This window comes from Sciurus vulgaris (genome assembly GCF_902686455.1).
Source record: "Sciurus vulgaris genome assembly, chromosome: 3".
Classification (NCBI taxonomy): domain Eukaryota; kingdom Metazoa; phylum Chordata; class Mammalia; order Rodentia; family Sciuridae; genus Sciurus; species Sciurus vulgaris.
The window spans coordinates 38974203-39262560 of NC_136463.1; the positions used below are offsets into that span (position 1 = coordinate 38974203).

At 41.4% G+C, this 288358-nt stretch overlaps 6 protein-coding genes, 3 long non-coding RNA genes and 1 pseudogene across 19 annotated transcripts; 4 read left to right on the forward strand and 6 right to left on the reverse strand.

The window, feature by feature from the left end:
• The first annotated feature begins 8564 nt into the window (after positions 1–8564).
• Positions 8565–16674, forward strand: GAS2L2 (growth arrest specific 2 like 2). The gene is made up of 6 exons (XM_079131159.1): positions 8565–9518; positions 11175–11416; positions 12253–12360; positions 13430–13526; positions 14064–14316; positions 14900–16674. The coding sequence occupies exons 1-6, from the start codon at positions 9134–9136 to the stop codon at positions 16380–16382; spliced, it is 2568 nt and encodes an 855-aa protein (XP_078987285.1). The 5' UTR covers positions 8565–9133; the 3' UTR covers positions 16383–16674.
• A 631-nt stretch (positions 16675–17305) lies between these two features.
• RASL10B (RAS like family 10 member B) lies at positions 17306–29031 on the reverse strand. Of its 3 annotated transcripts, none has more exons than XM_079131162.1 (4): positions 28919–29031; positions 25409–25760; positions 20269–20393; positions 17306–19826 (listed from the first exon to the last, which is right to left on the reverse strand). In XM_079131162.1, exons 2-4 carry the CDS (start codon positions 25622–25624, stop codon positions 19556–19558), a joined length of 612 nt encoding a protein of 203 aa, XP_078987288.1. In that variant the 5' UTR covers positions 25625–25760; positions 28919–29031; the 3' UTR covers positions 17306–19555. The 3 variants fall into 3 exon arrangements, with proteins under 3 accessions (XP_078987288.1, XP_078987287.1, XP_078987286.1); XM_079131161.1 differs by lacking the exon at positions 28919–29031 and adding an exon at positions 28450–28729; XM_079131160.1 differs by lacking the exon at positions 28919–29031 and adding an exon at positions 28450–28729 and having other exon boundaries at positions 25409–25765.
• Positions 29032–35430: 6399 nt separating this feature from the next.
• AP2B1 (adaptor related protein complex 2 subunit beta 1) lies at positions 35431–149590 on the reverse strand. Of its 5 annotated transcripts, XM_079133552.1 has the most exons (23): positions 149388–149514; positions 142968–143190; positions 136885–136944; positions 131743–131848; positions 126002–126137; positions 123891–124136; positions 111266–111456; positions 109039–109260; positions 108608–108728; positions 108394–108489; positions 105588–105703; positions 103661–103826; positions 102188–102286; positions 95733–95992; positions 90194–90386; positions 74471–74512; positions 73490–73636; positions 71068–71213; positions 68366–68495; positions 49754–49838; positions 48487–48573; positions 42603–42757; positions 35431–37140 (listed from the first exon to the last, which is right to left on the reverse strand). In XM_079133552.1, the coding sequence occupies exons 3-23, from the start codon at positions 136919–136921 to the stop codon at positions 37066–37068; spliced, it is 2856 nt and encodes a 951-aa protein (XP_078989678.1). In that variant the 5' UTR covers positions 136922–136944; positions 142968–143190; positions 149388–149514; the 3' UTR covers positions 35431–37065. The 5 variants fall into 5 exon arrangements, with proteins under 5 accessions (XP_078989678.1, XP_078989681.1, XP_078989682.1 ...); XM_079133555.1 differs by lacking the exon at positions 142968–143190 and having other exon boundaries at positions 149388–149590; XM_079133556.1 differs by lacking the exon at positions 74471–74512.
• Positions 65650–68355, reverse strand: LOC306657505. The gene is made up of 2 exons (XR_013762814.1): positions 67909–68355; positions 65650–67758 (listed from the first exon to the last, which is right to left on the reverse strand). It is a non-coding gene; the product is annotated as an uncharacterized lncRNA (long non-coding RNA).
• A 91-nt stretch (positions 149591–149681) lies between the features above and the next one.
• PEX12 (peroxisomal biogenesis factor 12) lies at positions 149682–153471 on the forward strand. Of its 4 annotated transcripts, none has more exons than XM_079133563.1 (4): positions 149682–149741; positions 150262–150443; positions 150720–151273; positions 152195–153471. In XM_079133563.1, exons 2-4 carry the CDS (start codon positions 150318–150320, stop codon positions 152592–152594), a joined length of 1080 nt encoding a protein of 359 aa, XP_078989689.1. In that variant the 5' UTR covers positions 149682–149741; positions 150262–150317; the 3' UTR covers positions 152595–153471. The 4 variants fall into 4 exon arrangements, with proteins under 4 accessions (XP_078989689.1, XP_078989687.1, XP_078989688.1 ...); XM_079133561.1 differs by having other exon boundaries at positions 149687–149813; XM_079133562.1 differs by lacking the exon at positions 149682–149741 and adding an exon at positions 149748–149843.
• A 494-nt stretch (positions 153472–153965) lies between these two features.
• On the reverse strand, positions 153966–156890 carry LOC306657503. The gene is made up of 3 exons (XR_013762812.1): positions 156486–156890; positions 155586–155710; positions 153966–154145 (listed from the first exon to the last, which is right to left on the reverse strand). It is a non-coding gene; the product is annotated as an uncharacterized lncRNA (long non-coding RNA).
• Positions 156891–165764: 8874 nt separating this feature from the next.
• On the forward strand, positions 165765–173144 carry LOC306657496 (protein SLFN14-like). The gene is made up of 4 exons (XM_079133558.1): positions 165765–166957; positions 168353–168481; positions 169364–170081; positions 172170–173144. Exons 1-4 carry the CDS (start codon positions 165907–165909, stop codon positions 173008–173010), a joined length of 2739 nt encoding a protein of 912 aa, XP_078989684.1. The 5' UTR covers positions 165765–165906; the 3' UTR covers positions 173011–173144.
• A 6186-nt stretch (positions 173145–179330) lies between these two features.
• LOC306657504 lies at positions 179331–186173 on the reverse strand. The gene is made up of 2 exons (XR_013762813.1): positions 185692–186173; positions 179331–179617 (listed from the first exon to the last, which is right to left on the reverse strand). It is a non-coding gene; the product is annotated as an uncharacterized lncRNA (long non-coding RNA).
• On the forward strand, positions 184447–204164 carry SLFN11 (schlafen family member 11). Its single transcript, XM_079133557.1, has 5 exons — positions 184447–184537; positions 196933–198014; positions 200794–200922; positions 202201–202924; positions 203118–204164. The coding sequence occupies exons 1-5, from the start codon at positions 184479–184481 to the stop codon at positions 203905–203907; spliced, it is 2784 nt and encodes a 927-aa protein (XP_078989683.1). The 5' UTR covers positions 184447–184478; the 3' UTR covers positions 203908–204164.
• A 9213-nt stretch (positions 204165–213377) lies between these two features.
• Positions 213378–213749, reverse strand: LOC306657575 (small ribosomal subunit protein eS24-like; annotated as a pseudogene). The gene has a single exon. The product of its transcript is annotated as a small ribosomal subunit protein eS24-like (transcript).
• Positions 213750–288358: the final 74609 nt, after the last annotated feature.

The window sequence follows — 288358 nt, forward strand, 5'->3', positions numbered from 1 at the left end:
CAATTCCAGGGGTTTGCCCTAGAAAGATCAAGAAAAATTCCTAGCCAGGCACAGTAGCCTGACAGAGAAAGAGTGCAAACTGGAGGCCAGCCTTGGTAAATTATCAAAGTTCCGTCTCAAAATTAAAAATAAAAAGGACTGAGGGTTACAGCAACTAATTGCCTAGCATGTGTGAAGCCCCAGATATGATCACCACTATTGCAAATAATAATAATTATAAAAAGAAAGCATAGATCCCTTTCCATCCAGTTTAAGAAGTTGGACACAAAAGGGAATGAGCATTTGTATTCTAACCCCTGTATCTTGGGCACCAACTGCATACAGTCACTGTTCTCTTCATACATGGTGTCCCTTAATCTCCACAATCCTCTTGGGTAGGTAATGCATGGGTAATAGCGGGGCCTCTGAATGTGATCCAAAATGTTTGAAATCTTTAAGAAGTTGTTTCAAAGATTCTGCCTGTTCTTGGTATTGCTAAAGGTGGAACCAGCGTCCACTGCACTTTTGTCTAGGAAAACAGATTAAGGAGTCTTCTGGTTTTGAAAGGCCATGCCTGGTATACAGCCAGACAGGAGTGCTGGGGACATTTCAGGGGGAAGGGAAGCAGAAAATTGGTTTGAAAAGGATGGATGAGACTTGGAGTCCAGCTTGTCCTTCAGCAGTGGACACCACTGAACAATTTGATGGAGGGACATGCTCAGAGCTGGTTTTTAGGATGTTTCCTCTGACAGGACAGAAGAGACCTACTTAAGAGTCATTACAAAGGTCCAGGCCATAGAAGACAGAGACCCAAACAGAAGCAGGTAGAAATGAAGGAGATGTTAAGGATATTCCGGAAGGAGAAGTTGGGTATGGTGGTGCAGGCCTGTAATCCCAGAGACTCAGGTGGTTGAGGCAGGAGGATCATAAGTTCAAAGCCAGCCTCGGCAACTTAGTGAGACCATCCCTAAGTAACTTAGTGAGACCCCATCTCAAAAAATAAAAGGTCTGGGGATGTGGCTCAGTGGTTAAGGGCTCCTGGGTTTGATCCTCAGTACCAAAACACAAAACAAAAAAATATTCAGGAAGGAGAAAGGAGAGGGCTTGTAGTTATAAGTATAGGTTGTACAGGTAATTGAGGAAAGGTTCGACTTCTGTTCTGGGGTTGCTATGGTGATAGGTGAGTTGGTCCAGGCTGGGGTCAAGAGACCCCTCCTCTGGCCCCAGTCTACCACCAGCCCCACTCACCATACTTATCCATTCTTTCCCAGACTGTGCTGCCTGCTTCCCCTGATCAGGGACTGGGATTGTGAGAGAGTGCCCAGAACACACAGAACTTGGTCTGGTCTCCACCCTCTGTTGGATCACAGGGGGCGGGGCTAGAATCTCATCTGCTCCTAGGGATCCACCCAGGAATAGCCTTTTCCAGAGCCTCCAGATGCACTCAAAATTTTGAGGTCTCCCACCTTTCATCTGGGGAAGGCATTAAAGGAGAGTAGAGGGTTGTAGTTGTAGCTCATGGGAGAGCACTTGCCTAGCACTGGGTTTTATATTCAGCATAACATTAAAAAAAAAAAAAGGCGGGGGGGTGGGGAGACTAGAGAATGTCTTTGGTCCCTGAGAAGCTGGGCTTAAATCCCAGCTCTACGATATAAATGTAAATGCTTCACCTTCAGCAAAAAGTCATTTCACAGGAACAATTTGGCTAGGACTCCATCACTGGAGGATACTTATGAACATGGCCCATGAGCAACCTTGAGACATTCCCCCCAGATCTCATACCCCTGGCAGACTCATCTGCAGCAATAAGCTTATATTGTGACTTTTAGGGGGCATCCTACCAAAACACCACAAGCTGTCCCCAGACCCAGTATTCGTCTCATCCTGCACCCCCAACTCTGATCTCTCTAGCAGCCCTTCACCACCTTAGGATATACATTCCCTCTCCTAAGAGCAACTTTGAGTTTTGTGGGACTTTTGCAAAACTTGAATTATTGTAAAAATAACATCAGCATAAAAGCACATTGAAAATGGATGTCACAGAGTAATCCTAACAGTCATCAGTGAAAACAGGAGAGTCAGCAGGCAATTCCAACAGCAGCAAGAACAGACATAAGCTCCTGCCATCTTGGAAGACCCTTCAAAGGGTCACTAATAATGAGGGCAAATTCAGAATTGACTGGTTCTGCATCCATAAGAGACAGCTTAAAGTCAGAAGAGAGCCAGGCATGATGGTGTATGCCTATAATCCCGGCTAGTTGGGAGGCTGAGACAGGAGGATCACAACTTTGAAGCCAGCCTGTGCAATGTAGCAAGGCAGTTTCAATAAAAAAAATAAGTGGGTATGGAGCTCAGTGGTAGGACACCCCTGGATTCAACCCCAGTACTTGAGGGAAAAAAAATAACAAAATAACGTGGTGCAGTGGCACATACCTGTAATCCCAGGGATTCAGGAGGCTGAGGCAGGAAGATTTCAAGTTCAAGGCCCACAGAGCAACATATAGAGGCCCTAGGCAACTTAGCAAGACCCTGTCTCAAAATTAAAGAAAAAAATACATAAAAATAAAAACAAAAGTTTGGGGATTTAGCTCAGTGGTAGAGCATCCCTGGGTTCAATTTGCAGCATCAAAAACAAAAACTAAACAAAATAAAATTGGAAGAGAATGAACTGTATTTATTGGCAAGTTGGAGCATTATTCTCTGCATTCATAGAAATCATATTTAGAGAACAAGATGAGGTCCGTTACCAAAATTAAAGCTATAGTTTTTTCATATTAAACTTTAATTTTTAAATTAATAGTATAAATAGCTCACTTAACTTTTTTCAAATTTTTGTATTTGTTGTAATTAGTTATACATGACAATAGAATGCATTTTGACACATCATAAATAAATGGAGTATAAGTTCTCATTCTTCTGTTTGTATCTGATGCACACAATCACACGGGTCATTAAGTCGTGTATGTGCATGGGATAATAATGTCTGATTCATTCTACTATTCTTCCTATCCCCATACCCTCTCCCCTCCCTTCACTACCCTTTGCCTAATCCAAAGTAATTTTCTTCTTCCCTGTCCACCCCCTTATTGTGAATTAGCATCTGCATGTTAGAGAAAATTTTCAGCCTTTGGTTTTTGGGAATTGGTTTATTTTGCTTAGCATGATATTCTCTAGCTGCATCCATTTATCAGCAAATGCAATCATATTATTCTTCTTTAAGGCTGAGTAATATTCCATTGTGTATGTATGCCACATTTTCTTTATCCATTCATATGTTGAAGGACATCTAGGTTGGTTCCATAGCTTAGCTATTGTGAGTTGAGCTGCTTAAATAGTTCATTAACTTCTAATAGCTAAGTATAACAGATATGAAATATTCATTTTAGTTGAGCAATAGAGAGCTTAAAAGAAAAAGTATCCAGTAAGCACCATGGTATGGGAATATCTGTAACAACATCTTACATTTGTATAACAAAAGGGAACAGGGGCTCTTGAACTTTGAGCATATGTCAGCTAAGATGTATTTAGAATGTCCAAGTAGTAATGGCTCAAACTTCATAAAATTTATTCATTATTAATTAGTCTGAAGGCAGAGACTCTTGGATTGGCTTAATGTCTTGATGGAGTTATTAACAGTCCTATACATTTCTCCCTTTCCTCATCTCCTCTTGGATGCAGAATGACTGCTGCAGCTCTAAGCATCACGACCTCATTTGACCATGGACGGAGGGGAGGCATGGCCTCCTGCAGACTTCTCATTGAATCTCATTAGCCAGAATTGGGGCACAAACCCATTCCTAAACCAACTAATAGCAAAAAGAAATGGGATTGCCCTGACGTAGGCTAGTTGAACTGGTACCTTTGATTAAGTAGGACTCAGGGAGCAGAGTTAAAAAGCACTTCTGTTTCTGCCTTCTTCTCTTTTTTTTTTTTTTTTTTTTTGTGGTGCTGGGGATCGAACGCACGGTCTTGTGCTTACAAGGCAAGCACTCTACCGACTGAGCTATCTCCCCAGCCCCCTGTTTTTGCCTTCTATAATTCTTTTAAACCTGCTCAAAAACTAAACAAAATAAAACTGGAAGAGAATGAGCTGCATTTATTGGCTCATGTGACACAGACAGTATGTGACTCCTTTCCTTGTCCCCAAAGGACAACTCAGGCAGGCCCCAGGACTTGTTCTGAGAACTCTTAGGAAATAGAAAACCCTCTAGTCACTGAAAGTGGACACTACATCTTCTGTAAACAGGACGGCGTGTGGGCAGAAGGCTCAGTCCTTCTTCCCTCCTTCCTTCTTTCCCTGACCAACCACTGGTCTTGTCCCTCCTTGTCCCATTCCAGGCCATTCCTTGGATCCAGGGTACACTGAAATCTGGAGGTCAGCAGTTCCCTCCACAGTCTCTAGGAATCTGATGGTCCACTGTCAGCTCCCCTCTCCTGAGCCTCTTCGCCTCCCAGGAGGCCCTGCTGCACCAGATCTTAGAGACCGTCTCTTCATACTCCCACATGACAGCCCAAGGAGACACACATTTCTGTTCAAATGGCAAGAAAGCCTGCTGATTTCAGTGCGGCCGTTTGCCTTTTCTCCTGGAATGGAGCAACACTGAAGTCACCTTTGACTGGTACTGGGTAGCACAGAGCTGCAAGAGGTGAAGAGGAGGGGCCTGTGGCCACCGGGAGAGGATCAATAAGGGGATCAGGGAGCAAGTCCAACCTCAGGAGCCCCTAAGGCTGTGTGCACATCATCGGAGGTCTATTGTTGTCAGCAAACAATCTTAGCTAAACAGAGCAGAAAAGGAATTTTCTGAAAGGATATCGAATAGCCCCCACAGAACCACCAAGAAGATCGAGGAACTAGGCTCTCCAAACAGGCAGGATAAAGGCCCTCTGGGGGTCCAGAACCATAGTTAAAATCCTGCCACAGAACATGGATCATGAAAGATTGAATCCTTGACTGCTGCCCCTGTGGTTCTGGGAACCATGTGTGGATGTCACCATGGCTGCCCCCCGAATGGATTCTTCGCTGCTTCTGGGTGCCGCTGACTCCATGTCATGGCCCAGGTGGTGGGTTTGATTAGTTGAACCAAAGATACATCCAGGTGCGGCCTGTTGAACTTCCAAAGGTGGACCCAGGATCCTTCTGAGTGGGGAATTCCTAAACATGCTTCTGGGTTCAGAATCTCTGCCATATAACACATGCCCTTTATAGATTAAAGGCAGGAGGGGAGAACTCCACCTTGTTCACTGTACTTTTTTCTTCCAAATTCATTTGACTATAACTGACAGCAGACCAACTTAAACTAGCTTAAGGATTAAAGGGTGGGTGTACCCTTTCTCTGTCACTGAACCATCTGTCTTCTGACTAATTAAGATGTTCTCTGACCTAGTGGGAGCACAGATTTTTCTCATTTCTTACTCAAAGCCCAGCTCAAATTTTATTTATGTCATTAAATCATCCAAATGGGCTGCATTTCCACCCAACCCCCCTTCAGAATTAACTAGATGCTTGTTACAGTTCTCTTCCTTCTGACACATATATTTAAATTCCTGGTGCTGGGGGTGTAGCTCAGGCACACCTTGCCTGGCATGTATAAGGCTCTGGGTTCAATCCCCAGCCCCAAGAAAAAGAATCCTGTTCTATGATCAAAAAGTAAAGACCATATTTAATTGAAGAAGTCTAAAAAAGGAATTTGTTGATTTATGTAATCTAAGTGTTAGCAAACAGACACCCAAATTTACACCTAGCTTATTTCTGTATCACCTTGAGCTTAGAATGGTTCATTTTATTTTTATTTTTATGTTTTCTTTTTTTTTTCAGTTGTTGATGGACCTTTATTTTATTTATATGTGGTGCTGAAAATCAAACCCAGTGCTTCACACATGCTAGGCAAGCACTTTACCACTGAGCTACAGCCCCAGCCCCCTCATATTATTATTATTTTGTTGCAGTGCTAGGGACTGAACCCAGGGTCTTGTGCATGCAAGGCAGGAACTCTACCAATTGAGCTACATCCCCAGCCTATATTATTATTTTTAAAGGACTGTAAAAAAAAAAAAAAAAAAGCGAAGAATAATATGTGATACAGACAGTATCTGACTCACAAAAACCTAAAATATTTGCTCTGTGGTCCTTCACACACACTGTGAAGTAAAGTCAGAGAAAGGCTTTGTTCTGGGACTCTCATATGGCTAGGAGTGTAAGTCACGCCCTTGTCTCCATTCTACCCTTTAGTAAAAGGACATGTGATTACCAGCTGCAGTTTCAGCTTCCCGTGCAACTAAATGTGGCCAAATGCCTAAATTCTGACCAAACGCATTTGACTGGAAGGGATGTGTGGAACTTCCACTTTAACTTTTTTTTATTGCCATACTGGGGATCCAACCCCAGGACATGCTGGGCAGGTGCTCTCCCACCGAGCTACATCCCCAACCTCACATCATGTTCTTAAAAAGGAAGCTGTCTCTGTTCTCCCTTCCTGAATTTGGCAGAATTCAAAGTCCTGGGAATCCAGCACTGATTGGTTAGGTAACAACGATAGCCAAAGAGAGCGAGAAGATAGAAAGAACCCGGGTCCCTGTTCCATCTCAGGGGAAGCTCCCCCTGCTTACCTCTGAGGAAGAGAAATAATCTTTTCTCTTATGTGAGTCACTGCTTGGGGGTAGTTTTTGTTTGTGTGTATTTTGTTTTTATCACAGCAGCTTAGCCTGCTGCTAACTAACAGAGAAAGACATGAGATTGGCCTAAAAACAATAGGACCGAGGAATGTGGCATCCTCAGGTTCTCTCTCCCTCCGTCTCTGTGCTTGTCGTGTGACAGCTTCATTCCTGCCTACTGCAGAAGGACTTTCTCCGTGTGCTGGGAATTTGGACTCACATCTGCATCCATAAAGTTCTAATCATCTGACTGGAAAAAGAACCCGCTCCTACAGCACAGTTTGGAATGCCCGGGGCAGGGCTCTGTTTGAACGAGCTTGAGTCTCAGGCTCACCTCCTAGATCAGGACCTCTCAGGTGGGTGGGGGGAGAATCCTCCCTGCACCAGTGGACATCTGACAATATCTGGAGACATTTTGTTTGTTGTCAGGGGAATGCGGTTACTAGTGGCATTTAATGCAGAGAGGCCAGAGATACCGCTAAATATCCTCCAGTGCATGGACAGCCCCCACAACAAAGAGTTATCTAGCCTAAAGTATCAATAGTACCAAGACTAAGAAATGCTGTTTTGAACCAACCTTGTGAACTCTTCAAGAGTTAGCTAGACTGATTGTGGTGGTACATGCCTATAACCCCAGCTACTCAGGAACCTGAGGCAGGAGGATCACAAATTTGAGGTCAGTTTGGGCAACTTAGAATCTCTCTTGAAATAAAAAAATAAATAAAAAGGTCTGGAGGTGTGGTTCAGTAGTAGTATAGCCACTAGCATGTATGAGGCCTTGGGTTCCATCACCAGAACTGCAAGAAAGAAATAAAAAGGAATGTGAGTTCTTTTGCCATCATACAAGGAAGAGCAATAGTGGCTCCCCAGAACTCTCATTCCACCTGGCCCAAGCCACTATTGCTCTTTCTTGTATGATGGCACTAGAATAACTCTTGCCTGACTCCACCTTTGGTCCTGCAGTCTTTCTCCACTCAGCAGCCTGTTACCAGAAGATCCTTCCTCTACCCAAAACTCTCTAGTACATTTTTCATTTCACACAGAGAAAACATCAAAGTCTCTGGAGTTACCCAAAGTCCCTGCATGATCTGGGACCCTGTTTCTTCCCAACCTCATGTCCTTCTCTTTGCTGTTCTTAGACTATGCTAAGCAAGCTCCTCCCTCAGAGATTTTGCACTGGCTGTTCCTTCTGCCCAAGCACTGTTCCCCCAGATAGTTGCGAGGCTCACTTCCCCACTTCTCTCAGGTCTCTGCTCACCTGTCATGCCCTCAGTAGGACCCTCCCTGACCACCTTCTACAAAATCCCCACACACCTTCCTCTCTCCTTTACTCCCTTATTTTTCTCTGTGGTGTTTATCACCATCTGACCTACCATGGATTTATTTATCTGTCATCCATCATGGGAGTAGCCTCATGACGTCAGGGACCTGATCTTTTTTTGTTTCTTGCTGTATCAGGCCTACAATAGCATCTGGCACATGATAGGTGCTCAAGAAATCTTTGTTGAATGAATGCATGGCTGTGGCCATGGGGGTGAGGTACTGTGACTGACAGCCTGTTCTAGAAGAATTACATGGTTAAAGCAAGGGATGGAGCAGGTTCTCCAGAGAAGGCGGAACCACAGTGCTGACAGGGATACTGGGAGAATCATTGAGAGCTGGGAGCCACCCAGAACTGTGCCTGTGTTCTGGTGGTCTGACACTTCCACACATTATTCCTTTATTCCTTACAACACTCCACAGAACTAGACATTATCATTCCCATTTTACAGTTGGGAAACTGAGGCACTGAGAGGCTAGGAAACACATGCCTCTTGCATAGAGATTTCAACAAAAATCCTGTCTTTGAACTCTGGTGCTGTATCTCTCATGTTTTTCCTCCAGTGCTCACTAAAACCCGAGGGACCCCGGTCCCTGACCCTGCCTTTCTCCCCGACTCCCCAAAAGCCCCCACTGGGGTCAGCCTGGTGAGAAAAGCCAGCCCCGGCCTCTCTGCTGAGCTCCACCAGCTCCAGGGCCAGCTGGTGCCTGCGGGAAGGGTTAAGGAGGAGTGTTTGTAGCAAACGCTGTCTCCAAGGAGAGGAGAGGAAAGCAGAGTGGGGAGGCTGACGGCCATGCCAGGCTCCCTGGCCTGTAGTCATGGCCGGTGGGAGGCAGCCAGACTGACCTGTTCAGCTCTGGGGGTGAGAGAAGTGTCTTCACCTCCCCCGGTCCTGGGAGGTGCTGAACTCTGAGTGGACTGGGCAGTCAGAGAGTGAGGTTGCTGCAAGGCCACCAAGTAGGGAAAGTTCTGGCAGAGACTGAGGAATGTGGGGGGGTGAGGCCCTGATCCGGAGGCTAAAGCCAGCTGCAAACAGCAGAGCTGGAAGTTCTGGACTCTCGGGGGTAGAAGCGGACCCCCCTACCCCAAATCAGGGAGGACCAGGCCAAAACCTAGCAGTAGCAGAAGTAAAGAGGCAGCAGTAAAAGGGAAGAGGTGGGCAGACCTGCTGCAGTTCCAGCCATGTCTCAGCAGCGGGGATACAGAAAGAGGCCTGGGACCCCAGGGCCTCCTGTGCGCAGCATCCGGCCCTTCAAGTCCAGTGAGCAGTACCTGGAGGCCATGAAGGAAGACCTGGCTGAGTGGCTTCGGGATCTCTACGGGCTGGACATCGATGCAGACAACTTTCTGCAGGTTTTGGAGACGGGCCTGGTGCTCTGCCAGCATGCCAACGCTGTCACTGAGGCTGCTCTGGCCTACCTGGCTGAGGCTCCTGTCCAGGCCCAAAGGATTCCCATGCCCCGGATGGGGGTTTCCTGCAATGGAGCCGCCCAGCCGGGTACCTTCCAGGCCAGGGACAATGTCTCCAACTTCATCCACTGGTGTCGCAAGGAGATGGGCATCCAAGGTAACCACCCTATCCCAGACCCTTATCTTGTCGGGCGTTCATCCCTTCTCTGAGACCTAGGCTAGATCTGGGGGTGAGGAACCTGAGTGTTCCTTCCTGGTTGGACTTGAACCAGCTCACCTCTCTTCATCCTCCATCTCCCCATCGCATAGTCGATCCTCCCAATATGAATATTGATGATTGATAAATGCGTGTTAATGATTCATTCAACAAACATATATGAAACACCTATTCTGTATTGAGCACCAGGTTGGGCATCAAGAAGTGAGAGGAATGAGATCTGTTTTCCAAGGAATTCATGGCCTAGCAAGGCACATAGATATAAAATTACATCCCATGGACTGGGGATATAGCTCAGTTGGTAGAGTGCTTGCCTCCCATGCAGGAGGCCCTGGATTCAATCCCCAACGACAGCAACAAAATTATACCCCAGGGCAGAGGATGCTCCAAATCCAGGCGAGTGGGCCTGGAAACCAGGAGAGAAATCAGTGAGCTGTTGATGTAGAAGTGGGAGTCCAGAAAGTCACACAGAGGAAGGAGATTTGGGTTAAATCTTGAGGAGAAATGAGAAGTTTGGGGAAAAGGGAATTCTAGGCAGGTGGACAGCACTGACAGAGGCACAGAAAAGCTGCTGCATTTATGACTGAGAGGCTGGGGCATGGGGCATGGGGCGAGGGTGGGAGAGAACCGGAGAAGAGGCAGGAAGCCCAACAATGGTAGGGAGGGTCATAGTCATGCTGGGTCTTGCAGGACTCAGGGGAGTGACATGTCACGGTCTGTCATCTCCTTGGAATAGGATGTACCTGACTGTTGTGCCATCCTCCAGGCCAAAGGTGGTAGGGGTCAGACAGGAAGAGGGTCAAGGTTAGGCTACTGGCTGGTGGCAAGGCAGTGAGGAACAGGATTGAAAGGTTAATAAAAGCTGGCATATGGGCTGAGGGTGTAACTCAGAGTAGAGTGCTTGCCTGTCATGCCCAATGTCCTGGTCCAATCCCAGCACCACTAAATAAATAAAATAGGTGTTTTGTGGAGCACTTACACTGTGCCAGACATTATCTGTAAATGCCAACAACTATTAGCTTATCCAATCCTGACAACCCCGAGAGACACACTACATCCCCACTTTACAGAAGAGAAAACTGAGACTCAAGGTCACACAGCTGGTAGGTGGGAGAGTCAGGACTCAGCCTTAGGGGCAGCACGAGTAGAACCTGTGCTCAACCCAGCCTGGTTATACCTGGACTGGGCGCTGCGTCTGAGGTGCTGCGTGGATGTAGGAGGTGAGAGAACCTGGTGGGAAGCAGGACAAACTACTTCCTGTTCCTGGACCCAACCTGGGAGCTGAATGGGGAGAAGGGCAAGGTGCAGGGAAGCTTTCTTCTCTCCCACAGCCCACAGAGGCTCAGGGTTCCTCGGTTTTGCTGTGTCACCTCTTCCCACCCCTGCTTCTCCTGTGAGACTGGTTGCCTTGTCTGCACTCAGCAGCTGACCGAGGCTGCCCAGACCCCTCCTGCTGGCTGTCACCACCCCAAGATTCTGAGCTCTGAGCCACCTTTCCAAATCTGCTGCCTGGGTCTTGGGCTGACCCCAGTGCTTCCTGCAGGAGGTCAGCAGGGGACTCACTGCCTATGCTGCTTCTCCCCCACCCCACACCAGAGGTACTGATGTTCGAGACTGAGGACTTGGTGCTGCGCAAGAATGTGAGGAACGTGGTGCTGTGCTTGTTGGAAGTGGGCCGTCGCGCCTGGCGCTTCGGCATGGCAGCACCCACCCTGGTGCAATTGGAGGCGGAGATTGATGAGGAGCTGCGGCAGGAGCTGGCCTTGCCCCCACCTGACCCCCCACCTCCTGTGCTCCCCACACGCCGTCCCTGCCACTTCAGCAACCTGGACCAGATGGTGAGGTGCCCCACACATGCCCTCAGGTCCCTCACCCAGGTCCCTCTCCCCGATTCCAGCCCAGCCCCCTCTGAGCCACCCACTGCTTGAGCTCCAGTTCCAATTGTGTGGCTTTAAGTAAGTCACATTCCACTCTGAGCCCCAACCTTAACCACAGGCTGTAACGGCTGTATCAACGTCTTACCTTTATTACTAACCCAGCCCTACTTGGCTCTCATGCAGCCCCCAGTGGGATGGGTGTGAAGAACAGGGATGCTGGCATCCTCTCTGGCACCCTGGCTTAAGGCCTAGTTCCACTGCTTCACCACTATGTGACTTTGAGAAAATTATTCAACCTCCCTGTGCCTCAGTTTCCTCACTGGTAGCATCGGGACCGTAACAGCACCTACTTTCCATGACTGCTGTATTAATGGGCCTGCACATGCACAGCGTGTGGAATAGTCTGCAGAGAGGGGGCACTTCAAAGGATCGGGCTCTTGCTGCGATTAACCCTATTTCTTCCACTGGGGAAAATGGAGCTCATGGAAGGTTCTTAACTAAAGCCTTTGGTGCAGTGGAAGCTGGACTCCGACCTGAGCTTACCAGATTCCACAGTCCACCTACTTAGCCATTACGCTCTGCCACCTCCATCAGCTGACCCTCAAGGGCATTGGACCACAAAGGGCTGCTCCTGGTCTTCTCATTGGGTCTTCCCTACCTTCTACTTGCTTCTCGGCCCCCAGACCCTACCTCAGCAGCAAGCAGGGAGGATCCCATTTAATTTGACGCAGAGTTGGAGAGGGGACTTGGGTGTACAAGCAGAGGGAAGGGCTGAGCCCTCTGTCCACTGCCTGCAGGTGCAGAACCTGGTGAGCCACTGCACATGCCCAGTGCAGTTCTCCATGGTCAAGTTGTCTGAGGGGAAGTACCAAGTAGGGGACTCCAACACCCTCATCTTCATCCGGGTGAGTCTGGACTGGGGGTGGAGGGGCCCCTAGTCTCAGCAGAATAGGGTTTCTTTCCATGGATGTTGCCCGAGCCTCAGGGAAAGGACAGGAAGTCACTATACACACCAAGCCATCAAGCCCTGGGGCTTTCCTTCTACTCAGAGATTTCCAAGACATTCCTGACAAGCCTATCCTCTCCTTCTATCAGGGAAGCTGGAACCACCACCTGCCATTACTTCCCTCATAGCCCAGGTTAGAGAGTACCCTCAAGCAGAAGTGGGGCATGAGGAAGATACCCTCACTTTACATTCCACTCTGCTCCACCCACAGGTTTGGTCAGAGCAAGGGTTCTGAGAATCCCAAATCTGTGTCCAGGGCATGGCCCCAGCCACGTGGACCCCAGAGTCCACCCCTCACATAGCTGGCTTACATACATTTCTGCAAAGTGAGTAGCAGTTCAGGTCTGAGACATGCCTCCCATTATCCTTCCTGATACCTGGTTGCACCTCACCAGAAGTGGTTTGTGCCCAAGCCCTTTCCTTGTGCACAGGCCACACCTGGGGGCAGAGCCAGGGACCCGAGCCCCCACTCAGACTCTGAGACAATAACATGGGTAGGGGCAAGAAATTGTGGTCCCACTTTTCAACTGAGGAAACTGAAGCCTGGAGAGACCATGAGACTTGCCCCAGTGTGGAGTGAGGTGGGATTCTCACAGATTCTGTCACAGATACACAGAGGCGAAGCCAGAGGCAGTTCCGACCCACTTTAGATATACCCGTGGGCAGGTGCCAATCACTCCGTAGGCAAGCCAGAGAAAGGAGTGCAGTGAGGCCTGGTTAATGCCCATGTGATCCCATGTCTGGCTAGGGGACAATTTTCTGTTGGTCAATTTGGCCTCCACCCTTGAAAACGTGGAAAAGATCAGACTGCAAAATATGCCCACTCCCAGTCACGTGCAAAGGAGTGCCTGAGTGTGATCTGCACACGAGTGGGCATATCCCCAAATGTGTGCCAGAGGCCTGTCAGAGGGTTCAGGAAGAGGCAATGCCCTCCACCCTGCCCTCAACCTCACCCTTGCCCCCCTCAGATCCTCCGGAACCATGTGATGGTGCGTGTGGGGGGCGGCTGGGACACGCTCGGCCATTATCTGGACAAACATGACCCCTGCCGGTGTACATCCCTCTGTGAGTCCCCTAAGTGTCCTCCCCCTGTGGGGCTGGCTGGTAGGAGAGGTGTAGCTCTGGGTCGGGAGGCCAGCAGCAGAGATGGGAGGAGTGCGGGGAGGATGGAGGTGGTCGACCTTACAGCTGGGCTGTGATGCAGTACTAGTTAGAGCCACAAGAGGGTGTGCAACACACGCAGAATCAGCATTTGGTTAGCGTGCATCCAGGCAGTACTCAGGTGCAGGGGTGGCACCAAGTGTGATTTAGAAGGTCCTTCACAATCTCCTTCAACACCTCAGGCTACCCCAAATAAACATACAATCAAACTGAAAGTCTTAAACCTGCGATAAAAACACAGCTTTAAACAAGGCCCTCAGCTAGGCCCTCTGACCAGATGGTCCCCTAAACCCCTCCTGTCAGGAAACTGGTGCTGCCACTGTAGGCCCCACTAACTTCAAAGTGGGATGGAGACACAGGACAGCTGGGCAAGGGGAACAATGAGCTCCATCAACACTGAACTTTTCCTTCCTCTCTTTCTCTGGGATACTGTGTTGGTAGCCCACAAACAGGGCAGCTTACTGAAGTCCCCAGGCCCACGGGTTCAGCATGAAGTAAGGGTGCAGGATGGACCCTCACAGCTCCAGCCTACCATGACCATCAGCCGCTCACAGAGTCCACTGCCTCCCGTGGACTGGAAGACGTATACCTCATCGGGCCAAATGCTGAGGCCTCCTGCTTCCTCCTCCCCCAGACCCCAAAATGAACGGGGAGCCGGGCCAGGGGACCTCAGAGAGATGGCTTCATTCCTGAGGTACAGCAGAGGGATGGGGAAAGTCCTCTTTCTCCTTTTGAGTCCATATTCTCAGAGGCCACCCCACCTCAAGATAAAGGGAACACTGCCCCATCCCTCAAAAAACCTTAGGTATTTGGAACCAAAATAGTTTCCACTACTTTGGGATCATCTAGGTGCTTTCTGTGCCCACCCATTTCATAAACAAGGATGCTGAGGTGCAGAAAGGGAAGAAAACCAAGGACCTTCTGCATTTCATGGTAGGGCTAAGATTAAAACCTACCCTTAAGTTGGGTGTCCTCTGGTTATCAGACCTGGTCTGGGACATCACTCAAAGAATCTGAAGTCACCACAGACCTGGACCAGGTTTCCTCCTATTTGATATTCAGGGGACCAGGGGGAATAGACTTCAATGTGATTGATATAGGGGGAATGCTCAGGCAGTCATGGGGGAGAAGGAGCATTTGTCCAATTCAGCACAAAATCTAGCCCCCTTAGAGTTCCAATGGGGGAAAGGCCATTCTTCCCAAAGTCAGGGGACTACACTCAGTGACCTTACTGCCCTGATGAGTCTCCCCTTCCAGCCTGTGATTCTCATTTTCAGGTCCCAGGAGAAGCTACTCACCCCGTCTCGGAGGCAGCTGTCAGCAGGAGGCAGCCCACCTAGCCCCCAATTCTCTTCTACCCATAGGGGCCAAGACCCACAATATACCCCATTAGGGAAGAGAGAGGACAGATACCCTGCTGAACTCTCCAGGGGAAGGACTCCCACACCTTGGGTTTATGAGGAGAAAGCCAGCCAGGCAATCCATACCAGGGTCCCTACCCTCAAGAGACTCCATGTCCCTGAGGCCACCACCAAAGGGACATCAGCAAGAAGACCTTCTCTCTGGTCTTGTCCCTCTAGCACAGCCCAGCCCACAGGCCTTAGGTCGCCACTTCAGCATGAGGTTGAGGATGCTTCTTCCCAGCTCAGGGAGCCAGCGTCTGTTCGTTCCCCTATCAAAGGACTCACCAGGCTCCCCATCCGGCTGCCCCCTGCCCACCCCTCCACTCCCAGAAGCAGCTTTCTGGATACTGCAAGTGGAGGTCCCGTGGCAGAAAGAGGCCCCAGTCCACTAAGAGTTGTCACTAGGGATCTGGCTAAGCCCAGACATGGGAACTGCTCTATAGAAGCGGGGCAGAAAGACCAGCAGCCAGACAACCAGGTCACTCCAGGGATGGGAGGGGACGCACAGGAGTGGGAGGGGAGGTACACACCACTGGCCTTGGGCAGAATCAAGGAGAAAGACATCTACCATAGCCTTGAAGAGGACATTGTGGCCAACATGAAGCTACTAGAGGTGGGGGGTGCCCATCCCCAGGGCACAGGGTCTCGAGTTATCCCCCGCAGTGGAGTCTATGTCCCCAGCTTAGGCGGGCGGTGGCCTGAGCCTGGGGGTCCTTATGACAAAGTCATCCAAGAACTGACTCAGGGACCCCCGCGCCTTCTTAAAGTGGATCTGGGAGCCTGGAAGGGAGCCCCTAGCAACTCCCTTAAGCCAGCTGTTACTACAGACCCTGGAAACCCAAAAGGGAAGCTGGAAGCCAGAGAGAGTGAGCCAAGGGCAAGGGCCAGCCCGAGTGCCATGGGCACCAGGATGAGAACAGTCTCACCTCCAGGGAAACCGGACTGCTCACTCCTGACTGTGTCTGCCAGCCTGGAGCACCCCAGTTCTGACAAAGCCAAGGCATGCCTGGGCAAAGGCAAGAGAACACTCCGGAAGCCCCGGAAGGTCCCATCCATCTACAAGCTGAAGTTGAGGCCCAGAATCCGGCCTCGCAGAGACCACAGACCTGAGAAACGGCCTTCCCGAATCCCCAAGCCACTGGCCTACCTCCACCTGGGTTCGGCCAGGCCACCCCCCCGGGGCAGGCTCTTGAGAGCTGTACTGGGCAGCCAGGGAGGGGAGGCAGCTCAGTTGGATGGAGCTTCAGTGAGTGAAGAGAAGAGCGAGCCAGTCCCCCCACTGGAGAGCAGCCCCCAGTCTCAAGTAGGGCAGCTTAACCAAGTCCCACTCTTACCAGAGGAGGAATCTTGGGTCTGAGGAGCCTAAGAATGGAGAAGGGAAGCAAAAGGATGCCCGTGTATGTGAGAAGAGAAGGGAGGCTCCCTCACCTCAATACAGGGCCTTGGCCAGGGGTGGCCCAGAAGATAGAGACTCAATCTGTTCTGATGAGCAAATGGGTAACACACTCATCCAACTCCAGCATTAGGCCAGAGGCAGTGGGGAGATCCTATATCCTATTGTCCTCCCTTGGATAAGTTCTAACTCCTGGACTCTGCCCATGCCCACCTGGTTCCATAACTGTAAGTAATTAAACACATGTGGGTCTGTCCTTGAGCCCCTAGCTTCTTGAGTCCTTTACTCAGCAATGTGGAGATGCAGGAAGATGTAGCTTCAAGCATTATCCCACTGGATGGGTAGGGGCAAGGGGGAGGGAGCCTTCCTCTTCTAAGGTCCAGCCACCCTTGCCCAACAGTCTTCTCTTTCCTGGAGGCGGCAGGCAGACAGCACCACAGCCAGGGCCAAGGGAAGCCCAATGCAAAGGTTTCTGCAGGCCACCCTTGCCAAGGACTCCGAAGCTTTGAAGGGTCAACTGGATGGTTCAGAGTGTTCCTAACACATTTATGTCCAAGAAGTTAAGATTGAGAGGCCACAAAGTCTCAGTCCTGAGTGGGAGGAGCAGATGCAGAAGCAGTTGGGGCTCAGTCCTGTTATGAAAAGTTTCCAGAGAGTGGCAAGGGGAAAGTCATTTTCCTCCTGGAAGGTTTTAATGAATTAGAGGGCTTGGGGTGGCGTGAAAAGAGTAAGTCTCCCACTCTTCTCCTTTGACCTCTTGATTGACCTGGCCTTTGGGACTGGGGGATACCTCATTACCCTCACCCTTCTACACAGAGCTCAGAAGGCAGGCACCCTCCACTCCCCTCCCTCCACGAGGAAAGCCAGTCGACACTTTGGTACAGAAACAAGGGAAAACACTCCCTGATTTTTAATCTGACTTCCAATAACAGCTCAATGGGCATCACACACACTTCCAGACCCTGTGGTGGGAAACCCTGGTGGGGGACAGGGGGTGGGGGAAGGACAGAGACTCAAAATGGGTGCAGTGGGACCTGAAATCCAAGACCTGGGGTGAAGTGGAGGTGGTGAGAGGGGCTGGACAGGGGATACATTCCAATGGCTCCCACGGGGGGCAGCCAGAGGCCTGGGTCCCCACCCTCACCTCAGGTACCTCAGAGTTGGGGGTGATAGGGCAGATGAGATGCTGCCATCCTTCACTCCACCCCCTGGTGAGCCAGGCGGTGGGGGCGCAGGAGACAGAAGGAGGCAGGCCCTCTTCCTTACCCTCCCAGCCACTCTTAAAGTGTGGGGAAGGGGAGCCACCGCCTCTGTTTCAGAGGGGGGCTCAGAGAGAGCAAGTCACTTGCCCAAAGTAGCACAGTGGGACTAGAACCCAGGAATACTGGACTGCCCAAGGTCAGGGCTATTGATCTAGGGCTGTGCTGCCTCCAGTGAGTGGAGGGAGTAGGAATCGGCGGGCGGGGGGAGCAGGACAGAATCACAGATTCCCTCCCTTCCTGGATCTCCATAGTAAATTCCCCACCCACAGCCCTTTCTCCAGACTTCCCTCCATCACACTCTGGGCTATTTGATTTCCTGGTCTATGTGCTTCAGCCTTGGCTAAGGATGGGTTGTTCTATGTACCCCTCCTTCAGCAAGTGTCCTTGATATCCTCCCACCAGACCAGGGCTGAGGGCTCAGCCTCAAGGAACACTTCCTTTGGCTGGGGGCAGGGAACGTGGCGCCACTTCTCCCTCCCTCCGAGTCTCCCAGCAATCCCTCAAGCCATTCCTATAATCTTATTGTTATTTCTAAATCGGTACAAAACTGACAGTGATCAGCTCCGGTGACAAGAGGTAGAAACCCGGCCAGGCAGCCGGAGAAAATGGGGGCGGAGTGAGTTAGGGCATAGGGCCAACTGCTTTTGGGACAAGGGGGTGTCAGATCCTGAGGGTCTCCACTTATGGGTGGAGATGCAGGAGTATCTCCCCCATCACAGGGGTCCCCATAATTCTTTTCCTGGCTCTGCTCCTGCCCAGATTAATAAAGGTCATCTGAGATCTGAGGCAGGCAGAGTCTGGGGTAGTCAGATTGAGATGGGACAGGGAGACATAACGGTCACAGGCACAACCTGACCCCCTCCTGGGCACCGTCCTGCCCACCACCAACAGCCCCCCAGAACTTGGCATCCCCCAATCTGGCAGACCACCCAGTGCAGGAGGTAATAGAGGACTGGAACTTGGCGTCATGGAAAGGAACTACCCTTTGGGGGATTCCCTCTCCACACTCTGTCCAACAGAACAAAAAAGTTTTAACCCAGGGGGTGATCTGACTTTGGGATCAGGAAGAGGGTGAGGGGCACCCGGCAGGGATGGACCATCGAGTTAAGGCTGGAAGGTAGGTTGTTGTGTCTCTGGGGGCTGCTGGGCAGGGGGGTCTCCCTGAAAGCAGAAGAGCTCAGCCTTCTCCCCCTGACTGATCTGGGGCCTCAACCCTCAGACCCCTTGATCCAGGTCCTTGGGTCACCTGCCTCTCTCTGCCCTGTGCCAGTGGTGCAGACAGTCAGAAGGCCTGGCATCACAAAAATGCCAGAATCTGCGACAAAGGGATGGATGAAATGAGAGCCCTGTGAGTGGAGCTGGGGGGTGGGGAGGGAGACTGGACGGTGGATAAGACAGGTGAGGACTAACAGACGCTTGGACAGACAGACACAGAAAAGGAAGACACCGGGCAAAGACACACACACTCTGGAGAAGACAGGTGGGGGCCCGGCCAAAGTAGCACCTCCTCACCCCACCCTCCATTTCACACACTCACCCCCAATCTCAAACGGCTGTGGTGCACTTTCAGGCCTGGCCAGGCCCTGCACTAACTACAGCACTGAAGGTGGCTGTCCCAGGAAGACAACCGTGGGAGAAGGGGAGTACTGAGTAGTTAGCGGAAGCTCCCTCTTGCCCTCTGCCTCTCACGAGCGTGGAGGTGTGAGCGCAAGTGGAGGTGCGTGGCTGCGGGGGTGCCTCAGGCCAGGACCGTCAGAGTTCTATTCTTGCTGGCTCCTGCCTCAAGCCCCAGTCCTGGAAGCCGCCCCTGCACTGCTCTGCCCTCCACTGGAGCCAGTGGGTCTGCAGCCTGTAGCTGTGCAGGGCGCATGTGCATCACATGATGGCGCAGCGATTGCGGCGCAGAGCGCCCTGGAAGCGCAGGGCAGCGTGCACGTGTTTGCAGCGGGCGCAGCCGACGCTCTTGAGCAGCTCGCTGAAGAGCAGCAGAATGTGCCAGTTGTACTTGGCCGAGCATTCCACGTAGCCACACTTCCAGGTCTTGCGCACCAAGTGTGACACGTTCCAGCGTGGGATCACGCGACCGCGCTGCAGGTCCCGCTTGTTGCCTACGATGATAATGGGCGTCTCCGAGGTGCCAATAACCCTGCAGGGTGAGGCAATAATCTCAGAACTCTGTCAGTTTTACTGGACTCTACACTATGGTACATTCTGTTCCAGGTACAGCTTCGAGCCCTTGGATTGAGTTATATTCTCTAATCAACACAACTGATTCAAAACACAAACAAAAAAACCCAAACACCTGTTATTGTATCCCCATTTTACAGATGAGGAAACTGAGCCTTATATTATTAACTGGCCTACAGTCATGGAGCTGAGTGATCCTGGCAGTCTTGTTCCTGGAGTATATGTTCTTAACCACTTCCCTAGACACCCCACAGTTAGGGGTCCCCAAATGAGTCAATAGAAGTAGGGACAGAAAAATATGAGTGTGTGCATGTTTGAATGGATGTGTGAGAACCAAAGGGCACATATACTTCACCAGTGTTCCCTTTCCTCTGGGGTAGGCTAGCATCACAGCCCCTTACCGGGTCTCCAGGATCTGCTGGCGAATGGTCTTGACGTATTCAAAGCTGTCAAAGCAGCAGATGTCGTAGACCAGGATGTAGGCATGGACGCTCCGGAGACCCCTGCAGCAAGCATCTGCCCACTCCTGCAACACCCGCAGCCAGTGCAAGAGTTAGAGCAGCCATGAGAGCTCCCCAGACTCCTCCCATTAGACTGACAGTGCTTTCACCTGTCACTGCACCAGGAGCCTTCCCCTCACCCCCCAGGAGGCCAGGCCAAGGGGAATGGAGGTACTCAGTGCTACACTTCTCCACCCCAACCCAGGACAGAGCAGGTCACATGATGACTGACCTCCGGGGTCACTTTACTGTCTTGAGCACATCTGGAGGTTAGACCACCTTGTGACATTTTGCCCCCTCATCCATTCATCTAGTGCTTTGTTCAACAAGCACACTTATTAAGTGCCTCTAAGATCCCAGCCCTGAGCTAATTATTAGGCCTGGCTGAAATCCTATCTCCCAATACTCAGCTGAAGTATCTTCTCCTCTAAGAAGCCTTCCTGATTTGCCAGCCTTCCAGGAACCCGGGAACTATTCCCCTCATCTCCTATATTCTGACAACCCTTTGATTATCTCCTGGTTAAAGGTGTTCCATTTTCAATTTCCTACATTTGTTGTGAGCTCCAAGAGGGCATGGCCAGAGGTCCTCATTTTGCACACTCCTTCCTCTGCTCAGAGCCCAGCTCTTGTTGGCTTTTAGCTGATGCGCCTTAATGGCACTTCAGAGCCTAGTGAGCTCTCCATGGTCCTGAAGCCCACCTGGCCTAAGCTGGAATCAATCAATCTCCTGCCCCTAACACTGTCCTGAGATTGCTATCTGATGGGTCCCTTCTGTATGCTCCTTTCTGCCCTAAGGGCTGAGAAATAAAAATCGAGATACACAGGAGGGTAGGGTGGGGGAGATGGAGAGCAGGATCTCAGGTTGGCTCCACGGAGATGGACCTTCCTGAATGTCTGTGGCAACTTCTCAGGGAGGGCTGCAGCTTAAGATGAACAGGCTTAATGTGCTCAAGGCTGAATGTGCTCAAGAGAAGATTCCTTAAGAGATTAATTAGTTAATTAACCTGCCAACAGATGCAACTTCAAGAGAAGTTTCACAAAGTCGGTGTACTAAAAAAAGGGGGGGGGGGGGGGGTCCTGGGAGTTGGGGAGTGCAGAGATTTTTAGGGGCAAGGGGAATCAGGGTCTTCCTTGAGGTCCCATGCAAATGTTTAGAAGGAGGGGCCAGGGGCATAGCTCAGTGGTAAAGTATGTGCCTAGCATGCATGAGGCCCTGGTTCTGATCCCCACCATGAAGAAGGAGGAGGAGGAGAAAGGAAAGGCAGAAAGTCTAGAAGCGGGTGGAGGCATGTCTCCTGTCCCAATTTGAACTGAGCTGGGGCAAGGATTGGGCACAAAGGAGAACTACAGCTGGTTCAGCACCTCAAAGAAGGAATATGAGGAAAAACATTCTAGTGATAGTGGTGGAGAGGAAAGTCTGACTTCAAACAGCAGTTGCAACTCAAAGGTTTGGAAGATGCTGCAGTGGATTTCCCCAGGGAGATGATGTGGCATCTTTTCTTTGTGCTGAGTTTTTAATTTTTGGTGCAGGGGGAGGATGCTGAGGAAGAATCTGAAACTGTAGGAAACCAAGAAATGGCCTCCTCTCAGACCAGGGAAGAATGCATTCTGTGGGACGCGTGACCTCTGGGAGCCAGGGACCTGTATGTACATAAGGTTACTTTCCTATCCCACACAAGGAGTGGAGATTGGTGGGAAGAGAAGGGGGAGGAGATGCTCCCACTCTGCAAGCTCTCTGCCGGGGATAGGGAGCAGCTGCCAGCCTTCCAGGATGACAGCCCCACCTCTCCCCCAACATGCTGCCTCCTCCAGGGGACCTCCAAGCTGCCTCCCACTCACTACTCTCTGGGGGCCCTAAAAGGGACAGGCAGAAGGCTTCTGGTTGGCTGGGTTATCCCTTTACCCCTTGATTGAAGGGAAGAATCAAGGAAGCTCAGCTTTCCTTCCAGTTTGCTCTGTGCAAGGTTCTAATTTGTTCCCCCAAAAGACTATTTTAGAGCTGTATTAAGATAGAGAAAGAGGGGCTGAGGGCTGGGGATATAGCTCAGTTGGTAGAGGGCTTGCCTAGGATGAAAAAGGCCCTGGGTTCAATCCCCAGAACCACCAAAAAAAAAGAAAAAGAAAGAGGGGCTGAGCATATAGCTCAGTGGTACAACATATACTTAGCATGCGCAAGACCCTGAGTTTAATCCTCAGTGTATACACACGCAATGGAAACTGAGTCTTGTTCCACAGAGACTGCGAGGCTGAGCCACCTGGTCTTAACCATACGTTGTGGGTAATTCTTTTGGTAGGCTGCATATGCCCTCTAGCCTCAGCTTCCTTCTCTGATAGAAGTGGAAGGAATGACTTAAGCTCAGCCCTAAGAAGTACCACTGTCCTGGGCTGGATCTCATTTGACATTAGGGAAGAATGTATTATTTTGTTTTCAAAGAAGAGCCATTGGGATTCTTGAGTTTATACTGATCTCTGGGGCTTCTAGGGCCACTTCTTAGAGTTTTTCTGCCCAAAATCCCCTACCTGTGCTCCAGGAGTAAAATCTTAGATATCCTAGAGTCCAAGATAAGAGTCAATCAGGAAGAAAAAGGCCAAAAGATCCAATAGAAAAGTGGACAAAGGAGATTAATAGTTCTCAGAAAAAGCAACACAAAGGCCCTTACACATGGAAAGATGCTTGACTTCACTCACAGAGATGCAAATAAATATTACACTGAGAATATCATATTTCATCTCTCAGACTATCAAAAATGTAACAGTTTGACAATACTCTGATGGGTAACAGGTTCTCAGATACAGCAGTTGTAGGAGCACAACCTGTACAACTTTTATAGAGGGATTTCTGAAGATATCTTTTGGATTCTAAGTACATTTGCCCTTTGATCCAGCAATGCCCTTTCTGGGAGTCAAATCCAACAAGAAGGGATCAGTGGAACATCTTTTCACTGGAGTACAGTGCTGCCATGAGAAAGGAATGAGGAAGTCCTCCAGACACTGGCAGGGAATGTCTCCAGGTTATGATGTTAAGTCAAAAAAACAAAGACTGGAGTTGGTGGCACACACCTGTAATCCAAGCTACTCTGGAGGCTGACAGGAGGATTTCAAGTTCAAGGTCAGCCTGAGCAATTTAGCAACACCCTCTTTCTTATTAAAACAAGAACAACAACAAAAGAAACAAGGTGTAGAGCTGGGGTGCGGCTCAGTGGTAGAGTGCCTGCTTAGCATGTGCAAGGCCCTGGGTTCATTCTCAGCACAAGGGGGAGGGAAGGGATGGAGAGCACTTTCTATGATTTTTGTTTTTATATAAAAAAGGGAGTGGAATAAGAATACAGTTTTCAAACTTTTATTTTTTAGTTTTGATGAACATTTATTTAATGAATTTGTTTATATGCTGTGCTCAGCATCAAACCCAGTGCCTCACATATGCTAGGTAAGCACTCTCCCACTGAACTATAACCCCAGCCCCAAGAATACATTTTTTATTTGAGCTAAAAAAAGGAAAATCACTGGATGTATGAATGAAAAAAAACAATGAGGGTCTGGGATATAGTACAGTGGTAGAACACTTCAGTATGTGTGAGAACCTGGCAGGCCATGGATTCGGTTCCCAGCACCATATAAAACCAAACCAAACCAATGAGAATGGTTACAGAGAGTAACCATGGGGTGAAGCAGGCAGGGATGGAACCAAGATTTCTCTAGACCACAGTATTTAAGATAGTTTTAAATTGTATCTGACCTATTCAAAAATCAAAATTGCATTAAAAATAAACAATTAAATGTAAAAAAAAAAAAGGAACAAAACTTAGTGGCAGGCTTAGAGTCAGATATAAGCAACCGCTCAGGCTACCATCAAAGCCTCCATTAGATGAGAATAAGAAGACCTGACCCAGACCTGTGCCTGGGACAGCTCAGCCACATTGTTTCTGGACAGCTCTGTGGATCAGGCTTTTGTCTTTAGTGCTGATCCCAGGCACCTGGGATGGGAGAGACAAGTGTCTCTGGCAGGCTGGGTCAAGGTCCTCCTGCCCAGGGTTGCTGAAACAGTGCTGAGCTCCCCACCAGCACAGGTCTCCATCCCAGCCTGTGAGATGGAGAGATTGCTGTATCTGCTCAGTCACAACTGCCCAAGGCTCCACCTGCCCCACTTCTGTGGCTCTACCACAGTGCCTATCCTTCCCTGCAAATCTCTGTACACTCTGATCTGAGGCTTCATTTGTGAGCAAACATATCTTGGGGCTCAGCTTCTCCCTGTACCCCACTCTCTCTCAAACCAACAGATAGAGGGAAGGAGGCTGGGATCCCAGCAGGCTGGGGGAAGGTGCACTTAATCTCCTAAATCTCCAGGGGCACTAGGGGCACTTAAATCCAAACCCTGCAGGGAGGTGCCCAGCATATTTGTCCTGAGATTTGGGGCATGGGGGGATTAACCTAGGAGAAGAGGCCCTTGGGCAAGAAACTGATTGGGGTCTCCAGAGTCTCTAGAACACACTTTTTCCAGGTCCCAGCCTGTTTTGTTGTCCCTGCTACAAGGAAGAAGAGTGGGAGTCTGAGGCCCAGAGAAGTAACAGGCAGACAGTGTTCTCTGCACTCTTCCTCACTGCCCCTAACCTGTCTAAAACCTACTTAGTTGACATCACCTCCTGTACTGCCCACACACCTGAGTGGGTTAGATGCCTCCTCAGGGCAACCTTAGTTCACTCCTCTTCTCCAATCACAGCACTTATCACACTCTATAATAAATGTATTAGTCTTCTTTCAAAAGACTTTGAGTTCCTTGAAAGTCAATGCCATATCATTTTGCTGACCATTCTGCCCTGTGCCCAATGCAGGGCCTGGCACACATTAAACAGTCATCAAATATTTGTTGAATAAGCTAGCATACAAACGTCTGGCTTCCTGGTGCAGCTCTGAGCAGGGTGACCCAAGGTGCGGTGCAGAGCTCTCGAATTCAGTGGCAGAGCCCTGGCAGCAGGATAGAGCCTGAGCTGGTTGGAGTCCAGCCTCTCCAGCCCAATCAGCCATGGCCCTGAGGGTTGCCTACCTGCAGCGTGTTGACAGGGAAGGCGCTGATGGGTGGGAAGTCCAGGATCTGGAGGTCGTGCACATGGCCGTTCATGACCACAGCAGGCAGGTAGAGGCGGCGGGTGGTGGTGGGCACACAGACCTCGCTGAACTCGTTGTATAAGAACTGGCGTACGATGGCACTCTTGCCCACGCCTCGCGCCCCAAGCACGGCCACCCGGTAGGTGGAGACCATGCCTCCCGCCCCACTCCGCCACCGCGTCCTTGCCTGGGGCTCCCCCGGGCTGCATATTCCAGGGGCTGGGGGCTCAGCCACCGTCAGGACCAATCATTGCTGCCTCTGCTTGCTCTGGGCCTTCTGTGGCCTCCACCTGGACTGGGGGACAAGAGGTGGGCTTAGTGCACAGGCTTATCCTTGGATATGTCCTGTACTTTTCCACCTCTGGGACTTCACTGAAGCTGTCACTGCCACTTAGAATGCCTTCCCTTTCTCAGAACTGTCTCCACCTATCCAAAACCTCTCCATCATTTCTTCTCCCTTTTTCCTGCCATTCCACCAATTGACTTGCATTACAACTTGTCTTTTCACCAGGTCTGACTCCCTAACCAAGGCAGGTTGCACAGCAGGGTGGAAAGAGCACTGGGCTTGGGTTCAAACGCCAGCTTTCAAATTGAGCCTGGGACAGGACAGCAACTCCTGAGTCTGTCTTACCTCCAGGCAATTAAGTCTCAGTGGAGGTCCTCCAGCATTTTGTGGGGAAACCTTTCTTGTACAGATCTGCCCCACATGGCAGCATGTTACCTCCTGGGAGCCATGGAAGTAACTGCCAGCAGTCAGTCTCCAGTCACTACAATGACCCAAAATGACCCCCACATTTCCCAATACCTCCAGTCAAGAATCACTGCACTAGATGACCATATTAGCTCTGGCCAGCAGCATTGTTTGAGCACTTTCTTAGCACAGGGTAATCTCCCTAAGGGACAGAAATTATCTTCACTTTAGAGAGGAGGCCCAGCGTGCCTAAAGTCACACAGTTGGGAAAGGCAACTACTTCATTCTACTATGTTGCGGCACTTATCACTTTCAAGTGTAGCGATTCTAAACGGTGACTGCCTATAGGCCAAGGGCTGGGACTGATTCTCTGGCATTCTTTGGAGTTCATAGGACACAAAGCTGGTGCCCAGAAAAGAGCTGCTAAGAAGCTAGACTTTGATAGGGATTCGTTAGCTTCTTGTTTGCTCAGTTTCCATGAATTTTAGAACTTGGGTATAAACTCCAGCTTTGATGTTTCCATGTTGTGGGATCAGTGGGCAAATTGCCTGCCCAACCAAAGCTGTGTTTTGCATATATTTAAAATGGGGCCAACAGCTCCCACTTCTGAGATAAACCCAATAAGTCTCATAGCCAGGAGAAAGAGAGAATCTTTCTTCTCCAGGGAATGGCAATCCCAGTTACTAGTCCAGGACAAGTGTTTTTGCTAGACTCCGAAGGGGCCATGATTTTCAGGGTCTGTACATCCTTTTCCTGTAGTGTAAGCTCTTTCCATATACACATAGCTGAATGTCCTCAAGCTGTCCTGCTTCCAAGGACTCAATCTATGGGGTGTGTGTGTATGTAGTATAGTGAAAGATTTGGAGTGGGAAGCACCAGGGTTTGAGTCCCTGCTCTGCTATTCCCCTAAAGTGTGACCTTGGGCCAGAAATTCGTGAGTTTACACATGTAAAGCCCAGAGCCTAGCACAAAGTAGGGGGTCCAATGAACAGTGACTACTGTTAAATGCAGAGGACCTTGGCTCATTTGAGGTTTTCCACAATCTCAATGGAGACCTCCTAGCAATCCTGGGAGAAGTCACTGTCCACTGCTGCATGGGTTCACATACATGTAGTATGTGTGTGTGAGATTGTTCTCATTTTATTGAAGGAAAAACAAAATTAAAAACTCAAAGATGTATAGCAGTGAAGACCTCTTAGCCGGTTGTCAGCTAAGTCTAGGACTCTGGTCTCTCATGTACCCAGTACATGTCCTTTCCCCAACAGGTGCCTGTACACTTATGTGCCCTCACAACTGCAGAAGTACCGATCCTTCTTCCCCATATATCCCTTAGGCCCCTCCAGCATCCCTGGACACTGCCAGCTTGGCACAGAGACTCAGCTGGGTTAATTACATAACAAGCAGGTGGGGAGGGGGCAGTCCTAGGGGAAGAAGAAAGGGCAAGGGATGCCAGAATCTGGCCTCTCTCTGGGTGTGGCAACTTGGGGGATTCTAGGATGTACCCTGCCAGCAGATTCTCCTGGACACCACATTCTCTGCCCAGAAACAGCCCTTTCTGGAGAGTAGCAAAAATGAAGGCAGGGAACAGCCCTGGAGGCAGGGAGGGGGTACAAGAGAGGCCCCTGGGCAGGGACCAGCCTCCTAGAACTCATCAGGCCCAAGTGTGGCCCTGTTCCCAACTTAGAGGTGACTAGCGTCCCCTCCTTCCTAGGCAAGGGTCCTGGATCTAAGAATTTACTAATGCCACATGCCTGGTTGGGTGGAGATGGAAGGGTCCGTCCTAGGAGGCAGGGCCCAGGCCCCTGAGCTCCCTTCCCGAGGCCTGCTCTGCAGTGAGTCTGCAGACAGAGCCCGGCGAGAGATGGACCACACACTGGGACCAAAGCCTGGTTCTTGACCCCTTCCCTCTGCCAAGACACCTGGGTCCTTGCCCCAGACCAAGGAGGCCAGGGCTTTTGCTGGTCCCGAGGACCAGGTCACCAGTCCGCCGGCTGTTTGCCCCCACCACGTTCGCGTGGGGGAGGGTGGAAGGGGCACGGGAGCATGCCTGGCTCCCCACGACCTGACAGGCAGGAGTTGGGGGGATGCAGGAGCCCAGCTCGCTCTCCGCCTTCAGCACCTCGCAGGCACCCCCGGCCCCCGGCTGCAGCTCTCACGTGGCCGCTCCGTGCCGCTTCCCCGCCGGCCCCCTCCTCGGTCCCCGCGCTGGCCACCGAGCGCCCGGGACGACCCCGACCCAGACCCGGTCCCGGCCGACCCCGGACCCGCCCGCTGCCTCCGCCGCTTACCCGGGGCAGTGCTCGCCGCCCCCTGCCCTGGCCGGCCGGCGGGACCGCGCTCCCCCCGGGCTCCGGCGCTGCCGCGGCTCTCCGCCCGGGGGGAGAGGAGGGGCGCCCCCCGCGGCGCAGTGGGCGCGGGCCGGCGGGCGCGGGGGCAGCAGCGGCGCCGAGGGTCGCGCACAGCCCTGCTCTGCCGGCCGCGCCGCCCGCACGCGCCCGCGGGAGAGGGGGCGGGGCATTCCGCTGGGTCCCTGAGCCCGACGGATTCCTCGGCAGCCGGGGGCCTCTTCCTTCACCCCTAGCCTTGACCTTCACCTCCCTCGAGACTCTCCCTTCGAGAATTTAACTCGAACCTGGAGTGGGAGAAGGGGACGGGAAAGACCTTGAAGTCTGGCTTCGTTCCGACTCCTGTTCTCATATCCTCGCACCCCCATATCAAGTTAACGGTCACCCACCTCCCCAGCTCTGTCCTTCTGACCTTTACCAGTCCACTCAGTCAGTTTCGGTCAGGCGCCGAGTGTGTGCCCCGCACTGGGCGCTGGTCGTCCAGCCTCTTCTCCTCCACCCCGATCGAGATCTGAGCAAAAGGTGGTCACTCTCCTCCTTCCCTGCGGCAGTTAAAGGCAGACCGGGCTAGCGCAAAGCAAAGCTGATCCCCTGCCAAAGCGTGACCTCCACTCCCAAAAATTCTTGTGTTCCTCTCTCCAGTAGCATTTGCCAGGGTTGAGGGCAAAATCACCCATGTATTTATTCTAACTCAATCTTCATCAACATCATTTCATCACCAATAGCTAACATTTATTGTCCCAGACGATGTGCTAGGAGCTTTGCTTAAATCCTCGAATTTAGTCCCCACAACGTTCTATGAGGTAGATTCTGTTCCCCTATTTTGCAGATAAGATCTCTGTGGATGAGAGTGGCTGAGTAACTTACTTAAATGCAAAATGTGGGAAACAAAAATTGAGAGGCTCTGGCTGGGTAACTGCTGCTGGGTTTGGCATGGGGCTCACAGTCCAGTTGGAAGGCCAACAGCAGACAAGTCACTAGAAGATGTGCAGTGCGTGAAGTCAAGGTGCTGGGAGAGGGCAGAGAGAGAGTGTGCCAACTCCTTAGTGCAGTCAATGGAGGCTTCAGAGAAGGCAACTTTCAAGGAAGTAACCTTTTAAAGAAGTGGATTTAGGGAACAGGATGTTACAGAAGAGGACTTGCAGACAAGACAAGTTGGAAGCAATTATAGAGGTTTGAGAGGTAAGTCCTAAGAACTAGACAGAATTCCAGGAGGCTGGAAGTATGGTGAGAGAAAAGTTTGGCTGAGAGGTTGGTTAAGGTGAGGTCCCAAAGTTCCTGAGTGCCAGAATGAGTTCAGATCCAGCCCTGTGCTGAACGGGAAAGTACAGATGGCTTTGAAGCAAGGCAACATGGTCAGGTTGCATTTTCCATGCTGATAGGGTGGGGAGAGTGGTGCTCTGAGAAGTCTACCAAGAGTTTCACCCCTGGGGTCCTGCATTTTCCAGTGACTTTCCATTACTATGGGCTCCAGTTTCCTCTCAGAACTGTTTTCTTCCTCCTTTCGGGATCTGCATTTTGAACACCTTCCCAATTACTCACCACCCAGTTTCTGTCCAGGTAGAAAGCTTAGTGGTTATGAGCCTGGGCTTCAGAATCAGACAAAGGTGAATTTAACTTCTGTCACCGAGGCAAGTAACTTGAACTCTCCAAACTTTTTATGAAATGAAGACGTTATTAGTTGTTGACAGGATATAAATGAGCTAAGGTGTGTGGAATCCTTAACACAATGCCTGGCAAGGAACAGTGCATCTCAGAGTGTGGCTTTACTTTTTCTTGCCTTTTTAGAGATACACAACCACTCTAGGGGAGGAGGCAACACCCTGGAAAAGTGTTTCCATTTGTTTGAGGTGGGCTTCTAGAGGTCTGGGATGGGGGTAGGAGGAGAAAGCCTGGGGCAGCAGCTGGAAGCAAGAATAGGGTTGGGAAGAATAGAGCCTCAACCCAAAGCAGAATGGCTTTTTGGCAGGAGTGGAAAGATGGAAAGAAATCAGATGTTACTGGCCCCCCAGGATCATAATGGGGTCAATGGGAGCCTTTTTAACTTGATTAAATTGTCTAGGGCACTATCTCCTGTGGTATCTGAAAATCATTAATCCTTATTCTGCCTGAGGATCCCAGGTTTAATGTTATTCCCTTAGAATATGGTTCCATTTCAGCTCAAGGGGGACTAGAAATAAGAAATTGAGCAAGGCTTACACTCTTAGCTTGGGGTCAGGCTTCTCAGAAACATCTCAGCTTATATTATGGGGAACACAAAGTTCTGGGTTAATTATGGAACTTACTGGCTTTCAGTGGTAGGTCATTTAAAGCGTTGTGTTTTTTTTTTTTTTTTTTTTTTTTTTTTTTGTGCGGTGCTGAGGATTGAACCCAGGGCCTCGTGTTTGCAAGGCAAGCGCTCTACCAACTGAGCTAAATCCCCAGCCCTAAAGCATTGTTTTTATTAAAAAAAAAAAAAAAAAAAAAAAAAAAAAAACTAATAGTATCTTCACAGCGTGGCACATCTGCCTGAATTAAAGACATTTAATTCATTTTGGTTTGCTCAGAGTCACTTTGGGTCAAGAACATATACACTCTTAGAGACCTGTTTCTTCTCTTTCTGTCATTAGGGTTACCTTGGTAAAACCATTTGACAGGCTCCCCTGGATCTGTCTGGCCTTGAGTCTCAGGTGGTCTTATTGAGCTAAGCATGCCAGATGGCTAAGGTGCAACTCAGGTTCCATGGGCCCATCTGTATCATATGAGGCTTCAGCATAAAGTGGGACAGAAAGGACAAAGACCTGAATCTGTCTACCTCTGCCCTCACTCCATCATAGCAAAGGACACCATGGAGCATTCAGAAGCTGATTGGCTAGATCCTGGGGCCTCTGACTGTAAGTGGAACATCAATGAAACAAGGGAGGGAATACCAGAGGCTAGACTTGAACCTCATCCTCTTAACACCCACACAGTGGGAGATGGGGATGAGTGGAGTTCTCTCAAAAGTGTTGGGGCTCTTCCCAAAGGAGGAATGATCCTAGAGATGGCAGTCTTGTCCCGAAACAATGCTCCAGGAAATCAAACCCTAGAAAATCACTTCTCTATCCAGCTTGAAGGACCGACAACAAACACACACTTCTCTAACGAGGATCAGGGTCTAACCAACCCCTCAAATTAGCCTTTCCCTTGTTGGCAGCATGGACAACGGCAGGGTAAATGCTACATGAGAAACTGAAAGGGAAAGCATGGAGCCTACTCGGAAACTTTTCAAGAAACATCCTTGTTGCTAATAGCATGTCTGGGGGCAGATTGGAATTCTAGGATTAGTGTTCAGGAGATAGAAATGGGTAACAACGGGGGAGGTGTCATCTTTCCCAAGTGCCATACCAGGTATTAAAATAAACAGGCTCTTGCCTCCTGGAGCTGGGGGTGGCAGGGAAAAGAAATCTGGGTCCAGGCAAAATAAAAAAAAGCATTAATGCAAGAGGTGGGAGTAGGAAGGCCCAAACCTGAGAGTCCCCAGCAGTTTCCTGGCTTCAGAAACAATATACCTGAGATCTCAGCATTTCTGTTACTATTCTAGGGGCAGAAGACAATGTAATTATAGGTAAAGAAGTCTGGGGTCTCTGTGCCCAGAACACACTGCTCTTCTGGTCAGATGTGATGAGAGCTGAGCAAAGGCAGTGCCTATTACACAACTTTGGGGGAATGAAGGAGGAACTGTAGTGGAGCAGGGAAGACACAGACAAGGGTCAGAAGCCTGGAGCAGTTAGGGACAAAGACGGGGTCAGAAGCCCTGGCTCTGCCACATCTCATCTGAAAAAGAGGGGAGATGAGACTGACAAGGGAATAAGCAGATACCATGTGTGTGGAAGTACTTCACCATTTCTCCCCTGCCACAAGAACATGAATTTTACCATATAAGAGGAAGTAGGCGAACAGGTGTCTCTCTCTCTGGCAGTGACTTTTTGTAAAAAATTTGTTGAATGTATTTTGACATATTGTACATACCTGGAATATGACTTCACATTCTTGTGGGTATACATGATGTGTAGTTACACTGGCCGTGCATTCATAAATGAACATAGGAAAGTCATGTGTGATTATTCTACTGTCTTTCCTATACCCATCCTCCTCCCTTCCCTTCATTCCCTTGTCTAATCCAATGAACTTCTGTTCTTCCCTCCATTCCCCACCCCCCTTATTGTGGTGTTAGCATCCACATATCAGAGAGAACATTCAGCCTTTGGTTCTTTTGGTATTGACTTATTTCACGTAGCATCATGGTCTCCAGTTTCATCCATTTACCAGCAAATGCTGTAATTTCATTCTTTATGGATAATATTCCATTGTGTATACATACCACATTTTCTTTATCCATTCATCTGTTGAAGGGTACCTAGGTTGGTTCTATAGCTTAGCTATTGTAAATTGAGCTGCTATAAACATTGATATGGCCTCTTTACTACAGTATGCTGATTTTAAGTCCTTTGGGTATAGGCTGAGGAGTAGGATAACTGGGTTAAATGGTGGTTCCATTCCAAGTTTGCTGAAGAATCTTCATATTGCTTTCCAGAGTGGTTACACCAATTTGCAGTCCCACCAGCAATGTATGAGTGTACCTTTTCCCCCACATCATTGCCAACATTTATTGTTACTTGTATTCTTGATAATTCTGGCACATCATCTTTTTTTTTTTTTTTCCCCATCTCCAAGTGATGTGCACCCAAGTTGAGTCTCTTCCTGTGGAATTTCTTTGCCCAAAGGACATCACTTTAAACTGATGACTCCAACTGATGATTTTAGGAATGTACCTCTTCCCGTCTTTGAGTCTGAACCTCAAGAACGCCCTCACCCCACTCCTCCCCATGTATTTATTATTTGTATTACAGCTTGGCCTAACCACAGCCTAGCAACTAGGAGTTCCTGGCTGCCAAAGGCAGTTCCTTCATGGTGCTAGGACATTCAAGTAATAAAAGTAGCCAAAGTTCTGAGTATCAATTAAGTCCTCCAACTGGAGTAGCAGTGGGAAGTATAGGGACTTGCCCAGGATCCTTCACTCCAACCTCTTTCCCCATCTGAAGGCTATGGGAGATTTCAGTGTCTGTCAGCTCAACAAAACCCAGGGTAATATGTGTGTGTGTGTATTCCTCCCCACCCCACCCCCCAGTGCTGGGGATTAAACATGGGCTAGGGCCTTATGCATGCTAGGCAAGTGCTCTCCCACTGAGCTACTTCCTCAGTCCAAGACCCTCTTCTTTACAACACCTGGGTTGTATCCCCAACACCACAAATGCAGGCACTAGACCTGAACTCCTTGGGAAGGTTGCTTGAAGCAGCAGTACTTCCATTTGCTTGGGAACATGCAGGCTCTGACTTCAGGACTGAGGATCTTCTGCAAGTTAAGAGCTAAGTGAGATGTCCTGAGTAATAGGAAACCAAGAAGCTTGGCTTGCTTCTCCTACCATTGGGCCCCACTGGCAGGCTGCCTATCCACAAGTCAAAATAAAGCTTATTGCCCCTGGGAACACCTGCCAGGGAAGACAGAGGGGCTTCCCTGAGCACTCCCTGCCTGCAGAGATGCCTGTGGTGGCAGTGGTTTGGGGCTTGTTCAACAGGAGCCTCCCCTGAAGTATGTGATTCTTCCTCATGTCAATCAATCAATCAATCAATCAAATTAAATTAAATTTAAAAAAATGGTTACTAATGTTCTGTCCTTCCCTGACCAGCTTGTGTTTTCTCCTAGAGTTTCAGTCCTGGGAACAAAGTACATACCACAAACTTCATTTTGTGTAAATGAGTTTATTGACAAAGACATAAGGTCAAGCTTCGCCCAATCCCACCCTCCCCAAGAACAGATACTAATAAGAGCAAAAGAATGATAAGCATTCTTAGGGCAACACTTACCCCTTCCCCCACCTCTCTCCAGTCCTGGCTTCACAGCACAGACACACGGAACAGGCTTGGGTAAGGACAGACACTCAGGGAATCTCTGACCAGCAAGAGTTCTGGGTGTGTTTGCTTCCCTCGCCCTTTGTTATGTCTGGCCGAAACCACAAGGGGCTGGAAGAGAAGCTGTAAGTGGAGGCACAGGCTATCTCTCCAGAGAAGAGGTCTTTTTATGTGAATTGGAGTCCCTCCCTAACTGCTCAGGGTGTGACAGGAGGAGGAGCAAAGACATTGTGGATTGGCTCAGTCAGGTTGGCCAGGAATAGCAGCTGGTTCCTGTTCTTGGTGGGAAGGCTGAGAAGTCTCAGTTTTAGGGGTTGAGTGACATATCCTGGCACAAAATTATGTTCTGTCTGCCTGCCCTGACACATACTCTTTCTTCTGGAATCATGGTTTGCTTTTAGATGAGAACACAGTGTTTGTAGTGTGAACCTTCTTTGCTACTCGTATCCCATGATTCCATGAATGAGTCCCAACAAGGGAACTTTATCAACTTGCTTTTCTACCCCACACATCACCAACCTACTCACCTCCCACACACATCCTGTGCTATTTCCTACTCCTCACGTGCCTGAAGTGTGGTGAGTGAGGGACGTATTTCATTTCTTCCAACCACTAATTCTTCAAAAGAAGCATCTCAAGGTTTAAGAAACTGCTTTGGAGGACCCACTCCCTCCAAGTTTTGCAACTGGTATGAAGCAGGGTCATTTTGGACATGATGGGACTGTTTTCTGCTCATTTTCCATGATTCTCCTATGAGTCCAATGGGTTAGGTATGAGTCCAATATTAGGAATGTGGACCCTGGAGTGCCTCTGACTTACACAGGGGAATATGAGCAGAACTGTTGCCCCCGGAATACCAGGTGCCAGGCTATGCAACAAGTACCTGAAGTGTGCACAGTGTGAACACTGCTAAGTAGTATGGTGTTTTGGGTGTGAAGCATTCTTTGACCAGTTGTACACACTGTATTCACATCCCCCAGGACCCCCTCCTACTTTTCTTCCTGTGGTGCTGGGGACTGCACTACTCAGGGGATTGCCCATGCTAGGCAAACACTCTACCATTGAACTACATCCCCTGCCCTCCTCCAGTCTTTTGAGATGACAAATATTGCTTGAACTTTTGGGATGATTTTAATTTGTTTTGGAACCTGAATAATACAAGTAAAGAGCAGATCAGAGAGCTGAAGGGATAAAAGAGAATCTGCAACATCTCTAAGCTCACTTCATCTCTGCACCCACCCTGTTGATGTTGGGAATTACAGTTCCAGGAGTACATGGGAAACATCAGCTATACCTTCATTCTGTCATCCAGATGTACCTTCAAATAACTGAAAAGATACTGTATTGTGACCTGATGCCAATTGATAGTGAGTATGTGAAGAGCCACAGAGCAGGCAGAGAAAGGCAGGAGAAAGCATTGAGGAAATGAACAGCAATCAGACAGTCCTGCAGTGAAAAAAACACTGATGGAAATTTAGGGGACCCAGCCTCAACTCTGCTACTGAACAACTGACAGGCCTTGGCAATAATACCCTTTTTGCTTTTAATATTTCTCCTTTGTAGAAAAACAAAGTTGGATAGGTCATTAAAGTCTATTTCAACTTGAAAACTGATTTTAGATGTGAACTGGACCTGAGGAATACAGGGCTGGGAAAGGACATTTTGGTTCTTGTTCTCTTGTATCTACTCAAATTCCTTAACCAGTCTTATTAGTGGGTTAGTACAGTGGAAAGGAAGGTAGTAAGTCCTAATTTCTCAGCTTTGGTGCTGACAGGCCCTCTGTTTCCTGTACCCTGAAACATCATTCAGTGATGATGACTATTCTCAACTGACAAGTCATCAATGAGATGATAATACAGGGATGGGGGCGGGGGCACAAAGGCTTGCTGGAGGAAGGAGAATGGAGATTAAAAAAAGAAAAGAGAAACTATCCAAAAGACCTGGGACAAGGTTGCCACAGATGAGAGACCCTCTAAAAGAGTGGACTGTAGGGACTGGGGATATAGCTCAGTTGATAGAGTGCTTGCCTCGCATGCACAAGGCCCTGGGTTCAATCCCCAGCACCACCAAAAAAAAAAAAAAAAAAAAAAAAAAAAAAAAATAGAGTGGGCTGTAATTGCTTCTCTTTCTCTAGGACTGCTGTGAATAATGATGGTCATTTGTTTTAACACTTTCTATAGGTTAGACTACCTCAACTTCTCATATGTACAAAAATATAAAACAATAAAGTGCAGTTTATGTTTCAGTGACACTTTTCCTTGCATTAATATTTGTTGTCTTTTTCTGCTTTTGAAATGAGCTGTCGATTACAAAATATCAAACTACACTCAAAAGAGAGTGTAGAAAAAGCCAGCTGTTGGCACAGCATGAAGAAGCCCACAAGTAAAGACAGACAGCAGCAGAAAGTGGCAAAAGGTGAGAAGTGACTGAAGCAGTGGTTACAAATGTTCACAGGAAGCTAAAACTATCCAACGGGTTGTGCTCTAATGTTAGCACAGGTTAGACTAGTCACTACCTTGGTGGGTTGGCCTCAGTGTGTTTGGGTTCGGATTCTATATAATTTCTTCCAGTTAAGAGTTCTTGGCTTGCACCAATCACAGGGAAGTTGGAGGGTACTGGACCAGTTTATTAGTTTTTCAAAATGCTGTCGTAGACCTGATAGATGTATTGAGAGACTTCAGGAGCTCTACACTTCAGTGACAGCTGTTGAGAAGAAAAGAAGAAGGAATATTAGCATGGAGGTTGGCATTAACTCTAATGATATCCAAGCATTCAGTTCAAGAAAACTCAGACACAATGAGAGTGAACCATCACTGGAGTAGCCAAAGAGATCATGTTACTAGGTGCTGTGGATTCTAGAATTTCAATTTGACAAACAACAAGCTGTGTGTGTTTTTACCTCCATCCTATGTTGGTCTATGAGGTTAGGAAATAATCCACACTAAAAACATCAAAGCCTTTGACAGCAGGGGAAACAGTTGCTCTAATGCTTTACCAAAGGTTACAGGGATTACTACCGAACCAAAAAGGAAAGACAAAAACCATTTTGGTTATGGTCATTTTGGCTGCCTGCCTCAGTTCCTCAGGCAGAGAAGGAGGATGGTTCTTTCAGTCCCATTCAAAGGAGGATGTACAATGAAGTCAAATAAAGGCAAAAGTTTGGTAAGTCTTAAGATTTAAGTCCTTTCTATGTTATACTGGGGAGAGCATACACTCTTTTTTAATTGTTCTTTCTGGTCCTTGGGATTGAACCCAGGGCTTCCCACATGCTAGGCAAGTGTTCTACTACTAAGCTACACTTCTAGACTCACAGCATATACCCTGAAGGAGGGAAGACAAGAACTATCAAGTGTCTTAGTGTACTGGACAGCAATTCATGCCAAATGCTTCATCTTTCATTTCAGATAGGCAAAGTAGATATTTCTGATACCACTTCTACTCCTCCCACCACTGTCTTTTCTTTTAGTTTTATGATTACCAAGTTAAACACCAAGGAGTTCATTTTTTGGGACAGAAAGGACAAAATTTAAACCCAGTTTGAACTCTTTAATTGTATCAGATTAGACAAATTATTATTGACAATAATATTATAAGCAAGCAAAATGTATTTTTGAACAAGAATTTTTTTTTGGACTATTGACACTGTTGCTTTTATTTGTTTTAGGACAGAGCAACAAAAGTTTGTAGTTTTTTTTTTTTTTTTTTTTTTTTTTTTGGTGGTAGTTGTTTTTGGTACTGGGAATTGAGTCCAGAGTTTAATCACTGAGCCACATCCCCAACCCCTTTTTAACTTTGAAACAGGACCTCACTAAGTGGTTGAGGCTGGCTTTGAACTCTTGCTCCTTCTGCGTCAGCCTCCTGAGCCACTGATATTACAGGTGTGTGCCACATACCCTGTCAAAAGTTGTTTTTAACTATATACCGTAAGATTTTAGATTATTTTTCCTCTTTATTCTCTTATTAGAAATTCTGAACAATTTAACATAGACCAAAGGTGAAAATATCTTTGGAAAAAAGTAAAGATATTTGTCAATGCTCATTTTTCTGAAAAATTAACATCCTAAAAACAAAGTAAAATAAAAAGTAAAAGCAATTGAAAAATTTTTTTAAAAGATTCTATTTAAAGCTTTAACATTCAGTTTCCAAGGATGCTGCTTAATATCAGTCAGAAAGACAATTTTGATAAACATAAAAACCAAAACCAACCAACCAATGTAAGAATTTAAATATACATAAAAAACAGCTCCCCCTACCCTCTAGTTACAGCGTTAGGCATTTCACTGATTTTTAAACTCCCTATTGACGAAATTCTTCTACCTCCTCCTCTATAGCCTTTCCACTGCCAATGTTGTGGAAACTTCTAGTGGAGAATATGCGGGTTCAGAAGAGGAGGTGGAAGAGGAGGAGAGGAAGCTAAAAAGAACAAGAACAGCTTAAGGGAGTTAACTCTCAGACTAAAGAGGGGCAATTCCTTTTTCTCAAAATACTGTCCTATATTTTTTCACACCTTTGTAATAATACTTTAAGTTTTATTGCTTAGAGGTTCCTTTTTTTTTGGTTCATGACAAGTAAGGAAATATTGCTATCCTTAACAAAAGCCCAAAGTGCCAAGGCTGGCATTGGCTGAACGTCATGAATGGTGGATTGACCAGGCCTATACTCTGAGCATTACAGCTGCTCTTCAGAGGAAAAAGAACTTTTCTACCTTCTCTGGACTCCAGATAGTCTGTTCTCCCCACCCTCAACATGGCTTCCATTCTAGCTTTTAACAAAGAGCCACATTTGTTAAATAGAGCTAGGGCCCCATGTCTCATTTTTCCTAAGAAAAACAGGCCTTCCCTGGGACCTAACTTCTGAACTGCTGGCCTGCTTATGTGACATATTGTTAATACCAGCCACTCATGAATGTTGCCCCACTAGACAAACCAAAGGAGGAGAGTCACCTGTCCCATCTAGATAAAGCCAGGACTTACACACCTACTTCTGGTGTATAATCTGGAACACATGCTTCTTCACCTGGGTCAAGTTGTCTTTCTAGTTAAGACTGACTTCTAGAGAAGTCATCCTGTGACCTCATCCTTATGAACTTTTTTTTTTTTTCATATTATATCCATTTTATTTATTTGTATAATTGAACATTATTTCACCATAAAAAGAAATACTGATATGGATAAACATATCTTCTTAATGAAATATAGAAAGGACTGGGGTTAGAGGAAGATGCTTTATCAACCCCTCTTAGGAAATGAAGGGACCATTAGTCCTTCACTAGTATTGGCTTAACCAGATTTTGCTCCTTCTTAATAGCAAGCTGAGTACAGTGATGGAGGGAAGGGAATGGGTCTGGGTGACGATGAGTCTACAGTCTCACTCAGGGGAATAGATTAGATCAATGTCAGGTAATATGATGAAAGGTTTAGAAGGTCCTGTGGGCAGAAGGTACCTGGTCACCAAATGGATAAATAACACAAAAAGAGTAAAGGAGACAAATAAATATTTAAAAAGACAGGGGAGGACAGAAGGTGAGTGTGGCTAAAAAGAGGTACCATTAGGACAAGATCTTGAGGTATTCTTTCTTTCATTTGTATTTATTTTAAGCTGAATTTATTCCTAGGCCTTATGGTTTTTCTTCCTCCAGTTTCTTCTGGGATATTTTCTTGTGGGCACCCTCCTCTTCTGGTTTAGAACAGTTTATTCCATTTCAATAAGGATCTTGTCAAAGTGGCAGGGGGAGCTCATGCATGGGTTAATACCCATGAACTTTCTAAGTACAGTGGCATATCTCAGGGCTTTGTTCACCTAGAAGTGTTCAATGATCAAAAATTTACTTCTAAACCCTTAAGTTTAGCACTTTTTAAGCATGTGCTGCCTTTTTAAGCATATGCAGAAAAAAACTCAGCATTTTTGAGCCACCAGTGTTGTGCCTAGCCCTGCTATTTGGCTTAGGCTCATCTACCAACTCTACCTTTATAATATGGAATGTACACATTGTTTCTATAAAGTGTTATCTTTCAAATACTTGGTGGCTTTCTAGATTCATATACCTTTGACAACCTGGTAGTTTCAGATGTTCTAAAAGTGAACATGAAGATCTGAACTTCTTGATTTGCATGCTGTTTTCTGGATCAAGTGAATAGAGACCATTGTTAGAGATCACCTGAGGTTGCTTATGGGGAAAAACTCACTGTTATTTCTTTTCTTTCTTTCTTTCTTTTCTTTTTTTTGCACAGTACCACGAGGTTAAGCCCAGGGGGGCACTCTATCACTAAGCTATATTACCAGCCTTTGTTTTGTGTGTGTGTGTGTGTGTGTGTGCGCCGTGCGCGCGCGTGTTGTCGGGGGACTTGAGGACTGAACCTCAGTGTTTCTCCAACACTGAGTTATATCTCCAGCCCTTTTTATTTTTTATATAAAAACTGGTGAAATTTGAATACGGTATATAAGTAATTGTATCAATACCTATTTTCTAATTTTGAAAATGTAGTATGAGTGTATAAGATGTGATCAATAGAACACTGGGAACTGTGTGTTCCATTTAAAAAACTTAAGTCTTCAATTATCTAAAAATAAAAGGTTTTAAAGGATTTAACACTGTTTAGGACAGTGATACTAACAGGTTCTTCTCAAAATAAAGAATATGGAATAGGAAGCATCAATAAACACCTGACCTCTAAACACTACTCATCTACCTACAAATTACACGATTGAGAACAAGTCTAATCATTCCTACTCATGGCTTCCTTGGGGGTAATTTTGCTTCTTTAACCTAGCTGAGATGAAAGGTTGTACACAATAAAATCATGAATGGTAAGCAAAAAGAAACACACATACACGTGCATGTGTGCACACATGAGCACGCACACACACACACACACATACACACAATTTGAGCCAATTTCTAGTGGAATTATTTTACAGGACTTTGATTTTAGAGTGAAAACCTGTTGCTTCAGAAACAGTACAGAGGGGTTTTTCTCTTGGGGAACTCAAGGTAAATGATTAGAGTGGGTTACTCTCTAAAAAAAGGCAAGGGACTGGTGGTGTGAGGGAGGAGAGTACACTGCACAAGGGAAGCACGATGTTTCCCTGCTCTCAGATGCTGGAGCAAAACTTTAACTTAACCAGGACTCAGTAATTCACACATATAAGCCATTCTTGCATTCTTCAAGGGAGGGAACTGGTTGGGAAAGCACCAAGAGTTTTCAGAGCTGGCTGGGCTATTCCCTCGATTTAAGCTAGTAAAAACAAACTTAACTGTCAAAATTAAGAAATGGGGTCACAGACGTTTCTTAGTCAAACAGGTAAAAGGCTCCCTGGATTTACTGACTATTCAGCTTCCTCAGAACTAATCAAATTGAATGTTCTTCCCCTCTATCACTTTCCTGTTCCAGCCTTCAAAATTGCCTACTAGAAACTCAAATATAACACAAGAATAAGATGACCCCCCTCTCCTTGCCAAACTCAAGGGTTTGTTTTAACTTTTCAGATAGCAGATTTGACAAGCAGCATCTTATTGAGAGACCACATTTTATAACAGTAAACAAATGCCGGTTGCTTATGGTATCAGTTTTTGCTGGTTAACAAAAAAACTGCTTCTGCCTTATGTTGCCAGAATTTTTACTTAGTTCAGTGAAGTACTGAAGGAGGTTTTCCAAACTGAAGTTCCTTTACAGGCTGTCAAGGTATGTTCCATTTTGCCTTACTTTTCACAACATACATTTCAAGTCATACAAAGGCTCATGTGTACATGGCTGATATCCTGACTTCAAAATAGATAGACCTCAAAAGCAGGAAAGTCCTCTTAAAATCAGTGAGGAAACCATCTTCATAGTGAACTGTTATGTTACCACATGTGCAGTTAATGGTAGGTAAGTATTAACTTATATTTGGATCAAGTGGCCAAGTTTTGGGAGCAGCTCTATATGTAGCAGTTGCAAGAATGGGCATGCAGCACTCCTTGCTGCCAGAGCCACCATGCCTGTTGCATGGGGCAGACACCACAATGAGGAGGTCTTCCATCAAGGCAACTGGGGAACTCTTTATTGACTGATATCTGGGGTATTTGTGATCTGAAGCACCTCCTCCAGGTCTTGTGCTAAGCAAAAGTAGAAAGGCTCTTTCCTCCTTCCTCTAATCCATCTCATTCATTCTGAGAAAGTTCTTACCGTATAATTGGGGTTTCCTGGCTGGATGCGTAGCTCAGCCAAAATCCAAATGCCATTAGTGAGTTTCAGGGATTGGTATAGCATGTCCTGCCCTTCCACATTCCTCTTGGCAATAGTATAAACATTGTTGTTTTGCAACTTGCTGGAAACAGTGTCTAGAAATAGATTCAAACCCCAATACCATAAGTTAAAATCTCAAATAAATACATGCTCTCTTCTGACATCCTTATAAGCAACATGTGCCCAAGTTCCTGACAAGTACAAGTTCCTGACAGATGTGCAGGCACACATTTCAGAAGTCCTTCTCCCACCAACAGCAAAAGGTGAGAAACAGGCTCATTAAGTACCTCCTATTAGATTTTCAAACAGAAAGCAGAATAGGGTGCAATAATTTCAAGAATGCTAATCTCAGATCAATGAGGATATAAAGACTGATAAGCAAATCTCCAATGCTTCCTCCCAAAAGTCATTATTACTTCACTGTGAGCCACTTGGGTCTCAACAACAAGGATCAGAAAAAGGCAGAGTTTCAGAAGTCCTTCAAGTCACATTTATTAATTGGGATATTTAAGACTTTTTTTTTTTTTTTTAAACAGGCAAATGATTTCTTAAAACTTTAGAGAACACCATGGAACAACTGTCTCAATACAAGGCTCTGCATAAGACTGAAGCGATGCAAAGGTGTCTATTGGTAGGCTTGGATACAAGTTTTCCTAGTTACCAACTCAGGGTTAAGAAAACAGGTTGGTGTTTGGGCTCTTCCAGAATTAAAGATCCTTTCTCTTTGTGAGATGCTACAGCATTGGAGAAAAAGAAACTTCAAGAATACGAATGATAAACACTACTTCTTTGTTAACTATTTATTATGTTCACTTCTGATGAAAATTCAAATTACTCACGCCTCTTTCAGGAGCCAAATTCTCCCACATAAAATTCTTTCCTATTCTAGTGTGCTCTCTAGGAAAAGGCAGCCATGATAAATGGCCTTCTACCCTCAGCACAGGGATACTGGAGTTTTTCATCACTGTGCTTCCCACAGTACCTGGGACGCAACAAGGTAAATGTCAACCACATCTGTGAATATGCCTGTGACTTGGTGTTGGAGATGCCAATAGTTATATAATGCCATAGACACTAAAAACCATCTACACAGATACAGGCTAATTTGGAGGTACGGCTCACCCCGATATGTCCTTCGACCACACTCAAACCAGCAATAGCTTGGGGAAGGATGCACTAAAGCCCCATTCATTAAGTATTTTCACCACACTTATTTACTATTTAACTTTTCCTCTTTTATTTCCTAGGTTTTCACTAACAACAAGTAAAATAGTTATACCTTATGAAACAACTCTATCTGAGGAGCCAAAACGTGTACCTCAGAGTAGTTATATGCAATCACCTTGTGGGGGGTCAAGCAGTTCTAGTTGTCATCCTCATTCCCACAAAGAAGGGTTCTTGCAGCTTAGACTGGGTTGCTAAGCAACATCACCAGTTGAAGTTTGGTTAATATCTTTTGACAGGATTGTCTTGAACACACAGGGGCTTGTGTTAAGAATAACAGAAAACATATACAGTAGGAACTTTTGTTTTAAGTTCTACATAGGCATGTTTGTTCTAGACAATGTGTGTAGCAATGCTCAGAGACTAGACTTATGATTTCACCACCTGTGCAAGAGATGACAGGCCAGGAACTTGGCTGTGCTCATACTGAATGAATGGCTGTATTACTACTTCTATCAGCAAGACTGAATGAAAGGAGAACTCTTAACATAAATATGTATGAAACTTTTTTTCTTTTCCTTCCTCTCTCCCTCTCATCTATCCATCAAAGTGCTAGGAACCAAACCCAGGGTCTTTGGCATGTATGCAAGTTCTCTATCACTGAGCTACATTCTTAGACCCTTTAAAATTTTTATTCTGAGATAGGGTCTCACTTAAGTTGGCAAGGCTGACCTCAAACTTGTGATCTTCCTGCCTCGGCTTCCCAGATAGTTGGGATTATAGGCGTGTGCCACCATCGTTCTTCTTTACTTAAATCATACTTCTTCTGGCAGTAATAAACATAAAGAAGGGACCCAAAGCAGTAAGTGGGAATGGGGGAGTTTGTATATGGGCCCCAGCTGGGGCACTCATTAGTAAGTTCAAAATCACTAAGATTGCGGAAAAGAACAGTCTATTATTTGAGCAAACGAATGTTCATAGCTGCTCAATTCACAATAGCCAGACTGTGGAACCAACCTAGATGCCCTTCAATTGATGAGTGGATAAAGAAACTGTGGTATATATATACTATGGAATATTACTCAGCCATAAAGAATGATAAAATTATGACATTTGCAGGCAAATGGATGAAATTGGAGAATATCATGCTAAGTGAGATAAGCCAATCTCAAAAAGCCAAAGGACGAATGATATCGCTAATAAGTGGAGGATGACACATAATGGGGGGGAGGGAAGGGTTACAGTTAGGGTTAGGGAGGGGGGCAAGTATGGAGGAAGGAACTACTGTATAGAGGGTAAAGAGGGGTGGGAGGGGTGGGGGGAAGGGAAAAAATAACAGAATGAATCAAACAACATTGCTCTATGTAAATTTATGATTACACAAATGGTATGCCTTTACGCCATGTACAAACAGAGAAACAACATGTATCCCATTTGTTTACAATAAAAAAAAAAAAAAAAAAAGAGTTAACTGGGAAAGTTCCCATTTTTGAAATGTTCCAAGGGATGGGGAGAGCCATGACAAACACAGAAATTGAACTCATTATCACTTATTGCCCATATCTGAAGAAATATTTTGTCTATCACACAGTGCCTAAAGAGTGAAAACAGATATACTATGTCTTTGAGCTCTTTAGAATATGATAAATACTTAATTGAAAAAAAAACAGATTTGTAGAATTGTTTTCCACATAGATTCCTTTTTGGATATGGCTAGAGATGCAACTACTTCTTATGCACTTATGGTAGTGTTCCCATATATGTATTAACTCCAAGTGCAGGTACAATGGTTAAGATGCAAAACAGATTCAGATAGATCTCTTGACTCCTATAGAACTGATCAGTGCTAGGAAGCAGTGAGTTGTCCATTAGTGCCTTTCTGATCAAAAAATCTTTAGTTATTTACAACAACTAATGGCGCCATAAGCACCCTTATTGCATACACATTTCTATTAAGATCTGATTAATTATTAAGACTTGGGAAGAGGGTCTCTTTCTTCTTTAGAAAGATGGGAAAGAGTAAAAGTAAAAGCTCAATGCTAGGTTGGTAAGTCCTTTAAGTCTTCCTGTGACTTCTATAACCCAGAGTGTTCGTTCCATCTGTCAAATGTCTACGCTAGCACAGAAAAGCTATTTTAAGTGTTGCTGCTATTGTGATTAGGGCAGAGCAGCTGGAAAAGATGATATTTTTAGCTCTTAGCTAGACCCAGGGTGTTGAATCAGAAGGCACTAAACCTGCAAACACTCCTGTTAATAGAGCCCCATAAGACTGGAAGGAAATGTAAAGGCCAGGGCCCTCCAGACCTTGGGGTAGAGTCAAAGAAAAAGAAAGAATTAGTTATAGGAAGTGGTCTTACAAAATTGGCAGTGATTTAATGTGTGAAATGATGGCCCTGGGCTGCTGGAGAAAATGAACTGGCTGGTTTTCTACATGTTCATGTGCTCCACTGCCACAAAGCAGTGTGTCACTGGAAAACCAATTCATAGGTATTTGGAGCACCTAAGGCAGGGAGGGATTGGACTGAGGCCATGACAAAACTGGTCAAATTGAATTTGCTTTGAGGGCTACATCAGAGGACACAGCCGCACTTGGAAAAAGGCCAAACATTTCCTCTTTAGCAAAATCACATACACCAAATGCAATAAGGCTTCAAAACTTTAACCTGGAAGTAGGGGGATTTTTTTTTTTTTTTCCTATTATTTTGGTAGGGCAGACTAAAGCTCTCATTCACTCCAACTTCAATTTTTCTTTTATGAAAAAGCATGTCTCTTTCACTCTGGGTCTCTAAAACCAAACCTAACTTCTAATTACCGTGGCCTTTCTAGGCTATCTATAAATGTTCAAGGGGCAATTATATTCCATGAGATATTAAAAAACACTTCGTGATTTTAAATTCTATGATCAAATAAATTCAGTTAACACTGAGTTAAAACAGTTACTTCAATGAAAGCCTTCTCTGAGCTTTTAGTGTGTGAATGTACAATGGCAACTTCTAAGAGAGGCATGTCACATGTTGTATTTTCAACCTTAATTGTCCACAAAACCTCCATTCTTCTTTATTGAGGACAAGTGATCTCAGGAACACGCTATCTGAAATGTTGCTACTGGATCAACTGCCACAAGAGTAACGGTTAATCCAGGGTCTGGTCTCTTCCAAGTGAGTGTAGAGGGGCTGTTTCTCTAAAGGAATCCATTCTGGTTCTCACCACTAGCTCCTATGTGTTTTGCACCCAGGGGTTCCTGAAGAATAGTTTATTCCATGCAAAGCTGTCCAACCTCCTGTGCTTACCAGGTGAGGTTCCTGGTAACTGACCAGTTGAGTCTCAGTGAGAGGGACAGATGATACTGTCATCTACTTATGGCATGGCACAAGACGAAGAGAATCAACTAGTTATTTTGATGGTAATCATAGAAGACTCTCTCAACCCCTCTCCAAGGACTGTGGAGGTTAGGTAATCCTTATCAAAAGCAAACTTTTACCTGAAGTTTATACATTCAAAAGATGGCAGTTTGTCTATCTTTTATATCTGAGGGCTTAAGCAGGGCTTGTCTCCTGAATGACTCAGACAAGGCCTACTGGATCATCACATTCAAAAGAGGCATCACAGGAAGAAGCTGATCACTTTCAGATTTCAAAGCTCTATATGAAAAGATCTGTCTAAACACAGAAGATGAAAACAACACAGAGATTCAAAGAATCAATATTAAAAACAAAAAGTTGGAACAACTTTCTATATTGCCATATTGCCTCTTTCTCCCAATATCCTGCTCCAGCTTCAAGGGGAACATGCATGTGTGCTGAAAGCACCTTATGAGAAATATCTAAGTGTGGAAGAGGAAATGATGGGGAAATGAGGAAAGAGGACATACTGACCAAGCACCAAGGCTCACTTTCAGTCTTGTACTGAGACAGATGAGGGGGAGATAGAGGGGTAGAGGGAGTCCTCAGACAAGGCAGGCACAAAATGCAGGACTCTAGTGAAGAGCTTCTTCCATTCCAGTGAAACAAATCCCCTGGGAATAACAGCTGCTACTGTTTCTCCTCTTGGGTTACCCCTTTTTATGATCTATTATAGTAGTAAAATTAACTACAAAAGAGTCTAGGAATTTTTAATGGTGAATGAAAGAAGAAAGAAGTATCATATAAAAGCTGATACAAGAAAAAGGTTACCAGCCAGGTTTTAATCAACCATAATGCATTCTTTAATTATAAATAGATTCTAAATACAGGATCTCAGAAAGATAGCTACCTTTCCTTCAATACTTTTGGTATTGAAGGAAAAGATGAAATGGTCCTTTTAATTATTTGGAGAGTGCATATCCTCAAAGGACACTTCAATGTTTAATGATTATTTAAGTCATTTGATTAACACAGATTAATGGGATGTTTAAGGAATATGATTCATACGTCTTCAACTACTGAACTGGGAAGATGGATTCATTCTAGTCTGTTTCCTAAATCTGTCAGCTTGTAAGTAATCTAGTACCTTATATCAAAATCCCAAGTTTGTAAAGAGAGATTTGCAAAGTAATGTATCTAACACTTACTCACTAGAAACATGTTTAGATATGGAAAGAAAGAGGAAGGTAAGGCAAAGATAAACTTTCAAATATCTAATTGACTTACTAAGATAAAAATGAAACTTAGTTATTACTCACCAGCATTTAAATGGCATTCCTTTATCTGAAACTGGAGTTCATTTTCATTGGGAATATCCTTCCACGTAGCAAGGAAGACCTGGCGTTCTGTATTGGGAAGCAGTGGGAAAGGGTGGATATTGTCAGCATACTGTCAACATTCTGATTTCTGGTGCTTTGCACCATTTCTCCTTTGGCATGCTGGCTCTTGCAATACAACTAGCAGCAGGCTGGAATTGGAGCCAATTTTTATCTATTGCACTGGTGTTATATACTCCAGAATAATCAATCTCTCATCAAAAGCATTAAGATACACTGGGAAAGAGTTTACATTTAGAATTCACTTTTGGCTTCCTTGTTTTCCTATTTGGGTGACTTTGGGTAATTCTCGTGACCTTTCTGAGCCCGAATTTCTTCATATATAATTACATCTGTCCCAACTATCCAAAGAGCCACTGTAAAGGTCAAATCAGTTAAGCACCAATACAACTTAATAGTTACTAATATTGGTTAGTTTGCTTTTTTGGGGGGTGGTGGATATTACAGGGGATCCAACCCAGGACCTCAGGCATAAGCGCTCTGCCAATGAGCTACATCCCTAGCCCTTTTTATTTTGAGACAGGGTCTAAATTGCAAAGGCTAACCTCAAACTTGTGATTCTCCTGCTCAGCCTCCCAAGTTGCTGGAATTACAAGCGTGTACCATTGCACATGGCCTACAGACTAGTTTTCTTTTTAATTGGGTAGGGGTTTCTTAAACAAAGGAAAAGAGAAAAGTCAACAGCCACATAGGGAGCACTAATGATTTATTACAAATTACTCATTTCTTATCTTGAGGGGGTATGAACTTAGGACAGAGTTAATTATTAAATTTACTCTCATTACCTCAAGTCATCATAAAAACAATTTCCATTTTGCACACTTGAAAACTGAAACAGAAAAACCAAGTATCTAGCCCATAGTTATACAGCTGATAAATGGAAAAGTTAAGATTCAAGTCCACATCTATTGTCCCCCAAACCTCTCACACTGTATCCTGGGGTACACGTTTGATTGGACTATTCAGATACAAGGTGCTGTGATTTAAGAGACCAATGGCAGCGCAAGAACAAAATGACTCAGGCAAATAAATAAGGAACAATTATTAGGGTTTTAGAATATCCTTATTTCACTTTTTTTTTTTTTTTTTTTAACCACAAAATAACATGTATTCCTGGGGCTATGTTCTCTTGACATTCTGAGGGAAGGGCAATGATATATTTAGCAGAAGGACAGGAAGACATACTTACCCATTTTGCCATCTTCTACAAAAAGCACATTGAGTGGGATGAGGCAGCTGAAGTAGAAGACATCAATATTGTTTTTAACAGCCACCTGCCAGGAAAGCAATGAGGGAAAATGAGGACACCATAGGTGGCCAGGTAGGAGGGAAAGAAAAGTTTGTGTGTCTAGAAATCTACCTGCTTACTTCCTTCCTCTTTCAGTCGGTGAAGGTGTCCCCAAATCATGACACACCAATTTATATGCCGTAAAACACATCCTTTCTTACACCACTGTCATAGAACCGTGAGCACCTGCAACCCTACTCCAGAAGGGCTGTCTTCATGGCATAACTTCTACACCCAGAATTATTTATTCAGCTATTTTTTTTTCTGTAATATTTCTTTTGCTGGGTGCACTGGTACACTCCTGCAATAAGTGACTTGGGAGGCTGAGGTAGGAGGATTCCAAGTTAGAGGCCTGGGCAACTTAGAGCGATCCTTCCTCAAAAAAAAAAAAAGAAAAAAGAAAAAAGAAAAAAAATTGGGGGTGCCAGAGATATAGGTCAGTGGTAGAGGTCCCTGGGTCTAATCCCCAGTACCACTAAAAAAAAATTGTTTTCAGCTATTATCTAATACTTTTTCTAACTATTCCTTTTGAAACCTAACAAAGTAGGTATTCATTCGTCTCTCATTTTACAGACGAGGAAACTCAGGTTCAGAAAGACCAAGTAACATCTAGGGTCACATAGCTACTATACAGAAGACTCAGGATTCAGACTTATATTTGACTCTAAAATCTTGGTTTTTTCCCTCCATAGCAACTAGTACCATATTGCCTCATCTATTTAGATAAACGTTTCAAAGTTATTTCTTTTATAAACCCTTGTTTCCTAGGATCTATTGTTGGAAAATGCTTGCTGGGTCGAACACTGGTAAATCTGATGATTTTAATAAGTTTTCAGCCTTTTAGGTAAGCAAAGAAATGAGCTTTCCATTCACAATACAAACTTATGGCTGTGGTTTTACCATAGTCTACTCAATTCAGAGCATGCTGTTTTTAGAAAAGTTACACTTAGGTACTTCTATTAAGGGCAAGACTGATGAGTGTACACATCCAGGAACACGTAGATTCCACTGCAGCACAAGACCCATATATGGTAGGGAGGGAGGAGGAGAACTGCTCCAAAGCACCACCTCCCACTGGTTTCTGTCACAGTGACTTTCCTACCTATGCTCTTTGCACTGTAGGAAAGCATTTCTCTGGGCAAGTTCTGTGATCAGTAACCATGTCTATTTCTCTTTCATTTTGCTCTTAAAAAAAAAAAAAAGGAAAAAAAGGGCTTGTCTGGTATCACTATTGTCCTTTCCCTTTCAGGACAAATATCTACACTTCAACCATGTATCTCTTCACCAAAATTTTGGCAATAAGATCCAAATATCTTTCTGAAGTACTTGCAGTTTTTTTACATTCTTTATCAATTCATCTTCCTGACTTAACCAGTACCTTTGCTTCCTCCTCCATAACTGTCTGGTTATATCTCCCTGACAGTCTTTCTGATCTCTCTCCCAGAAGAATCCCTCCAATTACTTTCCTTGTAACTTGTGCTTTTAACCTTTCAATTACCAGACTTAGGAGTTTCTCACCTATATCATGTATCCCAATGCCCAAAAGGCTAAGATAACAGAATTCTCAGAAAGACTGAGCCTAGCAGATTTAAGCAGAGTAAATAATGTCAAGAAAGAGGAACTTCAGACTTTCTTTAAGATGCACTAGAGCACTGCTTTCAAAGACTGATGCTAGTTGTGGGCTTTTGGGACTGAGGTATTTTCTAATTCATCTGGTACTCAGCAGAATTAGAAGGAGAACTCTTGTTTCAAATAAGGGCACCAAGATGATCTTGAAACAGTGTCAGGCTCTGCAAAGGACATCTAGAAGAGAATACTGGGGAGATGAAGTGGGTTAATGTGGGTCACATTTAGGTCTCGTGAAATATGAATGATGATCATTACTATCATTTTTTGAATATAAAGCAGTAATATCTCATAATGTGCCATCCATTCAAATGTTTACTAATTTTTTTTCTTCTCCCTGGTAATGGTGATTGAACCCAGGGGTGCTTTACCACTGAGCTACATCCCCAGACCTTTTTATATTTTGAGACAGGGTTTTTCTGAATTTCCCAGGCTGGCCTAAATTGCAATCCTCCTGTCTCAGTCTCCTGAGAAGCTGGAATTATTGTGCCTGGCCCTTTTGGACTCTTCTGACAAAGAGATGAAAACCAGGAACCCCCTTGCTGAAAAATGCACATGCAACATTTTGACATTCAACTGCAGGAGTTTCAAGACACCCTGAAGACTACCCCCGGACTTCTGCTCTAGAGTAATTCTCTGAGAAGTGGGAACACCCTACTGGAGGCAGCAGAGACAGGTGTTCAGAGTACAGTCTGGGAGTCAGAACAGCTGATTTCAAATTCTGATTCCAACAGTGCTAGCTGTCTGATCTTGGGCAAGGAGTACTCATATAGGTTTTTGTCTATAAAAGGGAGATCACAATGGTACTCAATTCATGGAGTTGTGATGAGGATAATGAGCTAATATTTGCACAGCATACAGAACATGCCTACCTCCCAGTATTATAACAAGTTTTGTTGTTGTTGTTTTTTTGGTGCTGGGGATTGAACCCAGGGTGTTGTGCATGCAAGGCAAGCACTCTAACCACTGAGTTATATCCCCAGCCCTTTAACAAGTATTTGATAGAGAAAAACTTATGCTTTCACCATCTCCTGTTTTACCTTTTTACTGAGAATTTTTCAAAATTAAGGATAACCATATTCGATTTATCTGAAATCTTATGCTGAAATGTAGTACAACCATTATGCAAGAAAAAGATTAGAAAATCAGAATTGGAGAATTGTTAGCTTAATGATTCTTCTTGTTACTGTGCCTTGAGAAAATATCATCTTTTAGGATCTCCTGCATAGGTCGGTCGCTCACTGTAGAAACATTTCAGCTCTTTTACTTTAGCTTTCCAGATCTGTATTTCGCAGCTTTCAAGCTTTTATCCTTGCCTAGGATGGTGTTCATTTCAAGAATATATGGCTCTCCTGAATCTGACCTAAAACTCACAGCTCTGTGCCTTTTTACATGTTGTTCTTTCTGCTTTTAATATATTCTCCTTAAGCTTCAACTGTCTGGAGAATATCAATTTAACCTTAAGATTCAATTCAGTCTTGAAAATTCTCAGAAAGCTCAAAACCTTCATCACAGCAACCAGTACATACACTTCTATTATAGCATAAAGTAATTGTTTTTATCAGGCTCACTCACATTACAATGAACTCTGTAAGTGCTGGAGCTGGCTTTCATTTTCACCAACATACTGCCTGGTGCAAGAAACATTCGGTGCATGAAATTAAGGGAAAGACTGTCAGCAAATGGAATGAAACTCTGGTCTCTCAACTTTTTCCCTGCCCCTACCCTCATTGATATGCACAACATAATCCCACCAGTAACACTGCTCATTAGGCACATGGACTTTCAGTGAGGCAGGGGTAGGCGAATGGTTCTTTCAGTGAGGTAGGTGAGGTGGTGGTTCTTTTGGTTTCGAATTACTAAGCTAAAATAATATCTACACATTAAGAAAGAAGAACATAAGTAGTGGATCATAACCAAAGAATGCTAGATTCTCCAAGGATATGCCAATCATTATTTGGGTGTTTAGGCAAAAAAAGACCAAGGGAAAAACATAGTATGAAGCCAGTTCAATTCCAATCCTGATGTCAACTACTCTTATTAAACAGAACAGAATCAATCCTTAAAGAGGGAAAGAGGGAGGGTGAGAGAGGGAGAGAGACCCAGGAGGAGAAAAGGAGAGGGAGGAGGGAGAGAGGGAAGAGAGGAAAAGAAATTAAGGGAACTGTTTTCTTATTCTAAAATTCACTATCCCAACAGGTTCAGAATATATTGGAAGATACAGCACAGACATGCTGGAGAACTACTTCCATGAGCTTTAACATTATGCCTAGTTTGCCTATGGGAAATCAATGATCACATATACTCCAACTGCTTATTTATATCTTCTCTTTGCTAACTTACAGATATCCCAAAAGGAATATGTCTAAAACCAAACTCTTGACCTCCCCTCCCCAACCCCAAGTAGAACCTCCTGCTGTCTTTCAAACTCAGTAAATGGAATACTGCAAAGCTTTAGTGTCTTCCTACCTCTGCATTTGTCTCTACCCATCCCCTGCAACTCCTACTTCACAAACCCTGGCTTCCCCAGGCTGTTCTCCACACAGCACACACAGTGATCTTAAAATATAGGTCAGCTCATAAATACTCCTTGGTTCAAGCCTCCACTGACTTCCCATCTCAGTATAAAATCACAGTAAACAATTGCCTATAATCTGACCATTACCTCTGATGTCATGTGTTGCTCCACTCAGTCTCAGGAGTCTGCTGCTCTTTCTTGCACATAAAAGGCATGCTCCTACTTCATGGCTTTTTGTATTTTGCTGTTTTTTTTCTATCTGGAATGTTCTTCCTCCAGAAATCTACATGGCTCACTCCCTGCCTCCTTCAGATCTTTGCATTAATGATCTTCCATGACCAATGTATTTATAAGATTGCATCACTTAACCTCCAACCCTAGAAGTTCATACCTCAATTTTTGTCTCCCACATCATCCTCATAACCATCCAATGTACTTTTTTTGTTTGTTTGTTTGTTTACTGCTTGTCCTGATGCAACATATATCACTTCCAACCAAGTACAAATTCTAAAAAGGAAGGGATTTCTGTTTACCACAGGATTCTCAGTTTCTAGAACAGTGACTAGCAGGGATTAAGTACTGAATATGATCATAAAGGGTTTTTAGACAAGATATGAACTTAGTTTAAAGGTTCCAAAGGGATAGCACTTTTCATTTTTTTAGTGTTCTTCCCTTCCCTTAACAGAAGAGGAAATGTGGATACACTGGGAGGAAGTGTTGAGGTGGCTTGGGAGGGACGAGCATCAGGATTAGGGGCTTAACACAAAGTAACCTATCATAAAAACAAAGTTTTTTTGAAGTTCCATAAAGTAAATTGTCATGAATCTATGTATGTTTTTAAAATGTGTTTCTCCCTTTACCTCTGAGTAAAACTGATGCTCCAGGAAAATGGGCCTTTGTGTACTCTTTAGCTTCAAGAGTCCTTAGCATGGTGGGTCATGACCAACCAGTGGTTCTTATAATTAAGTGGGTTAAAATTGGCAGAAACAAACATACAGAACAGAAAAAGACGTGCATCTCTTAAGCAGTAATATTTCCTGTTTTGTATTTGTGCATGTATGCACAAAATGTAAAATGTATCTGTTACTGGAAGCTGAAGTTTAAAAAGCATAAAAGCCACAATATTCACAAACCAAATTAAAAGTAGGGAAGAAAGAGGTTCAATGAGCAAAAGAACAGAAATGCACACCTCAGTTTCCACCGAGGGTGCCCAAAGCAGACCATGGATGGTACCAAAAAGATGATCACCAAATCCTCTGTTCCTCTAGTATGTCATGTGTAACATGTGACCAAAACAATATTAACTTGCTTCTCAGAGACAATAATAGGAAGAACAAATAGAAATGATTAGAAGGCATTTTGAGACACAAAAGTGGGCTATAAATGCTTAATAATAATAATGTTTTTAAAAAGTTACTTTCAGTGGCTGCTGAGTAAAGAGCAGCCTGTCAGTTTCAGCCTGCAACCAGCAATTAGTTTCTTTCCATAGTAGAGGAAGCCTGCTGCAGGAGCTGCAGCCTCTTCTGGGGGCACAGCTGGAGATGAGCAGGCTAAATTAATATTCTAACCTTGCTTCATGTACTCAAAAGTACTACAACAAGGTATGAGACGAACTCAGTCTCAACTCTGAAAAATAAGACCTCTTAGCACACCTCTCACTGCAGGTAACCAAAGGAGGCACCACAAGAAACACCCAGTCCAGCAAGACAGGGCTCTCCTTGAGATCCTATCATCTACTCTTCCATGACGTCACTTGTGACCTTTCCAAGTCTCTGAAGAATATTTTTTTTCTATTATTCCTTCTCTCCATTTAGCTTTTGGAAAGATTATTTGCAGGCTGGTCCAAGTTAGGACCAGGCAGTGACGCCAACCATCCCCAGTTCTCTGAGGAATGATGATTCAGATATGTTTTTTAAGCACCACACAACCTAGTCAACAGATCCTAGGGGAATGGTTCTGAGTGACAGGTTTTTAATGGCACTGAGTCCAACTAAGTGATATATGTCAGCTGAGATTAAAGGAGAAGTGGCCCTTCTACTAGCTACTGGAGTTAAATTGACCTATACTTCTGCAAACCTAGAAAAATGTCTTCCATCTAAAGTTTAACATCATCTTCCATTTCAAACCCTATCAATGAATATATTAACTGACAATTCTCAGAGATATCCTGACAAAACAGAGAGGTCTATCTACAACATTTGACTATATCTGAGTAGAGTTTAAAAATATAGCAGAAATAGTCATGAAACCCTCCAAAGAAAATGTTGATTTATTTTCCTTCTGATGCTTATTAAGTTTTAACCTGAATAGCATCTTTAGTTCAACTCTGAGGCTAAAATTCAAACAAGAATTCTCTTTCTATAACTTTTTATAGTTCACCCAATAGATCAAGTAGATTACAAGACAGCCAAACAGCCCTCAAACAGTATCAACCTGCTGTTCATTCCAACTAAAAGCCAGACCTGTTCCTAGGACATGTTAAGACCCTGTTTGCTATTAAGAGCGTGTGGACAGAGGAACCCTTTATAGGGAAAAATTGACAGGTTCCTCTTCTTTCGATAGAAGCAGTGGTTCTGTGTCCCGAGGATGACAGTCCCTGTGGGGCAATCACGTGCACTTCAACATTTCAAGTTTCCATATTTAAAGCTTTCGGAACCAGAAAGGAAAGCCTTGAATGGGCCTCCAGATGATCTCTAAAACTCTTAAATCCTCTGGCAGCACATATAATTATTGGGTTTTAAAAATACAATGAACAAAAAACAACTTTAAAAAATAAAAATATAGTGAGATCTTAAGATCCAATTTCCTGACCAGGTGTGGTGTGGCACACCTGTGATCCCAGTGGCTTCAGAGGCTGAGACAGGAGGATCAGGAGTTCAGAGCCAGCCTCAGCAACTCAGTGAGACCCTGTCTCCAAATGAAATATAAAAAGGGTTGGGGATGTGGCTTAGTGATTAAGCACCCCTGGGTTCAATTTCCAGTACCAAAGAAGAAGAAGAAAAAAAGCCAGTCTCTTAAGAGTTGTTTTTTGTTTGTTTGTTTTGAGCTACATCATCAGACCTTTTTATTTTTTATTTTGAGAAAAGGGTCTCACTAAGATGCTTAGGTCCTTGCTAGGTTGCTGAGACTGGCCTCAAACTTGTGATGCTCCTGCCTCAGCCTCCCAAGTTGCTGGAATTATAGGCCTGCACCACAGTGCCCAATAAGCAGGCCTTGTTTTCAGAGATGAACAAAACCCAGAGGATATTGAACCTCAAATACTATGACTCCTTCTGTAGTCCTTACTCTGCCATGAGATTTACTTAACAGTCTCAAAACACTCTCAAATAATGCAGATCATGAATTACAATGTATACAGATTAAATTATAGAATACCAAAGAGAAGATTAAGATTTTTAAGTGGCATGGAGAAGCACTGATTGAAGACTTGGACTAAACTGTCAAAATTCTGATTTGGGCAGGAGTAAAATAGAATGATATACTCCGAGGCCGTCCACTGGGAGAAGTCCAAAGCACCGCAGGGTTAGAACAACTGAAATCAAGTTCTGTAACTCTTACAGCAACTGAAACTAAATTCTCAAATACAGCTTTAGAAGCAGCCCACTGGTAGTCATTACCTCTGAACTACAAAAGGTAGGGCTAAATTCACATACTCAAAAGTCCATATACAATCTCTAATTCATGGACAGTCAGGCACAAACTCATTCCCAAAGTAAATTTCAATTTAGGGGAGGGTCTCAACTTTTTTACTCCTTGCCTCTTAATTTATAATCATACCTATTTCCATCAAAAAGAAAAAGCAAAGAAAATCTGTAATTGGGAAATGTTAGACCATTAACTTTTTAAACAAAAGATTATTTTTCTTCTAAAGGCAAAAGTATTACCTTCTGAGTATTATTTGAAAATTTGTTTTCTTAAAGCAAAGAACTGAGCAATGAGACAAAATTAGTATTCATTGGCAAAAGATCACCCTTTTTGCCTTTCCTTTTAAAGTTTGCCTCCTTAAACATACATGTATGTATGCATGTATGTATGTATGTATCTATCTTCTATCAGGTTTATGAAAAAGATGGGTTTCTTTCTGGTCTAACTATAAAAAGGACTTGCCCAGCTCTACTTCCTGTCAGGCATCTAAATGATTTCAGTTTTCCTTGAGGCTCAAGACACTTAATGAGCATCTTTGAACTTCTTCATTTACTTTGAGCATGAGCTCAGGCCATTACTGTAGACCACTATTAGGACCCTGGCTTCTCTGCTTAGAAAACTACTAATGCAGTTTCTCCCAGATTGGTGATATAAGCCTGAGGATCAGGTTGGTGGTATAGAAAGAGTTAAACAACTTCCACAACTCTCACAGGACCATTCCTATGTCACTGGCATAGGTCAAGGGAAAATAATGCCAGGTACGCTGCTTATGTTCCGTTCCAGGAAACTCCCTCATTTTGTGTGTGTGGGGGGGCGGGTACTGTGGATTGAACCTAGTGGGTGCTCTATAATCCCCAGTCCTTTTTTAAATTTTTATTTTGAGACAGGATCTTGATAAATTGCCAATGCTGACTTTGAACTTGTGATCCTCCTTCTTTGGCCTCCGAAGTCACTGGGATTATAGGCATATGCCCCTGTACCCAGCTATCATTCATTTTAAAAATGTTTTATATGTTGGGAAAAATAAACCAGCAACTTACAGCAAGTGCATAAATGACATGACCTATCTCTGCTAAGATATAACCCACCTGTAGTAATACCATATTGACCAACCCTGTGACTATCCAGAAACTTTTATTACGAGCCTTTAGCAGTTCTTCCCATAGGTCTTTCAGCCTGCCTGACTGGTAAACTGCCCAACTTCTAAAAAATTTTTACCTTAAATAGGTTCTGGGAACCCTATCCAAGGAGGAAAACACAAAAACCAATCAAGCAAACAAAAAACCCTGAAGGTACTAACCTCTTTTTTCCCTTTAATGACAACTATGTGTATCTTGCTAAGACTGACTGATATGATCCTGGTTGCAGCACCTGTTGCATCTTAGAATATTATTTATGTTAATATTTGGATGTGGGAAGGAGGGGAATCATGAGCTGTTGTTTGCTGTGTAGGATTCCACTGCTCAAAACACATTTAATACACACTATTGAATCACAAGACAGCGAAGGCAGGATTAATAAACTATCAAGGTAGCCAGCCTGGAGGCTCATGTCTGTAATCCCAGTGGCTTAGCAGGCTGAGGCAGGAGGATCACAAGTTCAAAGCCAGCTTCAGCAACTTAGCGAGGTCCTAAGCAACTCATGAGATCCTGTCTCTAAATAAAATCCAAAAAAGGGCTGGGGATGTGGTTCAGTGGTTAAGTACCCTTGAGTTCAACCTCCAGTACCAAAACAAAACAAAACAAAATAAAACTATCAGGGTGATATTTCATATGTCAGTCTAGTATGTTATGGAAGGCCAACTAGAAACTTAAATAGAAGACAGACATTAGTAATAGCATAAAAACCAAAGATTATCTAGCTGCAAGTTGGAAATCAAAAGGATTTCCATGTGCTGCATGGCATGTTATTCACCCTTATATGTATGAAAGGAGGTTCTATGGTTGTCAAAGTACCTGGACAATGGGCAGGTCACTGAGCGCAGACACTGTCTCTATGTGGTCCAAGGAAGGAGGTCATACACAGAAGGGAGAGAAATTATTGGCAGGTATTAACATAAATGATGGAATTGAGAAACTGTGTTTTCATTCTGAGTATTTGCCCTCAAATTCCTTCAATGGTTCCTGGAAACAAAGGCTGCTACCAAGTCAAGAACCACCCTTTGCTCACATGCTTTTCTAAAACGATTAAGTAACATTTTCTTTAGTCTCCAAACCATAACTGATTATAACTATATTTGCCAGCACCTCCGTTTCTAATTGGTTCTTCTTTTTCTTTTGTTTTTTTTTCTTTCTTTCTTTCTTTTTCTTTTTCTTTTGGTGGGGCTGGGGATTGAACCCAGGGGCCCTGTGCATATGAGGCAGGCACTGTACCATCTGAGCCTAACTGATTTTTCTGTTTAAAATCAGACTGACATCCACACAAATACCTTTAAACTTAGGCTTTCCTGAAGTGGCATAAAAAGGAAAATGAATTCAGATTGAGAACATTTTCATTATAATCCTACTTGATTGGGCTGGGGTTGTGGCTCAGTGGTAGAGTACTTGCCTAGCATGTGTGAGGCAGTGGGTTCAATCCTCAGTACCACATAATCCTATCTGAATTTTTGGTCTTGTGTGCCTTGATTCAAATGGAAACTTGTTCTATAAAAACCTAAAATGTAGAACTAAGATCTACTATAGAAAGAATCTAAAGGAAGACATATTTTAGCTAAAATGAACAACTTCCTAATAGAGTTTTATGAAGATAGAATGGGTCATTTTTTAAAAAATAAACACAATACCTTTATTTTATTTATTTATTTTGTGGTGCTGAGAATCGAACCCAGCACCTCACATGTGCGAGGCAAGCACTCAACCACTGAGCTACAACCCCAGCCCCGAATGGGTCATTTTAGGATAGTAAAACACTGGGAGTATTCATGTAGATGCCAATGTGCCAATCACTGTCAACGTAGGGTAAATTCTATCAGCAATAGATAGGGTTTGAACCAGGAAATATTAAAGGTCATTCTTTCCAACTGTAAGATTTTGTATCTTCATATGTACATGTTCATATGGTACTAAGGATTGAACCCTGAGCCCCATGCATGCTAGGCAAGTACTGTATCACTGGACTACAACCAAAGTCCTCAAAAGTTTCATGAGGACTTTTATGTACAGACCTCATATTATCAAGCCTACATAATCCTTACATAAAAAATATGAGAACATTATTTTCTTGCCTCGTAAAACATGATGCAAAATTTAAGAGTCCATATAAATGAAAGCAGAACAGGACTCTCCAATGGATTTTAATTCAGCTCAGGAAAACCTCAGTGAGTTTTCTTTAACTTGTAATGTATCTTAAGGCTTTGAGTAAAGATTACCAGCAGAATGAAATCATAGAAAGATACCTTTTTCTTAAAAATTCAAATTCCCCTAATACATAAAAAGACCATATGGTTACAGCTATTTCTAATCATGTAACAATCTAGAAACCCAAAATCTGATTCCATTTTTATCAAGTCCTAACGTATGATAAAAAGATGGCTGTTTCATCAATCAAAGACCACAAATCACTTTCATTATTACTATTTTTGATCTACTTTTAAAAATTCATCTATCTTTTGCTCGGGGACCCTAGCATGGGTTTCTGTTTCTTGGGTAATCTTACTTCACAGACCCGCCCTGAACTCACTTTTTTGTGGGGGGTCGGGAATGGAGACTGAGGATTGAAACAGGGGCAGTCTTATCAAGGAGCTACAGTCCCCTACCTCAACATCTTGAATAGCTGGGATTACAGGTATATACCACAACTGGCCAGGTCGGTGGTGGGGATTGAACCCAGGACCTTGTGCATGCAAGGTAAGCTCTCTACCAACTGAGCTATAACCCCAGCTCCATAGGCCCCTTTTTATGAGGAACTAGCTTGGGTGTTTTGAGGACTGAGTTCTGGGTTTCAGAAACAACTGTATCCTGCCATTAAGGGCAAGTTTCTCATCCATCAGACCACCTCTCCTTGCCAGAATCTATCTTATTTTTGCAGGGCTGGGGAGTAAACGCAAGGGCCTCCCTCACACAGAATAGGCAATGCTCTACCACTGAACTACACTTTCCAGCCCAGCTAGAATTTTTGTCTACTTCTTATGTGTGGTCATTCAAGCTGGGCAGTTGCTGTTACTAGGCATATTCCTAAAAGACAGCTTAGATGCTGGGGATACAGCTTAGGGGCAGAGTACTTGTCTATCATGTACAAGGCCACCCCAGTACTAGGGGGAAAGGGAAAGCAGCAGAAGAGCCCAGAAACTGGTAATTGAATGGTGGTCAGAAAGACAATATAAAAATAGATACTTCTTAGTAGAATCCTGGTTATTTTTTTTGGTGGTTGGGGGCAGTACTGGGAACAAAACCTAATGCCTTGTGCACTACATGCTAGGCAAGTACTGTACCACTAAGCTACACCCCCAGCCTAAATCTTGGTTATTTTGGGCGGGGGGGGGGTATCAACAACAGCAATCTAGTAATAAAGGAATGTTTAGTAGTACATAAGATACTAAATTTCTCTGATGAAATTAAAGGACATGTGTGTAGTCCTGATGTGAAATGAAAAATATATCAGACTTGAAGCAGCAGTCGCAGCAAGTAATTTTCTATTTTCTTTGGTGGCAAAATGTTTTAATATTTCATAATTAAGAATTCAATACCTACGTACTGCTTATGGAAAATTTTAGGTTTATAGGATTATGTGCAACACTAGATCTATTTGTCTGACCAGGAAATCTCTGCATTGTTCCTATAATAGCTACCACTTCAAGAACTCAAGTGTACACAAGCAGCACTGTGATGCCACAAAAGCAATCAGAGTGTACAATTGTGGATCTTGGAAGACCAAAGGAAGCTTTAACACTGAACTCGTTTGGACTACACAACAGTCAAGAAAAGTCAGCAAATGCCAGGCTGATTTGCTTCATTTGATGGAAGCTGCTGAAAAGGTCTTCCTCTTGGAAGCATTTACTAGTTTTTCTGGTACAATAGCTACAGCTGTGGGCTTTCTGAGTGTGAATGGACATATGCAAGACATGAAATATAAGGGACAGGCACCATCCGCAACTGACTGTTTCACAGGCTGGGACTGCAACATAGGAGTCACAAGGGACAGAATTTTCTTCTGGGGCCATACATTAGCAAACAACCCTTTTGGCTAACAAAGATCTTAAAGATATGTGTAAATAGGATTGGAAGATTGTATCCTTTGTAGCTAGTGTCTTCAGCACTTTGTCCTAATCATTCAAAGGTTAAATGAACAGAACTGATGATACTGCCTTATTTCAGAAGAGACTTTCTGAGAAAAAAACTGAGATTTTATATCTATTTCTTTTCCCTAATTAACATTTAGCCTCTTACTCAACTGTGTTTATGTGAGGTTGAAAGACAATAAACAGATAAAAAGATTTTTAAACACACACACACACACACACATAGAAAAAAGCCAACAGATAAAAAATATATATATTTTATATATATATTATATATATATTATATATATATATATATAAAGCCAATTCTTTATCCACAGATTCACCTCTAAGGTCCTTTACAAAATACTGTAGAAGGAAGGAAAGAAGAAATAAGAAGGTACTATCAGTCCTCTAGGCAAAGACAGTACACTGAAAACCCCATTCAAATTTCCTTTCTTTTGAAAAAAATTCTGCCATAATTAAAGGAAAATAAAAAAATGTTAAAGCGATAAATTTATAAAAAGAAGTAAAAATCATAGTACTAGAAAACAGGTGGATTAGCAATAATACCTTAGAACTTTCAAAGGTTTAGGATTGGTACCACCTTTGAAATTGTACAGGAGATGGGCATTAAAAGAAAGAAAGATTGGGGCTAGGGATGTACCTTGTCTGGCACATCCAAGGCCCTGGATTTGATCTCTAGCTACCACCCGCTACCAAAAAAAAAAAAAAAAAAAAAAAAAAGGAGGATTAGGATGCTGTTAAAAGTTCTAGATTCCCTACCATTCTATACTGCCAGGCACTGAGTCCCTGTACAAAAATGAAGATTAATTCCTTTACAGAAGACAAAGTATACGGCACTTAGAAGTGAATGCCAGATAAGGTTGAGGGGGTGAGGATGAAGTGAATTTATACAGAGTGGATGCTAAGAGTCTCTAGCTCTCTTTCCTGACTTAGTTCCCAGAAGGCTAGCACAAAGCCTTTATGTTCCAGACAGTGGACTCAAAGATGATTTTTGTTTTACTTGTTTTTTTGGTAACGGGTATTAAATCCAGGGGCACACTGCCACTGAGCTATATACATCTCCAACTCTTTATTTTTTATTTTGAGTCAGGGTCTCACTAAGTTACTGAGGCTGGCCTTAAACTTGTGATCATTCTGCCTTAGCTTCCCAAATTGCTGTATCAGGAAATGGGAATATGGGAAATATGCATGTAGATGATAGCAGTGAGGGGGGAGATGTAGAGTCCTAAACCTGAAGTCCTAATAAAAGCATGTAACTAAGAGATAAAGAGGTAAATGTCAAAAGAATCAACCAAAAAAAGTAAGATTATCTCTGTGGAAGAAGAAATTAGGGTCCTGTTAAGGAAAAAAAGATGGGGACTAGGTTTTTCTTACCTTAGAACTAGTCAACTCTTTAAACTGTGCTTTTGTAATCCTGGCAAGTAGTAACTTCAAAGAAAGATGCTATCAGTGTTCTCAGAAAAGTCTACAGCCCAGTGAGAAAAGAAGCACAGCAGCTATGAAAACTTTACAGCATCTATGCAAAGACCAAGACCACCACTCTTAGGATGAACACAAAACATGTCATAATTCCACATCTTGCAGACAGACTTGAAGCAGCAGTCACTTGCCAGGTGTCAAGTTTGAAGAAGTATATTGGAAAAACATTTCTAAGCAACTAACAGATGAAATGAAAAATAATGACATCAGAGTCATTTAAACTTGTTTAGAGAAAATTCATTTGGACATCTGTTAAGGTTTTTTTTTTTTTATTTAAGTAGAGGAAATCAATTCTTTTTTTAAGGAATATAATTATATGATATAAATAAATTCGAGAGGTTCCCAGTAGGGGAAAGTTAAATTTTACTCTTTATTCTCTATAATATTTATAAATTAAATTTACAAAGGTGTGGGTGTGGTGAACCCAAGCCTCACACACATTAGGCAAGTGCTTTACCCTGAACCATGCCTACAGCCTCACAAAGACTTTTATAACTAACATGAATGAAACAACAAAAAAAAATGTTTATACATTTAAATCTCTACTAGTTGTTTAATTCCTGTCTCTAAAGCATAATCTGCCTTACATTTTAAGAACGAATGGTATCTTTTTAGCCTTATTTAAATGGGTTTTTCAGATCATAAACCAATATGTTGTATAATGAACATTTTTCATAATTATCAGTGCATTAGAGTAGTATATAATGGTGGAATCTGTTATATATTCATATATGCACACAATATAACAATATAATTTGGTCAATATGTCTCCCCTGTATATCCCTTTTCCTTCCCTCTTCCTTCCCCCATCCCTTTCTTCTACTCTTCTGATGGACATTTAAATAAAATTCTTATACTAAGTGTTTTTTTATAGTTTTCACAACTGGGTTTGATTTGTTCTACACACTGATATAAAGTCAGTCAAAAATCACAAAAACCCCATAATCCATTCAAAATTTCATTTTCTCTTCAATCTCCCCCCCCCCCCCCGACAATTTTATGGTATGGAGTACTAGAAAAATACTAATTTTTCTACATAAGCTCTTAATATAAACATTATGTAATTATGTTTAAATGCTTGATCTATTCCCCCCCCCCCCCGCTTTATCTGCATCTACATGTCTACCCTTGTAGTGAAATTTTGATTCTTCTTGTTCAGATGGAGACAAGGGCAGAATGGAAGGTGAAATCTAAAGTAACTCACCCACCTTAAGCTAGTCATTAGTTTCAACTTCTATCAGAAGATGTTAAACAGAGCTGCTTGCAGAAAAAAAAAAAATTTTCCCCCCAATTCTTTGCTTATCTTCTCCATTGGGACATGCCATTAATGAGAAAACTACAATTATCACATCCCTGAAAGAAGAGAATCCATGGGAAAAACTTGAAGACTCTGTAGTTGACTACAGATGGAATATTTTTGAGTATGCTGTTTGTTTTCCTTTTTATTTTTTATTTTTTTGGCACTACTGAGAACTGAACCCAGAGGCTTGTACATCCTCATTCCTTTTTAAATTTCACTTTGAGACAGGGTCTCACTTAGTTGCCCAGGCTGGCCCTGTACTTGCAATCATCCTGCCTCAGACTCCCAAGTAGCTGGGATTATAGGCATGCACCACTGAGACCTGTTTTATATAAAATCAGGTTTGTAAATTACTAGCCCTAACACCATATCAATACTTTTGAGGGGGTGCTTTGAACTAAGATTCAACTTTAGGAGAATTCCCATCTAGGATTTAGTGAAATGGAAATGCAAGCAGGAAAGTTATTCATTTGTTTATGTTCTTATTAAGAGTAGAAAATTTGCCCTGGTTTCTGTGACCCAAATTCCCTTTCCTACTTCTGAAGGAAAGCATTCTTGCATGCCTGCTGACTATTCTCAAATATTATTGGCTTGAGGTTCTTGTGGGTCAATGGGAAGTTAGATTTCAAGAAAAGAGAACAGATGCAGATTTGGGTTATTTGCTTCAGGATCTGAGCTGGAAAAGCCCCTTAACACAGTATTCTCATCATAGTAACAGCCAATTCCTACTGCACAGTATATCTTGTTTTATTCTTCTGGTCTGAGCCAAGTTATATTGTACCTCACCTTTCTACTCTCTAAATCTTTATTCCCTTTGCTGAAAGAAGCAGCAGGCTATTACTGTGGCAATAAGGTATTTGGTGAACTGGCAAACAGGCCTGGTGCAATGAAATTTACACTACTGAAGAATGTTTAGTTTTAACTACAAGTAACTTTACTGTAACTTTACTGTTGCTGTCTCACTAAAGTATTTCCAGAACACAGAACAATGGGAACTCACCTGTCTTGACTGGAAAGTGAGTATTTTCTTTCATCACTTCAAAGATAGTCCTCATTCAAACTGTTCTACCATCTCAATTATTTATTTATTTTTTTTTTATTTTATTTTTTTTGTGGTGCTGGGGATTGAACCCAGGGCCTTGTGCATGTGAGGCGAGCACTCTACCAACTGAGCTATCTCCCCAGCCCTTCATCTCAATTCTTAAATGGGGTTAGGGGAGTATTAATCTTCTTTGCTGTGTTCTTTGACTGTCCTTCACAGTGGACACCTTTTTTCTTCCTCTCTTCCTAATTTGGTTAAATTGTGAGCTCACTTTCAGTAGAAGTTTTCTTTTCCTCAGGGACTCTAGATAATCCTAAAATTTAAAACTGTCATTAAAGGGCTGCTTTCCATTTGTTTCTGCCAGGCACCCCAGATTTCACCAGTTCTGAATCAATTTTACCATAACTTATTGATTTGGAGATTCCTGCATCTACATAGCTAGTATAAATTTGGACTATATATCCATGTATGGCACAGAGTGGGTCTTCTAACAAGAGGACACCCAGAACTCTGCTTAGAGAGAAATTTTCTTATCGTTTTTCTGAGATACTGGAAACATTTTTTCTAGCACCTCATCTCAAGTTGGTTCAAGGTTGTTTCTACTGTCCTGGTAAGCAATGAAACCACGAACTATGGGACTTATAGTTGTACCAATATATGTTTAGAGCTGCTACATCTTCAGCTTACTACTCTGCATTCATGTTGCTTGAATGCAGAATTGGTTTCTATTTTTCAAAGAGAAATTTGAGATAGTTGAAAACTGAATGAAATTCTAAGGTGGTACCTAAATATACTAAAAATTCAACATTTTCCAGATGAAGAGGCTCTTGTAGATCTGATAAAGCTGCTCTCAGCTCCTCTAGTGCTGCTTTACTGTTACAGATATGTACTAATAGGGGCATTTAAATTCAAATTAACATTTCTGTGGTCCAGTGTTCAAAGAACCTCCATACAAATTTTCTTCAAAATCCATTCTTACATAATTGACATTCAAATTTTGCTATGGAAGTTTTAGGGAAAAACATTGGTAAGTAAAAAGTTAAGAAAAGGGTTTCTAAACATTTAATGAGTAAAAGAATAAATGAATAATTCTGTCAAGGCATGACTTTTGTTCTTAAAAACAAAATTCTTTTCCATAGTTATTTCAAATTCTATTCTGCAACTAATATAAGGAAGAGAAAGGGTGCTATGGTTGTCCCCTAACAGTTTATGGCTGCTCTTCAATACAGGTGTTGAAGGTGGGAGGATGGCCTAGTTGGAGAAGGTGAGGTCACCAGATACCGTGCCTCTGGAAGACATTAAAGAAGTTCTTGTGGGACCCTGCTCAGTTCTTGTGAGAGCAAGTTGTTATAAAAGAGCAAGACCGGCCCCACTTTGCTCTTTGGATTCCTGTCTTGCCATCATGATTTCTCCCTCTCACACATGTTCCTGCCAGGATGCTATCCACCGTAAGATGAAGCCCAGGGACAAGCAAGTGTTGGCACCAAGCTCTTCGACCTCCAAAACTGTTAGCTAAATAAATCCCTTTTCTTTATGAAGTACCCAGCCTCCAGGTTTTTGTTATAGCAATGATAAATAGGCTACTACAAACAGATCATTTTATATAAAAATGAAAACTGTCAAGACATCATCTAATACTACCCATGTGAAGGAAAACTGACCTGCAGGTTATTTAGTGGTTCCATCTTCATGACTGGGCCCAATGTGTTGAGAGGCAAGGAGACATCAATGCTCTGGTTTGGCATCAGTGGTGTATGGATGGCCAGAGGAGTGCTTGGGATGACACCAAAGCTTGGAGAGAGGATAAAGAAATCACAGAAACTGATCAAGATTTAGCCAGATCTTTGGTTTTCAATGGCTTTCTACTTCATTTGAAGGAAACATTTTTTAATACAATTAAATGGAAGAAGTAGTAGGAAACAAGTTGTTCAATTCCAACTTGCTATAACATCGGTCATATCATAACCTCTGACTGATTTTCATTAAATGGACTTGGGGAAAATGAAAACATTGGTAAGTAGTTATTCTGCTAATGCTGTGATTCTCAAAGTTTCTTCTGTTTAACATGCCACTAGAATTTTGATAAGCATCTCTTTTTATAAATCTTTCCTTAGATCACTGTTGGAAAGAAAATTTAAGAATTTCCACTCTGTAAACAATTCCTGGTGAGGATGTAAAAAGAAAGGTCCTTATACATTGTTGGTGGAACTGCAAACAAGTAACAACCACTTTGGAAAGCAGTATGGAGATTCCTCAAAAGACTAGAAATGGAACCATCCTATGACCCAACTATCTCACTCCTTGGTCTAAAAGAGCTCAAACAGCATTCTAAAGTGATACATCAATACCAATAAACATTAATAGCTGCAAAATTCACAACAGCCAAGTTATGCAACCAGCCTAGGTACCTGTCAACAGACAAATGGTAAAGAATAGGTGGCTTAGGGCTGGGGATATAATTCAGTGGTAGAGGATTTGCCTAAAGTTCAATCCCCAGTACCAAAAACAAACAAAAAACAAATCCACAAAAAATTTATTCTTTAAATAGCTTTAGAAAGGAAGTCAGGGGCATGATATTTAAATAGAGAATTATCTTTTTCAATAGAATGGGTAAAGAAACATTTTCCTTTTCCTAGCTAACCTGCAAACCTATAGTACCAAAATGTAGTTAAGTGATCCTGAGAACTCACACCACTCATTTATAAAAGTCAAAATACATTTTTTTTTTGTTTGTTCTCAGTCCTGGAAATTGAACCCAGTTCCTAAATCATTCCTGGGACAGAAATACATGGAAGCAGCATGGTGCCAAATCTTTCAATTTTTCTTCTGAGTATAGAAAAGGTAAATACAAGTAGAGATGAACGCAGGCTATGCACATTTCCTTTATTACAAAGAATTCCCCCGACAGCCCTGGTCTTTAGCAGGGTCAACCACCCAAAAACGGTTGGAAAAATAACTGGTCTTAACAGAAGGAAACATGAACCTTCTAGGTACTAAAATGATTTCTTTCTTTCTTTTTTTGGTGGGCGAGGTACCAGGGATTGAAGTCGGGGCACTTGACAACTGAGTCACACCCCTCAACCCTATTTTGTATTTTATTTAGATACAGGGTCTCACTGAGTTGCTTAGCACCTCGTTTTTGCTGAGGTGGGCTTGGAACTCATGAACCTCATGCCTCAGCCTCCAGAGCTGTGGAGGCATGTGCCACCGTGCCCTGCGTAAAATGATTTCTGATATGCCAAACTGTCAAATCCAGGATACCAAGTATTGCTAAATGATTAGAAATAAATAAGGACTAGTGTAAACTGTCATCAACCAATTTATGAAATCTGCTTTCATGGCCCAATTACTACTTTGTTACAAGCAAGCAGTTGTGTATCTCATATTTACAAATGAATGAACCTACTGTTGAAGTCTAATTGCCAGTTTCCTGAATCACAAAATTTAATTAAAAACAAGTGATGTTTGAGAAATTTAAGACCAAAATTTTACTTCTTAGTGTTATTTTTATTATTAAGGCAGAGAACTCATTACTAAGAGCCTAATTATTCGGTTAACATGAAGACCATCTTCCATATTTCTGACACTGATAAAAGTACAATAGTTTTTCCTTGCCCAAACACGAACTTTAGATATCAGGTTTGATTGGTTCACAAATCAAGCACCAGTACCTAGAAACATCTGGCACATATATGCTAAAAATTATTCATTGAACAAACAAATGGATTCCAATTAAGTTTGTTTTAATTATTTTATTTAAAAATTCTAGTACTAGAATTCTTTAAAAGACAATAAGTTCTGATTTCTTCATTTACATGGATGAATTTGTTTACAGGATTTCACTATTTAAAACACATTTAATACACACCATATTGAATCACAAGATAATGAAGAAAGGATTAATAAACTATCAGAGTAGCCAAGTGAGGTGGCATATACCTGTAATCCCAGTAGCGCAGGAGACTGAGGCAGGAAGATCATGAGTTCAAAGCCAGCCAGCCCCAGCAACTTAGTGAGGCCCTAAGCAACTCAGTGAGACCCTGTCTCTAACTAAAATATAAAAAAGACTGGGGATGTAGCTCAGTGGTTAAGCACCCCCAGGTTCAAACCCCAGGACCAAAAAAACAAAAACCAAAAACAGAAACAAAAAACATATGGATGAGTGCCCCCTCCTCACCCCAAATTATCCAGGGCCTCCAGAGTTGAAGTTGAAAAGGGAAGAGACTTGTAAGAGCCCAGGATCACACTACATTGAATAACTGCTAACCTATGAGTTTTTACTGACAGTTAAATGCAACATTCTCTCATTAGACGCAAGGTACACTGATGTCTCGACATCAAGCTAGGGACTCTTATCTCTTACCTATTCTTGTTAAACTGGATTGCAAAATCTGTCATGTGTTGCAGAGCTTTGTTGGTGAAGTTCATTTCCATATAGATGTGCCCTTGGCGGTGAGTAAAAGTTCCCGAAATCTCCAAACCTTTAGCCTTTACCGCAGGTAGCCAGACCTAAAACAGTATGAAGCCCAAAGGAACAAGATATGACTTATCTTGATGCTATTTCTTTTTTTAACAAATAAAAACGAAGCTAAGATTTCATTTCTTTGGGAAACTATGGTGGCTTTTATGCCATAAATATCGAGTTAAGAAGGGTCTGGACAAAGCGGTAATTTCTAAAATTTGTGATCAATCTCAATTATTTAAAAACAAAAACAAAGCAAGCAAACTCAAAACAAAACAAAACAAAATGAAAATCATCTGTGGGTGTTCCTGGCTCTTTCTCTATCCTCCAGTAACTTGGTAATTTCAAGGTTTTTGAGTACTGCTACCAAAATACACAATAAAAGTAAAAAGAAAAATCCTGACAGTATAATCTCTGAAGACAATCATCATTACCCATAATCTCTCCTTAGTGGCAGACCATGTCTTACCCATATTTTAACTCTTGCTATTATTTCTGGTAAATAGTAAGTACTCAAGATTTGCTTAAATAATATGAATGTCTTTTCTCTACATACAATTGATTTACTACCCACACCTTGGTCCCAAAACCTGTGACATTACTGGATTAAACCAGTAAAAAAAAAAAAAAAAAAAAAAAAAAAAAATTTTTAAATCAGAAAATCAAGAGCTGTTTTGACCACCTAAGGCAGAAAACCAGAGTTTGTGGGTGGTGAATAATCTTGATAATATACAGAAAAAGAAGAGGAGGAGGAGAAAAAGAAAAAGATAAACACCCACAGGATATTATTTTCTACTTTATCAGAGGGTCAAAAATTTGAAAACCCCAATAAAGGAGGATATAAGATATCAGGTACTCTTATATTTTGTTGATGGGAAAAGAAATCTGACACTACCTCTTTGGTAGGCAAGTTAGTAATGTCTATTTGAAAATATTTAAATGATCAAGCAAATTGCAACATACACTAGGACATACAGAAAGCAAGGATGTTCCCTGAAACATTAACACCATCATCAACAAAAAGAGTGGGCTAAGTGCTTACTGTGGATACAGTCATTCAAAAGAATGTGGTAGTGAAAAAACAAGGTACAAAACAGTATATCCCACCGATGTAACATTTTCAAAGGATACAGATATACAGGCATAGACATGACTTTTTCTTTTTTTTGAAAGGACATATGAGAAAGTAAACGTGGCTATATATGGGAGAACACAGGAGAAGAGTTAATTTACTGTCTTGTATTTACATATTATTCAAACTGGTCATTTATAGGTAATACTTTAATGGTAGTAAATGAGTACATTGTCATTTTTTAATTAGTAGTAAAGTCTGTAGGGATAATATCAAAATAGTAGACCTTACAACAAAGATACTAAGTTGTGCCAAAACATTATATCTGTTTTGTCATGTTTGGTTATTCTCTGCAATGGCTGTATGCACAGCATTATAATTCCTGGAATAGACAACTGGTCAACATCTCATTAGCAAGGATCCTCCCTAAGAAGTCAGATGAACAGACAGAGAAATCATGAAGCAAGCAGATAGGCCAGTCTTCAGAAAATCAATTATGAAGTCAAGTCTAGCTTGGTTTAGTATTCTTCCCAAGAGCTTAAATAAGCTTTGTTTATAGGAATTTCCCTGTCTTGTATTTAAATTTCAACCTGAGTCACATCATTTGAAGATGAGACTAGAAGAGCCCCAGGGACACAAACATAAATCAGAATTCTAAAGAGGTCCATTAAAATATGCAAATATGAGCAAATATGAGCACTCTCGAATCCATATGTAATACCAATAAGGAAAGGAGAATAAAAGGAACAAGAAATGAAAAAGTTACTTCTCTCTGCTGTATCTTTTTCAAGCCTATGTACTATATATCAGATTTTCATTAGGTTTTCACTTCACTGTTGACAAAATAGACATTTCTAAATATGAGAACAAAATTCAAATACTTAGACAATATTTCCAATTTTAAGTTTAATTATAAAAGTATTTAACAAGGATGCTAACAGAGCTTCCTAGTGTTAATTTTGAAGTCATCTTTCATTTCCTTGCAAGGGCCAAATCTTGGATTTATTAATAGTAGAAGTAACACGATGTTAGAAGTAATTCGGGATTGTGACTCTGGTAGAACGCTTGCCTATCATGTGTGAGGCACTGGTTTTGATTCTCAGCACCACATAAAAAAATAAGTGAATAAAATAAAGGCCCATCAACATCTGAAAAATATATTTAAAAAAAAAAAAAAAAAAAAAGGAATTTGGGCTTGTCCATTCAGGGGGTGGTGGGGAGAAAGTATTACTATGCTAACTCTTTACTTACAGCCTTAGGAGCTACATATCCACCAGGTGCCATGCCTATTCCTGTGGAGAGTTCAAACAGGTCATTGAGTCCACTGCTGACCACTGCAGGAGTAGGTGAAGGAGCAAAGGTGGCAGGCACTGATGATGGGATGAAGGACTGTCCCACCTGCAGGGAAAAAGAGGGAGAGAGAAGATCAGGAAGAACAGATTTACAGTCCTTAAAAATTCTATTTATTTTATCTGTATTGATGTATCAATAAGAAAATACCATAATTAATGATATTCTTAGCTGTCAAATTAGTATACTTTTTTTTTTAGTCATCACAGTTATTTTTTCATCACTGATAAGATACACACACTCTTCAGAAGCTTTATCAAGACAAGAGTATTCAGTAGGATACAGGAACACAGTAATCCAACATTTTGTCTGTTTCCAATTTTAGCTTCCATGATTCTGTGCAAAAGGCCTATAGATTCCCAAACAAAGGGGGAGTTGATTTCTATAGAAAGAGGGAGAAGCAGCCAACTTAAACAGCAGTTTCATTTCCACTTGGGTTCAGCCAAATTTTATTTCCCCATTTAGGCATAAAAATGTGACAGGAAGCTCTCCTTGGGGAGATGGTAGTCACACTCCCATTATGAGGAGAGTCTCACTCTGAGTCCAGGTGACCCTCTAAAGGTCTTTCTAGATGACACCAGGGAATAAGAGCATTCTCCAGTCAAGATGGGAGGTTCCATTTCCATCAGCTCTTTAATGTCAGAAACACAAAGATCTCTACAGGCACCAGACCAATCCCTGAAGATGTCCCTAGATCACATGTGGTACATGACCCCAAAGATTCCAAGTAACCCTATACTATTATCTACTCCTCATATTACTATAAAGGTTTTGGTGTGCAGTGCTAGACAGCAGCAGTGGCTGGTCTGATAATGTGTGCAAAGGAAAGGCATCAATCAGGGAGCAGCGCTTCCCATGGTGAAAAAAACGGATGGCACTTACTGCCGGACTTCCTCCAATGCCCCCGCCAAGGTCACTGCCAAGCTGAAAGAGAGAAAGGAGAGAGAGGAGAGAGAGGTAGAGTTCATTTAGCTAAGTACTAGATGCCCATATAGAATCTGAAAATTGCTCTACCGAGTTGCTGGAAATACATGCCATTCAACTTGTCTCTCAAAGCCTGAGAAAACTCTACATTGCAAAGAAATATGACCTAGGGGAACCAAGTGGTAGTAGTGATGGGGTGTGGCAGTTTTGAGAAAACTTGGAAAGAAGATGGAGCTGGGACATCTCAGGGATGTTTCAGATCCAGTCTTTCCACCAGGATACATGGGCACAAACCTAAACAAGATTTAAAGAATTTGCATATTCTAAGAAGTTCTATTTCCAAGTAGCAATGTTTTAAATATGTTTTATTTTTTTCTTTAAAAATAAATTTAAAGGGGAGAAAAAGGAAAAGTAAAGAAAGACCAAAATATGCTTTGATCTATGAAACTTGCTGCCTCAATGAGATGCAATCAAACCAGTACTGAGCTGCAATTTCAAGCTTCAAAAATTGTAGGTGAAACAAAAGTGATGTTTAGAACATTCTTAAGAAAGAAAACAGCTGAAATGGAAAGATATACTACCTAGGGAGAAGTGGAGAGGCATGCAATGCTTCAAATCTCTCTCATATCAGTACAACTAAGGGGAAATGCTGTGATTTATTTGAAGTATGTCATTTAAAAGAAGGCTAAGTATTAGGGAATTAGACTAATTGAATTAGCTGGCTGACAGGAAAATAATTCCACATGGTTGTAGTTTTGCCCATTTTCAATTCATGCTGAAGGCAGTCTTTCAAAAACATTAAAGAAGAATGAAGCCGAAAATTGCTGGCATGTAAAATGCAGCACGCGCGCACACGCACACACACACACATACACATACACACAAACTAAAGGCACTGTTTACAAAGCAAAATATTTTTATTTTTGTTGTTACAGTTCCATATTTGTTTCTTCCCTAGTTCTCACTATGCACCTACAACAATCAGCAAATGCCTTGTCTGCTCTAAAAACAGACTAGAAGTCTAAAAATTTTCTTTTATTTTCTCATTCAGTTTAGAAGTTTAGAGATCATTGTGCTGTGGTTGTTAAAACATAAAACTGTAATGTATCTTCAGGACTTGGGAAAGAGGATTTATTTATCTTATTTATAAACTTTTAGTAGTATGTAAGATGTTGTTGCCAAAACCTAAAAATCAATCTATACTCAAAATCCATGAGGTCGACAAATGATCTCGCTGATAAGTGGATGATGACACATAATGGGGGGTGGAAAGGGGGCAAGACTGGAGGAAGGAGGGACTCTATAGAGGGAAAAAAGGGGTGGGAGGGGTGGGGGGGAGGAAAAAATAACAGAATGAATCAAACATCATTACCCTATGTAAATGTATGATTACACAAATGGTATGCTGTTACTCCACGTACAAACAGAAACAACATGTATCCCATTTGTTTACAATAAAAATAAATTTTAAAAAAATCCATGAGGTCTATCACAAAATTCTGTTTCTAGACTTGGAGAATAACCTTAGCAGGTACTTAATAACATGCTCTGTAACAAAACTACAGAGCACTCCAAACTAGAGTCAACATTTACAGAAGCTGGTTCCTGAATATTACTAAATGATTAGACATGGGATAAAAATCAATAGTTACATAAATGAAGAGGTCATCCCAAGCAAGAATTTGAATAACCGGAAAAGCGTGAAAGCAAATACAAAAGATTATACATATGCTTTCTCCTTGGTTCTAGAACAGCACACATTTGCAGCACGCTATCTGAAAAGCATGAAATTCCTTTTATTCAAACAGACACTTATATAACATTTACTGTATGCAAGGCATGTAAAGATAAAAGGCAATAAGGGGGCTGTATAGATAAATAAGAACTGGCAGGAAAAACAAAACATGAATGCAAAATCATACAGAATATACTAAAGTAAAAAAAGGAAAGTTCTGAAGGGAACAACCTCTTAGTTGAAGGATAATGAAGAAAAGATTCAAAGAAGTGGCAATGTGTGTTTATCATGAAAGGGATTATAAAATGCAAAAACAGAGGAAGGGCATTTCTCAAACAAGATGAACAAAACCTGAAAAAAAGCAAGCATAGAAGCATGATCAGGAAAAAAGAACAGACCAATTAAGACTGGAGCAGAGAGTAGATATGTGTTTTTTAAAAAGCTGTACAAAGTATGTCTGCAAAGGCAGTCTAATTTGGGGAGGTCTTTAAGTTTTAATTTCCCCTTTATAAAAATCTGAAGGTTCTTAGACTAAGATTCAAACTTTCAAACACTAATAACTATTTCCATTATGTATGAGTAACTATGATTTTCAACCTTATATATACAATGGAATCAATCACCTGTTTGTGTGTGTGCACTGGGGGGCAGGGGTGTGGGTGCTTTAAAAAACGCTATTAGCCAGGAGCAGTAGTGCATGCCTGTAGTCCCTGCTACTTGAGAAGTGGAGGCAAGAGGACCACTTGAGCTCATGAGTTAGAAAACAGCCTGGGCAACATAGATCTCATTTCAAAAAATAAAATATGAATTTTAGAAATTAAAAAATGCTATTGCCTGAGTCTTATTCCCAGAGTCAGTAATTTAATATTTCTAAAGGACACTGCGAGTATCAGAATTTTGAAAAGCTTCCCTAGTTGATTCTAATGTATAACCAAGGTTAAAAACATTGTAGTAGAGAATTAATTATTATTTGGGGTACACATGGCTCATCTATTCAGAAATGACTTCAGAGTTTACTTCTGAATAAAAAGGAGGTCAGAATTTGGGCAGAAAGAAAGAAAACCCCTTTCTAAAGAAGGTGAGCAAATCATGGAAAGGGTTCTATAAAACATCTCATCTGTCCTGATTCTTTGATGTGGTTTTATGACCTTCTACTAGGCTTACCCTTTATCCCTCAACCACTTCCTCCTCTAGCCAGGCTTAGAAACCAAGTTTAAAGAGAATTCTTTATGGACCTGGTTGGAACTCAATGACAAAAAGGGGTCCGGGGGAGAGAACCCACATTGGAAAGGAAACAGTAAATATGCTAAATACAATAAAAGGTATTAAGAAAAAGTATTCATTGGTGATATTTATAACAATGAAAATATAAAGCCCATTTATAGCCCTTTCTTAGAATTTATTCTTATCTTTGAATATCATGTGAACACTGTCTTAGTTAGAAAAAATATAAATATAGTCTCACCCATGGTCAATTTTATTCATAATTACGGAAGAAACTGAAAAACAACCCTGATATTCCTTTGTTTATGTTCAGTATATCAGAGGCAACTAGCCAGAATCAAGAACTCTTCAGGTACATATACACAATGGAATATTACTCAGTCATAAAGAAGAATGAAATTATGGCATTTGCCAGTAAATGGATGGAACTGGAGGCTATCATGCTAAGTGAACTAAAACAATCCCAAAAAACCAAAGGCCTCAATGCGGGGATGCTGAGCAGTGGGGAGGGAGGAGTATAGGTTCACCGGAAGGTGGGGGTTTAGGGGGAAGGGAGGGAGGATGGGAATGGGAAAGACAAAAGAATGAATGGGAAATAACTTTCTTATGTTCATATATGAATACACGACCAATGCAACTCCACGTCATGTACAACACATGAATGGGAAGTTATACCCCATGTATGTATAATATGTCAAAATACATTCTACTGTCATGTATAACTAAAAAGAACAAATAAAAACAAAAACAAAAACAAAAACTCTCACTTGACCCAGACAAGGTCCTAAGGGTATCAGAGACACACAGCCAGTAATATAAAGTTGCACCTAATTGTGCTATGTCCAGAGAGTGCAAAGAACAACTTCAATATGTGTTTTCTAACTAGCAAGACTACAGCTTATTCAGACTTTATTCTGCATCTTTTCTCTTAATGTAAAAAGAGAAAATAAGGGGAAGTTTATCCTCCTCTCTGAAAACATGGCAAGGTGCTAGCACAACAATTGGGGCGGGGAAGGGGGGAGGCAGTGAGTAATAAATGTCAGGAAGGATGGAAGCCAATTACCCAGTAAGTGGCCTCACCTATCTACTATAGTGACAAGCAGGATGAAGCAGATAATTAAGAAAAAAAAAAAAAAAAGGAGACCCAGGAAAACAGATGGTTGTATATCAGCCTGAACTAGACATTAACCATTTCAGTTCAGTTTCCGGTATTATTTGGAGTCAGGTTCATCTATCAGGGACTACTTTGGGCCCATACTTACCAGGAGCCCATATTAAATCAAATTAAGACTTGTAAAACTCAGAGTGATATCAGTGAAACTGGTGAGAGTCAACAGTGAAAAGGAATGAGTGTAGGACATGGCTTTATTCCTGATCTTAGGTATCTAGATACTGTTTTAAGTGTCTCCTGGAGCTATCCACAGCTCAATGTTCCCAAAATTGCCTTACTGAAGCTGCCATTTTCTCCATGAAGGAAATAATGTCAACTACGGGCCAAATGAAACATCATACAGGAAGGAGGGAGGGGTGCCAACTTTAGGAAAAGAATATTTCAAATGCTGAAAATTAAGCAGAATTCTCCTAAAGATCTTTAGCTGATACCCAGGTTCAATTTTTTTTGCTAGTGGTATAGTTCCCCCAGACCCCTAAGAATGAAGTTAATATTTGGCTACTGTTCAAGAGTGGTCACTTTACTATGTCTGAAGTGCTAAATGAGACTCAATTCATGGTGAACTACACAATAATGTGTCATTGCACTATTAGTTCAGTAACTGAATAGTAAGCAGTGATTTCTGTGGTAACTTACTGTGACTTACAGGCTAATGTGATTTCAGAGTGATAGCAAGAGCTCTGTAGCAGAGTCAGGCAGTCAAAAGTTAGAGAGTTGAGCCTTCATATAAGCTCCAGGTCAGCTATAGATACCAAAGGAACAATAACATTCAACAGCAATATGATACTGAATCACAGAGAGAACCCAAGACCGAAGCTCTACAGGGGAAAAAGATTGCCTGACTCAAAGAAACAGAATTTTTTTTTTTTTTTTTTTTTAATAAAGGAATATCAACTGACCAGATTTTTTTAAAAAAAACTGCCACAAATCAGCATAGTGACTGATCTGGGTTAGCCCATTTTAGGTGTATCTACCTGCTTTTGAAACTGTGGAGATTGAGTATCTGAAGACATTTTCTTAATTACGGGTATATATCTTAAGTTCAGATATTTCTATGGTCCTGTCTACAGTGCTTACCTCTTTTATGTCATGCTTTCCAAAACTCACTGAATTGAAGGGAATTCAAGGAATGCATCAAGTAATATGGCTTACCAATATTCAACAACAGAATGATGTCAAAATAGGATACAGTGGGGCTGGGGTTGTGGCTCAGTGGTAGAGTGCTTGCCTAACGTGTGAGGCACTGGGTTCGATTCTCAGCACCACATATAAATAAATAAATAAAGATCCATCAACAAATAAAAATAAAAAAATAGGATACAATGATTCCTATCACAAACAATAAAACTGCTTTCAAAATCCTAGTGGTATCAAAAACAACAATCTGTTTTTCTTATTAGGGTTTAGATTTTAGAAGGCACACAGCATTTCAGAGGTGAAAGCAAGGTTCTCAGCCATTGGTTCTCCCAATAGCTATGCAGAAAAGCCTCATAATATATAACTAAAGAAATTGGTTAAAAGACTGTAACCATGCAAAAGCTATTTAAGTAAACTGATAGCTAAAAGTAGACCTATGATTTTAGCCCAAGTGAGCTAAAATCATATAAAATCATCAGAACATTCCTTGAGGGGAAAAAAAGGCTTCTATATCAGTAGTAAAGTAGGGTAATACAACAGATTACTTTCTGGTAAGGAATAAAAAGTTCTCACAATGGCCACAAAATTTAATGTTGAATGTAATAAAAATCCACAGGAAAATCTCTGCATCCTGCTTCACTGTACTTCACAGTATTTACAACTTTGCTATATATGTATTTATCACTTATCTGTCTTACCCCCCACCCCACATTAGCAAATTAGCTTGCAAAGAGTCTTCTATTCACAGCTACATATAGGACATATAACAGTAAGCACTCAAGTAGTTATTTATTGAATGAATTAATGTTCTAGTAACTATGTAAGTAGGGCTACTGGCAATATTCTTGGGAAACAATTTTGAAACAAATCCTTTTATTGGAAAAGATGCTCACCAAAGGGAAAGAAAGCTGACAAAATTGTTTATTAACTGGTCTAGAACACAGTATCTTCATCAACATTGCCAACACACATGAAAAGAACCAATGGAGGAAATATGAACCCCTCTATGCCAAAGCTTTTTCTAGAGGGAAAATGTATTGTCTGTGTGGTTCTGGTAGCAAGTTTTTAGCAAAAGAACACTTATACATCTTTTAATTGTCCTGAAAATACTAGTGGTTTATTGCTATTCATTGCCAAATAGATGGGGAGATGAGATTTCAATACTTAAAGAAGGTAAGATGAACAATCTTGATCCTTCTGCTGCAAGAAAGGTATATAACCTTATCCAGTCTCTCTTTTCACAAATAAAAACAGTTCTACAGTTCTCAAACCTCTAGGGAAACACGAAGGTACAGCACAGAGAGGCCCAGGGAAAGCAACCTCGTTCCATTTTACATTTTAAGCCCTAACACATCAGAGTTTAGTCTGTGTTTACATCACTCAACATCAAGTAAGACAACATTGCAAGACATGATCAGTAAGCTATGTTTATCGTGAAGCTTTAAATGCAGCCTGCACTTTACTATGTACTCTAGAGACCATGTACCCATTTGATAAGGATCAAAGTTAGGTGAAACTGAACTCTATTCTACAAGTTTGCATAAAGAACAAACAAACTGGATGAATCAGGATAGTGGAAAGAGGAAAAAAATTGAAGCTTTTGTTTGCAGCACTGGCAACTGAACCAGGGCATTCTACAACTAAGCTGCAACTCCAGCCCTTTTTTCTTAAATTTAATTTTTATTTTTTAAAATTTGTCCTAATTAGTTATACATGACAGTAGAATGCACTTTAATACATCATATATAGATGGAGTATAATTTCTCATTCTTCTGGTTGTACATGATGTAGAATTATATCAGTCGTATAGTTACATATGTACATAGGGTAATAATGTTCCCAGTCCTTTTTATTTTGCCTCAGGATCTCACTAAATTGCTGAGACTGGCCTTGAACTTCTGATCCTCCTGACTCAGACTCCCTAGTCACTGGCATTGCAAGTGTGCACCACCATGCCAGGCTTAAATTTTGAAGTTTTGAAGAAATCCTAGGTTCCAGTTCTAATTTTCACTTACTTGCTATGTCACCTTGCAGTTTTCTGTAAAATGAAGCATAATACCAATTATGCTGTCAGATTATTCTGAGGATTAGAATTATAAAAGTTCAAGCACAAAAACTGGCACTCAATAATTAGTAACTATTCCCCAAAATGACTACTATAGTTAGATAGGTCTCCAAAGGGTACATGTGTTAAAGGCTTGGTTCCCAGTCCATGGTGCAACTGGGAGGCAGAACTTTTAAGAGATGGAACCTGGTAGAAAGGTCATGAGAGATGTACCCTTAAATAGGAGAGTGGAACTCTTTGTCTCTTTCTTTCATTTGCCATAAGGTGAGTGGTTTGGTCTATCATGCAATTGTACCAGGATATGCTTGCTGTCTTGCCACAGACCCAAAAGCAAGAGGGCCAACTGAACATAGACTGAAACTTCTAAAACTGTGAGCCAAAAGTATTTTTTTCTCCTTACAAGTCTATGATTTCAGGTTTTTCTTACAGTGACAGAAAGCTGACTAATTACACTGTCTGAAACCAATCTTGCTTAAACTTATGTGTTGATAAAAAGACAGCACTGATAGAAGACAAAATGAAAAATTTACTGGGCAAAACCAGGCAACAACTTATAAAGATCTCTTTACATAACAAAACTCCAAAAACTAGGCCTGTAAGTCACTGCAAAAACTCCCCCAAAGGAAGAAAAGGTAAAGTGCAAAATCAGTATGAATGATGAATTTTCCATGGGCCAAAAAAACTCAACACTATTAATAGATTACTTATGAAAAAAATATCTGGAAGGTAAAAGCCTGTAAGAAACAGTGTGTGAAGTTTTGAAACACATATACCAGGAGTTAAGAAAAGGCCAAGTTCCCCTGCATGCTATTACACACGAACATAATTTACCTTTCTCTAGTACAAAACCCTTTAACAGTGTACAGAAAGGGTACTTTGGATAGTGCTTCCTTTCCATTTTAAAATATATACCACTGCCACTTATCTAAACAGAATAATGCACAATACCATGCATGAACAAAAGACTAATTTACTCAAGGCCTCTGCTGGCAGACTGATAGTTGGGATTCAATGATTACTTAAAAAATCCTTACAGATGTCAGACTCCTGAGCACATAACACATGTGCAAGACACAAGGTCAGTAGGTCAGGAAACCAGAAAGATCTACACTGAGAGAAAAATCAGACTACCTAAAACAAGCAATTTCATAAATATCTAAGGCATTTATAATAACAAATAAACAAAAACACAATACAATACATGCATGGCTTTCAAAACAAAGAAACAAACAAAAAAAGACCAAACAACTACTTTTTGCAAGCCTTCACTTAAAAATAATGTAGTATTATGCTCTGTGTGCAGAGTAGATCAACCACATAAGTTACATTTCTTGAATTCACTCCATAACAAGGTGATAGTTAAGGAGAAAATTACCTGTAGTTTCCTGTTATACCTGTAGTATAAGCAAAAGAAAATATGCTGAAGGTCAAGCAAAAAATTGGGATCTGGGGGCTGGGGAGATAGCTCAGTGAGTAGAGTGCTTGCCTTGTAAGCACAAGGCCCTGGGTTCGATCTCCAGCACCCCCCCCAAAAAAAAAAAAAAAAAAAAAAATTGGATCTGGATGTTCCAATTAGAAAACTAAAGAAAACAGGTAGGGAATTCATTTTAAGGCCTGTGCCATTCCATTTTTAACATTCAGCCTAAATCAATGATTTTCAAAGGTAATTGCCTCCTCAAAAGCATGCAATAATCAACCATCTGGGAGGTATGATACATGTATTTTCCTTATTCACAGCAATATCCCAACCCCAAACTCGTTTAAGAATCACAGATGTTACAAGACATTACTGGTGGAAGAAGACTTGAAAATGCAGGTGTGCTGTGTCAATTAATGAACATTTCCTGAATGTGACAGTTCTAGAAAAAGGTCACAATTCACTAAATCTCAAAATTTCACAAGTATGATGATGAAAGAAGGAAATAGAAACATCTCATGGGAGAACCACTGGGATATAAAAAGAATAAAAATAACTTCTAATGGGAAGTAAGGAAAGGTAGAAAGGACCCTGGGATTAACTATCTAAATTGGTCAAATTTAACTTCCAGTGAACTTCTGATAGGTTGGTTCATCTAACAAAAAAAGAAACAGAGAAGTCTTTTTTTGGAGGATGTGCCAAAGAGTTTTGCAAGAAAATAGTATTATTTTAAAAATTATTCGTATTATTGTGTGTGTGTATAAGTCGATGTCTTACCTTAGAGATAAGTTATCTAACTTCATTTTGAATTTCTTTGGGTTCAATATTCTCAATCCTGGCCGCAAAATTAAATTAAGACGCACAACTTTTTAAAAATAACAATGTCTTGGTCTTACCTTGTGGTTTGTTAAACTGCTTGTGGGCCCAGGTATTGATTTTATGTATGTATGTATGTATGTATGTATGTATGTATGTGGTGTTGGGGACTGAACTCAGGGCATGTGCATGGCAGGTAAGTTTCTACCAGAGCTTCATTCCCAGCCCTTGACATTTTTATTTTGAGAAAGGGTCTCACTAAGTTGCCCTGGCTGGCCTTGAACTTGTGATCCTCTTGCCTCAGCCTCCAAGTAGCTGGGATTACAGGTGTGCACCACTGTACCCAGATAATCTTTTTTTTTTTTTTTTTTGGGGGGGGTGTTACTGGGGAGTGAATCCAGGGGCACTTAACCACTGAGACACATTCCCCAGTCCTTTTTTGTATTTTATTTAGAGACAGGGTCTCACTGAGTTACTTAGGGCCTTGCTAAGTTGCTGAGGCTGGTTTTAGAACCCTTGATCCTCCTGCCTCAGTCTCCCAAGTCACTGGGATTACAGGTATGTGCCACCACTCTCAGCAATAGTATTGTTTTTAATGTTACTGATGTGGGACTAACTGTGTAGCTAGAAGTGAGAACCATGAAGAGGTTAGGAGCTGCCAAGCAATACTTCATAAGCTGTACACCTCTGACCTTTATGGGTGAGGTTGTTAGAAACCAATGCTAAAAGCAGCAGCAACTGTCCAGAGGCCTGGACCATAACTGTTATGGTTTAAACATGTTAAATGCTAATGCGTTAAAGACTTAGTCACCAGTCGCAAATGACAGATTCTGTAGAAGGTGGAGCCCACTGGAAGGAAGTCAGATCGCTGAGAATGTGTCTTAGAAGGCTATACCGGGACTCTGCCCCCTTTCTATCTCTGTCTCTCTACTTTCCAATTGCTATGAGGTAAGCAGCCTCCTTCATTACATGCTCCTGTCACCACACGTTCCACCTCACCAGAGGCCCAACCAAATGGGGCCAAGCAACTGAAACTTCTGAAATTGTGAGCCAAAATAATTCCTCCTTATAAGTTGATTATCTCAACATATTTTGTTTCCAACAATGGAAGACTGAGTAACACAATACATTCTCTGAAAAGATCACTGAGCTAACCTAAATGCCATTGGCCAAATAACCACAGAATTTTAATTCTGGTCATATTTTATTTTATTATTTGTTATTTATTGTTTGATTGATTTAGGTACCAGGGTTTGAACCCTGAGGCATTTAACCACTGAGATACATCCCTAGTCCTTTTTTGTATTTTATTTTGAGACAGGGTCTTGCTAAGTTGCTTAGGACCTCTCTAAGTTGCTGAGATTGGCTATGAACTTGAGATTCTCCTGTTTCAGCCTCCTGAGCTGCTGGGATTTCAGGTGTGCACCACTGTGAACCTTGGCCATATTTTAAATGTAGACTTGAGTCATATTCCTTTATGGGGAGTAGGGCAAGTGCTGGGAATTGAACCCAGCAGCTTTACCACTAAAGTTACATCCCCATTTCTCCTTATTTGTTTATTTATTTAAGCTAATTTGTTTAAGACCTTGCTGAACTGCTGGTCTTGAACTTTTAATCCTCCTGATCCTCCTGTCTCAGCCTCCAGTTACTGGGATTACAGGAGTAAGTTATCATGCCCACCTGGCTGGAGATCTGAGTCACAGTCTAATAGAGAGCAACACTATTCTCCCTAGAGAAAAAGGCTCTCAGTAATTTCACAAGTTTCTTGCCCTTTCTCAATTAATTTAGGGAAAGGAAGGGGCCCTTTTTTCAGGAATGAATTTACTACTGAAGTCAAGAGAAAAAGGTGTCTGAGTTTACCAGTAGCTATGGTTCAAACACCAAGGTCAAGTGGTTCATAGTGGTTACAGGTATTCTATTGTCCTTACTATACCAAAGGTGGCCCAGGGACCAGAAGCTTCAGCATCTCCTGGGAGTTAGTTAAGAAATGCAGACTCCTAGGTCTTGCCTCAGATCAACTTAATCAGTAATCTCTCCTGTACAAGATATTCAGAAGGTATACATACACACATTAACCCTCTCTAGTTTTGAGAATGTGTTCAAAAAATGGCACTGTCCATATAGATTAATATAACTTTATAGTAACAAAAACAGCATGGTATTGGCACCAAAATAGACAGGTAGATCAATGGTACAGAATAGAGGACACGGACACAAACCCAAATAAATACAATTTTCTAATACTAGACAAAGGTGCCAAAAATATGCAATGAAGAAAAGATAGCCTCTTCAAATGGTGCTGGGAAAACTGGAAATCCATATGCAACAGAATGAAACTAAACCCCTACCTCTCACCCTGCACAAAACTCAACTCACAATGGATCAAGGACCCTGAAATCAGACCAGAGACCCTGATTCTTACAGAACAAAAAGTAGGTCCAAATCTTCACCTTGTTGGCTTAGGATCAGACTTCCTTAACAGGACTCCCATAGCACAAGAAATAAAAGCAAGAATCAATAACTGGGATAGATTCAAACTAAATAGCTTTCTCTCAGCAAAGGAAACTATCAGCAATGAGAAGAGAGAGCCTACAGAGTGGGAGAATATCTTTGCCACTCATACTTCAGATAGAGCACTAATTTCCAGAATATATAAAGAACTCAAAAAACTCTACACCAAGAATACAAACAATCCAATCAACAAATGGGCTAAGGAAATGAACAGACACTTCACAGAAGATCTACAAGCAATCAACATATGGAAAAATGTTCACCATCTTTAGTAATAAGAGAAATGCAAATCAAAACTACACAAAGATTCCATCTCACCCCAATTAGAATGGTGATTATCAAGAATACAAGCAACAATAGGTGTTGGTGAGGATGTGGGGAAAAAGGTACACTCATACATTGCTGGTGGGGCTGCAAATTAGTGCAGCCACTCTGGAAAGCAGTGTGGAGATTCCTTAGAAAACTTGGAATGGACCTACCATTTGACCCAGCTATCCCACTCCTCGGCCTATACCCAAAGGACTTAAAATCAGCATACTACAGAGATACAGCCACATCAATGTTCATAGCTGCTCAATTCACAATAGCCAGACTATGGAACCAACCTAGGTGCCCTTCAATTGATGAATGGATAAAGAAACTGTGATATATATATATATATACAATAGAATATTACTCAGCCATAAAGAATAATAAAATTATGGCATTTGCAGGCAAATGGATGAAATCATGCTAAGTGAGATAAGCCAATCTAAAAAATCCAAAAGATGAATGATCTTACTGATAAGTGGATGATGACACATAATGGGGGGTGGGAGGGGGACAAGAATGGAGGAAGGAGGGACTGTATAGAGGGAAAAGAGAGGTGGGAGGGGTGGGGGGAAAGGGGAAAAAATAACAGAATGAATCAAACATCATCACTCTATGTAAATGTATGAATATGCAAATGGTATGCTGTTACTCCATGTACAAACAGAAACATGTATCCCATTTGTTTACAATAAAAAAAAAGATAACCTTGAAGATTACTTTCCTCTCTAAATTAGATTATTTGCCCGAGAACAATAAAAGCAGTTTTAAAAATGGCATAGTCCACCAGGCGTGGTGGTGCATGCCTGTAATTTCAGTGGCTCGGGAGGCTTAGGTAGGAGGATTGTGAGTTCCAAGTCAGCCTCAGCAAAAAGAGAGGTGCTAAGCAACTCAGTGAGATCCTGTCTCTAATAAAATACAAAATAGGGCTGGGGATGTGGCTCAGTGGTTGAGTGCCCCTGAGTTCAATCCTCAGTTAAAAAAAAAAAAAAGGAAGAAGGGAAGGGAGGGAGGTGGGAGAGGGGAGGGGAGGGGGAAAGGGAGAGGAGGGGAGGGGAAAGAAAGGGGAGGGGAGGGGAGGGAAGGAAAGGAAAGGAAGGAAGAAAGAAAAAGTGGCATAGTCCATTGCTGCCTTATAAACTTATCTTCAATGCAGTCAGATTTAGGCCTGCCTTGTGATGTTCTTGTAAAAGGAATCCTATTTCTCTGAGTGATTATGTATTCAATCCAAAGTAAAAATAAGTACTCTTTTCTTTCTCATTTTGATTTCTGGGATAAATTATATCCCAAAAGAAGCTCAAAAAATCTGTACTGTAAAAACTTTCTAGTGCTACAAGACCAAGGATACCATTTTAAATATCAAAGTCAGGAAAAGCTAAAATTTAGTTACATGGGAACATTACTGTGCCTACCTAGCAAAGACTACAAAATATTTAGAAATCCAAATTGAAAAAAATCATCTTACTTCCCCACACCAAAAAGAATGTTGCTTACAAGAAAAAAAAAAGCAGATTAAAAAGGAAAGAAATAGAAAATGGAAAACAGTCTATGTGCAACTTCAGCTAGTAGAATCCAAGCAAGTTCTAACAGTTTTTCTATCTGAAGTAATACAAGAATTCTAATAGATAACTGGATATCCATATACAGGAATAAAACTCATTGGTTTTGGAAGCTGGCAAGAATTAATACAGAGTCAAGTGGAAATAACATGTCTCTTTCTTTCTGTGCTAAATAAAAGTGCATCAGGAAATAAAAAGTCTAGAATCCTCCATCCCTCAATGTCACTCTTTGGGTCAATGAGTTCACTATGCCATAAGCTATCAGGGATGGTAGTAAGCAAGGTTAAGGCATAAACTTGAAGAGGATACAATATTCAGCCTGTGGTTGATGTGTCAAAAAAATAGGAAGGGCTATTTTTAATTTTATAAGGGATTCTTGTGAGCCTCCATGAATATTTAAATATTCATTTGTTCACCTTCTGATTCTATAAGGAAGCTAAATGGCAACATGGAATGATGATATGAGGAAACTATTCTGCTTATATAATCAGTCAAGCCCATTTATTAAAGATAAGAATATGAAAAGCAACCCCCCCCAAAATGTTACCCCCCCCAAAAAAAAAAAAATAAAAGCACTCATTTGAGTCAATATAAGCTGAAATCCATTGCTTGGCTAGTGTATAGATTCTGGAAGCAGTGACTTTCCATTAGTAAAATGCGCAACCCAGAGAGAGATGACTGTTACCCTATTTCCTCAGACTTTCTGCTAGTCAAAAAATAATGCCACCTGTACTGGCTGGCATTAAACCCCAGGCACAATGTTGCTCATAAAGTATAAGAGACGATGCTGGGATGTATAGCAGAGAATGAGGTTGTTTTGTTTATATATCTCTGAGAACACAAATTTTTCATAAATATGGTATTTGTCTTCCGGTGATGTGGGGAAAACTTATTGGGCACCTTTATAGCCACTAGGTTGAGAAACATCTCATTTCAAGTGTTTAGCTAAAAGAGACACTCTAATTCCACCACAGTTAAGTAACTTGTTTGCAGGAAGCCATGTGATAAGACAAGTTATTTTCCTGGTCTCTATATAGACTGAAGATCACACTTAACATTTCTCATTCATCTTGTACAGCAACAAGAAAATAATTCTGGTTCCTATTGATGGCACATATTCACAGACAGTGTAGACTTTGGAGCCTTTTAGTATTAGAATCCTGGAAGCTAATTAAATTGGAAGTATAACATGGTAGAAGAGGTGGGGATGAAGGGGATAAATAACCAATCAAACAGTTCTTCCCAATGTAACAGAGGTACCTTTTATATAAAAATGGCTCAAATGGCTGCCTCAAAACCTTTCAGAATTGGACAAGGCATAAGCCAATAAAAAATTTAAAAGGTACAGGCTTGAAAACCACAACACAGGATGATCTTTACGAGGCCTCTTTAATGCTATTCAGGTCAAAAGGAGCATTTACAGGGTTGATCCAGAGTTAAGAAGCAGGAACAATAATATACTCCATAAAGGATATTAGATATTAAAATTGCTGAACAACAAAATTCTATTTAGAGGCAAGATAATAGAATAATTGTATACACTTGCAGACATGCCTAATACCAATGATGAACAGTACTGTAATTAACCTAGACAAATTATCCTGTCCTTTATCAAAGGACATTACTGCTTATTATGGAAAGGTCTAGTTCTAAAAAGCTGAATAAAAATAAAAATAAAAAGTTCTAGCATAATAAGAACTAAAAATAACCAGAGAATGGGAGAAGAAAGATACTTACCAGACTATCCAGTCCTCCTCCTAAGAGATCCACTGCTCCCATCTGCATGGAGGACACCTGTGGCACATTGACTGGGGGACCAAGGTCAAGATTTAAAAGATCCCCTAGAAGGTCTCCTTGAGAAGGGATAACCTGAGGCTGTTCCAGGTTGGTTGCAGTGGTGGTGCCAACAGGGCTGTCACCTGCATCAGTGCTGTAGTCATATATACACAGAGAAAAGAGAAAGGTCAATTTTACATAGGACATAACGAGGCAGCAAAGGAATATCAGATTTATAACTATAAAACATTTTAAAATTCAATTAGAGGGTTGCAGATGTAGTCCAGTGGTAGAGTGCTTTCCTGGCATGTATGAGGTCCTACTTTTGACAAACCCTGCCCTCAGAAAAAAATAAAGAAATAAAAATTCAATAAAAAATTGAAATAATTTTTTCTTTAAAAACATAAAAAATAAAATGTTCAGGTATTGAATTTATTTTGCTTGTTTTGGGTGTTGAGGATTGAACTTAGGTCCTTGTGCATGCTAAACACATGCTCTACTAGTAAGCTAAACCTACAGCCCCAAGATCCTCAGTTCTTAATTCTTTTAGGTTTCAAGTAAGAAAAATGAGTAGAGAAGTCCAACAGGCAGCTAATGACAAGTGACTGGCAGTGAGAGAGAAAAATTTGGGAAGAAATTCATATATATATCTCAGGTGAAATCACCACAAGAAGATATGGTAATAAGAGCAAGGGATCAAGAATTAGAAGACTAAAATCAAGTATTGGCTCCACTAATTGCAAGTTGCATAATTTTGGACAGATGACAACTTCTCTGTGAGGAGAGGAAGAGAAAGGGCTGGGAGCAATCCTTAAGCAGTCGAATTCTGCGGGTTAACAGGACCAATAACCGAGAAGGATACTTACAAGCTGACTGATGAACCAATAGCTAGCTAGGATGTTCACAGACTGACAAAGTTTCCTCATCAATAAAATTATAACAATATCATCCAAACACAGGGCTTTATTATAGCAAGGAAAATAAAAATATTTTATAAGTGGTACAGTTTTATAGCAGTAGTAGCTGTGGTTGGTAAATAATTTCCCTAAGGGAATACATAGATAGACATAGAAAAAGAGGGTTCTGGGGCTAAGGCTATAGCTCCGTTGGTACAGTGCTTGAGTTGCAAGCATAAGGCCCTACGTTCAATTCACAGCACCACAAAAAAAAAAAAAAAAAAAAGGAAGAAAAAAGAAAAAGAGGGTTCAGACTGAGCCTTCTGAGACAACCAAGATTAACGGTCAGAGAAGAGAATAAACATGGAACTGAAAAGATTAAAAATCATCTAAGAAAGAAGACTTAGAAGGAAAAAGTATCAAGGAAGCCACAGTGAGACGAGGCCAAATACGAAGAAAAAAGTCAAAGGGGAAGTACTTTCATATACACCTGGCAAGAAATATATGAAATCTTCATAGATTATTCTCTACACGTGAAATTATGTCATTTTATTGTAAGAACCCAGAAAGCACTCCGGACATGGGAACTCACAGAGTTTATTAAGCAAACAGAGTGTCTCCCAGCAGGGTTAGAGAGAAAATGAGAGGAAAAGAGAGAGAGCACGCGCAAGAATGAGTGTGAAAAGCGAGGAGAGAGAAAGAGAGTGAACAGGAAAGAGAAAGCATGAATGTGAGGAGAGGAAGAGAAAGGGCTGGGAGCAATCCTTAAGCAGTCGAATTCTGCGGGTTAACAGGACCAATAACCGAGAAAGATACTTGCAAGCTGACTGATGAACCAATAGCTAGCTAGGATGTTCACAGACTGACAAGAAGTTGGGAGGTGGGGAAATGACTGCAGTGGAAAGGGTGGGGAGCAGCTTTATATTATATTACACTTATGACCTATGCCATTTAGAAAATGTGACAAAACAGATCTATTTATTAGTAATTCAAAGAATATGGTAGAATAGGTAGTTATGCACATATTTTTTTTTTTCACTGTAATGGAAGTAAGCGTACTATGACAAGAAAAAGTGAGTTAGATAACAGGAGTAAAAGAGCCTGTAAATTCATGATATACATTAAAGAACATGATAAATCATTAGTATACATTCTTATTAAAGGGAAAATACAAGAAAATTAATATGAAAGTGTTTCCCATCGTGACCTCATGGGAAATAACTGCATAAATGTCACCAGAGCAATATATTTAAAAGGTGAGAATTTTTCTAAATTAGACAAGTATTTACCACCTCACCTCCAGAGAGCAGTTGTTTAAGTATTAAACATTGTGAGTATATTAAGAGAACATGTCTCCTTCTACTGAGTGATTTTAAAAGATACAGTGAAATAAGCATTTTTAAACCTTTTATGAGGTAAAATTAAGCTTTTAAGTGCTGTTTTATTTCATATCAAAGTGTATACTTATTAACCTTATACAGCAGAAGAGAGTTAGGTAATATGTCACTTGCAGCAAAGCATCATCCCCACTTGTATGAAAAGGTGTTTTTCCTATTTTTGTATATCCTTTAAAAACAAAAAGCAAGACTGCTCACTGTCAGGCGCCTATCATCCGCCATTTGCCTGCCTCTCGCCTATCCATCACCTGCCTTTTACCTACCCATCACCCACCGCCCGAGGTTAACCTCCCGATTGTCCGACAGCAGTCAGCAAACTGACCGCAGACCACCAGTGGAGGCCAGCTACCTGCTGTTGCCTGGAAGTTCACTATCGAAGTACCTGCAGGTTTGGTTACACATGGCTGCCACCATTTTGAGACAACAGCCAGGCCCCATAGGACCCCTAGCCGAACTGACTAAGCCCTGTCTCCAGGATCTCTCGGCCGGACCTATCACTCCCTGCCTCTGAGGCCCTCACATCGACTGACTGCTCCCCGTCACCAGGACCCCTAGACTGACTGACTATGCCCTATCACCAGGACCCCCAGACCAACTGATTGCACCCCACCCTCCAGGATCCTGCAACCAAACTGAACACACCCCACCTCCAGGACTCCTGCTCGACCAACTGCACCCTGCCTCCAAGACCTCCAGCCGACCACGCCCACACCCCAAGCTGCAGCTCCCCCATTTGCCAACACCCAGAGCGGCCATCTTGGATAATCCTGGAAGCCATATCTTTCATCTTTAGGTGGGGCAAAACTCATCCTGAGACACCTGCTAGAGACTGGAAGCTCACTGTCAGGTACCTCTCATATATCAGATTACTGAAAACTGAGAGGTTGGACTACTATATGACTGTTATAGTGTAGATTTTCTTTTTTCTCCTCATTGAAAATTTTTAAGTTTTTATTTCTTTACTTTTCTCCCTCTCTTTTCCTTTTGTTTACCTGTTCTCTCAGTCTCTTTCTCCTTTTTTTGCATGCTAACAACCAACTTCTTTTGATTACACTCCCACTCTATTATCTAGAACTTCTATATATTCTTTTCTTATCCCATTAACAGCTACATCCTACACCCCTCCACATCCTCCTTGTCCTCCATTAGAAACTGTAGACCTTATTGCAAATCTATGTTATACTGAAGATAATAATTGAATTCATTTTGTTTATTATGACAATATTGTTAACATCCTCATAGGGGCTATTTGGTTTAGAGTTGCATGTCTGAACTGGGCACTGCTAATATTCATCTCCCCCTTAAAGAAAAGGTTTTGGAAACCTATAGGGTCACTATAAGCCTTTAGGGGGGAAACTGCAATACCCCAGAGATCTACACTGCTAGTGGAGAAGGTACATGAACAACATGAAAAAACAAGGGAAGAAAATGATCCAAACAAATGTAGATTCTATATTAAGAGAATCCAATGACAGTATGGTAGAAGAAATGTCAGAAAAGAAACTTCAGATTATATATGATTAAGATGATTCATGAAGCAAAGGATGAGATAAGAGAGCAAATGCAGGCAATGAATGATCATACCAATGAGCAGCTGAAAGAGCAACTGCAGGAAGCAAAAGATCATTTCAACAAAGAGAGATTCTCAAAAAAACAAAAACAAAAAACAAATGGAAATCCTTGAAATGAAGGAAACAATAAGCCAAAAACAAAAAGCAGGAACAATTATTAATCAGATAATGACATTATATATGAGATTGTGTTTCTTTTAGATAGTTTAAGTAATAATTCTTTCCTTGTGTTCAGAAAGTGTTATTTTGGATCCCCAGCACCGCAAAAAAAAAAAAAAAAAGTTATTTTGGTTCGTTGATTTATTTTCCTCCTCTCGTTTGAAGGTCAAAAGTTATCAGAAGGCCAGATTAAATGGCATACAAATAGTTACATGGGTAAGCTAAAATAGAAAATCCACATCTATGTAAAAAGTTGAAGCACAAACCAGAAGAAATACTAGGATACATAGAATATTAGAAATATTAGAAATACACAGTCATATTTAGAGAATATTGCACATGCTTGCCTTCAAGGACAAATTCCCTAATCTGTTATAAGGCCTAATCTTCGTGAATCCACACATCTCCTTGGGGTTAAAATCATAGCACTGACCTACAACCAAACATTCAGCTCAACTAACGGTCATAAAAGATTAATAATTAACTTTCTTGGGTGTTGCCATTTCCTTTTTCTCTCCTCTGTCCTGATAGTCTGTTAAAATAAAGGCCAAAATGTTGACTACACCAATTTGTAAAGGAATAAATTCTATGCTTTTGGCCACTCATGAACTACTTAAACAGAAATATACATTAAACAATGGTACAACACATTCATTTAATGGAAACCCAGTTATTCTAACTACTCTGGGAGTAAATTTTTCTTTCTTCCTTTTTTCTTTGTGGATTGAACCTGGGGCTTTACACATATGAGGCAAGTACTTCAGCACTGAGCTACATCCTCAGTCCTTTCTGGAGCAAATTCTACTAAGCTTTAAGACATTGTGATTGATAAAGATTCTGAAAAGTTTCTAAAATATGCATTATAAGGATTTACTAAGAGTATTTTCCCTCCTGAATTAAAATTTTAAGGTAGCTACAAAGCAAGAGCTCCATGTTACCTGAAAGCCTGCTCATAACAGAATTTCCTTACTGATTTGATCAATTTAATTTGGCAAAAAAAAAAAAAAAAAAAAAAAAAAAAAAAAAAAAAAAGCACTGGTAACTTAAAAACTATGCCCAATTAAAACTACATAAAATTTGGGCTGTTTATATAAGATGATTCTGTAAATATTGTTTCATTAGTAGTTTTATTGTGTAAGAAAAGCAGTATCTACCAACTTTATTGATAAGTCTCAACCAAAGCTACAATTAAGAGATGAAGGTATTGGCTTTTTGCTAAGTTTTCAACTCTGGAAATATTTTTAGCCTTATCTTACTACAGACTTAGGCAACTTTCAGATTTTACCAATCTAGAAGGACTTCATAATTTCCTAAAGATTATTGTACTCCTAGATTGGAATACAGAGGGACTTCCTGGGGCAGTATAGTAGCAGGCTTGCAAAATGTATAGCAAGTTCTTATCCAGGCTAAAAAAGCAAGAGGAAACCAATTCTGTCTAAATAGTCACTTCTCACTCAAACTTAGTTCAACTGGTTACCTGCCATGATGAATTGGCAAATGCTTGCGATGGATCCCATGACTCCCCTCCACAAAAGCATTGGGAGGTTTATGGTACACAGAGGCCAAAGAACCAATGTGGCAGATTAGTTCATCCAGCAGAGTTGGCTCAATAAGGTCTGTTTCCTCAGAGATTAGTGGCTTCTCAGATAAGACTACTTCTTTGGCTGTCACAGGATCAGTTGAGAGAAGGCGCCAATAAATATAGCCCCGATCTCGAAGGTCAGGATTATCAGAATCCTAATGAAAAGGCAAATGCAAGAAGGTTTAGATCGCACTATTCATACAGAAACCCAAACTGCTGGATTTATCAAGGCAATGTTGTAGTGATTTATGCAAACTAGTTATCAAGAAGGTGTTTCACTGAGACTCATATTACAAGTCTTATACAGTCATAATCCTATAATTGCTAATATTTAAAGGAATTCCTTGAATATAATTTGAGATTAGTCCTAGGGCTCAAATTCAAAGGGAAACTGGAAAGAGGAAAATAAAGAAAGTAAACTAGTTGAGATGGCCTTGGGACAATTACTTTTAGGTACTTTTAAAAAAACTGCTATAAATACTAGCACATATCTTACATATATTTCACCCATTCATTCTTTCTTCACTAAAATATGCAGACGCTTCTCCTATGCAGACATTGGCTAAGTAGTAGAAATGAAATTCCACATGGCACCGGACTTTATGGAACTCACAGAAAAAATAATCATTACAATATAGTGTGAAAGGCACTATCTAAATAATCAAAACAACATTAAAGATAGCATGTAATAACTAAGGGCTTTCAAAAGGGATGGCAATTGAACTCAGTGGTTTTTCTTTGTTGGCATGGTTTTTAAATAATTTTATACTTATGCTCATGGCTAAAAAAAATTTACCAATTCCATACTACCGTTTAGAAGTGTATAATATAAAAAGAAACCTCTGCCAATTATCCAAACCCCTCCCTCATTTTCCCATTCCCCAGATAGCCTTAACTGGTAGTAATGGTATATATTTGTCCAGATAGCTCCCCCCAACACACATTTATAACAGCCAGTTTCATATAACATACAAGTTCTGTAAGTTGCTATTATTGACATAGCGAGCTGCAGTTTCCTACTGTATATATATCAATGCACCATTTTAACTAATTCCCTATTGATGAACATTTAAATTGTTGCCTCCTTCTCCTCTTCCTACTTTTTATGCACTGTTATGATCACCTCAAAGTATCAACAAATATCCAGGTATCTACTTCTTACAGTATGCCCATAAAGCAGCAATATGAAATTGTTCAAATGGCAGATTATTGAAGGCAAAAGTAAATCCCTGTTTTAATTTCTATATTTAAAACTCACAAATGTCTTTAAAAGGTCAATATGTGGGAGTCCACATGGTTCTAAGTAAGCAGATAAATTGGTTCATGATTTAGCTGCTTAAGATATTTGTCAATATCAACAGCCACTCTGATGGGCATTTTTTGCCTCCCCCATCACAAAGAGGACTTTTGGTTACTATTAAAAGTCTAAATTTGAACAGATTCTTAGGCTGGTGGCTCATATACACCAGCTCATTTGACTTTAGCACCTATCTCATCCCCAAGAGTCTTTTCATGAAGTTCCTTGAGTTTTCCCAGGACAAATTTCAGCATCTTTACTTTTCTAAATCATGAAGTGCTAAACAGATTGGTAGGCTTTTTTTTTTTTTTTTTTTTTAATGTATTTTCATTTGGTAGACCTGTTGGTGCTATCTTCCATATGTGATTGCTGCATTTTTAAAAAATAAAACTCATGCACACAGAACAAAGCAAATAACCATCAGTAGTCTTCACATCAGAACTTTAATTCTTTTATGCTATATTTGGAAAATGAAAGACATTTTGTCAATAGTATAATCCATGCCATCAAAGGCAGTTTTTACCCTGAACACCCTCAGTAATTAGCTGGAATTTTCTAAATCCAACTTTATTCTGAAGATGAACAAGACTTCATTTAAACACATGACTCTTTAGACCAGGAATGCAACTTTGGTTCTTGAGTCTTTGTGATTAGTGTTTTCCCAGTGTTTCTTATGCTGAACATAGCAAACAGGTGCTTTCATATCACATCAATCTTCTTTATAAAATGATAAACCACTTTCTTCTTGTTCAGTTTTCAGGGTGCTATACAGAGTCTCAAAAAGATCCCTGTGGTTTTGACTACACAGTTTCAAATCATTTTTCTCAGTTGCATATGGTTTAATTTGTACTCATAATGTGTTAAAGACAAAAAGCATAAAGAATACTGTGATATATAAAATTGTATATCATTAAGCATTAATTGTATATCATAAGCATTAAAATAGTAAATTTTATCACATTCATAGGTTGCATTATTCTAACAGAAATGCTTACATATATATAAAGAAAATAAGTATATATAAGTCATATCAAACTTTCTCTAGTATTTGAAATACCAGAGTTAAAGAATAGGAAAGAGTGATCAATCATATGCAATTTAATTAATTTTAATTTAATTTTTATTTATTTATTTACATTTTTTAGGGAGGGGGTGAAGGAATAATTTACTCCTGAGGAAGTATTAATAAATAATAATCTGAAACTTCCTCACATAGGCCTCCACTTGGAAACAAAGTTTGAACATATGAAAAGAGTGAATTTGCTCAATCTTATCCTGAAAGAGTAAAGTGGCAGAAACAGAATCCTATCAATCAACTCAAATTAAAACAATTCAATGGACCACACTGTGCTTAAGTTGATACTCATCAGTCATAAATATTAGGTTCTTATCTTACAAATTTGAGAAAAAGAAAACTTTCAGTGGAAAAGATTTTCATAAATATACTTAATTACTCTTATGACAACTCCTCAGACATCATTAATTAACTGGACAGAAAAGATAAGCCTAGAGAAATTGCTTATTATGAATAGCGAAACATAAAATGATCACACACAGGCCGCCGCCGCGGCTGCCGCAGTCTCTGAAAGCCTGGAAAAGGGGAAGCGAGAGCGAGCGGACGACTCAGTCCCTGGCCGGCGGGGCGGGGGCGCTGCTGCGGCGGGGTCGAGCGGCGGCAGGGGCAAGGGCGGCGGCGGCGGCCCGCACCAGCCATGCCGAATAAAACCAAGAAGGAGAAAGATCCAACCAAAACCATGGAAAAGTGGGAAAAGTTCAAAAGAAGGACAAGACACGGAATCAAGAGTGCTACTGTCTAGGAGCTGGAGCCACAGAGTTGAAATTACCACTGAAATATTGAGCCCTTCACTACTTCCTCATAAGGAGACCAGAGGCAGCATGGCACATTAAGCATGACACTGTGTCGTTATCTTGCAAGAATACAAACTGAGGCTCTTCAGTTCATGTGAACGAACTTTGAATTGACTCTCACTGTTGTTTTCCTCCCTTCATCTCTGCTCACTACTTCACTTCTAGTTCCACCCACTTACTAAATATGATTGACTCACGCAGGTGAATTAAACCATTTCTGCACACATATTTTTCCTCTTAGATCTCTCAGTGGTACTCTGGATTTGAATATTTTAACCTGAACAACTTAAATAGGTTTGATATTCCCATGTTGCTTTTCAAGCCTCGCCGATATCACACCCCTTCACAAGCAGCGGTTTTTCACATTACGTGACCTCCCCTCTGAGGTGGACAGTTTCCACACTCCTGGAGGCACACGCAGGGTAGGTCCCCTTCCAGGGCAGAGCAGCAAGGTTTGGGAAATAGTTCCAGCAGAGAAAATATTCAACATCTTGACCTGTGGCTGACTTAACACGCTTCCTCTAGTGTGTGAAGGGTCCTGGTAATGAAATCCTGGCTGGCTGTCTCTAGACTCACAGCAGACAAGGCAGCACCTGGCGTATGTTACAGAGCACTTTTTGGTTAGGACAAGAGACGGTTAGATGGTGTGGGTGTTTTTCATAAGATAAAGAGCTGGAGCAAAAGATAGAGTAGTACAGAGTATTTCAGCTGGGGGGCTAGAAAATAAAAAACAAAAACGCTGTGACGCTGCTTCACTTGTGTGACTGGTAGTAGGTTGTGCTTTTCTTCAACAATTCCCACCAGCAAGATATACCACAGGACATGTCCTTCAGGTTAACAAAATGTTAAAGGTCATAACTACTACTGTGCAACTTTTGCTCATTCTAGAAACTTCTACTTGAATGACACTGGTACATTTCTCTTTTTTTTTCCCCCCTCTTTCAAATAGAATGTTTAAATTTGACCTGTTGCTTATCCGTGATTCCTGGAAATAAAAGTTTCTAACACTTAAAAAAAAAAAAGATCATACACAAAGCTCTTAAAACTAATTAATAAATGAACTTATACATAGTGACTTATAGGCAATAGTTCTTCAGACAGGACATATGTATTCTCAAAATCATTCTTAACCTTCAGACTAGAGGGGCAGGATAGTATAGTAAATAAAGGACATAGACCCTGGTGACATACCACCTGGGCTTGGGTCTCTCAGTGTTTCATTTTGTCATCTACAAAACAGGAATAGTAACAGCACCAGCACTTACTAGAATTAACTAAGTTAATATGTAAAGTGCTTAAAAGAATGCCTGAAACATGGTAAGCACTACACAAATGGCTGTTACTAAGATTTTATACTAGTCCCCACAAGGTCTAGAGTCAGGAATGGTTTGTTTATACCCTGTCCTACCCCAGAAGAGCATTTAACAAAACTTATGAAAATGAAATCTATGGCTAAAGACCACAAGTTAAAACTAGAGGCTGAAAAATGCATGCCACAATGACCTGAACACTTTCCATGGGAGAACCTTAAATTTGACTCTAAGGTATCAAATAACCAATGTGAGAAAAAACAAACTTGGTCACTCAGGTAAGGCATTTAGAAGAGCAGTAAATACACATAAATGCACCAGAAAATCCAAAACTTGTTAGAAATTTGATGGCGCATCATAAAGAAGAAAATACAATTAAAAAAATAACTCTAATAACTACAACAACAACAACAAAGGATAGTTTTCTTATGATAACCTTTACTGGTTGATAGTGTCAATGTAATTTAATAAAAGTGAGGCTGTTAGTGTCAAGAGTCCGGGTACCCAGCTTTCTATTAATCTGGCTTGGTTTACAGATAAATTTTATACTATCTGTAAGCAAGTTCTCTAAACACTATCTCAAATTTTTATAAATACTGATACATAGTGAGATTGAGTTTGAACTCTGACAAGAAACCAAACATAGCTCTCTTAGGCTGCCTGTTAAATACAAACACATAGGCTTTAACAATGAAGACAGAGAGAGAGTTGAGAATTTGTGAGAATGCAGGCAACAACCAAAGACACTTTCTTGATTATTTACAGGTGAGCAGAGAGGGAGCAAGGTCAAAATTCCTTTTAGAAATTGTTTTGACAGAATGTAAATTGCTCCAATTCTGTCATTCTATATAACTACTTGAAAGCTTAAAATTAAACATGAAATAGAGTACACAAAAAAAGATAGAAAAAAAGAAATTGTTTTGAATTCATCTGAAGAGATACAAATAACGTGAGAGTTATTAATCAAGGGGCTAGACAGAAGTCTAGAATGTTCAGTTTGATATAGGTAAGATTTCAGAGTGCTCTAACAAAAAAAAATTTTAAATGTGTAAAATCAGTAACAGGAAAGCTGAGAACTAAGCAAAGCTCTATACGAGGACTTTTAAGTTTTAATAATACATATCATTTATAAAGAGATAAAAAGAAGAAAAACAGTAAATTCAAAATCTGAATAGATTCCATGTGTATCTATACATCTTAATTCTGACAGCCAACCCGTTCTCAAACTCAATAAAGAAAATCACTAAGTCATGATGGACTGATGGTTATTATACTAGTTATACTATAAAAAGTAATTATTTTGAATTCCAATGATCCAAAATGGTGACCTGGTCTTTAAGTTCAGTAGCCACATTCCTGAAATCATAATCCATATGAATCTCTTTTCTTCTCCCCCAAAATAGCATATAATTCCAAGGAGGGCCAAAAATACCTAAAAATTCAAGGAAGCAGCAGAAGCACTTTAAAATTATCTCCAAGAGAAAGGCAACCCATACATGAGACCTTACTGAGGTATATACCATCTCTGCACAAAACTGTATTTGAAAACCAAAGTCACCCAGGAGAGGGTACTATCAGACTTGACATTGTTTCCATATAAATATATCCACCATTAACACTACAGAATCTAAGTTCAATTTTCATGAATTATCATGAAAGCTACAGCCAGTCAACACATTTAAAAATTATACCAACCAGTTATAATTTAGTGGAACATATTAAGAGACTCTGTTTTAATAATAAAATTTTAACAGGATATAAATAGAGACTACTTTTTAAAAAGCTCCCTAAATTACCTTCTTGGGAAGAGTTTCATAATTTCCTTCACTTTAAAACAAGACAAAACAACCCCTCCCATTTTTTAGATTTCTTACCTGTGTTGCCAAACTCAAGACCTGTTGGACTAACTCCTGTGTTTCTGATGGCTTCTTGAGAAACAGCTTCACTATGGCAGTAAGCAGAGTGAGTTGCACCTAAACAGATAAAATTAGATAAAGTGAAAGGCATTGTATTATTCCTTGACATCATGTTTCCCCAACTATGAATTGCTCCTGGAACCTGTTTGATTTTGGTTGAGACAAAAGTTAAAACTCAATAATACTAATAATAGCAGTCAAAGGTGTTCTGAAATACAAGTGTACTGAAAATTCACTAGGATCCTATCCTCAAATTGTACTTTTGGCATAAAAAATGGCTTATTTCTGGGCCAGGTTATCAATCATATTTTTTAAAGTACACACTAACAGGCTAAGCAGCATAAAACTGGCTCCTGACCAAGTCTTAATTATTTATTTCTACCCAAAGCTAAAAGTTTGAAGGGATGATGGAAATCATCTGTCAAAAAGGGGCAAGAGTCAAGACTATAGAATTCTGTCAGATCACAATCAATCAGAAGTAGACTGGTGGGCTAGGGTAGCTCAGTGGTAGAGTGCTTACCCAACATGAATGAGATCCTGGATTCAAACCCTGGTATCACAAAAAAATAGAGGAAAAAAAAAAAAGTGGACTGCTGAACCACAAAGCTGCTAGCTTATATGTGTTCCCTGTATTAAGCCTAATATAATGGGTCAGGTGCCTGTAATCCCAAGTAACTGGAGAGACTGGGGCAAGAGGATCTCAAGTTCAAGGCCAGCCTCAGTAACTAAGCAAGGCCACAGGCAACTTAGTAAGACTCTGTCTCAAAATAAAAAAAAACTATAGCTCAGTGGTAAAGCTATAATAAATAAATTAATAACATTTCTATAATGGATAACACACATGAACTTCTATTTGTTGTAAGGACAAATGCCAGGGAGGAAGGGCTCAGTAATTTGTCTGTTTCTCTAGGCCTAAGGCTCACTTTTGGTAGGGAAGAGGGACAAGAGAATCTTTTCAAACTTTACTACAGTCCCACATGAAAATCACTGCTACAATGGACCAAAGCCACTACTAAACAGGAATGTGTACTCATCCTTATATGACAGGGAAAAAAACGGTGATTATTGTCAAGTATAGTTCTGGACCAGCAAAAGCAGCAGCATTATCACCCTGAATCTTGTAAGAACTGCAGTAAAGCACATCTCAGACCTACTGAGTCAGACTCTGGGGGTGAGGCCCAGCAACCTCTATTTAAAAAGCCCTTCAGGTGTTTCTAATGCTCACTTGGTTTGAAAACCACTGATCTGAGTTATGTAGGTTTATTATACTAGAAATCAATACAGCTAAAAAAGAATCATCCCTTTGGGGATAAAAATGAACATACTATATATAAACACATAGAAGAGAGGGAGAGAAAAACAAATTGCTTATCTTTTACTTTCCCTGATCTTTCCAAAGAGATCTAGGACACAGGACAGCTGAGGACTTACTTGGGTACTTTCATCATGAAAACCCTCCAGAAAGCTCTCTAGTAACTCATCTGCATTGTCAATTCTTTCAGCATATTCTCCCACAATCCATATCATAGCTGCTCGAGCATCTGGCTCATCCAGTGAGTCTAAGTTTTCACAGAGAGTGGCAATGATACTTTCATACCTAATACAACAAAATGGACTATGGTTACCAAGGACAAAACTCAGAACTGCATTTAATAGTGAAGGCTAAAGGAAAAATATGGATGAGGGACCCTAAACCAAGCCACTGAATTATAAAAATTTTTTATTTGAGAGAACATAGGAACTTTTAAGTCAGAAGTTTATAAATGCCTTAAATTTCCTATTATGTTTAAAAACTAGACCTTAATAAAAACTCATCAGGTATTATTTTCAGAAAGAAAAATTAACCTGTGATGTAAGATAATACCACTATCTTGTGTTTCTAACCAGCTTTCTTATTACTAGATCAGAGAATTTTCCTCTTATGCCATTTTTGCCTTCATGGTGGAAAAGAATAGAAACCTCACTTTATTTTTAGGAAAACTAAGTTAGAAAACAACAGTGTTCACTAGAAACTGTAACTTTGTTCCTTATTCTACCTCTTTTTTTTTTTTTTTAAATAAAAGTGATCATTTTGTTTTTCTCTTCTAAAGTACACACATTAATGACTTGGTTTTCCAAAGAAACAAGTAATTCAAATACTTTTTATTTTTAGAGGTCTAAGGTGCCCATGTTTATCATGCTGAATCCATCTCCTTGGCTAATATAATTTTAAACATCAGAATGACACCATATAATAAGTTAGATTTGAACAACTGAATAGTCCACTTAATAGTCAGCCCTACGACCACTGATTAAACCATGCTCTTGATTGCTTTCTTTAGTAAACTATCATAACCCCTTAGGGACAAATCAGACACACTTCTCTATCAATCATTAAGATACACAACCCCACCCTTACTTTAAAAAGTTTAGAAACCTGACCCTCCTCTTTTCTGGCAAAATCTATGATGGTCTTTTCAAAAATTTCTAAAACTAAAAAAATTATAATTATATACACACACATGCTCACATATGTTGCTTAATAAACCATTACCTTATCAAAATATTTCCACTAATTCTTAAGCATACCACTAGGCAGAAGTTTATGCACAAGGTATGCCCATGGTTGTAAGCAAAATGAGACTTAGGATACTCACTTGAGAGCTTCCTGCTCTTATTTCACCCAGATTTCTTTTTTTTCTTTTCTTTTTTTTTTTTTTTTTTTTTTGTGGTGCTAGGGACTGAACCCAGGGCTTTGTGCTTGCAAGGCAAGCACTCTACCAACTGAGTTACATCCCCAGTCCTATCACCCAGATTTCTTAATTGCTATCTTTTAGAATCAACACAAAAGAGAATTTTTATCCATAAACTAAGATCCCCTCAATCTGAAAAATCTGTGAAGCAAAAACAGATTTTGCTTATGCATATGGGAGCAGCTATGACATTTCAGGAAAGTCCCAACACTGGTAATTTATTGTTACATGCTCTAAAATTTTCCATGAAATAGCAGGTATCTTGAAAGGTAAGGAATACAACTGTTACCTTCCTGGTTTTTATAGTACAGTGACCATATGATTTATCATTCAAACTGAGACATTTCTGAGGAAAAAGTACACAATCATAATTATGGCAAAAACTAAGAGCGTGCCCAAACAACCTGGAACATATAGGTTTCCTACTTAGTGATTCTGACAAACTAACTTTAATCTATGCCAAAGACACTGTTAAGAGGCATCATTTCTTGTAAAATTAACAAAGCAGAGTGAAACTCAGGTTTTAGTCCCTGCACTAACCACTTTTTTGCACCTCGCCAACTTTCCAGTGTCTTACACATTTCCTAAATGATTTGAGGAACAGAGTAAGAAGAATTTGGACATACTTGTTGGGGTATTTGCGGAAGATGTCCCTTATGACAACAATCGCCTCTTGGACCACATAATTTACTTTGGTCTGGATTAGATCAAGCAATGTGCTTACGCAGCGCTCGGCAGATTGCTAGGAAAAAGAACACAAAAAATGAGAAATCAGATGATCTATTAGTAATATTACCTCAACATAACAAGATTTGAAACACAGATTCATTGACTAATGATCAGGCACTTAATTTCACCAAGCTATAGTAGAAACTGCTATAAAATGTATTTCTACATCAGAAGTTCTAGAGATACACCAAATTTTACTCTTTTTTGTTTGTTTGTTTGTTTGGTAGCAGGGATTGAACCTAGGGGTACTTAAACACTAAGTCACATTCCCAATCCTTTTTTATATTTTATTTAGAGACAGGGTCTCGCCAAGTTGTTTAGAGCCTTGCTAAGTTGCTGAGGCTGGGTGTGAACTCGAGATTCTCCTGCTTCAGCCTCCTGAGTCACTGGGATTACAGGCGTGTACTACACGCCTGGCAAATTTTACTCTTTACAAAATATTTTGACAGATGAGTTGGTTCAAAAAGTCATCTTAGGTAGATGGAAGAATAGAGATAAGAAAGAATAAGCCAGGGAAGGAGGAAAGAATAAAGATTAAAGATAAGCCAAAGTAGGCATTTAACTGGGTTAGTTCCTGGTTGAGTGGAGACAGCAGAGGGTATTTTAAAATATCCTGAAATCATTTGCCAAATTTTGTATAAGTATACAGGCATATCTTCCAAGGTCAACATCTAAGGCTTTCATTTTATTTTCAAAATTATCTGTGATCACTAGACAATATAACATCTTTAGGGCTATGGAATTTAGTCCATGGCCTTTAATAAATCACATTCCCATAGTCCATAATTCATGTATAAAATAAAGTTTAAGCTATTAATCTTTTATTATTATTATTATTATTTTTTTAGGTACTGAAGATTGAACCCAAAGGTGCTTTACCAGTAAGTCACATCCCCAGTCCTTTTTAGTTTTTTAAGACTGGGTCTCACTAAATTTCTTAGGACTTTGCTAAGTTGCTGAGGCTGTTGTCAAACTTGCAATCCTCTTGCCTTATCCTACAAAGTTGCTGGGATTACAGGCATATGCCACTGCTCCTGGTCTATTAAACTTTTATTAAGTGAAGAGAATATGGAAGAATACAATTGAGACTTTACGTGATAGTTTTTTAAAAGAAAACAATTTCAAAACATTCTAAAACTTAAAGACCAATCTATCATGTTATGATGTACTTTTTTAAAAAATATTTTTTAGTTGTTGATGGACCTTTTACTCATTAATTTATATTGGTGCTGAGAATTGAATCCAGTGCCTCACACATGAGAGGCAAGAGCTCTACCACTGAGACACAATCCCAGTCCACAATGTACTTTTATGTATTACCACATTATGTGATTCCTGATGGAATGCCACAGGAAGTATACAGCATCTCCTAAGACATATTCTTGTCAAAAATCTTTAACATGTCTGGGCATGGTAGCACATACCTGTAATTCCAGCAACTCAGGAGGCTGAAATAGGAGGATCTCAAGTTTGAGGCCAGCTTCAGCAACTCAGTGAGGCCCTAAGCAATTTAGCAAGACCCTCTTTCAAACCAAAAAATAAAAAGGGTAGGAGATGTAGCTCGGTGGTAAAGCCCCTGAGCTCAATCCCCAAGTCCTCATTACCCAACCCTCTTTCAAAAAAAAAAAAAAAAAAAAAAAAAACACAACCAAAAACCTCAACATGAATTTTACCAAGCCTCTAAATTTAAATATTTAAAGGGGACAGAGAAATGAGATCAATAAAATCACTAATATACAACAAACCATTTAGCCTCTGGGAAGTTCTGTAAGCCTTCAATAAGTACTCAATCCCTTATAAAGGATACCAAAATAAAGCAGCTTGGGAGGTTGAGGTAGGAAGATCACAAGTTGCCAGCTTAGGCAACTTAGGAAGACCCTGTCTCAAAATAAAAAGGACTAGGGATATAGCTCTGTGGTAAAGTACCCCTTGGGTTCAATCCCCAGTAACAAAAAAAAAAAAAAAAAGAGTCTTTATCTTGTTAGATATATACAGTACACGTTCATTCCAGTTGGATAATATCTGTTGCATTAAAATACAATAGTACCCCTCGCCCTTGAAAGGGAAGGGACACCAAGGAGATAAAAGAGAAAAAGTATTTCCTTAATAAAATCTTCTAAAAGTCCTATAATAATTTAAACTACCATAAGCAAAAATATAATTAAAATGCTAGGTTGATGGCAGCACACTTGTAATCCCAGCAACTTAGGAAGTCGAAGCAGTAACACAGCAAGTTCGAGGGCAACATTGGTAATGTAGGGAGACCCTTTCTCAAAATGAAAAAATAAAAAGGAGCTGGGTGCAGTGGCACCCACCTGTAATTCCAGCAGTTTGGGAGGTTGAGACAGGAGGATCACAAGTTCAAATTCAACAGCAACTTAGCAAGACCCTGTCACTAAATAAAATGTAAAGAGGGCTGGGGATACGGCTCAGTGGTGAAGCATCCCTGGGTTCAATTCCCACTACCAAAAAATAAAAATTAAAAAATGAATAAATAAATAAAAAGAACTGGGGATAGCTCGGTGGTGGAGTACCCCTGGGTTCAATCCCTAGTACTGAATAGAAAAAGAAACTAACAAATAAACCCTTTAAACTATTAACTATGTCCTTTTTTATTTTGATAAACTTTACAAATTTTAAAGAAAACAATGAGAACACTCAGAAACACAAAATGTGTGATTTCAACTCCCACTGGACACTTACCTCCACCTTGATGGCACATCGTCCAATGGCCCGGACAGCTTTGCGAACAAAGTCCACATCCACCTCAGTGGCATATTCTTTCAGTTCTGCCAGAACCTGTCAAATATCAAGGAAGTGGGTAATAAACAAGGATTCTCCAACAGCAAACTCACTTCTGAAGGCCAGACCTTAAGCTCTAAATCATTACAAATTTGAGACTACTTTAAAGTCTGACCTGAGCAATGTTGGCTTGGGATGCCAGACGAATCATGATGTCCAATTTCTCTAGTTTAACATAGATGGGATCATTATACTTCACAAAGAAGACTTTTATTTCCTGCTTCAAGATTTCAGGCCTGTGGGACACAGAAACACAAAAAGAGGAGGTAAAGACATATATTTATTGATCTATCCTTCTGAGTCTGTATTAAATCTGTGTGTCATTGCTCTCTTCCCATTCTACCACCAGGAAAAAAAACTCACAAACTTCCTCTATTCTTTTTCTTCTTTGTTTTGCAGTGCTGGAAATTGAACCCAATTGTTTTGCTATATAACATTTTCATTTTCATAAATTAAAGAGATTAATAATGACCTATCAAATATTGATATTATTAAATTTATTTCAAAATTACAAACACTTTAATCACCAATTCACTATTTCCCAACCTTTTCTGGACAATTAGGTTGATGTTCCTCAGGGCGACATACTGCACTTCTGGCTCCCCGGACAGCAAAGTGACAAGTGGAGGAGCTAACTTCTTCAGTAGCATATTATAGTAGTCAGAGTCCTTGGGTAACAACTCTAGAAACTTCATTAGGACTTTCACCGCTGAAAGCACCACTGCTGAGTTGGCATGGGACAGCCGGGGGGTTACCCGCTCACAGATGCTGGGGGCAGAAAAGGAAAATTAATATCTTAGATCATAATTTCTTTGCTTAATCCATTTTATAAGGTACTGTTCAGAGTTCCATGGCCCAGGTATCAAGAAATTAAAGAATCAGTTAGAAAAGTCAAAGCTCCATGCTTAGGTCAAATTGGGATCCAACACTGCAGAAGCCTCATTCCCAGAAAAGTACAGACAGAGCAGGAATATCAGAAGACATCAGGAAACCAGCAACAGGGGATGTTCAAACTGGAAGGAAATTAGTGATACCTCAAACACTTGAGCTCATGCCATTTACCTTCTGGTTTTATAGTCCTCTTTGTCTCCCCATATTATGTTAGGGCTCCCTGCCTCACAGCCCATTTCTACTCAACCTATAAGAAGTCAAATTAAGCATTCTGAGAGTTATTTCATAGTGAGAGATAGCAACTCACTTGTGATTTAAGGTTTCACTGTAAGATAGAGAAGAAGGTGAATTGGCAAGAAAAACTACCTAACCCCATGCCTTTGGGATAATAAGCAAAGTTCTGAAAAGGGTTTGTTTTTATAAATATCAGAACATCATTGCAATATTCTCCCAACTTCTTCCCCTTCTCCTAGGCCATGCCACCTATGCATAGATGCCTCATGAAATCTTGGGTATTTAATTATCCATGCAGTATTCTCATAAACTAACTTATTTCTAATAGTTGTGGACAACATAAGTAGATAGCTTACTACCTGTATTAAGGATACAAGATATGCAGGCTGTTATTCTTTATTCTCTCTTCTTCCTATACCTACTTGCCTAATTCCTGACCTCCTCCTGGTTTTCATACAAATATCACCTTCTCAGTAAGCCTTCTCTGACTACCCTTTTCAAAAACTACATCCCCTCACCCCCAAATGTCTAGCATTTCTTAAGATCTTTCCCTTTCTTTGTCTTACTTGCTATCACCTATTTCCATCTAACATATTGCATATTGTATTGTATATGCATATTATACATACTTCTACACCTAGCCCTCAGAATAAGTGCTCCATGAAGATTATGGGTTTCCTCTGTTTACTGCTGTGTCCTTGGGACCTACAGAGTGCCTGGCGTACAGCATGGGCTTAAATATTTGCTGAGTGCATGAATGAATGAGTGTTAATGTCAGTGACCAAGAGAAAATAAAATTCTATGTGAAGTTTTTTCTATATTTTTTACTTTCAATGATGGAAGAAAACTACTGGGGGTTTCAGTTAAGTCCACAGGGAAAAATTTCCTGGGGAAGTAAGGGGCACTTATATTCTAATAGCTTGAAAATCAGTTTCAGTCAGGCAAGGAAGGTTCTTATTTACCATAATTAAAATGTCAACTTTAATAAAGAGCCAATTTTTTTTCAGAAGTATCTGCCTAGTATGCTGTATATACACCCAAAATGCTCAATAAAAATTGGTGATAAAACATATATGTGTAGATGAATTCAGTAGTCAATTTCTGACAGTCAAGGGAAATCTGTAACACTAAGAAAGTAAAGGGCTGAGAAAAATCATGATGTGCTTTCCAAAATCTCTAAATTCAGACTGATATGATTTCTATATATAATGGGAAGTAGCATATATTTTGCTGATTTAACATACTTTTTCAAGTACTAAATTACAGGTATAGTTCAGTTAAATAACTATGGTACGAAGTCACTTACTATGTATCTAACAGAACAAAAATGCACAGACATTCGGTAATCTTTATTTGCCAAATGGCTAGGAACTAAGAAATGGGAGACAATAAGGAAGGAAGTTTAGCAAAGGTATTGCTCAAATAAGAAATGAAAAACATACATTTCTTAGAAACAATTGTTTTTGGCATGGTTTACTCCACAACCTAGAATGTTCCTAAATTCAGTGAGAAAATATTTTGGGGACAAAAATGTCTACTGTACAAGTCCCTGAATCTCCTCAATCATACAGACTATTATTCTAACAGCATACACTAGAACTTACTGAATCAAGCAGGACTCTTAGCTACTATCCAGAAAAAGACTGACCTCTGAGCTTCCCGGTCATCTTTGGGGTTGTAATTAGACAGGCAGTCCAGGATGAAAATCTGGCCCCATTCTGTGCACTCATTCAGAGCTGTCAGCAGCTTATTAATGTTCTGTGGGTTCAGATCAAGTAAGTTGCTGTTTGGGTGAGACTCACTGATTTCAGATAATGCTGCCACAGCATTAGCCACCACCTAGGAAAGAAACAGATGTGATCTTGATGCACCCAGAATAGCACAAATGATGTCCAACACTTAATCAACCTTTGCTGGATCTCAACTCATAATCATTCCTGGACATTTTATATAGTCAGTCAGAAAGAGATAAGTTATTTTCAAAACATATATTAAGACACCAGTAATAACAGCATATATAGCTTCCTAGTAGTCAGGCAATCCAGAATTATACCATCTATTGGCAGAGTTGCACATGTTTAACTATTAAAAGGTACATTAAATCATTCTAATAGTACTCAAATTATCAACAAAATAAAGACATATGAACAGCCATAAAAATGAAGTCTAAGAAATATGTACATTGGATAACAGAAAAATCTAGGTCAAAAAAAAAATTTTGGTACTAGGGATTGAACCCAGTGGTACTGTACCACTGATTCACATCCCCACCCCTTTTTTATTTTTATTTTGTGAGGGTCTCACTAAGTTGTTTAGGGCCTAATTTGCTGAGGCTGGCTTTGAACTTGTGATCCTCCTGCTTTAACCTCCCAAGTCACTGGGATAACAGGCATATACCACCACACTTGGCTTAGGTCAAATTATTTTACAGATGTATATACATAACGGGGAGGTGATGGTCTTGATCAAAGGACAGGTCCTGTAGTAGAAATAGGTAGATTTGAGACCAGTTGCCAAGAGAACATATCTCTGAAAGATTCAATATCCTTGTCTGAAAACTTGGGAAAACTGAATCCATCTCACAGATTAATTTAGTTTGAAAATAAAAAAATCAAATGACATATGGAGAAGGGCTTTTGACAGAGTCCTATACAAATTTAAGGTGGCTATACTATCATAGTTCATCAAGTATAAGTTATAGATTTTCACATTAAGGTCTCTGAAATTGGGATGCATTTTACAATCAATGGCCTGGCAGTTTAAGAGAAGAAATTTTTCAGGGTAGGGATGTAGCTCAGTGGTAGAGAGCTTGTCTAGCATGTGTGAGGCCATAGGTTTAATTCCTAGTACCATAAAACAGAAAAACAAAAGAAAGAAAACATTCTTCTTTTCTAGTAATAAAGAAAATAATCATCCAACTTATAATCAATGGAAATGTAGACTCAATGAAATATAGTATTCCAAATATATCCTTTTTTTCAGAGAGTAAATGAAAAATTTCTATCCTAGGTAAGAAAATACGTCTGCACCTGAACTCACAAATTTGTGAATTATGTAGCTACAAGATGAAAACTCAATACATATTCTATCAAATTAGAACACTTTTAACATAACTAAAAAAAGTTTATCATCAATGAACATCTGAAGTTATTAAAAATGATGAAAACACTCAAAACACACAAAAATATTACCCTTCAGCCATGAACAAGTGAATTTCAAAACATTTTGTAGTAAGAACGTGTTACTAAAGATTAAAAATGTGAAGCCGAATATAAATCTGCTTAAGTATAAATGACATGACAGCATCAGCAATTAAATATATATTGAAAAGATTCTCAAAAATGTCAATCCAGCTGGGTGCAGTGGTGCACACTGTAATCCCAAGCAATTTGGGAGGCTGTGGCAGGATTTAAAGTTCAAAGACAGCCTCAACAGATTACGGAAGCACTTAGCAACTCATTGAGACCCTGTATCTAAGTAAAATTTTAAAAAGGGCTGGTGATGTGGCTCAGTGGTAAAGTCCCTGGATTCAATCCCTAGTACCAAAGGGGGAAAAAAACTTGAGAAATGGAGTTTTGAAATTATCCTTTCACTAGCAGGAAAAACCATCATGGCTATAATTTAGCTACTGGTTTTAGTATCTACAATATCTACATAGCCTGCAGATTATTCTTCTATATAATTTTGCCTAGAAGATAAATGTGAAGAGAATATAATTTAAAATGATACTATTCATTATTATGTAAAGGATAATAATGGTATAAATAGCATAATATCAAACTGTAATATGGTGATTAGAACAAAGATTCCAAGATGAAGAAATCAAAGAACCACTTGGTAATATGATAAGACACTGTAATGTTATGAAGACAGATCAAGACCTACTGGATAACATATGAGGTTCTTTTCTCACTTAATTTTGTTTGCTGACTCCATCAAGCAAGAGATTACGTGAAATCTAAAAGGCATACAAAGAGTGAAACAATCCTCTCTGTGTGCTTCATGAGCAGGGAAAAGATATTTTATTTCTCATGCTTAATAAACTCAATTAATCTTATTATAAAAATATCACAATGTCATATTCGAAGAGCAAATGCCTATTCTGATCTACTGCTGCCAACACATGCCCAATCTTTGTTATCAGTTATCTAAAATAAGCCTCCTAGCACAATTATCATTTCTTCTAGTGAAACTCTTTTTTTCTTCTTCTTGTAAGTTAAATAAACCTCCCAGCAACAGAAAACAAAGAAGAAAGGTAAGAATTGGGATTTCTAAAAAGAATAGGAAGAGAACAGAAGGATGCCAAACAGAATGAGCAATTAAAATTCTTCTGTTATCATCATAGGCAACTGAAAATTAAACCATGTATACAATGAAACTAATGCAGTATAAGTTCTGGTTGTTTAAACAGGCTGTTCCATTTATCATATTAAAACAAGGAAGGGAGAGAAAGAAAAGTCAGTCTAATGAGAAGATACAGAAAGATCAGAGAATTAAGCTGTTGAAAAAAAATTGACAAGACAACAGTGATCAGTGTTCAGTCACCATCTGTGTCAGTGACGGCTGGAAGGAATGCCCTCCTGCCCCTGTGCCAAACCTCTGCGCCTCTAAAACTCCTTGAGATTCTTTCCATTCCAGCTCTCCGCTTTTATCTCCTAATCTTCACATCCAGACTGTTATGTTTTCAGAAATGTCCTGAGACAGGCCATGAGGAAGTACTTCAAATCCTCCTAGTCAGTGAACCATTTCCCCCACTCTAATGGAAACCCGAAATAAGCCAGTCACACTGAATCTGAGATTTTAAAAAAAATTTCAATGGATCTTTTATTTTATTTATTTATATGTGGTGCTGAGTATCAAACCCAGGGCCTCACACATTGCCAGGCAAGCACTTTACCACTGAGCCACAACTCCAGCCCCTGAATCTGAGATTGATGAAAAAAAGGACTGTCTTTAAGAACCAACTAGGTGGAGAGGGACAATCATTTGTTGATGCTTACACTTACACTATGCTTCTTTGGAATTTTGTACTAGGTACATATATTGCTTTTAAAAGTTAACTTTTAAAATTACAGATTGAAATTAAAATTTATTTCTTCCCAGAGAGCCTTCTTCAGACAATATACATAAGAATGGGATTTAGTAAAAAATCACAAAAGAACTAATTCAACTTTTATAGTAACTGCCTTAACTTCCCTGAAATATTGAAACACCAAAGAAAGTTATACCCCTTGCACTTGAAACATCACTTTGGTTTTGAACTGTTAAGACAATCATGTGCAATATAATCCCCCTAGAAAATTGGCATTTCTTAGGAAACAATGCTATAATCTCAGAAAAGTCAGTTTCCAACACAAAAAGGGAGTCGGTAAAGATAGATTTGCTTTAAAAATGAATTTATAAACAGGGTTTCTTAAGTGAGCTTTCTCAGTACATGAATTGATTTATAAAAAGTTGGCTTCTAGGTTACAAAGAAATATACCCACAGTATTAAAAAAAAAATTAAAAAACAATCAAACCCAAAAAACCTACCCTCTTTTTCATCTTGCCTCCAAGTTTATGGTAAGTTCTAAATTCTGCACCCTTTCCCTTCATAGACTTAATGCAATATAGATGTATTAAAACTTTATACATACATATATCCTCAGAAACATATGTACATACACATAAAATCTCAATCCTAGACAAATCTTTTTTCTGCCTTAACTGCAGACTTTTTTGCTCATTTGTTTGTTTATAGTATTAGGGACTGAACCCAGGGGCTCTACCACTGAGGTTTTACAGCCACAGCCACCACCCCCAACCCTTTTAAATTTTAAGATAAGGTCTCACTAAGTTGCCCAGGATGGCCTGTTGAACTTGCGACCCTCCTGACTCAGTTTCTTGAGTAGCTGGTATTACAGGCATGCACCATTATGCCCAGAAGATGTCTCTTATTTGATAGTTCTTTATGGACCCCTGGAGTCACCTCAATTTTTTGTTAAGGTAAACAATTTGTACTCTGGCTTACTTTACATTATGCCTAATTAAGTGATTTGCCCAAGAGATAAAAGATTATAAGAGTTAAACAAATTTATTGAACTTACTCATTGCCATTAAATCCTCATAAAAACTCTGAGGTGGTTGCTATTAAAATTCACCTACTACAGATAAGGAAACAGGCTTAAAAGTTCAGCAACTTGCTTAGGTCAATATAGTCAGAAAGAGATACCTGCTTGAATCTAAACTCAAAGTCCATGTCTGATTCCAGTGTCTGAGTAGGTACTAATCACTCTTGCCTCCAGCATTTATTTACAATCCTTAGACATGTGAACTTCAATGAGGGTAAGAGAGAAAAGAAGTGTGTGTGTGGGGGGGACAATGGTAAAGATAATAGAATCCAAACATTATTTCCAGAAAAAGGTGGCATGCAGATTTATATAAAAAGAAAAATGTATTTTTCTTCTTTGTATATTTCAGAGATAATCATATCCTGGCAGTACTTAAAGAGGCAAAATTTACTATTCAGCTATAAAATCTGATTTACATGCTATATCTATCTCATAAGCAGAAATTCTAAGGACATAATCTGACCTCATTTTTTTTTTAAAGGAGCAAGTTGGATATGGTTAGAATAAAAATGATCATTAAAAAAAAATTCTAGAAGGAAGTCTAGAGACACACTGAGAGTGGAATATTATAGTCAGAAGCACCTTTGTGAGAACCCTCAAACATTTCTCTGTCCCTTAGAATGCTTTTCACTCTGCACTCTAATTTCATCCTCCTTCGTAACCTCAGAACCCAAAAAGCATCACTTTTCAGTATGGTGACTTTCTCCTAATAACTAAATTAGTATTTGAAGGGCTTTGATTTCCAGCAATGACCGTCGAGGTTACACATACTCTAAACAAATTTATGCTTCAGTTTTTCTGTTCAATATTTTTTTTGGGGGGCTGGTGCCAATAACAACCTGAATAAAGTGAAAGCAATAGAATAACAAATCAAAACTATTATAACACATAGTTATAATAGTTTACTATGTAAACTATTATAGTGGTTTACATATTTTCATCCTTTCAGCAACAGTTTGGAAACTTGTCATCTCCTTTATGGAGCTGCTTCAAATGACATGTACAACACTAGCAACATGTATTTAATCTAAGAATTTCAGTCATTATTCTCTCTTCATAGACACAATGATTAAGTAGTACTAGTTAAATTTCCCCCACTCACAAACAAGTAAAACTTGGAGCTTATACTATAAACCAAAACACTGTCCAAAAACACTGATAACATGCCTACCACATCACATTCCTTAATATTCCATTGTCCCCCATGCTCTTCCTTGGAAGGAGAGCTAAAATTACATAGTTAAGCCAACATATCCTGATTATGGCAAGAAGGTTTGATTACTTATTTTAACAAGCAAAATTAACAAATGATAAAATTCATCTTATGTGGCATAAGATATGGTCTGTCAAATTGCAAACATTCTCAAAGCCAAAATACTAAAAATAAATAAGACAAAAAGCACTCCCTTAACAAAGAGTTACATACCAGAGGTTCTAAAGTTTCTGAAAGCATGCTACAACATGAATCAAATAAAGCCTTTTCTCTCACACCACTTATGATCTCCCTTTTGAGAGTTAAATATTTCCATGACAAATTAGAGTCTTGAGAACATCTTAAAGGAAAATAAGAATCAGCCTTCAACTTCTGAAACTATATACAACAGACTGAATTTTCAGGAAGTTGCTGATGAGAACTGCTTTAAAGACACATTCTTACACAATTATTTGTAAAAGTAATTCTGCAATGATATGGTAAGTAATAACAAAGTTCATTTGTGGGTAAGGTGCCCTCAACTTTAAAATTTTTAATCTTTAAAAGTTTTCATTTTAAAAGTTTCTTTTTGGGGGCTGGGGTTGTGGCTCAATGGTAGCATGTGTGGGGCACTGGGCTAGATTCTCAGCACCACATATAAATAAATAAAAAATAAATATCAACATTTTAAAAATTATTATTATTGTTTTTATTTATTTATTTATTTATTTTTGCAGTGCTGGGGATAAAACCCAGGGCCTTGTGCTTGCAAGGCAAGAACTCTACCGACTGAGCTATCTCCCCAGCCCTAAAAATTATTTTTTAAAAAAGTTTCTCTTATAATCTTAAAAATTTAGTTTTTTGGTTGTTTGTGGGTTTGTTTTTGGGGTACCAGGGACTGAACCCACGGCCTTGCATTTGTTGGACAAGCATGCTACACTGAGCTACATTCTCAGCCCTAAAAATTTTCTCTTTTTAAAATGTTTTTAAAGAAAATTTGATGCTGAAAGATTAACTCTTCTAAAATCACTAATATCCAGCACCACAATCACTATACAAAAGAGAATATACATTTGTTGTCATTGCAGCTTAGTCTATAGTAGATTCAGTTTTAAGAGTTCTGCAAGTCCTCTGCTTTAATGCTCACAACAATCCTCTGACAGAAACACTATATTTAATCTCCATTTTGCAGATGAGGATACTACAGCTTAGGGCGACCACACAGCTAAGAAGTGGCAGAACCAGGATACAAACTCAAGTATGTTTGTTTCCAGACCTTGAATTTGCTAGAAGAAAAAACTTTTGGTACTGTTTTTGTAACTTTTCTGTAAATTTAAATTAATGCCCCCTAATGAGTTTATTATTAAAAAAAAAAAAAAAAAACTAAGTCAGTAATAATATGATACAGTAAATAATCTCCACAAAGTGTATTATAAAGGAAAATAAAAAGTGTTCACTTTCTCCATAAGCAGAGACAGAAAAGTGTTCATATTGAGTATTGGGAAATTCAAGAGTCAGGCAATGGGCCTTACATCAAAGCAGTCTCCAATGAGTCCACTTACTCAACACTCCAATTCTGTAGAAATTAATAGCAGATCTTCCTTTAGTTCCAATGTAACTGTAGTCACTTGAGGAACTCAGACTCACACTGAACATATTACCTACATTACTTTCATCAAATGCCCACCACATAATGATACTCATACACGCCTAAAATTCCACAAGTTCCCTAACTTATTTATGAACATTTGGTATGAAGAACATGCTGCATTTCTAATTTCACCTGTGTATAATATTTTAATTTTATAACTATTACTTATTAAAATATATTTAGGGATTAAGAAATCCCATTAAGGCACTACATTGACATCATTACTTTTCTCTGCACAGTTTTTACCTATCTTTAACAATTCAACATTGTCCCCATTAATACCAAATAAATTCTGACAAAAATCCTCCTTGAGCTTAGAAAACAATTTAGACAGACTCAACTTCTTTAGTATTTATCATTTCAAACTGACAACAAACCACTGCACAAGTAAGATTTCTAATGCCTAAATAAAAATTGTAACAACCAAAAGGTGCATGTTAAAAGTATGTTCTTCAAGAATAGTTGCAGGGCTGGGGATATAGCTCAGTTGGTAGAGTGCCTGCCTCGCAAGCACAAGGCCCTGGGTTCAATCCAGCACCGCAAAAAAAAAAAAAAAAAAAAAAAAAAGAATAGTTGCAGTTTATTAAGCATTTTCTACGTCAGGCATTATTTAAATTTTTAAATAAATTATTCCTCTATCTTCAAAATAATCCAGTAAAATAGCAATTTTACAGATGAGAAAACTAGAGCTCATTTCAAATAACTTGCTTAAGGCCACATTTCTAGTTGTCAACCAACCCTGAACTCAAATAGCATAACTCTGGCTCTAAGGTCTACACAGGGTGAATATCCTTTATCCAGAAAGTCTGGAACCAGAAGTGTTTCAGATTTCTGATTTTTTTTTTTTTTTTTTTCAAATTTTGGAATACTTGCATACACATAATGAGCTGTCTCAGGGATGGGACCCAAGTCTAAACACACAATTCATGTTTCTTTTACACAGCTTAAAGATAACCTTATACAATATGAATGTAACCCATCACATGAAGTGAATTTCCCACTTGTGGCATCATGTCAATGCTCAAAAGGTTCCCGATTTTGAAGCATTCAGGATATTCTGATCAAGGGATGCTCAAGTGTCCGATCTCTAAGGCTTTACAACTTAGGCACTATTGACATTTAGGCCAGGTAGGGGGTGGGTGTGGGGATACACTATCCTGTGTACTGTAGGATGTTTAAAGCTCTTGGTCAACATTTTACACTCATATTACGATATTTCAAAGTCACTTCTGCAGATTCTCTAGTGCTTTCACATACAGCATGCCCTTTTGAAGTGCTATTAGAATTCTAAGGCAGAATCCCCTGGAAATGTTCATTTCCTGTGTGAGTCTAGTATTTACTAGTGCCTGCTGCTGCCACCATGTGGAGTAGCCTCTGAAAAAGTGGAAGAACAAAACCACTCCTCGAGAACAGTAAACCAGGACTCATATCCATCCTAAGAAGAGGATTAAGATGATTTCATAATAAAACAGTATAAAAACAATAGCTGGTCCACAACCTTGGAAATGGGCTATGCAAAAAAAAAAAAAAAAAAAAAAAAAGTCACTTTGAGAAAATCAAACAGATTTCTATACATACACATAAATTCTGTTGTATACATACATCCATGAAGTCAGTGAGTAGTAATGGATTTGGGGACCCAGACTAGGTCAGAATCCTAGCTACATTACTACTAGCTGCATGACTTTAGTATAGTTCTTTAGTCTCTCTGTACATCTCTTGATCTGTAGCATTGAATAACTTCTTCACAAGATATGAGAATTAATTGAAATAGTGTACATAAATGTATCATCATGCCTTGAGTAGAAGGCATTTAAGTTTAAATGTCTCTTTTCCTAATGACACAAGACCTTAGAAACTTGAGTTGTTTGAGCTACTGAACCTTATATTCTACCTCCATACCTGTGAAGTTAATTTATCTAGTTACTTAGATGATCTAATTCTTAGCAGCAGCATTTGGTCCTACTAAAAAGAAACATCAGTGTGATGATTGTAATATTTCATATAAGATTGCTTTTTATAAATGTAATTTCTTTTTTAAGGTTACAAAGCAGGGCCTACAGTTGAGGTTAAAAGTATGAATTTGAGGTCAAAAGTAACCACATGTTGTATAAGTGTTGGCTATCTTTTAAGTCCAAGCTTTTCAGTTCTTCACTAAAACAGCAAGAATAAAGTGCTCAAAAAATGACTTGACTAGGCAAAACAAGGCCAGGACAAGAATGAGGCAAGTGAAGCATGGCACAAAATTTAAGAATACAGACTTCTCTCAGGCTTGTGCAGGTATATGGCCAGCAGTGAGTTCTTAATTTTTTTTTTTTTTTTGGTACCAGGAATTGAACTCAGGGGTACTCGACCACTGAGTCACATCCCCAACCATATTTTATATTTTATTTAGAGACAGGGTCTCACTGAATTACTTAGTGCCTCGCCATTGCTGAGGCTGGTTTTGAAGTCTTGATCCTCCTGCCTCCCAAGCCGCTGGGATTCTAGGTGTGCGCCACTGCACCCATCCCTCTTTAAATTTTGCACTCTGGGTGCCTCTCCAGAAATATCAAACAGTATCAGAGAAAATTTGCTATTGCTACTGAGAAATCTCACAAGAATGTAAAAAGACTTTCTATTTAATGGGCAGTAGATTCAACAATTAAGTAGCCAATGCTGACACCCTGCTCTAGGAAAATCTGAAACAGAGACCAAAAGAATGAGCTGAGAGTGCAGCTCAGTGGTAAAATATTTGCCGAGCATACCTGAGGTCCTGGGTTTGATCCCCAGTACCTCAAAAAATAAAAATAAAAACTATAAATTTTAAAAAGAGGATAAACAATAGATAGTCCTGCAACAATTTTTTAAAAAATCTACCACATGAGCTGGGACGTAGTTCAGTTGGTAGAGTGCTTACCTCGAAAGCACAAGGCCCTGGGTTCAATCCCCAGCACCACAAAAAAAAAAAAAAAAAAAAATCTACCAAGTAACTTAAATTTTCTCTACAAATAAAATTTGTGAAAAATCTCCCCAAATCACCTCTTCCTCTTGTTACTATAAAAATAAATTGAGAATTATTAAAGGTATTATATATTTTACTATAATAGTATAATATATTAAATTCAAACAGAAACACATTCATGCATTGCCTGCTTAAATTACATATAACTAGGGACTGGAAAAACAAAAGCAAAACAAGATTGGCATGTATTGATAATTACTGAATCTGGTCATTTATTTTATTCATCTGTTCTTCCTATTCTGAATATGTTTAAAGATTACCATAATAAAAAGCATTTAACAAATGGCATACATATGTTGCTTGAATGTTATGGACAGAAGAAAACCAGCCCTCTCTTCTACAGCAAAAGCTTAGAATAGGGGCTGTGGATGTCACTCAGGGATACAGTGCTTGCCTACTAAGTGTGAGGCCCTGGATCTGATCCCCAGCACTGCCAAAAACAAAAAACAAAATCTGAAAAATCCTAGAATAAATCAGATAAACAAGGCTTGTTCCAGAAACTGTATTCTCTTAATTGATCTGGATAAACATTACGCAGGCTTAAAAAAATGCTTTTACTGCTAAATACTTAGTCCTTAACCCAGAATTTCAGGGGTTCTGCACGAATAGCCTTTTCCCCCTCTGGGACTGAATTGCCTGCAGGAAGATTAATTTTCACCTCAATCCACTCTTCTACTCCCCACCTTCTCCACTGAGAGACTCATACCCAAGGCCTCCCACATGCTAAACAAGTGCTCTGCCTCTGAATTATATCTCCAGCCCTCTATCCATTCTTAGCATCACTGAATATTTAATAAGTTTCCACAGGGTACATGACATTCTGCTTATCTGGTTGGTGCTTGAAACCCAAAGTCTTCATCTCCTCATTTATCCTCAGAGAACTTTAAAGACAGTTGCTCAAACTAACAGTGAATCAAAAACAGTGACAAAAACTCAAGTTGGTACCAGCTAAACATTCCATAAAACAGATATTATTGCCTTATAAACTTATTTCTTTATGGAATCTTAAAAAAAAAAAAAAAGTCACATAGTGCAACTTGGGGGGCCGTGGTTTGCACAAAAATTAGGATTATTCTTCCAACACTGATGGTTAAACCCTTAGAGAAGACTTGGTTCCACACCCAACCCTAAGCCTAAAGGTGGCTGAAAGATTCCTGATGATAGTCAGAATAAATACCTCCAAAATATGTAGCTTGCTTCATTCTTTGACCTTACTACTATTCTGAAAATATAATAAACAGAAAGTCAAGATTACCCATAGAGTAAGATGAACCAAATGATATCGAAATGCAGAGTACATAATTTGCAAGAAAGAAACAAAATCAATTTCAGACAAACTCTAATGTTTTCCCTCCACTGAAAAAGTTCAGCAAAAAAAATATTTAGAGATTATCTACTGATTAACTTCAGCCTTCCATTAAATACTGCACTAGGCAAAAAGTGGAACACTTTAAAGAAAGTAGCTATTCCTCCATCTTCTTAGTAATGACAGTGACCACTCAATTCAAATAAATGTCAGTGGTTCACTTGATCTTCTTCATTATGTAAGTGTGCGTGACTATGCCAGGTTTAAATTTTAAAAATAAAAATTTTAAAAAGCTAGGCACACTTTTTTTTTGTATTTTATTTAGAGCATTGAATAACTCTAAATCCCAGTGGCTCCGGAGGCTGAGGCAGGAGGATCACAAGTTCAAAGTGAGTCTCAGCAACTTAGTGAGTCCCTAGTAACTCTGAGAGACCGTCTCAAAATTAAAAATAAGAAGGCTAAAGATGTGGCTAAGTGGCTAGTATGGAAATAGAAACTGAATCAAAATGATCTTTATTGTCTAATTTTTTTTTCTTTTTCGTACTGGGGATTAAACTTAGAGGTGTTTTGCCACTGAGGTACATCACCCCAGTCCTTTTTACTTTGACACAGAGTCTGGCTGAGACTGGCCTCAAACTTGCAAATTCTTCTGCTTAAGCCTCCCAAGTTGCTGGAATGAGAGGCATGCGCAACTGCTCCTGGGAAAAATAATCTTAAAATATGTGAATGCACGTATAAAAATTTAAGGTAAAATCACTTGTAGAAAATTATTAAAGTGCTGGTTTATTTCAGAGGAAATACCGAGGTAGGTACAATACAAAGTTTTGTTTTAAGACTTGTATTTTAGTGCTTATATTTTTGGGCAATTGTCCCAACTCAAAATGAGAGGTAATAGCAGTCATGTTTCCATAGGTACCTGTGATCCAACGTTCCAAAGACAGGTTTATGTTAAACATGTCTTGAAAAGGGACACATTTTAAATATTGTTCTTTATAAAAGCAGTTTATTACCATAGGATTTGAATCTGCTATGAGATCCCGTAGAGAATCCAGAAATCCCTGATCTTCCACCATTTGGGCATTGATATCATGGAGTTTTGCCACACAGACTGCTGCTGTTTTCCGAACATAGGGGTCTTCGTCCTTCAAGCACTTGCGCAGGGGCTCACAAAGATATTCTGTAATTTTGTCCACCCGGATGCACCCCATGGTCCTAACTGCCAAGGCCCGAATCAAAGGATTGGGATCTTCACAGTCCTACAGAAACAACAATCAGCTCTGAGTCTATAAGGTAAACAGTTTAGTTGATACAAGCTACAAGAGAATATTTTATTAATTTAAGTTTCTGGTTAAACCTACACATCACAACATAATCTTGCACACTATTCCTTTTCTAAGTACAAGCTTTAGTTGTCTATTCAAGAGTTTAGAAGGAAGCCAGGCATGGTGGTACATGCCTATTACCTCAGCAAGTTGGGAGGCTGTGGCAGGAGGATCAAAATTTGAGGCCAACCTGAGCAACTTAGCAAGAAGAAAACCACTTAACAGTTTAACATACACAATAAGGAAAAACTTAGTATTCAATCCAAGGCTTACCATATAAATCCATGCATAGCTCTAACTTTCAAAATATGTAAAGAAAAATCTTTCCAATAGATTGGAGAGAAAAAGCACAAATGCTTATAAAGGCACTAAACATGGAAAGATAATAGTGGCAAACATGAAAATGGTGATTGTATTTCATCTATGAATCACCAGGTGGGGAGAATGAAAGTTATCTTCTCTCTGACTTTGTATAATACAGAAAAACACACACACACAAAAAGCCCTAAAAAATCTTTGAGAAGGAAGAAAGTATATTGATTATTTTTCAAACTTTAAATAAAAGTTAATTTTAGAAATGCTGTCATTTCTCCTCCTCCCTCCTCCTCCTCCTTTTTGGTACTGGGGATTGAACCCAGAGGCACTTAACCAATGAGTTATATCTCCAGCCCCTTTTGTTTTTTATATTTTGAGACAGGGTCTCACTAAGTTGCTTTGGGCCTTGCCAAATTGCTGAGGCTCACCTTGAATTTACAATCCTCCTAGATCCTATTGCCTCAGCTTCCCAAGTCAATGGGATTACAGGCATGTGCCAAAACATCCAGTTTTTTTTTTTTTTCTTTTTTAATGTAAACTAATTTCCAATCAGAGAAAAAAAAATTAATGGAAATAATCCCATTATTATGTTCATCAACTCTAATAGGAAAATATCTGACTGGCTATTTAATTACATTAAGGGAATTTTTGAGGTTTTAAAAGTTTTTAAAGATGTGACAATAGTACTGTGGTTATATTTTTGAAAAAGATTTTTTTAAACTTTTTAAATATAAATTTTTAATTGTCAATGGACCTTTATTTATTTTGTTATATGTGGAGCTGAGACTTGAACCCAGTGCCTCATACATGCTAGGCAAGTGCTCTACCACTGAGCCACAACCCCAGCCATGAAAAAGAGATCTTATTCTGACAAATTTAAGGATGAAATGATATGATGCTTAGGATTTGCTTAAAAATTATCTAGCAGGAAACGGGGTGGAAGTCCAAAAACTACACATATAAGAAGTATAATTATTAAAACTATAAGAAATGAGAATTTATTATAGTATGAATATGTTTAAAATTTTCCATAGTAAAAAAAACTTAAACATTTTAAGACCTATGAAGTGAAACAAAAGTAGTACTTCCTATAGTTTCTACTACTTATGACTCAGCCAATTTCTACAAAGATAAAATAGATAAAGCCTCAGGTAACAAATACAATGATAGGCCCAACCTTAATCAGCCTTGGAAGGTAAAACAGTGAGGTTTCACCTGGCTTTGTTCTACCCATCTGGCAAGGATACATGTACCAAGCAGTGCTAACAGAAGGCTCACAATATGGTTTGAACTTCCCTGGATGACACATGCTGGCATATGGAATGCTTAAAACATGAACAGTCCTACTCATTGCCAATACTTCCCTGGAGGCCTTCCTCTGGAACAGAGGTTGCTTATTTGCAATGCAGACACTAATTATACCAAGAGTCACTTCTAAAATGGTATTTGAAGAAGGGACTGCTCCAGCCCTTGGGAAAAGTTACCTTCACAAAGCTGTTGACAGCCATGATGGCCATGTCTGGCTGACTCTTGGCATAGTTCATCAAGTAGAGATATACAAGTTTCTTCAGTTCCAGGTTGTCGGTCTGCATACAGTTCACTACATCTGGAAAGAGAGAGCTGAGGAAAGAAGGAAAAGAGAAAAAGACAAGTGAACTGGTGTGGGAGTTAAGCTGCATGATAATGAAGCAATGGCTTTATATTACAGTGGTCTGATATAAGGACAATGTCCCCACAGTGACAATTACTTGCTTGTTAGGTTTTTGATTTTGGTACTGGGGATTGAACCCAGGGGTGCATAACCACTGAATCACATCCCAAACTCCACCCTCCCCCCTTTTTTTGAGACAGGATCTCACAAGGCTGTTCAGGGCCTCACTTAGGTGCCAAGGCTGGCTTTGAAGTCACAATCCTCCAGCCTCAACCTCCTGAGCACTGGAATTACAAGTGCGTGCCACCACACCCAGTTTACTTACCTTTTTAACATTACACACTCACACAAATGAAAATTTGAGTGTCAGTTTATGGAGGCCCTAAGCAACTTAGCAAGATGCTGCCTCAAAATTAAAAATAAAAGGGGATGGAGATGTTGCTCAGTGATTAAGCCCCACAGGGTTCAATCCCTGGTACCCCCCCCAACAAAGTAATTTTTTTTGTGAGTGTAATCAAATATAAAAGTATTTTATACCTTCCTCAAGTTCTAGTAATTTCATGATTTACCATTCTCCTCTAAGCCACAGAAAAGGTATTTATGTTCCCATTCATGAAATAACACCATTAGCTTGGAGGATTAAGTTTCTTGGATTTATTTATTTAATTAGTAGTGCTGGGAATTGAACCCAGGACCTTGTTAGATTTTTAAAGTATAACCTATATTATAAAAATATAGGTTAAAGAACCTGACAGGGGGGATTGGGGAGATAGTTCAGCTGGTAGAGTGCTTGCCTTGAAAGCACAAGGCCCTGAGTTCAATCCCCAAAAAAAGAACCTGACAGGGTGGCACATGCCTCTAACCCCAGTGAATTGGAAGGTTGAGGTAGAAAGATTACAAATTTGAGGCCAGGTTCAGTAACTTAGTAAGACTCTGTCTTAAAAAATAAGAAAGAAAAAGAGCTGGGGCTGTAGTTCAGTGGTAGAGTGTCCCTGGGTTCCACCCTGGGTAGAAGAAAGGAAGGTAGGGAGGGAGGGATAGAGCGGGGGAGGAAAAATTCAGGTTAACTATATAAAGTTAGAAATTAACATTCCCCCTAAGGCTTTATTAAAGTACTTTATAAATGTTAAATATTTCTACATATCTTACAACTAGTACAGAAGAAAAACAAATGCCAGGATATTTCTACAGAAAATTAAGAGAATAACTCAAATAGTATAGCTCCTGTACACACACACACACACACACACACACACACACACAGAAACAAGGTACAGAAATAGAAATTATTTACAAAGGAAAGATAGACTGCAAATCTGCAAATTTTTTTTTTTTTTTTTGTCTTTTTTGGAACTGAAAGTCAAACCCAGGGCTTTGCAAATGCAAGGCAGACGCTTTGCTACTGAGCTACATCCCAGCCAGACAGACTGCAAATTCAAAGAATCCATTACATCTCCAATGAAGCATGACTTCTATTTTGAAAGGCAGCAAACTGTTTACCTTATCTGTACAGTATCTCTTGTAGTTTCAGGTACATGCAGATATTTAATGAACACTCCAAAATGAGTTTTCTTTCCCTTTCCTAGAAGAATATAGCTCATATGCAGAATGACTTTAAAACCAGTAATTAATGTGGAATATTAACCCATTATAAACTTAAGATCCTAAATAATTCTATCAACCCACATAAGATCAAGATTTAACAGTTTAAATTTTAGAGGAAAAACTGTTAAGTATCAGCTTATAAAGCTAGAAACAAACTTTCCAATATGGTAGGAACTGGTCACATGTGGCTAGCCTGAATTGAGATGTGGTATAAACATGATATAAAACACACTGGATTCTGAAGACTGTGATAAATGTAATATAGAATAGCTCTTTAAAAATTGTTTACATTGACTGGTATGGTGGTGCAGGACTGTAATTCTAGCAACTCAGAAGAATGAGGCAGGAGAATCCCAACTTCAAGGACAGCCTCAGGAAATTAGTGAGACCCTGTCTCAAAAAGGTAGGGGGGAAGGCTGGTGATGTAGCTCACTGGTAAAGCACCCTTGGATTCAATTCCCAGTACCTAAACAAATAAATAAATAAAAATTTAAAAAGGTCTGAGGATGCAGAGTGGTCCTAGGTTAAATTCCTAGTCACACACACACACACAATATTTATATTGATCACATCTGAAATAATATTCTGGACATATTGGATCAAACAAAATTTACTAAAGTTAATTTCATCCATTTCTTTTCATTTTTTAATACAACTACTAGAAAATTTAAAAAATTATATATGTAGCTTATACCATATATCTACTGGATGATGCTGAACTTGACATTACTTGTAAAAGTGTTGCTTCCACTGTGTGTCTATTGAACACTGCTGAACTTAACATTAGTTGGAGGAGAGACTGCAATATTAACCTACAAATAGCTAATTTCTATTCTGTTTGTGCTCTTTCCAGGAACAACTCAAACCACATCTCTTCCAAGAAGAGTTCTGGCAAAATTCCGAAGCTTGAATCCTTCCTTTGTAGAAATCGTGCTGCATTTAATATGTACATTTTATGTTCAAAGTCTTTAGCAATCAGGAAAAAGCAGATCAAAACTACAATGAGATTTCATTTATTTTTAGTTGGAATGGTTGTCATCAAGAATACAAGTACCCTAGACCCCCTCCACTGCCAAAATACAAATACCCAGGCACAGTGGCTCACAAGTTCAAGGTCAGCCTCAGTAACTTATGAGACCCTGCCTCAAAATTAAAAATATCTGGGGGAGAAGCTGGGGTTGTAGCTTAGTGGTAGAGCAGTTGTCTAGCATGTGTGAGGCACTGGGTTCGATTCTTAGCACCACATATAAATTTTAAAAAATAATAAAATAAAAAATTAAAAAAATATATCCGGTGATGTAGCTCAGTAGTAAAGCACCCCTGGGTTCAATCCCCAGTACGCTCCCCCCCCCCAAAAAAAAAAGAACACAAATAGTATTAAGTGGAGAAAAAGGAACACTTTTACATTGTTGGTAGGATTATAAAGTAGCACAGTCACTATGGAAATCAGTATGGCGGTTTCTCAAAAGCCTAGGAAAGGAACCACCATATGACCCAGCTATACCGCTTCTCGGTATTTATCTGAAAGAATCAAAATCAGCATACTATGGCAAAACACTACTCTTGCAGAATATGTTGTTTTGGTTGAAGTGTAAGAAAAAAATCCAGCTTCATACACATACATACATAACTTGGAAAAGGGAGAAATATTTAAAAGTTTTTTCATGTAACTGGATATTCTTTGGCACTACTTCAAAAATGAGGGTTTTTCACTTTCTTCTTTTAGTCCATAAACAGCACTTTCTTAAGATATTTATAATGTGGAATCTGAAACCATATGGATAATGCTTTTTTTTTTTTTTTTTTTTTGCAGTGCTGGGGATTGAACCCAGGGCCTTACTGCTTGCAAGGCAAGCACTACCCACTGAGCTATATCCCCAGCCCTGGATAATACTTTTGTACTTGGTTTCACTAAAATCCATTCACTTATCATACATTTTGAATCGATTTTTTACCCATGTAAAATTTTATAATACATGCACTGGTCATTTGGAAATATTGGTTCACTGAGTTTGCAGATCCTTCCAATGTTAACATATTTTGTTATAGCACAGCAAATAATCACATTTATCAATTTCACAACCAATCTCATTAGAAAAGTATTTAAGCATTAGGAACCTATTGAGCTCAATTATGAGAGATGCAAATTTTCTGAAACTGTAAATTTTACATTAATGCTTGAAATTTATCTACTGTCAATTTTTTCCCCTTGCAATGACAGGTTTGCTTTGCTCATTTTGATAAAATGCATCCCAAATACCAAAGTCTGATTAAATATAGCTTGTCTGTCAATCATTCACATAAAAATGAATCTGCAATTCAAACAATCACACAGGGTTTTTTCTCAACCATCACACTTTGCAATGTAGGAAAAGAACTTTATAAGTAATTTCCATTTTATCACAGAATATTACAGAAACTTGTATTCAAAATTCAAGTTTTTTTTATTAAAATGTTATTTACTATTAAAGACTATCAAACTGAAGCAGCCTAAGAAACTAAAATGTTTTATCAATAGAAATACTTGGGTTTAACATGTATAAAGCCAAGCAAACCAACAATGTGAGATAATGAATTTCTATCACACTGTCATTTAAAAGGTTAAAGTTGTGCTGGGGAGATAGCTCAGTTGGTAAAGTGCTTGCCTTACAAGCACAGGGCCCTGGGTTCAATCCCCAGTGCCACACACACACACACAAAATAATAATAAAATAAATAAATAAATAAAAGGTTAAAGTTTATTTACTTATTTTTTTGTACCAGGGATTGAACTCAAGGACCTATTTTGTATTTTACTTAGATGCAGGGTCTCACTGAGTTGCTTAGCATCTCACTTTTGCTGAGGCTGGCTTTGAACTCACAATTGTCCTGTCTCTGCCGCTCCAGTGCCTGGCTAAAGTTTTAGTAGAATTTTAATGCTTCATGAAGGATGGTGCTAAGTATGTTGTGGTAACAAATATAATGACTGTTATGGTCAGCACCACTGCCTTGATTCATACTAAAGCACTAACAGTTTTACTCACTGCTACTTCACATCATCAGTGCAAACATAAAAATGATGAAAAAGGTTTAACTTCTAAGCATTATTTTAGAAATAGCTTTGACCTCATGGACCCCATGAAAGGGCCTTGGGAATTCACAAGGTCTAAAGACAATCCTTACTTATTTTCAGATGTTCTCTCACTAAATTATAGAAAGAAACAAAATCAGATCAAATTTATTTTGTTAACACAGATTTTCATCTTAAATTCAACAACTGAATATGGAATTGTTAAGTTGAGGTACTGGCTTGAGCAAATTAAAGAATATGTGAGCTTCTGCCTCTTGTTATATTTTTATCATCTAAAATTTCCTCAGCTGACAGATTTGTAACTGTGTCAGCACTCAGGAGATTTTATGTATGCAACAAAATCAAAGTCATTTCACTCTTCTAAAAAATAAACAAATTACTTAAGTCAAGAGTTAATATAAAACTATACTTTCGGGCTGGGGATATAGCTCAGTTGGTAGAGTGCTTGCCTTGCATGCACAAGGCCCTGGGTTCAATTCCCAGCACCACAAATAACAAAAACAAACAAACAAACAAAACTATACTTCCTGATGATGTTTTCATCGGAATGAACCCATTGTTATAGGGTTTTTTTTTTTTTTTAAAGAGGCAAGCTTGCCAGGATGACTTCAAACTCTTATTCTCAGGCAATTCTCTAGTCTCAGCCTCCCAAATATCTGGAATCACAGGAATGTACCACTGGGTGCAACAGGTCTATGATTTTTTTTTTTTTTTAATTGTCAATGGACCTTTATTATTTATTTGTATGTGGTGCTGAGAATTGAACCCAGTGCCTCACACATGCAAGGCAAGCGCTCTCCCACTGAGTCACAACCCTAACCCCGGTCTATAATTTTAAAGAAAAGCAACAAAGGCCATAAAATGGGGTATGGATCAATAGCAATAGTGACTACTCTTACCTAACATCCTTCCCCACAGTCATAGCAGCAATCACTTTCTTCACAGCCTCCTTCCTCTTTTCTTTCTTTTCATTGTTGAGTTCAGCTTTTAATTCAAAGATTTCTCCTACAAGAGATGAGAACAAATGGGTGAGTATCCAGCACCAGACAACCAGAGCAGAACATATTACACTATGGAGTTACACCAGGACAACATGGCCAGCAATAGAATAAAAAATTATAGGTATGCAAACTTCAAAGCTCTAGAATATTTACTAACCCACTGATAAGAACACCACAAATAAGTTTCTAAGACCTTTTAAGTTACGGTTTAAGGTGAAATTCAGATCTTTGTGAACCACAGAAATGGGAAAAAATAAATCTCATGATATGTAACTATGCTGGGAACAGAACAGTAACTGAGGTATCATTCCTCATCCGAATTTTATGGTCCTGAGAAGAAAATAAATGTAGGCAAGGAGCAGGCTGTTAACAACAAGTGTTTCCAAACCAGAAGAGATAAGTATCATCTCATATACCCACTCCCAACTTTACAGATAAAGAAAAGAGGCTCGAAGGTTACAAAATTTAGTGATAGAGTTGGGCTTAACACTCTGTCTCCCAGCTCTCAAATCCAGATATGCTAAAACTTGGCTACACCCTACTACCGTCTGAGAAATGTTTAATAATAACAATGCTTAGGCTCCACTATGGAGCAAATGAATCAGAATAACAAGAACTCTATTTTCTTTTTTCTTTCTCGCTCTTTTTTTTTTTTTTTTTTTGGTACCAGAGATTGAACCCAGGGTCACTTAACCACTGAGCCACATCTCCAACCCTTTTTATTTTGAGATAGGGTCTAGGCTAAGTTGCTGAGGCTGGCTTTGAACTTACAGTCCTTGAGTCCCTGGGATTACAGGTGTGTGCCACTGCGCCCAACTTTACTTTCCTCTTTTTAAAGTTCCCCCTAGTGATTCTAATGCACAACTAGGGTTGGGAATCACTGCTCTAAATCAGTACTTTCATAAGGGCTTTAAGGTCCTACCTTATTCAATCAATCTAACAACAATAATTTTGAAGCTGCAATGGTATAAACAAGGCTCATTCCTAAAAGTATAATCTTTTCTTTTCTTTTCTTTTTTTTTTTTTTTTTTTGTCAGTGACTGGAATCGAATCCAGGTTCTTGCACATGATTAGGAAAAACTCCACCACTGAGCTATATCCCTCATCTACAAGTATAATCTTAAATGACTATTAAGAGGCCTACATTGTGAAGTGCCAGGAATTATCAAGACTTTTAAGGCTCAGTCTCCTTGGTTCACCTATCTTCAGGATGCTAGAGCCAAAATAAGAAAGAAGATAATTCTCATCTGTTTTAAAAATAAAGGGAGGAAAACACACCACGCAGCCCATGAGAAAAAGGTTGATCCCATCTCTACCTTCTATCTATATCCTTAAACTTGTCTATAACATTGCCTTATTTTTCTCCATCTTCAAGACTATTGTCAATGTTCTTTTAAACCAGACCTAATTCATCAGTATGCACACTACGTGATCTCCCTGAAGCCCTTAAGTGGGAAGGATGAAATTGATAAAATGAGTGCTAAAACACTTGTTTCATTAATATCCATTCCAAAAGGCAAGCAAACTGTCAACTGAAAAAATAGCACAGCCAGAAAAGCTAGGTCCTTTAAAGAGTCATTTTTCTTTTCACCAAGTCCTACACTGCCAAATCCAGCTCTTAGGGCTCCCATCATTTACTTCTGGGAATAGTAAAGGACAAACAGCAGGGTTTCAGAAAAAACTGTGAATAGCAGCAGGAATTACAGAATCAAAACAGGATGTAACTGAAATTATTCCAGTTCCAATAGCATAAATTTAAAGAAGATATTCCACTGGCAGTTCTAGTGGGCGTTGCAGGAAGCAAATGGAACAGAGTCTACCCATTTTTTTTTAAATGTGGTATTTATACAGCAGTGATTCAATCTCTAAGTCTTAGACTTTTAAAAATGCCTGAATAAAAATGGTCACCAAGTCCCGTTACAAGAGAAAGTTTGAAGAGTAAAACGAGGATTTTTTAAAGATCCCCTCATGTTGTTATAGACAATATGTTGGTAATCAAAGTACAAAAAAGGTTAACAGAAGAAAGGAAAAATAAATACATCTCCAAACGATAAGAAAGTCAGGACAAGTTGAAATGAATGATAAGGGGCTAATGACTTTTGTGATTATTAGGTGTAAATAATATTGGGAGGAAGTAGTTGGGTAAAGCCAAAAAGGGATACTAAAAGAAGCAAGGTATCTCATGTACCATAATTTTATTAAATATCTTCTCTGCCTTCCTGATCAAATCTACCAAGCACTGCTAACAGCTAGAAATGGTTCTAAATTCTAGCTACACACATTAAAATAATTTGGGGATCTTTTAAAATCGCCACACCCATACCACTGAAATCAGGTAATCTGGGGTTGGGACAGGACATCAACATTGTTTTAAAGTTCTCTGGACAAAGTTGAAAGCCACTGATTAGTACATGATTAATTTTATTTTTAATTTAAACAATTCATTAAGGAGCTTTCTGAATTACAACAGAATTTTTGCATGCATATATACTACAAATGATAGAATATGACAATTGCTTGAGTTTTCAAATGTTCTGGTGCTCCTTGTTTACTGCAAGCTTCGATACTTTTTAATTTTTCTAAAAATTCAGTCTTAAAGTTGTAAGATTCCCCTGTTAATATTTTCCCATATTTGCTTTATAATCTGCTTTTTGTTTTTGTTTTTTCCCCCCAATTGTGCCAGGGATCAAACCCAGAGGGCTCATACATGCTAGGCCAAACACTCTATCACTGAGACACATCTCCAGCCCATCTCTGCATTTTTGTTTTGTTTTGTTTTTGTGGTGCTGGGGATTGAACCCAGGGTGTTGTGCATGCAAGGCACGCTCTCTACTAACTGAGCTTTATTCCAGGCCCTCGTCTCTGCATTTTTATATTCCTTTTCCCTATACCATCTAACAGTAAACTGCAGACATCATACCTCTTTAGCCCTGAATACATCAGTGAATTTTTTTCTTTTTAATTCATTTTTATTGATGCACTACAAATATACATAATAGTGGGATTTATTGGACATATTCATACAATTAACAGTGTATATTTTCTAAGAACAAGGAAATTATTTTAAATAACCTTAATAAGAAGAGTAAAACATTGTTATATTATCATCATCTAATCTATAGACCTTATTTAAAGTTCTCAAACTTGATTCCCACCCCACTGCCAACTCTGCAACAATCTTCAGTTCAGAATTACACATTACTTATTATCAGGTCTCTTTAGTCTCCTTTAATTTGAAAATCTGTTCATTAGACTTTTTTTTTTTTAAGTACAGGTCACCTATCATATAGAATCCCTTCAGTTTGCCATGGGTGTTCCCTCATGAAAGCACTGAGGTCATAAATTGTAGGCAAGCTAGTTCTTAAAAGTGATGGAATGCTCTTCTCAGTGTATCACACACACAAAGGCAAATGATGTAAGTTTGTCCCATCACTGCTGATATTAACATTGAATATTTGGGGGAAAAAAACTGAATATTTGGTTAAAGTTGTAATTGCCAGATTTTGACACTGAATATTTTTCCCTTTGTAATTAGTAATTTGTGAAAAGGTACTTGGAAACTTTGGAAATATCCTGTTCATCATCAAACTTTCACCTGCAAGTTTTAGCATTCACAAACAACTCTCGCCTAAATTATGATCTATACACCTCTATGTATGAGGGATTTATTGATTTATTATTCAATGGGCTATGATCCATAACTATGACCACTTTTTATTTTTTATTTTTATTTTTTTTGTACTGGGGATTGAACTCAGGGGCACTTGACCACTGAACCATATCCCCAGCCCTATTCTGTATTTTATTGAGAGACAGAGTCTCACTGAAATGCCTTGATTTTTGCTAAAGTTGGCTTAGAACTGGTGATCCTCCTGCCTCAGCCTCCGGAACTGCTGGATTACAGGTGTGTGCCACCATGCCCAGCACCACTTTTTATTTTTGGTTTTTGATACAGCAGATTGAACCTAGAGGCTTCATCCCCAACCACTCAACCACTGAGCTTTCATCCCCAGTTCTTTTGTTTTTCATTTTGAGACAGGGACTCCCTAAGTTGCTTTGGACCTCTCTAAATTGCTAAGGCCAGCTTTGAATTTGTGATCCTCCTGGGATTACAGGTGTGTGCCACTTTTTATTGCTCAAATTACCCTAAATTTTGCTAGTGGGAATCCCCGTAGGCTATGATGCTCCCGGACCTATCCCATTATTATTTTTTTTTTTTTAGCACTTCCTTATATTCTGGCACAAGATGTTCATATTCAACTTGTACATTCCCTCAACCCAGCCTTGGAATTAGTTATTTCTCCAAGGAGTCTAGTTCCTTCTACAATGGAACATCATATTTAGAAACCAAGATTGGGTACTAGGTGTTCTCTGCACCTAATCTGACTTGACAAAATTAGGATATTTAATCAGAAACTACACCCACAATGTTAGGGTGTTAAGTGAATGTGACTTGTACATAGTAGGTACTCAATAAATGTTTACTGAATACATGAATGTGATAAATGAAGACAGGATTCCACAACCTGCAAACTCGGCTAAACCTACAGACAACTGGGAGGTCTATACAATTGTATTTTATACCTGTGAGTTCTAGCTCACTTCTTTTAACAAGGTAATTCAATGCTTTCAAGCTAAGAGTACTCAGTGGTAGGGCACTTGCCTAGCATGCACAAAGCCCTGGGGTTCAAGCCCCCTCACAAAAAAAAAAGAGCCAGCCTATAATCCCAGAGACTCAGGAGGCTGAAGCAGGAGGACAGCCTGGGCAACTCAGCAAAGCCCCATCTCAAAATAATTAAAGGGGTTGGGGATGTAGCTCAGTGCTAGAGCACTCCTGTCTTTAATCCCCAGTATATACACAAAGGAAAAACCCTCTAAACTCTACTAACTCATAAATATTCTTATCTGTATAAGTAGAAAATTCTCAATGAAATTAACTACAACATGCATGTCTGAAGAGGTCAGGAATATTTTACTTGGAAAAATGTAACACCACAACTTTTGAAAAGTTCCAAAATTTAACCAGGTTCTCCTACTTACCCTTTTTATTAGTTGTAAAGTACTTGGAGTCAGTCATGATTTTGGATCTTTAATGTGCACCTGTAGCAAGAGAAAAGAATGTCTTTATTCAGGCTATATATACCCAGCAAGGCATCTAATTAATTTTAAGAACATTTAAGAACTTCTGCACTCGAACATGAGTGTCTTCTTGCTTACCATCCAAATTGGTAATTCAAGAGATAAAGAAAAAAAAATATAACTCCTGGCTCAAGGAGTTACTAGGGACAAGTCTAAAGTCCCAATGGAATGGGGTAATAATCTGAATCTATATTAAATAATAATAACAACTATTATCATTATTACCAAGGATTGAACCCAGGGGCACTTAACCACTAAGTCACATACCCTGCCTTTTTTTCTTTTATTTATTTATTTTTTTGGGTGCTAAGGATCGAACCCAGGGCCTTGTGCTTACAAAGCAAGCACTCTACTGACTGAGCTATCTCCCCAGCCCCTTTTCTTTTATTTTAAGGGTCTGGCTAAATTGCTGAGGCTGGCTTTGAATTCGCAATCCTCCTCCTTCTATCTTCCCAAGTCACTGGGATTACAATCGTTCACCACCTGGCATGACTTTGTAATTTTATTCACAATTACCTTCTCAAAGCCTTCAAGAGTAAAAGCTAAATACATCTTTAATTAATCAAACATTTAAAATAAGAAAACGTTTGTTTTGAAAGATCTCCCCATAATTTTTTTTTTTTTTTAATTAGGAAAATCTGGTTATTTCCTTGTTTTAAGATGGAGTCATTTCAAAACATAAATTCTAAAGCAGTGTAGGGTCAAAAACAATTTTGCCAACTTATCCAGCATTAATTACACTTTTCTGTAAAAGGAAGCTCTTTTAAGAAAAGAAAAAAAAAAATTAAAATAGGGCTGGGGCTGTAGTTCAGTAGTGGAGTACTTGCCAAGCACATGTAAGGCACTGGTTTGATTCTTGGCACCACAAAAAATAAACAAATAAAAGAAAGGTATTGTGTCCATCTACAACCCAAAAAATTAAGTAAATATTTTTAAAAAGAGTAAAATGTAGGATACTGTTCTTTCACAACAAACATCTAGAGAGACTAATATGTCTTACACAAGGACTTGTTAAAATTGTGGTCTTCATATTGCCAATAATCTACATCCTAACAGTATTCCCAAAGAAAAAAATACCAGTTTCCAGTTAAAAACAAGGCAAAAGACTGAGATATTTGTTCAGTCACACTAAGTATAAGAAAATTAGTAAGAATATGGATCTCAGTCTCAACCCTAATTCTTCTGTCCTGAGACCCAGAAAAAATTTAATCCAATGGACACATAGTTCTACTAGCAAACAAAAGCAGCATGGACTGATCATGTTTCCTCCAAAATAACGAGACAATGCTTCCTGATTTGAGAAACTCTAGGATTCTGTCTAATGTTCTTAACTTCTTCAAATATATTCAATTTTTCTTTAAATAATATTTCTTCTGCACTCAAAAATGAGTATCTTCTTCCTTACTACCATTGTTAACAATATTTATTACCAATTTCAGGTCAAGACATATGCCACTTGCTCATTACCTCAAGTCAATACAACTTGAATGATAATAGATTGGCAAACTCAAGCATGCATACATTTGGCAAACAATAATAAATATGGAACTGAGAGGAAAAACCTAAAGTGCCAAACAAATCAATGTAATTAAAAAAAAGGAAAAAGCCAGATAAACCTAAGATACTAAAAAGAATCTGGTTCAAATCTGATCGCTAAAATGTGCTTCTTATACAATCTATGGAACTTACACTCATTTTTCATTTACTACTTGTGGTCTTGATTCTAATATAATAGTTCTTTAGGTTGTAGAACTTCACTGAATTACCTTGTTAAAAGAGAGCTAGAATTCACAAGTATCATTGAAGAAAGCATAATTTGTTTCAATACTTATAATTAAAAATTAATCTGTAACAAAGGCTTGCCTTATGCAATGTTTTCATAATGCCTTTCTAAAAACAATTTCAAAGAATGTTATAATCCACTCATAACATAAACTAAATGTGAAGTGGATAAGTGAAGAAAGAAATTCTTAAGACTTGAAATAAATCTGAAGTTATCTAGGATTTATATATAAACAGAAAAAAAGAACATATAGAAATGATCACTAGAGCCTGACACAGGAGGGCTATCTCTCAAATCTATTAAGGTCTATCCAGGAAGTTATTCTGTCATTTAAATACTACAGGGTCATCAAAACTTAAAACCTGTTTAAGATTTAAAAACAAAACTTGCTTGAAAATTTTCAGTCAGTTTCTTGGAAAAAGTTTTGCATAAAATCATTCTGTTCTCTAAAGCTCTCATACATATACCCACACATTACATTTTTTTTTTTTTTTTTTTTTTTTTTTGGTAGTAGGGATTGAATCCAGGGGCACTTTACCACTAAGCTACATTCCCAGCCCTTTTTATTTTTTATTTTGAGACAGGGTCTCACTGAATTGCTGAGGCTAGCCTCAAATTGCAATCCTGCTACCTCAGCCTCCCAAATTGCTGGGATTATAGCTGTGCCACTGCCCCCAGTCATACATTAAATTCTTAACAGTAATTTTCATCAAGTTCTATTAAATAGTAAATTGGTAAGTCTTAAATCACACCTTTATAGTAGCTCATACATTTCATTATCTCCCCTAATAAATTTTAGTTTTGAGGAATGTATTTCTGTCATGTTCAGTGTAATTACATGTTCTTATCTTAACTAGGGAATAACGTACATACCCACAAAATTTCAGGGAAGAAAGGAGGGTCAAATATCTTTAGAGGCCCATATCATAAGTCCTAAGAATCTCTGCTCTAAAGAGAAGAGATAGGAGCAGGGGAAGTAGCTCAGTGGTAGAGCACTTAACAGGCACAAAACCTTGGGTTCAATCTCTAGTCCTGCAAAACAACAACAAAAAGCCACAAGAAGAAATAAAAACACTTCTATTAAACTGGCACAATTGTAATAAAATATTCCCTATCTATATTGGCAGAGAAATACCGTACCAAGTTAGTCACTGTCCTAAGGCAAAAAAAAAAAAAAAAAAACCTACAAGAAAATGAAAAGTCTATCTGGGCACGGTGGCACATGCCTGTAATTCCAGCCGCTCCAGAGGCTGAGTCAGGAGGACTGCAAGTTCAAAGCCAGCCTCAGCAAAAGCGACGCACTAAGCAATTCAGAGAGACTCTGTCTCTAAATAAAATAGAAAAAAAAAAAAAAAAATAGGGTCAAGTGCCCCTGAGTTCAATCCCTGGTACTCCCCCTACAAAAACAATCTAAACAAATATAAGTGAGACCCAGACACAGTGATACATGCCTGTAATCTCAGTGACCAGGGAGGCTGAAGCTGGAGATTGCCAAGTTTGAGACCAGCCTCAGCAACTTAGAGAGACTATCTCAAAACAGAAAATAAAAAGGGCTAGGGACATGGCTCAGTGGTAAAGTGCCTCTGGGCTCAATCCCCAGTACCAAAAGTAAATATATATATATACGTACATACATATAAAAAGGACATGAATGTAGCTCAGAGGTACCCCTGGGTTCAATTCCCCAGTACCAAAAATAAAAAAGTGAGAAGAGATGGTCATTGTACAACACTGTGAATGTTCTTAATGCCACTGACCTGCTCATCTTTAAATGATTTATTTTACATAATGTGAATTTCACGTCAAAAAATTACACATACATTGTTTTTTTTTAAAGGAAATACACTCAATCACTTTTCAGACATGGGCATAGACAACATACAGAATAGTGAAAACTAATTTCTGCATTTGAAGTCACAAGATGTATATAAGATGGAGCTGAAGAAGAACAAAGTATTTGTTGAAGTGCCAAAAAAAAAAAAAAAAAAATCCAAGTCCTTCTGGGAAAAACAAAATTATTCCCTAGGAGAAGCCCAGAAATAAGCAAAGCCATGATGGAATTTGAACTCACACTATCTTTTTAGCAGATCAAACCTGACAAGTCACTGGCTGTTTTGAGAACTTAAGTACAGTATAGCCTAAGGACATTGTGAAACAACAAAGCTGCCACAGTCAAAGCACATAATCACTCTCACTTTTCCTAGCCCAGAGTGATGTCACGGCATTTCACAGAAGGCCTCCCTGCAAAGGATTATATATCTAGATTTAATATAGCCTAGTTTCTGTCAAATATAGGTTGTAAAAGTCCCTCCTCTCTTTCCATTCCTCCCTCCCTCCAATACCCCAAAAAAGAAACTCAACAACAAAATAAGATTAATAGTTTGGGCAGAATAAGGTCAGAAATAAATTTAAAAATCTTAATGTCAAATGGCTCTTTGGGAAACTGCAGCTAAGTTAGAATTGTTAAAACCATCAGATGACCTTTCTTTGCTCATATAGTCAGGCTTTGCAGCCCAATGCTCACAGTGGAAAAACTAGCCAAAGATAAGCAAATTATAAAGCCGAAGGGTCATTCCAGCAACCTTTTTTTTATAATGCAAGAGGTGTTAAGTTCATTTTTAATCAAATATTCCACAATAACACAAAGACAATAGTATCTTCAGGTATCATTTAGCTTATCAGAAAGTATGAAACATTTAAAAGCTAAAATCATCTGTGTTTTCTATTAAGTATGATAGACTAATATTAATACAGTATTAGAAAGACTCAAAAGTTTTACATCCAATTGTTAATAAAATACCAATAAATTCTGGAAAACTTATGCCTGAAAGGAAAGAAGGATGGAAGGAAGGAAGGAAGGAGACTGAGTCCTGTCTAAATATTCCTATTCAGTTTGGTTCAAATCTGTGCCTAATATTCTAAAAATATTGATCTTTTGAAGGATGAAACTGTAGCTCTCAAGTCTTTTAATTTACAGTCAAAATGTTAGCTTTATGTCAATTTTACCACAGAACTTTCTGTGAGGCTGTTTTCAGAACACACTCTATTTCCTTGGAAATTTCGACTGTTAAGATACCTGCGAACAGTTCTCACCTTACCACCACGCTTAGTCATCATCAGAATGTGTTACACGTTTTCTTGTACAGCTGCCTCTCCTTCATCTACTGCTTTCTATTATTACTTTGTAAGTGCACCCTGAGGCTAAGCAATAGAACTATACAAGGAAGGCAATTAATAATGTAAATTGTTTCTCATTGCGACCACCTTTCTGAGTCATTCTGCCTTCTTTGGCTCACTGCGTTTTCTTTACCATTCCCTTTAAACCACAATGGTTACAACAGTGTTTGGCAATTTAAAATACACTTTTCTTTCTAAAAGTCAAAAGTTTAATGAAGCATCCTTGCTACATTCAGACCACTTCATAAAAAAGCAATCAAGTTATTTCAACAAAAACCTAGTCCCAAAAACCACTAGCACAAATTCTTGGAATTCAAAGAATATGGAAATAACAAGAAATTCCAGTTTCATTACTTGTAGTGACACCTATAGCCCTTCTCAAACCAGCCCGTTCCTGCTAAACCCAGAAAGAAAAACAAGAAAAATCCGGATTATTATGTATTCAAATTGGTTTCTCCCTCTCATATATCGGGTCAATTCTGGAGGTTTCCCTTCCTCCAAGTGTCTAGAATTCCTCTTTCCCCCACGTGAGCAAGACCCTAGGGATATGTTCACGCATTACCAAGTGGGAGAGGTGTCTCTAAACCTCAAGTTACGCGAGACAGGCAAGGTTTCAATGGACAAACAGTTGGGGGAATCCCGTTTCCATTTTGCTTGCTGCACACGTTCAAGTCTCAGAAAACAACGCCGAGTGGGAAAGAAGGATGGTTCTCTCGGCCTCATCCAGCCTCTACCTGCCACACCCCTGGCCTTGTCCCTCCAGACCCTAACTTGGAAACCTACCATCCCTCCACAGCCCCCAGCTACCTGCTGCCACACCCGAGCATTCCGTCAATCCACCACAGCCACCGCGGTGGAGACCCTTTCTCCAACCCTTTCCTCACAACGGTCACACCCGACGGCTTCCTCAACGCTCGCGCTCCTAGGATTTCCTTTTCTCCCTATGTCTCCGACCCAGCCCGGGGTTCCCTTTCTCCCCTCCCCAATCAGAGACACACCCCAAAACCAGCCGCCTTAAACTCACCGGAGGTAAGGGCGGGGGTGGCGGCGGCAGCCGGCGAGCACAGCCCGGGTGGTGTTGTAATGGTTTCCTGCCCGTCACGATTCTTTCTCTAGGTCTAAGCCACTGCGCAAAACCCAATTTGCCAGGGACAAAGATGGTGGGCCGGAACCTTTGACGTCAAAGAACATCGCCCGGCAACGTCATCAGGGTGCGCAGGAGAACCAGAAAGGCGGTACTTTGTAACCTAGGAAACGGGAAAATTTCGCTTGGTCTGGGCAAAGGCCTTGCAGTTCAAGGAATGTATTAAACCAACCAACATTCTCTGGATGTTTCCTCGCACAGGAATTTTCTAAAAAACTTAAACACAGAGAAAACACAGATACGGCGAAATATTATTTCTTTTTATAAAAAACGGAAAAACCTCTCCAAGGCTCAGGAATGGAAAATGGTGGCACAGCCCTCGAATACATTAGGGTTGTGAGATTTCAAGAAAGTAGTGCGAAGAGAGGTTGAGAAAGCATCAGCTCTGAGTTCGAATTCCTTCCCTGAATTAACAACATCTCCTCAATCTTATTCTTGTCATAGCTTAAATGTTACAAAGTTGATAAAGCCCTAGTGTGTACAGATGTCCCAACACAAAGGTGTTTTAGTAACTAAAACCTCGATTCCAGAATCTGAAACTGGAGAACAAGGTTAATGGGGGTAAATTAAACCAGCTGTCCCTGAGGTTTATTTAAAGACGTAAGGGAGGTTGGAGAGCAAGGGATGAATTCTTTTTAACTCACATTTTTGCCCATCCACTGAGTCAAAAAAGTATTTTAAACACTTCATTCTCAGGGAAGTAGGAAGATATAAAAATTTCACATGACATATTCGAGTGTAAGTATTCCCTACTATTAAAATAGGGGAAATTGGAAACAGATGTAAAAAGACCGAGAGAATGTAAACATTTATGGTATATCAGATAGCTGCATAATGTAGAATGTTTTATGATGAGAAAATTCATGATAAACTTAATTTTTTATATATGTGTGTGTGTGTATACACAGAGATTGAAAGAGTGAGTTATGTGAGGGTGGTGTATGGCTTCTTATTTATAAATAAAGGCTAGAAAGATCACCCACAATGTTAAAAGTGGTGAATTGCTGGGTGGAGTTTTAATTTTCTTTGTAATATTTTCCTGTACTTTTCAAATGTTCCACAGTGAACATGTATTTATTTCTATGACTGAAGTTTTTGAATTATTATCTGTAATCCCAGCAACTGAGAAGGCTGAGGCAAGAGAATGGGAAGTTCAAGGCCAACTTCAGCAATTTTAAATTAGTTTCAAAATAAACCAACATAGCATCAATCCAAAACCTTTTCAGATCCTCCTACTCTTTTTCAAACTTTTGTGTCTATACATCCCAGGTACAACTTTTTTTTTTTTTTTTTTTTGGTACTGGGGATTGAACCCAGGAGTGCTCTACCACAGCTACATCCCCAGTACTTTCTATTTTTTGAGAGGGTCTTCTGAGTTGCCAAGATTGGCCTTAAACTTTAATCTTCCTGCCTCAGTCTCCCAAGTCACTGGGATTACAGGAGTGAACAACCACACCCAGCAGGCCTCCCAGGTACTTCTAGCCATCTTTTTTCTGGCTCCTCTTACTTCACCATTCATTCAACAAATATTTATTGAGGGCTATTATTTGTCAGGAATTGTTCTAGAGACCCAACTATAAATAAAACACAATTCCTATCATAAAGGGCTCACAATCTTATGGGAGACCGCTTAAGAAGCTATTGAAGTGATCCAGCCACAGGATGAGGGTGGCTTAAGCTAATTATAATCAAGTTAATATTTATTGGACATTTATTGTATATCATTCTGCTAAGTACCTTACATTTATTATATGTTTATTCCTCACAATCTGATAATGATGTAATTATTATTTCCTTTCCTATTTAACAGATACAGGAAATTTAAGGTTTGAACCCAGGAAGTCTGACATTAGAACTAAGAAAAATAGAACATATAGCACAAGTTTGGGGATAGGTTAAAAGATGATGAATCATTTTTACATATGTTAGATTTGAGTGATGTCCAAAGGGTAGCTGACTATATGTGTGTGAACACAAGGAATGATTTGTAATTGAGCTATATTTGTGAACCATCAGCCTACATATGATAATTTAATCTGTGGAAGTGTTCAAGATTACTCATGAAAAATGTGGAGAGAGAGCGAGTTTGGGATAGAAACAGAGAAAATTAGGAATGCAAAAAGACTGACAAGGAGGGAGTCATCAGAGATAGAGGGGGAAAGCAGGAAGCTATGATGCTTTAGGATGTTTTTGGAGTTCCACGAAACTATATAATCTATTCATTCATATCTCCAAGGCCTACCACACATATTCCCCCCAAACCCAATACATGTTGAATAAATAAGTGTATAAATAAGCGATCAACAAAACCTGTTGCTAGAGAGAAAAAGGAAAGGCTGAATAGTGTCTGCAGAATTTAGCAAGAGTTGTCTGGTGTCACTGCTGAGCACATCAAGTAAAAATATGAAGGCCAAAGCCATGCTGCAGATGTCTGAGGAAGAACTGGAGGTAAGGAAAAAGAAACAGGAGTTTCAAGTGTGACGGAAAAGAGATACAGGGAGGCATTTGAGAGAGAGAGAGAGGTGACAGGGATTTTTTATTTTTTAAGTTTAATTCTATACTCAATACCTTTTCCCTACACTGTTTAGCAACATGCATATGACTCTAAGATCGCTCTCTAGCCTTGATCTACTCCCCAAACTTCATCACCAAATCAGTAACCACTGATAGATAATTATATATTTATGGCCTATTAAAATTAAGCATATCATATAGGGATAAAGAACATTAGAAAATTCTGGTTCCAGGTACATCATAAAGATGTCACCAAAAAAATAAATTGATTCATATCTTTAAAAAAAGGCTCCTCATTACCTAGCATGCTCAAAACCTATTCTTGCCCCATTTTCCCCATCTGTGTTCTTTGGTTTTCTCATCTATAAACTAAGGAAAATATAAATATCTGATCATAATATTGATACAATATTGAACAATGAAATTAATTATTATAAGGTTCTTATAACTATGCCTGACACATAATATGGACTATGTAAACATTAGCTGTGACTGTAATACTTCAGTAAATTGCACTAAATTGCTCAAGCCAGAACCTAGGGGTCATTCCTGATTTTTCTCTCTCCCTCTCCCAACTGCTACATCTAATTCATCTCCAAGTTATCAATTCTATCTTTGAAATATATCTCAAATCCACCCAGTCCCCTCTATTCTACCTCATTAGTCCAAGCCACCATTGCCCTTGCTAGGATTGCAAAAAGCTCCTAATTTTCCTGACCATTCTCCAGATAGCAACCAGTAAAACAAACAACAACAACAACAACAAAAAAAAAAAAACTAACATACGTTCAAAAAGTACACACATTATAAAAGTAAAGCTTGATATATAAAGCAAATATACCCATATAACCATCAGATCATCTTTTAAAATTGTAAATATGGGTTGGGGTGGTGGCTGAGTAGTACAGGGCTTGCCTAGCACATGGAAGGCACTGAGTTCGATGCTCAGCACCACATTAAAAAATAATAAAAAGTTTAATTCCTTTTTTTTTAATGTAAACCTGATCATGCCTCTGGTGTGTAAACCCTTTAATGCATTGTCTGTTTAGTTGCTTCAGAAAGGCATTCTGAGTACCCAATCTAAAATGTTCTCCTCTCTCAACATTCACTGCTACCTTAATCCTGGCACTCTTATTCAATTTGTAAATTGTATATTCTCTTTCTCCTACTAGATTGTAAATTTCATGAAGGCAAGTACCATGTCTATTTTTATTACTCCTTTACACTCCGTTACCTAGGATAATGCCTGGAACATAGCAAGTACTCAGCATTTTTTACCAGACATGGTGGTATGCCTGTGATCCCAGAGACTCAGGAGCAGGAGGATCAAGTTCGAGGTCAGCCTTAGCAACTTAGTGATGCCTTAAGCAACTTGTGAGACCCTTTTCCAAAATAAAAAATAAAAGGGTTGGGGATGTGGTTTGATGGTGAAGCACCTCTGGGTTCAATCCCCAGTAACCTTCAACTCCCCCCAAAAATACAACTCCTCTGGGCTGGGGAGATAGCTCAGTTGGTAGAGTGCCTGCCTTGCAAGCACAAAGCCCTGGGTTTGATCCCCAGCACCGCAAAAAAAAAAAAAAAAAAAAACAAAAACAAAAAACAAAAAAAAACACCTCCTCAGTATTTCTTGATTAAATGCAAATTTGAAAATCAGCAATTAAGACCTTCTTTAATTCACCTAAATCTACTTTTCAACATACCTCCACTATTGCTGTTGCCCTGCAGTTAAACAAATGAAACCATTTCCCCCTTATATACACTCTACACTTCTCCCTTAACCTGCAAAGACCTTTACCACTACTCTGACTTGCCCCAAATGTACTCATCTTTTGAGGTCCACCTAATCCACAAAACTTTCAGTGGACATCTGTTATGCCGTGGGAGTACAGGAAGTTCCAGGTTACCTTGCTACTTTAAAATGCAACTGGCAGAGAAGCTGAGATTAAACATGAAGTTAGAAACACCGATCTTCCCATTATGTGTTTGCATGGATCAATATACTTGGCTTCTGTTTAAGCTAGTTTGAACTGCCTTTATTTCTCCCAGCTGGTACCGTTGACCTATGTGATTTCTCTTAATGCCTTTTAACATACAGTCACTTCTTATTGTACTATACATGATGTAGTACTGTGTGCAATATATATAATCACCTCTTCCATTGTACTATACATTTGAGGGTGGGATTTTTTTAATGAGGTATTTATTTGTTGACTGTTAAGAACTGACTTTCTTTTTAAATAGCTTTTCCTTTTTCTCATGTAATAACTTCATTTAACTTTTGGAGTAACCTCATGGGACGATTCTTCAAGATGTCTTCTGTCTCCTCTGGCTAAGAATGAAATAGTGGAAGGAGAACCGGAACCATTACAATTTGAATTGTGACAAATATACAGAAACTGAAGTTCATTTATTGCAATAATGTTGCTTGGATGAGACTTTGTTAATTCCTGCCAGAAAAATCCACAAGGATTGTGCAGTTCCTTTGTGAGCTGGCTTGTTTTGTTATCTATTCCATATACTAGAATTTTTTTATTTTAAATTGGTTTGTTTGTTTCTATTGCTTGCAACCAAAGAACTCTAGTTGATACAATGTTAATTTTCCATTTGTTTTACTTAATGTTATTTTTCAACTTTGGTTTTCTTCTTTTTTGGGGGTGGGGGGGTGGGGGTTAACCAGGGATTGAACTCAGGGCATTGGACCACTGAGCCATATCCCCAACCCTATTTTGTATTTTATTTAGAGACAGGGTCTCAATGGGTTGCTTAGTGCCTTGCCTTTGCTGAGGCTGGCTTTGAACTCACAATCCTCCTGTCTCAGCCTTCCGAACCACTGGGATTACAGGCGCATGGTCAACTTTGTATTTTTGATGTTCACTTCAGAAAAACTGTGCTGGGGTTGTGGCTCAGTAGTAGAGCACTTGCCTGGCACGTGTGAGTAGGTACTGGGTTCAATACTCAGCACCACATAAAAATAAATAAACCCATATACAACTAACAATATTTTTTAAAATTATTGGAAGAAAAAAGACTTATATAATACCTATTATGTACAAGATGCTTTAGGTAGATACGTTATCTCTAGTCCTTAAAAAAACCTCACATCAACTAGACTTTCTCAATTATTTCAGTAAAAACTGTATTTTAGGACTACAATTAAGGGTAACTTTCAAGACTGAAACAAAACTAAACCTAAACCTTGTTTTTTGAGGGTTCTCATTATGCAAACCAATGGTCTACCTCTAGAGCAGTTAACACCTTTTCATTACTAGCTATTTAGTCCTGATGGGGAAGGGATTATGACAGAGTAGTTGAACTCAGACCCAAGTTCTGAATCAGCGACTCAAAGGGGGCAAAGCGTACACATTTTACATTAGTTATACAAAGTGAAAAGCTCCAAGCACCTCCTGTGTCAAAGCCGCCTCAGTTCATCCTAGAATTCATCAGGAACCCTCTGCTTTAAGACTGTATTCATACATGCCTAATTTGACACTTCCTACTGGGTACGAAAGCAGGAAACCATTTTCATGGAATAGAAAAAGTGCCTAGAATTTTAACTGAATGTAATGCCTAGGAGACAGTTAAGATACCAGCTTGGATGAAAAGTAATCGTCTCAAGTTCTGACCAACAAGCAGGGCCTTTCTCACTCCAGTAATCCTTCTTCATAATTGGCGGCAATAAAACTAGGGCTTCTATCCTTGCGACGTCGCTTCAAATCCTTTCCGGAAGGCGGCTGAAGATAAATTAAGCACCAGCCCGCCACACGTGTAAGGAAAGTGTCCTCTCACCTCCGGTCCCCTTTCTCCCTACCCTCCGGGCTCGCTCGCCCCAGGGAAAACAGGCCTCGCTGCGGGCCGAACTCCAGCTCCCAGCGCCACACGGTCAGAAAGACCTCCGCAGAGAGGGTCAGAGGGGTGGCTCTGCACCGCGGCAGGGCCTTCTAAGGAAGGAAAAAACAAAAGGCGCAAAATCCATCAGCCAAAACACGCTGCATGTCACCTCCTGAATATGAGCGGGGCGGAAGCGGAAGTGCCAGTGTAGGTCATAGAGTTCCCTTGTTCCGGTTTCAGTGCTGCTGCGTTTAGGGCTGGAGCGCTTCTTCCGCCTGTCGTCCCCGAGGTCCTCGCGGCTTCTATTTCCGGGTACGGCTTCTGTCATAAAGCCGAGACGTCCTTTCAAACGTGGCGTCGTGGGCACTTTGCGCCTCGCCTGGGGTCAGAGAGCAAGGACGAGCGCCGACAGGGGTACTTTATAGCCAAGAGCTTGAGCCGTCCTTGCGTCCCGAGCCCTCGCTGTGGCACTTGTGATCCCTCAGAGCCAGCTGGCTTTTCAGCCCTCACGATTGAGGGGCGCTGGTTCGCAGCTCCAGGACAGCAGGTCGAGAGGCTAGCGCTCCTTGGCCCATATCTGTCCCCCAGTCTCGCTCTGCCCTGTGGGGTGCAGCATTTGACAAGTCACCCCCTACCTACATATCACTTAACAGCGTGCGGAAGCTAACTTCCCTTTTAACCTCACTTTGAGATCCCTCCACTCTTCCCCTGCAGAGGAGATCTTTTCCCCCTAGTTGAATTTCCCCATAAAACAAGTTTGGAGTTTCGGGTGTCATGCAGAAAGATTATCTTTGAGGCGTAGCACCCATTTGATAAATTTTTTCTTTAAAAGTTCATGCTTACTAGAGAGTTTGTGGAAAGAGTGAAACCCAGTATACACAGGATACTATGGCTGAGCACGGAGCCCACATCACAACTGCTTCTGTGGCGGATGACCAGCCATCCATCTTTGAGGTGGTAGCACAGGACAGTTTAATGACAGCAGTGAGACCTGCTCTGCAGCATGTGGTCAAGGTAAGGTATTCTGAAAGGTTTCAGGGACGATTGGGTAAAAACCAAACCAGTTCTGACAGTCTAGGTTTTGGAATAAGCAATTTGTTTATAATTCATATGTCATGGCTTAAATTGTCCATCAGTAAGAAGTCCTGTACTCAATACCTAGCACTTGAGGGATGTTGTTAGACCCCAAAAGACTTGTTTAAACCAAATAGAATATAAAGGGGAGGAAGAAATGTAAATACAAGTATAGTAGCTGTGTAATAGAATTTCATTTGATTTCTTTCGCTTTAGGTTCTTGCAGAATCAAATCCTGCCCAATGTGGCTTCCTTTGGAGGTGGTTTGATGAAATCTTTACTCTGCTAGATTTTCTGCTCCAGCAGCATTATTTGTCTAAAACCAGTGCCTCATTTTCTGAGAACTTTTATGGCTTAAAGCGGGTTATAATGGGGGACTCTCCCAGGTTGCAGAGACTGGCCAGTGCTGGCCTCCCCAAGAAACAGCTTTGGAAATCAATTGTGTTCCTGGTTCTTCTTCCCTATCTGAAAGTGAAGCTAGAGAAGCTGGTCTCTAGCCTGAGAGAAGAGGATGAATATTCCATTCATCCTCCTTCTTCCCACTGGAAACGATTTTACAGAGCCTTTTTGGCAGCCTATCCATTTGTTAACATGGCCTGGGAAGGCTGGTTTCTTGTACAACAACTTCGATACATCCTAGGAAAAGCTCAGCACCATTCACCCTTGCTGAAGCTGGCTGGAGTTCGGCTAGGTCGACTGACAATTCAGGATATAAGAGCTCTGGAGCATAGACCAGCTGAACTCAGCACCATGCAGCAACCAGCCAGGAGGTAAGGGCTTAACACTTCCAAAACATCTTTTAACAAATCTAAAATCTTACCCCAATTTTATGGAATTTACCTCCCTCAGTCTTCTTTTGTTTTATAAAGTCATAGAAAAGTTATTGTGTCCATAAAACAAGGACTGCCACCTTGGTAGCCTTCTCATCATATTAGGTACATTTTAGTCATACTTGCTGTGCCAGGCCCCAGGCTAGGTGCTTGCTTTATGTACACTTTCAAGCCTGATCACAACCCAATGAAGTAAATGTTGCTCCATTGAACAGCTGAGGAAACCAAACCCTAAGTGCCTTGGTGAGGGCTGCACAAGTAGAAGATGGTGGAGTTGAGATTTAAGAGAGCAATACAAGTCTAAACTGTTTTGTACTTCTAGCTAGTGCTTGGGTTCTCCTACAAGTTCCTGTGTGTGTATTCCTAAATACTGCTGAGTTATTTCTGTAAGTGAATTTTTTTCCTTTTAAAATTTTGTTGTTGTTGTTGTAGACGGACACAATACCTTTATTTTATTTATTTTTGTGTGGTACAGAGGATTGAACCCAGTGCCTCACATGCGCTAGGCAAGCGCTCTACCACTGCACGACCACTCCAGCCTGAATTTTTTTTTTTTCCCTAGATGCACTATCTTCCACAAGAAAGTCTACATAATCAAATTCTCTACTAATTTCTTTCTTAAAACCCAAAACTTGAACCTTTTGTTATTGAAAAAAGTTCAGTCCATACTGTGAGTCAGAAAGAGGGAGGGAATCATTCAGAATAGATCTGAAAGGAGACAGAATGCAGATCTAGCAAACCAGTCCATTCCCAAACCAGTAATTCTGATAAAAAGTGTGGAACTGCATTTATATTTTGGTCATCCTATGATTATATCCAGATAAACAGTTTTTCTCTTTCCTTGTTCTCTTTTCCCAACAGTGTTAGTGAGAAGATAAAGTCAGCTCTGAGGAAAGCTGTGGGGGGTGTTGCCTTATCCCTCTCTACTGGCCTTTCTGTTGGTGTATTCTTCCTGCAGTTCCTTGATTGGTGGTACTCATCTGAAAATCAAGAAACCATCAAATCACTGACTGCCCTGCCCACTCCACCACCACCTGTACACCTGGACTACAACTCTGACTCTCCCCTGTTACCCAAAATGAAGACTGTGTGCCCTTTGTGCCGTAAAACTCGGGTGAACGATACAGTTCTTGCCACCTCTGGTTATGTGTTTTGTTATCGCTGTGTGTTTAATTATGTGAGGAGTCACCAAGCTTGTCCTATCACAGGTTATCCAACAGAAGTACAACATCTAATTAAACTATACTCTCCTGAGAACTAAAGGGATTGGCATCTTATCTCATAACCTAAGTATTGCACTATAAGGCCACAGAGTTGTTTTTCAGCATGGTACATAGCACTGATACTTCTCTGCCCCAGTTCATTAACTGTATTAATTTTAAACAACCAAATGGATTTCTTTAAAAAACATACCTACTTGATCTTAACCTTTTAGCCTGTTCTCTAGACCCCTTCTGACAGTTGACCAAGCCAGCTGAAGTGGGAAAATCAAGATTATAGGGGATGGGCTGGGGATGTAGCTCAGTTGGTAGAGTACTTGCCTCCCAAGCACATAGACCCTGGCTTCAATCCCCAGCACCGCCAAAAATAAAATAAATTATAGGAGATATGAGGCCCAACATAGAGATGGACAAAAATTAGTACAGAAACTTTTCTCTTTCTTAAAGAATAAGAGAATCACTCATGAAAACCCCAGATTAGGCCTCATAAAATGGGTGGTGAGGGAGAAGTAGGACTTCTTTGGAAAAGGCATTTATCTCCCTGTGAGGTAGAGTTTTAACCAGTTCACAAACGCTCTTTATAGGGCAAAACAACTTGAGCAAAACAATTACTTCCATATTCTGTGACCCATCTGTTAATTTGCTATAGTGTATGAGCATTTGAAAATTCCTTTATGAGCCATAAATATCTTTCTTGGGAAACTGGTTGAAGAAAAACAGGCATTTATATAGTTTGAAAATTTCAAAGTGAAAGCAAAGCTAACAAGCCATGAAGAGATAATGTAAAATCGTTATCTAACTGTAATGAAAACATCTTTTAATAAGCTCTTGCTATTAATAGTTTGTTCAACTGGTATGAATTTCTCTGGTTATTACTAAAGTTTCTATGAAACATTCAAGTAAATTTTAAGAATAAATGTTTCTGACAAAAAACTATTCCATGCTCTCATGATTATGTGAAAACTTAAAAAAGATTATTCAACATGTTTATAAATTAAATTTTCATTCAGACCACATTTGGCTTTTTGAGTATTTTGGTATTGATTATTAACATTTTGCTTTTTTTCTGTTTTGTTAATCCAAAAATTAGAACAAATTTCATCTGTTCCTACAGACTTGTGTGAAATACATTGTCTCAGAAACTATAGAAACACTTAAGCCTGTATGTGAAAATTTATGCCATTGGATTAGCAGGCTGGTGAAAACATGGGTTTAAAAAAAAAAAAAAATCATTAATAGAAGAGGATGGATAAAAATAATTTAAGTGACTTTGCTTAGATAGGTGTTTTACTAATCCTTTCCTCATTTTAGCAACTCAGAGTACATTCTCTGATAGCATAAAAATAATACTGCTAAATTTTAAAATGGAATAGCTATCCTATGGATTTTAAAATGTTAAAATTATTATACACAACAAAAAGAGTATAATGGATTTTTTAAAAATTTTGTAAAACCTTAAAGGTTTTACCAAAACAAATACAATAGCTAATTAAAACATTTTTCATACAGTCAATAAGGGAACTGATTCAAATTCAGGATTGAAATGATGCAGTCCTTCATGAAGATTTCAAATCCAGATTTTCCACCTCAACCTAAGAAGAAAAATCAGAAAATATCAGTAATTCAAACGGTTATCAAAGAAACAAACTTAATGATAAAACTAATATCCCAACAGACTAGAACCACAACCAGAATCAGCTCAGAGAGAAGATTAAGGGATCATACCCTGGTCAAAGCCAACACTGAAGCAATGGCAATACCAGGTCAGTCTATACTTCACTCATCATTGCATCATTGCATTTAACCTTCTCGAATTACCTAAAAACAGCTGAATGCCCTCTTCACATCCAAGAAAATTTAGGCTTACCTATGAAAAACATTGAAGCTTCCTTTTAGATATTTTTCAATCATGGGTTTTCAAATATTTTCTCTTTACTACGCTTTCAGTAACTCTGTTATACAAAAATGCAAACTTGACCAAGTTTTGTTTTGGAGGGCGCTTTTTTATTTTGAAGCAGAGGAAAGTAGAGAACCATTTACCATTCAGAAACACTTTTTATTTAAAAGAGCCCCAACTTCATGCATGATAAAATCTCAGGGATGTTTGTTAAGAATTTATAGCCAAGTTCTAAAGCGGAAGCTTTAGAAAAGACTTTCTGCTAAATTATAAAGTCTAGTTCATTTAATATAAAATTCAATTTATAATTCTGCTACCAGGAAAGATAAAAATCACAATGCTGGGCATGGTGACACATGCCTGTGGTCCCAGCTACCTGAGAGGCTAAGGCAGGAATTCCAATCACGTGAGGCCAGGAATTAGAGGCCAGTCAAGACCCTGTCTCTAAAACACACAAAAATATAGTCACAAAATTTTTATACAAGAATGTTCTAATATTTCAAATGATACTTTCTGATTGTATACTATTGCTGACATGGAAAAGTACCAGCATCACAAAGTTGCTTTCTCCACATATTTAACATCATTTTGTCAGTATCTAAATTACAATTCTGGATTGACCATATAGTTACTTCCTCTGTGTATAAAATGTCAATAGACTGATACTCCATAGTTAAAAACTGAGAGCTTTTGATCTATGTTCGACATTTAGTAACTAAGCTCTATAAGGAGACAGGATCTAACTAGGAGCCTGTTAAACAGGGACTATGCTTCACTCTTTAGCTGTTCGTCCCTTACAAGTGAAGCAAGTGTGTTATAAATGGGGTAGGGGGGGACTGAGCTTAATTTACACAAATCTGCCTAAAATTATGAAATCTGTGAGGAATCCCAAGCTCTCAACCAATGCCTTCCTGAGTTTTAAAAAAATATTTTAAAATGTAGATCGACACAATTCCTTTAATTAATATATTTATTTTATGTGGTGCTGAAGATTGAACCCAGTGCTTCACATGTGCTAGGCCAGCGCTCTAACACGGAGCTACAACCCCAGTCCATGACAGCCTGATTTTGTTTCTTCTACCAGACCAGACTGACTCCAGTTTTTCTCCCATCCAACACACACACACTCACTAACCTTAAAATATGGAGATGTGAGTATTCCATTACAAGCATTCAATTGCTCTCCATGGTCCAGGAAATAAAATCCAAACTGCTATGCTGGCATTCTCGATGTTTCAAAGCTGACCCATGCATGAAGCCCTGAGTTCAATCCCCAGCACCAAAACCAAAACCAAACAGACCCAGATTTATCTTTAACACCATAACCCTAACTTGTACTTTACAGTCTACCCAACCCATATTGTTCTTAAATTCTTAAATCTGCTATTTGACTTTGTACCTTCCATCCAGAAATTTCTTATTTCCCTTAGTAGAAATCCTTTCCATATTTAAATCCCACCTCTCCATTTTGTGATCCTCTAAAATGATACCTTCTGCATAAAGCCATCTGTCCAAAAGCAAGTATCTGTCCTTCTTCTGAATTATAGATGCATGCGAGTACCTATTTTGTGGAACCTGTCTCACTTTGTGTTTTAAGATCCAGATAGACATCCTAACATGGAATTCAAGCTTTGCTCCAGTCATACACAGCAGGTACATTTTCCTAACTTCTCTGCCTCTGTATACTCTGCTACACTGGGGTGCCTTCCCCTATTCCTTCCAATGGGGAGAACCCCTACTTTCAATTTTAGGATTACTCAAATGTCACCTTTTCTATTTCGTCACCCCTTCCTCCGACTCCCACAGCGCTTTCTTCCACCACAGCACGCATCACCTGCCAATTATTCACCTGTTCACGTTTTCTGCCCTGTCTCCCACCAGTCCGATCATGAATTCCTAAAGAATCAGGCCTGTTTTCCGTAAATGGTACTTGGAGTTCAGTAAATGAACGTTTAATTCAGCCTATGAGCGTTTAATTCACAGCCTAAACTTCTGGATTAAAAAAGCAGTAGCACAATTTATAAAGAGGACTTACCTCCAACATGTGATGTGGGTAAGGACCATACCTCAAGCATCTCCAAGCCCTAGTTCCCCACACCCTCTAGCTCGCGGCGCTCTGCACTCCGCAGGGCAACCAGGTTTACACGCAGTAGATTCTCAAATAAAACAAAGTTAAGGTCCAAGCCCCGCCAACTTCAAGAAAACTGAAGCTGTCCTTGGGGGTTAACAGAAGTAAGGCTTGAACCAAACGCCCAAGCAGGAATCCCCAACCCGCCTTCCGAACCTAAACCCCCTACGGCCTAAAGTCCCAGCAGGCACATCCCCGCCTACGGAGAACGATGGCAATCAAGCCCCAAACTCTCCATCCTCTACCATGGCTGCTTCCCGCGTCCTCTTCTCTCCGCCTAGCTGCAGGACCGGCATCCCACAGTCCCTGGCCCCTGGTCAGACAACCAATCCAGAGACTACTATAGGTCCCGTGAGCGATCATAAGGCGGGGCTAGCATGAAGAGCAGCCAATCGGAGGCCGAGGCAGGCAGGGTGGCGGAAGTGCCTTTTCTGTCCCCTTTCTACGTAGCCTCTGTTCTCGCAGCAGTTTTTACCCAGAGTACAATTCCCTGCAATCGGATATCGGGGCCACTGTTAGGCAGAATAATTTTTGCCTTGACCTTGACGTTTCACAATGGGGAAAGAGCCTCCTGCGAGGTTGTTAGTGTATGTGTGCCTTAGGCTTGCAGGAAAAACCATTGATTTAGATATTGATCCCACACTCCAGTAAATATTGTGCTTGCCTAGGTTCCCGCCTGAAACTAGGAATTGCAGTGACCCAAAAGATGAAGGTGCCCCTCTCTGTCCAGGCAGAACTCATTGGGTGGCCGGGCTTTTGGACACTTATAAAAGAAAAGGAAAAAGGTGCCACAAGAAAAGTGCAGCTATAACTGGTAGCGGTGGCGCAGGCCTGTAATCCCAGCGGCTAAGGTGGCTGAGGCAGGAGGATTGTGAGTTCAAAGCCAGCCTCAGCAAACCGGGGCACTAAGCAGCTCAGTGAGACCCTGTCTCTAAATAAATATAAAATAGGGCTGGGGATGTGGCTCAGTGGTTAAGTGCCCCTGGGTTCAATCCCCGGTACCTGCCTTCCCCAAAAGTGCAACTAAATACAAAAGTCGTAGGAAGGCAAGCGGAAAAGACTTGCCTAGGAGAGGTGCCATTTCTTCTGGGTCTTGAAGGATGGACAAGATTTGAGAATTAGGAGATTCTGGGAGAAGGAACAATTCAAACTCCGAATTTCTCAAAATTCTATAAGTTAAACCGGGTGTGGTGGCACATGCCTGTAATCCCAGCAACCTGGGAGGCTGAGGCAGGAGGATCACAAGTTCAAAGCCAGCCTCAGCAATTACGTGAGACCCTAAGCAATATAGTGAGATCTTGTCTCAAAATAAAAATGACTGAAGATGTGACTCAGTGGTTAAAAAAACAAAACAAAACAAAAAAATAAAACACTGGGTTCAATTCCGGGCACCCAAAAAATAAATAAAATTCTGAGTTAGAAACACCTATCAGTCATACAGATATCCTCCAAAGTAAAAAGAAAACAGAAAAAAAAAAAAAAAAATGTGTGGCACCCAACCCAGAGTTGTCCAATCATATTCTGGGGTTCTGTCCAGTCATGCATATTTTTAATAAGAACTCCAGGGGTGATTCTGAGTCATACCAAATTTAAGGACCAGTGTTAGTATTAAAGAAAAATGGTAGAAGAAAACACAGCTAAGACTTTGCTAAGGATATTAGCTGGTTGGTTGTGTATTTCATACTATTGTGGAGAAAGTAGGAGAATTGAAGATTTCAGAGGCCAAGGAGTTGGGTGATCAGAATTGTACTTAAGGAAACTCAGTTTACAACTGGGTTTAGATTAAAGGGGAGCAAAGAAACTTTGGATAGTGTAGAGGAAAATGGGGTGGGAGGGGCAAAAAGAGTAGAATGAAATAGATAGTATTACCCTATGTATATGTATGATTACATGAATGGTGTGAATCTACATTGTGTACAACCACAGAAATGAAAAGTTGTATCCCATTTATGTACAATGAATCAAAATGCAGTCTGCAAAAATAAAAAATATTTTAATTTAAAAAAAGGTGAGGGGAGCAAAAAGTGAAAGCAGGGGAAGACATCTCAAGGTGAAAGTAAGAAGAGCCTCAATGAGACTAGCAGTTGAAATGGAGAGGTGGCAAAGAAAAGGCAGATGAGGATTGTGATGAGTGTCAGACAGTGATGGGCAAAAGGATATTAAGAAATAAAAGGGAAGCTGGGTGCAGTGGTGGTGTGTGTCTGAGATCCCAGACACTCAGGAGGCTGAGGTGCCAGAATCTGGAGTTTGAGGCCAGCCTAGGTAACATAGTGGGGCCCTGTCTTAAAAACAAAACAAAATAGGGGCTGGATGTAGCTCAGTGGGAGAGCACTTGCCTAGCATGCATTAGGCCTTGTGTTCAATCCCCAACACTGGGGTAGGGGAAAGGAAGAAAAGAAAAAGAGAGAGAGAGAGAGAGAGAGAGAGAGAGAGAGAGAGAGAGAGAGAGAGAGAGAGAGAGAGAGAGAGAGAGAAAGGAAGAGAGGAAGGAAGGAAGGAAGGAAGGAAGGGAGGGAGGGAAAGAAAGAATAGAGAATATTCAGAACCTTCCTTGTACTTTTTTCCTCTATCTTCGTTTCTCAGCCTAGTGCTTCCTTCCTTACAGGTTCCAGTTCACACATGTCATTTGGGAGATCTTTTCTGATTCTCATATTTATTGTCATAGTTATTGTCACTTCTCAGGATACCCAGTGTACACTGTTTATACATTGCTAGCTCTAGAGTGACTCTAGAGTGCATTGGTCATGCACATGGGATTATATGGGCAAGCAACTTAAACTAGGTACTTCAGTTTTCCTATCTGTAAAAAGAATAAGAGGGTGATAACAACGTCTGCTTCACAGAGGTGTCATAAGATGAATACATATAATGCCTAGTACATAGAGTTCTCAGTTGATGTTATTTATTATTATTATGTATTGTTTAATACATGTTTTCCCTCTTTAGATTGTGAATAGGAGGTGTGTCTTATACCTCCAGCTATCAGTAAGGCTATGTGACAGAATGTTAATAGATGGGCTTTGGATTTAGATAGATTAGTGTTCAAATCCCAGTTCTGTTACTTACTAGATGAGTAATCTTGAGCTTTATTTATCTTGCTGAACTATTTTGTCATTTATAAGAATGGAAATAATGAATGTCTTGTAAATTGTTATGAGAATCATCTGGGAGAATGAAATTTTCATATTTGGTCCAAATGAGGCAGTCACTAAATGGCAGTTTTTATTTTGGTGTGTAGCCCCAGAGCACAAAACCATGTTTGGAAGGTAGTAATCACTCATTAATTGATTCTTTTTTAAAAATGTTTTTTAGTTGTAGGTGGACACAATACCTTCATTTTATTTATTTATATGTGGTGCTGAGGATCGAACCCAGTGCCTCACACGTGCTAGGCAAGTGCTCTACCACTGAACCACAAACCCAGCCCCTCAATAATTGATTCCTGAATGAAAGCTGACATTATATGCCTGACACCACACCTGGCTCTTTGTGTGTGTTGTATCATGTTATTCTCACATTACTTTGTGCAGAGGCACTATTATTATCTCCAATTTACACGGAAAGTCCCTGAGGCTTAGATTAGTTTAATGCAGGTCTAATAGCTAGAATGTAGGAGGACTAGGATTTGAACACCCTATGTATCTCAAAGTAGCTGACAAGATGAAAAAATAAATGGAAGTTTTCTAACCCAGAGTCAGGTGGTGGCATTGTGGAGCCAGGACTATTGTTCTTGGTCACTCTTCTCTCTACAGTCTTCTAGTCATCTCTCTGAAAGAATTGAGGGTGAGATGGAGGCACCTGGCCATCAGGAGACCAACCCTCCCTCTTCAGCAGGTATTTGACAGCTTCTCTTTGATGAACATGCAGGCTATGCATAATAATCATTGCCGATAAACCGAAATAACTAGTGAATTAACACATCTTAAACAAATTAGGGATTCTTGTTTTTAGTCAATTTGATGATACAGCATGCTAGATAATTTTCCCAAGACCAAGGGGTGAGTGGGGAAGCACTCTCCAAGCTACTGATTTCAAGTTGTTTTATATCAGGAACATTTGCTTTAGAGATATCAAAGCCGAGATGTGAGGTGCTTCTGGCCTGACAGCCTAACTATTCATATCCAGGGGACTTAACTAAGAAACTTAGAAGAAGGAAAAGAAACCCCCTTTGCTCATTGTCCACATTATGCCCCATTTGGCTGATTTGATCCCCCACACTACTCAGCAGGAGAGAAAGGAAGGAGCAACAATTCAGTTCATAGTTTTGATGTTCCTCCTTGACTGAGAAGGAAAAGGGAAAGGAAACTTCTGATTTTGAAAGCTGCCAAGCAACCCAGAAGCCCACACCTGAAAGCCTGCAAGAGGAGTAAGTTCATTTGTTGTTGTTTTGTTTTTTTTTGTGGTGCTGGGGATTGAACCCAGAGCCTTGTGCATGCAAAGTAAGCAAGCACTCTACCAACTGAGCTGTATCTCTAGCCCCAGAGTAAGGTCATTTGAATTCAATTTGGTTTTGAAGCCCAGGGCTTCCATTCGCTGGCCATGTAATCTCAGTTTCCATGCAGTGTGTACAGCTCTCAGCAAGGTCCCTTGCATCTAGGAAGCACATTTCTAGCAAGTGGTAACCATTTTTACCCTTCTAAAAGTAAATAATTGCAGAGGGATTTCAGTGCAGGAGTAAGACTGAGAATTAAAATAGGTGGTAGGACCAAAAGTGAGACTGGATTCAGAAGTGGCATGAAGTTAAAGTTGAAGCTGAGAGCAAGCTGTAGGAGCTTATTGTGTTCCTTTACTGATCATGTCATGGCATCCATTCTGCCTCCTATCCTGGAAACTCCATTCTGTCAAACATGTGCAGAGAGGTGTGCCAGCAAAGCAGAGCTTCATAGGGGTACTAACCTCAGGTTAACAAAAAGATAAGATAAAATAAGTATGTCCAGAGGCCTATTTAAGAATGTCACTTCATTGTAAACAAATTCAAGCAGAAAAATAGAATTGTTTGGCTGGTTTGATTTACAGAGAGAGAAGTGTATTAGTTTCCTGTGGATGCCATAACAAATTACCATGAACTTAGTGGCTTAAAAAAATAAAATAAAAAAAAATTTATAGGTCTTTCCAGATCAGTTTAACTAGGCTGAAATCAAGGTGTCTCTAAAAGCTCTATAGGAGACTCCATTCCTACTTTCTTCCTGTTTCCAGTGACTGCTAGTATTCCCTTGCTTGCGGCTGTATCACTTCAAACTTTGTCTCTGTGATCACATTGCCTGTTCCTGTCTTGTGTATATCAACTCTCCATCTCCCTTTTATGAGGACATTTATGACAGTATTTAGGATCCACCAAGTAATCCAGGATAATCTCCATTTCTCCATCTCAAGATCCTTAATCACATCTGCCAAGACCATCGTTCCTTATAAGGTAACATTTACCAGTGCATAGCAACACCGATAATGGGAGACCATTATTTAGCCCACTACAAGAAGATTGAAACAGTTCAGTCAACATCACCAAATGAAATGCCTGATTCTCAATTGTTTAATTTTTCAATTATAAAAACAAACAACCCAATCAATAAATGGGCTAAGGAAATGAACAGACACTTCACAGAAGATAAATAATTGATCAACAAATATATGAAAAAATGTTCAACATCTCTAGCAATTAGAGAAATGCAAATAAAAACTACTCTAAGATTTCACCTCACTCTAATCAGAATGACAATTATCAAGAATACAAACAACAATAAATGTTGGCGAGGATGTGGGGGAAAAGGTACACTCATATATTGCTGGCAGAAATGCAAAATGGTGCGACCATTATGCAAAGCAGTATGGACATTCCTCAGAAAACTTGGAATGGAACCACCATGTGACCCAGTTATCCCACTCCTTGATTTATACCTAAAGGACTTAAAATCAGTGGGCTGGGGTTGTGACTCAGTGGTAGAGCGCTTGCCTAGCATGTATGAGGCACTGGGTTTGATCCTCAGTATCACATAAAAGTAAATAAATAAAACAAAGGTATTGTATCCATCCACAACTAAAACATAAAAAATAAATAAAATGAAATTAGCATACTACAGTGGCGCAGTCACGTCAATGTTTATAGCAGCTCAATTCACAATAGCTAAACTATAGAACCAACCTAGGTGCCCTTCAACAGATGAATGAATAAGAAAATGTGATTGTATATATATATACACACACTCACACACTATAATGGAATATTACTCAGTTTTAAAGAAGACTGAAATTATGGCATTTGCTGGTAAATGGATGGAGTTGGAGAATATCATGCTAAGCAAAATAAGCCAAACCCCAAAACCAAAGGTCAAATGTTTTCTCTGATAGGCGGATGCTAATTCACAATAAGGGGGGGGGAGGTAGGGCTAGGGAAGAAGAGTTACTTTATATTATTAGGTAGAGGGGAGTGAAGGGAGGGGAGGGGTTTGGGGTAGGAAAGCTAGTAGAGTGGCAGACATCATTACCTCATGTACATATATGACTGCATGACCGATGTGATCCTACAATATGTACAATCAGAAAAATGAGAAATTAGACTCCATTTATGTATGATTTATCAAAGGTATAAATGCATTCTACTGTCATGTACAACTAATTAGAACAAATTTTTTAAAAATTGAAAAATGATTCATGCTTATTGTGAACCATTTTAAAAATTATAGTTGAAAGCACCCAGAAACCACTCCAGATACAGGAACTCACGCAAGAGATTTTATTAAGTGGACAGGCAGAGTGTCTGCCCGCAGGGTGTGTGTGAGAGAGAGAGAGAGAGAGAGAGAAAGAAAATGGCAGGGGAGCCATTCTTAAGTAGTGGAATTTCCCGAGCTAATAACAACAGACCAATGGCTGGCGAGGAGGTTCGTGACTCACAATCTGGACCAATTACTGGCTAGGAAGTTCTAGGGCTAACAATCTGGGTTGTAAAGTGGTGTGGGGAGGCAAAATAATGGCAGCAGCAAAATAGCAAATCTGATACCAATAATAGTATAGTTGAAGATAAAAAGGGAAAAAAGAGAAATTAAATGAAAAACTACCTATAATCATTCAAGCCAGGGACAGTCACCTCCTCATCTGTGTGCATTTAACTAGGCTGGGTCTTATGCCTATCAAAGAGGAAGAATAGGAGAAAGAGAAGTAAGCAGAATAAAATATCAAATTTGGAAAGTAATGAAGTAAGTTAATATTGCTCACAATGAATATGTACAGAGCAGCCTAATTTAAAATGAATGTAGAGCTTGGCAACAAAATTAACCAGGGCAGAAGGTGCTTGCTAATGTGTGGAACTGATGCTCATTCACTTAGAGGTTGTAATTCAACTTTGGCTGCTTACTTGAAAACCCCGGAATTTTCCCTATGGCAAGGACCTGATTCACTCCCTGAGGTCAGCCCCTGGCCTGCTAATCTGCCCTGACATAAGCTCTTCTTGAGTCCTTATCAGCCTTCCTCAGTGGGTCAACGTATGACAACTAGGGGAGTCTGGCAGAGTTCCTGCTCCTCCCAGGCTGATATCACAGGGCAACAGCAACCGTGGCAGAAGGCAAACACTCAGACTGCAGCCAGATGTGGAACTGAAACATCAGGAGGAAACAGAGGAGCATCAGGTAAAAAAAAAAAAAAAAAAAAAATAGTTTTTAAAATCTCATTTATTTTAGGTGCAGTGTATGTCTGAGAGCATGAAGGGCTTACTATAATAGTAACTACGGAGAAACTTGTAAAAGAAAATGAATGAGAAATTCTAGGAAGTGTGGAAAGATATTCAAATGGATCTAGAATCTCAGAAAGCTAACATTTCCTGGTTGTTATCAGCTTTCAAGTAACATCAATGAGACTGGAAGTTGTGAAACTATAGAGTCTGCTGGTTCAAAATCAGTGAGACTTGTGCTATGGGTCCCCGCAGTGAAAGTTATGGGGAGAGAAATTGCAGCTGAAAATGAGGAAGCTATGTCTAACAGAGCTGTCAGAAAATAGAGTGAACTACTTGGAAACATAATGCATTTCTAGTCCTTGGAGGTATTCAAACAACTGTTGGCTTGCATTTGTTGGGAGTTGGGAATGTTACTGAAGGAATTTAAGAATCAGATGGACAGTCAGACTGGAAGACCTTGAAAGCCCTTCCAACACTGTTGTGATTCTATGATACAAATAGAATGTTATGAGAAATTTCCCTAAGGAATCGTAAAATACCACATTTGCAGGTGCTTATGGGAGAGGTTCACAGTTCCTCAAGTTGATTCTGGTTTTGCATGAAGGAGGTGAAAAGGTAACCAGGAGGAAACTAATATCAGAGGAGGGTACACATTCTGCTGGATGCCTGATTTTTCTCTCTTAGTACCAACAACATTCACAATGTTGTTTTGCAAACATCACACAGAAGAGATAGGTACTTTTCTCCTGGAGGAAGACCTGTGGTTTGAGTTAGTAAATATTTTGTTGTGTAATTATTCAAAAGTGAAGGGTCCTTTCTGAAATATTTGCTTCAGAAATCTAATTTTAATTCACATGACTGTTTCTCTGGTTTATGAGACAAAAGGAGGGCTGACCACAGTTTAATGAGCAGACCCCGAAGGCTCACATTTTTTTCCAAGTCTTGAAGGTTCCCATAGCACAGGGCAGCACTATTAGAAGGAAAATCCCTGCTCCTACATCACATTATCTATAAAGAAATTCACTTTTATAATTTAGAAGAATGTGTAAAAAGCTTAAAAGATTTCTGCATTTGGTATTGACTGACATTCTTTCAAGAGTAAAATAAGGTTTTTAAAAAATGTATAAAATAACCCATAACAATATCAAATGTTATGTTTGTTTTTATAACAAGATCTTCTGTAGCATATATGCTTACTAAAACGACAGCCCCTTGGTTCTCTACTGCCTTCCTTTATTTTCCTTTGGATTATGATTAGGACCATCTGATTTAAATTTATTTCTGCATATTTTCTAATAACATATTTTGGTTCCTGTGCCAAACTGTGCCCTTTGTATCTAGGCCCAGTGTTGATGCTTCCTAATTTTAAGTGGGAATTGGCTGAAAATTTCAGCAATATAATTTTTCTATTATGGCAAAATATTAAGAATTCACTGTTATTTATTCCTATTCATGCTAGAAAGGCTAAGGGATATTTGGTAAAGTTGTTAGAAAACAGTAATATCAAAGATTATTTCTAATGCTAAAATGTATCTCCAATAATTTATAGCTCTGAAGAAAATATTGTCGTCTCTGGAATTCTCATTAACATAGAAAATACGTTTCTGTTCTGATTATTTATAGGAATCCCTTTCTCTTATTGTTCAGTGAAGAGAGACTTCTGATATGCAAAGTCTCAAGACTGATGTAGAAATGCCCTATGCTGAGCTCATCATAAAAGTGGGCAAAGTGACTTTTGGAGAAGAGAGCAGGAAAGTGATGACCAATAGCTCTTTGAAAAGAATCGAGAATTCAAATATCATCCAGGCTATCTGTGCACTGCTAAATTCTGGAGGGGGTGTGATCAAAGCAGAGATTGATGATAAAACCTACAGTTACCAATGTCATGGGTTGGGACAGGATTTGGAAACTTCATTCCAAAAGCTCCTTCCTTCAGGTTCACAGAAATACCTTGACTACATACAGTATGGGCACAATCTCCTGATTTTTGTGAAATCATGGAGCCCAAATGTTTGCAGTCTCCCACTGAGGATTTGCAGCTTGCGCTCCAATTTATATCAGAGAGACGTGACTTCTGCCATCAACTTGAGTGCCAGCAGTGCCCTGGAGCTTCTCAAAGAGAAATCATCTAGAGCTCCAAGAGCTAGACCAAAGCTGCATTCTCAGAAAGTTCTCAACAGATACATTCAGGAAGAAGAAGATATGAAAATGTCCGCCTTGGAATTTTTTAACAGGGATAAACTCACATATAAGGAGAAGCTCAACTTTACGGAGTCAACACATGTGGAGTTTAAAAGGTTCACCACCAAAAAGGTTGTACCTCGGGTTAAAGAGATGCTGCCTCATTACGTCTCTGCATTTGCCAACACTCAAGGGGGATACCTAATTATTGGGGTTGATGATAAGAGCAAAGAAGTGTTTGGATGTAGGAGAGAAAAAGTGAACCCTGAGTTACTAAAAAAAGAAATAGAAAACTGCATAGAAAAATTGCCTACGTTCCACTTCTGTTGCGAGAAGCCCAAGGTGAATTTTACTACCAAAATCTTGAATGTGTACCAAAAAGATACCCTGTATGGTTATGTCTGTGTGATTGAAGTAGAGCCCTTCTGTTGTGTAGTGTTCGCAGAGGCCCCAGATTCCTGGATCATGAGGGATGGTTCTGTCACAAGGTTGACGGCTGAGCAATGGGTGATCATGATGATGGATATTCAGTCAGGTAAAGAGGGAGGGGAGTCACTATCTAGGGAGGGAGGAAGGGAGGAGGTTCCTTTTCTGCCTTTTGTGGGTCATTGGTCATATACTTTAGTTTAAAATAGAAATTTGCTTTTTGCTTAGAAAGGTTCTGACATGGTATTTATTTATTTATTTATTTTGGTACTGGAGATTGAACTCAGGGGCACTCAACCACTGAGCCACATCCCCAGTCCTATTTGTATTTTATTTAGAGACAGGGTCTCACTGAGTTGCTTGGTGCCTCACCATTGCTGAATTTAGCTTTGAACTCACAGTCCTCCTGTCTCAGCCTCCTGAGCTGCTGGGATTACAGGCATGCGCCCACTGTGCCTGGCGGTGTCTTTTTTCTAACATTTTTAGTTCTAACGTCTCAGAATCTGAACACTTTGAGGTTAAGAAATACTTGGTTTTCAGTCTGTTTGGAGAAAGTTATAGTATGCCATCAATCACGGATTAGTAAATTTCCTCATATGCACTATGAAGTCTTGTTGAAAAAGTTTTGCAGGCTGCTTTTCCTACTGTAAATGGAAATAGTTTCACTCTACAGATGATCTTAAGAGAATCACTCTTTAAGAATGACTCTGCACTAAGACTTTCAAGGGAAGCATATTTTGACAAATATGAACTGTTTCAGTACCCCTGGGAGCTATATTACCTTAAACCATTGGGTTTGTGGCATCACCAAGTGGGAAAACGATGATCCTAAGACAGGGGGTAGCAGTGGAGGAGGAGAACCCTCTAGTGTTTTGTTCTCTTGCAGCCTTGGTGATTCCTAATCAACCCATAAAGAATTTATAGACTAAACTAAGCTTATCACCTTGGTATGTCCCAAATTTAATAAAAGAAACTTAGATCATCAGATCAAGACTCTAGTGATTAGAGAATTTTATTGGATTATCCTTTTTCTCTTCCAAAATTTAAATTTGTTTGATTTACCTTCCTCCCCACCCACACAAGCACCAAATTAGAGACTTAAACAACCGTAGCAATAAAATCAGCCTGTACTTAACCTTTGCTGTCCCCCACTAGATAACCTTTCTTCTCAGAGTTGACCTGGAATCAGAACATTAAAGTAGAAGGGCACTAATGGATCACATTAAAGTTAGAAGAACACTTAGGGATCACCACCTGCCTCTGGTGTAAGAGAGAAGTGAAATGACTTGCCTAAGATGAGTCACACAATGAGTTGTTATATATGACCCCTGCAGCTGTTCCCAAACTTCCATTTCTGAGATGCAGGCTGGTTGAGGCATAGTAAGAGTGATAGCAATTCAGGCACCATACACAACACATGTGTCTGATAGGAAGAGCGGTATAAAAGTTATTTTACTTCTGATCTTTATTTTTGTCTGAAACAACTTTCCATGTAATTGTTTAGCTCCTCCCAGTTTGGCCACCGACTACAGTGCTCACCTGATTTCATCAGCTTCATCTGCACTGAGAAGCCCAGCGTATCTCATAAAAGTCATGGAATTTAAGGGGGCTCTGCAACAGCATTTGTTTCCAGGTATTCCCTCTTAATTTCAGCTGAGGGGACTATTTGTTTTGTAAGATTAATTTGGGATCTAGGGGTGAGCTCAGTGGTAGAGTGTTTGCCTAAAATGTGCAAGACCCTGATTCAATACCCAGCATTGGGGGAAATAAAGGTTGAGAGGAGTCAGTAGTAATTGGTCCAAATCTTTCTTCTTACAGAAAGTCAAATATAAGATTAAACAGACATACTGGTCCTGAAATATACATACATACATATATATGTATGTGTGTGTGTATATATATATGTGTGTGTATATATATGCTCATACACATGCATATATGTATATATGGGATCACCTGAATTCCTTCTCAACCTCAGCACTATTGACATTTGGGTCACATTAATTCTTTTTTGGGGGGCGGGAGGGTGCATTGTGCATTGTCAGATGTTTAACAGCATTCCTGGCCTCTACCGAGTAGATCCCAGTAGCATCCCTTTAGTTGTAACAATCAAACATTCTCTAGACATTGTCAAATAGTTGCCTAGGCAGGTGGCAAAGTTGCCTCTGGTTAAGAATCACTGTTATAAAAGAAAGCTCTTAGTTTCCCAAAAGCGTCAGGTTCATTAAAAGTTCTTAACAGGAAGGAGCACCTTCTTGGCAGTCGCAGACCATCCAGGCCTAAGAAAAGGAAGCTAGGAGGCTGCTCGGACCAAATCCCTCCCGAGAGCTTTCCCTCGTGCCAGAGCTGCCAGCAATGAGAACTTCTGATTGCAGCTCTGGGTTGTGAAGAAGGGATGCTCTCTTTGCAACTAGGAAACCCATGGCCACAGTCATCCCTCTCTACCATGTTGTGGGAATACTTGGCTATGCTTTTCCAAGTTTTGGTAACTTACTCCTATTCCTTGAATTTTCAGTGACACAAGAAGAAGTGATACAATTTAAACCAGAATCCCTGTGTAAGAAGTTGTTCTCAGATCATAATGGACTGGAGGAATTAATAAAGACGCAGATATGTCCTTGCTCCCAGGGGATTGTGATATTTTCTAGAAGCTGGGCTGGTGACATTGGCTTAAGTAAAGAGCAGAATGTTCTGTGTGATGCTCTTCTGATAGCAATTAACAGCCCCCTGGTGCTCTATACAGTGCTAATAGAGCCCAATTGGATTGGAGGATTTGAATATGCCCGAAACACAGCTCATCAGTTAAAGCAGAAACTGCAAACTATTGGTGGCTACACAGGGAAAATGTGCATCATTCCAAGGCTTATCCACTTGGCCAGCAGACAGTGTAGACCTGGTGAATTCCTTGTGCACTACCCCCAGTCCTACAGGCTCTCCAGTGCAGATGAAATGGAGAATTTGCTGCAGGCCCTTGTGGTCATCTCACTGTGCTCTAGGTCTCTTCTGAGTGACCAGCTGGGCTGTGAGTTTTTCAACCTGCTTGTAGAGGAACAGAGCAAGTTGCTTTCCAAGAACCTCCAGGAAACTCGGGAATTGTTCATCCACTGCCTTCCAGGAACCAGGAAGACAGCCCTAGCCATGAAGATCATGGAGAAAATTAAGAACTTGTTCCACTGCAAGCCAAAAGAGATCCTCTATGTTTGTGAAAGTGACACCCTAAGGGATTTTGTGATGTAAGAATTTTATAAACTAAACTTTTAAAAAAGGATTTATTCAGTCTTTTCAACAGTGCCACAAAAGTAATTTGTGTTTTCAGTTGAAGATTTTATGATGCCTCTTTCCTGCAGAAGTTTGAGTCCAAACCAATTATGTATTTCCAAATGATCAGGTCATTGAGTTGTAAATGGGTAATTCATAAAGTTCAAATTTAAGCATATTATAAATAAGCCAAATATGTATAACTTTAAATTTACAAAGCCCCGGATTGTGGTTTTAATCCACAATGAAATCTAAGAAAAGTAGAAATTAATTTATCTTTCTAAAAATAAATTGCTTGATAATATTTTAGTCATAAGGTTAGTCACTGTGCCTAGCAGGAACTCAAATATAAATACAATTTGTCTTTTTTAAAATTAAATATTTTCATTTGTTTGTCTTGGTATGCATCAATAACTTTAGAAAACATGCAAAATTAATTCTAATTTAAATTTCTGGTTTTCAATTCAATAATATAAATTGGTTTTACAATTCAGTCAATGAGGGCAAATTCATTTTGATTTTTGGTTTGGTTTACTATATTCAAGAAATCTTTTTGAAAAAAATATTTTTGAGCACCATTTATATGTTAGATACTGCAACATTTAGTGTTAGAGAAGAAAATGTAGTAAAGAAACAATATAAGTGTTGTGTGATAAGTGTAAGAAAAGATATGCTTATTTTAACTTAGACAGTAGGTATATTGGCAAATACTCTGGTGAAGGAGAGCCATTGGGTACACTTTTTTTTTTTTTTTTTTTTTTTTGGAAGGGGCACACTCTTAATAAACCAGTTGGAGAAATAAATAAAACAGAAAGGGTTTTCCAGACAAAGGGCACAACAAGTTCAAAGGCATGAAGACACAGAGATTCAGAATGGTAGGTCTGGCTGAAGCAGTGTGGAACAGTGTTATATGATAGGTGATGATGTGGGAAGGGAGGCAGATGCCTGATTATGAAGGATCCTGTGAATGCTGCTAAGGACTGTATTCATTACTAAGCCTTATGACTGAGTTTAAAAAAGATCCCTGTCAAAAAACTAATTCAGGGCTAGGGCTAGGGTTGTAGCTCAGTGGTAGAGCGTTCACCTGGCACATGTGAGGCATTGGATTCAATGCTCAGCACCGCATAAAAATAAATAAATAAAATAAAGGAATTGTGTCCATCTGCAACTAAAAAAATATTTTTTTAAAAAAGGCGGGTTCAGCAAATACAGAGGAAGATGCAGAGATGGCTAAGTATCACTGTTTCTCTTCAAGAGCTCACAGAGTTCAAACTGGAAGAGAAGAACATAGTTAAGAATCAAGGCATAGGGAATAAAGCCCCAGGGACTGCATTAAGCAAAATTAGGGAATCTGTAGGAATATGAACTGTTACTTAGATTAAAATTAGAGAAGGCAAGAAATAACCAAATTTGATAAGGGGGGAAGTTATTTGTGTGTGTGTGTGTGTATACACACACACACACACACATATATAATTATATAATTACACATATACATATATATGCTACAACATAAAGGGATATTCAATTGAGAGAAAAAGTCTCCCAAACCTAAAGAAGTTTCCATTTTGTTCTATGAGTAAGTGAAAAAATAGAATTTGCTTTAGAGGAATTTGATTAATGTGTAACTTTTGTGCTTATAAAGATTATGATGTGCCTCTAAGAGACTGTTCTCCAGCCCTAAAAGGGACAGAAAGCAAAGAAATGGTAGTAACAACTATAAATTACTTTGGGAATTTCCTTTGGTTACACAGATCTCATCTTCAAAGATTGTCAAGCAATAGAATGGACTGCTAACAGAAACAACAAAATCTACCAATTTTAAAAGAATGAAAATTTCACATGCAGATTTAACTAGATAACCCCAAAGAAGAGGGTATAAAATTCTGCATTCTATCTATCAGGTAGCTTTTAAGTAGAGCAGTTTTGCACTATTCACAACACTATTGAATTGATGAACCTGTCTGCAGATAATTGGCCTGATTCCAATCCACAGAGTAATGAATACTAGTGTTCCTTTGGTTTATATGTCTGAAATCCTGTTTTCTTTTTCATCCTTACAGCCAACAAACTACCTACCATGCTGTGACCCGGAAAACCTTCATGCAAGGGGAGTTCCCAAAGATTAAACACATAGTGATGGATGAGACTGAGAATTTCTGCAGTAAATATGGAGATTGGTACAGGAAGGCTAGGAGTATCACCCACCCCAAGGTGAAGGGGGTTGGAAGTGAAGACCTTCACCATGGGATCCTCTGGATTTTTCTGGACCCTTTCCAAGTCCATCATGCAGATGCCAATGGCCTCCCCCCTCCTTCTGCTCAGTTTCCTCGGAAATCAATCACCAATGGGATCCATTGTGCTCTGGAAATAGCAAAGGTCATGAAAGAAGAAATGAAGATGATCAAAGCAAAACCTCCCTCCAACATGTCTCCAGACATGTTGGCATTATTCCAAGAAGCTTCCTATGAGGAAGCAATGTGTGCCCAAGCTCTGCCTGGGGTGTGTGAGACCAAGACTAACCTAACAATAGAACAAATAGCGAACTATGTGGTAGAAAGATGTCATAGCCTCTTCCAATGTGGCTATCTGCCCAAAGATGTAGCAGTTTTGTGTAAGAGAGGAGAGGACAGAGAACGCTATAAGCTTGCACTGCTTAAAGCAATGGAATTAATTAAGGACCATACAACAACAGAAGTTGTGTTTAGCCAGACCACTGGTGTTGGGGGTAATCATATTGTTTTAGACAGTATTCAGCAGTTTTCAGGACTGGAGAGGAGTATTGTGTTTGGGCTTAGTCTTAGTCCAGAATGTTCCCAGTCAGAGGAATTTCATAAGCTCTGCTTTGCCTCAAGAGCCATTAAACACCTCTACCTCCTTTATGAAAAGAGGGCAGCCTTTTGAAAATTATTATAAATAACACAAGAATCCAGAAAAAACAGAGCTTTCCTCCTGAGCAGAGGGCAGCTGCTTCTTTTTAATATTATAAGTAAGGAAACCAAGGCACATCAGTATGGTGGGGAGCCACAGAAATGTCTCTTGGGGCTGATCCTTTTTTTTTTTTTGTGGTGCTGGAGATCGAACCCAGAGCCTTGTGCCTGCAAGGCAAGCGCTCTACTGACTGAGCTATCTCCCCAGCCCAGGGCTGATCCTTGCTTGCAGCGGCACTGCCTTTTTCCCAGTTCACTTCTCCTCCCTGTACAGTTATAACAGACTTAGAATTGGTCCCCTGTCTCCAAGTTTTCCTAACTCAATCCTGCTTTTGTTCTGTTGTTCAAGTGTGTTATCCTTAAAGGGAGAACTGCTTTTATGACACCCTCTGCTAACACACCTCCAGTGAGTCCCCGCAGCCTTCACGCCAAACCTGTTCTCCAGGCTTTCCATGATGTGCCCTGACTGACTCTCCTAACTAGGCCCTTGACTACACCTCCACCTCCCAGTGTCCTAATGCACCTCACTGGCCTATTTTGTGTGTGGTGGTAGGGTGTCTTCTAGACCAATTACTTTGACTAGGTGTCTCAAGGGTGCTGGTACCTGGGCTAGCGTCTCATATGTTTATAGGTTTCAAGCTTTACAGGTTCAAAACTTGATTTCCCCTTTGCACCACCAAGTCCAGATCAGTCTCTTGCGGATGGCTTCATGCTAACCAAGACCAACACATGAATCAAAATGCCACTTTGTTAAATTCACGTTGAGAATTTCAGTAACAAGGGGGTCAAAGGCTTTTGCTAATCTGTGCATTCAACGATAGCATAGAAAGCCAAATTATATGAGCAGAACCTTGCAATAAGGGGCGCTGGTAATCTTACTCAAACGTAAGGAGTATTCAGGCTATATCAGACCATTGAAATATCTATCATTATATTGCAATAATTTCTAAAATAAAGATTTTTCAGCACAAGGACCATACAGGTCAGGTATATAAGCTAAAGCAAATTTAGAATGCCAAGGACGATTAGTTGTTCAATATTGTCTGCCTCAGGTGAAATTTTTCCCCCTAGTTTTTAAAGTTTCTAGGTTGACCCCCAATCTTCCCTTCATTCACTACAACACATATCCACTTTGCTTACCTTCATTCTCTACATGTCAAGACACTCACGTAGGCTAGACACCGTTACATAGCTGCTTGCCTGGAAACTTGTCTGTGAGAGGCCTTTGCACCTCTCTGATCCCTTCCATTATGGTGTTGATTATGGTGTTGATTTTATAGACCAACTCTCAGAGCTTTTTTACAGGGAGGCTGAGTGGCAACTCTATCACCTACATCACCCATACACATTCCTGGCTCTTGGTCTGTCCCTGTGACATGTTTTCAGTCTTTAACCCTTTTTCCATCCCTTCCACCTTTGAAATCCTTACTCTTCAATCAAGTTCTTCTTCAAATGTCCATCTCCTCCATGAAACTTTTACCATCCCCCTCATGGTGAGTCTCTTTTTTGGTCATTCTGTTGCTTTGAAAAGAATGTCAATGATAGTATCCAATTCATTCCCGACTGTTCAGAGAAGTAGTTGTTATCCTAGCAGAATCTATGTAAGATCTTTCTGGCATGTCCCTTTTCCAATGTATGTGAAATATATTAGAAATAAAATCAGTTTCCTAGTCAGTTCCCCAAATGGATAAACCAATCTTGTGTTCTTCAATACAATCTTGCCTTTGTAAGGATTTTTTTTTTCTTTTTTTGATACTGGATCTTGAACCCAGGAGTGCCACTGAGTTACATTCCCAGTCCTGATACAAAGTCTTGCTAATTTGCTGAGACTGAACTCAAATTTGAAATCCTCCTGCCTCAGTCCCCTGAGTCACTGGGATAATAGGCTTGCACTGCAGCGCCCTGTGTCTTTATTTATTTTTTCTTTTTTTTAAGACAAAGCCTGGCTATATTGCACAGGCTGGCCTTGAACTTTTGGGTTCACATGATCCCCCTGAATAGCTGGGACTACAGGCATGTGCCACTGCACACATTGTATAATTTTATAATATGGATTTTAAAATTGCTTTGGAACTATTCCTATTTTCAGACTGTTTTTAACTTTTAGAAAAGTTTAGGACAACTTGATTGATACTGGGGAGGCCTGAACCAAGGAAAAAAGTGTGGAACTACTCTTTTGAGCAGGATGCTATGATGCATGTTATACTCCCAGCAGCTCGGGAGGCTGAGGCAGGAGGATCGAGAGTTCAAAGCCAGCCTCAGTAATAGGCACTAAGAAAGTCAGTGAGACCTTGTCTCTAAATAAAAATACAAAATAAGGCTAGGAATGTGGCTCAGTGGTGGAGTGCCCCTGAGTTCAATCCCTGGTACTCACCCCCCAAGAAATGCAAATACTCTTTTGACTGTAATTTCAGATAAAGGCCCTCAGCCTTCCACAGGTGGGAAGAACAGACAGGGCTTAGAGAGGCTCTCCTAGCTGCCATTCTGAACTTCTCTGATCCACCAGAGGGAGCAGTCTGAACCTAATGGCCAGCTCACTTGGGCTAGGATTGAACAGAAAAACATCTTCTCTGCCTCCTGTTGCTTCAAGTATATAGTGTTTCTTCTTTTTTCTATCATATTGCCTTAATATGATGCAATATATTATATATATATTAAAACAATAAATTACTCAGATAATAGAGTTGCCTGCTGTGAGAAGCTTCGAAAACTTCCCTTATAAAGGAGGGTGATATAATATTGTCATGTAAGTTTGAGAGATGGAGAAAAGAAAGTCCTTAAATCATCTCAATATCTAGATATGATTTTTTTTCAGTTTTGCTTATTACTTATTTCCATTCTTTGTTGATATTAAAATACTTTTATATTGTTATGATCAAGTTTTGTACTCAATTTTATATTCTATCTGTGTGCTCTTTGCATTTAACATTTTTTTTGTGATGCGGACATATGTCATATATGTGTAGGTAATAAAACCAAGTCACAGAGAATTTAACTTTCTCAAAGTCACATGTTCATTAAGTGGCCAAAGTTAAATATGACATTGAAATAGAATACTTGATCTGGTAACCTCAACTCTGAGGATTTATAATATTCTAGAAACATACCCCAGAGTATCTTGGCGTATCCAGAGTAAATAAGAATACCTCTGTTTGCAATCAGGATCCTCTGGCAAGGATTAGCCTTCACTGTAAATAAAAACAGCTGATACGTATATGTCATATATGTGTTTTCAGCATTTGTTCTCTCGGGTTTCTGTCATATGAAGCACATGCCCTGGATGGCCCATTAGTCACTAAGGAATGAGAGACATATGAAGCTGACTTCAACTCAACTCATGGCTTGAGCCAAGTTCAAACAATCCCAACTAAATCAGTCAAATCCCATCTGACCTGAAAATACGTTAATAAGAAACATTTATTATTTTGTAACTGAACTTTTAAGGTTGTTTGTTTAGTAACAGTTTAAAACAGTCTGTTTTTCCTATAGTTAGTATCTATCTATGAGTCTTTACAGAATCTTCTGATTATTCTGGGAGAATATGAATTTCTTGACCTGCAAAGCTGGGGATCAGACTCTGGTCACATTCCTGACCCAACCAAAGTCAGGCCCTTCCCACGTGAACTGCCAGATCCCCTCCAAGCTACTATGTCTTCGCTTCTCCCACTGCAACCTTGGAGGCATTTCCTGGTGGTTTAGAATACAAAGTCCCTAATATTCTGCCTCTGAAATTCCTTAGGAATATCCATATGATGTCAGAGTCAATCTCTGGTTACCAAAAGAAATGAGTTCCAGTGATGGTATCTTCCCTCTGAATCTACCTGATGCACAAGGAGGAGCGGTCTTAGCTTGCCTCATTCCATATGTTCGGCTGATAAAAGGGAAATATGATTGCAAAATAAATGGTATCAGTTCTCAATTTTGTTCCTTCTTTTATTTTTGGACTAAAATGTAGATGACAAATGAGGAATTAAAATATAGGCATATGTACTTTTTTTCCCCAGTACTGGGGATTGAAACCTGGGTTGCTCTACCACTGAGATACATCCCCAGACCCCCCTCCCCTTTTTTTTTTTTTAATTTTGAAACATGGTCTCACTAAGTTGCCAGGCTGGTCTCAAACTTGCCGTCCTGCCTCAGTCTCCCTAGTGGCTGGGATTATAGGCATGTACCATGGCACCTGGCCATACTTTCCCTTATTATTGTTTACTATTTCAGAATTATCTGGTCTTTTGCACTTAAAGTTCACCTTTTTTTCTGTTTTAATCAGGGAAGGCTGTCTTCTTTACCCACTTGTACATCTTAGAAGAGGCATGTAGTGGGAGAAGGAGGACAGTGAAGGAAGCAGGGGCCCTCTTCCTAGCCAGGCTGATGTAACAAACTCCACAAGTTATAGTTAATACCTAAGAATGCCTCTACACCTACATTCCTGTTTTCTGACATATATGACTATAGCTAACATATTAAATGCTTACTGTGTGGCAGACCCGGTAAAAGTTGTTTTAAATAAATCATTGAGCCTCCCAGCCACCCTTTGAATTAGGTAGCATAGGACTGAATTATGTAAGGCAGGATAAGGGACTGTTTTTTCCCAACATTTTTTAGTTGGTGCATTATAGTTGTACATATTGATGGGATTTGTTGTTACATATTTGTATATTGCACACTATATAAAAACATAATTTGGTTAATATCACTCCCTAACACTTCCCCCCTCCTTCCCTGCCTTCCATAACTTGGTCCCTTTTCTCTACTGATCTCCCTTTGATTTTTAGGCAATCTAACCCCACCTTTGTTTTCCTAAGAATGCTTCTATACTCACATTCCTGTCTTCTGACATATATGACTACAAGCTAACACATTAAATGCATACTGTGTGGCAGAACTGGCGAAAGTTGCTTTAAATAAATCATTGAACCTCCCAGCCACCCTTTGAATTATGTAGCACAGGACTACATATGAGAGAAAACATATGACCCTTAACTTCCTTTTTGGGGCAGGGATTGAACTCAGGGGCACTGGATCACTGAGCCACATCCCCAGCCCTATTTTGTATTTTATTTAGAGACAGGGTCTCACTGAGTTGCTTAGTGCCTCGCTTTTGCTGAGGCTGGCTTTCAACTCTCAATCCTCCTGCTTTAGCCTCCCAAGTAGCTGGGATCATAGTTGTGCGCCACCGTACCCAACTGACCCTTAATTTTCTGAGTTTCACTTATGTACTTACCATGATGTTCTCAAGTTCCATCCATTTATTGCAAATACCATAATTTTCATTTTTCTTTATGGCTGAGTAAAACTCCATTGTGCATGTATACCACATTTTTTAGGGTGAGGTAGTGTTAAAAGTTTGAGTCCTAAGGTAAGATTGACCCTGGCTTTGAATTCCAACTCTATTCTTACTTGACTGGGCAAGTCGCTTTACTCCGTAAGCCTCCATTTTCTCATCTGTAAAAGAGAGGGAAAAGTGAATACCTATGCCCGAAGAGAAAGATGAACATTGAAATAAATACTACATTTATATAAAGCCTGATTTGTGGGAAATTCAAGAAATCTGGCCCTTATTAGCTCTGATTTATAGTTGAGAAAGCCATGAGTTTAAAGGCAAATACTGTGTGGCAGACCCAGTAAAAGTTGTTTTAAATAAATCATTGAGCCTCCCAGCCACCCTTTGAATTAGGTAGCATAGGACTGAATTATGTAAGGCAGGATAAGGGACTGTTTTTTCTCAACATTTTTTAGTTGGTGCATTATAGTTGTACATATTGATGGGATTTGTTGTTACATATTTGTATATGTATATATTATAAAAACATAATTTGGTTAATATCACTCCCTAACACTTCCCCCCTCCTTCCCTGCCTTCCATAACTTGGTCACAGAACTAGTAAGTTCTGAACCCAGGATTCAAATCCATGTTTGTCTGACTCCAAAGTTCACATTAGCCTCTGTGCTTTTCCACCTCCCTATACACAAAAATGCAAGGCACGAGTGTCCATATTGATAGTATTCAATTTTATGTTGATACTACAATTGGATATACTTAAATATTTTTGGTATTCACCAACATAGTTAAACTCAGCTTCTATAATTTTTGTCCAAAATCAATATAATTGCTCAAATTAATGACATAACAGGAAATAATTTAAAGGGAAGCATTTTTCTACACTAAGAAACTCAAACATATATAACGTTCATGACAAAATCCATGTAATGACAGAAAGATGAAAAAAAATAAGAGAGCCATAGAAACAAACAAGAAAACCTCATCCCAATTCTTACCATCGGACACACAGGTTTTTTTTTTTTTTTTTTTTTTTTTAATTTTTGCTTGTTCATGTCCAATGTTAGTCCACTGGAAGATATATTTTTGCAGAGTTGTAATCATGGTGTGCATTCCATTTTGTATCCTGTTCGGGTTGGTCCCTTCCCTCTCCGCAGTCTCCCATGTTGTAGGTGAGGCATTTTCCACATGGCAGCTCAGGGCAAGGTGGTTCTCAGTGCCACTGACAGGGAGGGCGATTCTCGGTGCAATAGGGTACCTTAGGTTCCAGCTCATTCCCTGATGCAGCCTAAATTCAGACCTACAGAGAGGAAGAGGGTGACAGGGTGGGCAGAAGATGAACAGCTCTTCACAAACTCCACAAAACATGGGTTAAGGTAGGGTGCAGACATTTCAAGGGACTCAGCAACAGAGGGACATAATTGGGATGAAAACATTCTTTCCTCCTCATCTCCCTACGGTCAGAAGCTGGCCTGGGTAGTTATGCTCTTGCGGAGTGATTGTTGCCAGGCGCAGAACTCAGGAAGTCTGTCTGTAAAACACATCTCTGGTTGCCCAAAAGTACTCGACAGGGGCAGAATGCGCCATCCCAAGTGCAATTTGAAGTGGGCGTGGTGGCACATCCATGCAGGTAATAATCCCAACTACTCAGGAAGCTGAGGCTGGAGTGTAACAGTGGTCCACTTGCCCTTTTGAATATAGCTCTGAGGCTTATTTTTACAAGGGACAAGTATTTCCTTTTCTCTTCTCCCTTTCCTGTTCCCTAACCTGGTGGCAGGTAACAAAATTACCCAGAGCTATCTGTGCTCTACAGGAAGGAGATGCCAGCTGAGAATCTGGGAAATGACTATCTCAAATTAACAAGTGAATGTTAACACACCTTCAGGGCATCCTGGGACCCTCTTTCTGGACACACATCTGGAACGTAGCCTTTGAAGAGCTCCTTTAAAATCCCCGTTTCTCCTGATGGGCAGAATCACAGCCTTTGGGACAGAAGTCCCCTGTGTTTCTCCTTTGCCAGCAAAGCAATAAACCTTCTTTTTCCTTTTTCTCAAAACTGTGTCCTCATTATTGAACTGGCACTGGGGACAAGGACTGAGCTTTCCGCAAAAGGAGGATTGCAAGTTTGAGGCCAGCTCGGGCAACTTAGTGAGACACTGTTTCAAAATAAAAAAGTAAAAAGGGCTGGGAGTGTAACTCAGTGGTAAAGCACATATGTGAAGACTTGGGTTTGATTGTGAGCACTGCAAAAAGAAAATGTCTGTATGGCTTTTTTTGTGTTAATTTGTCACATGGCAATTGTCAGGCCCTGCTAAAAATCCTAAGAAAGTAGAGGTAGGAACTGTGGCTCAGTGGTAGAGCGCTTGCCTGGCATGTGTGAGGCACTAGGTTCGATTCTCAGCACCGCATATAAATAAATGAATAAAATAAAGGTCTATCAACATCTAAAAAAAATTAAAAAAAAAAAAAAAAGAGAAAGTAGAGGTAAAATGTTGCCTTCCCTGCAGTTTCTGCCAATGAGGATGAGATCCTAAAATGTTGGGCTGCTTTACTTGTTCTGGAACCTGTGGAAGGGATCCTGAAGGAGTCGACAAGAAGGTAAGACTTCTTCTTAGCAAAGTCGCTTTTCACAGATCCCTCTCTGTAATGCTCAGTAAAGAGAGGAAGGTAAAAAATTTCCCCCCTTGTTCCCTTTTTTCCAAATGCAGACTGACAGGAGAAAAACTTTTGTAAAATTTAGTTCTCTAAACTATGACTCTTATGAATTAGGTTCTGTGTGTGATCAATAGCCTGCCAGGAGTAGTTTTCTTTTCTTATTCTGTCTTTTTTATTATGTCATAAAGAGAAAAATCATGAGATTCTCCTTTTGTCTTGTTTTATGGTACAAAAGTTTGGCCTTGTGACAAATGAAAACATTCTCTCTGGTCTCAGCCAGCCAGAAGGTGCAACTGTTGGTTTTTATCAGGTAACCAGCCAAACAAGCTGGGAACAGAATTTGTAAGGTGACAGGAAGCACCCTTTTTATCTTACTGTGCCAGTTCTCAGGGGAGTTTGTCTTAATAGGAAGCACAGGTTCAGAAGAGGCCTTTGTTCTTTCAGATACCATTATCTTGATAGTACTGGGAAACCCTTATCTTGGGGTGCCACAGGTTATTGGGTTTGTGACTAGAGGGGTTTTATGTTCCCATGGCCCACTTGACCCCACAAACATTCTTATTGTTATCTGTGACAAGGATCTTTGCTTTATTTGGCTCATTTTGGGAGTGAACATTCTGGGTCTTGGGAGGATTGTATTTTTTGCACCCTCTTTAGTGACAACTCTTGCATCCATGGGTAAGCCATAAAAGGCTTGTCTTTTAAGCCATAAAAAAGGTACTGGTTTTGAGTCACGATTAAGATTTGTATACTACAGTAGCACACACCTGTAATCCCAGTGACTCTGGAGGTTGAGGCAGGAGAATCACAAGTTTGAAGCCAGTCTTAGAAAATTAGCGAGACCTTAAGCAACTTAATGAGACCCTGTCTCAAAATGAAAAATAAAAAGGTTTGGGAATGTAGCTTAGTGGTAGAGCACTCCTGGGTTCAATCTCTAGTGCCCCTCTCCCCCCAAAAGATTGGTATGTCTTTGAAGATTTGGACTTGGAAGGATTTTTTTAGAGAGCTCTCATCCTAAATAGATGTCAATATTACTGATGGGAAGATTATATTGAAAGGCAAGTATTAAGACAAGATGAGCATCAATTCTTAAATAAATTATAAGTTTTTGTAAGTTCTGCAATAATACCTAATTTATGGTTAAGGTTTCAAATGAAAACTCCAAGATGACTGTTTGCTTCTGTTTGTATATTTATTCCTATGTAAGTGTGTTATGTAGCTGTGACATTTTTCTGCCTCTGGATGATATTGCACCAATATATGACCGTTGGAGTCAGCATGCCTGGAAAGAAACCCCACTTTTTGGGCATCAGATCTGCTATTTTGCTGCCGTCATTATTCTGCTCCCCACGCCACCTTACAACCCAGATCGTTTGCCCTGCAAACTTCCTAGCCAGTGATTGGTCCAGATTATTAGCCCACGAACCTCCTCGCCAACCATTGGTCCGTTGTTATTAGCCCGGGAAATTCCAATATTAAGGAGGAGCTCCTGCGCCATTCTCCCTCTCTCTTTCTTTGTTTCCCAGCCCCTAGCAGAAGCTGTGGTCGTCAGCCTACTAAAATCTCTGGTGTGAGTTCCCTTATTCCGAGGGTCTTTCTGGGTGCTATCACTGGACCGCGACACAGACCCGGCACCCCACAGTGCCTGCTCCCCGGGATTTAAGGGTCTGAACTGCCTTGGGACCCGAGTTGAGCTGTATTTTTCTTAGAATCTGCACTTTTGAAAATTGTGCCAAAAGGTTCTGAGAAGCAGCCAAGACTGGGTATAAATGATCTGGTTTGTGATATCTGTAATTCCGTTTTCTCTAGTGCACGCAACACCTTTTCTCCTAGCTAAAAACGATTGTTAAATCCATGCTGTAACAATTCTTGCAGTCTCTGAGGGCACCCAAAGGAAACTAAACAAGATCTTAAGGGAATGGTGACTTGTGTGGGCTATGGAGGGTTAGCAGCCAAGGTGGTGAGCAGCAGAAACTTAATCAGGATGATATCTACAGTATCAGCTGCTGCTGCTTCGTCAATCACAGGGGATCGAGCAGGAAGGAATTTCTCCTCTTCCTCCTCCCCAGGGCTTTACTACTGAGCTGCACTACCAGCTCCACCAACAGGAATTTCTTTTCTGGTACTGGAGATTGAACCCAGGGGCACTCTACCACACAGTCACATTCCAGCCTTTTTTTGGGGGGGTGGGGGTGGGGCTGGGGATCCAACCCAGGGCTTTGTGTTTGCAAGGCAAACACTCTACCGACTGAGCTATCTTTCCAGCCCTTTATTTTTCATTTTGAGACAGGGTCTCTAAGTTGCTGTCACTGGCCTCAAACTTGTAATCCTCCCACCTCAGCCTTTTGAGTCCCTGGCACTACAGGTAAGCACCACTGTGCCTGACCCATCAGGAGGCATTTCAACTGGGCACCAATTACAACTCTCAGGATTATAAAAGCTACTAGAAAATTTAAGTGGGGGTCAGTGAGATGCACTTCTTCATTCTGTGACTCTAGTGTTTCTTGTTTGCTTGCTTATTTCTTGCCTTTTTTTTTTTTTCCTTTTACTTACTGACAAAAATGTTTCCTCAGTCACTCAGGCTAATTGTGATACTGCCGTTTATCAGTGAGGAGTTCTGCTCCCTCAGGTGTTGAAGTATAACATCAGAGAAGCACGCCAAGGCAAGCATATCAAGCAGGTTTTAAAGTAGTAAAAATACAGATTTCTCCCAGGAGGGAGAAGCGGGTCATGGCTGATGTTCTAGAATCCCAAGAAGTGAGCCCACCCTACATCTTTTATAGGTTAAGGTCTCTTTTATTCTCCAGTTCTTTCCCCCCTTATGTCTCCTTCCTGCCTAAGTGACTAGGTCCAGTTTTGCAGGTGAGATGCATGAAGTGAGAAGCAGATGGGCAGGGGGAGGGCCAAAGTGATTCAGTCAAGCAAGGGCCCAGGGGGCGTTAATTAGCAGCTCCCCCCGGTAGTCCTTGACAAGGACAGGTAAATTTGGTAATCAATGGGCTCCAGAGATCCTTGACATTACAGTCTCCAACTTCCAGAGGCAGATAGCTTTCATGGCCTCCATTTCCTGGATTTGACCAAATCTCCCATTTCTACACTAACTGCCTGTCCCCAATTCTAGCTTCAATTGTACAAAGTAAAATCTCCCTTCCTTTCCATATTCTTCCTCCACTCCTCCCTCCCTGGGGGTTAACGGTTGATTGTGTATTTAGGTTTTTTTTTTTTCATACATTATTTTCTCAGGGTTTAACGTGTTTCTTTAGTCTCAAGCCAAGAGTAACTAGAATTCACTCGAGTATTTAAGGGATGAATTCTTACTGACAAACAAGAAATAGCATTTCTCTTTCTGAGAAATCGAAACTTTCAAAAACGCGGAGAAACGCTTATGTTCCAGGAAGCTGAAACTTGGCATTCTTCCCAGGCTTGCTTTTCTCCCTGGGGTTTAGATTTAAGGACTATTTCTTCCCTCTGAAGGCGATCACCACCCTCAGTCCAGCTGTGAACCGATGAATAGATCAGGGGGCCCGGTCTCAGCATTCTATCGCTGGGAATCTTCATACCCAAGGTAAGTACAGATTGCGCGAGAAACCAAGCAGTGCTTATTCAACAGAGAGGTCTTAAAAAGACATCACAGGGGCTGGGGTTGTGGCTCAGTGGGAGGGCGCTTGCCTAGCATGTGTGAGGCACTGGGTTTGATTCTCAGCACTGCATATAAGTAAATAAAAAATAAAGGTCCACCAACAACTGAAAAAAAAAGATCACAGAGCCCGGCGCTGTGGCGCTCGCCTTTAATCCTAGAGGCTGAGGATCGCAAGTTCAAAGCCAGCCTCAGCAACTTGGTGAGACCCTGTTATTGGCATCAGATCTGCTATTTGCTGCCGCCCTTATTCTGCCTCCCCCATACCACTTTACAACCCACAACCCACGAAATTCCTAGCCAGTAATTGGTCCAGATTGTTAGCCCAGGAACCTCCTGCCAGCCATTGGTCAGTTGTTATTAGCCCGCCAAATTCCACTCCGCGCCCCCCCCACCCCGCCATTTTCTCTCTCTCCTCCTCACTCTTGGGTGCGCTGCTCTCTCTTTCATTTTCTGTCTCTCACCCTGCAGGCAGATACTCTGCCTGTCCGCTTAATAAAGTCTCTTGCGTGAGTTCCCGCAACTGGATGTAGAGCACCACTGGGTTCAGTCGAGAGAGAGAGAGAGAGAGAGAATGAATGAATATGAATGAAAATCCACTTTGTGCCCGCGTGGTGATGCACTGCTGTAATCCCAACGTCTAGGGAGGCTGAGGGAGGTGGGTTGCAAGTTTGAGGCCGATCTCGGCAATTAGCAATACCCTGTCTCAAAATAAAAAACAAAAACATGGCTGGAGATGTAGCTCAAAGGTAAAGCGCCCCTAGGTTCAATCCCCAGTATTGGGGGGCGGGGGGTGGGTGGGAAATCACCCTGGGGCCGGAGAAGTTTGCCTTCCTTAGGCAAGAGAGGTGGAGATGGACACAGGGATCCAGACTACTTTTTTTTTTTTTTTTTTTTTTTTTAGTTGTAGATAGATACAGTGCCTTTACTTTATGTATTTGGTGCTGAGGATGGAACCCAGTGCCTCACAGGTGCTGGACAAGCGCTCTGCCACTGAGCTCTACCCCTAGCCCCCTCCCACGCTTTTCTTAATTGCACGAAAATACACAGTGAGGAGAACTGGTTCTTAGAAGAGGACTTACTTTTTAGCTGAGACCAGGTGTACAGAAGATAGGCTTCCAGTCCCAAGCAGGCTAGCGGAGGTCTGAGACCCTGGAAGGCGTAGAGGTGTTTTTCAGAGGAGCGGAAACCAACTCTCAAATAGAACAATGAAGGAAGGAGCTAGAGCCTTGGTGGGAAGGGATGCCTGTGAAGAAGTTACCTAATTGCGGGAGATTCAAAGTGAGATTAGAGAAAGACTGCATTCCTAGTTTTCTTTTGAGCACTACAGGGGCGGGATCATGCTAATTTAGTTTTCTGAGAAAAACTGAAAAACGGGGGGAAATTCTAGTGTCATGTCTCAGCAAGCCGAAACTTGGCATTCAAGCAGCTGGAGTACTGCTGCTTAGTCAGGTCTGGCTCCCTGGATGTAGGATCTCTGCACTTTCACAGAGAAAGCCACTTGGTTTAATGCCCCACTTGTCATTGTCTTAAAATGACATCATAATTTTTGAATTTTAAATTTTCATTGGACTTCAAAATTATGTACCAAACCTTGCTCCCTAATAATTGTTAGGTGTGACATAATGCTCCTTTCAGTAAATATTACTAGTGTTAACACATTGCTTTGGTATGCCCACAACCCATGGACGTCTTTGTTCATTTATATTTATTTATTTTCAACAACCACTAGACTTAGTAAAGGAATACAGATGCTGTCCGTGTATTCACAGAAAAGAAAAATAAAAATAAAAAGAGAGAGAGAAGAAAACACACTTACCCTATTGGTTGATGTCTATGAAAAGTTCTCCAGATTTTCATAATATATGTATTATTTTGTTTTCAGGAGAGACTTGCACTCTATTGACTGGGAGGTAATGATCGAGTTGGATTTTTGAAGTTATTTTTTGCAAGTATGTCAAAAGACATTTGGTTATTTTACCAACACTAATTAAAGCACATAGTTGTGAAAGCATGAATTAGTGAATTTGCTCAGCTTTAATGAGTTGTATCCTGAAATCCTTGTGGAGATGGGACACAAATGAATATATAACTATGAAAAAATTGTCAGGTGGATAGAGGAGAGATGTCTGCCACTTTGCAACAGGAAAACAATTACCTGTAACATAAGATATTTATTTTCCTAAAACCCACATGTATTCTAGATATTTTCTCTAAACATCAATTGGCACATTTATTTTAACAACGTAAATGGTTTTTAAAATTTTTTTTTTTTTTTTAGTTGTCAATGGATATTTTCTTTTATTTATTTATATGTGGTGCTGAGTATGGAACCCAGGGCCTTGCTCATGCCTGGCAAGTGCTCTACCACTGAGCCATCACTCTGGTCCCCATAAATATGTTTTTTTTTATGTTAGCTACAATATCAGATGATTTTTTTTTTTTTAGAACTACTTCAGTCTGTGTGCACAAGAAAATCTGGAATACTAGAACCATAGTGTTGAAGTGTGGGGTCAAGAAATGAGTACAGGAGGCAGTCCACTCGTGATTCCAGGCCTGAGCAGGTTGCAACTGAGTTTGCTTCTTCACATGTGAGATTTAGGATGGCATGGGACTTGGGGACCAGGTCTGAGAATGTGGGTCTCATCAGTGCAGTGTGTTCTTTTTTGGCTTGTGTTTCTCAGAACCTGCAGGCCCAGGACCCTACTTCCCTATTCTGTTTTGTTAATTAATGGTTTTTCTTATACAATCTTTATTCTGGGATAAACCCAAATTTGTGTGTGTTCAATAATAACAATAGTGATAAACTTAAATAAGTGTAAAGATATAATAAAACACTTGTTACCCCAAATTTGTTCTTACTCCATTACCCCAAATGGACAATCAAATTGTTGACATTTTGCCACACTTTCTTAAGCTCCTCCTCCCCCACCTTTTTTTGGTATTGGGGATGGAGGCCAGGGGCACTTAACCACTGAGTCACATGCCCAGTCCCCTTTTAAACTATTTTATTTAGAGGCAGGATCTTGCTGAGTTGCTTAGGGCCTTGCTAAATTGATGACTCTGGCTTTGAACTCATAATCCTCCTGTCTCGGCCTCCTGAGTTGCTGGGATTACAGGTGTGTGGCACTGCACTTGGTTTATTTAAGCCATTTTGGTTTTTTTTTTTTTTTTTTTTTTTTTGGCACCAGGGATTGAACTCAGGGTCACTTGACCACTGAGCCACATGTCCAACCCTGTTTCGTATTTTATTTAGAGACAGGGGTCTCACTGAGTTGCTTAGCACCTTGCTTTTGCGAGTCTGGCTTTGAACTTGGGATCCTCCTGCCTCAGCCTCCCTCCTTTTTTTTTGGTTGTCAATGGACCTTTATTTTACTTATTTAGATGTGTTGTTGAGACTTGAACCCAGTGCCTTACACATGCTAGGCAGGCACTATCACTGAGCTACGACCCCAGCCCTCAGACTCCCTGTTTAAACTCAAAGTATTGTGGAAAATCTGAAGTTCTCTTTGCCTTCCATTTTCTGTTTCCCTTTCCTCCTTTTCCCAAAGGGCAACTACTATTCTAAATTTACTGTGTATCTTTTTTTTTCCCCACCACCATCCCAAGGGAGCTAACCTAGCCCGTTTTCTTATTATGTATCTTTAACAGAGGATTTTTAAACAGTTTATCATACACATATCCAGGAATAATATGTAATATTAGGTATGCATGTTTAAATGTTTAATTTTTTTTTAACATATCACTCACATGGATCATGAGAACAAGCAAGGTTTTCTATCCTCAATCAGAGAAAGTAGACTTTAAAAACCAAAGTTACTCAGAAAGGACAAAGAAAGCCATTTCATACTGCTTAAGGGAATTATCCATCAATAAGACGTAATGTATTTATGCATCTTTGTACATCAGACAAACCCTTCTCAATTTTTAGGATCAAATAAACCACAACACAATAATACTGGGTAACTTTAACATGTCTCTGTCACCACTGGATAAATCCTCCAAACAAAAACTAAAGTATAGAAGTAAAATATACAATTGCTAATTTAAATTTAACAGAAATATAGAATATTTCATCCATCAATGACTGAATACATTTTGTTCTCAGTAGCACATGGATCCTTCTCTAATATAGATCATGTTATGTTAGCTATCACATATGTTGGCATACAATTGTAATATTACCTGACTATATTTTTATCATCTGTAGGGTTATTTTGATAGCTCCCTTTCATTGAATTGATTTTTGTGTTCTTACTTTTTTCTTGATTAGAATTATTTATTTTTTAAATTAAATTTTAGCTGTATTATTTCTTCTCAGTTTCATACATTTCTGCTCCTACTGTTATTTTTCCTTCCTACCTAATTTGAAAATAATTTGTTATTCTAGCTTCTTTCTGATATAAGTACTTTAAGTTATAAATGTTTAGCTGAGTACTGTTTTATCCCAGAGATCCTGATATTTTAAGCTTTTATTATCACTTAATTCAAAGCACTTTTTATTTACTTTTCTTGTGCTTTCTTCCTTGACATCTGAGATATTTATAGGTGTGTCATTTAATTTTAAAATTGTTGACATGTGGGATGGAGTTCTATATATCTGAAGATGATTGATTTCTAATGTAATAAATCATGCAGGAAACATAGTCTGCATAATTTCAAATTTAAAAAAGTAACAGAATGCTGGGGCTCAGTGGCAGAGTGCTGGGCTGGCATGTGTGAGGCACTGGGTTGGATCCTTAGCACCATATAAAAATAAACAAAAATCATGCTGTTCATCTATAACAACAACAAAATTTTTTAAAAGAGTGATGGAAATGCTTTTTATATTGATTGTATTGGTTATATACATGTCAAAACTGATCAAATTGCGTACTTCAAATATGTGTATTTTGTTGTACATCAATTTTACCTCAATAAAGCTATGGAAAAAAAAGTTTAATTTTTTTAGTACTGGGAATTGAATCCAGGGGCACTCTACCACTGAGCTAATCCCCAGCCCTTTTTGTTTTATATTTTGAAACAGGATCTTACTAGGTTGTCCAGGCTGGCCTCAGACTTGCAGTGCACCTGCCTCTGGGAGTCACTGGAATTATAAATGTGTGCCACCAAACTTGACTGCGTGTTTAGTTTATATGGACTGAGTAATTCTATAAGTATGTCTCTGCAACTTATTTTTTAAAAATATTTTTTGGTTATCGATAGATCTTTATTTTACTTATTTATGTGTGTTGCTGAGAACTGAACCCAGTGCCTCACACATGCCAGGCAAGCACTCTACAACTGAGCCACAACCCCAGCCCCAACTTATTTTTACTCCACATTTTGTTTCTGATCTAGATCAGCAAGCATGTGTTGGTTTATTGTCTTAAAGCAATACTTAGTAGTCCTTTAAATAAATGTTACTGTGTTTTTTCTCTTTTCTTTATTTATGAACATGTAAGCCAGTTCCAGAACAGTCTTACAAATAAGGCTAAGTTATTGTTATAATAATGGTTATTGTTAAATAACCATTCTTGTCTCCTTGTCAATGTACATTATTGACAAGGTTTTTTTCATAAGGGATAAACCAAATTGTGGGACTGATGGGCCAGAGGTTATGTACATTTTAAGTTGTACTAGAAATTACTTATTTCTCTCCATGATGTTGCATAACTTTATATAGCTACCAATAATGAAGATTCCCAGTTTTTCTACATCTTGATAAATGCCTCATATTGCTAGGTTTATAGATATTTGCTCATCTAAGGAAACAAAATGGTATCTTTATCTTTCTTTACATTTGTTTGACTACTCTGAGGCTAAGCCATCTTCTCATATTTTTATTGGCCAGTTGTGGTTCCTGTTCTGTGAATACCTTTTCATTTCTTTCTTTCTTTCTTTCTTTTTTTTTTTTTTTGGTACCTAGGATTGAATCCAAGGGCACTTAAACCACTAAGCCACATCCCAACCCTTTTTATTTTTTTATTTTGTGACAAAGTCTCACCAAGTTGCTTAGGGCCTCAATAAATTGCTGAGGCTGGCCTTGAACTTGAAATCCTCCTGTCTCGGCCTCTGGGGTTGTTGAAATTAAAGGTGCGTGCGTCACCATGCCCAGCTTTTTTCTTTTTTCTTTTTCTTTCTTTTTTTTAATGCTGGAATCATCAACTACTTGATCATTTCTTCATTTCTTTTTCCTATTTCCATAGGGATGTTTGTTTTCCTTTTATTGGTCTGTAGGCATTCTTTGTATACTTTGATACTAATCCTTTCATTTATGCATTATAAAAATATAATATTCAGCCTCATCTTGTAAAACACCTTATTTTGAAATAATTATAGATTCACAGAGTTTCAAAGCTGGAGGACCCGTGTACCTTTCATCCAGTTTTCCCCAACAGTTAAACTTTATTGTAAAATACACCATCAACCAGGAAATTGACATCGGTACAATGTAGATGTTCTATTGTATATCTGTCATCTCTCCAATTAAGGTACAGCACAACCTCATCAACACAGAAATCTCCCTCACTCTACCTCCTGGTCATCCCACCTGCCTCCTCTTCTCCTTCATCTCTAACTCCTTGTAACCACTAATTTTTATTCTATAGGTTAGTAATTTCAAGAATGTTATATAAATGGAATAATATACATGTGATCTTTTGAGATGGACTCTTTTCACTCAATGTGTCTTTAAAATCCATCCAGTTGAGCTGGGGATGGAGCTTTGTTGGTAGACTGCTTGCCCAGTGTGCACAAAGCCCTGGGTTCAATTCCCAGCAGCACCAACACCACCAAAAAAAAAATCCATCCAGTTGTTTTGTGACTCAATAGTCTGTTCCTTTTTATTTCTCAGTGATAGTCTGTGATATAGATATACCACAGTTTATTTAACCGTTCACCTATTGTAAACATATCATAATTTTACAATCCATTTTGAGTTAATTTTTGTTTAAAAACTTTTGTGAATTTTGTTTAAGATGTGAGGTTTAATTTTAATCTTTGTTGGTACTGGTTATTGAACCCAAAGCCTCATATATGGTAGGCAAGCCCTGAGCTATATCCCTACTACTTTTTATTTTTATTTTATTTAGAGACTTCACTAAGTTGCCCAGGCTGGTCTTGAACTTGTGATCCTCCTGTCTCACCCTCTAAGTAGCTGGTATTTGTCATGTGCTGTTGTATCAAGTTTTGGTTTGGTTTAGTGCACATCTAAATTGCTCTAGCACCATTTTGAAAAGGCATTCATTCTCTATTAAATTATTTTTATGTTTTTATCAAAAATCAGGTAGCTGTCTTTGTGTTGGGCAATTTCTGGGTTCTCTAATCTGTTCCATTGGTCTATCTGTACATTCTTCTGCCAGTATCACACACTTTAGATAACTGGAGCTGTATAGTAAATCTTCTTTTCTTTTTCTTTATTATTATTATTATTTTGGTATTGGGTATTGAACTCAGGGCCACTTAACCACTGAGACACATCCCCAGCCCTTTTTTGTATTTTATTTAGAGATAGGGTCTCACTAAGTTGCTAAGGCTGGCTTTGAACTCGTGATCCTCCAGTCTTAGCCTCCACTGGGATTATAAGCATGTGCCACCAGCTATATAGTACATAGTAATTCTTAATGAAGTAGAGTGGTTCCTTACCCCTTCTTCTCCTCCTTCTTCTTCTCCTCCTCCTCCTCCTCCTTCTCCTTCTTCTTCTTTTAATTTTTAGAGTCATTCTGTGCACTGTTCCTTTTTAAAAAATTCTTTTCTTATTTGTAGGTGGAGACGATACATTTATTTATTTATTTATTTATATGTGGTGCTGAGGATCGAACCCAGTGCCTCACAAGTGCTAGGTAAGCACTTAACCACTGAGCTACAACCCCAGGTCTATACTTCATTCTTTTTTTTAAGAATATTATGTTAGCTATTATGTTAGTTCCTGTGCCTTCCCATTAACAAAATTAGAATAATTTTGTCTTTATATAAATAAAGTCTTCCTGAGATTTTGATAAAAATTGTGTTAAATCTGCATATCAATTTGAGGGAGAATTGACTGCTTTTCTATGTGGTTCCATCTTAAGTTCCTTTGATAATCTAAACTGTTGTGCATAGCAGCTGCTTATTTACTTTCTACATCCCCTAAACAGCAAACTCTCGAGCAAGGACCACATTTATTTTGTTCAGTACTACATTCTCTGGATTTAGCACAGTGGTAGGCAAATAATAGATACTCAATAAATATTTGTCGAGTAAATGATTTATGAATATCACTTATGATTAACTACTCCCAATTTAACAATTGAGAAATGACCAATGAACATGAATATGCTTGGTGAAATGCAATGTAGCCTTTGAAATATATAATTATAAATGTGACAATTTCAAAAATTTGGAGAAGTGATAAAAGATAAAGACAATGCAAAATTCTGTTCATTTGATGATTATAATTCATAAAAATGTAAAATTATTAAAGACCATAGAGGCAAGGGAAATACAAGTAAAAGGATTATTGTCATAATATTTGTGAAATTTTTAGAACCAAAAGACTGAATTTTATAGCTTGCCATATTTTTATGTGTCAAATGATGTATATTTAATAATGTAATAATTATAGGATTTTGAAAATAAAAAAATTTCTCGAGTAAACCCAACAGAACCATGTACCTCATAAAATTTTATTTGATAACTGTTGTGATGTTTTACTGTTATCGATTGAACTCTGTGATTGAGTTCTCAATTTTTTATTACTCTAGTTTTGTTTTTCTACATGTTTTTAAAACTGTATCTATTTGGGCACAGTAGCAGACATCTGTAATTCCAATGACTGAGGAGGCTGAGGCTGAAGAATCTGAAGTTCGAGGCCAGCTTCAGTAACTTGTGAGCAATTTGGAGAGACCCTGTCTCAAAATGAAAAATAAATAGAGCTGGGGATGTAGCTCAGTGGTAAAGCACCCTGGGTTCAATACCTGGTACCAAAAACAAGCCAAAAAACCCTCCAAAACAACAACAACAAAATATATATTTATATATTTTTCCAACTTTCTTAATATGTATTTGGATGGGACAAAATCTTATTATTTTATTGAAGAACTCAACCAGAGTTTCCCGTTTATTGATTTTCCTTCTTAAAGGGAAAAAAAAGATTAGGTACGCCTGGGTTTCTACCTCAAAAAATATAACCTACTCTCTTGGATATAGAAGGGAGTTATCAATATGAAAATAGTTATCCAAGGAAACTAATTAATATGTAATACTTGAGCGTAAATGTCCATATGAATAAGCATTAAACTTTGAAGTTCATATCACAAGTGGCACTTTTTATAAATAATCTGATAAGAACTTTAATGATCATAAAATAGAACAAATACAGTATAAACAGATTTTATTACAAAGAACATTTCAGACCTAAGGGTAAAATTGTGAGTAAACTGGACTTCTCAGCAACTTACTGCTCAGAATTCTATTTCCTTTCCACACCTGCATCAACCATCCTTTTATTTGTCCAGAGCTCTTCTTATTTATTTATTTATTTATTTACTTACTTACTTATTTATTGGTACCAGGGATTGAACTCAGGGGCACTGGACCACTGAACCACATCCCCAGGCCTACTTTGTATTTTATTTAGAGACAGAGGTTTCAGCGAGTTGCTTAGTGCCTTGCTGGATTCTCCTGCCTCAGCCTCCTGAGGGAGCTGCGGGGATTATAGGCATTCACCTGACCACCCTGCCCATCACCGCCAGATCTCTTTCTAAATAATAAAAATGCCAGTGGCTTCTCTGAAAGACAAACCCCAAACAAACCAAAAAGCAAAACAAACAAAAAACCAAATCTTAATCTTGTTAGTTAAATAATTGCTTTAGTACCTTCCAATTTCCTTCTGCCTTACATTTATCATTCCCTCTATTTTTGTGTTTCTTTGTTATCTACCTCTTATTTTAAAGTGATATGAAGCACTCTACTTTTACCTTTTTCTCATACTAATATGGGCACTTAGGGCTGTGAATTTTTCTCCATTTTTTGTTTTGTTTTGTTTTATTGTTTTGGTAACAGCGATTGAAGACAGGAGTGCTTAGTTATGATCCACATTTACAGCCTTTTTAATATTTTATTTAGAGACAGGGTCTTACTGAGTTTCTTGCGATCCTTCTGCTTTAACCTCCCAAGCTGCTGGGATTACAGGTGTTTCACAATCATGCCCTGCCAGGTAGATTCTTTGGGTCTCTTGTCAGCCCTTGGTGTGCCCCAACTGAGATCATTGAATGTTTCCTGAACTAATAAATCAGAATGGCTTGTTTTTTTTTTTTTTAATTTAATTTTATTTTTGGGTACTGGGGTTGAACACAAGAGTGCTTAATTGTTGAGCCACATCTTGTATTTTATCTAGAGACAGGGTCTCACTGAGTTGCTTGGCACCACAATAAGTTGCTGAGGCTGACTTTGAACTTGTGATCCTCTTGCCTCAGCCTCCTGAGCCACTGGAATTACAGGCATGTGCCACCTTGCCTGGCAGAGTGGCATGTTTTGAATGTATCATCAAGCAAAAGAGAAAAATGACTGCGCAGGTTGCAGTCCAATTATGCGTCTTCAGAGCACCCTCCTTACCAGAGTGCAGGGAAGTTTTTATTGATTTGCACAACCACTCCCGAATATAACGTCTTTGAAATCAGAAACACTAAGAACCGTGGATCCTTCTGTTCCCCATTTGTCAGGCCTACTCCCAGCTATGGTCATCTTCTTTTCCAACTCGGTCCACCTAAGAATGTGCAGTTCAAAAATTTAAGCACTGTATTACCAATGTTCTAACTTCCTATGCCTCGCTGTTCTTTTAAATTTTGGGAGCCAAAGATTTTATATTTTCTGTTGTGAATTCTTTCAAACTTACAGGGAAATATAGAGAATGATATCATTATATTATTATATAATTAGACACTAGTATGTCCACCACTCAAATTTAAAAGATAAGGTCAATAAAAATTTTCTTAGTATGGATACTTTTAAACTATGCAGAAAAGTAGAGAGAATGGGATAGTGACTCCCACTAACTATCCAGTTGCCCAAGTCATAACCCCCGTGAACTGCATTTTAGCCCTTTTTCTCTTTTCTTGTCAAATCCATCATAGCACCATGTTAATTTTATTTTAAATCTCTCTCAGATCTAGGAAATAAATTCTTTGCACCTTCGCTGACAACTGTGTGGCCCCAGGCCACCATCTCTCGTGTTGTTTACTGTCAAATCCTTCTTACCAGTTTGCCCTCTCGAATTGGTTCTCTGCTCTGAATTAATAAAATGCCTACCCCTTTAAAAAAATTACAGTACAGTGAAATTAACATTTCTGGTGTATAGTTCCATGTGCCACCCCTTTGTAATCACGCTTTCCCCCTTCCCATAGCCCATGGCAACCACGGATCTGTTCTTCATTTGTAACATGTCTTTTAATGGCTACCTTTTCATGTCACTCTCCCTTCTTCAAAAATCTTTCCTTCGCTTTTCACTGCTAAGAGCAGTGGCCCTTTTCTAATTCTGAGCTTTATCTTTCACTGTTTCTCTCCTCATCTACCATCCCCTGTTACTCTAAAGTTCTGGTCAGACTGAACATCTTTCTTTTTTTTTTAAGTTGTGCTGGGTACTGGGGATTGAACCCAGAGCCTTGTGCATGCAAGGCAAGCACGCTACCAACTGAGCTATATCCCCAGCCCAAGCCTGAATATCTTTTTCCTGCTTTATTTATTTATTTTTATTGAGCCTTTTTATTTTTTTATTTTTAATTTTAATTTTTTGGTACTGGGGATTGACCCCAGGGGTGCCACATCACTGAGCAATCTTCCTGGCCCTTTTTATTTTTTGAGACAGGGTCTTACTAAGTTGCTGAGGTTGGCCCCCAACTTACAATCCTCCTGCCTCAGCCTCCCCAGTCACTGGGATTACAGGCATGCTGGGCCTCTTCACTGCTTCAACATGCTATTTTCTTTGCTAGTTTCAGGACTTCCCATATTTCACTCTGATGGTAAAGCTTTAATTCCTTTTCCTACTGACTGATTCCTGTACTTGGGTAATTTGGATCTTAGCTTGAATACTCTTTCCACCAGGAAGACTTCCTTATTCATATTAGGTTGGTTGTTAATATTTGATGCTTCTTCTTTCAGAGTACTTTGCATATCATATTTCCTCTCTGACTGTAAGATCCGAGAGGCAGGGGCTATGCCTTTTCTTGATTTGCCACTGAATCTCCAGCCCCCGGTACTTAGCAGGAACTTGATGAACATTTTTGAACGAATGAGTGAACGTATTTCGTGGGTACTATTCAATTTACTTTTTATTAATATGAGATACATGTTTTAATGGTTTTCAGTTGCAGTATGGACATGGAGAAACATAATTCATCTTTGGCGGAAGATTTATCTCATCCAGACTTAGTCCTCAACATAGGAAAAGTGACTCTTGGTGAAAGATACAGAAAAGAGCTGCAGAAACCTCAGAGAGATCAGGAGAAAGTGAAGATTTTACAGGCTGCGTGTGCTTTATTAAACTCAGGAGGAGGAGTGATTCAGATGGAAACAGCAGACCAGATTGAACAGCCAGTGGAGATGGGACAGGACTTGGAAATGTCCCTGAGAGAGCTTATTCAATCTTCAGACTTGCAGGCTTTCTTTGAATACAAGCACCAAGGGAGGTGTTCTTACATTTTTGTTAAATCTTGGAGCAGTGGCCCTTCACCTGAAGACAGTTCCACTAAGCCCCGCATTTGCAGCCTGAGCTCTTCGCTGTATCGTAGATCTGGCACCTCGGTGTGTCTCATGAAATCAGGAGAGGCATTCGATTTCCTAGTAACCAGGAAAAAGAATGTAAAATGTAGTCAGAATAATGAAGAATTTTTACAGAGTAAAATTTCCAGAGCTGCACATCAGAACATCTCTGAAGCGAATCTTGCTTTCCAAGTGTTCCAGAGAAACCGACTTGAATATGGTGAAATCCTACCTTTTCCTGAGTCTCAATCTGTAGAGTTTAAACAGTTCTCTACAAAACACATTCAGGAATATGTAAAAGGCCTAATTCCAGAGTATATCTCTGCATTTGCAAACAGTGGTGGAGGCTATCTTTTTATTGGGGTGGAGGATAAGAGTAGGAAAGTCCTGGGATGTGCTAAAGACAATGTTGACTGTGCATCTTTGACAAGAGCCGTAGCAAAAGCAGTTTCCAAGTTGCCCATTGTCCATGTCTGCTCTTCTGAAGCACAGTTATCTTATAGGACCAAAGTCATAGATGTGTTTCTCAAGGAAGACTTGTATGGTTATGTCTTTGCAATTGAAGTGGAACCATTCTGTTGTATGGTATTCTCAGAAGCTCCCAGTTCATGGATAGTAAATGATAAGAAGAACATCTACACCCTGACAACTGAGAAATGGGTACACATGATGATGGACACTGATCCAGGTAAAAGCAGAAAGCTCCTCCCTCCCTATCCTTTCTGCCTCTTGGGCATCTCCACATTACAATTTTTCTTTGTTTTCTGTGACACTGGAAATCTTACATCCACTGAGTACCTTGATTCTCCAAGTACCTTGCTTTTCATACAAGAGAAAGTTCTGTTGAGTAGATCAGAAACCTAAATCAGGTTTTTAAAAAATTTTTAATTTTATTTGTTCTAATTAGTTGTATATGATGATAGAATGCATTTATACATTTTGCTAGATCATACACAGAGTATAATCTCTCATTTTTCTGATTATACATATTGCAGAATCACATCGGTCATACCGTCATACATGTACACGAGGTAACAATGTCTGTTTCACTCTACTATACAACATACAAAATCTCTGGGACACTATGAAGGCAGTACTAAGAGGAAAATTCATTGCATTGAGCTCATTTATTAAAAGAATAAAAAGTCAACTAATAAATGATCTAATACGTTTCAAAGCCCTAGAAAAAGAAGAATAAATCAGATGTTTGATAGAGAAAATTTTCCACATTAGAAATCGAAGAGAAAAATATTTCGGAAGGGATGCTCTTAAAGTGGTGTTCTGAAACTGACTTTTATTGACTCTAAGGCCAATTATTAAATTTTCAGAGCAGGCTGTTAAACACATCCTTTGTGAATAGCTAAGTTTTTGTTTTTGTGCTAGGACTGAACCCAGGGCCTTACACATGCTAGGCAAGGGCTCTACCAACTGAGCTACATCCTCAGCCCCAGAATAGTTTAAGTTTTAATATATGCTTGCAATTAAATAATGTATGTTACAAACAACTAATAAATACAAACTCACTACTTCCTAATTATTTACTAAATTTTACTGTTATCTGTACATGAGATTATTTACATCTATTGTGTGTGTGTGGTGGAAATACCATAAAATGGAGTGCTGCTGTACATTTTTTCCCAACTCTGCATTTAGTGACATTATGTGGATGGTTTGAAATTTCCATAGTGGGAATATTTATACCACAGAAATAAACAGTTGGCTACAAATGAAAAAAATCTTTTCTCAACTAGACCTGGTTATTAGACTTCTAATAGCATAGTGCCATTTTCTTGGATTAGCTACTTGCAGTATTTAAAAATCTTTGAAGTTTGCTGTAACCTCATAATAGTACCTCTACCTAAATTAAGATGCCTTCTGTGTCTTGATCCTTGGAAACATTAGTGGCTTTGCAGCTCAGAAAAACCTAAAAGTAATTCAGGGTGATGAGGGACATCCAATGCAAATAATATAAGCCAGGTCTGTCCTCAGTACCCTCACATTCTTCCTGAATGTGCTTTGAATAATTTGTCTTTATTTCCACTCGTCACCATGTACCCATTATGCTCTAAGCCAGAGGCCACAATCCGATTGACTACTCTGCTCCTAACAATTTTCCATACTTGGCATTATGATTTTTTTTCTAACCTTGTTTGCTATTTTCCTCATCATGCTATGATTTGGTGGACTAGTGGGCTATCTCAGTCTTTCTGGAATGACTGAGAATTTGCCAAGCTTGGAGAGACACAGAGCATCATATAAAATTTGGGACAGTCTTTTGTGTGACATGGGTGGCTTGTTGGAAAGGGAATGTTATAAATCTGACTTCCATCTCTAAATCATGTGGAAGAGCTTAATAATGCAATCCCTGATGTCCTTTGATTTTATACCTTGTACCTTTAGGAATAAACATGGGTGTCTGTATGTCACTGATATCTTTACATGATGAGTTTCTTGTTCCTGATATTTTTGAATGGAAATCTTTTTGTTCCCCACAAGTACTCCTGATAGGTAGAAGTCAGCATTCATAAACATAACTACCATGGTCTTGGAAAGTTTGTGTAAAAGTAAATTAAGCATATTTTAACTATATAAAAATCAATTTAAAGAAATGATTTGTACCCATCCATTTACTCAGTAAGCTGACAGTAATGTCATGGTTCAACCTAAAATATAGTAGTGATTTAAATGAGTGAATGAATATTTGGTTAGTGAATTTCACCTAAGCATTTGCTATTAGGAGCTAGTTGAATTCCTGAAATGTGATGATCCTTACATTCTATGCTGCAAGGGATATAAGGTAAGGTAAAGTTTATGCTTCTAAGGGCCTTCATTCTTTGATTTTTTTCTCCACATTTTTTATTGGTACATTATAGCTAATTCATTTTTCATTCATTTGAAAAATATTTATGTTCTAGGAATATCTACACAGATCCAAAGCAGACATAGTTCCTGACCTTTGTGGAGTTTATGGGTCCATCAAAGAAGATAGTCATTTAAAAAGTCCCTAAACTAATATATAATTAGAGTCCTTATAATGACTGCTGGAGAAAAGTACATGGAACTATAAGAACATTTAACAGAGATGAGAGTTGGGTGGAGGGAAGGTGGTAAAGGATAGAGAGGTGATATAAAATAAGACACACAAACACAGATGTGGGAACTAAAGAACGTGCTATGTATCATAAGAGACATACGAACAAAATGCAATCCTGACCGAGAATGAAGAATGATATTGAAAGGAGAGATACATTCAAACTTTCAATTACTGGCCCTTCAGTGGTAGATTTTGACAGTGTTAATATGCAATGAACGCCCTGTCTAGACAGGTAAATGGGGAGCTGTCTCTACTATCTCCCAAGTCACACCACCTAGAAAATCATATATTCCACCCACTGCTCAGGCCTCTTTCAGACATGAGGGGATGAACTGAAATGTCAGAATAACATGAGTTTTTCTTCTTTGTCAAGATCTTCAGTGTTTGTCTGAAGACTTTGAATCTCAGCTGAGCCTATCTAGCGGACCTCCCCTCAGCAGACCTGTGTACTCCAAGAAAGGCCTGGAACACAAAAAGGATCTCCAGAGAATCTTATTTTCAGGTAGTAACTGTGGTTTGATTTCTTGACACCAATTTCTATGTTATGATGAAGGGAAATAGGTTGTTATGTTTGTGTTTTAAAAACTTGAAAACTCTGCAAATTCATAAGCCCGAGGTGATAATGTTCCAAGCCTATAGGTGACAGGTGAAGTACTTTCCCTACTCCAGGTGCTGGGAATCAAACCCAGGGCCTTGCACATACTAGGCAAGTGTCCTACACCTGAGCTATATCCTCAGCCTTGGTGATAGGTGGTTAAGAAGTGAATCCTCACTGACCTCACAAACTAAGGCGGCATGACATGTAGAATCCAGGAACATTATTTCCCGTAAGGAAACTCCTTGGGACAATTGACAAATGATGTCTTTTCTTCTTTTCTACTTCCTTTGTTTTTCAAAGCTTCATTCTAAACATATCCTTAAATTACCTTATTTTTTATACAATGAGCAAAACAATTACCAAAGAAATAGGCGCAACTGCATTTAAAATGATCACAACAAATCTTGATTCTCATGTATACTCTCACATCATCTCAACAGGATGAAAAACATCATTTTTCCTTTGGAACACATGATCATTGAAATAAGTTTGAAACCCTAAAATGCAAATTTATGCTTATGTGCCATAATTATTTCTGTTGCCTGAGGCTAAGGGAAGACTTTTGTGATGGGCAGAGCCCAACAATGATCACAAGTGACAGGAGCAAGAGTTCTGCTTCAGGAGGCACCTAAGGGCCTTGCCTGAAGTTCTCCCAGCCCAGGACTGCAAGAAATCCTCTGCTCAAAAAAGTTTTACATGACTCCATCTTCTTTACAAATACAGTGTTAGAGATCATCTTCTTCCTGGAAAGGCTACTTCTACTCCCATCATGGGGATTCTTCAGGGACATTTTGGGATTCACATACTTTGAGAAAAGGAAGGAGAAGAAGCATTACCATTTCTCCAGTGGCCACGATGAGCTGGACACTGTATGCTGTTTCATCTATTACTCCCCATAAAACTTGCGCTTGGTTAGTTTTCTTTATAGGAGAGGGATCAGTATCTTACAAAGGTTAGGGACTCTCTCAAGACATTTAAATAATAGGCACATAGATTTAGATGAGGTATGTCAGATATTTCAAGGCTTCTTTTTCTTGGAAATATAATAATATTTACAAAAATATTTAAAAATCTGTCATTAACCATCATCTCAATCAACCAATTAATTATGATTAAATATGATTAATAATTATAATAAGTATATTTTTTCATCCCCCAAATTATCATTCTTTCTATGTCTAGTGCCACTGGAAAATGTGCGATACACTCCTGAATCCCTCTGGAAGGAGCTGTCCACACAGCATGAAGGACTGGAGGCGTTAATAAGTCAGCAAATGGATCCTTTCTCCCGGGGAATTCTGATTCTCTCTAGAAGCTGGGCGGTGGACCTGAAATTGAAAGGGAAGCAGGAAGTCATCTGTGATGCTCTACTGATCGCTCTGAACAGCACCCCCATCCTCTACACTGTTCTCAGGGATCAGGATGCAGAGGGGCAGGCCTACTGCACCAAGACTGCATTTACTTTGAAGCAGAAGTTGGTAAACATGGGTGGCTACACTGGGAAAGTGTGTGTCATACCCAAGGTTCTCTATCTGAGTTCCAAGAGCAATGCAGAGACCATGCAGGGGCCGGACTTTCTGGTAGATTACCCCTCATCCTATTACCTTACAGAAACCCAGCAAATGGAAACCTTGCTGCAGGCCCTCGTGATTGTCTTGCTTGGCTTCAGATCTTTCTTGAGTGATCAGCTTGGCTGTGAGATTTTAAATCTGCTCACAGTCCAACAGTATGAGATATTATCAACAAACCTCCGCAAGAGCAGACACTGGTTTGTCCATGGCTTGCCTGGCTCAGGGAAGACAATCATGGCCATGAAGATCATGGAGAAGATCAGAAATATGTTTGGCTGTGAGGCGGATAGAATTCTCTACATTTGTGAAAACCAGCCTCTGAAGAACTTTATTGGGTAAGCAGTTGGATCTTACACCTACATGTATTATTTAATCTGGGTTTATTTTTCTGCTAAGCCACCTTGTTCCTTGAGAATTAGATGGTGACATAATTTGTGGCAACAGTGCTATATTCAATGGAGCACAAAAGAGTGATCTTCTCCTTTATAAAGTAAAGGAAACTTTTGTGTGTCATTTTCATTGTTACAGGTATAAAGGGATCTGCCAGGCAGTGACCCGGAAAACCTTCATGAAGACAGACTTTGAAGATATTCAACACATCATTGTGGATGAAGCTCAGAACTTCCGCAAGGAAGATGGGGACTGGTATAGGAAGGCAAAAGATATCACTCGGAGGGAAAAAGAATGTCCAGGAATTCTCTGGATCTTTCTGGACTATTTTCAGACCAGCCACTTGGATATAAGTGGTCTCCCTCCTCTTTCATTTCAGTATCCAAGAGAAGAGCTCACCAAAGTAGTCCGCAATGCGAATAAAATAGCCCAATACCTACAAGAAGTGATGAAGGACATTAGAAGGAGACCAGCACCTAACATTCCCCATGGGTCCTTGGAGATGCTTCCTGAAGCTGAATGGGTTTGCGGTATCCAGGGAACCTTCCAGATTCTGAGAAATTTGACTATGGATCAAATTGTGACCATCGTGGCAGACAAGTGCAAGATGCTCTTAGAAAAGGGATATTCATTCAGAGATATCGCTGTGCTGGTTGGTACCACAGATGAAGTTGATCGCTATAAGCATGACCTTCTGAGAGTGATGAGGAAGAAAAGGGTGGTGCAGTTCAGTGATGCAAATGGCATGCTGAGTGACCACATTGTGTTGGACAGTATCCGGCGGTTCTCAGGCCTGGAAAGGAACGTTGTGTTTGGGATCCTTGAAAAGTCAGCCGAGCCTGCTATCTTAAAGAACATTCTGGCCTGTCTGGCTTCCAGGGCAAAACAACAGCTCTTTATTCTGTTTCATGGTAATTTCATAGTGTGATAGGCTAACAGATCTGGCTCTGTGAGAATGCTATAGGCCAGACTCTAAGGGAAATGACTAAACAGACTCCATTTTGCTCTGAGACTCCGTGTTATGCAGGTAATAAGTTTCTCCCATGGGAACACCCCGCCTCTGTATCCATCATCAGTTACTTAGTGTGACATGTTTAACAATACAAAATGACAATTCCTTTGTAAAGAAAAATTGCTCTCTTTTGATTCCTATTGCTCCTAAACAATGTATCATGTGAACAGTGATTGTGTGCATGTTAGTAACCATTCTTTAGTTTGTACCTAGGTAAGAGTCATTTTGACCCACTTCCCCCTCTGTCGATGATCTCATGATGTTAGTTTGTAATTTCGAATCATAGCAACAGACACTTATGATTGATATGATTTTTGGTATAAGAACCCCTACAACCCTATGGTCGGGGCTGTTCTCCCAATAGCCATTTTTTGGGGCATTATGTGCAACAGTCAGCTGGATGGTTTAATAAAGACTCTCAAATTTGGACTTCTCAGTGGTGATCGGTCTGTTCTTAAGTTGCACCCCATAACATTAGGAAGAACTGCAACCTGAAATGGGTTAGGACAACTGCTAGGGAGTTGTCTGTGTCTGTTTGGTTTTGCAGAAAATTTGCAGGTCAGATTTCGGCAGAGGTAAGAGTTGGGAACTGCTTGTGTCCTGCTCACTCTTTTCAGGGATTCTTCCCCTACCCCTTTCCAAAGACTGGTTATCCCCCCAGTTCAAAGGAACTTTAGCTGCCCTGCTCAGGGCAGACCAAAAAGCCATGAAAACAAGAAATGCCTCCTCTATTTTTCTTTCAAGTCTGGACTTTTTAATTGTGACTACACATAGTTTTTGTTTTTTCAAATTTGTCCAATTTCCATTTGTTTTCTGAAGAAGGGTAGTTGGTGAGAAGGTCATTTGTTCATTGAGGAAGCATAACTTCTTTATTGAATTCTTTACTTTCTTTTCTGTATTATTATTATTTTGGTTCTGGTGATTAGCCCCAGGGGCATTTCACCACTGAGCTCCATCCCCAGCCCTTTATATTTTTTATTTGGACACAGGGTCTGGTTCAGTTGTGGAGGCCAGCCTCAAACTTGTAATTGTAAGGAATCCCACGGAAACCACGCAGGACACAGGAAATCACATAAGGGAGTTTATTAGGCAAACAGAGTGTCTCCCTCCAGGGTAAGAGAGAAAATGAGAGGAAAAAAAAAGGGAAAGAGAAAGGGTGCGTGCTAGAGAGAGTGGAAAGCGAGGAGGAGAAAGAAAGTGAGTCAGGAGGAGAGAAAAGTAAGAGAGAAAAGATGGCGGTGAAGCTATCTTTAAGAATCCTGCGGGGCTAATAGAGGACCAATAATGGAGAAGGATACTTGCATTATATTGATGAACCAATAGCTAGCTAGGATGTTCACAGACTGACAGCAGTTGGGAGGCGGAGAAAATGGCTGCACTGGAAAGGGCGGGGAGAGCAGCTTTCAGATTGACAAGCTAAGTTGTGATGCAATGGAAAGGGTGGGCGAGCAGCTTTGTATTACAGTAATCACACTACCTCAGCATCCCAAATTGCTGGAATTACAGATGTGAGCCACTGCATTTTGCTTTCTTCCTGAATTTTTGACATTTCCCTTTGCTATATTGATTCAGGACTTGAAAGATTTCCAAGATAATTCAGTTTGACAGAACAGGTCTTAATCATTTTGGCAGAACAAAGAGCACTACTATGATTATTTAATCTTTTTAAATTGTAATTGTCAGTATATGTTCTCAGAATGGGCCAGATCATGCCCTACAGTGTAGGGCATGTACAGTGTACATAAATGTTAGTTGCTACTTCACAAATAAATTACTGACTGAGAGAAAGTACACATAAACCTCTTTGTGTGACTTTCAATAGAAGATAGTATTATGGAACAAAATCCGATTCTAAAAATGCATATAAGTTCCCAAGGGAATAGAAATAGGAAAGAAACGGTCCTTAAAAATCTATGTGTGAGCTGGGCTGGGTGGCGTAAGCCTGTAATCCCAGTGGCTCAGGAGGTTGAGGCAGGAGGATCTCAAGTTCAAAGCCAGCCTCAGCAACAGGGAGGCACTAAGCAACTCAATGAGACTCCATCTCTGAATAAAATACAAAAAAGGGCTTGGAAGCTGGGGATATAGCTCGGTTGGTAGAGTGCTTGCCTTGCATGCACAAGGCCTTGTGTTCAATCCCCAGCACCACAAAAGAAAAAATTTTAAAAAAAGTGTGTGTGTGTGGGGGGGGGGGGGGGGCTGGGGATGTAGCTCATTGATGGAAGTGCCCGGTACCCAGCCCCTCGGGCGCCAAAAAAAAAAAAAAAAAAAAAAAGAAAGAAAAAAATCTGTGAGCGGCCCAGCTTTATGGCACACACCTGTAATCCCACACCTGTGTGACAGGTTCAAAAAGCCAGCCTCAGGCTGGAGTTGTAGCTCAGTGGCAGAGCTCTTGCCTAGCATGTGTGAAGCACTGGGTTCCATCCTCGGCACCACATAAAAATAAATAAAATAAAGGCATTCTGTCCAGTAAAGACAAAAAAATTATTATTATTATTATTATTATTATTATTATTATTTTTAAGTCAGCCTCAGCAATTTAAGGAGACCCTGTTCAAAATAAAAAATAAAGTGGACTGGGAAAGTGGCTCGGTGGTTAATCCCCCATACCAAAAACAAAACAAAACAAAACAAAAAACTCCAAGCAGTTGCGGCAGAGAGCACGGGGAGAAACAGCGCAGCCTGCACCCTGGGCCCTGTGGATGAGCCTTTGTCCTGGCGCCAATGGGTGGCAGAAGGCGTGGCGTGGAGAGTGGCGGGCTGCCAGAACACCGCGGAGGCCAGCAGGGGCTTCCAGGACCCAGGACAGGGAGTGCACGGCAGCGGAGTCAGCACTTCAGGGCTGTGCGGCTGGATGAGACAGGACCTTGTCTCCACGACCCCAAGGCCCTAACCATCCTGGAAGAAAAAAAAAAAAAAAAAAGTCTTCTGGAAGTGACTTTGAAATGGACTTGTTAGAGCACTACAGGAGGACACTCGTCCACTTTCGTTCAGTGGGTAGCGAACATGGAGAAGACTTTGACCATGAAAAGAACAAGGTCCTGTGCCAGTCTGGTTATATGTGAGAGACATTTTTCATATTATAACCATTGTGTGTGTGTGTGTGTGCGTTTTATTCTTTATCACTGTATGTATAGTTGACAATGCTAAGTACTTTTTTGAAATATCTGGTCTTTCTAGTGTGAAAGAGTAGAGACCCCCTTATAAAAAGAAAAAGGTAGAGACCTTCTGCTATAAAACAAATATATCTAGTTAAGATTGACCAAACCAAAACGGGTGCACATAAAATCATTGAGTTGGGCTGACCATGGTAAATACAAGGACAGTACCTGAGATAAAATATTGTGGTCATGAGTTAAGGACATTGTGACCATTTCTGTGAAGAAACTCATCCCTTCAGAGGCCCCAGAAGCTGCCGGTTTCAGATATGGGTAGTCTGGCCCCCCTGCCTAGCTCACCCTGCTGACGGACCAGGTGCAGCCTGAAATAGATAAGCTGGAGCTGGCTGCTTGCATTTGGGGAGAAAAAAGGAAAAAGACTCCTATTCTAAGGCTGCCAGGATTTTTTTTTTTTTTTTTTTTTTTTTTATGGTTTTCACTTTAAAAACCAGCTTGCTGAAGTCACTCCCCACTGCTGCCCCACTTGGGGTAGTAGTCCTGACATGTCAGTCTGTTTTCTTTTTCTTTTTTTTTCTTTTTTCCCAGAATAAACCTTTTTCCTACTTTAGTTTCTGGTGGTCTCACTATGCGTTGATAACCAGACCCCACAACACTAGAGGTTCAAAAGTGCCTGACATGTTAATAGTAAAATTTCTTTTTTTTTTAAATATAGTTTTAGTTATAGATGCACATGATATCTTTGTTTTTGTGGTGCTGAAAATTGAACTTAGTGCCTTACACAGCTAGGCAAACACTCTTACCACTGAGCCACAACCCCAGCCCAATAAATTTCTTTTTATTAAAATTCTTAAGAAATATATTGCGGTCGGGTGTGGTGGCACATGCCTGTAATCCCAGAGGCTTCAGAAGCTGAGGTGGGAGGATCTTGGGTTCAAAACCAGCCTCAGCAACTTAGCAAGGCCCTAAGCAACTCAGTGAGATGGATTCTAAATAATATAAAAAAAAGGATGGGGAGGAGCTGGAGTTTTGGCTCAGTGGTATAGCGCTTGCCTGGCACGTGTGAGGGCCTGGGTTTGATACTCAGCATCACGTATAACTAAATAAAAATAAAAGATCCACTGACAACTAAGAGATATTTAAATAAAAGAGGGATGGAGATATGGCTCAGTTGTAATTTCTTGTAATACATAAACACTTAATATAAAACTTTAAATAAATAATGTTTTATATTAAGAATTAACAAACCCCTAAACATACCATATGATTTTCAAAAGCAGTGGCATTTTAGAAAATGTAAGGTGACAATGGAATGTCAAAGAATTTCCACAATGAGAACACAACAGCCACAAGCTATATGGACTAAACAGACACAAAACCTATCTTCACACTTTCCAAGTTTGTTTTTAACTTTTTTTTTTTTTTTTTTTTTTTTTTGGTGCTGGGGATTGAACCCAGGGCCTTGTGCTTGCAAGGCAAACACTACCAACTGAGCTATCTCCCCAGCCCCTTAACTTTGTTTCTTAAAGTCAGTGATAATTGAAGCTTCTGTCAAGTGTGAAATTTTTAACATTAAAAGTTATGTTTTCAGGACTGGAGGTGGAGCTTAATCATAGAGCATTTGCCTACTATGCACAAGGCCCTGGGTTCCATCCCCAGCACTACAAAAATATATGTGTATATATATTTTCCTAAAACTTTCTTTAAAAAATTACAAAGTCACAAATGGCATTTTTGTCATAAATTAAAACAATCCATCTGAATTTATTCATGCATCCCTCTTTTCCAACAGCTTTAGATGTTTTTCTATGTACCTTATGTAAGTATGTTTTATTTATGCAGATTAGGAAAAGTGATATATAAGGAGTTTTCTTTAAAATTACCATCTACACACTTCAATCTTTACCTTCCACCCTGCCCCAGCTACCTCACAAGTGAACAGTGATGCAGGGTATTATCTGAGGGGTCACAAAGCAATCTGTAATCTTTAAAAAAATTTTTTTTTCTTTTTGTGATACTGGAGATCAAACCCAAGACATCACACATGCTAAGCAAGTGCTCTGCCATTGACCTACAAGTCTAGCACTGTATAATTTCCTAAGTATCCAAAGACATCAACTTTCTGCAAATATAAAGAAAAGGACTCAAGTGGCCAAAAGTTATGACTAGTAGGAGAAAAAAGGCAAAGTATGAAGATTATTTAATTGAATTTTATTTATACCTTCCCTTCAAGCTACAAGTGCACTTCAGACTAGCATTAAATTATATTGTGTGAACACAGCCACAGTGGTTTAGATTTGCTCTGGAACATATACGCTCACTAAAATTAAATGACCTTCTAAGTATTTCATAGCTTAGTTGACTCAAATAGTTTCCCTGGGGTAAAATATAAATTGTGTGTTCTTTAAGAAACTGGTAAGTGTGGGACTAGGATTGTGACTGAGTGGTAGAGCGCTTTCCTAGCATGCGTGAGACACTGGGTTCGATTCTCAGCACCATATGTAAATAAATAAAACAAAGGTCCATTGGCAACTATGAAAAGGATGTGCTTCCCACTCACTTTGCTATAGAAACACTTATTATTTGTTAGCTTACATCTAAGAAGTTATCCTGGTGCTCTGGGAAAGTTCCTGCTCTACTATTTTTTTTTTTTTTTGCGGTGCTGGGGATTGAACTCAGGGCCTTAGGGCTTGTGAAGTGAGCACTCTACCAACTGAGCTATCTCCCCAGCTACTATTTTTTAAGTCAATGCCTGAAGAAGAGTTTCTTAACTGCAGTGAAAGCATTTCCCTATCACTGACCTGAGGATGAACTGAGATGAAGCACAACCTTGTGCTCTCAGTATCTGTGTTCTTTGCAGTGGATCATTTATTTCTTTACTAAGTAGTTCTTTGGTTTATAATGATTAGATGTCTTTTAAAAGTGTGCTTTTCTCATCACAAGGTGCTGTGGTACACGCTTAGAATCCCAGCAATCAGGGACTCCGGGGCAGGAGTATCACAAGTTCAAGGCCAGCCTCACCAACTTGACCAGGCACTAAAATACTTAGTGAGACCCTGTCTCAAAATAAAAATAACTACTGGAGATGTAGTTCAGTGGTAAAAGTACCTCTGGTTTCAACCCCCAGTACCAAAACAAACCTATACTTAAAATTAAATTAAAAATTTCAGAATAAAACAAGGCTTTTTGTTATAATAAAAAAAAGTCCAAAAAATTTTTTGTTCTGTGTTCTGCCCTCCCAGGGTAGATGTGCAGCAGGATTCTAGATGACAATTCCAACAGTAGGCAGCTGAGTCCCAGTGGCCTCCAGTTGCCGAGTGAGAGCAATGCAGATTTGTAAACTTCACAGTAAGTCAACTGAATATCTTTCATTTCAAAAGCTATGGTTTCTGGTAACAGGTCTTATACAGATGAGTTAGAGGAACTGTATCACAACATAGTATTTTCTTGGAGACCCAAGGAAAAGAAGTGGCATGATGGCACTATCTCACAACAGGAGCCATTGGAGCAACTCAATGAAAGGAATTGTCCCAGATGTCCCGAAGATTCTCCTTGCAACTGGAGCCTTAGGCATCTGAATCTGCCTTCTCTGGAGCAGCCCTCTCCTACCCACTTGGTTGTCTCCTGTCCATTGAACTGTTCCCAACCTGTCTCTGGAGGCAACAGCACCTTTAAGCAAGGGGACATCAGTGTCCTTTTGGGAATAGGAGTAAAGTTTGGAAATACTGGATTACTGAGCTAGTGGCTGGCAATTCTTCAATTTTGGGAGAGGACATCTCATAGCACACCTGGGCAAAAGCACAGAGCCCGCCTATTCCATGATGAGTGTTGATCACTGTGATGCTGCAGGGTGTCGGCATGTACTGAATGGCTTGTCCGGTCCCTGTAAACTGCTGTTATATGGATTTATTCCTCTTTCTTTCCTGTGTATGGAATGCTCATCATTGACATACAAATTCTCAATTGTTCTTGGGCCTCAAAGTTATCATGATTTACATGTGATCAAGAGTTCATGGAGGGCTGGGGAGATAGCTTAGTTGGTAGAGTACCTGAGTTCTATCTCCAGCACTGCAAAAAAAAAAAAAAAAAAAAAAAAAAAGAGTTCATGGAGACAATGGTGATATCCACGGCCTACAACTGCATCTATGCCTACTACTGGTCCAGCAGTGAACAGGAATATTATGATCCTCTGATGACATTTTCTGGGTAGCGATGAGTACCTCAGATGGTCTTTTCTCAACCATCTGTAGGCCTATTGATAAACCCAAAATTCTTTTAGTTTTCAACCTGTAGCAAAACAGTAATCCCAGTGACCATAACGGAGAAGAGTTAATGGATTAGGAATACACAGACTAAGGTAGACTTCCTTAGAACATTCAGGGTGCTATCAAATCACCATTGATGTGGGGGGGCAGCTTCTAAATAACAGAATACATGTTACACTTTACTAATGATTAGAAAGGAGATATAAGCACAGATTATTATTTAAGGAATTAGAAGAGCATGATAGAAAACTAGGGCAACAAATTTGAAAAATCAGTAAAAGTGTAAGATATTACAGTCATAGGTGAAAATCTATCCAAAATATTCTTACTTTCTAGCCATGTATTTACCAGTCCAGTGGGACTTCTGCAAAGTGTTTTGTTGTATTTGCCTCAGAATTCAGAATATGCTCACTCCTGCTCAAGTCCTATTCTAATGGCTCTGTCTATTTTACAGGATAGAATTTCAGCTTGAAAACCAAATGGGCACTGAGGACATGAACATCAGTAGTGATTTGGAAACTGAATGTGGTGACCTGGTTTGACATATCCGACAAGTCACTCTTGGAGAAAAGAATAGGAAGGAAATGGAGGATGAAAAACTGAGAAGTAGGCAGAATGGAACTATTTTACGAGTTATGTGTGCTTTGCTGAATTCTGGAGGAGGAGTGATCAAGGCTGAAATTGAGAATAAAGAGTATAACTATAATGCAGGTGGAATAGGAGAAGATTTGGAACAATCTTTTACTAATATCCTGTTATGATCTTGATCCTGAATGATCTTGACTTTATGCAGGATCCTGACAAAATCCTGATTTCATTGAAATCACACAGTTTGGATAGCTCTGGTGTGAAGATTTCATTGAAGTCACACAGTTTGGATAGCTCTGGTGTGAAGATTTTCACCTTGCAAACCAATTTGTACCAAAGAAATGTAATGTGCAGTTGTCATGAATTCTACCAGAGCATTGAACTTACTCAGAGAGAAAAAAGTAGAAGCCGGTCATATTTAAGACCACAGCTGCATGCAGAGGGCCCCTATGTACAAGAAGAAAGTGACATAGAAAAGAAGGCTACTAAAATTTTTAACATGACAGAACTTATATGCAAAAAAAATTGACTTTACTGAATCCACAAATGTTGACTTTAAACTGTTCTCAACAAAAAAGGCACTACAACGCATTAAGGAGAAAGTCCCTCCATATGTTTCTGCGTTTGCAAATACTAACGGTGGATATTTGTTCATTAGTTTACAAGTAAAGGAAAGAAAAATAAGTGGTTTTGAAGAAAAGCAGAATTATTTCTCTAAGATAGAAAGTGAAATCGAAAAGTCCATCAGGAAGCTGCCTGTCTATCATTTCTGTGAAGAGGAGAAGATTAATTACTCATGCAAATTCCTAGAAGTCCATGATGAAGGAGGTCATGGTGGATTTGTCTGTGTGCTCCAAATAGAGAGATTCTGCTGTTTGCTGAAGAGCCTGATTCCTGGCATGTGACAGGGGACCGTGTGATGCGGTTAACTACAGAAGAATGGATCAAGTACATGATGGATGCTGAGCCAGGTTGAGGAAGGGGGATTAGCAACGAGCACACATTTGACCAGGGCGGTTGGAACGTTTCCTTTTTATGATTTTCAGCAAGGTCATTGATCCTCAAATGTCAACACCCAATTTACCAATCTTTAGTGGATCCAGTTTTCCTCTGCCCACATAGAAGACATATTACACACAGCAAACACATTAGCTTCTGCCAGTAGCCCCATGCTTTGGTCAACTTTCCATCACAATGACAAATTTCTGAGACAACCTAGGAAGAGAAAAGTTTCATTTAGGTTCCTAGTTTTGGAGGAGGTTCCAGCCCAGAATGGATTGGCCTCTTTTCTTTTCAGACCAAATCATCTTTTTTTTTTTTTTTTTTTTAATGTTTTTACAGTTTACTAATCCTTATGAAAAATTTGCTCAATTACCTCAGATAAAAATCATTGCAGAATCTCTACTTCTTTGGCCGTTTCCTAATCTCCAACTCGCTTTTTGCCAGCACCAACATTTGCCTTTGCAGTCCCCTTGACCTCTTTCTGTTCTTGCATTCCTTTTGCTGTTTTCTTGAGGTCTTTTTCTTTTCATACAGGCCAATCTACGTTTGGATTCATTTTCCTTTTCATAATCCAAGGAATCATGAATCATGCCAAAGCCAGTTGTCTTGCCATCTCCAAAATGGGTTCTGAATCCAAACGCAACGATGACATCCGGTGTGGTCTTGCACATTTTGGCTATTTTTTCTCAGATTTCTATCTTAGGTGCTGTTGCTTTCCCAGGGTGAAGAATGTCAGTGACCATTTGTTTTCCTCTGAGGTAGTCAGCTGCATGAACTTCCTGGTCTGGATAGTTACTGCAGCATTCACGATGGTGGCAGAGCCTCAGAAACCCAGGGAGGAAAAGAGAGGGACTGCACATCTTGGCAGGGAGCATGAGGTGGCCACTAACTGTTCATGTAATGGCTAGGGAGTGAAAGTGGGGAAAAGGAAGGATGGAGGGACCCACAATCCTCTCCAAGAGAAAGGAGAGTAAGAGGGAGAAGCTGGGTGCCATAATTCACTTCAGAAGTGTCTGAGCCCCCACCAGAATTGCCTGTTGAGCTCTTCTTAAAGTGGTGAGCTTTTTCTAGAACCTCCCACTAGGCCCTGCATTCTAATGGCTCCATCACCTCCCAACAGCTCCACTCTGTGTAGCCAGCTGCTAGCACCTGGAGCTCTGGGAGACACATAAGTCCTAAGCTATGTCATTCTACTGCAGCCCCACCCCGCAAAGGTTCATATCCCTCTCACAAAGCAAAATGCATTTAATTCATCTGCAAGGGTCCAGAAGTTTTAACCATTTTAGCGTTGCTCAAAAGCCCAAGTTCTAAGTATTCTCTGACACTCGAGGCCAACTCAGTTCTAAGTCCCAACTGAAAAAAAATAAAAGTTACATACTTCCAAGGTATATTGGTGTACAGAAACAGGGTAAGCATTCTGGTTTCAAAAGGGAAGAACAGGAAAATTGTAAGGAGATACAGGACTGAAGCCAGCCTGAAACACCAAGGTCAACATCGAATCCTACAACTGCACGTTTAGTACATGGGCACACTGCTCCAGTAGCTTTTCTGGTTGCAGGCCACCTACAACTCTCTTGGGGTGGCATCGTATGCCAAGTGCTGCTGCTTTTGTCAGGCATTAGTCACTGCCGGCATCTCTTTCGCCCTGGGGTTTCCATTGCAGCCATGTCTTCCCAATACCCTGATACAGTTTCTTGGCTGTCCTAGGTTTCAGGATGCTCTTGGGATTGTTTCCTCGAGCTGAAGTCTTTGAAACAAACTGGCATTTTCCTGTTCCTCAGAAGCCCTCGGGATGGCTTTCCCATTGTCTATGGTAAAAGCCTTTGGATTCTTTTTATGGGCACTAAAAAGAATTTCAGCCTAGGCTGAAATTTTACATGTGTGCCTTCTTTTGGTTTTACTGCAAGTTTTCCAATATTTCTGTTTTGTTGTTTTTTGTTCCTAATTCTCACTGCGAACTTGGTTAAAAGCAGCCAGTAGTACCCATGCCACTTTTACAATACTTTGCTGCCTTGAAATTTTTTCTACCAGATAAACTGGCCCATCACCTTTAAATTCAGTCTCCACCAAAGTCTCAGGAAATGGACAAATTGCCATTTTTTTAAAAAATTGGAACTTACAGTTGAGTTGGCCTCGAGTCTCGGAGAATACTTGCCCACACTATAAGAAGAATAGGCTCTAGTCCAATGTCCAGTGGAATCCTCAGTTCTGTCGGACACCTCACCTACATAGGCTTTAGAGTCCATGTTCCTCTCAGCATTTTCCCTTCTGAGCCCTCACCAGAATTGCTGGAGTTTCACTGATGGCACCCTGTGCTGTTCCTAACCTGCTTCACACATGTCCAGATTACTCCCATGAACCAATTCCTAAGACTTTCCAACCACACCATCAGATATAGTCAAAGCAAGAATCCCATTCTCAGTATCAGCTTTCTGTGTTAGCTTTCCCTCACTCTGGGAAACACTTGAGATGGTGAAAAAACAAAGAAAACAGGTTCCTTTTGTCTCACAGTTTTGAAAGTCAAATTCTACTGAAAAGAAAAATGCTGGTGTTTTGTATTGTTTTGGGAAAGGAAAGGCTCAAATGAAATTAGATAGGCACTATCAACTTACAAAATCCATAAAAATGCAAGCTTTTCCTCAGACAGCACAAAACTCAGCACACCTTCACTAACCATCACGAGTTCTGATTTTAACTGCTTTTAAAATAAACCTAGTTATTTGGTAATATGTTCAATTACTATTGCAGTATTCTTACAATTACATTTCATTGCAAACATAGCGTTTCAGTAGCACAAAGAGTTAATTTTACAATTTCTTTTTGATCCAACCACAATATCTGACCATAATTCTTTTGGGAACGGGATCAGTTCTAAGTCAGCTTTTAAGGTATAGGCACCAGTTAGTTTTCCTTGTGGAAAATTTGACATGTAATGTTTGTTTCCTTAGGTTTTTCTAGCTTATCTGAAGACATGTCTCTTCCATCAGGTATGTCAACATTAATTATTCCCTGTAGTTGTCCTGTTTATAAATATGAGTTTAGAAAATTAGCAGCAGGGATGCCACCTTCTGAGTAGTTTAATTTAGGCTTGTTTGGATTTGGTGGTGATCCAGCCTCCATACTGCAAGTCAGTGCTGTCTTAAAATGTGTCATTGAATCACATTCTTATGTCTATCAAAATGCCTTGGTGTTTTTGTCCTTTTGCCAAATTTACATTCTTCAGAATTTGAGTAGGTTCTTTTTTCACTTTTTACTTTCTTCCAAGATGCTGGGGATTCAAATCCTGGGCCAGTGCACATGCTCAGCGAGCGCTCTACAGGATAAGCTATTCGCCCGCCTTGATTAGGTTCTCTTTTGAAGCTCCTTTATGTGAAAGTAAGAGCAAACCAACTCAGTTTGGTTGAAGCCAAATTTGTAGTCTACATATTACATCCCTGGGAAGTCTAGCTTGAGATCTAGTTTCAAGGATGGCTCTATTCAGTTACTGAAGAAATGCCAACAGTCCTCCACATCTCTCATTATCTGTTTCTGTTGTTGATAATGGATAACTGACTGATTTACTGGTTTCTGCTTTATGAACAGAACATTCCTGGTTCCTGCTTTATGTTATCTTGAACATTGTTATTCAGTCTTTCTGGTGCATGTGTGAAAGTTTCTCTTAGGAGTACACCAAGTAGTTGAACTGCGAGTTCTGGAGGTGTGAGTATATTCAAGTAATTAGATAATGCTGATACTTTCCCAGGTTAGACAGGTCATTGAACTCTCATCAGGACCACATTAGAAATTCCTCCTTTCTTTCAATTGTCAGACTTTTCTTCATCTTTCTCCCTCTTCTCTTCTCTCTGACTGCCTGATCAGTATAGAAGATACAAAATGGTACATATGACTACAAGATGGTATCTTTGTGGTATGTACTTTCCTGGTTATTAATTTGGTTGAGCATATCTTAATATTCTTATTGGTTGAATGTCCTTCACCTTTCATGCAGTGCCTGTTCTGTCTTTGTCCATATTTCAATTAGACTTTGTCTTTTTCTTTTTGCTTTGTTGGAATACCTTACAGATTGTGGAGACAATCCCCTTGTAGTCCCAGGTGATACACACTGCAGACGTCTTCTCCAAGTTTCTGCTTTACATTTTCTCTTTTCTTAAGGCAAATTTCTAAATTTTAATAGAGTCAAATTTATCACTTAAAGTCTTGTAGTTTGGTGCTCTTTGAACCTTGTGCTCCGCTACCCTAAGGTTGCAAAGATGTTTCCCTTCATTGTCTTCTGGAAGCTTTAGTTTTGCTCTGAACCTTTTACCTTTAAATTTGGGTTGCTATTTCATCTTGTTCCATGTGTTTAGCCATTTCCCCAGTATTAATTATGGAAAATTCCTGCCCTCATCCCTGATCTGCTGTGCCATCTCCAGTGTATTTCTGCATACATCTGTGTATAGCTGTAGTTTTTGAACCTCTATTATGTTTGGTCAGTGTGACTGTTGCTAGAGAATTGTAATGTTAAACTGAATATTAACATCTGGAAGTGTAAGTTGCTTTATTCTCTCTCTTTGAAAATATCTTGACAGTTATAATCATTTAACCTCCTATACATGTTTTAGAATGTACTTAAACACAAATAAAAAGAACCCTTTCAGGCTTTGATTGTGGTTGCATTGAATATATAGAAAGATTTGGGAAGAAATAGCATATTGCTTTTTTTAAAAATATTTTTTAGATGTTGATAGACCTTTATTCATTAATTTTTTGTGGTGCTGAGAATCAAACCCAGTGCCTCACACATGCTAGATAAGTGCCCTACCACTGGCCTACAACCCTAGCCCTGAAATAGCATATTTCTAACAAGAAGTCTTTGTATACTTGAACATAGAAAGTCTACCCATGCATTTCTATCATTATTACTTTCTTCACAGTTTAATTTTTGTGTACAATTCTGTATATCTTCTGTTTGATTTATTTTAATTTTAATTCAATTTAATTTATTTTAGGTTATTTTAGCTTTTGTTGCTATTGTAAATGATGTTTTCTTTAAAAGTTATATTTTTACCTTGTGGATTTCTGCTATGTTGAAATGCAACTGGTTTTTAAATATTGATTTTGTATCTAGCCACCTTGTAAGGCTTTCTCATGATTTTAAGCACTTGTCCCTAGGTTCTTTGTGTATTTCATATACACAAACATATTGATAGAAAATGTTTTATTTCCTTCTTTCCGGTAACTTATGCTTTGTGAAATTTTTCCTAAGTGTTTTGTTTGTTTGTTTTGTCTTGTTTGTGTGGGGTATAGTTATTGTAGAGGACTATTTTCTGGATTTCCTTCTTGGCTAATGTGATATGAGTATATAGAAATGCTACTGATTTTTGTATGATGATTTTTATCCTGAAATGTTACTAAATTCTTTTATTACTTCTAATAAGATTTTTTGTGAAATTTTAAGTTTTTCTATAAATAAGATAATGTCATTTGTACACACTGTCAATTGAACTTCCTGCTATTTGATTTGGATGCTTTTAATCTTCTTTCTTGCTCAGCCTGAGACTTCCAGTACTACACTGAATACAAATGTTGAGAGTGGGCATCTTTGTCTTATTGCTGATCTTAAAGAAAAAGTTTTCAACTTTTTCACTATTATGCATAACGTTAGCTGTGGGCTTGTCACACCTGGCCATTCTGATACTGATGTGTGTTCCTTTTATACTCAATTTGTTGAGATTTTTTATTTAGCATGAAGGACACTGAATTTTTCAAATATTTTCTGTATCTATTAAATGAGCAAATAGTTTTTGCCTTTTTTTCTATGAATGTAGCCTATTGCATTTATCGATGTGTGTTGAACCAAGCTTGCTTTGCAGGGAAACCTTCCATTTTATCATGATGAATCATCTTTTTAATGTGCCATTGAGTTGGTTTGCTAGTATTTTGCTGAGAATTTCTGCATCTCTTTTAATCAATGATAGGGACTTGTAATCTTCTTTTCTTGTAGTGTCCTTGTCTTGTTTTGGTACTATGATAAAGCTCACCTCATGAAATGAGTTTGGACATTTTCTTTCTCTTTAATATTTGGAAGTAGTTTAGAGGATTGGCATTAGTTCTTTTTAAAAATATTTGACAGAACTCATGCTGAGTTTCCTGTGTTTGTGAGTTGGTGTCTTTGGTCAACGTCCGTAAAATTATTATTGTTGCTGTCTTCTCACGTTGTTTTTGTTCTTATTCTGTCCTTATGTGACTCATGCAATAAATATGTTATGCCTTTTGAGTACCTCTGACAGGTCTCCTGTGCTCTGGTTTTCTTTTTCCTTGTGGGTTCCACTTGGAATTTTTTTTCTATTTGGTCCTCATCTTGTTTTCTGCTGTTTGTCTATTACATAGAGCAAAATTAATATCAGCATCAGATACTGTCTTTTTTTTTTTTTTTTTTTTTTCTTTTTGTGGTGCTGGGCACCTCACATCCAAACCTTAACTCTTGACAAAGGCTTACCTGGAGAATGGAAGATGGACTGGGCTACAAAGATATTTTTCATTATAAAGATGATGATGAATGAGATAGACATCATTACCCTATGTACATGTATGATTACACGAATGGTATGAGTCTACATCGTGTACAACCATAGAAACGATGTACCCCATTTGTGTACAATGAATCAAAATGCAGTCTGTAAAAAATTAAAAATAAAAAAATAATTAAATTAAAAAATGAACAAACAAAAAAAGATGATGATGTTCTCTAATTTTCAAAAATGCTTCTTTGAAAATGCCCGACATTAAGCAGCTTCACCTGATGTTGGAAAATTAAATTTAGCCTCTGTTCACTTCTTCCTGAATAATCTGTATATATATTGCTTAAGGACAATTAGGAAAATTAAAATTTTAACTATTGTGTGCACAAATTTTACTTACTCTGTTCTTCTTCATGGACAGATTTTATTCTACTTTTGAATCAGGACAGATGGCATTCCTTAACAACAATGAAAATTTCCCAGGATCTACTTAGAGAATGTTTAAACTTGGAAAAGATCATCATTAATGAGGGTCATAATTTCCACAATGGGAATTAAAAAGAAGGGAAATGTCATCACCCCCAAAGAAAAACCCCAGGAATTCTTTAGGTCTTCTGGACTACTTTACCTCTCCTCACTTGGAGGATTTGAGGCTATCCTAATCACTCTCGTAGCACCCTTAAATACTCACCAGAAAGGTTGTGTTTCTACAAATGTTTCTGAAAGAGGAATGTGAGTTGACAAAATCGAAAAAAGTCTCTCCACTCATTTCTGGAGGAAAGCATCTGAGATAGAAGTAGAAACCCTCTTGGATATGCAGAGTTTTCATTAGAAGGAGCACTGGGGCTTGACACTTCTCCCTCATCAAAGATGAACTGGGGACGATCATGAAGCCCAGTGGAGCCAGATATACCCTGGGTGGGGTGTTCTGCATCTACGTCTAGAGGGTCAATGGGACCTTGGAACAGAGCATAGAACTGGGCTCCCAGCAGTGACTCAGCCTTCCCCATAGTCCAGAGGAGAGGAGCAACGCCCTCAGAAATCTGAGGAAAAAGAGAGGTCACCCAGGGTTATTTTACCAAGCCATGATGTCATTTGAATGTAAAAGAAACCCATGCTGATCATTATCCTGAAAGACAAAATCCAAAACTCCATCATCCCAAATGTTTAAATCCCAAAAGATTAAAATGCCAGTCTAGAACACTTGAATTATTCTCAAATCTCCAAAATCATAATCCCAAAAGACTAAAATCTCCACTGCTGAGATTCAAAAAAGTCCCAATTCCAAAAATCACAAGTTCTATGAAAATAGGAGGCCATTTAGAGGGATAGGAAGCTGAATTCTGGGGAAGTGATTGGCCATGTGGCAAGAAAACAGTGACAACTTCAATGTAAACATGTGTCTTTGGTGTGCACTGACATTCCCTCCTGCCGACAAAATTCCAGGAGCTTATGATGAGTTCAATCACCTTCACCAGAAGGAGCCAGCGAGGTTACCAACTCCTGAAAAACATTTATATGCACTGTAGGATGAGAAGACACTGCATGTTGCTGTTCAATCGCTGTATTGTTTCTGCCCAATCCTCAGTCTCTATGGGAGTGCATTTGGGATAGGTTTCCACATCCCCCAAAATGACTTATTTAACTTCACATATTGAACACATTAAATGTGAGATCTGACAGTAGAATATGGCATACAGATGTCCTATGTATTTCTAAATACATACAAGGGTCAGGTAACTAACATAGAAATATTGTTGTAAGTTCATTTTCAATCAAATAGTTTATTTACTTGAGATCCTTCTGCTAATTAACTTATCAGAAAGGTTTTAAACATTTCACAGTAAGAACCTGAGATGCAAGAGTAATTGCTTCCATGTTTTCCACGACCTCGGTACACTCTGTTGTCCATGAGATGATAGAAGAGCAGCATTATTCTCTTCACCAGATATGCAGGATAGGGCTAAGGAGGTGTATCAGAAGGAATGTCTTTTAAATGGTACTGAATTGTGGGAGCTTTCTTCTCCCTTTTCAATGTAATATGTGATTCATATAAAATAAAGCCAGTGCATTGTTCAAATTTTCTCTAATGTTTTCATTTCTAGTGCCACTAGGATGTTTGCAATGTACTGCTGAATCCCTCCGAAAGGAGCTGTCCTCACAACATGAAGAACTGGAAAGATTAATAAATTAGCAAATGCATCCTTTCTCCAGGGAATTCTTTATCTTCTCTAGAAGCTGGGCTGTGGACCTGGATTTGCAAGAGAAGCAGGAAGTCATCTGTGATCCTCTGCCAATTGTTATTTTTAAAAGTGTCTATGCAGTTTTTGAGTCTTAGTGTGACTCTGAGTAATCATTGTTTGCAACTGCAGGATTTCCTTCTGTTCTTGAGATGCCTTTGGCTTTGGCATTGGAATAATTTAGACTCATACAATGAGTTAGGAAGTGTTCCCTCCTATTGACACTTTTTTGGAAGAGTTTGGGAAGTACTGGCATGAATTCTTCTTTTAAATGTTTGACTGAATTTACCGGAGAAGTCATCTGGGCTTGTGCTTTTCTTTATTTGAAAGGTTATGTTAGTGATCAATCTTATTTTATTAGTCAATTCAGGTTTAATATTTCTTCTTGAATCAAAGTCATCAGCTTGTGTATTTCCAGAAGATTTCCTGGGGAGGGGGTGAGGGGAAGGAAAAATAATAGAATGAGACAAACATCATTACCCTATGTACATGTATGATTACATAATTGGTGTGTCTCTACTTCGTGTACAACCAGAGAAACAATAGTTGTACCCCATTTGTGTACAATGAATTAAAATTTTAAAAAAGAGAAAAAAATGAAGAGATTAAGATTAAAAGTAAAAAAAAAGAAAATATCAATTAACAAATAAGTAATGTTTTTGGAAATAAAGAACTGCCTATACTTAAAAAAAAAAAAAAAAAGAAAAGAAAATTTCCTACTTGTTGTCTAATTTCTTGACAGGCAATTGTTCGTAGTATCTTCTTATGATCCTCTCTGTTTCTATAAGCTCAGTAGCAATGTCTACTCTTTCATTTTGGATTTACTTATTTAGACTTCATTCTCCTTTTCTTTCCTTAGTCTACCTAAAACTTTGCCAATTTTGTTGACCTTCTCAAAGAAACCAATTTTTAATTTTACTAATTCCCTGTTTTGTTTTCCATGTTCTGTTTTATTTATCTCCCATGGAGCATAGGGCTGCACAAGTACCAGGCAAGTGCTCAACCCTAAGCCACATCCCCAGTCCTTTTTATTTTTTTATTTTGAGACCGGTTTTGCTAAGTTTCTGAGACTGGCTTGAATTTGCAAGCGCTCCTGTCTCAGTCTCCCCAGTCGCTGGGATTACAGGCAAGTGCCACTGAGCCTGGCTCACTCTTTTTTCATAGAAGTATTTACAGCAATAAATTTCCTCCTAATATTTTCACTGCATCTCATAAATTCTGATAGGCTGGGTGTATGTAGTCATTCATCTTTTACTATTTTCTAATTTACTGTGTGACTTATTTTACCCAGTGATAAAGTTTTTTTATTTTATGTTCATATATTACTGATTTCTAAAGTTACTTCATGTGATTTCAATCATTTTAATTTTATTGAATCTTGTTTTGTGACCCAACATGTGTTCTGTCTTGCAGACTCCTCAAAGTACACTTAGCAGCATGTGGATTCTGTTGTTCTGAGACATTCTGTTTAGATGTCTCATAGGTCCTGGTGGTTTGTGGTGGTACTCAAGCTCTCTATTCCCTCACTGACCTTCTGTTCAGCTGATTTATCTGATCTTGAAGATGGTGCATGGAAGTCTCCGCTCTTATTGTAGAACTATGATCTCCCATCAGTTCTGTCAGCATTATCTTCATCTGCTGGCCTCTGTGTTTTAGGGCATGTATCTTGATAATGATCACATCTTCTTGATGAGTTGAACTTCTCACCAGTATGGCTGATACTCTGTGGTGTTGCATGGTTTGAGATTGGAGGTCTGTTTTGTATTTTAGTACAGCCACCCGGAATTTCTCTTGAGGATCATCATTTTGGATGTACTTGCCCACCTTTTACTTTCAACCTACTTATGTCTTTGGGTTGGAAGTCAGTCTCTGAAGGATGGTGCACAGTTGGATAATGGTTTGTTGGGTTTTGGAAGCCTTTGTAAAAAACTATGTCTTTTGTCTGAGAAGTTTAATCACCTCACATTTAAAGTAATTACTGATCAGAAAGGAGTTAATCCTGCTACTTTCCTAATTTTGTAGATATTATGACTTTTTGCCCCTCATTTCCCCCATTCCACCTTCTTTTGTGTGTAGTTGATATTTTTTTGTAGTGAAACATTTCAAACCCCCCCCCCCCCCCATATTCTTTTGTGTAAACGCACGGAGATTATATTTATCCCCCTACATCTGAAACCCTGTATTTTGAATTGATACCAACTTAACTTCAAGGCATACAAAAATTTTGCTTCTCTATAGCATTATCAACTTGCTTTTGTCACAAATTATTTCTTTATAGAATGTGTGCCTAATAATATTGATTTATGATTATTTTAATCAATTTGTCCTTTAAATCATACAGGAAATAAAATAGGGAGTTACAAAGGAAAAATACAAAAACACTTCCTTTTCTATTTTCCCATGCATTTACCTTTATACCAAGGGTCTTTATTTACTCACCCAGAGGTGTCATTATTAGAAACTTTTAGCCCAGTCTTAGTAAGCAAGAGAAGGGTTGTGATTGAACTCTGACTATGAAAATCCTCAGTGTTCCATGATAGCATGGGGTGGCAGGAGACAGGGACAATTGGATAAATTAAATGCTCAGGTCATTATTATTTAAGAAGAATGTTGGATTAATTTAAACCACAACCCTCCAGCACTTTACAATAACAAAAGATTCTTTTATGATCCCCTCTCCTTCCCTTCTCCTGGTCATTCCCTAAGAAAAATAATTAAGCAGTAGATATGTGGCCAAAATGATAGGCCAAGCTACCATGCCTGTAATGCCAGCAGCTGGGGAGGCTGAGGCAGGAGGATAGCTGGTTCAAAACCAGCCTCAGCAACTTAGGCACACCTCATATAAAAAAAGGCTGGGGATGTGGCTCAGCTTTTAAGCACCCCTGGGTTCAGTATGCACTGTCAAAAAAAAAAAAAAAAAATGAAAGAGAGAAAAGACATCAAATTATCAGCCCTCCAGATGGTTCTATGATTGCAGCAATTCCCAAAGGAACCATGCATGATGCTGAGTTTAGCTTCCAGAAAGTCACTCCCAGTGACCACCCCAACATGCTCTCCTGCTCCAGTCCTCCTGCCCTGCTTTTGATTCTTCTCAATGAAATGCCTACCTGTGCTAGCAATGCTCCTGTGAAGTGATGGCAAACACTTGGAACCAGGACAGTCCAAGTGGAAAAGGCCCTGGTAGGAGACTGCGCTTGCTTTTTCTCCCCTCATGGATCCTTCTGGGCCTTAGGTGCCAGGGTCCCCCAGTTAGGGCCTGCTATGATATCCCAGGCTGCTCTCTGGTTAACGCTTGATGTCACAGGCAGGTGGACATCAGCACTAGGATTTCACTACACTCAGGTAAGCAGAGGAGCTTCAGGTTTCAGACACCCCAGAGGAGGGTTCAAAATAAGCAAGATAAGCACCAGCCAGCTGTGCTGGCTTGGGGGAGGACCTAGACACTGAACCCAGGAACATGAACTTGCCAACCTGACCCCAACTTTTTTACCCACTGGAAGAGAAGCGCTGGTCTGTGTCTGCAAGCAGCCCACATGGGCTGTGTCTGATTCTGCTCCTTCCAGGGCCCTGGATTTCACTACAGCCCACTGGCAAGCACCACCCACCAGGGTCAGGAGGATCCACCAGCCCTGGGCAAGCTGGCCACTGAACACCCCCACCTGGCGACTGGCACCCATGTCTCTGCAGCTCCAATGGATGCAGGAGAGCTTGCGGGAGATGGGCGGTCACAAGGGGCATCTGTCCTGGATAATGATCCCAACAGAGATGCCCTCCCACCTCTCTCCTTCAGATCCAGGCTCACTGATATTTTGTCCAGTCTGGAGACTGGCCCAGCAATCTACCTGTGACGAGGAGTGGCAGCTCTGGACAACTGAGGGTGGTGGGTTATGGGAAGCTTGATTGTGAAACTTCACAATTATGGCAGGTGCCCTCCACCAGAGAAAGCCAATACCCGTGACAGCTGGAAACTCCCAAGAGTGAACCCTGAGGGGATCTCCAGGTCTGTGAGGTGTCTGTGTTGGATTGAACTGGTCCAAGGCGAAAAGGTCTTACATGGCAGAATCAGTAGGTCAACTATTGTCCCCAGAGCATCTAAGCAATGAAGACACACTTAAAAAATTGGAGCATCTTGACTCCAAAATTCAAAGAAAGCAGCTCAAACATGAATAAAACCAGATGTTGTGAGCACATCAGCTGGGTTTTCCTGGCTTCCATACCCAAGAAAGGACTGTGTACCCAGGGTACCAGTCCCTCCCAGCCTGCCCTGGTGAAACCTCAGCCCGACGCTGGGTGGCGCCCACGCTGTGTTCTCAGAGGCAGTTCCCTCCATGTTCCCAGAAGACGTGCAGGAAGACACACAGGCCATGACCCCCAAACTGCCACCACCTGCAGCTGCCGCTCAGCCAGGAAACTTGCTCCCCAGCAGTTCCCCTTCAGTCTGGCCAGGCCCATGTGGGACAGCAGACAGCTCTCTGACGGCTCTGGGGCGGGGCGTGGGCGGAGGGATTCCTGCCAAGGCGAGAGCTGCTGTCAACCCCACAGCACCCGTCCTCACCACAGCGAGGCTAGACAAAAACGCTAGCTCACACCTTCACTGCGATAGGGGAGGACAGAGCGTCCTGTCCGAGATCCTGGTGAGGCCATCCCCACTTGCTCACTGGCTGCACAAGTGCGGGACCAGTCCTGTGCTGGCGCACCGCCTAGGACCTGTCTGTCATTGCTTCCCCCCTTCTGAGGCCCGCACCCCGCTAACCTGCTCCCGCCTGCTTCTCTTCTCCACCCTTGGTGACACCTGGGACACTCATATTGGGGCCCTCGTCACGACCCACTTTGCCAGAAAAGGGGGCCCCTGAGGTCGTTGGTCTGCCTCTCTCCCGTTTCCTTGTGGTTTGGAGCCCTTTGGACTTCTTTGGGCTTCGGCCATTTGCTTGATCAGGGAAAGCGAAAGATGGCAGATTTGTGGTACCAGAGAGCGAGAGGGATGGAAGGTACATAGAGGAAGCAGGATTCTGGGGAGGTCTCTGCTGTCCCTAGTAACTGTGGTCAATGCTAAGCCCACACCATCAGGAAGCCCCCTGGGGAGAAGGTGCACTGACTCCTCTGCCTGTAGCCCTGACGCTGTGAGCAAGAATAAGGTGACCGCCTGCTGGAACACAACACGCAGCAGGTGTGTGCTGGACTGATAGGCACCGGTCAATGGAGCTATTTTATAGCTCGGATTTTGGGTCAAAGTTCAGGAAAGTGGGATGGAATGACATGTTTCAACCTTTCCCACTTTTACACAATCAAGTCGCTTCTTGGGGTGCAAAGGCATCAGGCACCAAAAGAGAGGCCTCTGCTGGATGATAGCAGAGTTGTCCTAGGGGAAGATAAATGATGCTAACTGCTTTAAACCCTGATGCTCCCCAGATCCCAACAGTCTTCCGCTCCCCTCAGCTGGGCCTCAACCGGCCCTGCCTCCACTGCACAGGGCCACTGTGCATCCTATCACCTTCACCCTAGGATGGTGAGTCTGGCATGCTCTGCCCCTTAAAGTCTTGTCACAGCACTCAATTTGGCCGCCCAATCCCAGGGGGGCTGTGCCATCCCCACTAAGACAACAGCCCATGGGAGCAATTCCAAAGTCAGACACCGGCTCTCTCTCAACCTATAGCTCCTCTCTCCTTCTGGCCTGCTAAACACAAAGAATCTTAACTTTCTTAACCATGAGGATCCTGAGAAACTATCAAACCCTTTTTGAGCACGTTTGCCTCCTTCTGTCCCACTTATATCTCCACAACTGCTGAGCAGTCCTCTCCTCTTCAATAAACCCAGTGGAGGCTCTCCTCCTTCACTGGCTGACAACCCAAATGCTCCCCAGTCCAGTCGGAGCTTCCCCAGGACACAAGTCTAATCACTCTGTTACAGGACCAGCAGGAAAGCCCCAGGAGCAGGCTGTCCTGCAGCCCCTGGATGCCACTTAGCAGGATGCTCTGCACTCTGTCTCCATTCGCCCAACAAGGCCTGGCTCCACTCCTGGGCAGGGACATCCACCTAGCAGTGTTCTGCTCACAGTTGTTGTTAGGCTGGGAAAAAGAGGCGCGCAATATGGTTCGTTGCTAGCGCCCAGAAACGCTCCACAGATACAGGTCTCATACAAGGAACCATTTATTTGCGCAGACGAATTCACGTCTGCACGGGGGAAGGAAGAAAAGCAAAGAGAGAGACGGCCTATGGCTTGTCTCAGACAAAGGAACTTCGCGGGCTGAGAGGAACCAATCGTGGAGGAGAATTCTTACAGACTGACTGATGGGCCAATGACATAGTGGGACGTAATGCTGGAGGCAGGAAGCAACATAAGCCGGAAATTCCTGTAATGTGAGAGGCGGGCTAACGCAGATTGACAGGTGGTGGGGAGGATGGGAAATTCCTGAAACGGGAGAGGCAGGGAAACACAGATTGACAGGTGGTGGGGGAAGCCAGGAATTCCTTACAGTTGTTGTGGTTCTGAATCAGGGTCCCACTCCACATGGAGACCCTGATTAGACAAGTTTCTTCCACTTCTAGGTTATGGAACAGTTTGGGAGCACTGGTGTTACTGCTTCTTCTAGAATCTGGTCAAATTCAGCACTGACTCCATTGGGACCTGAGCTTTTCTTTGTCAGAAGAATTTGGTCCTGCTGCAATCTCCTTCCTTGTTACTCATGTTATGTGAATGTTTCCATCTTCTTGATTCAATTTGGATCCCTAAGTTTGTCTGTTTGTCCTAGATTTTGCACCATGTGGGCATATAGTCATTCAAACTACTGAAGCCAGAATTGGGAACAGGTAGTTAGTGTAGAAATAGGGGATTGGGTCAAATCAAGGAAATGGAGGCCATAAAGTCATCTGCCTCTGGAAGTTGGAGACTGCCCCTGGAAGGATGGAATGTCAAGGATCTCCGGAGCCCATTGATTACCAAATTTACCTGCCTTTATCAAGGACTGCAAACAAGGGGCTGCTAATTGGTGCCCCCTGGGCCCTTATCTGCCTGAATCACCCTGGCCCTCCCCCTGCCCATGGTTTCTCACTTAATGCAAAACCAGGCCTAGTCACAGTAGTCTGGAAGGAGAGATGGGGGGGGGGGGGGGGAAGAGAACTGGAGAACAAAAGAGAATTTAACCTATAAAAGATGCAGGGTGCGCTCACTTCTTGGGACTTTAGAACATCAGCCATGGCCCCCTTCTCCCTGCCAGGAGAAGTCTGTATTATTACCTTTAAATAAAACTTGCTTAATATGCTTGCCTTGGTGTGCTTCTCTAGTGTTCAATCTTCAACATTAGAAGGAGCAGAACTCGTCACCGTCACCGGTAAACGGCGGTATCACTACTCCCTAATGATCCTTTGAGTTTCCTTGGTATCTGATGTAGGACCTCCTTTTTCAAGTCTCATATTATTGATTTGGGCCTAATCTCTCTTTAGCTAAATTTGTTAATTTAGCTAAAGGTTTGCCAACTGTGTTTTATGCTTTCTTAGACCTGCTCTCTGGTCCCTTGAACGTTGATGTTGCTCCTCTACTTTATATTTTATTTCTGTCTGCCCTGATCTTGATTCTTTATTTACTTCTTCTGATTTTGGACTTGGTTTGTTTTTGTTTTTAAAAATTTTTTACAGACTGCGTTTTGATTCATCGTAGACAAATGGGGTACATCATTCCGTTTCTATGGTTGTACACGATGTAGATTCATAACTTTCCTGTGTAAGGCCCCCAAAAAGGAAACCCCAACTCTGTCCCATGGATGGACGGCAACCCCAATCAACCGCAGGAGGCGTCACTTGATGCAAACCGCAAGAGGTGTTTATTCCAGTGTAGGTTTATAAAGGCAGAAACCACACATCAGGAGGGGTCGCACATGAAAGGGAAAAGGGGAACAAAGCTGCCGGGAAATTTCAAAGGGGGTCTGGGTTTGCTGATAACATACAACATGTTTCACAATGTTTTACAACAGGGCATAGATTCTGGTCAATAGTTTCTGGTAATCCTACTGTTTGAGCACTATCTAGCTATCTGGCTCAATTTACTCTTTTACTCTCTGTTTGGGGCTGTTTCTTGGAACAGCTTTAGGGGCTTTGTTTCCATTACTGGGAGGGTGACCTGAGGGAGTTGAGACAATGGGAGGGAGACCTTAGGGAGTTGAGATAACTGGGAGGGTGACCTTAGGGAGTTAAGATAAAACAGACAGCTTAAAAAAATGTCCATTCTTTCATTTCCCCATTTTCTTTTCTGGCAAGTTCTAATCATGGAACTTCTGTCTCTATATACTCTTCTCCAAAGCTATTTCCTTGGCAGAGGGACTGGTATTATTGCCTGAGCATTAGTACCTGTACAGCACTTACTCTTTCCCTGATGAAGGTGACTAGGCGATTTCAGGCAGGCAAGAGCCCAGGGGGCACCAATTAGCAGCCCCTTGTTTGCAGTCCTTGATAAACAGTCCTTGATAAAGGCAGGTAAATTTGGTAATCAATGGCCTCTGGAGATCCTTGACATTCCATTCTTTCAGGGGCAGTCTCTAACTTCCAGAGGCAGATGGCTTCATAGCTTCATTTGCTCGAATTGACCCGATCCCCTATTTCTACACTAACTACCTGTTCCCAATTCTGGCTTCATTCCCCCCTTTAGCTTTAGGAACCCATAACTGCTTGTTAAGGAAATGAAAAGGGGCGTCGGTTGTTCTGGCTGCTTCGAAGCTGAATGGGGGCAGCGAGGGGCAAGCAGTTTGGAGTTCCTTCTTTTTAAAAAATTGGGTCAATCGAGGGGTCCCAGGAAGAAGCCTGGTTGGGGAAGAGCAGGTTGTAAAGTCATCTGGGGGTGGCTGCTTCTATGATAGAAGAACAAAAAGACATGAGTACTGAAATGAGATTAGTACAAAGTAAATGTTGCAGCATCTGAAACATGCCACTGAGTATCACGAAAATGACAGAAGTTAATCTCTCACCAGGAGGTGGAAGAACTGAGAAATTGTTCCCATAACTAGGCCTAGCAAAGGCTGGAGAGGACAAGGCCTTTATTTGGGGACTTTAACATTGTCCAGGTTATCAGGAATGTAAACACGACATTTAACTCGTAATGTCATAGATGTTCCCAGAAAATATAGTTAAGCTACTTAATGTCATCTGATTTTGTAAAATATCCCTTTATTGGTATAACCTGTGTTTAGTAGCGATCTCTATAGTTCTGTTACTTAGGAATAGATAATCATACTAGCACACATAGATTAAGTCTACCTGTGTAGCTTAGGAAGGTCTGCAGGCCTTAAACTGACTAAAAACTTCTGACTCTGGCAGTTTCCCTTGATAGTTATCAGGCACATTTGCTGAAGAATCTTTCTTTCATTTGTAGCTTCCAGCCTTTATTCTAGTGGGCTAATACAAGTGTACATCTTAAGTTACATTTAACTGTTATTTCCTTTAAATGCCCAAGAATGGCTATACTTTGGTTTTAACTGTTTTGCTGGGTATCTAAGATCAAGCTGGTCAAATTGACCTGGTTCCTGCCTTGTTAAAGAGTTAGCTGAGTTCTCACAGGGGTCACTCATACAGAACTTAAGAGCGGCTCCTTAGCTCCACCAGTGACTTTGATTAGGCAGGGTCTCTTGATGAGGCGACTTCCTTTAGAAGCATCAAGGAATGTTTCCCTTTTTCCATGACCCTCCTCTGCAGCAGATGCACTGGGTGATTTTTCATCCTCTAGTCTCAACAATCTCCTTGATCAGGAGGTTGTGTGACCCAGAGTTGCAACGCTCCTTAGAGAAGTTCTCTTATTCCCTGGGTTCAGGCTGACGTTGAGGGCAAGACCCAAATATGGACTTTTCTTGACCTCTGTATTTAACTCCAATCTCTAAGTTTGATCTTAATTATCCAGCAAGCCAATCTCACCTAAAAGATGGAGACGGTTGGCAAGTCACCGGAGAAGTCCGCTTTATTACAAGATGAGGCTTACATATATACTCTTGGGGCTTCCGGGTTAAGGGAGAAAGTGACGTGTGGGTTTCTGATTGGTCCGGCTTGCCGCTGGCGGGAAAATAGGTGGCGGGAAGCCGAGACTTATGGGAAGAAGAAGCCGCTCAGGGGCCATCTTTGGTGTGGATCGGACTGCATATGGAACCTTACATCACCAGTCATAAAGTAAGAGTACTGGGCTTCAACTTCAATGTCTATAACTTTACAGTTATTTACCCTTTTATCTAACTGGAGTCTGTATTAGTACTGGAAGTTACCACTATCTGTTCTATAGGTGATGGCTTATTATCACAAGTTACCTAGGTTGTGTGTTCTTGAAGCAGCTACTTCTGCAAAACATTAACAGGTAACAGTTTTACAAAATGAAATTAGCAAGAGTAAAAATATATTCAGCTTGTATAATAGCTATCTTGAATTTCGATTAAGAACTACATTCTATCCCCTATTTGAGATCACAGTACTTTTACAACAAGAACCAATCTTTTGACTATAACTTTAAATAAGCTGAAGTCTGACTTATTTTGGAGTCACTCTAACATGCAGTAAGGTGGGAGGCAGAGCCTTATCTCAGGTAAGGCAGGGCTCTTTACAGATCTTAAGTGTTCTAATTCTGATGTTGATCTTTGCTTCTTCCTTAAATATCATTAAGTAGTTTACATATACTGTTTCCTGAGTCTATATAAACTTTATAATGAACACAATTTAACATAGTATCTAAAACATGAATCAAAGAAAGGCTGAGAGAGCTTTTAACTTTCCTTTTGTGTGATTAAGTGGCAAAATGTTTTCATGTTTCTTTCATATTTCACAATATTAACCTTTAAACACATCAGACTCTAATGTTTAGAAATACATTTACATTTGAAATTCTTTATCTCAGTGTAAAAAGTAACAAATTTTACACATGCCCTATTGATAACAGGTCCTACAATAGAACATTAAATGATAGAAATAAATCCCCAATAAAATTTACTCTTTATAAGTTTAAGATTACCATTACAGACAAGTTTAATCTGGAGAATAGCAGAGCTTAATAAATTCCTTGCTTTAAAAACTTGTGGTCCTGAAAAATATGAACACATTTAATATACAACTAGTGACCATTTCACAATTACCTTAACACTTTTATCTTACCAAATTGAGTTTTTAAAGAGAAATGTAGACTCTGTAACATAGTACAATACTCTATAACAGTTGTTTAACCATAATTGTATACACCCCAATTTTTAAGACTAATTGTTCTAAAGAATAAAACTTAATAGACACAAAGTTAAGAGTAAATTAGTGTTTCAAATCCTTGTCATTTTACCATGTCATTCTACCATATAGATTAAACTTTGGTTTATATCAGAACGTTAGTATTTCACCTTAGGAAAAACCTTAAATATTTTTAGCTGTCTCACATACATATAACCAACTTAGTTACATACAAACTTGTTGAAACTTGCCCTTTACTTACACAGACTTTCCTAGCTCTTACTTAGACCCTAATGTATTTCATCACACAAGCACTTTCTTACCCAGAAACATTTCCTTTTTCCTTTTAGTAAATATATTTCCATACCCAGAATCTTTTATTTTCTCTTTCCTATTTGTTGACCCCTTTTTGTTTACATTCTGAAACAACTCATGAAATTTCTGAATTTAGATAAATTACTCTATTTTAATAAGATTAAATATTCTGTTGTTTATAGTACTCTAATTGAAACAGTTGAAACTTTTGGGACCCTTTGTATATAGAATTGCACTTGTTAGGACATAACTCTTAGTAACCTTGTTTTTAGTTTAGTGATGACACAAAGCAAGTTTAAACCCTTTTATTTACCAACCTATGAAAACACCAATAATGTTTAAGTATGATACCCCATGGAATTTAAGGAGTTAAAAGTACTCGATGTTATTTGACAATTAGCATTTTAACTTTGTAAATTAATCAGATGTCTCTACAAACACATTAGAGTAATCCCATACATGTTAACTCTAATTCACTTATTCTGTAAAAACCAAGATATCAGACAAGTGTCCTGTACAGTATTTGCTGTCTCTTTCCTGTTGAAGAAAAGTCCTAGAAACAATTGATATTAGACGCTTTATTAACATAAATATTTTATTACCTTGACCACCTAGAGACTTGTGAGTTATTTTCAAAGACATTTTGCCTTTATTAGTTTACCCAATTTGAGCCTTTTTAAATCACGTGAATTAAAAGTGTCTGGATCCATTTTTAAATCTTAATTTTAGGAGCGCTCAGTTTTGATACAGACAAAACATGACATTAGACAGCACGACATACAAATAACACAAAATCAAGGCCTTGTAAATTTATAGGTGAATCTCCATTGCAATGTAACAGATGTTCAAAAACTCTAGTTGAATAAAAAGAGAACTGATCAAAAAATCATGAGCTCAAAAAACATATTGTAAGGCCCCCAAAAAGGAAACCCCAACTCTGTCCCATGGATGGACGGCAACCCCAATCAACCGCAGGAGGCGTCACTTGATGCAAACCGCAAGAGGTGTTTATTCCAGCGCGCTGGGACCCAACTCCAGGAGTCGAGTCCCTAGCAGAAAATCTTGTAGGTTTATAAAGGCAGAAACCACACATCGGGAGGGGTCACACATGAAAGGGGGAAAAGGGGGAACAAAGCTGCCAGGAAATTTCAAAGGGGGTCTGGGTTTGCTGACAACATGTTTCACAATGTTTTACAACAGGTGTAGATTCTGGTCAATAGTTTCTGGTAATCCTACTGTTTGAGCACTACCTGGCTATCAGGCTCAATTTACTCTTTTACTCTCTGTTTGGGGCTGTTTCCTGGAACAGCTTTAAGGGCTTTGTTCCCATTACTGGGAGGGAGACCTTAGGGAGTTGAGATAACTGGGAGGGTGACCTTAGGGAGTTAAGATAAAACAGACAGCTTAAAAAAATGTCCATTCTTTCATCTGAAATCATATATGTACATAGGATAATGATGTCTGTCTCATTCCACCATTTTTCATACTGTTTTTGTTTTTCTAAGACATCATTAGGCAATTTACTTGAGGTCTCTCTCTTTTATCTTCCAGGTACAGATTCCTGCCAACTTTCCTCTTCAGAGTGCTGTTTTTGGATCCCACAGGATCTGGTGTGTTGTGTTTCCATATTCCTCTGATTCTAGGGATTTTTCACTTCTCTAATGGTTTATTGCATAATCTTCAAGTGTATGTGAGGTTTCTGAAGGTTTTCCTGTTGATTTCTAGTTTCATTTTATTGTGATTGGAAAGGATACAAGAAATTATTTCATTTTTTTTCACATTTCTAAACACTTGGTTTATGCCCTAATACATGATCTACCTTGGGGAATGTTCCTTGTGCTGATGAGTGGAATGTTTACCTGCAGCTGTTGCATGGCTTATTCTGTAGAGGTTTAGAGTGCAACTTAACTCTGACATTCCCTTGTTAATTATTCATCTGGAAGATCTATCTCCTGATGAGAGGGGGGCACTGAAGTCACCAAGTTTATTGTGCTTAGACCTATGAAGAGAGAACTAGACCTTCTGGACAACAGCTGAAACAAATTCTAACCTCCATGTAGGAGTTTCCTTCCTCTAAGACAGTGCCCTCAGGACCCTCCACATATTTTCCAGCCAGGAGCCTCAGTCCTGATTAAGACATGGAAAAACCCAGAATCAGAAGAGCAACTCATGAAAAAGTGGACAGGCCCTCATGACTGCTCAGACCTCTCAGATTCACCACATCTGAGGAGGAAAGGCACCACCAGAGGATGACTCCCCTGCCCATCCTGAGGACCCACAGTCCCCTGGTTAGCCGACAACCCCTCTATAGAACATCACATATCTCTTGAGGAGACAAGTCCCAGATGGGACATCTCATCCAGTCTTGTGTTTAATTACTGTTCTTTTTGACCTTCTCTATCCGTCCGTAAATCCAGATCAGATTCACTTCCAACCAGTTACAGATTGGGCTGACGATTTCTGAGCTCCATCACCAGGTGGCTGGGATCTGGAGAGCTCCCTCTGCTGGCCACCAACCAACTATCTCGGAAAATTCAGGCAGGAGTTTCTAACAGGCTCAAACTCAGAGGGAATGCTTTCTGCCACGCCCAACAGAAAATTCCTCCTTCCCCTTTCTAGCCAGGAGAGTCCTGGGATATTCAAAATGAAGGCTGGGAAGAGAAAACATGTCTGTTCTGGAAAGAGAAGGTTTCTACCCCACTCCAGACAGCGTTGGTGTAGGTGCTGGAGCCAGACGGCTACTGGCAGGAGGAGCTGAATGGATGAGAGAGCCACCTAATGCACCGATGCACTAAATTATTTTTGTGGGACTCCCCAGGGATAGACTGGACTCCTCAACAGATGTGGACTGCAATCATCACTCCAAAGGACACCTGTGCCTTGGCCTATAAATCCATTCTTGAAAAATGAAGCATCCCCTCTGTTGGCCTATTCGAAATGTCTCTCGAGTTGAAGGGATGGTGGCCTCTGATCTAGTGCACGCAGTGGAAGTGTACAGGGAAGACTCACATTAGCTGTTGGGGCTGTCACCTGTTACCCACCTCCTTGGCCTTGAGGGGGCTGCATCATCTGTCACATCCACCAGGGGGCCCCACAGCACACGTTTTGTCCTTTCTGAGGCGGCCTCTTCTTTTTTATCCTTTTTGCTGTTTGTGTCTTGGGCCATCACCAACATGAACATCTCACCCTGAGCGTGCAGGCCTGGCATCTAAACACCTGGAACAGGAAGAAGAAGGATATAAAGCTCACTTTTGTTTTGAACCAGGGAAACATTAATTCAATGATGTAACATATTTTGAGGGAATGGGTGGCATTCTGCTTTGACAAAGGAGGAGTGCCCCCTGAATATCTCTCCCCTCTTTCCAGTATGGTGATGGTAGCAGACTGTTTTCTGTGTGAACAAGCAAACTTAATCAGATTTTAGTGGGAAAGAACAATTCAAATGCTTTCAATTTGTGGACCAAGGCATGTGGAGCTCTGTGGTCATCATGCTCACCCCCACAGCCCTCAGGGGAAGACCGGATTGAAAAGGACTGCAGCTCTCAGCCCCAACAGTGGATGGAGGTCCAAGGGCTGACTGCTCCTAAATTGGGTCCCTGGAAATTCATACCTTCAGCTTAACAGAGCACGGGGCTGTCCTGGAGACTAACTGGGTAGAACAGCTGACAGTCATTGGCATGTGGCTGGAGGTGCAGTGTGGTCACACTGCATCACTGAAAGGCCCCATGAGAAGAACCAGTCTCCTGGAGCTGCTCACACTTTCACTTTCAGTGACCACACCAGCTTTCCAGGATGAACCTCAGAGAAAGCTTCCCTCAAGTTTCCAGTAGGAATAGAGGAAACTGAGGAGGCACTGACATCTATGTCCACCTGGCTCCATTCTCCTTTTCATGAAAAGAACATCTGCCCTCAGGAGAAGAGCAGAGCCTCACCAGCTTGGGTTTCAAAGGCATTTCCCTTGCCTGGGGCAAGGGAAGGCTCCAACTCTAGCCCTGTCCTTTTACCAGGGAGGAGGGAAATATCTACCTCCAGGTCCCTCTGCACTTCTAGTCACACCTGAGGAGGAGGAATGAGAAGGATTTGAGGAAGTCACAGCTCAGGGTGTCAGGCTCACTCACTAACTGGTCTCAGGATGAAAGAAGGCTTCCCGCACTCCATGCCTCCCCCTGCATCTCTAGGACCTCCATATACTAACAGCAGGTTTCAGCAGGAGGAACTGCAAGTCTCAGCCCTGAGGAAGAAGAAATTCCTATGCAAACCAAAGTCACCAGCCCTTCAAAAACAAATACACCACATTTTCACAGCATAACTCTGAGCCAAAAACATATAAAAAGTAACTCTAGAGGCCTAAAGGCCTCAGTAACTTTTTCCCAGTACATCATGTCCACATCAGGACTAAGTGTGAAAGATGCACTTAAAAAAAAAAAAAAAAAAAAAAAAAAAGCATCATTCGAAGAGACAGAGACAGCCCCAGAATCATCCTGAAATACACAGTGATGGGAGGCTGCCCAGCTGAGAAAGAGAAACGACTATGGTTAATATGCTAAGGTTCTAATGGACATGTAGGGGAAATGTAATAGGAACAGAGAGAATGTGCAGTGTGGAGAGACAGAGCAAGCTTGAGAGCCAGGTTCCGACGTGGCAGAGGTAGTGCAAGGGTAAGGGCAGGACTTCAAAATCACTCTGGTCCTTATGGACCTGGATCTAAAGTGAAAGGCAGACAGCATGCAGGAACCGATGAGGGATGTAAGGAGGACAGTGGAAACTCGGGTGGGAACACAAACGTGAAGATCAGATGTTATAAAGAGTACTAACCTGAGCGGGCATTCTAGGCATGGACTCCTCAGGACATAGACTGGGCAATGGCCAGGAAATAATCCGTGAGAAAAGGGATTCGAAAGAGCCATTTGAAGTGAACTCAACGAATTCTGAGAAAACACGGAGAAGCAATTCAGAAACCTGCAGAGAAGGTGAAGCAAGGGATTTCATTAAGTTTCCAAAATCATGCAGGAATCCTGCAGCTGAAAATTACAGTGATGAGCTCCCAAACATGCAAGCAGAACTGATCACTCGGAGGAAAGAATCAGTGAGCTCAAACACAGTTCACTTAACACATTAAAGAGAGGAGAAACTAATGGAAGGAAGAAAAACAGAGTAGGACATTTGGGGAAGGAATACGAAAAACTGTCCCATAAGATAAATAGGTTCTCTCATCAGCAAACTTTGAAACAACGCTGAAACTACCAGAGTAGAAAATGGGAGTGAATAAATGGGTCAAATGTCACTGTGGAAAACAAAGTAGAAAATCTTGATGAGATATTACCTAAGTATGTTACCTAAGTAAAATCATTGACACAAAACACAAATGCTAAAGAATTCCTACAACACAGCGCTCTTACTTTTCAACGAACAGCTCATGTCCATCAGAAAGATGCTGCATCCTTAATGACTAGTTGCCTCAGTCCCTTCAAAGGCTGTAAGTGAGGAGAAGGACAAAATACTTGTGAAAAACATAAACATGATCTCAAAGTCCATAAAGCCACTGATGAGAAGTCAGAACAGCCTCCTAAACCCACCTGTGCAAAGTGTGGCCGGAAAGCATCCTGCCCAAAGCAGAAAGAGACTACAGCAAGTTTTACAAGAGTGGTGACTTGCTGTGCAATGGTATGCATAAGCTGGCTTTCTAAATACCTGCCCTTGCTCCTCAAGTCACATCAGATACACTAAGAGGTCTATTCTGCCGCTATTTTATACTTTTCATGAGGGAAAAATAAAAGCTTCGTAATTGCTACCAAAGAGAGGGGGATCGCAGTGCCAAGGAGCAGCTCTCTGTTGGGTCATCACCTGGAGGTTTTCCAACTCTCATTTAGCTTGACTTCCTTTCCTTCCCATTTCTATCAGGACATCTAATTCACCGAGAGTCACCTTTCCTTTCCCAGAAGGTTGCCACTCAGTACAAATGAGTGCTGGTGTTCCTTTTAGTGCCTCCTTGGACTTTATCATGCCGATACCTGTGGCCATTATCTCGTCTTCAGTGGTAGGCTGATAGGCACCCCATAACAGCAGTTCAATGGGAATTCTGACACTGATTAGTTTTAACAGCTGTCCCATTCCCAGGATTGTGGTCAGTATAAAAATGAGATTTCCTGGAATCCTTATCTTTTGTTCCCATATTTTTGCTGTTGCATTACAGTTGCACATAATGGTGAGATATGTTGTTACATGTTCATACATGTATGCAATACAACAGTATAATTTGGGCAACATCTCCACAGCACCCCACCCCCTACCACCCTTTGGTCCCTTTTCTCTCCTGTTCTGTCTCTGATTTTCATGAAATCCACCCCATCTCTCTTTTACTTTTCCCTCTCTATCTTCTGCAAATGAGAGAAAACATACTGCTCATATTTGCACATCGAAGTTCTTCAGGGATGTTGGTGTGCAGGTTTTTTCCTTGATGCATCCTTATCCAGTTTGGGTGTCTGTGCAATACTAGCTTCATAAATCTGGAATGTGTTTCATCCCTTTCTATTTCATGGAGCAATTTAAGGAGTTTTGGCATTAATTCTTCTTGAAAGGGTTTTGGTAGAACTCTGCTGGGAGTCCATTCAGGCCTGGGTTTTTCTATGTTGGAAGGTTTTCTTTTATTAATGCTTTTATCTCATTACAAGTTACTGGTCTGTTTAGGTTTTCTTTTTCCTCTTGATTTAGTTGTGGCAGATCATATTTATCTAGAAATGTATTCGTTTCTTCTAGGTTTTCTAATGTATTGGAGAACATGTTTTCAAAATAGTCCATAATGGGTTGCTGGATTTCTGTGATACCTCTGGTGATTTCTTTTCTTTCTTTTTTCTTTCTTTCTTTTTTTTTTTTTTTTCATCTCTAAATTTGTCCATGTGGCTTTTCTCTGTTTTTCTCTTGGTTATGTTTTCATTGAGGTTTATCCATCTTGTTTATATTTTCCAAGAAACAACTCTGTTTCATTGATCCTTTGTATTGCTATTTTTTATTTTCACATTCATTAATTTTGGCTCTGATTTTAATTCTTTCCTTCCTTCAATGTTTGCTCCTCGGAAATAGCCTGAGTGGTAAACCATGTCCCATTTACAATGTGCATGAGGGGGCTTCTTCAGTAGAGGGCACTGAAGGGACATTGCAGGAAGAAGAGGCCTCTTAGGGCTAAGCTACTGCATCATTGCTCCCTGAGGCTGCTGTGAGTCTGCACCAGGACAGCACGGATCAGGTGATGGGATTCTCAGATACCTAGGAAGACTTTGGTCCCCAGCAAAAATTTCCCAACTCTTTCCAAGCTGATCTTAGGTGATGGTGCCTTAATGGCAAATGGTCCAACTGTGGTGGGAGGCACGTGGCTCTGAATTCAGGACCTGGCAGTCCCTGGCCCCACCCCTGTCCACCTTCCTGTGACTGTAGAGCTGAAGCCCATCAAGTCTTTTATCTTGGAGGAAAATTTCCAGGATATTAAGGAAGAACCAAAACAAGTCAGGTTCCTGGCACAGAAAGGAAAAGCATGGGTTTTGAAAAGTGGTTTCTAGAGTAAGGCTTAGGCACCCTACTTTTCTAAAGTACCCTGGTTGAGTTTAGGGGTGCAGGTAAGCAAGATCCATCACTTGGGCCTGAGGTCAGAATTTAAACTGCTGCTTGCTTGCTGTATGCACTTTATAAAACCCTTTGTTGGTTTTCTTCACCTATGATATAAGACCATGGGGGAGGGTGGGTTCAGTAGGGTCATGCAACCAAAGCCCAAGAGCTCAGCACGGTGCCGAGAACATAGCAGGTCCTCAATCTATGGTGATATTATTATTATTAAACTACTGGTGTGGGATGTTTTTTAGCCATGTTGTGTAGACTTTGGTGGTTTGGTGGCTTTGTTTTCTTCTTATAAATGCTTTTGTGAAATGTTTTGGTTGGACTTAATTTAGGACATTTCATTCACATTTGAATAAATTGACATTTGAAGAAATTAAATCAATCAGTCATTAAGGACATGGCATCTTCGTGATGGATAGAGGCAATTCAAGGAAGAGTAAGGATGGTGTCCTTTAGAAATGCTTTAGGATATATTTTTTTGGGTCAATAAACACCATGCTTACGTTTTAAAAAGTATTTTGTTAGGTCTGCTTAGTTTCTACATTTTTGTATTCTTGTAGAATTTTACCTCATTTTAGTATTTGTTTATGAGAGAACCTATTTATCTTGAGAGACATCATATAGTGCTATGCTTCAAAATTTTCAGCTGTGTAAATCCAGATGCTTGGGTGAAGCTGCTATGGTGTGAGGGAAGCCATTCCTGATAGGTCATGTGCCAGTAAGGCAAAATCAGCACATGGGAAATCTAGGTTTGTCAGGGAGGCCATGTATGTATGGGCACATACACTGGGTGACAACCTCAAAAGCAGATACTGGAATGATCCCTGGTGAACGTGTTGGGAAGCTATGGAGGCCCTGCAAGGCACAATGACTTCTTCAGGGTCAAACACACAACCAGAAGGAGGGGATGGTTCTGAGCCAAGCTCTATGTCCCCAAAGCAGGGCAGCTGGCTATACCCAGGCCTGTCTGGGGATCTGACTCAGGGTGTGTTCATGTAACTGTGTCCATATGTGCATGTGTCATGGGAAGAAGGAAATAGCCCACATCCCAGCGGTCCTTGGGAATAATCTTGTGTGAGAAAAGGACGCAAGTTAGGAGTCCCCAAGGGAAGTGACATCACTTCTTTGTGAGGTCACTTCCTTGGCAATGGATCACACTGGACTTGGGACCCTAGTACCTAGGCAACCACTGTCCAGATAGAATCCCAGTCTGCTCACTGGTGTTAAGACAGTAAACCAGAGCCATGAGTTCTTATTGTCTATTGATCTATGTATGCTCAGGTCTCAGTGAAGCCCTGAATAAGGGTGTCTCTGCAGTGTGGAGGTGCTGGGTGAGCCCTGGGTCCCAGTGACTCTTGCAATTTTTCCCAAGAAAACCAGAGGTAAGATAAGACAGGTCACTGCATGTGACAATTGTATAGCTCAGCACTCAGATTCCCCCTTTCAACAGCCCCAGACCTTCACCTTGTGTGTGTGTGTGTGTGTGTGTGTGTGTGTGTGTGAGAGAGAGAGAGAGAGAGAGAGAGAGAGAGAGAGAGAGAGAGAGAAATCCCCTAAGAATATAGAGGGAAAATCTGTTTTATTTTTTCTTGTCTGTATGACAGTGATTCATTTTGGAGATGGCCACTGTTTCCATGTCCCTCTTGGATTCCCCAAACCTAGGGTGAGGATAATAAAGATTCAAGAGCTGATGTGTCCTGTGAGTGGAACCTTGACAGAACTTGTCCTGCAGGAGCTTGAGAATGGCCTGCTGCCTGCCCTGTAGAAGGAAAACATCTCCTGTGTCCAGGAGTTTTGTACTCCTACCAAAATTGGACCAGTACCCAGAAGGTGCTGGAGCTCTTCTGTAAAAGGTGTGTGTCACCCCCAAGCTCTGGCTCATGGTCATTTCCTGGCTTGGTGTTGGGATCTCAGGCATCACTGTGCACTTCGGTCAGCTCTGTGGAAAGTAGGGTTTTCAGAGGAGAACCTGCCTGGGAGTTTAGAAACCCAAGCAGGATGAGGTCTAGGAGTGTTTGCCTCAGGCCTGGTCATGTGGAGCAGACTGCCAAGGGCTCTGGCCTGCCCTGTGGGCCTGTCCCCACAAAGGAGAAAGTTCTCTGCCTCTAGCGTCAGTACTCCAAGGCCTCAGGAAAAGCAGTTTTCACATTTGGGAAGGAGTCTGTGCATTGCATCTGGGAGGGTTCCTGACCTGCATGTAGTCAGAACTGGGATCCCAGGGGTGAACAGAGAGGGTCCTGACCCTGAGGTTGCTAGGCAGTAGGTGGTTGGGTAAATTCATGGTTTAAATATATGTGAAGCACATACCATTGGCAGATCCTTGGCCTGTCATTTAGGAAGCAGTGCAGACAGACCTCCCAGCCCTCTTCAGCTTCATTATTGTCAGAAAGTTAGTCAAGCCCACCAGGTATCTAGGCAGATGAGGGGCACAAATGAGGGGCACAAGATTCCCTGCAGAAGCCCGAGGTCTGGGGCTTAACTTGTAGAAGGAACGTAATGAGTTGTGGTGGAAATCTGGATCCCTCCCCATCACAGCCAGTCCCACATATCATTGTCCACACTATTTTCTACAGAGGCTGGACAGCAAGTGTGGGGAGTTCCCTACCCACACCCGTGCCTCCCTGGTTTGCCACCTTTCCTGTGCTGTATGTGACGTGCCTGGCCACTCTTTGGGAAGCCCACCATGCAAGAGACCTTGCCAGTTTCCTTGAAAGGAGAGGTCCAGTCCCTTATGGCTCCCTGTCTCACTCCAACTCCACCTTGCCCTCTGCTCTAGCATTGAATGTAGCTGTACCTCTGTTCAGAAGATGTCCTGAGGTCCCAGGACTGGACAACCTGAAGCTTCTCAGGACCTCCCAGTTGCTCTCATGCCTCAATCAGAGGTGAACTTCCACATCCCGAGACCCCTTACATAGCAGGAAATCACAGATCCCAGTGCATCTGAGCCTTCTGAGGACAGGCCTGTGGTGGTGACTGAAGGTGTGTACAGAGGAATGTGTGCTGGCGTCACTGGGATCTGGCATCTGATGTCAACCCAGACAAGCGTGACATCCTGCAGCTGGTGGACCCTCATTTGGGAAGATGTCCTTTGTGGGGAGAGGGGCAGGGCTATTCTCAAGGCAGTGTGAACTGGAAAAGGCGCAGGGAAAGGCAGTCGTGTAGGGGTGTTTCTCCTGCAGCTCTAGCACCACCTCAAGTAACAGATCTGCCTCTAGCAGCAGTGGCCCAGTTTACCTGCTTCCTTTTCAGGCAGTATATTACCAAATTCCCTGTGATGGAGGAAGAAGAGCCCTCAAAACTGGAGGTTGGCCCAATTCCAGGAGAGACTGAACCACCAGTGGCCACTGTGACCCTTCAGGAAGAGGAGGCAGCTCAGCTGCCACTAAGCAGGCCAGAGGACATTGAACCTTAACTTCAGGTTGGTATAGATGGTGATCCAAACTGCCATCCCATCCTAACCAAGAGACTCAGCTTTCTTGACAGCAGCATAAATTTCAGGCACTGAAATGCCAGAGGCGGGGTGTGCAGAAACTATGAGGCAGCACCCCTCCACTTCTCCTGGAACATTTTCCTGCTGTCCTCGTTCCAAATTCCTCTGTGGCATCTCCACATGCGAGCTCTGAGCATTACCCAGTGGTATATCCCCCCACAGCTATCCTGGCCGCCCCCTGTGTAATTGTCTATTTTATTTTTGTGATTTTATTTTAGTGTTTTTCATTGTTTGGGATGCATCGTAAGTATTTTCAGTAACAAGCTTTTATATGGACCTAAAAGTGCTCATCCATTCACAGGCTGTGCCACCACCAGCACTATGTAGCTGAGGCTGGAGCCCCGGCGAGCACATGGGTCCTGCGTGGGAGGAAGGAGGCTTAGAGGTGAAGCGATTCAGTCATGAGAGCCTTAACACAGTCAGTGACTTAATGCCCTGGCAGGGAGAAGAGGCAGTGTCAAGGAAGGGGACGCCTCCACCATCCGCAAGACTGAAGGTGCAGGCGGCCCTGCATAGTCCTGTGGGGCAAGGGTGGAAGTGGATAGCGGCCACGGTCAGCATTCCTCAGCAGTGTTTCACAGCGTTGATCCACATTGGAGGTGGCCAGCAAGCAGGGGCAGCGTCGGGATGCGGGAGCAGAGGCTTGGATCTGTGGGGAAGACTACATCAGTGAGCCTCCTGGTCCGAAGGCAGTTTGGGAGTCAAGTTGTACGGTGGCAGCATGGAGACTCGGCCTCAGGCTTTAAGGACGGCCACAGAAAGAGGTGATGGGCAGTCCAGCCTTGGCCTTGGGCACCTGTGGAGGCGTGGGTGTTTGGAGTCCTGTTAGGGCAGCGGTGGCAAAGGCAACTGAGGAGCCTGGAGGCGGCAGTGGCAGGCAGGGGGTCCAGTTAAGAGTGTCCTCATCCTTGGTGGTGTCAGGAGTCCAGTTATAGTGCAGTGGTGGTGGGGGCATTGCAGGTGGCCATGTGGGGACTCCAGTGGCCACAGCGTGGAGCTCCGGGGCTACGACTGCGACAGCTTGGGGCAGCAGGGATCAGAGTCAGAGGCCAACTGGAGGCTGGGGTGGCCTCTGTGGTGGCTGCTCCAGGCCACTGGTCTTCCTGGCAGAGCCTGCCTGCTCAGGAAGCAGGACCCGGGAGGCTTCGGTACCCAGACAGCCTCTGAGGACCTTATGCTGCCCAGGCCGGCTGCGCCTGGCACTGGCCTTGAGCCCAGTGGGTGGCTGCTCGCCCCACCCCTGGTTCACCCTGCCCCTCCCTGGGTTGCGGCCTCTGCAGGGGGACTAGGCCAGAGGCCATCTGGGGCAGCCTGTGGAGAGGACACCACCCTCCCCAGCCGCATCTCCCTGGGCTGTGGGGGCAGAGCGCGGGGGTGGGGGCCTTGCAAATCCTCAGCCTCCAAGCGCTTCTCTGTGGCGGGAGGAGGGTGGAGGGCGTGGGCGGCAGAGGGAGCCCGAAGGCGAGGAGCCTCGGTCTTGGTCTTCTGCCGCCCTCTGCCGCAGAAATGCGCTCTGAGGATGACGATTCCTAGGTCCTGCGCTCTGTCCCCACAGCCCCCGTAGGGTATGGCTAGGGAGGTGGATTTCCTCTCCCCAGGCCGCCCCACCTGGCGGATGGCCTAGTGTCCCTGCAGAGGCCGTGTGGGGGATGGGGCGAGCAGCCGCCCTCTGGGCCCAAGGCCACTACCAGGCGAGGCCCACGTGGGCAGCATAAGGTCCTGGGCAGCTGTCTGGGTACCATTGCCTCCCGCGTCCTGCTTCCTGAGCAGGGTGGCTCCGCCAGGAGCAAGACCGAGGGCCAGGAGCCCCCACCACGGAGGCCATCCCAGCTACTGGGTCGCCAACTGGCTCTGAAGCCCACTGCCCCACGCCCTCGTCGCCACAGCCAGACTGGGGCTCCTAGCCACAGTCACTGGACTCCCCACGTGGTCACCGGATGTCACCATGCTGCCACTACAGCCCGACCCCTCTCACTGCTGCGGGATGAAGACGCTCTGGGGTGGACGCCTCTGTTGCCGCCACCCCGTTTCCGGACTCTACTGGTGCCACCGCCACCGCGAAGCAACGGGACTCCCAAACCCCGGCTGGAGCAGACGCTGCCCACCCAGGCCCCAAGGTCAATGCGCTCCACCCCACACCTGGACCCTGACGCCCTATTCCCGATGCCCGACGCCCATGCAGCTGTGCAGCTGAGTGTTGCTGCTGCCACGGCCAGACTCTGGGGCTCAGGGTGCCGTCACCAACTCCAACATGACGCCCCGATGAGACACTCAGTAGTAGACGCCAACGGTATTGCAACTGCATGGGGACTCCTGTCAGCACAGCAGGATGAAAACTCTCGTGACTGCATGTCTCTGTGGCCACTACCACTGCTTCAGGAATCTTCCACTGCCACCATGACCATGCTGGAGCGTGTCCCAAACAGTGGCTGGACGTGACACCTCCACAGCCACCCCATGCTAGTGCTCAACTCCCACCTCACAAGCCTGACGCCCTGCACCCAAAGCAGCTGCACCTTGCTGCTGTTGCCGCTAGACACGGCCAGTCCATGATGCTGCTGCAGTGACTCCACCTAAGGCTGCTGCTGAGCCACCGAAGATGGCAGGAGCTGCAAGTTGTGCATTCTCCATCAGAGTCGCCTCACCAGCGTCCACCCCCTGCCACCTGCCTTTCATCCTCCAGGACCAGCCACCAGCTTTTCTGGGCCCTAGAGGAGTTGTGGTGCTAACTCAGGGACCTCATCCAAGGAAAACAAGTGAGTATTTAAATATAGGCTGCAGTCTTCACCCCGCACAGTAGGCTGGGCTAAGTGGGTCCAGTACCCTGGTGAGGGGCCGGCAGAGCCTGGGGGCTGCTGGCCTGGTCTGGATCTTGACCCTGTGGGCAAGCTGGAGAGGATCTCTGGCTGCTCTGGGAGCCCAGCCCTGAGAGCATCTTCTGGTCCTTTCTCCTGAGCTTCCCACCCTGTCCCCTTACCCTACTCCCCCACTCCTCCCTGAATATGAGACTCTGGGATTAGTAGGGATTATGCTGTCAACTTGTTTAGTGCTTCCAGAGGCAGGGCTGTCTGGGCATTGGGCCTCTGGGCTCTGAGCTTCTGGGCAGCCATTGAGACCCAGGTACACTGCAGCAATCTGGGGACAGTCAGACTGGCCAGATCCACCCACCTAGACTTGGGCAAAAAAGCCTCTTGAAAAAATATACTCCTAGATGTACCAAATTTAGCCTGACGTTGACTTCTTCCAGACATTATCAAGAAAGGAAAAATTAAGTGAGCAAGTTTTGTCTTGCTAATGAGTAGTGTGAGGAGAGGCAAAACCTTGGTTTTGCATCTTATAAAATAAAGATGGTGAGCGTGGTAAGCCATGGGTAATTTAAGGTGTTGAGCACTACCTCAATCTGGGAGCCAGGTAGGCATTTGGCATGATTTCAATGAGAAATGTATGAGGATTAAAATGAAACACTTAGAAATGCACCTTTGGAGCACAACTGACCTGTGAGGCAGGGAGTTGAAATTTACTCATGTTTTCAGATGAAATGATAATATATGGAAGATCATAAGGCAAGGCATGAAATTATGGTTCAGGCTCATGAAATGATAGACTGTTTTCAAATTTGTTTCAAGTTGCATTGAGATAAATCTGTGTAGTCTAAGCCTCCTGGGGTATCCCCCACCTCTGCCACACACACATGGAGCAATGTCCACAATTTTTTACTCTTCTTAACAGTGTCAACCCAATATGTCAATATATGTATATACACATACACAGATGTACATTATGCAACAGTTTGTTCCTTTTGAGCTGTTTTGGGACATTCTGAAAATAGAATCTCATATTTTCATGTGCATTCTTTTGCAGATTTACCCTTAATTTGCAACCCTTCAACTGACCATGAGGAAGAAGGAAACACCAGAGAATTTTGAGGATCAGAGGGACACCCTGGTGTGTCCCTGGTGTGCTCACTCTGGGCATGTCCAATGCTGGAGGGAACATCAGCCTTGCTTTAGCCACTGGGGGCTGGCTGAGCAATGCAGAGTGAAAGATAAACTAACCAACAGGACAAATGGACTGTTCATCCTCTACTATCAACACTGTGATGTATTGCCACTGCTTACTTCTTGCTAATATCCTTAGTCCTTTCCTGGGACTGATAACAATCAAACACATAACCAACAATATCAGAAAACTGGCCAATGTACCCGTTTAAACCTGAAAGGGCATTAAGGCTTAGGATCCAAGCTCACCCTTCAGAGGATGGTTTTCTATTTCTAGTGGATTCAGAATCTTCATTGACATAGTAGGGATGATGCTCTTAACTTGTTTATTGTTTTGATGTTTGTCACCCTTTTACATTCAAGCCATTGCATCTACTCTAGAAGCAGCTGTTTAAAAAAAAAAAGAGAGCAACTAAGATTGTGACATTGTATAAAGCTTTAAGTCAAGAAGATAATGATGTTCTCTGATTTAAATATTAAATAATCAGCTCCAATGGGGTTCATGATGTAATCCCCAGAAGACCCCAAAATGATGCAGTCCCAAAAAGATCCCCCCCTTCATTGTAACATATATATTTTTTAAAAGCCTGCAGGATTTCTAGAGAGCTTATTGTGAATTACTTTGTAAAGTGATTCTTCTTCCTATTATAGCTGTGAAAAATTATTTCAGGTAATGCAGCCGATGCCCGTCTACAGACCTCACTGTGAGTAAAAAGGGTCTAGAATAGTTCCTTTCTCCTAGAACTGGTTGGATCCCAAATCTGCTGCCTCAGAATCTGCATTGCAACCACATCTCCCAGGTGACTGATATGCACTCCTGAGAAGTACTGGCCAGGTGCTGCCTTCCTGGCTCCATCCCGTTAACCTGGTGTATTCCTGTGTGAAAGAAATATCAAAGTTGACAATCAAAATGGAGTCACTGTGTCAACCCTAACAATGACAAAAAAAGTAAATCCAGCTGGGAGATTACAAGGGAAGCATTCTTCTGCATGTTTGCCTGATAGTAACTATCACAAAAGACTCTGCCAAAACCTAGGACATGCAAGAGGCCACTACAACCTCATATGAAGAATACTTCTCCAGGACATTGCTCAGCAACCATCTGTCCAACCTGAGACTGATGCCATTCTTTTTATTAATCATTTGTGATCAAGGACTATTATTTCAAAGTGTTTGCTGTAATCCTCAGTTTTGTATTTAAAGACCTCTTTGAATCTGCCCATAGTTGACATGGCACACGAGTTCCCATTGCTGTACTTTGCTGTTCCCAAATACATATCCTTATTCTTTGGGGACTCTTTTCCTCTGATTTTTTTAAAAACATTTTTAGCTGTAGATCATAGTATATTTATTTATTTATTTATTTATTTTTGCGGTACTGGGGATCGAACTCAGGGCCTTGTGTTTGCGAGGCAAGCACGCTACCAACTGAGCTATCTCCCCAGCCCTATTTATTTTTTTCATGGTGCTAAGGATTGAACCCAGTGCTAGCAAGTGCTCTACCACCCAGCCACAACCCCTGCCCTCCCTCTCTGATTTTAAAAAAGATTGATACCTGTTTTGAATGAAATTCTTCAATTTTCCTTATAAATTTAGGTGGAAGTTACTTTCCCAGCAACCACCAGAGACCCAGACAAAAGGACAACATCTAGGGACACATCTGCATGGGACCTCACCAACAGGGGTTGACTAGCCAGCACAGTTCCAATGACACAATCACAATGTGAAAATTCAAGAGATTTTCAATTTTTAAATTTTTTTTTTTTTTTTTTTTTTTTACTTTCAGATCCTCAAGCTTGGCAGGGTGACCAGAGAGATGTAAAGAGTAGTCCTTCATTAGTTCTCATGTAGCAATAGTACATGCATGCACACAGGAGAGGACTTCCCTATTTTTGGGTCTTTCAGGTGGGGTTACTTTCTGTTGTGTACTCCAATCAACTCTGGTGGCAAAGGAAGCTGAGCAGTGTAGCACGAACCTGGTATTAAAACAGGGCTCTGCAGAAAGATTTCTTTTATCTCGGTCACCCTAGGTAGCAATCAACTATTAGCATTCCATTACTCCTAAGAAAATTGACCCTTAGAAGCCTAGGCTGATGGCTAAGGCCTAATCACTTGGACCAAGGAGATAATAAAACCCTCAGGAAAGCCCATCCTACATATGGTAGTATTCATGTTAGGGTAACTAGGATCAAAATGCCAATGAACACATGGAAGAAATTTAGAACCTGGCTCTCACTAGCCTCCCAGCCCAGCAAGTGTCCTTCTCACCAATCCATGTCTTAATCCTTTGGGAGTAGATGCATCCTCTGGGACTGCTCAGGGATTATGGCTAGTGGGTAGTCTCAAGGCAAGTAGCATGTAGTAGCCCCATTTCAGCATTGTCACTGAGTTTTGGGGTTCTTCTGGAATAATGCTTCTCAAATTCTAATGTGTTATGTGCCTGTGAATTATATGGCAATCTTGCTAAAATTCTGATTCACAAGTTCTGGGTTGGGTCTTGAGATTCTGAAATTTAATGTATCTCCCAGAGATGCAGATGCTGCAGGTCCACAGGCCATATTTACATTTAGTGAGACTCTACCAAGTGCCAAGGAAGCTAGGGCTTTCAAATGTATTAACTATACAGTGTGAGCCTGAGTCCAGGCCTCAGTTAGCCAAACCTAGAAAGATGTTAGCACTTCCAAGGCAACACACTGACCCCCAGCTAATTGTTAGTGATTTTAGCCAGCTCAAGTCTTGATTTAATCCTCCTTAATTTAGTCCACATTGCCATGCTTGTTCCCCAGGTTCTGCCAGTGCACACTGATGAGGTGTGCAACTTTCTAATGTACAGACTACCTCCTTGTAGAATGCCTTTGCTTCTGCATCTGGCCTATGCGGGGATCTAACTCTCCTTGGATGGCTGGGGATTCAGTATGGGGTCTTGGGCATGCTATGTATTCACTCTACCATGAAGCTATACCTCCAATCCCCAGGATCTAACTCTTATTATGAAATAAGGTTCTGAGTTCTGAGGAGGACCAACATCAGTTTAGCAGACATCTGGCCTAAATGTAGTTGTCTAGTCAAAGGAAGGCCAGTCCCCTTAGGCACAAGTGTGGCTTCTTATCTACAAATTTTCAGGGAATCAAAATTCTCAGCATCTGCCCAAATGTTCTTTCTCCATGTCTCAGGGTCCATCTGCTTCCATATCAGTGCCCTTTCCTTGGAGTTAGAAACCTAGCTTGGCTATAAACTTAATTGACATTAAATTCAGCAATACTTATTATAGGTCCTTGGCTTGGCACTCAGCCATATCCGCCCTGCAACTATAGGAGGTGAGGGACTCCTTTAAAACTATCACCAAGTCATTCGGGTTCCATGGATGTTCTCAGCTGGGAAGTTTCACTTTTTTTTTTTTTCAATTTATTTCTGACTTTTGTATTATTATTATTTAGTTTTTAATTTTTAATAGACTGCATTTTGATTCCTTGTACACAAATGGGGTACATAATTTCGTTTCTATGGTTGTACACAATGTAGATTCATATTTCACTTTTGATCTCAATTTGTTTTTACTGCCTTTGCAGTCTAACCATCTTCATAATTTATATTGTTGCCATAGAAACCAAACGTCACAGGCACTTGAATTCCAAGAAGCTTGCCCTCCAACTTCAGATCATTCTGAAGGTAATTGGTGTGATCTGATGCCAGCGCATGTGTGCAAACCGCTAACAAATTTGATGAAAGGAATCCAGCAAAGTCTTATAGTTACTGCCCCTGTGGGGAAAGTAGAGAAATTGGATGTGAAAGAAGGAAGTGCAATTCCATTTTAGCTGCAATGTTTCATGTCTTTTATTGCAATACAAAGTTTGAAGCAAAGGCGAAAAAAGTTAGCATTTATAAATCCTATAGAGCAAAGATTTTTTATTATATTATTGTATTTTCCATTTAAAAAAAAATTTACCAGTCTTTATTCCCTACAGAGCATTATGATCTTGAAGGGTTTAATCTCAGGATGTAGGTTGATAGAAAACTGAGAAAGGAATTAATAAAACCATTACAAGAAGTAAAAATGCACACAGAGAAATCACTACATGGTACAGAACTCAATTTCATAAAAAGAAAAAGCTGTCTTTTTCTTCCTCTGGTACCCATTTGTACTTTGCCAGAGTCAAATACTAGCCTCTTAGGAATACTTCCAAAGATATTTATGTGCTCCCAAGCACAAACCTATGTTAATTCTATAATATAGAGATTATTGGGCATATTGCTTTGTTCACTATAGAATACATCTTAAAGATGATCTCACATCAATACATAGATCTCCCTTTTATGACTTCTTGGTATTGATATGCCATAAATTAATCCATTATACCCTCTGGGTAGATATTTCCTATCTTGCTATTTTCTGCTACTAGAAATCAAGTGAAATCTCATACTTCTCTGCAAAAGTCATTTTGCCCATATTTGAGTATCTACACAGAATAAATTCCTAAAAGAGAAATTGCTGGAAAAAGGGATTTGTACATTTCAATTTTGGCAACTACTGTGAAATTGTTCTCTACAGAGGCAGTACTAATTTCTACAAAATATGAAGGTGCCATTCTCCTTGTCAAACAGTATGTAAACATACTTAATTATTTGGTCAATTGATATTTTCACCATCATGATTGGTGTCTCCATTTGTTCAGACACTACTCTAAATTCCTTTTCTACCTGTCCTATTCTTTGCCCAATTTTCTTTTTAGGATCTTAGAATTTTTCTCTTTCATTTATAGGAAGATTTTGTTTGCTTGTTTTGGTTTGGTACTGGGGATGGAACTCTGAGGTACTCTACTATTGGGCTATGTCCCCAGCCCTTTTAATTTTGAGTCAGGGTCTCACTAATTTTCCCAGGCTGGCCTTGAACTTGGGATCCTCCTGCCTCAGCTTTCTGAGTCACTGGGACTGCAGGCCATGTACCACCACTCCAGCTCAGGAAGTCTGAAATAAACAAGGAATTAACTATTTGTGACATTTGCTGCTGATAGATCCCCAGTGCAGTGTTTTTTGAACTTTTCATGGTATTTTCTTCCTACAAAGATAATTTTATTTGAAATAGTCATTATTTCCTATCCTAGTTTCTTGTGGAAGCCATAGACTTTCCCTATGCCGAATTTCTAGAGCAAGAGGTTTGCAATATATTCCAACTTAGCTGTAAATCACTTCATAACCAAGTCCATGCTTTCCTGTGAATGTGCCTGAAAAAATTGAAAAGTCAAGTTCTTAATATTGTAACTAGCTGCCAGAAATGAACCAATTCTAGCTTTAAATTCATACTTTTTACAATGAGAAGTTTACTGGGTTTCACAAAGGCTAAGGCTAAACATGCACTCTGCCACTAAGCTACACCCCCAGCCCTGTGTTAACACTAAGTATCAGTGTTTCTAGTTGGAAGAATAATTAAATAGCTGTATTAGTGTTCCTGGGCTGCAAGGAAATCCCACGGCCTCACCTTCAGAAATTTGTTTCCCATACTTCTGGTGGCTGGGAAGCCCAAGATCAAGGTGGGTTTCTCCCTGATGCTTCTCTTCATTTGCAGGTTGCTGCCATCTCCTTGTGAGTTCACAGGCCCTTTTGTCTGTGCACACAGACAAAGAAGAGGGAGCAAGTTTCCTGGCATCTCTTCTTCTAAGGACACCGCTCTGTCAGATCAGGGTCTTGTCCTTATGACGAGACCTCTTTAGTGGCCCCATCTGCACACTGGGCATTAGGGCTTCTGCATGTGAAGGTGGGAGTGAGGACATTCCAACACTCAGCCCATAACTATGGCTCACTAAGCTGTCAAAGTGAAGGGGATGAATCAGGTCAGGAATGAGTCCACACTGTAGTGGCTGTTAAACAGCAGTAAGTGGAACTCAGATGAGAATCTGTCATGTAACCTAAGGAGCTTACATTTTAGTTTATTTTGAGATGTGTGCGTAGGGATCTAACCCAGAATCTTGGGCATGCTAGGCAAGTATCTACCACTAAGTTACACAACTGGAAAACTCATAGATTTTTTTTTTTTTTTTTACATGGTTTAGAGGTGGTTTAACAATCCCAAACACGTTATTTCCCATCAGTTTTTAAAAGCTATTTAGTTTTGTTGTTGTTGTTTTGGTACAAGGTATTGAACCCAGAGGTGATTAACCACTGAGTTACATCCTCAACCCATCTTATTTTTTTATTTTGAGACAGGGCCTTGCTAAGTTGATTAGGACCTCACTAAGTTGCTGAGGCTGCTTTTGATCTTGTGATTCTCCTGCCTCAGCTTCCCAAGAAGCTAGAATCAGAGGTGTGGGCTACTGCAACCACAAAAAGTTTTGTTTTACTACTACTTTTAAATATATCTAGCCCTTCTAAATATATAGAAGGACTAGATAGTTCACATAAGAATGTGTCCACTATGCACACAGTACTGGGAACTAAAATTGCCCATGTAGCAAAGGTTATAATCTGAAGTATCTTCTTTTTTAGGGGACAGTACTTGGGATTGAACTCAGGGGCACTTGGCCACTGAGTCACATCCCCAGTCTTATTTTGTATTTGTTTTAGAGACAGGGTCTCACTCAGTCACTTAGCGCCTCGCTAAGACTGGCTTTGAACTTGGGATCTTCGGCCTCAGTCTTCTGAGCTGTCCGGAGCCGTAGGGCCACGCCCCGCCTTGCCACATGTTGAGCTAAGATGGCGCCTGCCAGATGCTGGCGGGGCGTGCCTCTCCTGCGCACCGGTATCAGGCTAGATCGCCCGGTGCTTCATGACTGGCCAAGTATGCTTCCTTCTTCCAGCTCTGGCGCGCTCACAAGTTTTCCTTCGCGCGCTTTCCCCTGATTGGCTTTTGTACTTGATATTAACTGGGTTTATTCTCCTAAGAAACCAGACTTATTCAGGCTTTTGTTTTGTGTCCAATTCTCGTGTCTCTTGTCTCTCCCAATCCCTGCTCCCCCCTCCAGGTTCCTGTTGTAGTCCTGTCGGGACAGTTGGCGCCCAACTTGGGGCTCCGATAGGGGGAATTCGCGAAGGAAGAGGCGTTTATTCCTTTGGCGGAACAAAGGGAAAGCCAGTTCAAGAAGGATCGCCGGGGGAGCCTGCCCCGCCGCTCTTAAAGGTACAGTGACGCCTAATTATGGGACAAGAATTAAGTAAGCATAAAGTTTTTGTTAAGCAATTAAAAGAAGCCTTAAAGACACGGGGAGTAAAGGTTAAGAGTAATGATCTTTTTAAGTTTTTTGACCTTATTAAGGACACCTGTCCGTGGTTCCCACAAGAAGGAAGCATTAATATAAGAAGATGGAATAGGGTAGGAGATGCCTTGGGGGACTTTCATAGAACGTTTGGCCCAGATAAAGTTCCTATTACAGTTTTTGCTTACTGGAGTCTCATAAAGGAGCTTTTAGAACATAGAACAAACGATTCTGATATAGCAGCAGTGGTTACTCAGACAGAGGACATTTTAAAAGCAGCATCAAAACAGGATCTTCGGGAAGAGCCCTCCGAGGATAAGGGAGAGGTAGATCTTATTTCCCTTGAGAGTGAAGATGAGGAAGTTACAAGTCCCTTTCCAGATGCAGGCAGCACAGATGTTAAAAAGAAAACTCAACATCAGAACGAAGCTCCACCTAAAATTTATCCTTTACTGGCTTGTTTTAAAGGCCCTTCAAACGAGAATAAAATAGACAATGAGGAAGTTGATTGGGACCTCATAAATGAGGAAGCCTCAAAATATCATAATCCAGACTGGCCGCCTAAACAAGGACAGTTCGTTTTCTCACCTCCACCTCCCTATCGCATGCCCTCTGCTTCTATGGCAATGGTGGTAATAGATCCAAAGGAAGACCTTAAAGAAAAAATTAAACATTTAGAGGAACAAATAAAACTAGAAGAACAATATCAAGCTCTGATTACCAGGTTACAAAAATTAAAGATGAACAATGAGTCAGTGCCCAGTCCTGATGGATTTAAAAGGGATATTCGCCCCCAAATTCTACCTGGACAACAGTGTCCAAGAGGAGGAGTTCCCTTAATCAACGGAGATTTCAAACCCCCTCCTCTAAGTGCTTCCCCTGTTACTGAGACCAGGGATAATCAGGGACAACCCTGGAGGCACCACATTGGCTTTGATTTTATAGTCATAAAAGAATTAAAAACTGCTGTTTCTCAGTACGGGGCTACAGCGCCATACACCCTTGCTATTTTAGACTCCATAGCAGAAAATTGGTTAACACCACAGGATTGGAATACTTTAGTCAGAGCCACCCTGACTGGAGGTGACTTCTTGCTTTGGAAGTCTGAATATTTTGAAAATTGCAAAGAGATAGCTAAAAGAAATCAACAAGCGGGAAATGGGTGGACTTTTGATATGCTCACTGGAGTAGGTAATTTTGAAACCACGGACAATCAGATGCAGTATGACCCTGGAGCGTATGCTCAGATACCAGGCAGCAGCCACTAAGGCCTGGAGAAAATTGCCTGTTAAGGGAGAACATCAGCATGTCCCTAACAGGAGTCAAACAAGGCCCTGATGAGCTCTTTGCTGACTTTGTTCATAGACTTCTAACAACAGCTGGCCGTATTTTTGGCAGTTCGGATGCAGGTCTTGACTATGTCAAGCGACTTGCTTATGAAAATGCCAATCCCGCATGCCAAGCCGCTATAAGACCATACAGAAAGAAGACAGATTTAACAGGATATATTCGTCTGTGCTCAGATATAGGACCTTCTTATCAACAGGGCTTAGCAATGGCGGCTGCCTTTAGGGGACAGACAGTGAGAGACTTTCTTAATAATAAAGACAAAAACAAAAGGGCCTGCTTTAAATGTGGCAAGGGCGGACACTTTGCCAAAGACTGCAGATCAGACTTACAAAAAACTCTTGAGGCCAAGACACCTGGTCTCTGCCCTAGATGCAAAAGAGGAAAACATTGGGCTAATGAATGCAAGTCCAAAAGAGACAATCAGGTGAAAGACCCCAGCACCCCAGCTTGGCCACTGTAACGCCATTTCACAAAGTATATTACTATACCATAAGGCCGTGGAACAAACAAGTAAAAGTTCAGAGAACGGCCACTACCCAGAAAGGTTGCCAAATAGGATATCTGTGGTTGAACATCTGGCCTAAGGAGGGAACACGAGCTCATAAAAGAAACATCTTGTATCCTAGATAGAGCCACGTCAGCCAATATCTGATTTCCTCGTACCCGCGCTTTCTACCCGCGCTTTTCGAACCATGGCCTCATTTAAACTGACCAATGGGAACTCTGTCATTTAAACTGACCAATAGGAACTCTGTAACTATGCATCTCGCTTCTGTACCCGCGCTTTTTGCTATATAAACCCCCTGAAAACTCGGCCAGGCGCGCAAGTCTACCGAGAGACTTTGTCGCCCCAGGTACCTGTGTTTCTGAATAAACCTTTTGCCCTTTGCATCCGCACGAGTGGTCTCGCTGTGCCTTGGGAAGGGTCTCCCCAGACGTAAGACTCGCTACGAGGGTCTTTCATTTGGGGGCTCGTCCGGGATCCGGAGACCCTCCCCCAGGGACCACCGACCCATTCCTCGGGAGGTAAGCTGGCCAGCCTTTTGATTCTTGTCGCGTTTCGTGTCTGTCTTTGTGTCATCGCGCCGCGTTCGTAGGACTCAGCTGTGTCCCTCAGTATCAGGCGGTACCGTGGAGGAACCGACGGGCTCAGACTCCCGGCCGCAGCCCTGGAAGACGTTCCAGTGGCGTTCGGGGCCCAATACTCGGCCCGTCCGTATTCTGTGAATCCTGTAACCCGAGTCAGACTTTTTGGGGAAGCCCCAGTGTCTGAGGGATACGTGGTTCTTTTGGGAGACGAGAGATCTGGACTCTCATCACAGTCTCCATCCGAATTTCTGCTTTCGGTTTTACGCCGGAGCCGTGCAGCGAAGTTATTCTGTGTCTGTATCTGTCTGTGCTTTGTTGGACTAGTGTTTGGTGTGACTCTGTTCGAAATCATGGGACAGTCTCTTACCACCCCCCTAAGTCTTACTTTACAGCATTGGAAGGACATCCAGGCCACGGCGCACAACCTATCCGCGGACGTTCACAAAAAGAAATGGACTGCCCTTACCTCGTCAGAGTGGCCCACCTTCAATGTGGGGTGGCCACAGGGTGGAACTTTTACTCTTGATACTATTTTACAGGTCAAGGCCCGGATAATGGATCCTGGGCCTCAGGGCCACCCGGATCAAGTCGCCTACATTGTCACCTGGGAAGCCTTAGCTCGTGACCCTCTTCCATGGGTCAAACCCTTTATTACCCCAAAACCCCCTTCAGTCTCTTCCCTCACAGTCCCTTCCTCGTTCCCCTCTGTTACACCCTCTGCACCCTCTCTTCCCCTCCCTTTGCTTCCTACCCCAGCTCAGACCCCTGCTAAATCTTCCCTTTACCCAACTCTCACGAAACCCTTACAGGCAGAGAAAAAGAAACCAGTACTGCCGCCGGGAGAGGAACTTCTGGTTGACTTACTAGCGGAGGGACCACCTCCCTACCAGGAGCCTGAGCCACAACAACAGTTAGAGCAAGTTGAGTCCCCAGAGCCCCCAACCGATCCAGCCCCCTCCCCTATGGAAGGGCGGCTGAGAGGGCGCAAAGAGCAACAATCAAATTCTACCCAAGTCTTTCCTCTGCATACAGGACCTGGCGGCCAACCCCAATACTGGCCTTTTTCTGCATCTGACCTTTACAACTGGAAAAATAACAACCCGTCCTTCACCAAAGACCCCTCAATACTAACCTCTTTGATTGAGTCTATTTTAGTAACACACCAACCCACCTGGGATGACTGTCAGCAATTACTGCAAGCGCTGTTAACCACAGAGGAGAAACAGCGGGTCTTCCTGGAGGCTCGGAAAAATGTGCCCGGGGAGAATGGCCGCCCCACTCAATTACCCAATGAGATTGAGGCAGCATTCCCCCTGGAGCGTCCAAATTGGGACTTCACCACGGATGAAGGTAGGAATCACCTACGCCTCTATCGCCAGTTGCTCATAGCGGGTCTCCGCGGGGCCGGAAGACGCCCCACTAATTTGGCTCAGGTTAAACAGGTGACGCAGGGACCTGAGGAATCTCCTTCAGCATTCCTAGAGAGGTTAAAGGAGGCCTACCGTATGTGCACTCCATATGATCCAGAAGACCCAGGTCAGGCCACTAATATCTCTGTCTTTTATATGGCAATCAGCCCCAGATATTAGAAAGAAGCTAGAAAAGCTTGATAATCTTAGAGAGAGCACACTGCAAGATTTGCTGAAGGAAGCAGAGAGAATTTTTAATAAGAGAGAGACCCCGGAGGAACGGGAAGAAAGGCTCAGAAAAGAGGCAGAAGAAAGGGAGAACATAAGGGATCAGAAAAGAAATAAGGAGTTTAGTAGACTGCTAGCCACCGTAGTGTCAGGGCAGAAACAGGATAGGCAGGTAGAAAATCGAGGAGGCCCTCGGGTAGACAGAGACCAATGCGCCTATTGCAAAGAAAAGGGACATTGGATCAAAGACTGCCCGAAGAGACCAAAAGGGCCAAGGCGGCCTCGACCCCAAGCCTCCTTGCTGACGCTGGAGGACTAGGGAAGTCGAGGCCAGGAGCCCCCCCCCCTGAGCCCAGGATAACCCTTGAAGTTGGGGGGCAACCGGTCACCTTCCTAGTGGACACTGGATCCCAACATTCGGTATTAACTCGTACATCTGGACCCTTGAGCGAAAAATCGGCATGGGTCCAAGGAGCTACCGGAGGGAAAAGATATCAATGGACAACGGAACGGAAGGTACAACTTGTGACCGGTAAGGTCACCCATTCTTTCCTACATGTCCCCGATTGCCCATATCCTTTGTTAGGAAGAGACTTACTCACTAAATTGAAAGCACATATACATTTTGAGGGAACGAGAGCACACATCACAGGGCCCCAAGGTCAACCTCTCCATGTGCTCACTCTCAACTTGGAAGATGAGTACCAGCTGTTTGAACCCGAAAGGGATCAAAATTCAGCAATGACTAATTGGCTAAAAGAATTTCCCCAAGCATGGGCTGAAACTGGGGGTATGGGACTGGCCAAACAGCAGGCACCACTAGTAATCCCACTAAAGGCCACAGCAACGCCTGTATCCATCAAGCAATACCCCATGTCCCAAGAGGCTTATCAGGAAATCCGTCCTCATATCAAAAGACTGTTAGATCAAGGAATATTGGTGCCCTGTCAATCGCCTTGGAATACTCCCCTCCTTCCCGTGAAGAAGCCGGGAACAGGAGATTACCGTCCAGTGCAGGACCTCAGAGAGGTCAACAGGCGGGTAGAGGACATCCACCCTACGGTCCCCAACCCATACAATCTGTTAAGCGGGCTATCTCCTAGCCACACTTGGTACACAGTGCTAGATCTCAAGGATGCCTTTTTCTGCTTGAGGCTACACCCCGGGAGCCAATCCATCTTTGCTTTCGAGTGGAAGGACCCTGAACTGGGGATATCCGGACAGCTAACATGGACTAGGCTCCCCCAGGGGTTCAAAAATAGCCCCACGCTTTTTGATGAGGCTCTACACCGAGACCTAGCTGATTTTAGAATCCAGCACCCTACTCTGACACTGCTCCAATATGTTGATGACCTCTTACTGGCAGCAACTTTGGAGGAAAGCTGTAAGGAAGGCACTAAGGCCCTCCTGCAAGTATTAGGTGAACTGGGGTACCGGGCCTCCGCAAAGAAGGCCCAAATCTGTCAAAGACAAGTCACTTATTTGGGTTACCAAATAAAGAATGGGCAAAGATGGTTAACCGAAACCCGCAAACAAACAATCATGAACATTCCCACCCCCCAGAATCCCCGCCAGCTGCGGGAATTCTTGGGAACAGCGGGATTCTGTTGCCTCTGGATTCCAGGGTTTGCCGAAATGGCGGCGCCCCTATACCCTCTTACTTGACAGGGGACCCTCTTCATCTGGGAAGAAGCCCAGCAGAAAGCCTTTAAAAACATCAAGGAGGCCTTGCTAAAGTCCCCCGCGCTGGGATTTCCTGACTTAACTAAGCCCTTTGAACTGTTTGTGGACGAAAAACAGGGCTATGCCAAGGGGGTTCTAACGCAAAGACTGGGCCCATGGAGACGCCCCATAGCGTATCCCTCAAAGAAATTGGACCCAGTAGCAGCGGGATGGCCCCCGTGTCTCAGAATGGTAGCTGCTGTAGCTGTCCTAACTAAGGACGCCAGTAAATTGACTCTGGGACAACCATTGACTATCCTGGCGCCCCATGCAATGGTGGCACTAGTCAAACAGCCTCCCGATCGCTGGCTCTCCAATGCCCGCATGACTCATTACCAAGCTTTACTCCTGGACTCGGATCGGGTACACTTCGGGCCAGTAGTCACCCTAAACCCAGCAACCCTACTCCCGTCGCCAGAGGAAATAGAACACCATGACTGCCTCCAAATCCTCGCGGAAGTGCATGGGACCAGACCGGACCTAACAGACCAGCCTATGCAGGACGCCGACCTCACCTGGTACACGGACGGGAGCAGTTTCCTGAAAGACGGGGAGCGGAAGGCCGGAGCGGCAGTAACTACTGAAACCGAGGTAATCTGGGCTAAAGCCCTTCCACCTGGAACCTCTGCCCAACGAGCTGAGCTCATCGCCCTAACCCAGGCGCTTAAGATGGCAAAAGGTAAGAGACTCAATGTCTATACGGACAGCCGATATGCCTTTGCCACAGCCCACATCCATGGGGAAATCTATCGAAGGTGAGGGCTGTTAACCTCAGAAGGCAGAGAAATTAAGAACAAACCTGAGATCTTGGCCCTACTCAAGGCCTTATTCCTGCCCCAAAAATTGAGCATAATCCACTGCCCGGGGCATCAGAAAGGAACCAGCCCTGAGGCAAGAGGCAACCGACTGGCGGATGCCACAGCTCGGGAAGTAGCACTGCAGGAAGTGGTTCCCTCCTCACAAGCTCTCCCCTTAACTGCAGAAGAAACCCAGCCTGCACCACACTGCATCCTCCCTTATAGTCAGGAGGACGTAGATCTTCTAAGAAAAATGGGGGCCAAACATAATCCTGAGAGCAGACAATGGACCTTTAAGGGCAAACCTGTCATGCCCATGAGTCAAACTCATGAACTGATCTCTTACCTGCATAAACTAACCCATCTCGGCCCCAGAAAGATGAAGGCCCTTCTTGATCGAGAGGAAAGTAGCTACTATTTACTGGGAAAAGACGAAATTTTACAAACTGTGGCAGATAAGTGTGCAGCCTGTGCGCAAGTAAATGCTGGAAAAGCCAAGTTGGGATCAGGAGTTCGGGTACGGGGACATCGCCCGGGTACTCATTGGAAAATTGACTTTACCGAAATAAAACCGGGACAATATGGATATAAGTACTTGTTAGTGTTTGTGAATACTTTTTCAGGATGGGTGGAAGCCTATCCTACCAAGCACGAAACTGCCAAAATAGTAACAAAAAAACTCTTAGAAGAAATCTTCCCCAGATATGGTATGCCTCAAGCATTGGGCACCGATAATGGGCCTGCCTTCGTCTCTCAGGTAAGTCAGTTGGTGGCTAAGCTACTGGGGATTAATTGGAGGTTACATTGTGCATACCGGCCCCAAAGTTCAGGACAGGTAGAGAGAATGAATAGAACCATCAAGGAGACTTTAACAAAATTAACGCTTGCAACTGGCACTAGGGACTGGGTGAACCTCCTCCCTTTAGCCCTTTATCGGGCCCGAATACACCGGGCCCTCATGGACTTACCCCGTTTGAAATATTGTATGGGGCACCTCCACCATTTATTAAGTTCTTTGACTCTAACATCGCTGATTTTGTCAATAACCCATCTTTGGAAGCTCATTTACAGGCACTGCAGATTGTCCAGAGAGAGGTCTGGGAACCCCTAGCTGCAGCCTATCAGGAGCAACTGAACAAACCAGTGTTACCCCACCCCTTTCAGATAGGAGACACTGTTTGGGTCCGCAGACATCAGACCAAAAATCTGGAACCCCGCTGGAAAGGGCCATACACCGTACTGCTGACCACCCCCACGGCACTGAAGGTCGACGGCATCGCCGCCTGGGTCCACGCATCCCACGTCAAGGCAGCCCACCATCAGGGAGAAGGAACATCAAACGCAGATGCTCCATGGAAAATCCAACGCACTCAAAACCCATTAAAGCTAAGACTCATTCGGGGAGCCCCTTAATTATTCTGTGGGCCCTGCTAAAAATAGGAGCAGCCACCTCCCCACATCAAACTTTCAACCTTACATGGGAAGTATATAATGAAGCCACAGGACAAGTATTAAATTCCTCCTCACGGGTGGCAGCCCTTGGGACCTGGTTCCCAAACCTAACCTTTGATCTTGGGAGACTGCTCCAAATAACTTGGGATGATGCCTTCATCCAACGTCTCAATTTCTATGTTTGTCCTGGATACCGAGGACGAGAAGGTTATAAGCAATGTGGGGGAGGACAACATTATTTTTGTGCTTCCTGGTCTTGTGTTTCAACGGGGCACATTTGGTGGAACCCCACTTATACTGAGGATTTGATCACCGTATCCCGGCCCCGAGAGGAATCCCAGGCCAAACCCCCATGTAACAAACAAAAGCAGTCGGATGGGACTATTGAAGGTAATTGCAACCCTGTGATACTTACATTTACAGACAGAGGCAAAAAGGATATAAGGTGGTACCAGGGACTAACGTGGGGTGTCCGTCTTTATCAAAAAACAAGATTAGGAGCTACAGACCCCGGAGCCGTTTTCGTTGTTCGGCAAACCAAAACAGGGCTAATCCCGGCCGTACCAATTGGACCCAATTTAGTCCTGCCGGATCAAAAGTCTCTCTCAGATCAACCAAAGCCAGCACTAAACGTGCACCCCATCCCAACTATGGCCCCCACAACAACACCCCAGACGGCGAATAGTACGTCTTTAGTATCTCACCAACAACCAGGAACAGGGGACAGACTGTTCAATTTAGTACGAGGAGCCTATATGGCCCTCAACAGCACCAACCCAAACCAAACTGTAAATTGCTGGCTATGCTTAGTTTCAATGCCTCCTTATTATGAGGGGGTAGCCATCTCTGGTAATTATACCAGTACCACATCCCCGCCTAGTAAATGTGCCTCTAACTCCCAGCATAAGCTAACTCTGTCCGCAGTATCCGGAAAGGGAATTTGCATAGGATCAGTTCCTGGAACCCACCGGGCTCTATGTAACTCCACTACCACCCTTCCCCCAGGGAGTCAATATCTAGTCGCCCCTAATGGAACCTACTGGGCATGTAGTACTGGCCTGACTCCATGTGTGTCCACTGAAGTGCTGAACAGGTCTACTGATTACTGTGTTCTGGTCGAACTATGGCCCAGAATTACATATCACACCCCTGAGGATATTTATAGTCATTATGAAAGAAGGCCCCGCTTCAAGAGAGAATCGGTCTCTCTAACTCTGGCATTATTATTAGGAGATATCTCAGTGGGAGGAATTGCAGCCGGAGTAGGTACAGGGACTGCCGCTCTCTTAGACACCAGCCAGTTTAAACAGCTTCAAGCCGCCATGCATACTGATATTAAAGCCTTAGAAGAATCAGTTAGTGCCCTCGAGAAGTCGCTAACCTCCCTCTCTGAAGTAGTCTTACAAAATAGAAGGGGACTAGATATGCTGCTTTTAAAGGAAGGAGGATTATGCGCAGCACTTAAAGAAGAATGTTGTTTCTATGCAGATCACACAGGGATAGTAAGGGACAGCATGGCCAAGCTTAGGGAAAGACTTAATCAGAGACAGAAAATGTTTGAATCACAACAAGGGTGGTTCGAAGGATGGTTTAACAGGTCACCCTGGTTCACAACCCTAGTGTCATCTATAATAGGACCCCTGATTATCCTCCTCCTAATCCTTCTGTTCGGACCCTGTATCCTCAATCGATTAGTCCAGTTTATTAAGGATAGACTATCTGTTATTCAGGCTCTAGTGTTAACTCAACAGTATCATCAGCTGAAACAAAATGATTAGAAGGATTCTAGGTCCACCTAGCAGTCGAATGGAAGATTCCATTTGAAGTTAAGAGAAAAATGGGGGAATGAAAGACTCTAGCACCCCAGCTTGGCCACTGTAACGCCATTTTACAAAGTATATTACTATACCATAAGGCCGTGGAACAAACAAGTAAAAGTTCAGAGAACGGCCACTACCCAGAAAGGTTGCCAAACAGGATATCTGTGGTTGAACATCTGGCCTAAGGAGGAAACACGAGCTCATAAAAGAAACATCTTGTATCCTAGATAGCCACGTCAGCCAATATCTGATTTCCTTGTACCCGCGCTTTCTGGTACCCGCGCTTTTTGAACCATGGCCTCATTTAAACTGACCAATGGGAACTCTGTCATTTAAACTGACCAATGGGAACTCTGTAACTATGCATCTCGCTTCTGTACCCGTGCTTTTTGCTATATAAACCCCCTGAAAACTCGGCCAGGCGCGCAAGTCTACCGAGAGACTTTGTCGCCCCAGGTACCTGTGTTTCTGAATAAACCTCTTGCCGTTTGCATCCGCACGAGTGGTCTCGCTGTGCCTTGGGAAGGGTCTCCCTAGATGAAAGACTCGCTATGAGGGTCTTTCACCCCTTCCGCCACATCAGGGAAACAGGAGGAGGGGCCAGCCTCAGGCCCCCAAATAAGCATATGGGGCAATCAGTTTCGTTCCAGCCAACAGCAACAACAACAATCCATTTCAGACCTCAGCAGAGCAACCCCAGGGAGTGCAGGATTGGACCTCAGTTCCACCTCCTATGTCTATTAACTCCTGAAATGGGCCCTCAAGCCTTGAATACTGGAATTCTTGGCCCATTGACCCCAGGTTATTTTGGCTTAATTTTAGGAAGCAGTAGCTCCACCATGAAAGGTTTACAAGTACTCCCAGGAGTTGTAGATCAAGATTTCTTGGGAGAAATTAAGATTATGGCTAAAACAGATAACAACATTATTACTGTTACTCAGGGAGAAAGAATAGCACAGCTGATACTGTTATCATTAGTTCCAACCAAGCACCCAGTTCAAAATCCTAGGAGAGGAAATAAAGGCTTTGGATCCTCTAATGTATATTGGGTACAACACAACTGACCAAAAACCTTCTTTGACCTTATGGCTAGATGGCAAATCCTTTACAGGTCTAGTAGATACAGGAGCAGATGTGACCATAATTAAACAAGAGGATTGGCCTTCTTCTTGGCCTACCACAGAAACTATGACTAATCTTCGGGGTATTGGTCAAAGTACAAATTCCAAGCAGAGTTCTAAATACCTCACTTGGAGAGACAAAGAAAACAACACAGGCCTCATTAAGTCTTATATCATACCTCATTTACCTGTTAATTTGTGGGGAAGAGACCTATTATCTCAGATGAAAGTAATCATGTGCAGCCCCAATGAAACGGTTGCTGCTCAAATGCTATCTCAGGGATATACACCAGGCAAAGGGCTAGGAAAGGCTGAAAATGGTATTTTACATCCCATTCCCAATGTGGGACAGATAGACAGAAAAGGCTTGGGAAATTTTTTTATTTCGGCCATTGACATGCCTGCACCCCAAGTGTGTGCAGATCCAATAACTTGGAAATCAAACGAAACAGTTTGAGTTGATCAGTGGCCGCTAACTTCTGAAAAACTTGAAGCTGCTCAAATGTTAGTGCAGGAACAGCTAACAGCTGGACATATCATAGAGAGTAACTCTCCTTGGAATACTCCTATATTTGTAATTAAGAAAAAAAATCTGGTAAATGGAGATTACTACAGGACTTAAGGGCTGTCAATGTCACTATGGTGCTCGTGGGAGCCCTACAACCAGGGCTGCCATCTCCAGTAGCCATCCCTCAGGGATATTTTAAGGTAGTTATTGACCTCAAAGATTGTTTTTTCACTATCCCTCTACATGTAGGTGATCAAAAAAGATTTGCTTTTAGTCTACAATCAATAAATTTTAGAGAACCTATGAAAAGATATCAGTGGAAAGTATTGCCACAAGGGATGGCTAATAGTCCAACCTTGTGCCAAAAATTTGTCGCTTGTGCCTTACAACCTATTAGAGGTTCTTGGAAACAAATGTATATTATTCATTATATGGATGATATAGCAGGACAATCAGGAGAACAGGTATTACTATGACTCACACAGCTTAAACAGCAGCTGACTGTAGTAGGGTTACAAATTGCTCCAGAAAAGGTTCAGCTACAAGACCCTTATACTTACCTAGGTTTCCTGCTCAATGGGCCTAGGATTATTAATCAAAAGGCAACCATCAGGAGAGAGCATTTAAATAAGCTTAATGACTTTCAGAAGCTTCTAGGTGATATAAGTTGGCTTCGGCCATACCTTAAATTAACCACAGGGGAGTTAAAACCATTGTTCGAGATATTAAAAGGAGACCCTAATCCATAATCATCCAGGGCTATATCCCCTGACGCATTAGCTGCTCTTAAAAGGGCGGAGGACGCTATTGCAGGTCAATTTGTTACCAATATTGATTATTTTCACCCCTTGACACTCATTATATTTAACACTTCCATCACTCCAACAGGCCTTTTCTGGCAAGATAATCCTATTATGTGGATTCATCTTCCTTCCTCACCCAAAAAGGTGCTATTGCCTTATTATGATGCAGTAGCTGACCTGATTATCAAGAGGAGAGAAGATTCTAGAAAATATTTTGGAATAGAACCATATGAAATTATTCAACCCTACACCTGATCTCAGGTCAATTGGCTGTTACAAAATACTGACACGTGGCCTATAGCTTGAGCCTCATTCACAGGTGATATAAATAATCATTATCCACTAAATAAATTGGTTCAATTTTGCAAACTACATCCTTTTGTGTTCCCTCGTATTATTAGAAGGGAGCCCTTACACAACGCTCTTGTTGTCTTCACTGATGGGTCATCCACAGGAACAGCTGCTTAAACCTTCCTTGATAGGACTGTCACTTTCTGGACACAATGCACATCTGCCCAACTTGTTGAATTACAGGCCTTTATTGCAGCTTTAATCTGCCTTTCCCAATCGACCCCTTAATATCTACACAGACAGTGCCTACTTAGCACACTCGGTGCCACTCCTTGAAACTGTCTCTCAGATCAGACATGTTTCTAAAACAGCATCAGTATTCCTTCAATGCCAGATACTCATCCATAACAGAGGGGAGCCTTTGTTTATTGGACACATCAGAGCTCACTCTGGCCTTCTGGGGCCATTGGTCAAGGGCAATAAAATTGCTGACACAGCCACCAAAGTGGTTGCAGTAGCCTTTTCAGATGATACTAGGCAAGCTCAAGACAATCATAACCTACATCATTTAAATGCCTGCTCTCTTAGGTTACTCTATAAAATCACTAGGGAACAAGCAAGGCAAATAGTAAAAGGCTGTACCATGTGTGCTACTCATCTACCAGTTCCACATCTAGGAGTTAATCCTAAAGGCCTTGTTCCTAACATGGTATGGCAAATGGATGTTACTCATTTCTTAGAGTTTGGTAATCTAAAGTATATTCATGTCTGCATAGATACATTTAGTGGGTTTATATTGGCTACACTTTAGGCTGGAGAAGCAGCGAAACATGTAATTGCCCATCTATTACATTGTTTCTCAGTCTTGGGCATTCCTAAACAAATTAAAACAGTTAACAGACCTGGATATACAGCCAAAACCCTCCAAAAATTTTGTGAAAAATTACAAATTCAACATGTCACCGGAATTCCTTATAATCCTCAAGGCCAAGGGATGGTCAAGAAAGCACATCTTTCTCTTAAAACTACTATTGATAAAATTAAAAAGGGGGAATGGTACCGAATCAACGGTTCTCCCCGTAATATACTCAATCATGCTTTACTCATTCTCAATTTTTAAGAAATGGATGATCATGGGAAATCTGCCGCTGATCGTTTCTGGCACCTGGAATCTCAAAAGCATTTTGCCATGGTAAAATGGAAAGATCCATTGGATAGTTCATGGCACGGTCCAGACCCAGTCTTGATCTGGGGTCGAGGCTCAGTCTGCATCATCTCTCAAAAAGCTGATGCAGCCAGATGTCTGCCAGAGTGCCTTGTATGCCAAGTTAATGAAGTTACCCCCTCCAGGGACAAAAATCATCCCTGAGAGTCTTTTCTTCTTCCACAGGTATGGACAAAACATTGCTTCTCTGGATAATGACTGCCTGCTCACTGCTCTCCTACAGCCATGTAGGGTTTGAGGACCCTGCTAAGGCTCGTGAGTATTTACTGAAACTCAAAAATAAACCTTGTCAGTGTGAGGGAGGATATATGTTAAATAACAAGCCAGCAGACCCCAATCACCCGCAACGCTTACGCATAGATTGCGGCACTCACATTGCGTTTTGGGAGACAAGTACTTGGTGGTACTGTATCGAAAAACCACAAATTAATCCCCCAGTTAATGGCAAATCTGCACCCTGTCCTTGCACAACCTTTCACATTCCTTCCAGGGCTCTTGTTATTCCTCAGCTCAAACCTGTTCTTCAGGGGATAAAACCTATTTCACTACTACCTTAATAAAGTCCCATCCAGGATCAACTGGAGGGGATTGGTCTAATAACCCTGGAAAATTAAGTGTTGCCTCATGTCCTGCAGACCTAGTGGGGGAAACAGTTTGCTGGTCTACTATGGCCCCCCCACGTGTGTCTGATGGAGGAGGTCCCCAAGATTCTAATAGAGCCAAACAAGTCTATGATGAAATTTAATGGATGTACAAGAACTGCATCCCAGTCTCTTATATCATCCACTATGATTACCTAAACACAGACCTTCTGAGATAGACCCTGCCACTTATGATATTCTTGAGGCCACTCATGCCTTGCTTAACCGGTCCAACTCTCCCTTGACTGTAGATTGTTGGCTTTGCCTGCAGCAAGGATATCCTGTTCCACTAGCTAACCCAATTGATTATAGAAATAGCTCTGCTACTGACTGACGCCGTCCAGCAGAGTCAATTTGGCACGGGGGACAAAAGAGTAGCGAGGCTCTTAAATTCGGAAAGGTTTATTGACGAATCAGGAAACCCAGGAACTGGAACCTCGAACCTGGAACCTCCAACCCCGAACCTGGGGCCTCGAACCCCAGCGCTGGCTTATATCCCCTCCAGGAGGTGAAGGGTAGGGCTGACGCCAATTATGCAAAGATTAGGCGAGGAGCTAGCTGCCCAATCATGGTAAAGGTCAAAACAAGCAGGCAGGATCAGGAGCACTTGGGAACACTTGTGCACGTGTTGTGTGCGTGGACTTAATTGGATACGGCCAATGACAAATCACCTAGGTGTGCTTATGTTAATCAACCTCCTCACCTCTGATGTGATCAAAGCAAGCTCTGTCTAGCTGCCAGGCACCATCCCGGCGCCGTCTGCACGGCATAGCCCCCAACAACCGATCTCACAATGATAAGTTATAAGACTATGACCAATCTCGATGCATCATGGTCCAGTTTCACCAGTGGGAATTGTTTACCGACTCCACCATTTTTGGTACAGCCATTTATGTACTCCAATACTACTTGCTTCTTCTCACCTGGCTATAATAATACCTGGGATTTGGATATAGGAACTATAACATTTAGTGATTGTGAAAGAATAGACATTTTTTTAAAAGCTGTGTGTTTTATCTCAGCTCCCTAAGGTCTCCCTCCCAGTGATGGGAACAAAACCATTAAAGCTGTTCCAGGAAACAGCCCCGAACAGAGAGCAAGAGCAAACAGTACTCTGACAGTTAAGATGAACAGGACATAAGATTACCAGACGAAACTGTTGACTAAAATCTACGCCCTGTTGTGAAACATGTTAGTAACAAGCCCAGACCCCCTTGGAATTTCCCAGTGGCTTTGTTCCCCTTTCCCCCTTCCGTGTGCGACCCCTCCTGATGTGTGGTTTCTGCCTTTATAAGCTTGTAAGACTTTCTGCAGGGGGGCTCAACTCCTCTGCTCCTGCGTGAGTCACGAGTTGAGCCCCAGCATGCTGGAATAAAGCCTCTTGCTGTTTGCATCAAGTGACAGCTCCTGCGGTTGATTGGGGTTGCCATCGATCCGTTGGACAGAGTTAGGGTCTCCCTCTGGGGGTCTTACACTTGGGGGCTCGTCCGGGATCTAATGGCCCCCCTCATCTGTGGAGTCGACCTTGGAGGTAAGAAGGGGTACCCCGAGGTTGTCTGTCTTTGTCTTGTGTTTTGTTAGTTGGTCTGGTCCTGTGGGCGCGCTTTCGGTTTCTCAGCCGTTCGGCAACTCGTGAGAGTGGCTGAACAGTGGTCAGTAGATGTGCCTGGAGGAGCACAGGTTGCAGCCCTGGGGGATGCCCCAAGGGTGGAGGAGAGCCAGGGACCCCTGGTTGTCTCCTACTGTAATGGGTGCTGATCGGGTTCAACTGTTGGATCAGAGATTGTCAAGTTCGCGCCCGTCTGATTCTGTTGCGTGTTTGTGGCGGACAAGGTGGGTGGGTGGGTCCTCGTGTCTGTAGCATTTTTGTTATTTGTGTTTCTAATGACGTACGAACTGACGATGGGACAGACAGTGTCAACCCCTCTTAGTCTGACATTAGACCATTGGACTGAAGTTAAGGGAAGAGGTCGCGACCTATCAGTTGAGATCAAGAAAGGTCCATGGCGGACCCTCTGCTCCTCAGAATGGCCTACTTTTAATGTAGGATGGCCAGCAGAAGGGACCTTTAACCTATCTGTCATTTTTGCTGTGAAAGAGATTGTTTTTCAGGAGGAACCTGGAGCTCATCCAAATCAGCAGCCCTACATCGTGGTCTGGTAGGACCTGGTGCAAAATCCACCCCCCTGGATTCGACCTTGGGTTGCAAAACCCAAGCCCCGGCCGGCCGCTCAAATCCTAGCTGTCCAATCTCCCAGTTCTGGGGGGGAATCCAGTCACTCAGACCCCCCCAAGAAGATTTATCCAGAAACCCAGGCTGACCTCCTTCTCCTTGACTCACCTCCCCCATATCCTCCTGCCTCAGTTCCGGTTCCCGTAGGGGGTCTGGAAGAGCCAGAAGTACTGCCGGCCCCTGCAGTCACCCCTTCTGCTCCCCCTAACGAGTCTCTGCCAGGGCCCACGCAGGGCACCACGGGGCCTGCGCAGGGTACCAGGAGCCACCGCAGAATAACTCCTGACAGCACCGTTGCCCTTCCCCTAAGGGCTTATGGGCCCCTGTTGGTGGCAACAGATGGTGGACCGGCTCCTCTTCAGCCCCTCCAGTACTGGCCTTTTTCCTCCGCAGACTTGTATAACTGGAAAACTAATCATCCTCCCTTTTCAGAGGACCCCCAATGCTTAACCGGGTTGGTGGAGTCTTTAATGTTCTCTCATCAGCCCACATGGGATGATTGCCAGCAGCTACTACAGACCCTTTTCACTACTGAGGAGAGGGAGAGGATCTTGTTGGAGGCAAGGAAGAATGTACCAGGAGCAGATGGACAACCCATCCAGCTCCCCAACATCATTGAGACTGCCTTCCCCCTCTCCAGGCCTGACTGGGATTTTAACACGGCAGAAGGTAGGGAGCGACTGACAGTCTATCGCCAGACTCTAGTGGCCGGCCTCCGTGGGGCAGCGAGATGCCCCACTAATTTGGCTAAGGTAAGAGAGGTTATCCAGGGGGCCATGGAACCCCCGTCAGTATTTCTTGAGCACTTAATGGAAGCTTTCAGGCGCTACACCCCGTTTGACCCTACCTCTGAGGGGCAAAGGGCTTCCGTGGCCATGGCTTTTATAGGGCAGTCAGCAATAGATATTAAGAGAAAGTTGCAGAGAATAGAAGGATTACAAGATTATACCCTACAGGATTTAGTTAAGGAGGCAGAGAAAGTGTATCATAAGAGGGAAACTGAGGAAGAAAAGGAGCAAAAGAAAGAAAAGGAGAGAGAGGAAAGAGAAAACAAAAGGATCGTAAGCAGAAGAACCTAACATGGATTTTGGCCACAGTAGTAGGTGAGAAAGGCCAGGAACAAACTCAAGGCAGGGCTAAAAAAAGGTCAGGTAACCTGGGCAACTGCACTCCATTAGACAAAGATCAGTGTGCCTACTGCAAGGAAAGAGGTCATTGGGCTAGAGAGCGCCCTAAGAAGAAGAACGGGCCCTCCAAGAAAGTATTAGCCCTGGAGGAAGAAGATTAGGGGGGATGGGGCTCGGAACCCCTCCTGAGCCTAGGGTAACACTAGAGGTGGAGGGGAAGCCAGTTGAGTTCTTAGTATACAGTGGGGCTCAACACTCGGTCCTACTCGAATCGTCTGGGCCCATCTCCCACAAGAAATCGTGGGTCATAGGAGCCACAGGGCACCAGCAGTACTCATGGACTACCCGAAGAATGGTAGACTTAGGAACGGGACGGGTAACCCACTCATTTCTAGTCATCCCCGAGTGCCCTGTGCCCCTACTTGGGAGAGATCTCCTAACCAAAATGGGAGCCCAGATTACCTTCACCCCTGATGGCCCAGAGGTGACCCGAAGCAAGAGAATGGCTACTGCCCTGACTATGCGCCTGGAAGATGAACATAAACTTTTTGAGAAACAGGGAGCAGAGATAAGTCACATAAATGACTGGTTGAACAGGTATTCAGGGGCGTGGGCCGAGACGGCTGGAACAGGACTAGCCGCAGAAAGACCACCCGTAGTTATAGAGATTAAGGCCACTTCTATTCCTGTGGCTGTACACCAATACCCCCTGACTAAAGAGGCCCGGGAAGGAATTAGGCCCCATATCCAGTGCCTCCTTCAGCAGGGTATCCTAGTGAAGTGTCGGTCACCATGGAACACTCCCCTGTTACCTGTTAAAAAGCCTGGCACAGGAGACTATCGCCCAGTACAGGACTTAAGGGAAGTAAACAAGCAGGTACAGGACATCCACCCCACTGTACCTAACCCTTACAGCTTGCTGAGATCTCTTCCCCCGGATCATATTTGGTACACTGTCTTGGACTTAAAGGACGCTTTCTTCTGCCTGCGACTACACCCTTCCAGCCAAAACATCTTTGCATTCGAGTGGAGGGACCCTGACTCTGGGACAACAGGACAATTGACTTGGACCCAATTACCCCAGGGGTTCAAGAATTCCCTGACCCTCTTCAATGAAGCTCTCCACCAAGATTTAGCCCACGTCCATGCCAGCCATCCCCAGGTAACACTTCTGCAGTATGTAGATGACTTACTACTGGCTGGGGCCACAGAGGAGGAGTGCCAACGTGACTACTGCTAGAAGAAGTTGCCTGCTTAGGATATCGGGCCTCCGCCAAGAAGGCCCAGATCTGCCAAAAGGAGGTAACGTACCTGGGGTACACCCTCAAAGGCGGCAGAGATGGCTAATGGAGGCCAGAAAACAAACTGTGACTCAGATACCTGTTCCTCGCTCACCCCGCCAGGTGCGAGAATTTTTAGGGACTGTGGGGTTTTGCCGCCTGTGGATCCCCGGGTTTGCTACCCTGGCAGCTCCCCTCTATCCTCTGACTAAAGAGGGTGCCTCCTTTGAGTGGAGTGACGACCAACAGCAGGCCTTTGATAACATCAAGAAGGCATTACTGTCTGCCCCAGCCCTGGCATTGCCGAACGTAGCGAAGCCCTTTGTCCTATTTGTGGATGAGAGGAGGGGAGTAGCCCGAGGGGTGCTGACCCAGCCTCTAGGGCCATGGAAAAGGCCAGTAGCCTACCTCTCCAAGAAGCTAGATCCTGTTGCTAGTGGCTGGCCTGCCTGTCTGAGGTCCGTGGCAGCAGTGGCAGTATTAGTGAAAGATGCTGACAAATTAACTATGGGACAAAAGCTAATGGTCATTGCCCCTCAATCCTTGGAGAGCATCATTAGACATCCCCCTGACCGGTGGCTGTCCAACGCCCGCATGACACATTACCAGAGTCTCCTACTGAATGGAGACAGGATCCAGTTCGGGCGCTTGCCATCCTCAACCCAGCTACCCTACTACCTGACACGTCCACCCAGGAGAGTGTGCTGCATACCTGTCAAGAGATACTAGCAGAAGAAATGGGGACCCGAAGGGACCTCCAAGACCAGCCCTTGCCAGACGCTCAGCTGACCTGGTTCACTGATGGAAGCAGCTACATAATAGAAGGTAAAAGGGTGGCCGGGGTGGCGGTAGTGGATGATGAGCAAATTATCTTGGCAAGCAGCCTACCCCAAGGGACGTCGGCTCAGAAGGCCGAGTTACTAGCTCTGACTCAGGCTCTGTGGTTGGCAGAAGGGAAAAAAATTAACATCTACACTGACAGCAGGTATGCCTTCGCTACTGCCCATGTCCACGGGGCCATCTACCGGCAGCGGGGGCTGCTGACCTCGGCAGGGAAGGAAATCAAAAATAAAGAAGAAATTCTAAGCCTGTTAGAGGCCGTTCACCTTCCTAAGAAAGTAGCAATTATTCACTGCCCCGGACACCAAAAAGGGGGGTCAAGAGTTGCCGGAGGGAACCAAAGGGCTGACAGGGAAGCCAAGCGGGCCGCTCAAGGACTTAACGTCCTATCCTTGTCGGGGAAAAAACTGAGGTCTCACCCTAAGGATGCGGTACACCCCTCTATTAGGAACTTTGAATATTTAGAACCAGACCTTGAGGAAATGGACAGATTGGGATTCCGCCTGGAGACTCCAGAGGGGATCCGGGAAACCTCAGAAGGAAAAAGAATCCTTCCTGAAAAACAGGTGATCATTTTTCTCAGACACCTTCATAAGTTAACTCATCTGGGTCCAAAATATTTAAAAACTCTTGTCCAGTCTTCACCGTATTACATCATGAAGCTAGGGGAGCTTGCAGATACAACTGTAAAAGAATGCAAGTCTTGCCAGATGGTGAATGCCCAGCCCAGCAAGCTACCTCACGGCAAACGGCTCCGAGGAGACCGTCCTGGGAGTTACTGGGAAGTGGACTTTACTGAGGTAAAACCAGCCAGGTATGGATACAGATACTTATTGGTATTCATAGATACATTTTCAGGATGGGTTGAAGCCTTTCCTACCAAGAAGGAGACTGCTCAGGTGGTGGCCAAAACAATACTAGAAGACATCTTCCCAAGGTTCAGGGTGCCCAACGTAGTCGGGTCAGACAACAGCCCTGCGTTTGTTGCCCAGGTAAGTCAGGGACTGGCCAAAATCCTGGGGCTTGATTGGAAATTACATTGTGCTTATAGGCCCCAAAGCTCAGGGCAGGTAGAAAGAATGAATAGAACTTTAAAAGAGGTCATGACTAAATTATCCTTAGAGACTGGCATAACAGACTGGACAGTCCTCCTTCCCTTTGCTTTGTTTTGGGTGCACAATACCCCTGGCTCCCTCAAGCTAACTCCTTTTGAAATTCTTTATGGGACTCACCCCCCACTCATTACCATACAACACCTTCCTTCCCCCTTCCCCCTCTCAATCTTACCCTTCTCAATCTCTGTACACCAGATTAAAAGCCCTTGAGACTGTACAGAGGGAAGTGTGGAATCGGTTGGCCGGGGGGTCTTAAAATTGCTCCGATACATTCAATCTTTCACAACCATTGTGCCCCCCCTAATGGTACTGTATTCGTTTGTGGAGGCTTTTACTCAACTGCCAATCAACTGGACTGGACTATGTGTCCTAGCTGCCTTGCTCCCAGATGTAGACATTATTCCAGGAGATGAACCTGTTCCTATACCAACAATTGATCACGTTGCAGGACGACCCAAACGTGCTGTCACAAGGGATTGTCACTCCAGCTCTATAATATAAAAAAGGGGGACCTATCCGGAGCTGTCTGGCCACGCCCTCGCCTTTCCACATGTTGAGCTAAGGTGGCGCCTGCCAGATGCTGGCGGGACGTGCCTCTCCTGCACATGTAACTGTCAGACAATACTATGTGTGTATCAGGCTAGATTGCATGGTGCTTCAAGGCTAGATTGCTTGACTGGCCAAGTATGCTTCCTTGTTTGAGCTCTGGTGCGTGGACAAGTTTTGTCTTCATGCGCTTTCCCCTGATTGGCTTTTGTACTTGATATTAACTGGGTTTATTCCCCTAATAAACGAGACTTGATCAGGCTTTTGTCTTGTCTCCATTTCTCGTGTCTCTTGTCTCCCAATCCCCGCTCCCCTCTCCAAGTTCCCATTGTAGTCCAGCGGATTGGGACACTGAGCTGCTGAGATTACAGGCATTCAAAACTGCTCCTGTCTGAGGTTTCTTATAATATGACCAGTGTGTCCTTGAAACTTTCCTTTCTCACTTCCTTCTAATTTGATTCCAGAGGACATATAGAGACATAGTGCTTAGAGATGGTTGAAAAAATTCATAGTTAGATGTCATTTACAGAGAACAAGCTTTCCTATGAATTTCAACACCTTGCAGTATACCTAATGCAAACTGAGATGTGGTGTAAGTACGCATACATACTGGATTCAAAAATTTAGTATGAAGAGTAAAAATATTGAGCTGAGGCTGTAACTTAGCAGAAGAGCACTTGCCTAGCATGTGTGAGGCACTGGGTTCAATTCTCAGCACATATAAATAAATAAAGGTCCATTGACAACTAAAAAAATATTTTAAGAAAATGTTTAAAAAAAGAATGAAAATATCCCCTTCATCATCTTTTAATACTGATAATATGTTGAAGTGATCATACTTTGGAAGTGTTCGTTTAAGTAAAAATATTATTAAAAGTAATTGTGCCAGTTTATTTTCTACCTTTAAAAAAATGTAGTAACTGGAAAAATTTAAACTATGTATGTCACTTGCATTATACTTGTTTTGAGCAGCACTGGTGTTCTCATTAAAATGAGTATGGCCAGATGTGACACAGGCCTGTAATCCCAGAGGCTGGGGAGGGTGAGGCAGGAGAACTGCGAGTTCAAAGCCAGGCTCAGCAACTTAGCATGCCCCTAAGCAAATTAGGGAGACCCTGTCTCTAAATAAAATATTAAAAAAGGTGCTGGGGACATGGACAGTGGGTAAGAGCCCCTGGGTTCAATTTCTGGTACAAAATACTACTACTGCTACTACTACTACTACTACTAATAATAATAATAAGGTGTTCAATGCTTGACTAGAGCAGAGGTTCCGAACAGGGTGGAGGGGAAGGACATTTTGCCCTTTAAGGTATATAATGTCTAGAGTCACTTTTAGTTGTCACACTTCAGGGGAATGTTCATGACCTAATGGGTAAAGACCAGCATACTGCTAAGCACCCTCCAAAGTATAGGACAGCACCCCACAACAAAGAATTTTCCAGCCAAATGTCAACGGTGTTGAAGTTAACAAACCCTGATGAACGAGTGTAGTTCTCTCCCCTTAAGTAAGTACTCCAGGTTGGAAGGGAAGATTATCTGAATATGAGTGATCTGATCGCAGTGATGGTGGGGTGTCTTCTTATATTTGAGGCCTGATGGACTGATTTTCTCTTCTATACTGCTAGTGAGCTGGTAGGCTCAATGAAGAGTCCTGGGCGATTCTGTGCCTCCAGTAGGGATCCCAGCCTTTCTAAGATGGTGAAGTAACACAGTTGTAAAAGTTGCTTATTCCTTGTGAAGTGTAGGGAATACCAAGGTGAAGTACAGAAGCAGCATCCTTTGAATAGCATCCTATCTTTAGAGGGTCTTAGTTTTTCTCCAATCCAATGGGTGTCTATTGACCAGTTAGAACATATTACTAAGTGCTTATATAAATCTAGTAGTGGGGATTTCCAAGATTGCCAGGGGGAAAAATAAGAAATTAACCCAACAGCCATTATCCTTGAAATATTCTAACTCTTTGAGAAACATTCCAGGCATGGAGAAAATAAGAATATATAAGCTAAAGGACAGTTCAATTCACAATAGCTAAACTATGGAACTAACCTAGATGCCCTTCAACAGATGAATGAAGAAAATGTGGTATATGTACATGATGGGATATTACTCAGCTTTAAAGAAGAATGAAACTCTGACATTTGTTGGTAAATGGATGGAGTTAGAAAATATCATGTTAAGTGAAATCAGTCAAACCCCAAAACTAAAGGCGGAATGTTTTCTCTGATATGGGGATGCTAACTCACAATAAGGGGGTGGGAGAATAGGGAAGAATAGAGTTACTTTATATTAGGTAGAGGGGAGTGAAGGGAGGGGAAGGGGTATGGGGTAGGAATGATAAGAGTGAAACCGACTTTATTACCTCATGTACATATATGACTGCATGACCGATGTGAACCTGCAATTTGTATAATCAGAAAAATGAGAGATTACACTTCATTCATGTGTGATCTATCAAAATGTATACAGGCATCCTACTCTCATGTGCAACTATTTAGAACAAAAATATTTTAAAAATTAAAAATAAAAAAACCCTGAGTCAGTAAAAAGTTGCACAAGTATATGAAATGCATTGTTTAATCTGAAGACTCTCTTCAGAACTCTGAATATCATGATGCTTTCTGGTTCAAAACACATCATGATTGAGAAAATATGTATTCAAAGGATTAAAATACAAAATCAGAGTAAAATAAAGATGAAAATTAATCTAATACAATGTATAATATTTCTTCTCTCAAATAGAAGCCATTTGTGTCCCTAAAAATGTTTTGGGTTGAGAAATGGGAACATGCTTTTGGGAGTGTGCTCCCAGTGTAGACATTCTGGCCTGTGATCCCAGTCATTCCAGGAGGCTGAGGCAGGAGTTGAAAGCCAGCCTCAGCAAACTTAGCCAGGCTCTAAGCAAGACTTTGAAGGAATATTTGGAAGGCTGTGTTATGTGGTAAAATAAATAGGAAAGAATCAAACATGATGCTTCTAATCAAGGTATTGCCTTTCTGAAAATTGTTCCATAAATTCAGGGAATCCAAAATGGCTATTTTTTTCTGTGATGTTCCAAGGTGTGAATAAAGAGGCAAAGAAGACACTTTCCAGACTTTTGGATTGCTGAGGAATTTCCAAAATAGCTCCAGGAAGCTAGAGGTCAGATGGGTATATTACCTACATTAAATGTCAATAAAGGACCCTAAACATGGCCTTCCAGAGCTGAGCTACGGTGGAAATGAGTACCATGGGTTTTCATCATTTTTTGATAAGCTCGGGAAATGGCCATTTACCTGGGCCTACAGAGTTATTTTGCCTTTTCGGGCAGGGTGAAATTTTAAGCCGTCCAATTTGTGACGAAATGATGAAAACATTTTGCGCCCTCAGTGACTTTTTGCAGAAAAGGATGGGTGATCTCCAGCACCTGTCACCCTGAATCATAGTCCCCTGAGCTGAAGGTTTGGGGAGGGTACAAAGAGGAGGCCTGAAGGCAGTCCTGCTTTTAACTAGCAGGGAAGAAAACAAGCTCTGAGCTCGCCCAGACCTGGCGATGGCAGCTAAATGGGTCCCCCACCTGGAATAGGGCCCCAAACCCACGCTGTAAATGCTGGTGGACGTGGGGCAGGCCCAGGCTCTAGCTTCTGCTGGCTCCTGCCAGGAAGAAGGGGAGGAGATCTGGTGGGGCGGGAGGAGACGAGGGTGGAGTGGGGAAAAGGGAGGACTGGAGACAGGACGCGAGCGGGGACGCTTCTGTTGTAGTCGCCTTTCACTTCCTACTGGAATCCTGGCTGCACCGAGGTGGAGAACCTTCTCGTACCTTCGAAGCACTTCACAAGAAAAATTTAAGGACTCACTCTTAACCTCATTCTCCCGGGATGACCCTACCCGGTGAGTGGGACGTGTTTCCCGGCGTCTGAGGCATCCTTAGTCCGGAGGAGCTCCCCTCCTGGTGGTGACGACTCCTCCTCCCAGGACGTCACTCCCCCGCCCTGCGAAGGGCGGAGCCTCAGCGCCCGCCCCTGGGCTCAGATTTCTCCTGGAAATTTGAAGACGCACCTGGCGACGCGGCAGATGCTGAACCAGAATTCTTTTTTTTTTTTTTTTTTAATGAGTTTGTCTAGTTTCTTTCGCTGTGCGAGCTTCGGATTTTCCCCTCTCTGGGCGGGTCTGGTCAGTTGTTAGTGAACGACAGGGGCAGAGCCCACTAAAGGTCAGAGTCCAGTCTGGTCTTCAACTCTGGGGAAAATAGATGGGCGGGCACCAAGCTCTGCATCCCTGGAGCTGAGGACCACAGAGGGGTGTGGGGTAGGGAGGCAGGCACAGCTGAAGCACCTGTGCCACCGTGTCCCTCCCAGGTGGCATGGGTTGAGGGGAAGAGATGGCTGTGGCAGGAGGCTGAGGGCTCAGCAAGGGAAATGCATTGAGGGGAACTTCTTGGCCTCGGGATTCTTGGCAAGTCGAAAGAGTCAGGCTGACCTACCTTAAATGGTGACCAACTGCATCCTTTTATAAGGCACATACTCCTAAGGCAATGGGGAAATCGCTCTATTCTTAATCACCTCTTAAATGTCCCTTCTCTCAACCCTGTTGATTGGGGAGTGAGTTTCCAACACACGAACTTTAGGGGACACAATCAAATTATGACATTCCTTTAACTTTCAGTCCTTCAGTTGTTTCCTAAAACTAAGGGTGTTCACAGTACAACCATCAAAATCAGGACATTAACACTGATACAGCACTACTACCTAAAGTACCTTTGTTGAATTTTATTGATTGTCCCACAAATGTCTTCAAGGAAAGAAGCAGAATTCTCCTCTAAAATTTTACCTAGGATTACACCTGGCATTTCCCTTTCATTCCTTTCAGTCTTACTTAATGTGGAATCCTTCAGTCTTTCTTTTATGATATAAATACTGCTGAGGGCACAGGTCTCTTGTTTTGCAGTATATCTATTTAGGTGGGTCATTTCGTGATTGCTCATGGTGAGATTCAGCTTATGCATTCTTAGCAAGAATACCATGGACCTCAGTGTATTGCATCAAAATGAATGTGATATAGATTCATTCCATTACTGATAGTAACTCAGTTACTTAGATAAGATGATATATAGTATAAATAGTAAATTAGTATTTTCTTATTCATAATTATGATTATCTTGAATGGGACAGTTTTTGCTTCGCAGCACTAATATTTGGGATTTTTTCTAATTATAAAGTAACAGAGTTCAGAGGTGTAAAGGAAAATGGGGGTCCAGCTATAAGGGTTAAGGGTAGGGCTAATAAAGAGGCAAGCACACAGGATGGTGAAGAGCAAGAAGTGGCTCCCGTGGGAAAGCCAGTCCAGTTTATCATCTATTCCAGGGTCATATCAAGTTACCTAGGTTACATAGTACAGTTAGCTTTGTGCATGTGCAGATCACATAACTTGTTTGCTTCTCAGAGTCCACCACTACCAAAGGTTATTATAACAAGATAATGTCTCCAGGCCTCAAGGACAGATGAGTTGCAGAGCATCTCTACGCCTTTCAAACAGAGCACCTTTAATCCCGAGGAGTATGCTCAACTCGAAGAATTTTTGCTCCTATGTACATTGACTGACCTGAAATCCCTACAGGCAGGCTGTGTCAGAAGATGAGGAAATGCACTGCTGCAAGCAGAACACATGCATGTGCACTTCTTGCACATGCACACCTGGCATGTGCACTCCTCCCACACTCATTCCTTGCACGCACGCAGAGAGCATCACAAATGCAAACTCTCAGAGCAACCTGCTCGCTCCACACCATTTGGACTCCCCAGGTGCACACACCCTCACACACACGTGGGTGCACACACTTCACACACACATACATGCACATGGGCAGTTGAGTCCCGCAGCTCCAGTGCAGTGATAACCAGAGGCTGCTAATGCCTAACTATATTATCAGGGCAGAAAAGATAATAGGAAAGCACAGGTCACAGGGTGGCAGCCAGACCTGGACATCATTGCAAGTACAGGAGGGGTGGCCTGGATGGAGAGGGACTGGAGCAAAGCCAGGCAGCCCTCTGAGCTCCACTGTACCCAAGGGGTCTCTGCAAGGAGGGGCTGTGCATAAATAACCCTGAGGGGTCCTTGTGAATACAGGAGCTTGTCAGAGGGAGGTGGCCAGGAGCGTATCTACCCCATTCTCGATGACAAACAAATAGTCCTGCAGCTCCAAAGAACGGCCATTACCATGCACGCCCTCACTGAGTTAATTACAAAGATTCTTATCTGTTCATTAACTCCGATAGAGAGCCATCTATTCGGAAGCACTTTTCAGTTAAAGGGACTATGTTATTAACTCTAATGAAATGATTTATTTGGGGCTGGTGCCTGGTGAGGTGGAACCTGGAGGCGGAATCCCTCGTTCAGGGGAACCCCTGGTCCTCTGGGACGATGTCTCTGCATGACAGCTGAGAAGTCTTCTGGGAGGAGAGGGACCAAGATCCTGGGGCTGGGGAGCCCTAGGAGAGGGCGGCTGGAAGGAAAGGGCCGCTGGGGGACTCAAGCTCACTCTGGTCGGCCACGGAAGAAGCCAAACTGACTTCTCCCTGAACTTTGGCTTCTGGTCTGTGAAATTCACACCTACCTTCTAGGGTTCTTGCAAGGATTAAATGAGTTACCTCACATGTCAAACAGAAAACGTCTAGCCCCCAGCTCACCTCAGCGAATGTGAGCCATTCGTCTGTCATTTTCCAAAGCAAGACGAATTTTCTAAAGTGACGTGGCCTACAGATCTAATCTGACCCTCCCATCTGCTACTCCAATTATTTGTTGCTTGTTTGGTTTGGGGTTCAGGGGCAGGACTTCCATCTTGAACTGAGTCATCTCTCAGGGGGACTTCAACGATTTTGAGAATAGGTTGGAAATCCCCAAAAGAAAGATACTGGTGATTTGCGGGGTCGGGGCAGGATGAGTTGGAACGATTTGCTTGACATCTCAAAAGAGGGCTGATGGTGAGTTGGTGGCAGGGAGAGAGGCCTTTAAAACCTGCTTGAGAGACCTTTCCTCAAGGTGCCTGGTCCCTGGAACTCTAAAACAAGGGGCCTGAACTGAATATTTCGTGCAGTGGAGTGGGCACACATTGGTCTTGGTCCAGGTGACAGTAAATGGGGAAGCAATGCTTAGGGAGGGCCCCTGGACTCTGGTCACAGAGCCAGTCCCTCCCCCAAGACAGGCCAGCAAGCCACATGCAACTCCCTCCCCCTCCTCAGCCTGGCATGGAACCCAAAGGGCCACTGTGGGCCTTAGTGTCCACCAGGTGAAGATGTCTATCTGCAGGGCCAAGATAAGGCCCAGACCAGCAGCAGGGAGCTTATCTCATGCTGGTCTTTCTCTGGCTGTGTTCACAGGCTGGTGAGGACACAGCCAGCTGGCCAGTGCCACCTCTCTCCACTCCATCCTTCCATTCCTCTCCTCCTCCAGGACCTGCGCCTTGATCCCCCAGATGGGGTCATCACTGGGTCAGAGACTTCCAGACACACCAGCCTGGACCCTTCCAGAGGGAGAGGTCTTCGCCACTGGGTCTACCAGGGTAAGAGGAGAGAGGAGCTGGGGTCCCCTAGAGTCTGCCAGGTGGGGGACCCTTTCCAATGCAAGGCATGACCAGGGAGAGATAGCCTCATTCACAACTACTCTCTTCTTTGGGACCAGCCTCCTGGTGGACTATGGTCCCTGATCCTGCAGTGTCCAGGGAGATGGCCCCGGGTCCCCAAGGCACATCCAGGAAGCTGTCTTCTACTTGTCCCCTCCCAGACTCAGACAAGGCCACTAGCCCCTGAAGTCAACTTTGCACAAACCCAGCTCCTGAATAGTTGCCCCAGGTTCCAAGGACAAGTGAGAAAAGCCAGTGATCTCAGCTCTCTGCCCAGCTGCCACTCCCCAGAGGGCCCTTCCTGAACCCTCTACCTGAGACAGCAGTCCTCTATTCTATCACCTTCCATCCCTTCAGCTGGCTTCAGGGTCCTCAAGGCACCTGCCACCACCTGACCTCACATTACCTAATGTTCGGTGTCACTCTCGCTGGGATGAAGGCTTCATGGAAACAGGGACATGGTTTTATTCAGCGCTGTATCACACACACACACACACACACACACACACACACGCACACACACGCACGCACACATGCACACACTCCAGAAAGAACTTTACATGTGTGTTTGCATGAGATCTATGCTGAGCTGCTGGGGTCGGGGAACAGGGGCAGGGGCCCCACCTTCTCCTGCTTACAGGGAGGGGGATGGCCGAATGTGCACCCTCGGGGGTGCCGTCCTCTCAGGGTGGAAGGGATTCCAACATGGCAAGCTCCTGGGGTCCACACCACCCCCCACCCAGCACACCAGCTTCACCCTGAGTCTGTGACGAAGCCTGAGGCAGTCCCAGGCTAAGGAGGGCCCACTGCCAGCAAGGGCTCAGGACCAACACTGGGGGCTGGGGAAGGACACCCGGGGCGGGAGACTCACAGGCAGGGACTCCCACTGCTGTCAGAGGCGCTGAAAGGAGACCTGGCTGAAGGGAAGTAGCCTGGGATCAGGTGGGAATTCAGGCCTGAGAACAGAGCTTCTCACTAGGAGTTCGTGGAGGGCTTCAGATGTCCACAGGCTCCCAGAATGACATCTGAAGGGAGTGTGGCTGTGCATACTTACACACCACGTGGCTGTGCACACCTACACACCAGGTTTTCTGCATCTTATTCTATTCTTAAGGTGACCTGGACTCCACAAAGGGCATGGAAGAGTGTGCAGGTCTCACCGGCTCCTGCACCCCCAGGGTCCCAGGAGGAACCTCCCCAGGTCACACTGAAGGGGACTCCTCTTAACAGTGAACAGGCCACCCACTCATCTCAGCAGGAGTGGAAGTAACACCACAACAAAACAAGATAAAACCTCTAGACCCAAGTAGCCCATAGCCAGCCCCAGACAAAATGGATGTGAGTCGGAGCAGGATGATTGTATTGGGAGACAGTGCTCCCTGTCCTTCTGCTAGAAGAAAATGAGTGAGCAGTGACTCTATTTGTCCTCCTGGGTGTCCACGAGAAGTTCCTGCAGGCATCCAGCTGACCAGCTATGTCTCCCACCCATCACCACCTATAGTCACCAGGCAGGCCTGGGGACAGCCAAGTACAAAGAGCAGGTTGGAAGAACAGCTGCCCTTGACGACTTAGGCACCACCTGCTCCTGCAGCTCTGTCCTGGAGAAAGAGGCTGGATCTCCTCACCTGGACAGGGTCCCAGGGGTTGGGGTGGGGAGGGGACAAGTGCAGTGGCTAAGTAGACAGGAAAGGCATTAGCAAGTGCCCGCACTTTCTTGGGGACAATGTAGAGAGAACTAATGCTGGCAAGGGGAGGGGACCCAGAATCAGAAAAGACCCAGGAGAGAGGGGATCTGGGGAACCTGGGAAACTCCACGGTTCCTTCCACTAAGTTCCATGAGCAAGCTGGAACGGCAGGAGCAGTGAGATGGAGGATAGTACCAAGCGTCTGGATCTCTCCCTGACCCGAATGTGTACCAGTGGAGACTGAGTGGCCCAAGCAGATCATCCCAATGGGTTTTAGAAAGATGGTCATGATGCAGGAGGGAGCCAGTGGGGGATGAGAGATGACGTCACACTGGGTGTCTACTAAACCTGGGAATAAAACGTCCTCCCAAAGGACTCTCTCAAGTGGCTCCCATCCCTCGTTTCAATCACTTGCTCCTCTACAAGATTCCCTATGCCCAGGGAGCCGAGAGTGTCTGCGCCCACATGGTAGAAAGAAAGGACATTGGTGGTCAACGGGCTGGGCTTCAGTGTCGGTTCTGCCACTTACTTCTGTGCTATCAGTATCTCAGTCACCCAGTCCAGAAACGGGGCTGAAGTTTGACTTTTTCCCAAGGTCATCATGGAGCTCCGTGATCTTCTCCATACTGCCGAAGCCACATGGTAAGTGCTCAGTAAAGAGTGAGCATTAATTAGGACCATGTCTTTAAAGTCACTACACACGTGGTTAGTCTGGCATCACCAATGCCCAGTGCTGGAAGGAATCCAGACCAATAATGAAAGAAACCAAGACTCAGAGCACTCGGGTGGCTTATCCAAAGTCCTAGATTTTATTGCTAAAAGACCAGAATTCAAATTCGGGACTCTTACCACGTTCCATCCTCCATCTCCCCAGCTGGCTCATTCCCAAGCAGACTTGGCTTTGGGCATTTTGGTGAAATGATGCCCTTTAAGGTCGGGTGGAGGTAGCAAGTCTGTACCTGGTACCTTCTCTTTGCCCCTCACCTGCTCCCACAGTCCTGGAGCTTCTCTCTCCAAGAGCTGTCAAGCACCAGGTCCGCAGCAGCAGAAGCCCCGGGTAGCCCTGGGCAGCGGATGGATCTGCAGGGAGCCAAGGGGCTGCCGCAAGCAAGGGAGAGATGCTAAATGTTCGCCACTCTGTCCCCTGGGCCCCAGCGCGGGGCTGAGGAATGGGCCTGTGCTCTGTCAGCAGCCCCAGTTTGCGATGGATGTGGAACCTGGTAGGATGGTGTCGGCAACACTTGGCGAGATTCATTTTCCTGCTGCTATGGGAGAAAAATGGGGCCTCTGTGTCATCCATCTGCTCTGCAGCGAAGTGGCAAACAGGCAAGCCTGGCAGAGAGCTGCCCGAGCCGAGCCCAGCTCAGCAGTCTTCCCGGGGGAAAGGGAGGCAGCTTGGGGACTCATTGCCTTGGGTGGCCATGACTGGCAGGTCATCTGGGGGCACCCACTTGGGTGAGACCTTGGTCAGTGACTTGCACCTGCAGGAACCGGAAGTTAGAAAGTCAGATGGACTGTGACTCCACACCATGAGCATTCTCACCTCTGGTGTGCTCCAGAGAAAAAGGGCAGCTGAGGATCCGAAAGCCCTGGCTACACCCTGCTGGCCCCTCCCCCGGGGCAGTTCCTCTCCATGGCCCTCCTGGAATCCTGCCTGTGCCAGCACACAAGCCGCTTCTTCCAAGGAGCTTCCCAGACCCTGCCAGCCTTGCTCCCCAGTACCTTTAGTGGTCCCCCTTCCATCGAATTCAGCTTTAGGTCGTTGAGTAACTTTTAGCCTACCCCGGTCCCCAGTAGTCATATCATATCTGAACCTCCTTCCTCTTAGCTTCACTTGTAAGGAGGCGGTTTCATTCCAGTGTGGTCGGGACTGAGCTGGAACGCAGGGAACACCACACTTCCCCATTGCCTCCCAAGCCAGAGGCCACCTCCCAGGAGGCTCCGTTGAATGCTCTTGTCAAACACACTGCTTCCAAGAAAGGAACTAACTATGGATGCTCCTCTATT

What these genes read in the sequence shown, in the direction of transcription:
- GAS2L2 (XM_079131159.1), top strand. Translation starts at nt 9,134, where the DNA reads ATGTCTCAGCAGCGGGGATACAGAAAGAGGCCTGGGACCCCAGGGCCT. An exon ending in CTGCCGGTGTACATCCCTCT is followed by an intron (nt 13,527 to 14,063) that starts GTGAGTCCCCTA and finishes CTGTGTTGGTAG; the next exon opens with CCCACAAACAGGGCAGCTTA. An exon ending in GAGATGGCTTCATTCCTGAG is followed by an intron (nt 14,317 to 14,899) that starts GTACAGCAGAGG and finishes TCTCATTTTCAG; the next exon opens with GTCCCAGGAGAAGCTACTCA.
- RASL10B (XM_079131162.1), bottom strand. Translation starts at nt 25,624, where the DNA reads ATGGTCTCCACCTACCGGGTGGCCGTGCTTGGGGCGCGAGGCGTGGGC. An exon ending in TCCCTGTCAACACGCTGCAG is followed by an intron (nt 20,394 to 25,408) that starts GTAGGCAACCCT and finishes CGGGTGTTGCAG; the next exon opens with GAGTGGGCAGATGCTTGCTG. An exon ending in CAGCAGATCCTGGAGACCCG is followed by an intron (nt 19,827 to 20,268) that starts GTAAGGGGCTGT and finishes CTCACCCTGCAG; the next exon opens with GGTTATTGGCACCTCGGAGA.
- AP2B1 (XM_079133555.1), bottom strand. Translation starts at nt 136,921, where the DNA reads ATGACTGACTCCAAGTACTTTACAACTAATAAAAAGG. An exon ending in GAGGAGGACTGGATAGTCTG is followed by an intron (nt 74,513 to 90,193) that starts GTAAGTATCTTT and finishes TCTCTCTTTCAG; the next exon opens with CTTGGCAGTGACCTTGGCGG. An exon ending in GCATTGGAGGAAGTCCGGCA is followed by an intron (nt 73,637 to 74,470) that starts GTAAGTGCCATC and finishes TTTTCCCTGCAG; the next exon opens with GTGGGACAGTCCTTCATCCC.
- PEX12 (XM_079133563.1), top strand. Translation starts at nt 150,318, where the DNA reads ATGGCTGAGCACGGAGCCCACATCACAACTGCTTCTGTGGCGGATGAC. An exon ending in CTCTGCAGCATGTGGTCAAG is followed by an intron (nt 150,444 to 150,719) that starts GTAAGGTATTCT and finishes CTTTCGCTTTAG; the next exon opens with GTTCTTGCAGAATCAAATCC. An exon ending in ATGCAGCAACCAGCCAGGAG is followed by an intron (nt 151,274 to 152,194) that starts GTAAGGGCTTAA and finishes TTTTCCCAACAG; the next exon opens with TGTTAGTGAGAAGATAAAGT.
- LOC306657496 (XM_079133558.1), top strand. Translation starts at nt 165,907, where the DNA reads ATGCAAAGTCTCAAGACTGATGTAGAAATGCCCTATGCTGAGCTCATC. An exon ending in GATGATGGATATTCAGTCAG is followed by an intron (nt 166,958 to 168,352) that starts GTAAAGAGGGAG and finishes GTAATTGTTTAG; the next exon opens with CTCCTCCCAGTTTGGCCACC. An exon ending in GCAACAGCATTTGTTTCCAG is followed by an intron (nt 168,482 to 169,363) that starts GTATTCCCTCTT and finishes TTGAATTTTCAG; the next exon opens with TGACACAAGAAGAAGTGATA.
- SLFN11 (XM_079133557.1), top strand. Translation starts at nt 184,479, where the DNA reads ATGAATAGATCAGGGGGCCCGGTCTCAGCATTCTATCGCTGGGAATCT. An exon ending in GATGATGGACACTGATCCAG is followed by an intron (nt 198,015 to 200,793) that starts GTAAAAGCAGAA and finishes TTCTTTGTCAAG; the next exon opens with ATCTTCAGTGTTTGTCTGAA. An exon ending in CCAGAGAATCTTATTTTCAG is followed by an intron (nt 200,923 to 202,200) that starts GTAGTAACTGTG and finishes TTCTATGTCTAG; the next exon opens with TGCCACTGGAAAATGTGCGA.